This window comes from Mytilus galloprovincialis, chromosome 14 (assembly GCF_965363235.1).
Source record: "Mytilus galloprovincialis chromosome 14, xbMytGall1.hap1.1, whole genome shotgun sequence".
Classification (NCBI taxonomy): domain Eukaryota; kingdom Metazoa; phylum Mollusca; class Bivalvia; order Mytilida; family Mytilidae; genus Mytilus; species Mytilus galloprovincialis.
Window position 1 is genome coordinate 13,761,652 of NC_134851.1, and position 248,439 is coordinate 14,010,090.

A 248,439-nucleotide genomic window follows, 5' to 3' on the forward strand; every position below is an offset into this window, starting at 1 on the left:
TAATTCTTCATAGACGTGTAAACATATTTTGTCCCCTCAATAAATACCTGCAAGAAGTACACTCAAGAATGTTTGGAGATTATAATTTATTAGATATTGCGTTGTTATAATTCAAGTTGAATTCTGTGAAAATATTAATTAAAAAGCAGTATAAATGCACAAAATAAATTTCAAATAAACAAGAAATCTTTAAAACTATTTTTAAAGGAATAAACCTTTGCTATGATAATTTTGCAAATGACAAAGCATTCGAATTATTGTATGTACATGTATGTATGTAACTAAACTTTTTCAGAATTTACTGTGTAATATAGATAATGTGATGTGTACACGACATGACATTGGTTGATTGTATAATCATTATGTAGTTCCTCCAAGTTTGCAGCAAACACGCAGCAGAAAGATTAATTTGAATATAAATGTTTGCCTCAGGTCTGCAGCAAACGCGTAGCAGGTATGCTGCAAACACACAGGAGAAGGATTAATTTGCATAAAAATGTTTACAGCAGGTCTGCCGCAAACACTCATTTACATATACATTTTTGCAGCAGACCTGCAGCGTATTTGCAGCAAACATGCCGCAAATACAGACTCTGTGTTCGCTGCAAGTCTGCAGCAAGTTCGCAGCAGAACTATTTGTAGTAGGCTAATTTTTTCGGTAAGGGATCATATGTGTTCGAAACAAATACTGTTTACATTATGATTAAGTTAAGCGATCGAAATCGAAAGAAGTCAAGTCAACTCGCCTAACATAGTTCCTTTGTGGTCAACATATTCGAATAAATGGAAACGTTTACTGAGCAATATACTATTTATTTGACTTAGAACCTGGCCTCTCTCCGTTTTGAATCATGCAGTTTGTATTCCAAAATGAAATATTACTATAGAATTTTAGTAAACACATCCAATATAAGAGGAGAATAACGACACACCAGAAACACTAAAATGATACACACCGAAACGAACTATAAGATAACAATAGACATTTTTTGACTTGGTAAATGACACTTGAAGAAAAAATGTGGGTTGAACCTGGTTTTGTGGCTACTGCTAAAAGATACTGAGCTTATTATATAGTTTAGTACGAACGATTCGTTTTCATTAATTGTATCAATCACGTGTAATTATTTCGTTGTTTTGTTAACCATATACATAGCAAGTGAAATATACTTTATCGTTTGCAAGTGACAAGATATACCACTATCATGAAGTGGTGTTTCTAAATAATTCGAGTAGTGAAAATAAAAGCAAATGTACTAAGTAGACACACACAAAATAAAAAAAAAACAAACATGCAGGTCGTCGAAAACATGTTCAACTATCTCCACCAGTGAAAAACCTACAACAAAACAACTGCGATTTACAAATCACTGCACAGAACACGAACACCAAAAACACCGCGGAAACCACAAAGGCACCAGCAGATTCATTCTCTTCAACCCAATTGTGACTATTGAATGTAAAAATCGTATTATGTCATGAAAATCGAGATCTCTTTTAATATATACGATTGTACATTTTAGACACACCAGACGTGAATATTGAAAAACAAACAGATGTTGATAAAATCAAAATTTTATGCGTTGCTAGAGGCATTCCGTCCAAATATGACTATTTACCATGGCAACACTTTTCTGATACAGGACATCTAATCCGCAGGCCATTTGGACTACTAAATGGAACTTTGATTTTACTGAGTACAAATTATCAGAATAGCGGATCATACATTTGTACCGTATCAAACGGAATTTTTGGGCGGAATGGTGTAAAATATAGGAATTCATCTATAGATATAAGAATCCCAGGTATTTTTAACTAAATAAAACATAACATCCATACACTTTTTCATGGGTAATATATTGAAAGTGTCTAGACTAATACTCAAGTAGGTAATTATTGTCATTGCAGTCTTTGAGATTGTTTTATGATTTGATCTACCAATCATTAACTCCGAGTAGTGTAAGGTTTGCATCCATTGTCTCTATCTGTATTTTTATCGAGGGGTTAGTACCGATCTGATGAGGTAAACCCTTTCTACATGATTTTCCAGTTTAATTGTATACACCTGTTTCTGTTATACGTAGGAGGATAAGCGCACACAAACATGCCCATCCTCGACTTATACTTTTTGTTCTTGTTTCAAAACAGTAGACTGTTATTCAGTAGTTGTCGTTAGTTGCTTGTTGACTTGTTGTTTACCGTTGTTGTTGTAGTATAACATAATTATGCGGTTTAGTAACTATTTGATTTCTTTTTTAATTTTTGGTATTCCGTGTGTTTTGTGACTTACGATACGATTTGGAGGTTTTGCGTAGTTCAAGGCTAGGTTGAAGGCAATTCGGGAATTTTAACCTTTTATTGTTTCAATCTTTTTCCTAAGAACTTAAACATGATAAATGAAGGCCATTCATCTTTTTGTGACGGTTTGTGAATAGTATCCTGCATAACCTCATCGGTATAATGTTTAAGTCCGTCGAAAAAGTGACGTAATATTGTATCTTTAGATCCGCCCATCTGCTTCTTATTAGCTGATATATTTTCACATCTAAACAAACGATTATACGATATGGATGTCTAAAAAATGATAAACTCGTGAGAAGAAGACTAAGTTTATGATATATTCACGCATTGGTTTAAGAATAGGATAAACATTAATTTTTCACCAGTCACTCGTTTCATATTACTTTTAGTTTTTAACTCATAAGAGTTATTCAAATTTCGTTACCATCTAAAGAGAAATAAAGGTTTTAACCATCAAGTGACCGTTCGGCTTTCATACAGACATTATACAGAAGAAAATCTTTATACATATAAGTTATATTTATTTCACAAATGTATTGTTTAATTCTAATGAATCAAGTTTAACAAACACTATCAGAAGTAAACACTTTTTTGGCAGATATCCCAAGGTTTGTTGCAGGAAATCGCAGAAATCAGTACGGCATACCTGGCGAGCAAGTTAAGTTAAATGTAAAAATCCGTAGTTTTCCGAAAATATCTGATGTCAAGATTACAGCAGAAGATGGGAAGACAAAACCTGTATCAATAGAAAGTAACATACAAATTTCGGATGTTTGGCATGGTGTTAAATTGAATTTATCCGGGTTTGTAGTTTCATCTACTTTCCAGTATGTTGAGTATTCTGACTTTCAAAACTATACATTCTTAGTCACAAACGGAGAAGGTTCTAGCTATTTTAAAGTGCAGTTCCAGTCTGCAGGTATGATATTTCCTAACAACATGATTCATTTGTGTTTGTTTTTGAAAAAAAAATATCATCAACAATCCATGTGAAATAATAATGAGATGTGGAATAAGGACTTTTCATCTACTAAAGAACAAAATGTAAACAGTTAAATCTCACCATACGGCCTTAAGAAACGATCAAAACCAATAACGTATAATAGACTGTAAAAACCCAATACAAAGAGAAAACCATGCAACGGCCCGATTCTTATAAAAATACTTAGTTGCTATTTTCATAAAACACATTCTATTTTGAACAAATCCAATTAGTGTTAAACAAAACAAAATCCATTTCAGAAATATACACAGTTAAACACGCCATACAAAAAAAATATTTAGTATTGCTTAATATTCAAATGTACTCGTATACAACTGATATTGTTTAAACATGATGTACTTATTATATATTGTATTGTTTCCATATTGTACTTAAAATATTATAATTGCTGTCATCTTGCAGTAATGTAATTTTATAGAGGATTGTTTTCACTTGTTCTAACTTTTATATTCAGTTCTATTGTTTATTTAGACAATAAAATAAGTTTAAACTTAACTACAGAAATCGGAAAACAGAAATAAGGGACACACCAGACTGTAACAAACACTATGGCTTTATATGTCGAAAACTTATTTTAATCATAATAGCTCATCCTAATTTTTAAGGCCATTTAGATATAATCCGAGTAAACGATTAGATCCTTTAAATAAAATTATTCTATAAGTAATCAATTCTTATAACTGCATTTACTAATGCAGATCTTTAAACATTGTTTTATTGGTAAAACTAGTTCACAGATTGTTGTCGAATATGAAAAATTGGACGCTTGTTCGGGAAGCGGCAAAGACGATTACGTCTATGGCCTAAAATGTTTGTACACATTGTAGAAGCAACAAATTAAGACTTTTTTATTTCATGTTTTGTTTACTGATGACGTGTTCCTGAGATTTTGGTCTTTGCCGTATTTTTATGTTCAGTTGATGAGATTTCAGTGTAGGTTTCGCTTCGAGAACCAATACCCTTAAGGCAATGATATTTGGCACATAATTGAATTGGCACTAGCACAACTTTTATCCATAGAAATTATTTGGGCTAACACCCTTAGTCATGGTCTATTCAATTTAAAACGTTTGCAATAAGTTTGAGATGAAACACTAATGGTCAATAATATTTAGTTAGCATGTGTCCCTTCATTATTGATTTTTTGAAATTCAAAATTTTGAAAGTACTATATATTATGAGTTTCAATGTCCCTCTGGTATCTTTCGCCCATTTTTTAAAGTAGTACTATTTTGATTTCATCATTCGTATTATAGTTTCAAAACTGGGTTCAGGCGAGACATATATGTGAACAGTTAATTGCGAAGAAACCTCTTTCTCAGACACTAAAAGCTGGTCAAATATACATTGGGTATGGAATAATTGTGAGATATGCATTCCGTTAGATTCAATAAATCTAACATGGTTCCCCAGTCATTGTAAAGATTTTTTGACTGCTTTGTTTCTCAAGTACAATAATATCAACCCTAGTTGGCGATTTGAAGGGTTCTACAGTGTATATGTCTACTGAGGCTAATTTTTAAGGTTAATTGGTCAGCCCGATACAGTCAGTTTTACGGATACCATTGGTAGTCTGACTATAGACTTTGAGGGTATGAATATTTAAAAGTTAAACATATCCATCCTACATAGATTAATCTGACCTTAGAGGCTACGTTGAAAACAAAACCAATCAACCGTGAAATCGCAATATTTTAAACATCAACACTAATTGATCGCACAAAAAAAAAAAAACAGTATGCAGATTATTTAATACACAAATTATTACATGATCCGAATTTAAAATATGCTTTAATTTCAAAATGGCTGTTATATATTCCCAGATCGACCATCAATTCCGGAGAACATTACAATTACAGGGCTTGCAACTGGTTTTATTGCCAGTTGGACTTCTGGGTACAATGGCGGTTTTCAACAATCGTTTTTCATTCAATACAGATTGAAAAACACAAATATATGGTCCTTAATCGGACCCTTCAACGACACGATAAACAACGTATATCAAGTTGATGGTTTAGTTCCAAATTATGGTTATGAGTTTCGGATGTTTTCAAGAAATCTCTATGGATCTAGTAATGTTACAGACATTTTCGAAGTACAGACAGTTGGTAAGTTTAAGTGGATGCACATAAATATCTTATTAGAAATATATTCTTTAGTAGGATCATAATTGTTTCTGTAGGTTCCAATGCATGGATTTGAAAAAGGCAGATGAATGACACCAAAATAATAGTCAAACTCATAGTTAGACGATTACTGACAATATCATGACACAAAAACAATCGGAATACAAATAACAATCTACAAATCACTACATGGAAAATTAAATACAGAAATTGCGAACTTTATATTAAAAACGGGGCTTATCCCAGGTATTCTTGAAGGGTAGGCATATCCAATCGATTGGTTTCTTCTGTCGTGTTGCTCATGTGATTTTACATCCGATGAAGTATAATTCGGTAAGTCACATTCAAGGAAAAAGTAACTACATTGTGTTCACGACAACATATCGGTCTTCATCGGTGATAAAGATTTTCCGTAACTCTTTGGGTATGTAAAACATTCGAAAAAAATCAATACCTTCATTTTCATTCCTTTTAACTCTTGGCTTAACATCTTCCTTGTACGGCTCGATCCTTTATCAAGAAAGTTTTGATAGGAAATACACATTCTTAAATATCGTATTAACTCGGACATGCATATTCTATTTGCAAGGTCTACGTAAATGTTGCTGCGAAGGCCTAAAGTGAAACATGAGAAATATATTATTCATCAATTAAAAAAATCAGAATATTGATTGATAAACGCTTAATCATTAAACGAAGCTAAAAGGCTTAGGTGATCAATTGGTCTAAATAGCCAGGGATCTAAGTGGTTTAACTTCAGTATCACATTCATATCAACACTGAAGTTAATGGTTTTAACCTGGAGTGCGATCGAATCTTGCCTTAATAACCATGCCGATTTTCCTGCCTTTAGTCTGTGATGTTCCCCGGGCATGCATATACAAGCTGTTGTGAACGTTAAGTATCGCGGCAGTACCTTTTTGTAAACGTAACGTCGTTCCCGGCAAATTTGACAGTTGCCGATTTAACGTTACGAAATTCCGCCAACATGTGGCGTTCGAATAACATCTTTGTTTTCTAGCTTGTTATGAATCCTACATTTCTTTAGTTACTTGTATTTACATGCTTTATATTGTTGAATCGGTGTCGAGACTTATGACATCGTGCTTGCTTTCTTTATAATTCATATTTATTTACGCACTGACAGTTATTTACATGATAAACCTTGACCGGCAACGGACTATATTCTTACACGCAAGGATAATGCGTGCTAAGAACTATAAAAACCGGACTTTTCTTATAACGAAACGAATTTGAACCAAGCTTAAAAGAATCCAAGAGGTAATAACGCATACACATAAAACACATATAACGTTTTAACATATTGTATTTCATTTACCTGTATTTATTATTATTGATAATAATAATCTCTGATACTTTTAAAAGTTGTTTAGTCATTATTTAATATCCTAAACCAAAGATATTGTTTTTTAATTAAAGATTGGCAACAATCTTTACACAAGCAATGAAATATTATATTCATAAAAACGTGTCATACTAAATAGACACCTGTCCCATATAAGTCTTGATATAGTATACGTGTTTCCATTAACGTATACACACTTTATCATATTTAAATTCAAGCCATGTCCAGTTCTCTGATATTCTTTTGACCTTCTTCAAATATTGTTTGGTCCATTTCGTTGTTACAGTCTCAATGCGGTCTAATACCATACTTCTACTGTTAGATATCTATGTTTTGTCAATCAAAAAAAAATTTGTTTCGTTGCAAGGTCACGGACTGTTTTCATCGCCCATGATGGATACAGGAAATAAAATTAGACGTTAAAAATAAAAATTAAAGTTGCGAAAACCGGAGGTGAACAGTCTACAGACAAAGAGAAAAGTCTGCTATAATAACATTAACGGTACCAATTTTTCTGCACCCGATGTGCAGTTCGACAATACATGTCTCTTCAGTGTTAACCTTCGCTTATTATTGTTATTGAGCTAACGAATTGTCAAGAAATATGTTTTAGATTTGGTATTCCTTTACATGATAGGTCATCAAAAATGCATTTTAGATCAACTTTTTCAATTAAAAAAAATGTTTCTTCATTGCACAAAGAGGCAATTCATCAGCGTTATAGTATATTGTAACAGTAATTATTTTCATTCATTATGCTGAAACATCGTCACTATATATCTTTTTGATTTGTACACTATCTAAATAATCATGCTTACATTTTTACAATCATTTGCTTTATCTATATATTGTTGCATTAAACAGGTTATTCAACCAATCAGCATGGCGTATTTTTTCTTGCCTTGACTACTGGTGGAGGATTTCTTCTGATTTGCACTCTTACGGTTTTGTTTGTTCATATTTATAAGCAATGTCACAAAACACCCAACAATCAAGTAACAGATAATAATCACATGCACATTTATGATGAAATAGACGAGCTTACACTTCGTGAAGACCTAAACGTTGAACCAGGAATGTCTATGATTTCGCCGCAAGTAATTGTGAACACTGTTACCGCCTTTAATTCTGACAATGATAGCGAAACAAGTACAAAAAGTGGAGAAGTTGCTAAGAAATCTTCAATAGGGATTGCGAATACCATGAATGCTTTTGGTTCGGATTCAAACAGTGAGACAAGTAGCAAAAGTGGTCATGGTGATGTAATTGAAAAAAATATGTCACGTGATGACGAATATCTCAACCCTTACCAAACTTTGATGAAGGAATTCACTCAACAAAAACACCACGAATATGGATGTTTTGATAAAAAGTAAAAGTGAAAAAATCGAGAGAGAGAGAAACTGTTAAAATCAAGAAATATATTATATTTTACAGTATGTTGTATATGTCTTTTTGTATTTAAAGGCAACAGTAGTATATATACCGCAGTTCAAAACTCATAAATACATGGACAAAAAACAAAATCGGGGTAACAAACTAAAACTGAGGGAAACGCATTAAATATAAGATGAGAACAACGACGCAACATTAAATTGTAACACACACAGAAACGGACTAAGGATTAGACAAAATCCTATGAGAATAACAAATATGACATCAAAACCGAATACATGAATTTGGGATAGATAAGTACCGTGACACGTCTTATAGTAAACTTGGTTTTGTGGCATGCCAAACCCCCCTCTTTTATGGCCATGTGAAATATAACATTAAAATGACAACACAACATTACAGGACTACAATATAAATAAATAGGAGAACACAATTGACAAAGAAACACTCGAATAATAGCTAACAAAAGACAACAAGTTTAAAATTTTAATACGCCAGAAGTGCATTTTGTCCATACAAGACTTACTAGTGACGCCCAGATACAAAAGATTGAAAGCCGAAACAAGTACGAAGTTGCACAGCATCGAGGACCAAAAGTTCAAAAAAGTTGTGCCAAAAACGGCCTGGGTTTTCTGTTAGGTACCAGAACATCCCTATTATTTAGAATAATTTATACTTTTGCAAACTTTTGTATATATTTGTATTACCAGTATGTTAATGTTAAGTTATAAATGTCGAACAGCGGTATATGCCTTTATTTAATATCAGCTTGTGTTATCTATTCAAACTAATATTTTTTTTCATTTGATTTGATGTATTACAATCTGTATGCAACTTTTGAAACAAGTAAAACTGTGAACTTCAGCTCACTAATGTCACTGTGTCTAAACCACTTCGGCAAAAATTGTTCGGACTCAATGGTATGTAACATCAACAGACAAAAGAAAGATAGGTTTCTCCTTATTTTCTTATATTATTTATGATATCGAAGAATATATATACATATACAACTATTTTCTATTGTGAGATGCAATATGTTCTACAACCGCTCTTTATTAACGGAGAATTAAGTAAAAATGCACGTCAAAATGATAAATTGAGTGAACCTTGCCTCGAAATTGTTTAATTTCTCATTAAATTGTTTACACTTTACGGAAAGAAAGGTACGTGAAGATAGATACTGATACGGAGATGGCAGAACTAGTCATCATGCGCATCTCAATACTTGTATTTCTGTGTATTGAACGAAAGAAATTGGTCATGTCAAATTAAAATACACCGGTTTTGTCAATGTTGTTTACTACACAATCACCCGGTTTCGTCTATATACATGATATATATCACCCGTTTTTTTTTTTTTTTTTTTTTTTTTTAAACCAACAATATATGAAAAGCAACGTTAACACAGATTTGAACATTTTCTTTCGAAAGAATTTGAATATATATATATTTTTTTTTTATGGTCGGGTTGTTGTCTATTAAGTTAGATAAGTTGTTCTCAAGTTACGGTGCGACATGTTTACGCTGCATAGAAGGATAGACGGATAGATAGACGGACGGACGTACATAATGACTGATAGAAGGAGGAACGGACGGATGGAATAAAAGACAGACGAACGGACTTATGTATACAATAATACGTCCAGTCAGAATTGTGACGGGCGTGTAAAAAAGCAAAGAAATAAAAAAAAACTCTTAATTAAAGGTCGATAAGTTTTATAGGAATATCGGCCAAGTCGACTTATTTGTATATCTTGTCTTCCTATATCATTTTTGCTATATGACATTGATATGTTTGAAAATAATAGATGGAAATTGATAAAAAGAACTTCAAATTCGTCATTTTAAGGTAATGCAATAACTCCTTTAAGAAGTAATGTGAGAATTTTGAAGTAAATGGACAAATGGTAGAGCTCAACATTTTGAAGATAAATATCCTGCCCTTTCGAATTTTCTATGTCTACGGCTGTTTTTAAATAATTGACATCATGCAATTGCATGTCCCTATGTTTATTGTTAAAGCCATGACGGCCATCTTGGTTGACCAGCGGGGTCACAGTAACCTTTTTAAAACTATATAATCTAATTATAATTAAAAAGACATATGATTTAGATAAGATTTTTTAAATGCAGCCTAGTAATGTTAGATGTGAAAATTTATGTAAAAATTTTTATTGAAAGATAATGGACGACGGTCGACCGGTGGCAAGTGATGACAAAAATTACTTTTCCTGTTGGGTCAAGTGAGCTAAAAACAAACAAGAATTCCAAACAAAATTGCACCATTCTTGAATTAAAAATAATAATTGTGTAACAACTGAAAATTTCAAATTTAACGAACTAGATAACTTGATCGGACATAGCAAACAACTGTTTTTCACTGGCGGTTTTTTTTCAACAAAAATAAATAAGACATATTATTTATAATTAAGTGTACGCACTGTCACAAATGTACAAATGCTTAAATGATCGCATTTCAATTTATTTTGAAGGTCTGTAAGATAAAAAAAATGGTCACGTAAACTTAAACCGATTGTTTATTGAACCATATAAGTCGAGGTCTAATGAATCCTGCCAGACGGACATGCACACATTCTAATTATTCATTTATTTAAACCAAAAACACAAACCCTTAACATTTACCAATTAATCAAGTAATAAAGTTCACGGTCACATAAATCGTCATGTGGCCAAAGGAAAAATAATATAAAAATGTGGTCAATGTCAAGGGCAATGGACATATGGTTTATAGAAAAAATCGTTAGATCTGTGTTCCATACTTGTATATGTTGCAGTCAACCTTCTAACTTTTGACATATGGAGCTTTATACAAATAGTTCAAAACGCTATGATATCGAATCACTTGGTCTCGCTTGTTTAAAAAAATCAATGAGAATGTTTATAATAAACATGATCACACTCACATAATCCTATTTCTTACAATATTTTAATTAGGTATACACTTTATAAGATAAGTGGCGAATCTAGAAGACGTGTAGGTTGCACGCCCCCCGACCCCACCTTTAATTGCCAAAACTATATTGATTCATGTATTTAACGATTTTGTAAAGCAAAAAATGGCGAAAATATTGTTCGACTCGCTATGCTCGGCGGTATTTAAAAGCTGTTCGAATTACTTCCACTTTGAAATCCGTCTGTCCGTATATAGTGTCAAAATATATTGACCAACGTCAGTGTACGATCATCATATTACAATGGCGACAGTACAGGCCCGGTTTTCTTTTATATAGTAAGGTTAATATTACTTCCATGGGTTAACAAAATAATTACTACTGAATTTTGTCATTGACCTGAGACTATTATACTAATGTATACATAATAGTATAGTTACAATTAGTGATAAATAAATTTTATCTTTAATGCATGGTAGTTGTAATCCTTTTCTTCCTATAAACATTCATGTTCTATGTCGATTATGCATGCATATACATTTGTCTTATTATCAACGTTAATCCTTAAGAAGATTTATTTTAACGATCATAAAAAAGATAACATACATAGAATGATTAGATTGCTTATTATTAGAAAATCACATATCAATTGTGTGTTTCGATTTTTAAGACCGTGAACTCTAATTTCAAGTTTAAACATATTTTTAATAATTCATATAGGAAACGCATATTTGAGAGTTTTAACCTCAATTTGCGCTATAACCTTCATATCTATCTATTCTGCTGTTAACAAATTTTGAATGCAAAGTTAAATTAAAATTATTTGTGTTCTATAAGAGTAGGAATTCAAGTGTTTGCTTATTATTTATTTGAATCTGAGACTGATCATATAAATAATAAGCCGTTGTCCTGTGACAGAACTTGTTTTCCAACGACCCACAAAACGCTGAAATTAAATTATCAATTATATTGTTATGCGATTATGATTTATTTTGTTGTTGACCAAACCTGGCTATGCATTGTGAAATTTATGACAAAACCGAGTGGACAACACTGACAAAACCGGCCAGTTCCATTTTGACATGACTCATTTCTTTCGTTCCATACTCAGATATACAAGTATTGAGATGTTCATAATGACAAGTTTTGCAATCTCCGTCTCAGTATCTATCTGCCCGTACCTTTCTTTCCGTATAATGTGAACAATTTAACGAGAAATTAAACAATTTCATGTTAAGGTTCACTCAATTCGTCATTTTGAAGTGCATTTTTACTTATTTCTCCGTAAATATAAAACGGTTGTAGAAAATATTGCATCTCACAATAGAAATAGTTGTGTATGTATATATATTCTTCAATATCATAAATAAAATAAGAAAATAAGGAGAAACCTATTTTTCTTCTGTCTATTGATGTTCCGTCTTTGTGCCGGATGTTAGATACCATCGAGTCCGAACAATTTTTGCCGGTGTGGTTTAGACACAGTGAATGTTACCCCTATTTAAAATTCGGTAAAAAGGAAGTTGATGAACCATAAATCTGGGAACGCCTGACACAGTTAAACATGGTAAGGTGAAACCAGATAGCAACTTTCAGAAAGCTATGATTTGTAATTTACTAGAAACATGTTACGAAAATTTCAATTAATGACCATTAGTATTAGATCGTATCTTGGTGAGTTGATAAGAAATCCATCTGAAAACGCATCACACTGAATAAAAAAATGCAACGAGTCTCATATATGGCCATAACATATGTGATCGAGGATCAATATAATTGAAATCGTATCACACAGTAACTGAATATTTACTTGAAGTCTGATACCTATTTCAGGAGGCTCTGATTTATAAAGCATGTTGTAGTTCCTGAGAAAATTTAGACGGAATTTCCTAGAACAAACAGACGGACATGCATACAGACCGACAGAGATGAATCAGAATACCGTCCTCATTTGGAGCGGAGTTTAAAAACGTACATTCAGCAAAATCTTTAAATGCCTTCAAAGAATTATTGTTCGGTTGCAGCGCGCGGTTCCTGTCAATAGGCCAAGCAGTTGCCCAATAACGCTGACTGATTCCAGATAAAACTTCAAACTCACCGGTAACACTTTAAAGTTTGAACATGTTGAACCGGATGCACTTTAAATTTAAAAGATTTAAATGAGAAAACGAATTTCTAATAGTAAACGTAGACTTTGTTCCACCGTCCCTTTTCAAGTACATATTCATTAAATATTGTAATGCCTCAAACATGATAAGATATAAGCAACTTTGTTTTAACTGATTTGCCTGCAGTATAGACTGTAATCGTCTGTAGTCCTTTTTTGGGACATAAAACTACAAAAAAATCTCTGATTCATTCATTCCTTGCTTTCAAATATTTGGGTTTTAGCGTTCCTAATGAGGTTAACTTAGAGGCATTCAAAATGAATTCAACCACGACCATAAAATCTTGTAAGACAGTTCAGTTGTGGTCCTTGGCTTGAAAACGCATTTAAGGTAAATAAGTTGAAAATCTGTTTTTCATGTTTCTACTGTATTGCGTTAGAAGCAATAAATAGAATAAAAAAAAATACCGAACTCCGAGAAGCACACATAGACAAGTCAAACTACAACCGTGCAATCACGAAGAAGCAGATACGAGAGTTATGATTCTTGTTGTAAATGCATTCAGGGGTGGTTTTAAAAAGATCAGCATAAAAAACTATTGATACAGACGTTATTGTGATAGCTATATCTGTGTTTAAGGACACAGATGCTAATGAGATATGGATAGCATCTGCAACCTGGAAACATTACCATTACATTCCTATTCATGATATTGCACAATATGTGCGTCCTTTTAAATCTAGGATTTAACCAATATTCCACGCCTTTACAGAAATCAAGGAAAACATCATGGGATTTGGAACGCTTTCTCCGAGGTATCAGCTGCTTTTAGACAGATGACAGACCAACCAAGTACAATATGCCGTGATTTAATTCTAGAACTTCTGGACCGATATGTTGTTGTTTTGTACAATCAGACAAGTGAACCCAACAGTGTAAATGTGGCTAGAAAAGTACTCTTTGCACATAAAGGTAGATCAATCCAGTCTGTACTACCAACACGAGAGGCACTTTACCAACATGCCAACATTATGTGTACCAAGCTGGATACATTTGGAAATAGTGTTTAATTTTACAGCCTATTCTTCAATCTCCAGACTTGTATAGTTGGAAGAAGCAAGACAACGGCATGTGTACCGTTCTGGACAATATTGGCAGAGGCAGCCTCTTCAGTACAGGAGCTTGTTCACTGTGGATGCAAGAAAGGTTGTCGAGAACAGTGCAAAGGGTTTCAAATCCGACCTTCCGTGTACAGCTTTAAGCAAGTGTGGTGGAGATTGTGTCTGATGGACTGCAGATAATAGGGTTTACCGACATAAACAGGATGAATGAATGTCGTATTGCACATTACAGCTACTGTATATATATATATAACTTTCAATTCTACTCATCTGATTTTTTTTTGTAAATATTGCAACGTCCAATTGACTTGTTTTCTCATTTTTATTAATTCGGCCGCCATCTTGAAAACAAACAGAAGTTGGTTTCGTATTTCTATTTGTTTAGAAGAGATAATATACAAAGTTTCATTGTTTAACCACATAATGTACGGTTTCTTTGATATTTAGTTAAGAAGTCTTTCAATTTTGTCCGCCATCTTGGACAAGATCGGAAGTTGATTTTTGTTTTTCAGGTTGGCTCTATATCTTATTTTGCTTATAATGGTGTTAGGAACTGATATACCAAGTTTGATGCTTATCTCACATTTTGCAGAATTCTGATGATCCGAAAAATTGGACTTAGCTGCTTGACAATTAGTACAAACGTTTGCTAGTGCTTTATGAAAGTTTAAATTCCAATTTGTATCAACGACCTCACAGCCTTAATCCATTCGGAAAGAGTATCTACGTATTATTTATCGCGTTAAGCTGCCTATACAAAGTCAAGAATATTCGTTTGATGTGTTTGATACTTTTCAGATGATTGATATAGTTCGTTCTTATGTTGTACTGTTACACAACTTTGTCAGGTTTTGGGAAGGGTTGTTGCCCTCTGACATATTAAACCTCGCCATGTTCTGTATATGCCTATCCAAAGTCAGGAGCCTTAAATGCAGTTTTTGTCGTTTGTTGCTGTGTAACATAGAGTAGAAGTGACTGGAAACTTGTATATATCAACAATAAAAAGACATAAGGTACAGATCTGAGAGTTAAGCCAATAACAACTAATTTTAAAAAATCATGCAACTAAGACTAACATAGCTTGTTTTAAATATATTATATAATATATTGAGTGTTTGTTTCAATCTTTTTTTATTAGCTGTATTTCCACTTAGTAAATACAGATCTGTCATCTGAAACAACAATAAACACAGATAACATGAAATACAAATAAGTTTGGATTGAAAAATAAAATACTGCTTGAAATGTGAAAGCTGCATGTTTTACCCAAAGTATTACATGTATTTTTTTGAAATATCTTATGCCTGATGCTGAAAAAGAGGGTGTCTGTTTATAAGGGTAAACCAGGGGACAAGATAAAATGTACCTTTTGACTATGATTATAAATCATGTAAATGGAGAGACATTTCCCCAGCTGAACATAAAAAAAAAACAAATATCCTAAATTTACAGGTTTTATATATTTTTTTTTTACTTTCACACTTCTAGCTCAAACTCTTGCTTACTCATGAGTAAACATAACAGATGATTCAAGATAACTTATTAATTTATTCATGAAAATAAAGCCGCCTAAAGACGTTTTATTTTCATACACTTAAGTATCCGTATCATGGGGAAAAAAATATTTATACAAATTATATCTGTGATTGGATTGGTACGTCATTATATTTCCCCTCAGTTTAAAAACCGACTTACCATGTGCTGATACCTTTTATGAAGTTCATGTTAATCATATGTTGACTGTGATCTTGCAATACGTTCATAGAGTTTTAAAAAATTGATAACTAAAAGAAAAATGCGATGAATAACAATCTGGATAAGACCTTGGGACAACCTATAAAATTTAATTACAAAATAAATGTTCGTGAATGAGTTTAAGAATATTGCAAATACTGCTATTGAAATTGATGTCGTTGTTTTATAAAATATGAGTCAAATCAAATGAAGCTCGACAATCGATGACTTATAAAAGCAAAATTCCTTTGTTTCATATAGTTTTGCCGCAGCTGGTTTTTTTTTCATTGCTTTACGAATAATACAAAGTTGACCCCCTCCCTTTCCGATCTTGTGGTAAGGTTAGTGTATATGTGTTAGAATCGAAAATTTTTAGTTGTTAAATATAGTTATCAAAGGTACCAGGATTATAATTTATCTATGATAGCATTTTGTATTGACATGATATTTCACATTCACTCAATTTTCGTTCACTTATGACATTTAGATAAATGATCACTTAATTGTCGAAAAGAAAAATACTTGACATGAAAAATTTTAAAAGTAAAGAAAAATAATTTAGAACTATAATAGAACTTAATGTGTCCGCTTTCCATGCTTCCAAATCTGAAATCAAAGCATCAACTTTATTCTAAAATTATGAATAAGATTAAAATTAAAAAACATAAATGCATTTAAAATAGATATCTTAAGAAACTCAATATATGATGTATGAATATAACTCTATCACAATCATCAACCGTGATGTTAAACTAACAATCTTGAATATTACAATAATTTGATAGAAAATTTGGGGAAGTAAAACTTCCAATTGATTTCACTGAAACGTCCAACACATGTTTCTGGAAAGTTGATAATGTAGATGTAACATAGTAATTGCGACCATTTAAAAAAATGTCAATCAAAACAAATGTAATCTAAAATCAAAACACTAAAATTGCACTTTTATGTATTCTAGAGAAAAAACAAACGGGAAACATATATTCGGAGTTTTACTTAAAACTGTCTTTTTAGTACTTTTAAAATACGATTCACGAATAAAAAAAAAAAAAAAAAAAAACGAAATTTTACTATGATCGTAATTATTTGCTATATGTTACGACAAGATGCCACATCAGTCATGTTAACTATTTTCGTCACCATATAATATTTATTCGTGTTATATTATTAAGATTTGCAATATTTAAACATTAAAAAAACGGTTATCTGATGGAAACTGTAAACGAATATAAATTTTTGTTTACACATTTTATTCATCTTCATAAAAAATTAAGAATTTTCAATACATCGTTTTTTTTTAACCAAGAAAATGCTCCAAATAGTTATTAAAGGTACCGAATTATAAATTAATACGCCAGACGCGCAGTTCGTCTACATACGACTCATCAGTGACGCTCATATAAAAAAAAAGTTATAAAACTTAACAAGTACAAAGTTGAAAAGCATTGAGGACCCAACTTTTATTTTATAAAACGATCAAAGGTAAGATGTGTTACTTTTAGAATTAATATATATTTGTGTTGGAGGGTTATCATGTTTTAATTAATTAAGATCTTACAAGAACAGGGTTTACAACATGTATCATTTCCGAAAAATACTCTAGCTATACCAATATAGCCGGTCTGCATTACACGAGTCTTTACAAGTTAAGCAGCATACTTTATAAGGAAAATAGTCAAAATTTAACAATAAGGCAAACAAACCTGTCTAACACTTATTCAAAAGAGGAAAAGCATACTATTTATAAAAATAATAATAGGGAATAAAAGAGGGGCGAAAGATACCAAAGGGACAGTCAAACTCATTAATCGAAAATAAACACCAAATTTTATCCTTACATAAGAACATGACAACATTTATATCAAACAATCAAAGGTAAGATGTGTTACTTTTAGAATTAATATATATTTGTGTTGGGGGGTTATAATGTTATAATTAATAAAGATCTTACCAGAACAGGGTTTACAACATGTATTATTTCCGAAAAATACAGTTATACCAATATAACCCGTCTGCATTACACGAGTCTTTACAAGTCAAGCATCATACTTTATAAAAAGAAAATGCACAAGTATTACAATAAGGCAAACAATTCTGTCATACACTTATAAAAAGGGTAAACACAAACATTTTATAAAAAATAGGAAATAATATACTTGGGAAAATAATGCTACAAAAAATGGTAATATTTGAAAAGTTTAGGACAGTTAAAGGGCTTTCCACCTTCAAATCAAAATGTTTAGTGTGTTAAAATGACTATTTATTGATAATACGTGTTTGAATGCCTTTTATTCAAGATATACAGAAAAAGATATCAAAAAACAAATAAGTTGCATTTGAATTTGTTTGATTTAAATAAGTTACTCATATGGTAACTTCCGCTGTCACTAAATAACTGGCTTTAGACTGATTTAAAAAAATAGTTTGTGGCATTTGATTTTGAAAAAAAGAAATGATTTATGAATTCAAGTTATGAGAAACTATTATGAAGATTATTTTGATAATTTTTCAACTGACACGATCTAACATGGTCATCGCATGAACAAAATATGACAACGTTAAACTACATTTTATAGTCTACGTGTATATCAAATTTTATTACATGCTATCTTTTTCATATCCGTTGTTTCTCCTGCATTTTCCTTTCCTTCATACTTTGGATTCTTATTACTTAATTTTTCTTTTCTTTCATTCGTTCTGTAATTATCTACTTTAAATCTTCTTCCTGGGTTCGCGGGTCTAAAAACAACTTTTTTTTTAACTATAGGATTTCGCTATGTTTTTCTATAAATAAACTTTATTCTATGCTAAATGGAAAAATAATAAATAAAAATATTGGGTCACCGTTCATTTAAGCTTACAATGTGCCTTAAAAAGAAACCCGATTTTTTTAAGGTACTTTTTTTCTGTTGAACTAATAGGAGAAAAAAATGGTAAAATCGAAATAAAAAAAACCTAAATTACAGAAATCGCTTAAATTTTACAATAGTCTAGTTTATGTGCAGTTCATTTGAAAATAATAATACAAAATATAGGACAACGATGAGTTAAAAAAAAAAGGTTATTTAGATTTTTATGCATAAAATGGCATTTTTGCCACCAAAGGGAGATAGCTTGGAGCTTTTTGAATGATATAAACATCCCAAAAGTCAACTGGGGCGAAAACGAATTGATTTTTGTGGTTGATTTTTGTACATTATCATAAGGTAACAACTAATAGTATAATAAATAAAATTTGTAATGAAAAAACAAATGTTTCTTTTTTTTGTGATTTATGTTGTAACCTCAAATCTTCTTAATTGGTATAAAATAATTCTAGATGTATTGATATAACTATAAGTAGATAGATAAATTATTTAATCCGAAGAATTAACTGATTGATTTTAGCAAGTATAAATATATTATCAATGAAAATTATTAGAAATATAGCTGTTTGGTATTTTTTTTCACTGTTTTGCATAATAACAATGTTTGATATATTTATAATGATCTACTATGCCAATGAGGTTAACAGTATATACAGTGTACTCAATGAAATGGTATTATAGATATAGCAATATGATCGCGCTTAATTCCAAGAAAAAAATGGAATATGATATACCGATTTTGAAATGAATATAAATTTTGTTAAAAAGAAAGATATTAATTGAATAGATAACGACACTAAAAAAACTAGCCGTGCTTGAAATATCCTTGTACATGTGAGTTATATATCACAAGGATTCTATAAAAGGTTTTTCAACTATGTGTTATAAAACAGGGAAATAAACAATAGGGGGTTAGATGACATATTTTGATGGTACTTCAGAGATAAAATCAGGGGATGACGAATATCAGTTTAAAGTCTGTTAATACAAATAAGGTAATAGAAATGAAATAAAGTAAAGAATATAGATGTCTTACCTTCTTCCTGATGAATCATTTCTACAGCTGCACAACGATGAAAAATATATCTACATCATCATAGCATAACTTCATTTGTTATTTGTTTATGGTAAGTGTTGTATTAAAAACCAAATATACATTTTCGGTTGCACGCTTGTCATATATCAAATGTAGTATCATCCACGTACACAATAACGTAGTATGCTATTTTAAGATTCAATATGCTGAATATCGCAAAAACATGTTCCAAATATGAACTTCAAACACAATCTAATGTTGTTTTTTCTTTCGTTTATGTGAATAACAAGTTATTTGTCTGTTTTTTAGGACTACATACATGGCATCATATTGCTTGACATTTTTATGTACATATCATCACTGTATTAGTAAAATAATGCAAAAATCATATTTAAAGATACTATTTACTAATAAATTATGAATAAAGTGTTCTTGGATAATAGAAAAATGCACAGAAAATAACGAAAAAAACATCACTTAATTATAAAATACGTTCACTAAGAATTGGACGTAAAAAAACAAATTAAGAAAATTTAATTTGTTTATAGAACAAGTGTGGACACATATCCGCGTAGACAGTATGTTTGATTTGTGACAAAAAAATTGTCTTTTTGGTTATCGCCATAGAGTTCAATATCAAATTGTGTCCCACCAAACACTAAAATTATGTAGTGGCGGTTATTCGATATTTGGTTTTTATGTTCAAGATTATCATGGAGGGAACACTTTTTTTACATGCTACATAGATTCCCAAGTAGTTCTGTTACAATATTTGTCACTATATTGCTTTTGTTACAATTATTAAATGAACATTACATTGCTGCATTAGATGGGATTTGAATAACACATCAGCTGCATTTCTGCCTTATATGTAATTTAAATATGCAAGGTTGTTTATTAGAACCTGTGTGTATGTCAAAAGTGAAATAAAAAAATACTGAACTCCTAGGAAAGTCCCTAATCAAATGGCAAAACCAAAGGATAAAACACATTAAATGAATGGAAAACAACTGTCATATATCTGACTTGGTACAGGCATTTTCAAATGTAGAAAATGGTGGATTGAACCTGGTTTTATAGCACGAAACCTCTCACTTTTATGGCAGTCGCTTCAAATCCCGTTAACAGATATGCTACATGGATTCCTTGTAAACTTATCGCTCCTTTAAATAAACTTATTTTAAAAGGTTACCAATTCAACACTGTTATAAGATCATTGAATTTTGTTTTTATTGGTATAAATATTGATTTTGTTATCAGTAAATTAAAAGCAAACTAAATGTTACTAGTATGTTATATACATATACACACTCATGTTATCTACAATCTGTCAACACCTGTAACTGACATTGCACAAGGTCATGTTTTTCTCTGACTGTTTATGACGTCTTTACACTAAATCCGTTGGATGTTGGCTGTGTACGGATTAATAGTTGAGTCTTAGATGCATGATTTTTTTATTAGTTGTTAGTGGCTTTGAACTAGCTGTCAGATAACTGCGAGTACTCTCAGATCTGTTCCTAGTGTCTATTTGTTGTCGGGATGTACAAGTACCCGGCCACGTCTACTTGTATTTTTGTTCATCTGATGAGTTAAGCCTTTTTCAACTGGTTTTTATAGTTCGTTCTTATATTGTACTGTTTTACCACTGTCCTAAGTTAGGGGAGGGTTGGGATCCCGCTAACATGTTTAACCCAGCCACATTATGTATGTATGTGCCTGTCCCAAATCAGGAGCCTGCTATTCTGTGGTTGTCGTTTGTTTTTGTGTTTCATATTTGTTTTTCGTTCATCTTTTTATTTAAATAAGGCCGTTTGTTTTCTCGTTTGAATTGTTTTGCATGGCCATATCGGGGCCTTTAATAACTGACTATGCGGTATGGGCTTTGCTCATTGATTAAGGCCATACGGTGACCTATAGTTGTTAATGTCTGTGTCATTTTTGTTCTCTTGTGGACAGTTGTCTCATTGGCAATCATACCACATCTTCTTTTTTTATATATAATCGGTAAAATAGTCAAAATGTGGTTACAGCAGTCATCACTGTGAAACAATCTCAAGATAAACAAATATATACAAAAAACACAAAAAGCATATATCAAATAAAAAAAACACATTCCTATGGTTCATATTAGGTCTTTAGTGTGGGTATTTCATATATGCAACACAATAGTAAAGAATCATCTAAGTATCATTAGGGAAAACTTTACATGTTCGAAATTGTTTCTTAGAAGATGTCCATCTTCCTATACCTATGTCAATCAGTCAGTGAAAAACTGGTAATCGGCGTGATATATTGACTGCCCAAAGGACAGTGGTATTGACTTAGACAGCGTTAATAACTGAGCCGTAGTAGAATTCAAATTGTTCAAAATAAACTCGAGTTATTGTACGTTTTCTATAGGAAAGAGTGAACAAATGTTAAAGTGATGCCTATAAGTCACTTCCACTCTTAAAATTTTATAAAACGACACCAATATTAAAACAAGGAAACATTAAATATAATTATCTTTAAATATTATTGTAACAGTTTTCAGTATGATTATCCTTCATCAGTATGATTTTAATCTTGCATATATTATACTTGAATATATAAAAATCTATTTTTAATTTGCAGCAAACAATAGAAGTTTTCTGTTTTGTTTTTTCTGTTAAATATTTATTTTCACTTTAGTATAGCACAACACATATCATATGATGAAACGTAAACTATTTGATATAAATACTATACAGCCGTTTTAAAATGAACGAAATGACATGGTGTTTTTTGTTTTTTTTATAAAAGACCATATGTTGCTTTTAGAAGAAAATATTTTATTATTTTATCGTAAACATTTTTTTTTAGAAAATGTAGCTGTACAAATTTATTTCTCACAAACAAGTAAAAAGAAAATATATGTCACTTTTTGTTGGTGCATAAAGAAAAGCAAGTTCATGACGTGTCGTACGTCCTTTTCCATTGGGTTGTCAATGGCGTTTAACACGTCCTTCATCATCATGTCATTCCCTCGTTGATAACGTATGAACCAATCAAAAACCTGTACAAACAAAAAACCCATACGTCAACATTAGTTCTAAAGTGGTACATTGACCCGACTTTTTTTTATAAGAAACTATATGTTGCTTTTAGAAAAGTATTTTTATCATCGTAAACATATTTTTTAAGGAAATGTTGCCATTTAAAATCATTTCTCACTAGGAAGTGAAGATAATTTATATGTCACTTTTTGTGGGTGCATAAAGAATCAACACGTACGTCATTTTCATTGCATGTCAACGACGATTAAAACGTTCGTCGTCATCATGCCATTCCATCGTTCATAGCGCATGAACCAATCAAAAACCTTAAACAATAAAACTCCCATAAGGCAACAGCACTTCCAAAGTGGTATATCTACCGGACTCATTTAGATATTGACGCAATAACCTTTGTCGTTCAAGCATTCTCTGAACTATCTTTCAGATAGCTAACATGGGAAAAACTCTTTTGCTCGTTTTGGTTGTTGCAATAACCATGTTGAAAATTTGTAAAGGTAAGTGTTTATTTCTAGTGACTTTTTGATAACGATAAAATAATTTACAAACGCTTTTGTAAATCAACATCTTCAAATATACGTTAAGTGATTCTGTGGATTGTTTTTTGTTCCTTCTGGACATTGCCTGTACCTTCTAGTGAATACAGTGATCCATTTATTAATGCCTCGATGGTCTTTTGCCTGTGTGTTCGCCTATAGTGAAGAAGATTGTGATTTCTCATCCCAGCTAGGTCAAAATAAAGACTAAGAAATTGGTATTTACTTCTTTTCCGTTAAACACGCGTTATTAAGGAGAAAAAGCAAAGACTGCTAGGCTTGTAGTCAGCATTGTGTGTCCGGGAAAGATTGCATGTCTTCCTCTGGAATGTCACCTTGTGAACTAGCACGTTAAACAATCTGGCTCAGCATGTCGGTCTAGTACAAATAACGCTAAATATTCATTTTACATTTACATGTTCTCGTACTAAATATGCATATTCAGGTGCCGCTGGGCGTTAAGCAGCCATCAATATTCATCAACTTTTAACAAAAATATGATAAGTTATATTTACTTTTAGTTCCAGGATTTGAAGTATTATTTTCTAAGTCAAGTTTTAATTCATCTTTAAAATTATATGTTATGAAATTGCAGGCAAACCGAACTATGCGTGTACCAAACGAGGTGGGTATTGTTCAGAGTCGGATACATGTACGTCATTAGGGGGGATGTGGAAAAAATGACCGTAAGATGCAAGAACGGAAAACCCTGTTGTAAATGTACTGGTAAGTAACAAATTTACTTCAGTAATAATCACAAATTTAAGAGTTGGGTGAAGTCTCTAAAACTGACAACAACAAACACTCGACTATATTAATCAACGGAACGACAGTATTATTATTAACTGTTATTGGAATTAAGGCATTTTCAAACGAAAATGAAATTATTATTCTATTATTTTGATAAAAGTATTATAACAAGAAACGTTAACAAAACTCTTAATATTCCTCGAGTGTAATACGACAATAACAATCAAAACCAAGGAGTAAACAAAGACTCGTAAAACCAAAAGACATGTACATCAACAGTTATAAATAAGAAATAAGAAATAACACAAACTCCACTAAAAACCAGGAGTGAAATCATGTGCTCCGGAAGAGTAAGCATTTCCTACACCGTATACGGCACCCGTCGTAATAAGTGTTTTGGGAGCTGATTACGCGTCTGACCAATTAGGACCGTCTCAGTTCAGGATATTTTCAATCTCTTTTTTCTCGAAGAAACATAAGAGGACTAATATAAAAAAGAAATTATGGTATGATTGCCAATGAGACAACTATCCACAAAACACCAAAATGACACAAACATTAACACCTATAGGTCACGGTACGGCCTTCAACAATGAGCAAAGCCCATACCACATAGACAGCTATAAAAGGCCCCGATAAGACAATGTAAAACAATTTAAACGAGAAAGCTAATGGCCTTATTTATGTTAAAAAAAATGAACGAAAAACAAATATGTAACACATAAACAAACGACAACCACTGAATTACAGGCTCCTGACTTGGGACAGGCACATACATAAATAATGTGGCGGGTTAAACATGTTGTTTGTTTTTTACTTTTTTGGCATCTTTGTCTATTCAAAATGGGTTATTTGAATTAAGACTTAGTATTTTTTTTTTTTAAATTCATCACAAAACTGTCTCTGGTGCGATAAATCTGTTAAAAGCTCATCCTCTTATTGCTAGACACATATCCTGAGGGTTCTACATGTATGAGTGAAGGTGACACTTGTGAAGGAACAAAAGATACAAGCGGATGTTGCATCACCAGATTTGTTGTACACCTCCACCGCCAACAACACCAGCACCATGTGAGTAATATACACGTAGCCATCACGGATGATCACAAAATGTGATAAAGCAGCATGTATAAATAAGTACATTTGATTTGAAAAGGATCAAATATTATCAAATTTAAAACAGAAGTGACTTGATCAACAACGTGAATGAAAAATATTACAGAATCAATGTTGAAAAAATGTTGGGTTGAAAAATAGTAAAAAAAAATGATATTGGTAAAAAATATCAAATAACTTCAAATGATACGCATACTTTACCAAACAGACATTATTGGTAGAAACTTGAATATGGTGCAGTAAAAGCTTGTATCTTTATATTACTATATTGACTTGATATCGCTAAGTGCCTGACGTCAAATACAAATAGATTCATAGAAAACAAACTCCAGTGAACATGACTTTTGTTAAAAATTTAAATGACTATTGTATGTACTCTTCAGCTAATAATTGTAATATAAACCCATTGAATAAATCTATAGGTGTGGACAAATGTCGTGAACAATGTATGATTGGTTGTTCTGGTCTCTTTGTTCCAATTGAAAGAGACTGTTGCGGGAATACAGTATGCTGTCAGTAAGTTGAACATCTTAAAATTGATCAAGAAATAGTGTGATTATCGTAAACAACATATTTTACTCGATTCAAGTTCATAGTTTATCAATATTGTTAAAATAATTCAGAATTTAGCTCAAAATGAGCAATCACACGATTGAATATGAGTTGAACACACCAAATATAAGAGGAGAACTACGACACAACAGAAACACAGCATTAAAATGTAACGAATACAGAAACAAACTATAATATAACCATAAACTAGAGGCTCTCAAGAGCCTGTGTCGCTCACCTGTTACTGTGTTTACTGATGTCGGCCATCTTGGTTGGTGGAAGGGGTAATTAGACACTTTTTTTTAAAATAGATACCCTAGTAATGATTTTGGCCAAGTTTGTATAAATTTGGCCCATAGTTTTAGAAAAGAAGATTTTTGTACAAGTTACAAAAATGACAAAAAGTTGTTCAATATTGACTATAAAGGGCAATAACTCCTTTAGGGGTCCTGCAAATTTTGGTCATGTTGACTTATTTGTAGATCTTACTTTGCTGAACATTATTGCTGTTTACAGTTTATCTCTATCTATAATAGGATTCAAGATAATAACCAAAAACTGCAAAATTTCCTTAAAATTACCAATTTTAGGGTAGCAACCCAACAACAGGTTGTCGGATTCATCTGAAAATTTGTGAGGGATAGATCTTATTCTGATGAACATTTTAATCTTGAAAGAATTGCCCTAAATGTCTTAGTTTCAAAGATATAAAGCAAAAACTACATTTTACCACTATGTTCTAATTTTAGCCATGTCTGCCATGTTGTTTGGTAGGCGGGGTCATCAGACACATTTTTTCAAACAAGATACCACAATGATGATTGTTGCCAAGTTTGGTTAAATTTGGTCCAGTAGTTTCAGAGAAGAAGATTTTAATACAAGTTACAAAAAATGACGGAAAGTTGTTAAAAAATAACTATAAAGGGCAATAACTCCTTAAGGGGTTGATTGACAATTTTGGTCATGTTGGTTATTTTAGGTCTTACTTTGCTGAACATTATTGCTGTTTACAGTTTATCTCTATCTTTAATAGTATTCAAGATCATAACCAAAAACTGCAAAATTTCCTTAAAATTACCAATTTTAGGGAAACAACTCAACAACAGGTTGTCGGATTCATATGATCTGCAAATTTGTGAGGGGATAGATCTTATTCTGATGAACATTTAAATCTTGAAGGATTTGCCCTAAATGTCTTAGTTTCAAAGATATAAAGCAAAAACTACATTTTACCACTATGTTCTAATTTTAGCCATGTCGGCCATTTTGTTTGGTAGGCAGGGTCATCGGACACATTTTTTAAACTAAAAACCACAATGATGATTGTTGCCAAGTTTGGTTAAATTTGGCCCAGTAATTTCAGAGAAGAAGATTTTAATACAAGTTACAAAAAATGACGAAAAGTTGTTAAAAATGGACTATAAAGGGCAATAACTCCTTAAGGGGTTGACTGACAATTTTGGTCATGTTGACTTATTTGTAGGTCTTACTTTGCTGAACATTATTGTTGATTACAGTTTATCTCTATCTATAATTGTATTCAAGATAATAACCAAAAACTGCAAAATGTTCTTAAAATTACCAATTCAAGGGCAGCAACCCAACAACAGGTTCTCCGATTCGTCTGAAAATTGTAGGGCAGATAGATCTTGACCTGATCAACAATTTTACCCTTGTCAGATTTGCTCTAAATGCTTTGGTTTCTAAGATATAAGCCAAAATATACATTTTACCCCTGTGTTCCATTTTTAGCCATGGCGGCCATCTTGGTTGGATGGCCAGGTCATCGGACACATTTTTAAAACTAGATACCCCAAGGATGAATGTGGCCAAGTTTGGTTAAATTTGGCCCAGTAGTTTCAGAGGAGAAGATTTTTTTAAAGTTTACGGACGACAGACGACGGACGCAGGACGCCGGACGACGGACGCCAAGTGATGAGAAAAGCTCACTTGACCTTTCAGGTCAGGTGAGCTAAAAAGAAGATGTGGTATGATTGCCAATGAGACAACTGTTTTAGAACTTTAAAATTGGTTCAAAACGTTTTTCGGTCAAAATATCGTATTCATTCTGAAATTGAATTGCCATAATTGAAATGACATTGACAAATTTTAAATGTAATCAGTTTAGTTATACACAATTCATATTTGATGAATAATACGTACATTGTATTTTAACTGTTGACGGTTTTTTGTTCAATATTAAGTAAATTTAACCATATTTCTTATTTGATATGAAACTTGTTAACCAAACTACATTTATATAAATATCCATTTCGTAAATAAAGGCAACAGTAGTATACCGATGTTCAAAACTCATAAATCGATAGAAAAAACGAGTCCGGGTCACAAACCAAAACCGAGGGAAACGCATTAAATATAAGAGGAGAAAGACGACACAACATTAAAATGTAACAAACACAGAAACGAACTAAATATTATACAAAATCCGAAAGAACAACAAATATAACATCAAAACTAAATACATGAATTTGGAAAAGAAAAGTCTTATAATAATGTGAATTCACACTCAAATATAAAAGGAAACAAACGTTACAAAAGAAACACAACGTTAAAGCGTAAACGATTCGATGATATGACTTTTACCTATAGTTTGTGCAAAGAGAAAATGAATTAAGGGCTAACTATATGTATGCCTGATAAACTGCAAATGAATTCAAGTTTACAAAAATGCCTGATTTTCTGTTTTTGTTTTACAATGGTTATCAAGGGTACCAGGATCATAATTTAATACACCAGACGCGCTTTCGTCTTCATAAGACTCATCAGTGACGCTCATATCTAAATAGTTATCTAGCCAAACAAGAACAAAGTTGAAGAGCATTTAGGACCCAAAATTCTTACAAGTTGTGCCAAATACGGCCAAGGTAATCTATTCCTGGCATAAGAAAATCCTTAGTTTTACAAAAAACAAAGTTTTGTCCGAAAACTTATACTTAACAGTGTGTAATGTTATATTTTATATTCATGAAAATTTCTATACATTTTTGCCTTTTGAGATTCGAATGTTAGCCTTAACATTTTGTACCATGAATGTTATCATAGATTTTTACGAATGATATCTTATCATTTCAGAGAGACCTGAATCGTGAAGCCGTTAGCAGAATGGTCTTTGAGAAAATATCTACAGTAATTAGCTTAATAAAAATTGTATGATATTTTTTATTGTGCGTATGCCACATGATTTCTCAACTTACGTTCGACACTAAAACGTCAAAAAGCACATGCATTGGATAGTTTGAACCCCAAACCTACATATATTTTCGTAATTGTCGTAAATGACATTAATTGTTTCTGTATTGCTACGCCTCTCTTTGAATTTGTCAGTTTTCAAATTGTCATACTTTATTTCTTATCTAGTAGTCGCTGAGTGCTACTAATTCGGCTACAACAATCACTAGCCTGTCAACAATGAGGGTGCAAGTTTGAATGCCAAACATTGGAAGGATCGTGTAACTCCCTCCAACCTCAATTTATAAGAATTGCCATCTTTCCTGCATAAAAATATTGGTTATCATCAGGCACTTCCTCGCCAATAAAATTTGACTGTCATGATAAAGCTGATATGGTGTATAGTTAAAATCATCATATTTACCAGGATTAAATTGTGAATTTACGCCAGACGCGCGTTTCGTCTACAAAAACTCATCAGTGACGCTTGAATCCAAAATAGTTAAAAAGGCCAAATAGAGTACGAAGTTGAAGAGCATTGAGAACCAAAAACTCCTACTAAACTTTTTGCAAAATACAGCTAAGGTAATATATTCCTGAGGTAGAAAAGCCTTAGTATTGTATGATAGATATTGCTGTATTAACACAACATAAGATAAGTATCATGGTACAGAATATTTAAGGTGGTACCTAACACTACAGGGAGGTAACTCTGTAAAATCAGCTAAACGTTTTAATTACGTTTTGTTGTTTAGGGAATATAAAGCTTCTCAATGATCAAAATTAGTGTTTGTCAAATTGCTATATAACCAGTGTAATTTTTCTGATAAAACGGTTGGTTCAAAATTTTTATAATTTTTATATTTTTGTCAAGGGGTCAAAGTAAATACTTTGTCAAAATTTTAAGAAAATTAAACGAGCCAAATCAATTTTAGTTAAAGTGTTGGGTACCACCTTAAACAAAACGAGTGTTAAAGTCATGAATGGTTTGCATAGAAATAACTGGGCTAAAACGTTAAACTTTACATCGTTTTCGGGTGACTTAAAATGATCTATTCAATTTAAGCATTGTACAATATATTGACTCAGAGTCATGTACTGTTTGCAGGATTATATTTATGAAGTTGATTGATTGTTGTGTACTTTACGTCCTCTGGCAAATATTCATGCGTCTTCATGAAAATATGCATTATAAATCCAATTGGTAGGCGCATCAATAGCTGCAATAGGAGGTCGACTCTTAGGTTAGGCATAATGTTAGCATTCCAACAGCTGGCCGACCGACAAACAGACTCCCGAAATAGTTGTTGCCATTAATCTTAATGCATGTTCAGAGAAATTTGATGTATTTAATCTACTCTCACGTCGGCCATCGATATTTGGGTTAACTTTTCAATGACATCAAACGGTTGGATCGATATCCTTTTAAATGGCTTTAGAAATAACGAGAACTCTATGAAATTGAAGTTTTGAATGCACTTGAGCATTTGGAATGTGTTTCGTATGTCCTAACTACAATTCCCTTCTCTTTTCACGAATGAGACTTACCTCAGTAGACTATATATATATATCGGATTTGTAATGACATGAGCAAAATGAACGGGTGCCACATGTGAAACAGGATCTGCGTATCCTTCACGGGCACCTGATATCACCACCAGTTTTTGGTGGGGTTCGTGTTGCTTAGTCTCTAGTTTTCTATGTTGTGTCTTGTGTACTTTTGTTTGTCTGGTTTTTCTTTTTTTTTTATTTTGCCATTGCGTTGTCAGTTTAATTTCAATCTATGAGTTATATTGTTCTTCTGGTATCTTTCGCTCCTCTTTCGTTTGATATGTTATTCCTCAGATTGACTTGGTGAACGATTGTATTGTTTTGCCTGTAGTGCGGTCATGAGTTTGATTCCCGACCGGGACAAACCACAAAGTTTACGAAGCATTTTTACTGTATATCCGGTAAGCAAGAGGCATTGAGGAGTAAAATCAAAGACTGGTAGGCTAAGAGTCAGGATAATGTGTCTACGTAGAGCGACATGTCTTATTACGGACTGTTATCGTGTGAACGGTGACGTTTAAAATACGTCTCTGCATTTTGGTCTAGAATTCAGGGTATATATCAAGTCTTTTCACCTCCTTGTGGAAAGATCTTTTGATTTTGTTGTGATTATTAGGTGTTTCCACTTTTAAGATGACAGACCTTTTAATTTTGTTCTCATAAGCTCTTACCACTTTTATATGGAAAGTCCCTCTGAATTATTGGGTCTTTGCACTTTTCTGCGGCAAACTTTTGATTTTTTATAATTATTATTTTTTCGCTGAAACCTTTTCTTACAGTATTAAATGGTTTCGCAAGTTGTCGCTTAGATATTTTGGTACGATATCGAACAGTTATTGGTCTTTTCAATGGCTATAAACCATTTATTTTCAGATACGTTTACCGATCGTTTGAGACCATATGGGGCATTCAATAAATCGGAAGTATCTTATTATCTCCTTTATTTAGGAAAATGAATATGGAACCATAAATTTTTTTAAATATGCCCAAACATGACAAATGTAAGACAATTTGAACGTGTAATACAAACGGATTGATTCCAATTAAGCAATAAAAGAACCAACATATGATAGACTCCGACAGCCAACAACAACATTATGACAAACTTCTAAATTTTGGAACGAAGACCAAAGAATATTAGCCTCCTGGAATGTAACAAGCACATACAGAGTTTATGTTGTTTATTCCAGATTGCCAGTTTTCAGTCATCTCCATCACCGTCGTAACAGCACAACAATTAAACGATATAATCATATCAGGCGTGTCTAAAAAATAAACTGAAAATAACACGTTTAATAATTTTATGCGTCAGAAGCGCTTTTCTGGATTTACCTTCATCAGGAACGCTCAAAGCCAAATGTTTGAAATCCGAGGATGTATAAGTACCGACACCGTTGAAGAGCTATATGACAAAAATACCTAAAATTGATGGCCTAATTCATCTAAAGATGTGTTTCAGTTTCATTTCCTATTGAATTGAATCTCACAGATGAAAATTACGAATAATGTGTTTCAATAAACCCGTTGTCAAATCCTATTCCAGCACCCCAGCTCCATAGATCACAATGTGTTTCATACATCTGTTTACACTATCTAGGATAAAGTAATTGACCATGACCATGTCCATCGCCAGGAGCCTAAATCTTTTCATGGTAACACGTATTTTAAAAAGACTTATTTTTATAAAGGGCGCAAATATTTCTATAAATCGTTGTCAAATCAAATTTACCATAGGCATGCACATGTCCATTGTCAGGAGCTGAGGCCATTGTATGGTCAAATATATGAAATAAAATACTGTTGTTAAAAATACTTGATGGTCTGATTTTCTTTGAAAAATTTAACAAAACAATTTGACTCTTTTAATAGTACATCATCAATACGAACACATTCTCACTGCTATATAAACCCCCTAATGATCAACGGAAGTAGCAAGAATAGTCAAAATGTCACAACCAGAAATAGGAAACAATCGGTAAAATTACATTTTAGGAGACTATCTTGATATCTTTTAAGGTCTAAGACTACACACATAACTCTAGTGAGTTGAAATATGAAAAGTTGTTAAGAAAGTCAAACAATTTGTGTTGGTGACCTAATCGAAGGTACCAGGCTTATAATCTGATACGCCAGACTCGCGTTTCGTCTACATAAGACTCATCAGTGATGCTCATATCAAAATAGTTAGAGAGCCAAACAATTATAAAGTTGAAGAGCATTGAGGGCCACATATTACAAAACAAAAAGATGTGTCTAATACGGCTAAGGTTATCTATGCTTTCGATAAGAAAATCCTTAGTATTTCGAACAATTCATAATTTTGCAAATAGTAAATTTATAAAAATGGCCATATCATGGATATTCATGTCCACATCAAAGTTCTGACTACTGGGCTGATGATACCCTAGTACCATAAAACGTATGTAGTGTAGATTTTTGTCTTTCGACTTTATACCTGTTGGATCAGTTTTTACAGAAGGGGGCGCAACACTTCAAATTGCAGAGGCGGATTTAGGGGGGGCAGGGGGCCCGGGCCCCTCCTTTTTGGGAAAAAATTGGTTGCTTATATAGGGAATCACTGAAGCGTGACTGGAGCGGGCCCCCTCTTAGGTCAGTCAGTGGGCCCCCACTTATGAAAATTTCTGGATCCGCCACTGAATTGAGTCGGTATAATGAAAACATGTTCAAACATAAAGTATTCACTGAGATACAAAAAGCCATGTGACGAGTCAGATGGTATGTTACTGCTAAGAAATGTTAAATTGACTATTGGGAATCTGAAATCTTCACGCTTGTCGTAGTTTTGTCCTTTACAGACAGAATGACTGATAGATAAAAAATATAAATAACCAAAAATATCAAATGTGTCATATAACTGAAACTGTCTTCAATGATGAGTTCTATTGGCTCCTTGCTTTGCGTCAGAAGCGATTGGATGTGTTTGTTTAACATTGAACCAATTGTATGCATAATTGTTAGTTGAGTGATACAGGATATACCAACACCTGCTTCTTCTATTAAGGTAGATCATTAGTATATATTTTTTGAGACCGTAATTTTCTTATAATTTGCCAAAATGAAGATTTTACTATGCTTTTTTCAAAAACATAATAAAAAAGTATGGGTCACCGTGCTATTTCTCAAGCTTTGAGTCGTTGAAAATTGCCTGAATTTGGTTAGATTGTTCAAGAAAAAACACTATTTGTGTGCAGAACAAAAATTCTATGAAATAAAATTTTGAAATAAATTGTGAGAAGATATTTTTTATTATATGTTTGAAGAAAATAAAAGGAAAAAATAGTGTCACCGAACTTGTTTTCTTGCTACAAGTAAACATTAAAAAAAATTCCCCATTAGTCTAGTATATTTTTTTTACTAAAAGAGTTATCTCCCCTTAAATGGCTCATTTAAAGAAAAAAAAAATGATTCTTAAAGCAAAAAAAAAAAATTTGTTTACATGTTTTGAAATATACAATAAATTACCAAGTTTTCTTTACATAAAAAAACAGTCTACCCATAAAATTGAAAATCTTCTTCCAAATTTGCAGATGTGGGCAAACAACTAGACCGATTTTGTACTGCGATTTTACAATCCAAGAAGGCGGTATACCATGATTCTACCTTTAAACCGTTCTTTTTCATCCGGAACTATGGGTTAGTTTCCCCCTGTATTTCGATTGGGCTGTGGTACGTTGTTAAACAGTTATGGTAAGATAAGTATTGTTTTTGTATTTTTCAAAGTCTTCGATATCCGACGACGACAGTATTGGATTATAATTAACTCTTCCAATATCTGGGAATAGTATAGCCGGGTAAGTTGGCGTTCTGGCTACATGTAAATCAAGAAGGAATATTTCGCTCCTTAAACTTTTACTTCAGCAGTTCAGTAATACCGAACAACAAACTCCAAACTAAAAGTAATGTAACATACACACAACTACTATAACAATATATATATATGCACAAGCAATTAAGGATTAAGAAGTTTAATAGATGCCAAATTAGAAATAACAGAAAATTGAAAGAGTAGTAAGTGTCCGACACGTTTTTCTAAAATAATAGTCCAAACTGTCACAGAGAATGGCTAATTAAATAAATAGAGTAAATGCATTTAAGACCTTTGTCAAAGATTATGACACATAATCCGTGTAAAACACTTATGCCTAAATTTACGACAAAGTCTAGAATAATAAGTGCAAAACCTAAATATACATTAAAACAACTGAATTACTAAAATATTGTTTAAAAACTAATTTCATTGCGCAGTCTAAATAGTCTGGTCATAATAGGATGATGAATAAAGTAATGACAGAATTTGGGTGTTTCCAAGGCTTAGTATGAACATTCCTTGGAATTTGATGAGACTGTCGTACAAGTGAGAAGTTTAGCGCTATAAAACCAGGTTCAATCTACAAATTTCTACATAAGAAAATGCCTGTACAAAGTTAGGAATATGACAGTAGTTATCAATTCGTTTGGTGTGTTTGAGCTTAAACTATTTCGTTTTATAAATTTTGACTAAACTATTATATTGTGATTTTGAATTTAGACTAAACAAGAAGTATATTATGTTTTAGTTTAAGGCTAAACTATACATTGTGCTTTTAAATTTTGACTGAAATGTATGTTTTTTTTTAATTTAGACTAAACTATATCGTATTTTTAAACCTATACCAAACTATATCGTGTTTTCTTTTACACTTAACACTGAAAATTAAGGTCAAACGAGATTTTTTATTTCAACATTATTATATAATATTGATGGTTTTAAAAATCTCAATTTAAAAGCATTGATACAAAGACTGAATCTTACATGGATACCCTCTGGGAAGAAACGTAACTATCAACATCTATCTCATTACTTTATCAGATTGCAAAGTACAAGAAATTTCTTCGAATCAGTGAAGATTGAAATACTCGTTTCTTTGCATAACAACCAAACAAGACCTTGTATGGCAAATCCCTACGATAGAGGGGAATTTATTTGGGTGTGGATGTAAAAATTCTCATTGTCTCTTAATAGGTACCCTAAGTATACTGTCCTATGTTCGTCAATTGCAACACTCTCTGTTCTGCAGGTGGAGTTTTCTGTCCCTATCCAAAATAACTTCATTTATATTGCAAGTAGTAGTCGAAATTCCTATCTTTTATCCAATGTAATCCACTGCAGAAATAACCCTAATGGATTATAACCAAATTGTTAACGTCTTAAAAATGTATGACATATTTGCGACTGTAAGCAAACAAACAGCAATCAGATCTTTTTCTTAGAAATAGCGTCATATATAATTATGTTTCACTCCACTGTGAGAAGATAGGTTTTATTTTATTTACATTGTGAGTTTGATGGAGAGCTGTCTCCTTGTTTATGTTTTAAATTTGTAATATAATACTTTGAAAGAAGTCTATGATGTTGGTTTTTTTTTGTTCTTCAAATATGGTCCACTGTCAACGTATATTTGTTCCACCTAACAGAAGTTCCAATGGAAACTTTGCTATAAACAGTGTCATAATAAAATTGAGAATGGAAATGGGGAATGTGGCAAAGAGACAACAACCCGACCATAGAGAAGATCGGAACAGATATTCTATACCATTTATTCCGTTAGGAACATTTACTGTAATATTTATTCCAGTGGAAATAATATTCCAGAATATTGTTTCCATTTGAAACTTATATATGTTATGAAGGAACTTTTATTCATGACACCACCAGAGGCGGATTTAGGTGGGGGCAGGTGGCCCGCCCCCCCCCCCCCCCCCTTTTTCAGAAAAAAATTGGTTGGTTATAGGGAACCACTGAAGCGTGACGGAATCGGGCCCCCCTTAGGCAGTCAGTGGGCCCCCTCTTATGAAAATTTCTAGATCCGCCACTGACCACAACCCTACGTGTCATACAAAGCGCAATAAATCAAGTTTGATAAATTTTTAACTGACAAATAAATCTAGTTTGTATATTGAATATTAGACATTTATAGTCTCTGGTAGCAATGCTATCAACGCCTTGATATGATCCAGTGAACAGGTAAAGTACGAAATCAAAAAACACACACAGACGATACAAGTTATAGAGGCATTTTAAGACTACATACCAATAGCAAGTTCTTTCAAATAGAACTTACTCACTTGAAGAGAACATTCTAACGGAATTGAACAAGAAAGACGCCATTTATCCAACGAATCATTTCCCGAATTAGGTCAGTCAATTCGAAGATTGTACAGCCTGGCATACCCTACTGCCCTGTTGGACGTACGCAAAATTTTTGGGAAAGAGCAGTTGTACATATTTTATAATTTTAGTTCATTGATGCCACCCTATAAATGAACTTTACTGATTGTGTTTTTTTTTTGTAAATGACAAATTTTGAATCCAGTCTCAAACTGGTAACGAATCTATACTGATTAAATAAAATAGACACACTTATATACCCAGTGTACACGTTTAGGCCGGTTATTATTTTATTTTTTTTCTAAATTATCTCAAAATCACGTTTTTTTTTTTAAACATGTAAATAGTTATCAAAGTTATCAGGATTATAGTAACTTACATGTAGTCTACGAAATGACGAAATGGTATATGTAATGGACCCATAGCGAACAAATAATTTTGATTGGTACGAAATGGTAGAGGTACGAAATGACATTAAACCCGGAAATCTATCCATACCGTCAGTTATTTGTAAAACGTTTATTATAATTTAGTCAAGACTATTAAAGTGTTTTATAATGCGATAAAAGATTAAGCAAAAGAAGACTCTTACAGATAAACAGATTCCTGATTTACCCGCAATAATTAAAAAAATGAAAAATAATCATTTTACGAAGCGAATATGAAACTAGGCATTTTACAGACTGTTTGAGTTTGTTGAAAATGGCAGACAACATCACAGATGATGATTACGAAAGTCTTCAATATCAGCAGGTAATTATGAATTTAACCAACGAAGTTTTTCCGAATATATATGGCTAAGTATTCAGTAAAGTGCTGTTTCAATGGGTGTCCCAGAAAAATGCATTTTTTTCATATTTTAAATTATTTTGAGTTTTAATGCAGGTAGCTAATCAATTCACTGCATGATGAAGAGATAATATAAACAGTCTCATATGAAAAGTTTATTGTTGAATAAAGTATTTTATAAATGAAGTGTTGAATTCCCTATTTTTTGCATGCTTATTTTGTGACATGGTCGAATGACCCAAAATCAAAATTGTTTTATTAACCTTTTTGTATGAATGGCAACTAGGTAAAAAGGATTTTCAGGTAAAACAATAGGGTTGGCAAGGTTAAGGACACTAAAACATGAAAAATCATCGAAAAATAAGGATTAAAAACAATTTTAAATGGTCATGTTGTTGGACTAACATTTTCTGTCTTCTTCCTATGTGAAAATGAAATATAAGTTATGTAACAATAGAGGGCAATTAAATGCACAAAATATCTTGAGGCTTGAGCTTATTAACTAAAATGTGATAATTCATCATGAAGTTACAGCAGAAAGTTTTATTTTTTTCAGGAATTGTCATTAAAGTTTACTCTTGAAAAATCTGTGCAACCGTTACGGGCGAACATTTCAATTTTCATTTGCAAGTTGCCAACTCAGTTTAAGTTTTTTTTAATGTTTATGACAACAAATTTTACTACAATCGCGATGTGCATACGGTATTGCTGTCAACTGTTCCTTTTTACTTGAGGTCAACGACATTGAAGGGGTGAACACTCTTTCTGTCCAACCAAGAGATGGAAGTTACATCCAACATTTGTCCAAAAAAATGTTACGTCCAACATCCAAGATATTCTCTAAAATGGCAACCACAAGTCACAGAATCAATTTCGCTTCTACTTTGACAATTACTTAACCTTAACTACTACCATATAAATGAAAAATAAAGAGGTTTTAAACTGTTGACAGTCTAAATTTGACATAATTTTGAAAATTAGGACGTAACAAGAGTCCATTAATTTTCTGTTGGACGAACTGTAGGACAAAATCTTCTAATGTCGGACGTAACAGCTTTTTAAAAGTAAAAAGAACCTTGTTAACAACTAACAAGTCCACATAAACTAAAAAATAGTTCTCAGACCCTTTCTAGTCTCTTCTTAAGAGGTGCCCATTTTTAAATTCCCATTAGGATCAGTAAATTAATGAATTCTGTCCTATGTTTGTCCGACAGGGAATATAATCTGTCCTATGTTTGTCCTACAGTTTTTTATGGTTTTGTTTTATCCATTTATTTAATAATGAACCATTTTACCTCTTGCTGAGGAACATCAGCTGTAGATATTAGTATAAACAGCATAGTTTTGATTTTGTTTTTGACTTTCAATGATGCAAATGGAACAAATTCTCATCCAAAAATGTCCCCGTTTGTCCGACATATTTTAAGATTTTTCCAACTTATAAGTTAGTTTTTGAAAAATTTAACAAAATGATATACTTTAATTGAAGATCTTATGAACTGTCAGAGAAAAATTGATATATTTATTAACTAGGCCTTCATATAAAAGGAAAATATTCAATTTTTCAATGTCCTGTTACGTCCAACATAACCTCTGTCCAACATGCTATTTAGGTCTAATTTTATGTTTTCTGACTAAATAACTATCTTTTTACATGTAAAACCCTAAACTAGAATCATTCTCCTTTCAGAAAATCATGTTATTAAGATTGAAACAGCTACTTTTAAAATCATACATGTTGTCACACACTAACAACACTATACTGAATACTTAGCCATATATATAAACTTTAAAATTTGGAAAACTTCGATGATTGATTCATCATATTTATCAATAGTATCATTTTTGTGGCTGTGTTTTTACCTCAAATGTTTATTGAGTGGCGACGCATGCACAATAAACAGATAAACCTCTGCATCCTGCCACTCAACGGTATCAGGATCGTTCACCCTGGTTACATGTTCGCCCTAGGTTCGTTCGCACTGAGTTTGTTCGCCCTGATAGTCCGTTCTCCCTGGGTTCGTTCGCCCTATATTCATTTATGATATGTATATGTTACATTAATGAACGAAATATATATATATATATATATATATATTGAAATTTATGTATATACAACTCGTCTAAATATTGAAATTTATGTATATCTATTAAAGGCTAAATATCGAATATTTGCCAAATTTATATCAATTAAATAAAATTCTTGGCTGCATTGTTACACTTTATTTCATAATTACTTTTAATTACTGTTGATTTAAATTTGAAATCTTTGATATCACTGATTGTTATATGAATTGTCTTTGATGGATTAATAATAAAAATAAAATTTTTCTCAAATAAATAGTCAGCTTGGATGGGTAAAAACACTGATGACAAGTAATCAATGTACAGCAGTGTGACTGTGTTTTTGGTATTTGTTTCACTAATAGTAATTCAAATTAGTGCTTTTAAATATTCCTTTAGGAAATAAATGTGTGCGAAGTGCAGTTCGGAATTGAACTTGTTATAACTGTTACTGAATATTTTTGAATTGTTAAAATGTATCAATAAACATGATAAAGTTAAATATAGACTTAGTCTTTAGTTGTTTTATGTCAAATACTTTGTAGTCTTTGAATTCACAGAAACTTATCCTCGTAGCAGCAAGACAACAACTTAGTCTTCAGTTGTTTTACATTCAAAAATACAATGTAGTGCTGAAATTCCGAGAAACTTATTTCCTAATAGCAGTACCATAGAATATACATCATGAATAAATATTCGGTGAATGTAAACTTCAACATATTCAATTACATACAAATATTTTAGTCTTCCGTCGTTTTACATTTAAAATATAGAATGTAGTGCTGAAATTCACAGAAACTTAAATTTCCTAGTAACGTACAATGTAATAACACACAGATACAAACTTAGTCCTCAAGGCAATACCTTGAAGTCACAATATCTTGTAGTCCTGAAATGTACAGAAACTTATAACCTAGTCCTAGTAGCAGCTAGCTATAATCAACATGATACATCGTAAATATTCGGCCAAATTGTAGACTGACTTCAACACATTCAATTATATACACCGAGATATACACACAACGCAACACTATACTAAAAAATAAAATCAGGGTGAACGGACTCGGGGCGAACAGGTATTAGAGCGAACAGAAACTAGGGCGAACCAGAATCAGGGCGGACGGACCCGGATTCCCACTCAACCCTCTACCAAACTATGTGGGTTTGTGGCCTAGTTTAAGACTGATGGCTACAGTGCTGAAGGTCCCAGGTTCGATCCTGGCTCGGGGCGATGGAGTTTCAATACTATTAGTAGGGTGATTTTCACCCTCCCACACACATCTCTGGTACCTAGACCAGAGAATAAACTAGAATGTGTACTTTGGGGGCCTCTGTAGGTCAAAGTGTTCCCCGACTTTGACCTGGAGATCAATCTATAGTTACCTCTTCGATTTGTCTGTTCCCGCCTAGATGCCTGGTGGTTTTCTCCGAGTTTTTTGGCTTCCTCCACCATAATAACAGACTTCCCTGTGTCTCCTAACACTCCCTCTGTGTTGGGTTGAGGATTGTCCTGGTGATGGGTTGTATATAAAATGTAAGTAAGTGACACATCTCCATTAATCCTGATAGGGAGTGTACACGGATTCCACTGTACCCTTGCAGCAATCGAGGGGTGCTCCGTTCACGGAGGGATCTTCGTACATACATACATACTGCCATTATCGGGTCCTTGACACCTTGTCCAAATGGCAAATAATTATGACTATGATGACATCCTGAAAGGCTTTTTTTTATTTCTGTGACGCGGTAAGGAGCCTCATAGAACAAAATAATGAAATAGCATTTCAAGATGTCATAATTAATTGGACATGATCTCAATCATAACTGTTAACACATTCGCCCCTGCCAGGTTCATTCAAGCCATATATTTTTCAAATACCAAATACAGGTTATATTTTTATTAGATGCAATTACATTTGTAGAGTATCTTGAATTGCCTCAACAATCAGGGTTTGGTAACATTATACAGGGCTTTAGTCAGTTATTAGAAAGTTTAGCTAGATTTCAGAAATATTTTGTTCCCTTCATGTCGTATGTGAGCCCACATGGATATGGTAAGTGACCTCACTGGGAAATTTAATGGGATATCATGGGATGGACTCATTACTTTTTAAAATAATGAGTCCTGGCTTGTTCTGCTGAGTTAATAGAACTAGTCGGAAGTCCTCATATACATATATACATTGTAGTTCTGATATAATTCCACTTTTTTGTTCGGGAAGCCTTTTCAATTCTAATGGGGTCTTTGATTATCTGATTACTTTGCCGTTTATTATACTGATTATTTGATAACCAGACCAGATATTTCCTGATCATTTACAATCAGAAAATACTTTTTGTTGCAGAAAGCTCGACATAGGGATAGTGATCCGAGGGAGGCGGCAGCGGCGTTAGCTTACTTCTAAAAAAGCTTTATATTTTAGGTGGAAGACCTGGATGCTTCATACTTTGTATATACATGTAGATGCCTCATGTTATGAAGTTTCCATCAATCACATGTCCAATGTCCTTGACCTCGTTTTCATAGTTCAGTGACTATTTGAAAAAAAGTTAAGATTTTTTGTAATGTTAAATTCTCTCTTATTATATCATAAGTAATATAAGACAGTTTTCACTTGACCTCAACCTCATTTCATGGATCAGTGTACAAGGTTAAGTTTTGGTGGTCAAGTCCATATCTCAGACACTATAAGCAATAGGTCTATTATATTCGGTGTATGGAAGGACTGTAAGGTGTACATGTCGAACTGGCAGGTGTCATCTGACCTTGACATCATTTTCATGGTTCAGTGGTTATAGTTTTAATTTTTTGTGTTTTGGTCTGTTTTTCTTATACTACATGCAATAGGTCTACTATATTTGGTGTATGGAAGGACTGTAAGATGTTTATGTCTAGCTGGCAGGTGTCATCTGACCTTGACCTCGTTTTCATGGTTCAGTGGTCAAAGTCAAGTTTTTGAGTTTTGGTATTTTTTTCTAATACTATATATGCAATAGGCCAACTATATTTGGTGTGGACATATTTTATGATCTGTATATTAGTAGCACAGGTTTTATTTGCCTTGAACTAATTTTCAGGGTTCATTGCTCAGTGTTAACATCAAATGAACATGGTTAAGTTTTATTGCTTTGGTCTTTTTTTCTTAAACTTATGATATGCAATAGGTCAACTGAACTATATTTGTTGTATCATGTGTATGGAAGAATTGTTAACTGTACATGTCTTCCTGTCATGGTTCATCTGACCTTGACCTCAATTTCATGGTTATTTGGTCAATGTTTACAAAAAATGTAGGTTTTTTTGGTTAATGTTAAGTTTATGTGACAGTTGTAATAGAGCTTTAAATTAAGGACTATCAACATAATATCAATGATTAGTAAAGAAGGCGAGACATTTCAGCATGTGCACTCTTGTTTTATAATCTAGGATGGTATATTTTTGTTTTATTATCTTGTTCAAATAAATAGTTAATTATATATAATGAATATATATATATATGTGATTACATTGATATACATGATATACATGTATTGGCAAAAAAATGTGATTATCCAATTACTTTGACACTTCTATATGGAGCCTTATTTGGCTACAAAATGTAATTACGCTTCCCTAAGTAGAATAATGGAATATATCAATGACGGTATTATTATGACCCCCATTTTTTTGAAATCACCAAGAACAATGATGGATTATTCATGTTAATAGTACATACATGTAGTTAGAACATGTAGAAAAAAGAAAGAAACACAAATGTTTTAATTAAATCCTTATCTTAAATATGATGCATGGGGTTTTCTCATTATTCAAGGTTACATTTACATATTTAGGTTTTCTGTATACATGGTATATCAATTGTCTCATTGGAAATCATATCACATCCTAATATATCATTTACATAGTTTGATATTAAAATCTTAGAACAGTAACTTAAAAAATATCATCTCAAAATAATTTACCTCTTATTTTTAGAGATTAAAAGCAGCACTCCATTATACTACAATGAAGATATGCCAACAGCAGTCCTCAGAGTTAGATGTCGTATGCACAAAACAGCTGGTAGCCTCAATATCAGAAACAGCATGGAGACAATGTCAAAAGTTTGCAGAAGATATGGAAATGTTTGCAAAGTATGTTTCATTGTTTGTTGCTTTGATAGAAATTAGATAGATTTGTATTAATAGAGGTAACCATATTAGGTCATTTTACAATACATTTGCATGTAGTGAGGTCAAATATAAAAAAAACAGAAACGTTAATTGTGATGTGATGATTTAGAATTGCTCTCAAAGAAAGAGATCATTTTAGTTAAAAAAGATTTGCAAGTACTTATAAAAAAAGAAGATGTGGAATGATTACCAATGAGAAAACTTTTCTCAAGAGACCAAATAACATTGAAATTAACAACTACTGGTCACCGTACTGCCTTCAACAATGAGCAAAGCCCATACTGCATAGTCAGCTACATGTATAAAAGGCCCCAAAATGACAAATGTAAAAAAGATCAAACTAGTTTGAGTTCAAATGCTCCAGAATTGCAAAAAAAGCAGAACATGCCAAAGGGACAACACAACTTTAGTCCAATAGAACATTTAGAATCCAATATTAAAATGGAAAAAAAATATGGAAAAGACAAACTACAATAAGTTTTTAAAACACTACAGGAACATTAAAAACAACACATTCATGACATTTAGCCACACAAACCCAATCAATGAAATGACTGATCTAAGATCAATGAAGATACACTGAAATGGTACAATGTAGGTATACTGCTCTACATGTGACACCTGTCGTGTTGCTAATGTTACTACAAACCAGGTAAGTAAAAATTGGGTGATAGACAGAGGCCCCTTTTTTGTGGAAAAATTATAGGGAATCACTGAAGCGTGACTGGAGCGGGCCCCCTCTTAGGTCAGTCAGTGGGCCCCCACTTATGAAAATATCTGGATCCGCAACTGATAGATAAATCAAATTCATGAAATTTTGTAAAGAGGACAATATTATAAAATTGAAAAAGGAAATGGGGAAGATGTCAAAGATACAACAACCCTACCAAAGAAAAAACAACAGCTGAATGCCACCAAGGGGTCTTCAATGCAGTGAGAAATTCCTGCATCCGGTGGCTTGCTTCAGCTGACCCCTAAACAAAAATGTATACTACTAAGTTCAGTGATAACGGACATCATACTAAACTCCGAAAATATACACAAGAAACTAAAATTAAAAATCATACAAGACCCAACAAAGCCCAGTGGCCAAATGGTGGCTCCTGACTTGGGACAGATGCAAAAATGTGACAGGGTTAAACATGTTTTTGAGATCTCAACCCTCCCCCTAGCCATTCTAGCCAATGTACATGATGTAGAAAAAACAAACACACAACAATACACACAGTAAATAAACTTGTCATATATATATAGATACAAGTAACCAGGATTTAAATTGTATATTTACACCAGACGCACATTTCTTCTACAAAAGACTCATCAGTCATGTCAGTGACGCTCGAATCAAAAAACGTTAAAAAGGCTAAATAAGTTACAAAGTCGAAGAGCATTGTGGACCAAAAATTCCTAAAAGTGTTGCTAAATACAGCTAAGATCATGAAGATAATCTATTCCTGTCAGAGGTAGAAAAGCCTTAGTATTTAAAAAATTTGAAGTTTATTAACTTTATTTAACAGTTAATTTCTAATCATGAACATATCAATGATAACTCGAGTCAACACGGAAGTGCTGACTACTGGGCTAAAAGTCAGTTTAAATGAAGTTTGAGTCCGATGTCAGAATAGGTAACAAAAGAAACTAAACAAAATGACAATGATACATAAATTAACAATATGAACAAAGGACAACTAGCAGTTACTGACATGCCACATCCAGACCTCAAATAAACTGATTGAAAAATTATGTCTTCATCATATGAATATCAAGTACAATCCCTCCCGTTTAATAGGGGTTTAGTATTATACTGTTATAATATATATATGAGAAGAACATAATCAATATCATGCAAACAACTGTTTTAGAATAAATGTGTTTATTTCTGATGCAAAGTGAATCAATATTAAAGCCACAATAGGCAATCTTTAATGACCTGACAACAGTATCATAACTATATCCCTTCTTAATAAGTCTGTTTACCACATATATGCCATACTAGGACAACTGCTAGAATTGCTTCATGCCTTTTGTCTAACCCAAAGGCATTTCTCATTTAAAAATCACTATTTTTTGGGCCCTATTTATGGGCATTATGTTTCTGGTCTGTGCATCCGTCTGTTCGTCCATCTGTCCCGCATCAGGTTAAAGTTTTTGGTCGAGATAGTTTTTTGGTGATGTTGAAGTCCAATTAACTTGAAAACTTAGCAAACATGTTCCCTATGATATGATCTTTCTAACTCTAATGCCAATTTAGAGATTTTATCCCATTTTCACTGTCCACTGAACATAGAAAATGATAGTGCATGTAGTGTGGATGGGGCATCTGTGAACTTGGGACACATTCTTGCTTTACACATAAGTTCAATATCTTTTTAACACAACTAAGTACTTGCACTTTTATTATTAATATTTGTAATCTTTTTCCTTTTCTTTCAGGCATGCCAAAAGGACAACAGTGAATGCAGACGACATCAAAATGCTAACAAGAAGGTCTGGGTCTTTGGTATGTTTTATAAAAACAAGATAAATATTATGTTGGAGAAGATATTTAGGGATATATATATATATAACTAAGTAGTGCTGTACATGATCAATTAATTAGTGAATTTCAAAGTGTATTAATTTATTTTTTGTTATAAAAATACTTGAGATAGTTCATAAAAAGATAAATTAAAAGCATAGGAAAATATTTCAACAAGATATAAACATGTGATTTACAAAAGTAAAAACAAGTACTGGTAATGTAGGGAAAATTGACATTGAAATTAAACATATATTAGGTCAGAATACACAGTTATTGTCTTTTTATTTTCGTTTTCCACGAATATAGTCCTTACTGTGGATAGTATGTTACTTGCCAATTTTTTTATATCCCTTCCAAATTTATTTGTCCATATTTTTTGCCTCAAATACATGTAGCGAGTAGGGGGTGAAATGACAATGTTAAACATGAATTTTAAAGTAAAGTAGTGATTTGGTCCAGCTGAAAAAGGTTTAAAATTAGCATTTTAGAAGCTGTCAAAAGGTTTCAAGTCCACCTTAACATAAAATTGTCCATATTTTGAGTTAGAGTCGATGAAGTTTTCTATAATTTTGATATAATTTGTCTCAAAGTAGTACAGAAACACTGTAAAAAATTTATAGAGAAAGCACAGGTGGGATTTTTTTAATTTTCATTTATTGTCTAAAGAAATGCACTACGAAATAACTGTGTACTCGGACCATATATAAATCCATTTCTGTTGTCATATCAATTTTGAACACATTTATCAATTCTAAAATTAAGTAATTAATTGACAGCAAACTGGTTAAATGACATTTATGTTAATTGAATAAGTTTACAACTATGTTATGTCTTGCATGTCCAGAGTGACCAAAATATTAACAAAGAGCTGATGAATACAACTTTCACTAGATCTTCATTAGTAGTTTGATTTAATTTTGGAGTTATTTCCCTTTCATCACATTCTGTTTATTAAATGTACAAGCATGTATATTAATATCTTCAAAATATGGTGACATGACCAGATCATAACCATCATAAAGTGGTTTACTAAAACTGCATGTATGATAATAAATACATGTACATTTAAAAGAGGGATGAAAGATACTAGAGGGACAGTCAAACTCATAGAATGAAAATAAACTGACAATGCCATGGCTAAAAATAAAAAGACAAACAGACACATAATAGTACAGAAGACACAACATAGAAAACTAAAGACTAAGCAACGAGAACCCCACCGAAAACTGGGGTGATGTCAGATGCTCTAGAAGGGTAAGCAGATCCTGCTCCACATGTTGCACCAGTCGTGCTGCTAATGTTATTACAAATCCAGTAAATATACTAATTCGGTAGGTCACATTCGTGAAAAGGGAAGAGATTTGTATCAACGACATAAACTGTATGAATTTGTACTGATGACTGAAGTACACAATAACATCATAAGGAAACAAGATACTGTGTTACTGTAATGTATTCTGTGTGTGATTTCTAACAAAAACAGCTCTAATTTTTTGGAAAATAATCATGATAATAATGAAAATAATTATACATTGCAGCATAAATATGTAAGTGGAGTCCATGAGAAATTAAATGAAAATAAACAAGATGGTAAGAAACAGAAAAAGAGTAAAAAGAAAGCTGGAACATCAACAACTGTTACCATGGAGACTGATGAAGAGTCAAACATGTGATAGGGCCAAAGATATTAACTATTGGACTTTGGACTCAAATGCATAGACATCATTTAACAAACATGACTAAGGATGAGATGCATAGACATCATTTAAACTAACATGACTAAGGACAAAGAACTGGTGTGACTGAACTGTGTATTACATGTATGGAATAACTGTTCAATATGTTAGTTTCATAAGTACTGCATATTTGATTTAATGTAGGAACATAAATTTTCGTGGTGTTAAGTTTTTTTGTTTTTGTCTCTATATAACTCATGTTGATTTAATTTTGTGGTTTCCAGAAAATGGAAGTGATATTAGATGTAGGTTAAATTTTCGTGGTTTATTTTATTTCCTTAATACATGCATATTCTTTCCACGAATTAAACAAAATTAACTGTGATCGGTGATTAAATTTACATGTTTGGAACAACTGTTATATATGATTAATATGTTAGTTTCATAAGTACTGCATATATATTTGATTTATACATGTACTGTTTTTTTAGCTCACCTGGCCTAAAAGGCCAAGTGAGCTTTTCTCATCACTTGGTGTCAGTCGTCTGTCATCGTCAACGAATCAGACAACCGGTTGTTGGGTCGCTGCTCCGGCCGATCCTGAATTGGCAATTTTAAGGAAATTTTGCTGTTTTTTGTTATTATCTTGAATATTATTATAGATAGAGATAAACTGTAATCAGCAATAATGTTCAGCAAAGTAAGATCTACAAATAAGTCAACATGACCAAAATGGTCAGTTGACCGACCCCTTAAGGAGTTATTGCCCTTTATAGTCAATTTTTACCAATTTTTTGTAAAGTTTTGAAATCTTTTACAAAAATCTTCTCCTCTGAAACTACTGGGCCAAATTTAACCATACTTGGCCACTATCATCATTGAGGTATCTAGTTGAAAAATTTGTGCGGTGACCCGGCCAACCAACCAAGATGGCCGCCATGGCTAAAAATAGAACATAGGGGTGGAATGTAGATTTTGGCTTTTAACTCTGAAACCAAAGCATTTAGAGCAAATCTGACATGGGGGTTAATTTGTTGATCAGACCAATTTCTATCCCCCCGAAAATTTTCAGAAGAATCGGACAACTGGTTGTTGGGTGGCTCCCCTGAAATGGTAATTTTTAAGGAAATATTGCAGTTTTTGGTTATTATCTTGAATATTATTATAGATAGAGATAAACTGTAAACAGCAATAATGTTTAGCAAAATAAGATCTACAAATAAGTTAGCATGACCAAAATGGTCAGTTGACCCCTTAAGGAGTAATTGCCCTTTACAGTCAATTTTTTACAATTTTCATAAATTTTGTAAATTTTTGCAAAATATTTTCCTCTGTAACTAATGGGCCAAGTTCACTATAGATAGAGATAATTGAAGTAGCAAGAATGTTCAGTAAAGTAAGATCTACAAACACATCATCATCACCAAAACACAATTTTGTCATTAATCCGTCTGTGTCTTTTGTTTAATATGCACATAGACCAAGGTGAGTGACACAGGCTCTTAAGAGCCTCTAGTTTATTAATATACTAGTTTCTGGAAATCAAGTATTGCATTTTTGATTTATATAAAGAAATTTAAAGACACATCATAAAATCTTGTACCGGCCGCTCTCATTCTTAATAGGTTACTGACCTAAAGGATTTCACTTTGTCAAAATTTGGCTTGAAAACTAAGTTTGCAAAAAGAAATTTTGAATACTATTTAGACAACTTTCACTGGTTGGTAATTTTTTTTGGAAGATTTAAACATCCTTGATTAAAATTTGAAGTAGAAAAGATACACACTGTATATCAGGAGATATTATTATTATATGCATTTCTAACAAGGATGTCTTTACATTTCTTCTTCTCAAATATTCATGGTATAGTACAAATGAGAAGAAATCAATAAGAAACATTTTTGTTGCATGAGACTTGTTTCTAATTTCTATTTTATGAATGAGCTCTCCTCCTTTACCTGGGTGAAAATTTGTCATGATATTTTTTGAATATTCCTTACTTCTCTTTAACTGATATTTTTGATTGATGTATTATGAAGGGAGATTTCCTTTGTAAATTTTATGTGTTAGTTTTTAATTATTTTAAGTTATAACATATAGTAAACTTGAAATACACTATAAATTTTAGTAACAACAAAAAGTGCACTCACAATAAATTGTCTTATTAAAATCAACTCCATTACATTTATAGCTTATAATGGCTAATTTGTCAACATGAAATCTAAATTAAAAAAATATGACACATTTCCCATGCTTAAATAATTATTTAAATTTTATACAGATCTGTACTTTATTGGTTGATTTCATTTACACTTGATTATGTTATATTGTGTTTGTTTTAAATGTTAGTGATTCAGGTTTATTCTGGGTAACAACTGTATTTATAATTGCTGTTTCTATTTCAGCAGATAGGCTAGTGTGAGCTATTGTAACATTATCTTCTAAGCAAATTTCAAGAAAATATTTAAAACATGTATTATTTTTTGTATTGTTGGGTTTTCATTGAAACTGGGCCTATTATACTAACAGTCCCAGATTGAAATACAGTTTTCTGTAGAATTCCTTTTTTCAGCAGATCTGGTTCAAGAGGCCAAAGTGAGCTGTTTTCACCGATGTATTATTCTTTTGTTGTTGGTTACTTCCCTTCAGACAAAGGATTGGACTGGGAATGGGGAACTTTTGACTAGACATTTTGACATGTGATCTTGCTACCTATGGGGCTTTAAGGATTGCAAACAGCAGTTTTAATTGTGTATAACATAAGCGTCACTTCTCAGCTTTTTTGTAGATTTATATGACTTACACAGAACAGCAAGTTATAAAGTGCCCCAAAAATGACTAGTGAACATGTAAACCCATTTTAACATCATTTAAGACTTGAATTGTTGTATTCACTACTTGTCCATACTAGTTTTATAGTTAATCATCAACTTCACAGTGATGAGTTGTATTGTTTTAGCATTCTTTATATTTTTTGACACCTTTTTTCTGCATGCAAATATTTTTTCAATATGTTAAATGAAGTTTATTTTTTTCTTCAAGAACTGTTATACTGTGTGAACAGAATGACTTTATATCTTGTCTGGTGACACAGTTATTGTCCTTTGATTTATGTTGTCTAGAAATACAGTCCCAAGTATTGACTGTTATTTTTATTTCATACCCCTTCCAAATTTATTTCTTCTTATTTTATGCATAAAATAGTAAGTAGGGGAATAAAGTAAATATGTCAAGATTTTGGGTTTGAATTTTGTGGCAAAGTAGTGATTTGGTACCGTTTGAAAAGGTAAACGATTAGTATGTCTGAAGCTGTCAAACTGAATCAAATACTCCCTGACCATAAATTTGTCCCTATTTTAAGTTAGAGTTGATAGACTTTTCTATAATTTTGATACAACTTGTCCCAGAAGTAGAACGCTAAACTGAAAAAATCTTTTTTGAATAGAGCAGGTGTGATTTTTTTAATTTGCATTTTTTGTCTGAAAGAAATGCAGTACGAAATAACTGGCCATCTAGCCATCATCTTATAATTGAATTTTAACCGGTTGTGATTTTCTGGATTTGTAGACACCTACATCTTGTCATTGGATACTCTGAATATCACAAGAATATGTGCATTATTGTTGATATTTATGTTATGAAATATATGAATCTGTGATTCAACAAAGTTTCTTTGTGTAAATACTTGCCAGTACACATGTTACAGATCCACAACCTGCAATCTTGATCTTCATACATCAATTCATAAAAAAAAAAAACCAACTAGATGTGTTAAATGAAGGTTCGTGTAAAAATCTGGCTGATGTTGTCAATATTCAGTAACAAATATTATATTGTAATATCAAAATGAGGATAGTTTACTATTAGTTACATAGTGTGCTAGTGACCTAATACGGTATATATGGGGTCAGTAAATTCCATATGGGGTGAGAGCGAAGCTCCAATCCCCATATGGAATTTACTGACCCCATATATACCGTATTAGGTCACTAGCATACTATGTAACGAATTTATCTTACCGACTATCTTAACGTGTGAAATTTAGACCTATCAAAATGAGCAAGTCCTCAATATTGTTAGCATTAAGAAACTACTTCCATTGATCCTACAAAAACAGATACCAACAATAACATTTTGAGAGGTTTAAATGTGTTATATGAATTTATTTCAATCTTAATCATCAATTTCTTCGTCTGTTGAAACCTTTACGATTTTTTTCTCAGTACCGTTTTGTTTTTATAAAGGGACGTAACACCACTACTAACTGTGTATGAAATAAGCCCCGCCTCCCTACTACCTAATATGGAATATAAAGGGACGTAACTCCACTACTAACCGTGTATGAGATAAGCCCCGCCTCCCTACTAATCTAATATCAAATATACACGGTCTTCACGAGGGCGCTTTTAACCAATCACATTCCTAGAAATGTATAGGAGGTAAGATAAAATTATGTTCAACACTAGGAATGGATGTAATGTTTTTAAGATTAATTAGGCCGCAAATCAAACTGAAAACTATACTTGACTAACACAGCACATATCTACTAGAGCAAGCTCAGAAAGCAGAAATAATATCATAAAAAATATTATCCATGTACACATAGAAACACTAAAATGAACTAAATCATTGTAGACCATTAAAGCAAGCCATTGTTTCTGCTCATGAACGATGCTATATACATATGAACTAAATGATGGGGGGAAATGGGAGAAATTTAATGAGACAGCAACCAAGAAATAAATATATTTGGTTGATATATAAACAAGAAGATGTGGTGTAATTGCATATGAGACACATCAGAGACCAAATGACATAGAGTTTAACAACTATAGGTAACAATGTGGTCTTCAGCAATGAACAAAACTGATACTGCATAGTCGGCTACAAAAGGGCCCGAATTGACAAATGTAAAACAATTCTAACAAGAAAACTAACGGCCTAATTTATGTACAAAATACTGTTATGTCCAAGCTTACAATCATTTGAATTGGGACAGTCTCATACAGATTGTGGTGGAGTTAAGCTAGTTCGTGGTCTAAAACCCTACCTCTAATCTGGGACAGTGGTTTTGCAGTACTACATAAGAGTTGATATTTATGTTCTTAGAACTCTCCGTCTAACTGCGTTTTATTATAGCACTTTTTTGCTTTTAACAAATATAATAGAATGATGAGTGGGGATTAAAAATATTGTCACCATTAGTCTTCCTACTACCGGCATATAGACGTCCTTTTGGCTTTGTCACTGGGATGTACAAGTTCGCAGCCACGTTCGGTCAAAATTGGGAGGGTAAATCCGATGCCTCGTGTTAAGAAAGTGCCTTCCTCTCTTAACGTGAACCCTTTCAACAATATTTTTATCCCTATCAAATATACTTTCCTTTTCCCATTGTTGTCCAAATTTCTTCGACCTTCATCCCGGAGGTCTTTATTACAGGAACTTCCTATTGAATTTATTAAAATGTTGATTTGTTCTCGTCCTGAACATGCATGTCATATTTGCCATTGGAGGTAAAGCAACCAACAATCAATCAATCATAGAATTATTGTATGAAATATTTTCCACTGGACGTTATACAACCAACAATCAATTAATCAATTTATCATTGAATTTAAAAGTTTGATATAGCAGTAACGTTTGTGAACAGTCCCTTTTCAACTTCGATTTAAAAAAGTAAATTGTTCATCATGATATTTTTTATGAAGATATTAAATTTCAGTTTGATAATTTAGAACAGGCGAAAGATTGTAGATAAAAATCATTTATCATCCAATTTTACTTGGTTTCACGATGGTAAATTCCATGTTCACAGGTAAAGAACGGCAATAAACGCTTTTTGCACCAAATATCATTTTCAATCTATACCACTCTTGGCTATGGAGGCCGGTTAAGGGCATTTCGCGTTTTCGCCCTTCATACTCTAAAAGGCAGAAATGAAAATCGCGAAATATATTTTTATGTTTAAATGGGGTTTTAAGACGGTCAACAGTCTTCGGAGGTCATATCAAATGGTAAGTAGATGGCGTCTAGACAAATATACACACGAAATGTTGATATACATTGTCAAGTCTTTGCATTGTTAATTGCTAATTTTAGACTTTTTGAAATTTTGATATACGTTTTAGTATGTTATAAATCAAATATGAAATTTTAGTCAAATCGGTAAACTTGAATTTGACAGCTCATGTCTCTTTAATTTTTGGGACCAATTTGAAGTTGAATAATCTTAGTTTAAGCACTTTATTTTCATGCCCCACCTAGTAGAGGGGCATTATGTTTTCTGGTCTGTGCGTCCTTCCGTCCGTGCGTCCTTCCGTCTGTCCGTCCGTCTGTTCGTCCATCCGTCTGTTCGTCCGTCCGTCCCATTTCAGGTTAAAGTTTTTGGTCAAGGTAGTTTTTGAAGAAGCTAAAGTCCAATCAACTTGAAACTTAGTACACATGTTCCTTATGATATGATCTTTCTTATTTTAAAACAAAATTAATCTTTTGACCCCATTTTCATCGTCCACTGAACATAGAAATTAAAAGTGTGAGTTTCAGGTTAAAGTTTTTGGTCAAGGTAGTTTTCAAGGAAGTTGAAGTCCAATCAACTTGAAACTTAGTACACATGTTCCCTTTTGGTTGATCAATTTACTTTTAAGGCCAAATTAGATTTTTTACCCAATTTCAGGGTCCATTGAACATGGAAAATGAAAATGGGAGTGGGGCATCCGTGTACTTTGGACACATTCTTGTTTACTTTAATGTATGCAATTCCTCATATAGTGCTACATAAAAGGTAATGTTTAACTGTGGATTAAGGTAGATCATAAGTATATACTTTTTGAGACAGAATTTTCTTATAATTTGCCAAAATGAAGATTTTACTATGCTTTTTTCAAAAATGTAATAAAAAGTATGGGTCACCGTGCTATTTTTCAAGCTATGAGACGTTGAAAATTGCCTAAATTTGGTTAGATTGTTCATTAAAAAACACATATAATATGTGCAATAAAAAAAATCTATGAGACAGAATTTTGAAATAAATTGTGAGAAGATAGGCTTTATTACATGTTTTAAGAAAATAAAAAGAAAAAAAGGGGTCACCGAACTTGTTTTCTTGGTACAAGTAAATATAAAAAAAAATTCTATTAGTCCAATATAATTTTTTTACAAAAGAGTTATCTCCCCTTAAATGGCTCATTTGAAAAAAATGATTCTAAATATAAAAGAAAATGATATTTGTTTTAATATTTTGAATAATACAATAAGTCACCAAGTTTTCCTTATATAAATAAACAGTCTAACCATTACTCTGCAAATCTGTCTCAAAATTTGCAGATTTGGGCAAATAACTAGACCGATTTTGTACTGTGATTGTTCAATCCAAGATGGCGGTATACCATGTATCTACCTTAATTTCAAGATTACTGGGATGACAAAATACAAAATCAAAAAAATTATCAAACTACTACATGCAGAAGGGATGAAGTGGTGCGTAATTTGTGTTCCTGGGTATATTAATTTCAAAGTCCCGTAGTATTACCCTATTTGCGTATATTTTGTAACTTACACTAGGTAAACAGAAATGTACTAGGTAACTTCGTCTAAGAAATTACTTCTCGGACTGCACCTTTACAATTCTTCTTACTTCCAAGAACATGATTCTGTAACTAAATTTCGTTGGAAACCAGAAATGCTGTAAATAGCTGAGACTGCACCTTTATAATTCCTCTTGCTTCCAAGAACATCATTCTATAACTAAATTTCGTAGGAAACCAGAAATGCTGTAAATAGCATGAGACAGGCGAACGTAATATATCACTCGTATTACAAACGAGTAAATAACTTGTGTAAATTGTTTAATCTTATTTATTACATGTCACGGTATTTTATTCTATTTCCAAAAGTAGTCCAGACATTTCTCCCACGCTCCTATCATCGTAATTAACAACAACATAGATTTCAAGGGACTGAGACTAACAAAAGCAGAGACGTAAAGTACTCGCACTATACATGAACGTTTGATAAAATGATTAATTCGTTTCTGTTATTTGTATGCATTACATTTGTTCTAAGTAAGTTTTGTTTTAATTTTGCATCAATAGTACTTTTCATAAGGGACTTCCAGGGGTTCCTTCATTTCTGTTTTCTTTTAATTTCATGTCGTTTTTCTCAATTCTTTATGATCACCTTGTTGTTCTATATTCTTTATATATTAGCACCCCGCTATTCTGTATTCTTTTGTCATTTTTAAAAATATTTTTCGTTCATTATTCTCTTTTCTGTTAACCCTATCCAGACTCTGTTTCATGCAACTGATCGTCATCGTCAGATACTTAGAACTTTGATCAAGCCCGCCTTTAACAAATGTATTTTTTTATACGAAAAAATCAAGTGTAATTAGATATATAGCAATGTAAATGATCTTGAGTAATGGCAAGTCATTGCTATCATTGAAAAGCTATAATCAAAATGACATTAATTCGATTTTATTTTTTCTACGATTTGTATTTACAATCTGAAAGTCTTTGTTTACTTAGCAGGTTGTCACGTGTTACAATACAATACACTACAAACTCCTCAGAGTCTGAATTGACCAGTTTTTGTGCTCGACCAGTAAAATCGAGCACACATTTTACTCGACTAGTCTTGACATTGTCTCGACTGTACTTAACTGTACTTAAGTGTACTCGACTAGGTCTCGACTTTACTTAATTAGTCTGATTCAGTACTTGATGATCTTTGTGTAGTCTGAAATGGTCTTGACCAAGGCTCGACCTGTCTCGACCTGTCTTGACTAGTCTCGACCTGTCTCGACTAGTCTCAACTCAGTCTCAACCAGTCTCGACCTGTCTCGACTAGTCTTGACCTTCAAATTTAGTTTTGACTGGTGTAAATCAGCCCATCTAACTAAATTAAATATTGATCTTACAAAATTCAAGCTTATTAGGTAGTTTGATTTATTGCTGTGAAATGAAAGAATTTAATTTTACAATATGTAAAAAAAAAATTATTATATAAAAATTCAGATAGGCATCTTTAATTTTTTTTATAACTTTTTCAAATCAACTTGGATTTTCATCAAACTATGCAGCTATCTTACATATATATCAAGCTTACTGAATCCCATTTCATTTAGTTTTTTGTTGTATTGCTGTAAAATTTAAGAATTATAGTAATCTAGGTATAAAAAGCTAGGATTTGCAATTCGGACAAAATAGAGATAGTACACTTTAATTTTTTTAATAACTTTTTCAAATCAACTTGGATTTTCATCAAACTATGCAGCTATCTTACATATATATCAAGCTTACTTAATCCCATTTCATTTAGTTTTTTGTTGTATTGCTGTAAAATTTAAGAATTAAAGTAATCTTGGTATAAAAAGCTAGGATTTGCAATTTGGACAAAATAGAGATAGTACACTTTAATTTTTTTAATAACTTTTTCAAATCAACTTGGATTTGCATCAAACTATGCAGCTATCTTACATATATATCAAGCTTACTGAATCCCATTTCATTTAGTTTTTTGTTGTATTGCTGTAAAATTTAAGAATTATAGTAATCTAGGTATAAAAAGCTAGGATTTGCAATTCGGACAAAATAGAGATAGTACACTTTAATTTTTTTAATAACTTTTTCAAATCAACTTGGATTTTCATCAAACTATGCAGCTATCTTACATATATATCAAGCTTACTTAATCCCATTTCATTTAGTTTTTTGTTGTATTGCTGTAAAATTTAAGAATTAAAGTAATCTTGGTATAAAAAGCTAGGATTTGCAATTTGGACAAAATAGAGATAGTACACTTTAATTTTTTTAATAACTTTTTCAAATCAACTTGGATTTGCATCAAACTATGCAGCTATCTTACATATATATCAAGCTTACTGAATCCCATTTCATTTAGTTTTTTGTTGTATTGCTGTAAAATTTAAGAATTAAAGTAATCTTGGTATAAAAAGCTAGGATTTGCAATTTGGACAAAATAGAGATAGTACACATTAATTTTTTTAATAACTTTTTCAAATCAACTTGGATTTGCATCAAACTATGCAGCTATCTTACATATATATCAAGCTTACTGAATCCCATTTCATTTAGTTTTTTGTTGTATTGCTGTAAAATTTAAGAATTATAGTAATCTTGGTATAAAAAGCTAGGATTTGCAATTCGGACAAAATAGAGATAGTACACTTTAATTTTTGCAATAACTTTTTCAAATCAACTTGGATTTTCATCAAACTATGCATCTATCTTAGATATATATTAAGCTTACTGAATCCCAGGTTATTTTGTTTTTTGTTGTATTGCTGTCAAATTTAAGAATTAAATTAATCTAGGTCAAAAAAGCTAGAATTTGCAGTTCGAACAAAATAGAGATAGTACACTTTAAGCTTTTTAATAATTTTTTCAAATCAACTTGGATTTTATTAAAACTTTATAGCTACCTTGGTGATCTTACTAAATCCCAGGTTATTATGAAGTTTTAAAATATTTTTTTGTAAAATTTAATGACATGACACTATACATGATTTAATTACATCAGTACACCTGAGTTTTACAGGTAAAAAGAAAGCCCTACTTTTCTTAAACTCGTGTATTACTTATCTAGTGAATTAAAAGCCCTGAGATTTAGATTTAACAGGATGTTGCAACTTTGAATAAATGTTATTTAGAATTTAAAACTCTCTGGTAGATGTGATCTTTTTAATAAGTTTGCCCCAAGCAGAAGGTATTGCTTTATAAATCACCCCAAATCAGAAGAACTATTTTAATAATTTCTAATGTTTCATCCCTTTTTGATATATTTATATAGTGTATATCAAAAGGAATAAAACATTAAAGGAATTATATTAATATTTTATATATACTTTTTCCCAAATTATGAGAAAAGATATATTTCTAATATCGTAGCTTTTTGACCTAGGTTAATTAAATTCTTAAATTTGACAGAAATACACCAAACAAAATAACAACCTATGATTCAGTAAGATCTATATATTGCAAAGATATTTGTAGAGTTTCATGAAAATCTAAGTTGATTTGAAAAAGTTATGAACAAGCAATACAACAAAAAACTAAATGAAATGGGATTCAGTAAGCTTGATATATATGTAAGATAGCTGCATAGTTTGATGCAAATCCAAGTTGATTTGAAAAAGTTATTAAAAAAATTAAAGTGTACTATCTCTATTTTGTCCGAATAGCAAATCCTAGCTTTTTATACCAAGATTACTTTAATTCTTAAATTTTACAGCAATACAACAAAAAACTAAATGAAATGGGATTCAGTAAGCTTGATATATATCTAAGATATCTGCATAGTTTGATGAAAATCCAAGTGGATTTGAAAAAGTTATAAAAAAAATTAAAGATGCTTATCTGAATTTTTATATAATAATTTTTTTTTACATATTGTAAAATTAAATTCTTTCATTTCACAGCAATAAATTAAACTACCTAATAAGCTTGAATTTTGTAAGATCAATATTTAATTTAGTTAGATGGGCTGATTTACACCAGTCAAAACTAAATTTGAAGGTCAAGACTAGTCGAGACAGGTCGAGACTGGTTGAGACTGAGTCGAGACTAGTCGAGACAGGTCGAGACTAGTCAAGACAGGTCGAGACAGGTCGAGCCTTGGTCAAGACCATTTCAGACTACACAAAGATCATCAAGTACTGAATCAGACTAATTAAGTAAAGTCGAGACTTAGTCGAGTACACTTAAGTACAGTTAAGTACAGTCGAGACAATGTCGAGACTAGTCGAGTAAAATGTGTGCTTGATTTTACTGGTCGAGCACAAAAACTGGTCAATTCAGACTCTGAGGAGTTTGTAGTGATAAATAATAGGGCTCTTCACGGTTAATTCAGCCATATTGGATAGGGGGCAGATTTTCATAATGGAGGTAAAAATGGTGTGAAAAATACGGGAACACATCATTAAAACAGAGCAGTTGCTTAGACACATGCATAGGATTTCCCACACTTTCATACTATTTCCACCTCTTTCAAAAAAATCTGCCCCATATACCAATATGGCCGAACTAACCGTGAAGAGCCCTATTGAACAAACAAGTAAACAGTAAACACAAACACATTTATCAGTCTTCTGTAATTTCAATGTTTTCGCAATTTGCCGTACAGATAAATGCATCAAGTTTCATTCATTATATTTGATCATTCAAAAGTATAATCGCTATTTTGGCCAATGAATTAGAAGGATTTGATTTGCCGCTTTTCTCTACAAAATATTATGACAATACTTCGTGTGATTCCTTTTAGATAGGTTACCGAATTTAAGTAATTCTGAATACAAAATATTGAAATTATACACACTGACATACACTTATAATTGTAAATAAACTCAGACCCTCATTGCTGTTTGTTACAGCTTAGTCGATTTAAAGTTTTATTTTTTTTTAGGAAAATTACAACCAGGGACTAGTGCGATAATACAAAACTTATTCCCCCCTCCAATAAACAAATACATAATGAATACCGGTTTCCAAGCATCTAGCCACATTAAAAAATTAAAAATTAAAAATTTTACAATAACATAAAACAATGTAAGACAGGAACGTTGTCCGTCATTTTTTTTCTAGACCAATCTGTCATCAATACCTGAATTTCGTATACTACTTTTTATGGTTTCTGTTATTCATACATCTTCAATTTTGTTTAAAGCATCATCTTACGGTCTTTCATTTAGGTACTTAGTAAATTAATGGTAAGTAACTACGAAAGCTGAACTTTCTTATTCATAATAGAAGTATTTCTAAGCATACGTTTTTACAGATGTAACGTGGCAACATTTATCAAATAGATAATGACTCGTCTAAAATATCCCCTCACTCAAATTACTGTAATGCAGTATTTTTACAAAAAAGTTTTGTAACAAGAATGCGACTGAATAAGGCAAATTGAATGCCATATTGTCTCTTTTTATGTAAGAGGAAATTCTATGATGACTGATGTACCCATATTTTGACTATTTTATTTATTGTGTCTGTTTATTTGACGCATCAATGTAAATTTAACGGAATTTAATGAGATTGTCATTAAAGTGAGAGGGTTAGCGCTATAGAACCAGGTTTAATCCACCATTTTCTACATTTGTACCAAGTCAGGAATATGACAGTTCTTGTCCATTCGTTTTTGATAAGTTTTGTTATTTGATTTTGCCATGTGATTAGGGACTCTCCGAATTGATTTTCCTCTAAGTTCAGTATTTTTGTGATTTTACTTTTTTCTAATATTAAGAATGCTTGATTGTTTTGTTCTGTATCAATCTTTTGGTCGAGTATTCTGAAATAAAAATATGTGCTACAAATGTGTTCCCATGTCATGAATTCACAGTTTCCGAATCTAAATCTAACGCCAAAACGTTGTTATTTATTAAAAATTGTAAACTTGTCATAGTTTACATGTTTTGCAGTGTATCAAGAAACAAGAATGTCCCCACTCGCACTATCATTTGCTATGCCCAGTAGACCGTGACATTGGTGTCAAAACTCTTATTTGGCATTTAAATTAGTAATACCAAAGCAAATGGAACATGTATATAAAGTCAGTTCATGTTGATTGGACTTCAACTTCACCAAAATAACCGTAACAAAAAAACTATTATCCGAAGCGAGACAGACGAACGGTCGAACGAACAAACGAATAGATAAACGACCGAACGAACACACAGACCGAAAAACATAATGCCCAAGTGAGTTAGGTATAGAAAACATCATTGGGAACTGTTACATAACATGAAAAAGTAGTTTGACAAGATTTCATGAAATTCTCAGCATAAACCGCGTACAACGTAATATGTTTTTTTTAAAAACATAGTGGTCAAAGGGTAGATTATGTTATTATATTGGCCTGAGGGGAAACACCTTAATATAACGTAAAAGGCATTCGTTTGTTTCTCTAATCGTTTAGTTCAAGCTAAGAATAAGTTACCATATCTTTTCTATCAGGGTTTCAACCAGGTTACACTGAATTAAAATGCAATTAAGCAGAATAAATGAGGTTTTTGATTGGTTAATTACACGCGACATAATGATAACATTTAACTCTTTAGAGTCTACGAAATAAATCATTAAAATTCTGCAAAGAACAGTGTCAAGGCAACGGATATATCTTGATAATATGATAATAGTTTGGGAAAAACAAAACAATTAAGATGAAAATCGTGTACTAAAAGCATATTTTTAACAAGGAAATTTAGTGCCATTTAAGTGCAAGAACAGTGTTTTATACAGGTGACTTTTTTAACAAACAATCGATCGACCTGAATATTGATTTGTTTTACAGTTGCAAAGAGAGCGGCATGACTTCTGTTTTTGCGATTTTGCCGTTTATTTTCAATCTCTAATTAACGATTTATTTTAGTTTTTACCAGTCTGAGTCTATTAGAAGATTATGCACGTTTCGACAAAATGTTATTACCTGTAATTTTAAACACATCTCATGGAAGAAGGACTTAAACCTGAAATTTTATATAAAGTTAATGGTCCCGACTAGATACCATCCTTTAGACTTACAACATCAGAAGAACAACTGGCTCCTACACTCACAGACTCATACCCAGCATCATTAAACACTAGCGAAGTCCCTCAAGATTGGAGAAAAGCACTTATCCTCTAATAACAGACCACATCACATGTGAGGTCCTAGAACATATTGTACATCATCCTGCTAGACTTAACAAAAGCATTTGACAAAGTACCACATCACCGCCTGCTACACACGCTGGAATACGTTAACTCCAAGACCAACACATGGATTCGATCCTTCCTACAGAACAGAATGCGTAATACTAACGGGAGCTGTCTCCACGCAAGTACCAGAACTCTCTGATGTACACAAAGACACATTACTGGTCTACATTTACGACAGCATCAGAGACCGAATTATTCGCGGATGACAGCCAACTCTTTCGTACCATCATCAACCAATCAGACAGTGGACTTCTCGAGAAAGGCTTATCATTATTGGAAGACTTGCAAAAAAAATGGCAGACTAGGTTCAAGCCAAAAAAAAAAGCTTTGTCATTAGAATATCACCAAAAAATTAACTAGTGATACCAACATCATACAAACTACACGGTCACAATCTAAACAGAGTCGAAGCTAGCAAATACCTTAGAATTACCATCAGAACCTAACCGTGGATAAACACATAGACAATACAGTAGGCAAAGGTAATAGATCTCTAGGATTTATATTTAGAAATTTCTCAAAGGCTGTACAAAATCTATAAAGGCATATGTATCCATGGTAAAACCCGCAGTAAAATATACATGCACAGTATGGGACCAACAACCAAAATAAAATCAAGGCAATTGAATAGGTACAGAAAAGAGCAACACGATTTATGAATAAAAACTACATAGTCCGAAAACCTGACTGTGTCATGAATAGTAAAAGCCCCGAAGAACGGAGGAAAACAAACAGACTATGCATGCCGTTCAAGATACAGCATGATCTAATAGACAAATACTATCATCAATATTTAACCCCAAAAATGATAACCGGACCCGATATATAGTTATCAAAGGTACCAGGATTATAAAACAATACACCAGACGTGCGTTTCGTCTACATAAGACTCACCAGTGACGCTCAGATCAAAATAAGTGTATATCCAAACAAGTACAAAGTTGAAGAGCATTGAGGAGCCAAAATTCCAAAACCTTGTGCCAAATACGGATAAGGTATTCTATTCCTGGGATAAGAAAATCCTTAGTTTGTCGAAATATTCAAGGTTTTTTAACAGGAAATTTATAAAAATGACCAAATAATTGATATTCATGTCAACACCGAAGTGCTGACTACTGGTCTGGTGATACCCTCGGAGATGAAAGGTCCACCAGCATTGGCATGGACCCAGTGGTGTAAATAGTTATCAAAGGTACCAGGATTATAATTTAATACGCCAGACGCGCGTTTCGTCTACAAACTACTCATCAGTGACGCTCGGATCAAAATAGTTATAAACCCAAACAAGTACAAAGTTGAAGAGCATTGAGGCCTAAAATTTAAAGAAAAGTTGTGCCAAATATGGCTTAGGTAATCTATTTCTGGGTTAAGAAATCCTTAGTTTTTTTCGAAATATTCAGTTTTGTAACAAGAAATTTATAAATGTGACCAAAAAAATGATGTTCATGTCAACACCGAAGTGCTGACTACTGGTCTTGTTTTACCGTCGGGGACGAAACGTCCACCAGCAGTGGCATCGATCCAGTGGTGTATATAGTTAGCAAATCGACCAGGATTATAATTTAGAACGCTAGACGCGCATTTCGTCTACATAAGACTCATCAGTGACGCTCAAATCATAATAGTTATCAAGCCAAATAAGTACAAAGTTGAAGAGCATTGAGGATAGTAAATTCCAACAAGTTGTGCCAAATACGGCTAAGGTAATATAGTCCTAGGATAAGAAAATAATAATGATACGTCTCATCAGTGACGCTCAGATCAGTTTTAAAAACCGCTTCTAACAAGAGAAAACAAGTGCAGATGCCTACGAATAATCTTTCTTCCCGATGACCATCAGGGGTTGGAACAACTTACCAACATCAGATTCATCAGCCAACACAGTTAAGGGATTTAGAGCTGTCCTATATCATGATCTGAAAGGAAGTAGGCAACACCAGTTGTAAATAATTCTAATTGTATTATATTGCGAACGTTTTAATTGTAAATAGCCAAGAGAGAACTGTGTTGCCTAAACAATCTAGTGAACATAGAATGAAGTGACAACAATGAGCCTAGTTTAAATAGTCTAGTGAAGATATTAATCTCTCATGCTAAGCATATATTAAAGTAACAATAGGAGCCTCGTTTTAATAGTCTTGCGATAATATTCAGCTCACATACTCAACATAGAATTAAATGACAACAGCGACCTAGTTTAAACCAGTATATTGAAGATATTAATTTCACATACCCAACATAGAGTAATGAGAAAACAGTGGCATTGTTTAAATAGTATATTGAAGATATTAATCTCACATGCTCAACATAGAATAAAATGACAATAGTGACCTAGTTCAAATTGTTTAATGAAGATACTAATTTCACATGCTCAACATAGAATATAGTGTCAACAGTGTGCTTGTTATTATAGTCTAGTGAAGTAAGAATTCTCATATGCTCAACATTAAATAAAATGACAACAGGGACCTAGTTTAAATAGTCTAGTCAAGATATTAATCTTATATGCTCAACATAGCACACAATGATAACAGTGACACAGTTTAAATACTCTAGTGAATATATTAATCTCACATGCTCGACATAAACAAAAAGTGACAACAGTGGCCTAGTTTAAATAGCCTAGTGAAGATTCTAATCTCACATGCTCAAAAGAATAAAGTGACAACAGTGACCTAGTTTACATAGTCTAGTGAAGATATTATTCGCACATGCATAGCATAATATAAAGTGACAACAGTGGCCAGGTTTTCATAGGCTAGTGACTCACATGCTCAACACAGAATAAAGAGACAACAGTGGCCTAGTTTAAATAGTCTAGTGAAGATATTGATCTAACATGCGCAACATAGAATAAAGTGACAACAATGGGGCTAGTTTAAATAATCTAATGAAGACATAAAACTAACATGCTCAACATAGAATAAAGTGGCATTAGCAGCCCAGTGTCAATAGTCTAGTGAAGATGTTAATCTCACATGCCCAAAATATAGAATAAAGTGATAATAGTAATCTAATTTGAATAGTCTAATGAAGATATTAACATCACATTCCCAACATAGAATAAAGTGAGAACAGGTATCTAATTTGAATAGTCTAATGAATATATTAACATCACATTCCCAACATAGAATAAAGTGGTAATAGTAATCTAAATTGAATAGTCTAATGAAGATATTAACATCACATTCCCAACATAGAATAAATGGGTATTAGTAATCTAATTTGAATATTCTAATGAAGATATTAACATCACATTCCCAACATAGAATAAAGTGATAATAGTAATCTAATTTGAATAGTCTAATGAAGATATTAACATCACATTCCCACCATAGAATAAAGTGGTAATAGTAATCTAATTTGAATAGTCTAATGAAGAAATTAACATCACATTCCCAACATAAAATAAACTGATAACAGTAATCTAATTTGAATAGTCTAATGAAGATATTAATATCACATTCCCAACATAAAATAAAGTGATAATAGTAATCTAATTTGAATAGTCTAATGAAGATATTAACATCACATTCCCAACATAGAATAAAGTGATAACAGTAATCTAATTTGAATAGTCTAATGAAGATATTAATCCCACATTTCCAACATAGAATAAATTGATAACAGTAATCTAATTTGAATAGTCTAATGAATATATTAATATCACATTCCCATCATAGAATAAAGTGATAATAGTAATCTAATTTGAATAGTCTAATGAAGATATTAACATCACATTCCCAACATAGAATAAAGTGGTAATAGTAATCTAATTTGAATAGTCTAATGAAGAAATTAACATCACATTCCCAACATAGAATAAACTGATGACAGTAATCTAATTTGAATAGTCTAATGAAGAAATTAACATCACATTCCCAACATAAAATAAAGTGATAATAGTAATCTAATTTGAATAGTCTAATGAAGATATTAACATCACATTCCCAACATAGAATAAAGTGATAATAGTAATCTAAAGTGAAAGTCTAATGAAGAAATTAACATCACATTCCCAACATAGAATAAAGTGTTAATAGTAATCTAATTTGAATAGTCTAATGAAGATATTAACATCACATTCCCAACATAGAATAAAGAGGTAATAGTAATCTAATTTGAATAGTCTTATGAAGAAATTAACATCACATTCCCAACATAGAATAAAGTGATAATAGTAATCTAATTTGAATAGTCTAATGAAGATATTAACATCACATTCCCAACATAGAATAAAGTGATAATAGTAATCTAATTTGAATAGTCTAATGAAGATATTAACATCACATTCCCAACATAGAATAAAGTGATAACAGTAATCTAATTTGAATAGTCTAATGAAGATATTAACATCACATTCCCAACATAGAATAAAGTGGTAATAGTAATCTAATTTGAATAGTCTAATGAAGATATTAACATCACATTCCCAACATAGAATAAAGTGATAATAGTAATCTAAATTGAATAGTCTAATGAAGAAATTAACATCACATTCCCAACATAGAATAAATGGGTATTAGTAATCTAATTTGAATAGTCTAATGAAGATATTAACATCACATTCCCAACATAGAATAAAGTGGTAATAGTAATCTAATTTGAATAGTCTAATGAAGAAATTAACATCACATTCCCAACATAGAATAAACTGATAACAGTAATCTAAATTGAATAGTCTAATGAAGATATTAACATCATATACCCAACATAGAATAAACTGATAACAGTAATCTAAATTGAATAGTCTAATGAAGATATTAACATCACATTCCCAACATAGAATAAAGTGATAATAGTAATCTAAATTGAATAGTCTAATGAAGATATTAACATCACATTCCCAACATAGAATAAAGTGATAATAGCAATCTAAATTGAATAGCCTAATGAAGATATTAATATCACATTCCCTACATAGAATAAAGTGATAATAGTAATTTAATTTGAATAGTCTAATGAAGATATTAACATCACATTCCCAACATAGAATAAAGTGATAATAGTAATTTAATTTGAATAGTCTAATGAAGATATTAACATCACATTCCCAACATAGAATAAAGTGATAATAGTAATCTAATTTGAATAGTCTAATGAAGATATTAACATCACATTCCCAACATAGAATAAAGTGATAATAGTAATCTAATTTGAATAGTCTAATGAAGATATTAACATCACATTCCCAACATAGAATAAAGTGATAACAGTAATCTAATTTGAATAGTCTAATGAAGATATTAACATCACATTCCCAACATAGAATAAAGTGATAATAGTAATCTAATTTGAATAGTCTAATGAAGATATTAACATCACATTCCCAACATAGAATAAAGTGATAACAGTAATCTAATTTGAATAGTCTAATGAAGATATTATGATCACATTCCCAACATAGAATAAAGTGATAATAGTAATCTAATTTGAATAGTCTAATGAAGATATTAACATCACATTCCCAACATAGAATAAAGTGATAATAGTAATCTAATTTGAATAGTCTAATGAAGATATTAATCCCACATTTCCAACATAGAATAAAGTGACAACAGTGACCTAGTTTGAATAGTCTAGTGTAAATATCGATCTCACATTTCCAATATAGAATAAAGTGACAACAGTGACCTAATTTGAACATGCTCAACATAGAATAAAGTGATAACAGTAGCCTAGTTAAATAAAGACAACAGTAGTATATCGCTGTTCGAAATTCATGAATCGTTAAGATAAAATTGAGAATGGAAATCGGGAATGTGTCAAAGAGACAACAACCCGACCATAGAAAAAACAACAGCAGAAGGTCACCAACAGGTCTTCAATGTAGCGAGATATTCCCGCACCGGAGGAGTCCTTCAGCTGGTCCCTAACCAAATATATACTAGTTCAGTGATAATGAACGCTAAACTAATTTCCAACTTATACAAAAGAACCGGAAATTAAAATAATGCAAGACTAACAAAGGCCAGAAGCTTCTGACTTGGGACAGGCGCAAAAATGCGGCAGGGTTAAACATGTTTATGAGATCTCAACTCTCCCGCTATACCTCTAGCAAATGTAGAAAAGTAAACGCATAACAATACAAAGATAGTCTATTAAAAATAGTAATCATAGAATAAATGTCAACAGTAAACTAGTTTAAATAATGTATAGTGAAGATGTTAATATTAAGCTTCTAGTAGTGATGATTGTACTACCCTGGTATCTAATTATTTAATCATTGGTGTTATATAAAAAAAAAAACCTAAGTTAACAATCAGTATATGGAGTACAATCTATAAAAAGTTTGAAAATTAAAGAGATTGGAACGTCTTTAAATCATTTTAAAAAAGGAATCCAAAGAAAAATGTAATTGCTTTATTTAGGTCGTTTCACGCTGTGTTTGACATAGTCCTTTGTTGTTATCATAGGACACTTGATTAGTAAATATACCAGAAGATCAAAAACAACTTTTTAATCGAAGCAATATTTGAGGGTCCGGTTGGGGTTTGTAGACTAGAGAATAATGTGTAAATAGTCTTTAAAAAATAAACAAAAATTAACAAAACTATTTAAAGATTAGAAAAAGTACACAAAAAATACGACAAAATGAGAATAAGTGGTGTCTACAAATAAAAAAAGAGAATAATAGACAGTATTTTGTTAAGAACGAATGAAACCATGACATACATAATTAAAGAATACAAAATCTAGACCCTTACCAAGACCATCATATTTTATCGAAATAATATGTCGATGTATAACCAAGAAAGTCAGTTTCTGAATCAGATAGTCTTTAGAGTGGCAAAGTTAAAATTATATATAAAACGCATTTGATCGCATGAGAATAAATCAAACAGACTATTATTGTTTTTTTCGTCTTTGATATGTCTGTTTTTAGAGTAGCTACTACACAAAGGAGGGTCTAGTGGGGGTTTTAAGAACAGCATTTCAATGGACCAAAACTACATAATATTTGGCCAGAAACAAAGAGAAGAAATTAAATAGGGGAAACATAATGGTGTACTGAAATATAAAGATTAGAGATTAATAGACAAACAATACAAACAATAGCCTGGGAATTAAATCCAAACATAAGTTAAAGTAAAGAATAGAGATAAATGACAACTCAAATTAAAGAATACAGAATGAAGGACCACTACCCCAATCCAGAGCCTAAAATATCTGTCCAATAGTGATTAGATACAACTAATGAGCAAATATAACAAGATACTAGCTTACTTTGTTATCTTTATAACTTAATGTTGTAACCACAGTAGCAATCAATTAAATTTTGATAGATAATTATAATAGGAAATGCGATCCAATTTTAGTGTACCTAGGTTATATTACCCTATAAAGCTGATTTTACGCTATTAACCATTATACATAATCTGATAGCCGAAACTTGATATATTCAAAATGAAATCAGGGAGTTCTATGTGGTCTCTGCTTTCAAATTCACTTTTCTGGAAAATGGTAAAGTTTAATAATGATGTAAACGGAGGTGTGTTCGACCATTATGCATTATGATAAAAGTATATTAAAAAGAGTAAATTAAAGTTAAATCCTCCCGGGATTAAAACATACAAATAAATATGGTTATATCACATAGAAAACAAGAAAACATGAGGTATTGACAGAATTATACAGACAACCATCCACTAAATATCACATAGAAAACCAGAAATAAAAAATATTCAGGGGCAGCAAAACTCATACGTGAAAGCCCGGACAGATAATACAACGGTCAACTAAACACATGACAAAACATAAAGGGAAAAATTTTAATCTCTCCAATAACAAATAAACAATCTGATCAATAAATCAAATAACAAATAAAAGAATGATTTCAAGCCCTCCAAGAATCTTTTCTATAAATCAAATGAAAAGAAAATGGAGAGAAAGATTTCTAGCCCTCCAAGAATCTGATATAGAAATCAGAAGACAAACACTAGAGGGAATTATTTCGAGCTTTCCATGAGTCTGATCGACAAATCACATGACAAATAATAGAGGGAATGATTTCGAGCTTTCCATGAATCTGATCGACAAATCACATGACAAATAATGGAGAGAATGATTTCAAGCTCCCCAAGAATCTGATCGAAAATCACATGACAAATAATGAAGGGAATTATGTCAAGCTCTCCAAAAATCTGATCGACAAATCACATTACAAATAATGGAGGGAAAAGTAAAAACACAAAAATACTGAACTCCAAGGAAAATCAAAAAGGAAAGTCCCAAATCAAATGGCAAAATCAAAAGTTCAAACATGATTTCGAGCTCTCCAAGAATTTGATCGACAAATAACATGACAAATAATGAAGGGAATGATTTTAAGCTCTCCAAGAATCTGATCGAGAAATCAAATGACAAGAAAATGGAGCGAATAACTTCAAGCTCTCCAAGAATCTGATATAGAAATTACATGACAAATAATGGAGGAAATGATTTCAAACCTCCCAAAAGTCAAATGACAAATCAAATAATGGAGGGAAAGATTGCAAGATAATAAAGTATGTGATCGACAGTTCACATGATATATAATGAAGGGGACTATTTTAATCCCTACAGGTATCTGATCGGCAAACCACATGACAAATAATTGACAAATTTTATATCTGGAAAAAAGTAAAATAAAAAAAATACTGAACTCAGAGGTAAATTTAATCGGAAAGTCCATAATCACATGGCAAAATTAAATGACAAAACACATCAAAAACGAATAGACAACAACTGTCATATTCCTGACTTGGTAAATAAAGGCAACAGTAGTATACCCTGTTAAAAAATCGTAAATATATGGACAAATAACAAAATCGGGGAAACAAACTAAAACTGAGGGAAACGCATTAAATATAAGAGGAGAACAACGACACAACATTCAAATGTAACACACATAGCAACGGACTAAGCATTAGACTAAATCCGATGAGATAAACTAAAATAACATCAAAACCAAATACATGAATTTGGGATAGACAAGTACCGTGACACGTCTTATAGTAATGTGAATTCACACTCAAATATAGGAGAAAACAAACGACACAACGGAAACACAACGTAAAAATGTTACACACACAGAAACGAACTATGATATAACAATGGCCATTTTCCTGACTTGGTACAGGACATTTTTAATGAAAAAAATGGTGGGTTGAACCTGGTTTTGTGGCATGCCAAACCTCGCACTTTAATGGCATTGTTAAATATAACATTAAAATGACAATATAATAATACAGGACTTCAATACAAATAAATAGGAGAACGTATTAGGCAAAGAAAAACATGAATAACAGCTAATAGGCATCAGGTTTAAAATTCAATACGCCAAAACCGCGCCTCGTCCACACAAGACTTACCAGTGACGCCCAGATATAAAAGTTCGAAAGTCAAAAAAAGGTTACAAAGTTGTACGGCTAGGGTTTTCTGCTTGTGATAATAACATCCTTATTATTTAGAACAATTTATGCTATTGCAAACAGTGAATTTTATCAAATGAATATAAAAGATTTACATGATAAAACTAATTACAGAAAACAAAACCCGAATACATAATACATTGAAGACCAACACAGAAAATAGACACACCCGACTTGGTGCAGGCCTCAACGCAAAAAGTCATAAAATGACGTCACATACGAAGTAGTAACAAGGCACAAACATTACGTCACGAAGACATTTGAATTTCTGAAACATCACGAAAATGACGTCACATTTGAAAAACTATATCTCAAAAATAAGATAGAAATAGGATTGATTTAAGATTATAATAGAACTAAATACTGATATCACATTTAAACACAATGCACATTGCAATACTAATTAATAGCAATTAACTATATTATATATATGTCCGGTTTGTTTTGAATCTAACTTCAATCATAAAATATCGTACAGATTACGTTGAACAAAATCAAAACTAATAAATGAAGATGGTGATTAATTTTCTTTACCATAACACATGCATATAATAGAAAAGACGTCAACCAATTTGACAAACTCCGATGAAAATTACAAATATAACAAATATAACATCAAGCCTAATACATGAATTAGGGATAGATAAGTACCGTAACACGTCTTATAGTAATGCGAATGCACACTCAGCAAAACAGTCAAAATCGGGAATAAGTCACGTTCGGTAATTAAAAGATTAGACGACGTAATGACAAACCACATTATACCATGTGGTAAAAATGTCCTTAGCTAGTTTGGTCAAAGACACATCGTATGGATCAACTAATTCGTGATGGTGTCCATAAAATTTATGGAGTGTCAATTTTAATCTGTCCTCCTCATAACTTTGTTGAAGCAGTTTATGTGTAAGGAGCACACTTCTGTATATGAAGTCCGTATAGTGTGAACATGCACGAGAATAACGTATCAATTGTGATATGTAAACACCATACATTGTGATATGTAAAGACATTTTCAAATTTTCAAATGTAGAAAATGGTGGATTGAACCTTGTTTCATAGCGCTAAACCTCTCACTTGTACGACAGTTGAACTGGAACTATCCACGTGGTCCATAGAGGAACATAAAAAAACAAAACAAATACGGTCTGAAATGTTAGGAAACATAGGAAGAGGCATTAATAACGAACAAAATAGTTTTATAAGTAAAGACAAAAGCATATTAGTTTCTTGGATTCTCTGGAGTTTATGTTCTCTACTATACTTACATAAGGGAAAACAATTAATGTCACATAAATAGCTTAGCCAGGATGATATTGTCATCACGAAAGAAGTTTTACGAATAGTCAAATGACGACTTGTTTATCTTTTTTTTTTTGTTATTTGACTTTTAGAGCACCTTTTGTTAGTCGCTTTTAATTGGAGTTATCACAGTTTCCTATCTTTCCCTAGCTTCTTTCTGTATTCGCTATTCATGTTCGTCTGTGTACCTGCCTCGTTGCCTTTTTTACATATAGTTTGATATCCATATATCATTTTTTATTTTGACATACAATAAAAGAGGGGCGAGAGATACAAGAAGAACAGTACATAATGTGTTCGGCTAGACTCGTTGGCACATTTGAATTGGTCTTGCAAACTTGTCACTCTGTGAGCTCAAAATAAGTTTAGCATTATTATTTATAATAATAAAGGTTTTTGAAATAACTCCCTGAATAATAAAAGTTCTAAAAAGATGACTTGACTCAATACGAATATCACATGTATCACACGAATGTACGTTCTTTTTTATAATTGGAATACAATGGGATCACATATATAGACGTATTACAGTAAATGTATATTTATCCTCCTATATGTTGATTAGCAAATACTTTTAAACCCTCCATGCAACACGACACATTAACCATAGAATACTGTAAAATTATCCTTTCGTGTTTTAATGTCTCGTAATTTATCGTTAGAACTAACCAGTCACGTCCATGGCATGAGATGCTCTGTCTCATTGACAAGTGCTTATTAAATATATCTACAAACCTTTCAATCAACTCTGAATTGTCACGAACATTTCTATTGCTTCGTGATTTTTAAAGTTGATTTTATCTACAAAAACATAAATATAATATTACAATTGTTAGTAAGTGCAGTAGAAGGTTCTCGGTTTCCTTTCAGGTATAGCAGTACGAATAGTTATGATATCGGTTTGTTACACCAAAGACTTGTTTACATGTTGAACAGGGCAGGCTATCTGATTCCATGTTGTTTATTCTTGTGAGGTATCTATGATTGATATTTTCGTTGAAGGATCCGTTGTTTTTAAAAACAAATTGTTGTAATAACGGCTTACAGACTGAGAAACGGCTATCTAATAATTGATTGACCGACAGTGGTAGATGTTTGCAAATCCTTCTTTGTTAAAAATCACTCTGATTAAAAAAGAAATTTATGAAACAGACAGTATCATGATGCTTGATTTTTTGATTGACAACATATTTGTCACGTTTGAGGACGCTTTTCATCAAACTATCGGCATTCCAATGGGAACCAACTGTTCCCCACTTCTGACTTTATGAGCTGACTCCATAGAGATCTTGTTAAGAAGAAAGAAAAATATTAGTAGTATCCTTTAACTCTACTCTCCGATATATGGATACTGTTCTCTCACTAAATAATTCAAAATTTTGGGGACTAGGTAAAACACATTCCATCAAACTAGAAACAACGGATATAACAGATACAGCTAATTCTTCCTTATATCTTGACTTAATTCCAGAAATTGACAATGAGGGGCGGGAGAAACACAATTTTTCGCAAAAATACATGATTTGATCTTCCCAATTGTGAACTGTCCATTTCTATGTAGCAACATTCAAGCAGGGCCGGCATATGGGGTATTAATCTCCAAAATAATACGATATTCTAGGACTTGTATTGTCTATCATAATTTCATTAAAAAAGGGTTTCTGTTCACAAGGAAGCAATTAAAGCAAGAGTTCCAGATGGTGAATATGAAATTATCTCTTCGTTAATTTTACGGACGCCATCACGATCTGGTTGACCGTTATGGAATAATCATTTCAGGAATGATAGCGGATATGTTCCTTATGCAGTTACTATAATCTCGTTCCCTTTTTAACAAATGTGACCAACCGAATTATATTTATTGCCGCGTTTGTACTAACATGAGAAACATCATGGGTGGCACATATGGAGCAGGATCTGCTTACCATTCCCGAGCACCTGAGGTCACCCCAGTTTTTCGTCGAGCTCGGGTTGCTTAGTATTTTTTTTTCTATGTTGTGTTTTGTGTACTATTGTTTGTCTGTGTGTCTTCCTTTTTTAGCCATGTTGTTGTCAGTTTATTTTTGATTTATGAATTTGAATATCTCTCTGGTATCTTTCGGACCACTTTTTTCGAATAATAATCTTTTTGAGAATAAGCAAATGTGATACTTTTCTTCAGACATCGTTGTCAATATAAATAAATGTTATGCCATACAAGTGATAGGTCTATCTAGCAATAAAACCAGGTTAAATCCATCATTTTGTACATAAAAAGTGCCTGTTCGAAATCAGGATTATGATAGTTGTTATCAATTCGTTGTTGACTCGGAGTTCGGTATCTTTGTGATTTTACTTATTTTGTATTGGAATCGATGGAATGTTAAATAAGTTTTACAATGAAGGATACGAATTTAGAAAAAAAAAAAAACTAAATTCTTCCTGAGAATGATTAAAGCAATTGATGCTATTTACAAACAAAAACTCGGTAGATATATTTCTTGTGGACTATTTACATGTTGTTGTTAATTTGCTGAAGATTTAAAATCAGTTAGGTTTGAAAACTGAGGTTATTTATTAAATGTGATAAACTGTTACATTTGATTACGTTAAAGGTGTCATCAGTGGTTGACAGTTACCTGGAGAAAAACATTAAGAATTATAATTTCGTATAAGCAAATAAAAGAAAATCAAGGGACATGGGATATCCATCCAAGCCCAAAAATCGGTTCATTCACAGCAGAAAATCACTGAAAGTATAAATTCTTTGATTCTGTAGAATTTTTGTTTTTGTTTGTAATTTTCATATTGTTCCTCAACTGTTTCGATTGCTATACATTTTTGGCTTTTAAATAATAGACTTGGTACAGGTTAATAACAATAGTGATTCAAACCTTGGAACAGGTTAATAACAATAGTGATTCAAACGCTTTATAAAGTGTTGTTTTGTATGTTGGGTGTTACAGAACTCAAATGTTGTAGTTACTGAAAGCAATCTCAAAGTAATTTACATAATGATATAATCCATGCCTTTAACATGGTCAAATGAGAGTCTTTTTTTTAGATATTTCATCAGTACACGTGTTGTTGTTGTTTGTTTTTTGTTTGTTTGTATCAAAATTTTCAATACAGTAGATGTTTTAATTCCCGCAAGTGCTGATTTTTAATTGGCTGAACGACAAGTCATATGATTCCGCCATATGTTTTAATCGTATACGAAAACAATCAATGCTGTATGAAAGCAACTTAATATTTATAAATTATAAGCTCCGTTAACCCACAAGTAATTAATCAACACTTTTTTCGAATTGTTCGTGTACTTCGTGAAAACGATATGCTTTAAAAATTAATAATTGATATAGATACATGAATACAATATCAGCGACTGTGATATATATGTATAATGATTAAAGAAATTTTATAAATATTTCGCCAGCTAACTACATGACGCATTATAATTAATTTCGCATGAAATGATACTGCTTACATCTCACTGGATAATTCTGCCAACGTTTTGGTTTTTTATTTAACTTTTTACACTCAAATTCAAAATGTTTATTACAATTTTTTTTTAATAAAATTGAAATTGTAAATATATTTGAAGAATTGTATGCAAATTAAAAGTATATTTCACGAAATATATTTTGAGCGACTTGACTTGTACACACTGAGTTCTACTAGCTGACAAGGAACTGCTTACCGTTCAGGGACAACTGGTTTTATCCCGACATGGGTTATTGTTGCTCAATCTGATTTTTCTATCTCCTTTTCATATTTTTAGTCATTATGATGACTGTGTCTCGATTTTTACACGATGAGTTCTACAGTCGAACAAATAATTGCGTACCTTCCAGTAGCGGCTTAGCTCACCTGGATTTAAGCTGTGCATGTTCGTATTGCCCAATCTGATATTTTCAAACTGTGTTTATCTATTCCTTACATTTCAATTAGTCATTGTGACTTTGTGTCGATTCTTACACGAAGAGTTCTTCAAGCTGATAATGAACTGTTTACCTTCCCGCACAAGTTCATCTTGGATTGTTGTTGTGCCTATGTTGCTCAATGTGGTGTTTTTAGAACGTGTTTGTCTATTCCCAGTTCGTCTGGCAATTGCACACTATGTTTGTCTATTCCCGTTTCGTCTGGCATTTGCACACTGTGTTTGTCTATTCCCGGTTCGTCTAACATTTGCACACTGTGTTTGTCTATTCCCGGTTCGTCTGACATTTGCACACTGTGTTTGTCTATTCCCGGTTCATCTGGCATTTGCACACTGTGTTTGTCTATTCCCAATTCGTCTGGCATTTGCACACTGTGTTTGTCTATTCCCAGTTCGTCTGGCATTTGCACACTGTGTCTGTCTATTCCCGGTTCGTTTGGCGTTTGCACACTGTGTTTTTCTATTCCCGGTTCTTCTGGTATTTGCACACTGTGTTTGTCTATTCCCAGTTCGTCTGGCATTTGCACACTGTGTCTGTCTATTCCCGGTTCGTCTGGCATTTGCACACTGTGTTTTTCTATTTCCGGTTCTTCTGGTATTTGCACACTGTGTTTTTCTATTCCCGGTTCGTCTGGCATTTGAACACTGTGTCTGTCTATTCCCGGTTCGTCTGGCATTTGCACACTGTGTCTGTCTATTCCCGGTTCGTCTGACGTTTGCACACTGTGTTTTTCTATTCCCGGTTCTTCTGGTATTTGCACACTGTGTTTGTCTATTCCCGGTTCGTCTGGCATTTGAACACTGTGTCTGTCTATTCCCGGTTCGTCTAGCATTTGCACACTGTGTTTGTCTATTCCCGGTTCGTCTGGCATTTGAACACTGTGTTTGTCTATTCCCGGTTCGTCTGGCATTTGCACACTGTGTTTTCTATTCCCGGTTCGTCTGGTATTTGAACACTGTGTTTGTGTATTCCCGGTTCGTCTAGCATTTGCACACTGTGTTTTTCTACTCCCGGTTCGTCTGGCATTTGAACACTGTGTTTGTCTATTCCCGGTTCGTCTGGCATTTGCACACTGTGTTTTCTATTCCCGATTCGTCTGGCATTTGCACACTGTGTTTATCTGTTCCCGGTTCGTCTAGCATTTGCACACTGTGTTTGTCTATTCCCGGTTCGTCTGGTATTTGCACACTGTGTTTGTCTATTCCCAGTTCGTCTGGTATTAACACACTGTGTTTGTCTATTCCCGGTTCGTCTGGTATTAACACACGGTGTTTGTCTATTCCCGGTTCGTCTGGTATTTGCACACTGTGTTTGTCTATTCCCGGTTCGTCTGGCATTTGCACACTATGTTTGTCTATTCCCGGTTCGTCTAGCATTTGCACACTGCGTCTGTCTCTTCCCGGTTCGTCTAGCATTTGCACACTGTGTTTGTCTATTCCCGGTTTGTCTGGCATTAACACACTGTGTTTGTCTATTCGATGATGTTTTTGTCTTAGTCATTGTGTTGACCGTGTCTCCATTTTTACATGATGAGTTCTAGAAGTGAAGAATGAATTTACTAATCTTCCAAATCGCACATATCCTGGTTTTGTGTTTTGTTTGTGCAACTAATCTTGTGTTTGAAGACCTTTTTTATTCGCTGTTCTTCTTTCATTCATTTTTTCTACGACTTGCGGTCTATTTATAACTCCTTCGGTGTCTATATCATCTTTAATTTGTTTTAGTGGTTCCCAAACGGATATTTTACAAATTTTAGAAAAAAACCTGTTAAAATTGGAAAAAAAAACGTTTGAAACATTATCTGTCTGAACAGTTGTCTTGATTAAAATATCCTCTCTCTCTCTCTCTCTCTCTCTCTCTCTCTCTCTCTCTCTCTCTCTTTGCAACACCAGTATATAACACAATTATATGATTTGTAATAATAATGTATATACCAAAGCTCTGGTTAATTTGAGGAATGTTACTTGAGGCTAATAAATGATAATATTAAAAAATGTTAGAAGTAACACGAATAATTATTTTATTTCAGAGTATAAGACATTTTATGAAAAAAATCATTAAAATTTGTTTTTGTAATCACTTTGAATATAAACTATACATTTTTTTTATAATAAACATATTGCATAGAGTTAGCATCCAATAATATGTCGGTTTCTTCCAAAAAAATTAATTTACTAATATGTATATGACGGAAGTCTTTATGCAATTATGCGAAAAAGCTTTCCTCTAACCCGGATGTGCATTAGACCAATCTTCCAAAATGACACAGCTTCAACATACTAAATCCACGTCGTCTGCTTCTAATTACAAGACAATAGTAAAATATTACATAAAAGATCATCGCTTAATAGTAAGAAAACATATCCTTGTTGTGCAAAGTACACCTGAGCAAAGGGAAATATTCCTTTGGCAATGCGTAAATCTATATTATTTGTAGAAATTATATATGTTGCACTAATAGAACAAGATGGTTTTAGTTCAACTTACGAATCAATTGTTTTCCTTGATGTTGCTTTGCAAGCATTACATAATATCAAACCGTGTCATTTGTTACGGGGTATATGTGGGTCTAGAGGGGCACTTTTCATTTTTGTTATCCTTTATTTTTATGTTATTTCCAATTCTTCTTTTTTTTTTTTTGCTCCTTAATATCTGTACTTTATATTAGAGCAGTCAGTTATTCTCATTTTGTAAATAGTCTCATTTTACCTATTTATTTTTTTAATTTTTGTCCAATATATTCAGCTCTGTGATTTTTACCCTTTTTCTTGCGTTTTGAACGTCTGTTATCTTGGATCTACAGTTGACATTTCATTTATAAGCGTAGTTTTCATTTTACAGCACCGGGTCGATACTGCTGCTGGTGGACCATCAATCCATGTGGGCATCATCAGCTCTCAGTACTTTTGTACAGACATGCTACATATTTATTACATTAGAATTGAGAATGGAAATGGCAAATGTGTCACAGAGACAACAACCCGACTAAAGAGCGGAAAACAGGTTTCACTGTTTATGAATTAAGAAAATTACAAAGAAACTTAGATTTCAAGTCCTTAAGGCAAAATTGACCTTATATGGGTTCGTTTTTTTTACTAAGGTCTTTTTTGTTCATTTAGTTCTTCAACTCTGTCTGTTTGTATAATATTTGACTTTCAAATATTCGACTTGAGCAGTTAAATAAAAATACAAAAGTGCTTCAGACGCTTGAAATTTATAAAGTGTTCTTTTCATTTTTTGCTTCTTATATATACTAGAATTTAAATAGGCAGACATATATACTGGCTTAACAATGCATGTTCAGTATGCAAATACTCATAAAGACAACAAATGTAACTTTAGTCTGAACAAATATGATTGAAGTATCTTATTAGTATTGAAATTAACGAAGTAGAAATATTTGAAATTTAAGAATCTTGTGATGTAAAGGGAAAAAAGAGATGGGCGTTTTGTGTAGGTCAATAAGACATTCAGTTCAATGCCTTACCTTTAACAATTGACACGCGTCAAATCAATATGCCAATATTACAATCGATATGAATCTAAACAAAAAATGGAAAAGAAATCCATGATTTGGTCTTAATAACTTTTTTTTCGAGCGTCACTGATGTGTCTTTTGAAAACAAATTGCGCGTCTGGCGTACACAGTTTTGATCCTGGTATCGATAATGAGTTTAATTGTACTAAAGTACAAATCGAAAGCCTTAGTTAAAGGAAAGCGCTTGCACACAACATTGTATTCATAGTACTACACAAACGACTAAGTACTGAATAACACACAACACAATATAAAACGTTTTTAGTTACTTTGGAAAGTTTTTCAGCACCGCTAGTGATAACTATACAATTCAAAGAAACGACAAAAAGTATATGACATCCATAAAAGAAAGGAAAAAGATACTACAGGGACATTCATCTTATAGGTCGAAAAACAAACTGTCAACTTCATGGCAAAACACGAAAAAAAGCAAAATACAAATAAATGTACATTTTTCTTGTGTACAATTTGGAGTTTAGTATGGTGTTCATTATCACTGAACCAGTATATATTTGTTTAGGGGCCAGCTGAAGAACGCCTCCGGGTGCGAGAATTTCTCGTTGCATTGAAGACCTGTTGGTGACCTTCTGCTGTTGTCTGCTTTATGGTCGGGTTGTTGTCTCTTTGGCACATTCCCCATTTCCATTCTCAATTTTACAGAAAACACAACATAGAAGACTAGAAATTCCTAACTTCCTTACTAGTCCAAGGGTATAGGTTCCTTTCTAGACAGGTTGGTAATCCAAAATGAAATGCTAACTAGATATTAGAAGATGTGACATTCGTGCTAATTAGACAACTCTCCAACCAAGTCACAATTTATAAAAGTAAACCATTATAGGTCAAAATAAAATTGAGAATGGAAATGGGGAATGTGTCAAAGAGACAACAACCCGACCATAGTGAAGACAACAGCAGAAGGTCACCAACAGGTCTTCAATGCAACGAGAAATTTTCGCACCCAGAGATTGAATTCGCACTATTTTGCTGTTTTCGATTTGTTTCCTCACTCTGATATAGTAGATTGTTTGATTTTGTCAGTTTATATGTACTTTCATTTTGAATTTACGTTCGATTTCGGTACAAAAAAGAATAAATATACCATAATGGTTTGGTGGCTGTTTAGAATATACCCGAGTCTTTAGATTTCCATGTAGTGTTTGTAGATTTTTTGTCTTTTTGTTGTTTTTCGTATCGCCACGGCTTTGATTGTATATCTGCGTGTTTTAATGTCAATGTGAAGACAATAATGTGTAGGCAACAATCACAGCTGTAACTTTCACGACATTACTTAATCAGGTATAAGACTGTACTTTGACCTATAATGATTAAGCTTTATAAATTGTGACTTGGATGGAGAGTTGTCTCATTGGAACTCATACCACATCTTCTTATATCTATATTTGATTTATTTGCTGTTTTCGATTTGTTTTCTCGGCTGATAAAGTACAGTGTTTGATTTTGTCAGGTTGTATTGACTTCCAGTTTGGATTTACGTTGAAGTTCGGTATTAATAAATATAGGCAAACCAAAAGGACTTGGTCACTTTATAGAATAGAATTTGAATGTAGCCAAGTCTTTAGATTACTATGTAGTGTTAAGTAGACTGTTTGTCTCTTTGTTGTTTTGGGGTATCATTTGCCATGGCGTTTCAGTTTGCCTTCGACTTTTGAGTGTAAAACCCTTTTCGTATCTTCCGCTTCTTCAACATAGATACATCAAGATTTTCCTTATTTACTTATGATTTTATATCGGATGTCTTCATTTCAGCTCTTTTTTTTATTTGGGCAAGTTGTTGGCATGACACGGGTTATGTTCTTCTCATATATGTTATGATGGTATGATACTAAAACCCTAACGGGAAGGATTGTGCCTGATGTTCATATGATGAAATCATAATCTTTCAGTCAGTTTAATTGAAGTCTGTCAGTTAACTGATAGTAGTCTGTTGTTATTTATGTATTATTGTCATTTTGTTTATTTTCTTTGGTTACATCTTCTGACATCAGACTCGGACATCTCTTGGACTGAATTTTAATGTGCGTATTGTTATGCGTTTACTTTTCTACATTGGCTAGAGTTATAGGGGAGAGTTGAGATCTCACAAACATGTTTAACCCCGCCGCATTTTTGCGTCTGTCCCAAGTCAGGAGCCTCTGGCCTTTGTTAGTCTTGTATTATTTTAATTTTAGTTTCTTGTGTACAATTTGGAAATTAGTATGGCGTTCATTATCACTGAACTGGTATATATTTGTTTAGGGGCCAGCTGAAGGACGCCTCCGGGTGCGGGAATTTCTCGCTACATTGAAGACCTGTTGGTGACCTTCTGCTGTTGTTTTTTTCTATGGTCGGGTTGTTGTCTCTTTGGCACATTCCCCATTTCCATTCTCAATTTAAATACATGAAGTTCAATTCATTGACTTCAATGAATTTCTGCCTTGTATTTAATCCAATTAGGCTTCCACTTTGTTTCGTACTCTCGGCGATACATTTAGTCTATTTCATTTAGGTTCCAACTGATATATCTGGAGAGTAAGCTGACAAATGATTTTTTTCCTGTGAATTCAAATGAAATATCAGCTGCGTCCGATAGATATATAATTTACGCTAATAAATATCCATACATCTTTTAACATGCAGTTGTAATTAAAATTTGTTCTTTTGAATATCATATTATACACAGTTAAGATCTTCCTCGTTCATAATTTTGATTCTTTTGATTAAGTTTTTTTTATCACCTCTACATGTACTAGGTTTTGGATTTTTACAAAGACATTGTTTGTCCAAATGCTGCAGACAAACTGGTTCTGTTTACGTTCTTGCAAAGGTGTAATCGCTATCCATCTCGTGGTTTTGTGTTTGTCAGTACTCCTTTGTGTTATGAGTGTTTTTATTTTAACTAAAAGAGTTCTCCGGCAATCCGATGTCCTTTCCTTAGCAGAATTTTAAAGTTATCTCATTATACTATTTGATTCATTTTAGTTGATTCGAAAAAAAGTGAGCCTTGATTAAGTATTAAGTAACAATTAGTTTATTGTGTATATGAATTGTAATTTAACTATTTGTAAACTTGCAAGAATAATGATTTGAAAAAATCTGCTTCCCTCTTTTTGATTTTCGAGTTCATATGTTTGAACCAATACTATAGCATATACAAAGTTTACAAAACAATTATTGTTCAAAATAGTTAGGATTTCTGAAACCAGGAATCGATAGCCTCAGTTGTATTTGGCAAAAGTTTTAGAATTGTTGGATCATCAATAATCTTCAACTTCTGACCTTTTACATGTTTTGATTCTAGACCACCAATGAGTGTTTTGAGACTAAACATGCGTCTGACGTGTCTGCCTGGTATCTGATTTGTTTTTCGAATTGTTAGATCTAAGCTGTGACTAGAAACAACTGTTTAAAAGTACTGCAGTTTCCTCATTACGCGAATGTGTATCATTCAATAATGATTGTAAGTACTTAATTGATGACTGAACATTATTTCCTTCTTGTGTCTGTGTTGGAATTGAGAGGCGAAAATTACAAGAGGGACATCTAAATTCATAAGTCGAAAATAAACTGACAACGTCATGGCTAAAAAGTTCAACATTCACACAATAGTACACGAAACAAACATTGAAGACTAAAAACTAAGCAACATGAACCCCACCAAAACATGGGGGTTGTCTGGTGACTCAGAAGGATAAGCTTGCTCCACATGTGGCACCCGTCGTGTTGCTCATTGAACAGTTTTTAAGAAGACGATTTGACCATGTAGCATCGAGGTAAAAACAGAATGGTCAAAGAACATGCATAATAAATTATACAGAAAAGTACGAATTTAACAACAAGAACCTCATTAAAGTCAGATAATAAATTCGAGTACATCCTTCCCCATTACTAACTAACGTCGGTCTATTCATGTTAAATATCGATGATAAGTGGATTAGAAATAATAAAACAAGTTGTATGTGCATAGTTTAATCAACAAAGTTTACTCAATTACAATGCTACAGGTTATGAAAATTATGAAAATTTACTTTTTATATTTTGTGAAAAAGCTGAAAATTATCCACTAAACATAATAAAGACATTATATACATATCAAATACAAGTAGTCAGTTTAAACCAATTAATACTTAAGTCTTTTGGTTTTGAGGGACAGGTGGGTTGGTCATAAGAATATTGATATTAACACAAATCATATTTTCCCATTAAAGTAGTATCCAAATCTTTCTTAGAAAAGAAAAGTAAATATCTGGTATCTTTTATAGTCATTTAAATTGTCAAATGAAATTCCCTTAAACATAATTTGAAATGTTCAATTTTGTCACAATGCTTTTGATATATTATATACACTTATTTCCATTACACGAATTTCCCCATATCCCCAAAATTTCATACAGGTAATTATAACAAAGCCAGATAGGGAAGAAGCGTGATGATAAAACAGTAATGCTATCACAGTTTGACAATGTCATATGAACACAAATAAAAAATGTCAGCCTTAATTTTTGGAATGTCTGTACATTAATGGGACTTAAATGTGATATGGAATGCATTTATAAAGGGAATAACCCTTGAAATTACAATACAATCAATGCTTAATGTAAGAATTAAACTCATCATAGATACCAGGACAAAACTTTATATATACGCCATCAATGACAATTCATGTCAGCACAATAAGTGCTGACTACTGGGCTTGTGATATCCTCGTGGAAATAAATCTCCACCAGCAGTGGCATCGACCCAGTGGTTGTAAATAAACTCATCATAGATACCACGACTAAATTTAATATATAACATATCTCTTAAGCTAAAGAGATTTTCAAAACAAGATTTTATATTATCCTGTTGTACGAGTATTATATAAAGAAAACATGTCATCTCTTCGCTATTTAAACCATGTATAGGAAATTAAGATTTTGTAGCTTGATTGGTAAGACAAAGGTAGTAAATATATATTAATAAACTGAAGCCATCTAACAACATGCTACAAATGTGCTGACCCTCTCTACTTAAACATACCCTCTTTGACTTATATTGATAACGGATCGGATCGGTTAGCAAATGATGTTCGCTTAATTCAAAAGTAATAAGTAAATCTCAAAATAAATGCTTTAAATAATAACGCTTGGATGAAGTTAATTTTAATGTGACATTTTCTAATTTTAATGTGACATTCAGAACGTATTTCTCAGAATTATATTAGAAACTATATTAAAATTCATACTTCTAAATAGATACGTTGACCTGATTGTGATTTTGTCTCTGGATGATTTGTTATTATAAAGATAATAGCTAATAAGAAAAGACATATTTATTATCTTAAATGCAAAAACTAATTTGTAATAATACGAAAAGCTGCAGACAAGCAATGAGTAAGTTGTAGTACTAAAAAGGTTATGAAAGTGAAATGGTTAATAAAAAATCTATAGGACAAAAGAAGTATGAATGACATCTTCGAACTCCCCCAAAGGAAAGATGGAAAAAATACAAAATGGAAATATTTATAGAGAGCATACCCAAACTATAAAAGTTATTTTTGACAATTTACACGAATTTGTGTACTGAAATGTACAATATCTCCATATCAGACATTTTTCGCAATTTGTTCTCACCCCATACAATAATAATGATTAGTTCTGATAATTATTTTAGCATTAATGTAAGTTTATGAATCATGGTTTAAATCTGTATTTTTCATTTAAAGATTTCCTTTTTGTTATGTGATTAAACAAAATAAAATCATGAACTAGATATTCTTTTAACACTTTAGTCATAATGTCTTAAATCTTATGTCATTAACAAACATAACAATGAGGGTTTTGATTTAACATGTTTAAGTCAAAATTATTTCACATTTTAAATAGATTCATGTTGAAGGAGATAATTAAATTAAAAGCATACATGTTACAATGATAACTTGATTTGATCCATTACGTTTGTTTTTGATGATTTGAGAGCAATAATTTTTGAATAATTTAATGGCGTAAAACTTTAAATGTAATTTAAATACAATGCAATGGCTTTGTATTATATCACGGTTGTGCAAGAATCTCGTTATAAATACGGAAAATGAAATCGTGTTAGTGACGATATCTTAATTTTTGAATCCCATGCAGCTAATGAAAATGTAAATCACGACGAGCTTTTTGGATTTTGTCAGTATTAAAGTGGTGATGTTTTGGCTTGCATGCTAAATCTTTAAATCCAATTAATAGAGGGACGTATACGTATTCACATCAAACGATTTTCAACATGTAAATACAACCTATAAGAAGCAAATTGGTATCTTGCATGCCGAGGCCGTAAGTTGAGGGTCAATTAACGATCAAAGATTTTTCACATTCTGGTCCTTTCAGATATCACGTGGTCCGCTATTGTATGGTTTCTTCAAAACATTATGTCATAGTCAGTAGATCAATATTTATAATAAAATGTCCATTTGCTATCTACTGTGGTTTTATTATCATTAATTGGATACCAATTTTCGTAGGTTTCGTGTGTGAATTTAAATGTTCAACGAATTATAAAATTTCTCTAGGTTTTGTATGCAAAGATTTGAAAAACAACGAAATCAAGTATCCACGAAAATCAAGTTTTCCTCAATCCACGAAAATTGGTACACACGAAAAAAACGAGAGATGAATGTAAGATTAATGTTAATGCTAATAGAAAAAGTTTTAATCAAACTAAAACATTTGCATAATACATAAATAAGTAATAAATACACTGTTTTTACTGGTTTTATACTATGACCTGGTGATAACCAATAAAGAACAAAAAACGGAATGATCACAGTTTAGTGCTTACTACAATGAGATATCTGATTTGTATAAAAATCATGATTTGTACAATATTTACATAACATTAATGCTAAATACAAATTTTAAATATATTCACAAGTATAGACTAGACATACATCCTATGGTAAGATTGAAAACAGTATGTTATGTTTAAAAGCAATTCATTGTTTAACACATTTCAGATACTTTTTAATTCCTATGTAAATGTTAGTACCCATAAATAAATAACAACAATCCATCATGGTATTTTTTTAATCCCAATTGATAAAGGCGATCTTAATCAATTACTACGTTGAATAACGTGTTTAATAATATTACCCAGAATGCATCAGATTCTGAAATTGAAAATACTTGTCGCTAGATCGTTTTCAGAGAACACCATTAATGTCATGCTTAACAATGGCAAATACTATTGCGAAGTTAGTAAACTAAGCTATGTCTCAATAGAAAGACACACACTAATTTAATTAAAAAATATAAATTTGAAGGAAAAAAACCCGGCTTTGTTATTTTCATTTTTTTTCCAAAACCATACCTTTGCCCCAAATTAAAAGATAATTAATCTTTATTAGAAATATGAAGCGTCCTGGAATTCATTTTTATTTTGAATAATAAAAAACTGGTCTAAACCTCCAAACACTTTTGCTCTTTTTTGAAATCATAGTACTCTATTAGACATTTTTTTCATATCATCAATTTGGATCAAAGAAATACAATTTTGCTTTTTTTAACATTTTTATTTGCAATTGGAAGGTCGGAAATAATGTAGTTAATTAAGGAATGACTCTAATATTTTTTCTGTCTATGAAGAAATAGCATAAAAAATTTGGTGCACACTGAATAACGCGCGTAGCGGGTTATTTAACAGGTGCACCATTTTTTTTAATGTTATTTCGAATAGACAGAAAAAATATGACAGTCATTTCTTATAATTTAATTCTAAATTCCATATGAAACTGTAGAAACTATGAAAAAACGTTGATGACGTCACGGTCACATGACTAAATTATGTCTATGGGCTGATAACAAAATAACGTCAGCCAATCAGAAGACGCGTTACATTCAAAATTAAATTATTTGAAAATATCAATGAATGAATATATAGGCTACAGTAGTATACCGTTGTTCAATAGTCATAATTAGATTACATATTATTTTACACAGGTCATCTGCAATTTAAAGGATTGAATTTTGTAAAAGATGCGTAAAGGTATATATTTTTATGTTATTTAGTGTATACCGATTCCTTTAAAATAAAAATGGTTTGATGGATATTTACAAATATGACTCAATGCTATAGTATGCCGTATCGTGGCGTTTGCCGCATGATGAATTGTGCTTTATTGTGGCGACTGGTGATAATTAATTTGACAATCATAACATTATTTGGCAAACATATTACGTTTTTGGCAGATTATTAGAAATTCCAAATTTAAATATAATGAGTTATGAAAGTTATCTTTTCAATTTGAACAAGAAAGATTCATTATGAGTTTTACAAGATGAAATAACTGTTTGCTGCAATATGTCGTTATTTTAAAAAAAATCATAAACTTAATCAATGCAAAAGTAAAAGAGTACTAGTTCTTAAGCTTTAATCGCAGTTGGGAAAATGAATACATGTATATACTACTGTGTATATGTGTTGGAAAAAAAATGTAAATTGATTTTAAGGTGGTACCCAACACTGTCACTAAAATTAATTTTGCTCGTTTAATTATCATAAAGTTTTGACAAAGTATTTACTTTGACCCTTTTACAAAAATATAAAAAATTAAAGTAATTTGAACCAAGCGTTTTATTAGAAAAATTACACAGGTTATATAGCAATTTGTCAAACACTAATTTTGATCATTGAAAAGCTTTATACTGCCTTCACAACGCAACGTAATTAAAACGTTTAGCTGATTGATCTTACAGAGTTATCTCCCTGTAGTGTTAGGTACCACCTTAATTTCGAATATTTTGAGGTTATAAAAAAAGTTAATCTTTCTGGTTTTATACTACAACATTCTATGTTAAAAAGCGTCATAATGATGCTCATGATTTTAAAGGTTAGAACAAATACAATATTTGCTATTCCTGCCCATCATGTTCACAAATGAATGATAAAAAGATGAGTATAAATTGAATTTGAAGAAAATATCGTAGTCATAAATGGTATATCTTAAGACTGTATATGTACTTTGTTAAATTGTGTCATCTACAAATAGGTACTTATTCAGAAGAAATTATAAAATGCTATTTTGCATTGAATATAATGCCAAAAAAACCTACATTCTTTAATCTAGTTTTGTTCGAAGCACATTGTAAAGTTAAGATGTGATTTTTTTTATGTTTGGGTTTTGATTTGAAGATTATGTTTTTGTGATGACTATGTCAAAATAACATGAGTTATATAAAAACACATAATTGCATTGCATTTGAGGTGGTAGACCTTGATTCAGGGAGATTACCCTTTAAATCAGTTATGTGTTTGTAAAAGTAAAGTTTCATCAACGTATTTTAAGCATTTACCTGAAACAGATTAAAAATAATCTATGTAACCTAGAAGCTTAGAATATATTTATGAAAATGGTTGACACAAACATACTAATGATTTAAAGAGTTATTTCCCTTAACCTAGGTCTACCTTCTTAATAACGAACATTCCCCTTTTTGGTTATGTTTCAGGCACATGATAAAAGTTTACATGCCTAATTTATGTGTTGGTTTTGCATTTTGAAATGCATTTTATTGTGACGAGGATTTTATGATTTTGAATTTATCATATGAATTGCTCCATTGCAATAATCATTGTTTCATACATTAATGTACAATTTCTCACAAAATTTATTTGCTACATAGTTGTCAGAAAACAAGGCACATTGAATGGAAAAAATACAATGATATGCCATATCTGGTTATGAGGTTTACATACACATATCGTTTACATTTTTTAAGCGTTCGTTAAAGAGTTCCTTTTATGTATAAATGATTGAATTATTAGTTAGACACATAGTTTCTCACAGTAGAAACATATTCTCTTGTTCGTAACTGTTTTATCAACCTTTTGTTTTGTTTCCCTTATTATAAAGCAACGCTTCTAAGTAAATTGTGTTTTTACATTATCCATTTAGTGCTCAAAATGATAATAAATTGGAATTTTTGAGGTGGTGTTTTTTTTTAATTTACGTTTGTTAGAGAAAATATAAAAAATGTAGTTTCAACGGTACAAATTTAACCACAATCTTTCATTCCATCCAATTTTATATTCTTCACATACATAATACAAACATATATATTTCTAAAAACTACCAATAATCTATCCGATGGTTACTATTTACATTTTACAATTGTAATATACATTTACTTAACATAATAAAATATGAAAACACAACTGCAAAATAAGTACTTGCATAATATGCAATATCCATCATCAATTCCATAATTATCTAACAACAAACAGCTGTCACGTGACTTGTCTCTTGAAATACAGTAGCACCGTAGATTGGAAATAACTAAACAATTTCCAGAAATGTGTATACATCACCTTCCACATTCTTTGAGGATCTGGATGGAAGGGGTGGAGGCTCTTTATTTATCTATTCTTTAATTTTTATGCAAATATTTTATTTGCTTGATCAATTTTGTTTCAATTCCTTTAGTTCTTATATTTAAGTATTTTATAATTCTGTATTTTCTTATCTCCCTTCCAGACCCTCTGATATTACTGTCATTCTTCGCTAAATTGGACGGTGATTCTTATTAATATGAAACATGCATTTTTGGTAATGAATTAGAGAAATGCAATGTTAAAACACTGTTCTTCAGAGACTTTGAGTCTGCGTCTGCGCTAATTGTTTAAACCTCGGTTTCGAAAGATGATTGGCTGATATCACCATTCGGAAGGTTGAGATCATCTGATAGTAAAATATCAGAAACTCTCTGACCTTGTGTACCTTCTCCATCATCAAATGCATAATACTGGATTTTAACAAGTTTCAGTAGTTTTTGTGCGGTTAGTCAGACATTACTATTGTCATCGCTGACCTGATTAGCATGTTTAAATAATGGTTTGTTTCTATAATGGTTCCATAGTTGTAAAACTATTTCTGACACTAATACATCATTAGCGTTTTTACCTACAAGTCTCAAAACAAAAATACCATCTTGTCGCAAATACTGCTCAGCGAATTTGACGGCCATTTTCTTGTCTAATTCTGATTTGTAACATTCATTAATCCTGAGAAATTTTTTCAAATAACGAATTCGGTGTTGTCTAAATATCATAGTATAACACCATACTAAGAAATTCGCCGAACTTAAAACAGACACAAATACAAGCCAGAACCAGATAAATATGAAAATCTTCTCATTAAAAAGATTTATTGGTAGTACACATTGTACTGTGTACTGTTGGAGTGTAGCGAGTTTACGAATTTTAAAATCACATAGTGTCACCCTTGGGAACCTTGCTGATTCGTCCCATTCTTCACCACTGGCCAGATGGCTTAATACTTCAAGTCCATATGCGTTGTAATTTGTCCCTAGAAATTCATTCAAAATGAATAACTGTCCAATAGCATTCGACATGTATAGTAATTTAATAAACATATATATGGTGACAAGATAATTCCCATATCGTTTCCCACATACTATACAACAATATTTTGAAATAGTTTGACGCAAGCGTATAAAACATCCCGATCTATATTCACGTGCATTTTCCAACCATCTGTCCATATAACGTACTATGTGTTTTATAGTTCGCTCCCTGTCATCCGGAGAAATGTACTGTGTTTCCGCTGCAAGTGTGACTATTTTATCCAAATTGACACCAGCTGACGCTGTTAAAATTCTCCACATAATACAAGGGACCTTAAACAACAAGGCTTGAAACAACAAGATCATCGGAACCCACTGGTAATATGTAATCTCGCTTTCATATCTCGCGTGATTGTACTTCGGAATATCTTTGTCAATATGGACGTAGTATGTATTGGATATCCAACATACATTGTTAGTGTAGTCAACCATAGACTCCTTGAATTCAGCCGGACACCAGCAGTGGATTGGCTCGCCCACATACTGCTTCGTACTAACAACAATTGTGAAAATGATGAAAATTATAGTCGTGTATAAATGATTTAACCTATCGATCCAGTCGTCATCGTAACGACCTTTTAACCTTGCATATGTGGCGAAGCTCCCGAGGACACTGTCAAGCCTGCGAAGATAAAAGAAAATGAAAATTAATAAAACAGACTCACATTTCCTGATATAGTTTAATAGACATACTAAAATCGAGAAAGAAAGTCAGTTTGAGTAGGTTGGAAATGCATATCCGTTACTGAAACAGCTGTCTTACAGATGGACATGTTTTTTGTGTTTTGTGTGTGTGTGTGGGGGGGGGGGGGGAGTGGGGCATTTAACACACAGCCTCTAAGTATGTGCGCATCCATACGTGAAGTTTCATATTATATAATACAAGACATGTATAACCTTCGTGTAAAGTTCAAAGATAATGTTGTGCAAACAACAAAACACAACGAATATGTGTAGAAAAAAACATGCCTATTTTATTATGAAACTACTCCTAAACCTTTTATATATGTCGATATATTACAAGTTTTGGATGGAAGACATAATACTCAGAGCTTACACAATCCAATCGCTTTGTACATATTTACGCATTCGATCTCAAACTACCAGTCGTGTTCATGAAGATTTCAGAAGAAAATTTATATTATTGTACAGAATGTAAATCTTCAGCTCCTACTTTATTTGGCTTTTTAAAAGTTTTTAATTCGTGCGTAACTGATGAGTCGTTCAAAGACGAAACACGCGTCTGGCGTACAGCATTTAACCATGGTGTATAGGATGATTGTATCTACTCATACCAGAACCATGAAACAAAGAGATTATAAATCATTAAACAATCAACAAAAATGGTTGATACACAATTTGAATGCTCAGAACCACAACTTTTAGTGCTTGTTTTTATTGCCGGTAGACAAGTAATAGTGTTATTACATTTCAATGCTAATGAACAAAAAAGTACAGAATATGAAACGAGATCAATTTCCGTGCACTGAAACAACATCCTCTGTAAATGTCATGCGCAGCAATGGACATGCAAATTTAGTTAAATGAAAGACATCAGGTAATGAACCAGAGGAAGCATTATTCTTGTTGATGAAAATTTAATATGGCGTTAACATGCATCGCATGTCCAGGGTGATTAAAATGTTTAATACTGCTATATTATAAGACATATCAATAAACACTTCCATGATCTAGACCAGTTATGATGGCGGGATACAGTTGCGTCATCTAAAGTTGATGTTTAGGTAACTGTAAAACATGTTAATTAATTAATTATTTATTGTTGAACAACTAATGAACTTTTAATACAATGAGACTTTTTTTTAAATCTCTGGTTAACCAGTATGGAGTGTGCAAACTAGTTATGTCGGTGTTTGAGGCACACAGCAGGAGATCATATACAAAATATCAGTTTTGCATGATAGAAATCAATTTTCTATCGACAATTAATGTTATCATATTTTGACAGGTAAAAGTTATTGTATGATTAAATAACATGGTATGACTAACCTACTGAGTCGGGAAAAAAATCATTATTTATCGGTTATTCAAAGTTGGATATCAAATAGGGTTTCTGGCAATGTTACAGGTACCCCCAATATTTTGTGATAACTATGGTAAATCGATAATTTGGTTTGAAATATACCATAAAAAATCAAAACTGTGTCTTGATCGTAGAGTATTAACTGTGTTCATTCAATAGCCAGTAAATTCTGTATAGCATTTATAGTATGCATAACAAGTATAAATTCTATATATAAATATTGATATCTTTGTCATGAATTAAAACCTTAATTTGGAATAATTAAATATTAAAATTGAAGATTTAGTATTTACATTTACTGTATAAGGAATGTTTATGGAAGTGCTTTTCTTTTTCTTTGCATGTTACTAAATATATCAAATCATATATATAATATTAGTAAGGTCGTCATTTAATTGGTTAAATGAAACTGTTACCCTTTTTGTATCCAAAGCCTCTATTCTCCTAATTGAGCCCCATTTTATATAAAACACGTTTGAATAGCAATTTTTGCCACAATGAAAAGAAATCCATTGAGATCAATAAAAGAGAATATTAGATAAAGAGTTTGCAAACATTATTGTCAATTTCTATTATTAATACCTAAATTCCAAATACTTTATTTGTGTTTGCTAAATAAAGGTCTATTATTTTGACGAGTGATGTATTTCTAGTTGTATACTATAGATACACAATCTAAATTTCTATAGTAAAAATACTCCATGAATGTCAAAATTCAAATTTGCAATAAGAATGTTTTGATTTGATACGGGGATCTTCAATTACAATGGTAATAATGACTTCGGTAAACATCGTCAAGAATCGCTAAACATCGAAAAACAATACTTGTACAAATTCTATTATAGTTTTTTTCAGCTTCAATTATTTTTGTAATTTCTAAAGTTTTGCAAACTCATGATTTTTGTAACTTGCAATTAACCCAAATGTTTTTATTTATTCAAGTTATCTAATGTAATTTAGAAATCGTCAATCATAGCAGCTGCAGATTCAACAAAGATATCAGATATTGAACTGAAAAAAGTTAATAGAAAATAGTGTTAGATTATTTTTATTATTTATTGGCATGAATGTTTCATGATGTTTATATTTTTTTTCTTTTCTCTATTTAATACTGTTGTTTAAATATGTTAGTTAAATATGTTTTTATCAAATGTATGTAAACATTTATTCTAATGAAAACGGTATTATGAAAAACAAATTTGTATTTGGCATCTTTCAGAATACGCTACTTAAAGGTGATTTTGTTGTAAATTATATCATTATTTTACATTTAGTTAATCAATACACGTGAATTGCATTCAAATTATATCTGATGTAACGAAACATCAATTCATCAAAGACGCTAGGTCAATGGTGTATACAACTGCAGGTCACTGTACGGCCTTCAACCATTGTGAAATCTTTATCCAAATAATAAGGTATATAAAATAAAATGCTTCTTAATAGATGGTTTCGATAAGCACTCCAAAGAATCTTCTTTAACATGTGTAAGTAGCAGAAGTATGAACATTTAAAAGAAAGATAACTTTTCACAGTTAACATTTGGTTATGGGGATATAAGTCAACAATGAGGCAGCAAACCGAAGACAAACACAAGAATTATATCAAGAGCAGACATGCGTATACATAATCATATGTAAATATATAAACCAAATGAATAAAATAAAATGTATTAAAGATAGAATATTACATATCTACCATCAACACTTCTGAAAATACTATTAAAAAGTATCCAAAAACCAAACCATTGACGAAGATTTCTTCAAACATAAATTGAAAACATTATGGCTTCAAAAGAAGACCAAAAAGACACAACATAGAAAACTAAAGACAGAGCAAAACGAACCACATCTAAACAAGAGGAGCTATCAGTTGTTCAGAAAGGACATGCAGATCTTGCCACCCGTCGTATTACTAATGAAGGCATATATAAAGGCAACAGGCATTTCTAACATATTTTTAAAAAACTCTTTCTCAGTAGAATACTTCATCATAAGCAGAATATTGTACATGTCAGAACAAATATTTTCATTTGTTCGGCTGATGTTTAAAAGATCAGAAGGCATTCAGACAAAATTGAACCAATGACTCAGTGAAGATTGCATAATATCCATAAATATCAGGGAACATCTTTGTGTTTAAAAAGTAAAATAACAAAATTATCGAACTCCATCGAAAATTTAAAACTGAAAGTCCGTAATCAAAAGGCAAAATAAAAAGCCAAAACACATAAAAAATGGATAACAGCTGTCATAATCCTGACTTGGTGATGACATTTTCTTATGTAGAAAATGGTGTCTTAACCTGGTTTTAAAGATTTATACTAATCTTCTGTTCCAATTTATGGACTAATGCTTACAGGAAAGCACAATGTCCTTACTCTGACCTCTCTTGAGACTCTAGACAAGACACATCCGTGATAATAATTTACACCCTGTCTCCTCCGTTTGTTTAAAAGCATATAAAGCTGTCAATTAGCTTTCTTCACATCTTTACATTCCTGTGTCTGTAACAAATTGTTTCCGTCACAAAAACTTGGTTCATTAAACAAATGAGGGGGACTTTTTTCTTGTCTGTCCTCATGTTTATTTTATTGTCTTCGAACAATGATACTAGCTAATAGATAATTTAATAAAAGTGACCGATCGAATCAATGACCCGAATGCAATGGCAAATATCTGTAAATCCGAAAGATCTCAACACCTAACAGCAAATAACGTATTCATGTTCATTTTATGACAAGGTTCAGAAATTGAAATAAAACATCATTTTTTTCTGTCTAATGAATAGAGATCTGGACATTGTCCAAAGTTGAGAATCAGTAAAAGCATAGACTTAGACATGTTAAAACAGACACAACTTGAGTCGGGAAACATTAGAGGCAACAGTAGTTTACCGAAGTTCAAATTTCATTCATCCATTAACACGTGGGAACAGGAGCACCCGAGACTACCCATTAGATCGTATTCGTGTTGCTCAGTCTTTAGTTTCTAATTGTTGTGTTTTTACTATTATTTGTCTTTTTGTCCTGTTTCGTTATTTTCCCCGTCATTGTCAGTTTGTTTTTGACTGATGAGTTCAAAAATCCCGTTATAATCTTCTGACAATAACATAATGATATGAATAAAAGAGGAAATCGCATGAATTCTGACGATTCGAAACAACTGAGTTTAAAACTTATTTGACCTTTTTTATTTTTTGGGATTCGAGCGTCACTGATGAGTCTTTTAAAGACGAAACACGAGTCTTTTGTAAATACGAAATTTAAAGATGAGTTAATTTAAACATGTTAACTGAATAATTTTCAGCTTGTAACGTTTCATTTTTCACGATATAAAAATAGAATTTAAAAATGTAATCGGTTATCAACCTTTTACAAATACTTCTTTTTTATCATCAAATACATATTTGTAGTACTTAATACATTTTGAAACAATACTTTTCACTTTTGACATTAATTTTGAATAAGAGAAAACAGTTTTTAACTCCATTTACAGACATACATTTTTTTTTTTATTAAAAACAAAACAAAAAGAAACACGAAACAATAAATGCTTCGAATCACACAGATTAATATTTTTGAGTCAATTGTAACAAAAACAACAACCATGTTAAAAATTCAATCCTGGAAATAAGGAAATTACTTGAAAACAAGCTTCTTAATAACAAAATAAGTTAGGCCCATCCTCCAGAATTTTTCATTAGCCATTTGTAGAATTATCTATCAACTATGTTTTGAAATCCTATTATTCAGAAATTATTTTGATAGCACATCTACATTAAAAATAGTGTACCTTATAAATTCTTAATTCACATAATTTTATTTCTATATATTTTAAAAGGATATAAAAATCAATTCAACGATCTTTGTTCATCGCATGAAAGATATACTTTCAACATGTAAATTCAACTGATGATCAGAATTACCCTTCATCAATATTTAATTAAAAATGGGATGGTTAATGATGCAAGTTTTAAATGCATATGCACTTTACTCGCAAAAGTACTAAAAACGAGTTTTTTGTTTCAGTTTTTTATTTTAAAGGTCAGTATTATTTTTTTGAGAAATTAGAATTTTTTAATAAATTGGAAGATAATGTTATAAAAACGCAGCACCATTAGGAGACATATGACCGAAAAAGATCAAGCTAGAAAAATATGTAAGACAAAACTAATTATTATTTTTTTAAAAACGACCGTAATAATTATATGTTTACTAACAAAGGCAACCTTTATTGATTAAATGAGACATATGACCAATTTCTCTTAAGACGTTGAGAAAATCAAGCCATAGTATGAAGTCTATTGTCTTAATTGTCAGTGTCGTACCACTTGAAGTAAGAATGCAATACCTTTGAGTTATTTACATACATTTGTTGCGTCATTGTTATTGATTCCAGATGAAGTTATCGATAAATCTATCGATATCAGTCATACTGTCTCTGTATTTTATATAATTATTTTATTTTCTTTTAATTCCAAGGCTTAAAGGCCACAAAAATAATTTCAGTTTCTTCTATGATTTTTCAGAACAATTAAACTCGCACTTTTCGAAAAATAAATCGTCAACGTTTTATACTTGATTGATAGTTTGATATTGAGGAGTTGCCAATGTTTAATGTTCGACTGTATTTAAAGATAACTTAATAAAGCACACTTGTTTCTTTACATTTTACCGCCATTTTGTGCACTAATATTGCACTCATAATAAAATGGTGTTTGACTCTTAGTCGAACACGTGTTGTAATCATTTTTAATTTAATTCTTGTCCATTCGATTTTAAATACTTTAGAATATTACATATATGCGATAGTTTAACTAAAGAACCATTAAAAATTGGCTTATCAATTTAGTGCAAATATTACGAGTCATAGCAAGTCAACCTTTCCCGTTTGAACCTACAGATTAAAGCGGTAATTCAACTCTTGAATTTACATTATGAGGAAATAAACTCATCATAGATACCAGGACTAAATTTTGTATATACGCCAGACGCGTGTTTCATATACAAAAGACTCATCAGTGACGCTCGACTCAAAATAGTCAAAAAAGCCAAATAAAGTACGAAGTTGAAGAGCATTGAGGACCAAAATTCCGAAAAGTTTTGCCAAATACAGCTAAGGTAATCCATGCCTGAGGTAGAAAATGCCTTAGTATTTCAAAAAAATCAAAATTTTAATTTTTATTGAAACATCATTATAATGACGGCAGTTTCGAATGATAAATAAAGTTTTAATCAAAAAATGTGATTGATCACAAATTAAATATCACCTTATCAAAAGTTTTACAAGCCGTATCATGTTCCTACATAAGATTTGCAAAACAAAAATGTTACCATTGTATTATATTTTAAAACAAAATAAAGGTTGTCATTGGATTTCTCATTGTTCGAAAAACAGGCAGGTAAGAATCAAAGTTCCATCAAAATTTACGTATTTATTTGTTATGGCCTTTTAATTGAATTTCAGATCTATAATTGAAATATGAAAAAGACAATCAAAATAATTAGATTCTTGAGAATGATCATGTGTTTTGATAGAAAGCGTGTCATGTTACGTTTGAATTGATTTGTATGAAAATTTCAGTTTTTATAATGAAATTAACAAGAGTCTGTTGAAAGGAAATTGATTTGATTGCGTTTTTTTTTAAATAAAAAAGACGCCAAGAACACGCATAGGGAATAAAGCAATATTGTAAAATTATGAAAATCTATATTGCTAAAACTAACATGTTTTTTCTTTCAAACTTTGAAAAACTTTCTACTTGGGTAAAAAAAAAGTAAACAAAACTTTATCAATTGCATGCGTTTTGAGGCTTTCTATATTCATCAGGAATGCTCAAATCTTAACAGTTAAAGCAAAAGATGTATAAAAATCAAAGGAGTTGAAGAGTTCTTATGACTAAAAAGGACTTAAAAAGGATATGACCAAAAACGATGTAACTACAACTTTTCCTTAGTTGAAATCTTAGTTTGTTTTTGGTAATTTGTAAAGGGACAATATGCTTGTTATAATTCATGTCAATGAAGCTTTCCTAAAAAAATTAGAAATGTTCCAGTAAGGAAACAAAACAAAACACTAAATACGTTATAAGAAAGGTTAACCATCTGAGAAAAATACTTGTTACCGCGCTCCATGTGTTACGGAAATACTTTGATTCTTTGCGACTTAATACTAAACTTGATGACGAAATTTCAAGAAGAAATTTAGAGGACAAGAAAATGTAAAACCAAAACAGATTAAGCAGTCATTAAGTACTGGTATAAAAAATACTCTAGTTTTTCTCAATCGACAATCGTTTGTAGAAATAAACCAACAACAGAATAAGCGATTCATTTGAAAGATTATTATTACCAGTTAAATCTTTTAAATGTTGACTCATGACCATTTACCCTATCATCTCTGTTCCGGATTAATAACGACCTCACATTAAAACCAGCCACAGGCAGTGATAATAGCAAAAACTGAATTTAAAAATCAATGAAATATCTATAGTAAGTAACTGGCAGATAGATGTAGGCCCAGATAAAATTGCTATTTTTGTATGCACATACAAAGGTATTTTACTACTTTCTAATATTTATTTGTCCAATGGGAATAAAACAATGATGTTTATAAATGGCGAAAGTGATATATAACTTTTGTAGTAATTAGTTAAATGAGTCCCTGAAGTACAGGTCGCTCTACCATTCTTTCTAGATGAATAATTTAGAAGGTTTTCTTAATGGATGAGTACTATCGTAATAATATATCCAGATACCGTTTATGTAGTGAAATCAATACCATGAATGAACACGGTCTTATATCTATATATATGCGGTAGAATTAAATCTCCCGTAAGTGGTCAAGCTTACTTTGTTTGGATTAGTATTTTCTGGACAAATGCAAATGTTTATAAATACTAAGCGAGATCAAACAATAGTGTATCTAAAACAAAAACAGGTAATAAACACCAAAATGTAAGATTATATGTGGTAGTGTCTCAATTTTAAACATTGCCTTTAATTTATAAATGTAAAATTAAATTACAAAAATATCGAACTCCGAGGAAAATTACAGACGGAAAGTTCCTAAGCAAACTGCAAAATTAAAAGCTTAAATATATCAAACAAATGAATAACAACCGTCATATTCCTGACTTTGTACAAGATTTGTCTGATGCAGAAAATGGTTGATTAAATCTGGTTTAATAGCTAGCTAAACCTCGCTCTGTCATGTCGTTTTAGTCTTGATTGCAAACAATGGATACATTCTTTCGTTGTATTTAACCAATGACTGTTTGCATCGTTGTAAATAACGGAATTTATAGAGACTGTCGTAAAAGTGAGAGGTTTAGCGCTATAAAACCAGATTCAATCCACCATTTTCAAAATATGAAAATGCATGTACAAAGTCAGGAATATGACAGTTGTTGTCCATTCGTTTACTGTGTTTTGTCATTTGATTTTGCCATGTGATTATGGACTTTCCGATTGAATTTTCCTCGGATTTCAGTAATTTTGTGATGTTACTTTTTATGTATTTTGGATGCCGAATTAGCTTATATCCATTTGGTAATGATCTGATTTCTTAAATTCAAGGTTTTCTTATACTTGCTATCCTATTCTTATTCTTTCTCTCGTGTGAATGTTTAAAGCGTTAGAAATCAAGCCTCGTTCGGATCGGAGGATGCATTTTTTCACTTCCTTTCAATTAAGGGTTTTATAATCATCAATTTCCATTAAAACAGTTATGCAATCGTAAAAAAAAAACATAATCAATATGTCAGAAATTGTTTTCCATCTTTCCAGGATACATCTCAGCATGCAAAGGTGAACTTTTATTACATGCGCAAATCTGTTTTCCTTTTAAGATTCTTATTTTATATTTTTATATACTAACTTTAGATAGCTTACAAGCAAAACGAAGTATTAGAAAAAGTGTTATATTTTAGCAGGATTGAAAAGGGCTTTGCACCAACTTTCCAGAATTATTTTCTTTAACAGGATAAAAAGTCAAAAAGTTATGACGCTTCGTTTAATTTGAATTTATCAAAAGTTAAGACATTTGAAAATAAAATTATACATATCACCTTAATATCAAAATACAACTAAGCGTTGTACATTTTAAATGAACGAAATTTGTACCTACATAACCTTTACGACATTTGCGAATTCGTTGAGCGGTATGATGTACATTATACAATCACCAAAGATTAAACAAGAAGCTATGACAGTGTCATAGTAATATACATTCATAGATTTTTTTAAAATGTGCCCAGTGAAATTGAATTGAAAAAACAAAATTCAAAATCGCCTTTCACTATTTTAGAAATGAATTCGTTTGAAATGAAAATAACAAAATAACAAAATCATGAGTCATACGACATCAAAAAAAAAAGGCCATCAGGTTAAAACTATCAATAACGAGGCAAAGTTTGCATTGTTTAATCTCCTAGTGTAAAACAACGTCTGTGTTAGCAGTTCGAAGTCATTAAAATAATAATTAAAATTATTGAAGCAGTAACAACATAAATATTTATGCCATCAATATATTACATAAGAGATTGTTCAGATCATTTTTTAGATAAGAACAATGCTGTACATTACAACTGTGAAATGTCAAATTCATCAAATAAAGAACGTAAAATATAAGATATGATGCAACGACACACGTCCTATCAAAAACATGTATTCGATTACACAAGGCTTATTCTTAGGGGAACGACGGCATTTTTAATTAAAGGACATTCAACCCTCGATAAAAATAGACCCAAAGTCAGAACGTGCATGTTTATCTTGAGTCCTTTGTGCAATATGCAATTGTTCATGTCTCCTATTTAAGGGAAAGTCAGCATTTGTAAGCTAGGTACCTCAAACCCTCAAAAAGTGCAAAAAGGTCAAATCTTGGAATGGTAAGATTAAGATTTGAAAGGGAGTAAAAACGAAAGAAATAAAAAAAAAATACATTATTCAAGATTCTGCTATTAAGGAAATAAAGGCAACAGTAGTATACCGCTGTTCAAAACTCATAAATCCATGGACAAAAAACAAAATCGGGGTAACAAACTAAAACCGAGGGAAACGCATTAAATATAAGAGGAGAACAACGACACAACACCGAAACGCAACACACACAGAAACGGACCAAGCAACAGACAAAACACCACGAGAATAACAAATATAACATCAAAACCAAATACATGAATTTGGGATAGACAAGTACCGTGCCACGTCTTATCTCAAAAATAAGAGAAAACACAAACGACTCAACGTTAAAATGCAACACACACAGAAACGAACAATATTATAACAATGGCCATCTTCCTGACTTGGTACAGGACACTTTTAAAGGGGAATAAAAGTGGTGGGTTGAACCTGGTTTTATGGCATGCCAAACCTCGCACTTTAATGGCAAAGTTAAATATAACATTGAAATGACAACATAATATTACAGGACTACAATACAAATAAAAAGGAGACCATATTAGACAAAGAAAAGCATGATTTATAGATAACAAAAAGCATCAGGTTTAAAATTCAATACGCCAAAAACGCGTCTTGTCCACACAAGACTCACTAGTGACGCCCAGATATAAAAGATCGAAAGTGAAAAAAGTACAAAGTTGTACAGCACTGAAGATCAAAAGTTGAAAAGGTTTTGCCAAATACGGCATTGTTTGTATGCCCGGGATAAGAACATTCTTATTATATAGAACAATTCATGCTATTGCAAACAGTAAATTTTAACAAATGAATATGAAAGAGATATACATAATGAAACTGAAGTATTAACTAATTACAGAAAACTAAACCCGAATACATAACGCCCAGATATAAAAGATCGAAAGTGAAAAAAGTACAAAGTTGTACAGCACTGAAGATCAAAATATTAGGAGACACAATAAATAACCATAAAGGTCAGAACGGTCATGTTGCTGACTTTGTACCGTACCATAAAAAGAGAAAAAAGAATCAAACATATAAGATAGTCAGTAATCGAGTCTAGTCAAGACCCAAATATGAGTTTGATTAAGGTGCAAGTAGTCAAGGTGTAAATATGAGGAGTTTAGTCGAAGTGCAAATATGAAGAGTCTAGTCAAATATCAGCAGGCAAACATTAGGAATATGGAAACCGTCGCAGTAATATTGGTCTATTACATACGAATGTAGAAGTCATTATATGAATAGCATGAGACGCACACCCTGTTGAAGCACGTGGTCGCGATTTTTTTTTAAAAGTTTATGCGATACTTCAGTTTGTGTTTGATACCTTGATTTTTCTATTGCCAATCGATTTACGAGGTATAAACGCCGTTACACTACTGTGCATCTTAAATTATACCATAGATTGGTTTTTGCCAAAATGTAAGATCACAAAATTACTGAACTGTAATGAATGAGAAAAATTCAAAACAGAAAGTCCGTAGTCAAATGGCACAAATCAAAAGCTCAAATACATCAAACGAATGGATAACAACTGTTATAATCCTGACTTGGTACAGGCATTTTTCTTAGTCAAACATGGTAGATTTAACATGGTTTTATAGCTTGCTTGGTTGGCATATCCTCCAAATGCGTTTTTAAAAGGTTAAAACATTGGTAAACTATTGTTGCCAACTTTTGTTTTGAACAAATTTAAAAATATATATATTCAATGTAGCTGTCATTTACCAACAAGCAGTTGTAAATTTTAATTGATTTTCGATTTTGAAACAACCCTTAAACAGCAAGACATGCTGGAATAAAACTAATTAAAAAGTTAAGCGATGCGTGGATATTCATTACACATTCGCCTGTTTAAAACCAAATCTGAAGAGATGAAATGATTCTTTTCTAAAGCAATTTCTGATTAATCAAACTTTTAATTCGTCAACTAAATAAAATGGAATAAACAAGTTCTTTTCATAATTAGTAACATAGATATCTAGTGAAGTAGAATCCAAGGTTAAATATGTTCTAGTTTTATATTTGCTTGTTCATTATGTGTTGTAAAAATTATTAAATAGATATTATAAAACTTACAAAAGAAAATGCACTATTTGACAGTTATGGTATAATTCACTTATTACAATACACGTACGAGAAAAGTTCAGATGCTGTAAATAGCTCCTCAATCAAAGTGCTCACTACATGTTTCAAGAAATATATAATCGCATCAAGTGCATATATATCAAATAATTGCCTTACTTTTCAAGCTATAAAATAATCCTTTACGTGGAATATCAAATTGACAACATATTCAAAATAAAAGAGGGACGAAAGATACCAAAGGGACAGTTAAACTCATAAATCTAAAACAAACTGAAAACGCCATGGCTAAAAATGAAAAAGACAAACAAACAACAGCACACACGACACAACATAGAAAACTAAAGAATAAACAACACGAACCCCACCAAAAAAACTAGGGTTGATCTCAGGTGCTCCGGAAGGGTAATCAGATCCTGCTCTCCATGCGGCACCCGTCGTATTGCTTATGTGATAACAAATCCGGTAAATAGTCTAATTCGGTAGGTCACATTCACGAAAGGGAAGGGGATTGTAGTTTCGACGTAAGGAACATATCCGATATCATTTGTGAAACGGTTATTCCATAACGGTCAACCAACTCGTGATGGCGTCCGTAAAATTTACGAAGGGATGACTTCAACTTCAGCATTTGGAACTCTTGGTTCAATAGCTTCCTTGTGAGAAGATGCTTCAATGACCGATAATGCAAAATCTAGCTTTTGTTGTTGTTGCTTTTATTTCAAGTGTTTCTTGTGTGTGTTATATTGTATAGTGAGTGTGCTTTATATGATAGCTAAAAGATCCACTTAGTTGACTGTTGACTAATACAGTGCATTTTGGCATTTTTCTGTATACTGTCCCTATACTGTAGAGGGGGGGGGGGGGGTCCTAATTTTGTACTATTAATTCATTGGACCCAAAAACAAAACAAAATTGATACGTATCATGTGATTAGTTGTCGGAGTCTTTAAAAGACTTAGAACTAAATGTTCAATATTTCATTAATGTTTATTTGAAATCTACACGAAATAATTTGTGGTGTAATACAATTTTAACACGCTCCTAACATTGAGTTGGAAACTAAGTCACATTAGATCTGAGACTAATCAAACCAAGAAGATCTAGTCAACCTAATATTATGTCACATGGTCTGTTGAATATATTTAGAACATAAAGAGCAGGTTTGATTTGTCACGAACTGTATATCAGAAGTAACTGTACTTTTGATAACTATTTACTGTACAATGATGTATGATAAACATTAGACTTAATATATAGTGATTAAGATTATAAAACAACGATTAATGAAGATGTACCTCTTTTCTTACATTTTTACCTTTAACATCTTTGTGTTTCGGACACACATCGTTGTCAATTTAAGTTAAATTTAGTCATTGTCATACAAATGAAAGGTTTAGCTAGCTATAAAACTAGGTTTAATATACCATTTTCTACATAAGAAATGCCTGTACTAAGTCAGGAATATGACAGTTGTTATCTATACATTGGGTGTGTTTAAGTTTTTTTCTATACTGATAAATAAGAGGCAATGTGTGATTAGTTTATTGATGTTTTTTCTATACTGATAAATAAGAGGCAATGTGTGATTAGTTTATTGATGTTCAAATCTCAGAGATCTTTTACGAAGATTCAAATCAAGGTAAGGGAGCTACCATTTGATTTTTATGGGGGGGCTAGGATGAAAAATTTTGTCCTGCATTTTTTTTTAGCTGTAATCTCTGTCCTGCCTTTTTATTTTTCACTCTATTCGGTCCTGCCTTTTTTTTTTATTAGTTTATCCTGACTTTTTTTACCTTAATTGTCATCCTGCCTTTTTTTTTTTCGCAAAGTGTCTCATCCTGCCTTTTTTTTTTACTCAAAACTCCTGTCCTGCCTATTTTTTTCAAATTTCATCCTAGCCCCCCCATAAAAATCAAATGGTAGCTCCCTAATACACAAAATCTGGGGGGAATCAAATTTAATCCTAAAGGAGCGATACTTGATGCATGGACATGGTAAGCTTCTATCAGCAATGCAAATACGCAATCAAAACGGTTCTAAATTAACAATGCAGGATGGTTATTAAAGAAATAAAATCACAAAAAAACTGAATCCCGAGGAAAATTAAAAACGGAAAGACCCTAATCAAATGGCAAAATCAAAAGCTCAAAATAACAAACAAATGGATAACAACTGTCATACTGATGACTTGTTACAGGCATTTTTCTATGTGGAAAATGGTGGAGAAAACATGGTTGTATGGCTAGCTAAACCAAGGCACATGGACACATAATATAGGACAAGAACATCACAAAGTTATTATATATTTCTGTTTCAGAAAAAAGAGTATCCCTATTTAGAAATGTGTTCAGAATACAGGATATATTCCATTTCATTAGATGTACTTTGATTTCCTAACCATTTGACAAATGCTTCCAATCGTTTAATATACTTTGCTTCCTTAACTTTTGGCTTCGACTTTACTTCATAGAGACATTAAAGAAACACGTTCCCTTTGTGTTCATCTGTAACACATGTTTATTTCTATCATCCAAGATGCATACGATACAATGTCTTCAGTTCTGAAACTATTTAATAAAGTAAAACTAAAACTCCTTCTAGCTAGTATGGCAATATACTGCTTTGACTTTTATTTATAGCTATTTTGTTTCGATCCACACTCTAATTTAATGCCTTTGGGTTAACAAACTGATCCTGTGTATTTTATTTCGGAAATTGCACCATGTGCAGTGTTATACAAGGAACTGTCGAATGACAACTCAAAGTGATGTAAATGAACAGAGATAACCAACAAATTTCTTAAATAAAACATAACACTTTGACAAATATAGTATCAATACAACCTGATATGTATCTGAAGTTATGTTTAGGAATTCGCAACCAACTATGAGATGTAACAACAGGAACGTTAACGTTAATTTATTTAGATCCCCTAACCCCCAGGAAATGCACTAGTATAGCAAACATAAACATTTAACAAATTGTACAGCTGTAGTTTTGGTTTGAAATTTTTCAATAGACCGTGATAGTTGTTCTCACTTAGTCTATTGATCCAACAATTATTCACTTTTAGATACGAGAAAGTCGTTTTTAAAGAAACCTTATAATGATGGCAATACCTTTGGACTAGTCAGACATGCGTTTGCTACCGCTGGACCTTAACGATGTATTCATATCAGGTTTAGGATTTTGTGTTATTTTTTTGGGGTCCTTGACTTTTCCCCTGCAATACAGGGTAAAATATTCTGCCCCTTTATCACGCACTTTTCTTTTCATAGAAAACTTTTATAGCTCATAAAAAGCTCATTACTTTTCTTTCGATTTGAGACCCAAATAATGCCAATGCCAAATATAAGATATAAGTTATAAGCCCGAGTCAGCAATTTCCTACCATTTTTTTAAAAGTCAAATATCTCCAAACGGAGGTCCATAACCTATCATTTTTTAGCTTATCTAGTTCATTTACCAATTTAAATTCTAGGTTTTTTTTTAAACTTCACCTGACTCCATCCATAAATATCAGAAAAAAGATAGTAACGATATCAGAATTGTAATGCAATGTCACGTTATCTACAAATTCATCATTAGAATAATATTGTAATAAGACGTAATTACCCGTGAAATACATGTTTCTAAGATCAAAAATGTTAATTTTAATATTTATTGCTTATTTCATACAGATACTTGAAGATTTGTTTTGGATGACTATACATGTTGGCTGCATATTATCGGTTTCCAATGAAAATATTTTTGATAGAAAATTGTTTTATTGTTTCACTTGACAGAACGGTTTATTTGAGGTAAAGAAAAAAGATATAAAAATTATCAATATTTATTTCGAATGGGACCAAAGAACAGAAACTAATCAAATAAATTTTCTGTCATCCTTAATAGATTTCATTGATTTTCCCAGAAAAACAAAGTCTATTTGCACACCGACAGATTGATTAATTAGACATTAGTGGCAGCCATCTTCTTTACACATGTTTTGTGATGACATCATTGCTTGTACTACTATGAACCTCTGACTCAACTGACTGAATGATGTCATTCATATCATGCGTCATGTCGATCATTCTGTCATCTGACATCTTCACAAAATTCAAAAGTATTGACAATTTGAAATAATTAAAAGTAAATGACTAGCGACAGTCCATCCACCATTTTCTACATTTGAAAATACCTATTCCAAGTCAGGAATACGTCCGTTTTGAATTTTCCTTGGAGTTCAGTATTTTTGTGATTTTGCTTTTTGTATCCATTAGTTTGATGTGTTGAGCTTTTGATTTTGCCATTTGACTACAGACTTTCCGCTTTGAATGTTCCTCGAACTTTGGTATTTCTGTTATTTAACTTTTTACATATAAAAGGAACAAATATATGCCATACTTGATGTAAAAATAATTAAGATGTGGTATAAAAAATATGAAATATAGTTAATCCTTAATATCAGGCAAGGGCTAATCAAAATCTATAATTTCTTATATTTTCATAATTCTTGATGCATTGCCATAACAACGAATTATTCTATAAATGAACATTCCTATTTTTGCAATTATTGTAGCTGATTTACGTAAAAAGGAGTAAATAAATATATTCAACATGAAAAATGATACATATGTTCAGCCCAACCCAATAAACATATTATGATATGAGTTTATTTGACGTAATGCCAACACGATAAGGGATATTGTAATTTGAATTTCATTAAAAATGCACAAATTAAATGCAATATTAACTACAAATGAAATACGCGTTAATACATAGGGAATGTGATATTTCATTAGAAAATAAATTACTAATTCATTACGTCACTGAACAGAACAGACATCAAGTATGAAATTAACACATAAAAAGTTCAGGAAGTAACAATTTCAGAGGTCAATTCTGATGTCACAGTCACTTTCAACATGAACTGATTGTACAAATGAATAAAACGTATAATAAATAAAAAAAGGGGAGGGGAAGAGGTGCAAGCAAAAACAATAACTCTATGAAAAACAGACAAAATCAGTGGCGAATCCAGATATTTTCATAAGTGGGGTCTACTGACTACCTAAGAGGAGGCCCGCTACAGTCATTCTCCAGTGATTCCTTATATTATGAACCAAATTTGTACGGCAAAAGGGGGGGGGGGCCCGAAAAAACCCTCTAAATCTGCCTCTGAAGATAATAACCAATAGAATAAACATCAGCCAATGAAACATTACAGAATCCAAACCCCTCCCATCATCCCAGGATAACCACAGGTGCTGAATGAGAGGGATTCAACACCTTCACACGTTATTGATGTACTGCTGACAGCAATGAAGTCCCAATTTTAAAATTTCACGTTTTTAGTTATTTGCATGTAATATTCTACTTTGATACCTTTCGGATCTACTTCTTCGTATTTTCCTTTTGCTTGTAATATTTGTTTTCTATGTAATATATTATACATTTTCCTTTAATGAGCAATTCAATTGTGATGGAACCAAGACCTTGACAATTTATCTGAACTTTTTTGTTCTATTCAGTTATTTGGCATCACAGACAAGTGGGATCCTCTCCTATTTTCAAATACAGTTCCCCTTAACACGAACATTTGTCATTTCCTTTGTTTCATGCATTTCTAAGTTTTATATAAGGGACATACGTACGAAGAGAAGAGATTTGAAATAGATTTTTATCTTTTATACTTTAGTTGTATTGTTCGAAAATTAAAGTTTCCAGGGCAGCAGGAGGGTATTATTGATATTCATGTGATATTTAATGACATATACTTACAAGTAGAGATTTTACTGGCTTGAATATTGAACTATCTCTGTGGTATTTTCTAGATTTTGGATATGTTTTATGACTTTTACTATACTTTACACTCAAAAGATTTGTAGAAAACACCGGTGTGGTTTTATAACGTGACAAAACAACATAAAGAACATACAGGGATACTAATTGTGGTTTCTAGACATCAAATGATCACATTACTTTTCTGGGAATTCTAATTTTGATATTAACACCATCATTCCGGAAATAAGTTATAGGAAAAAGCATATTAAATGTCTACCTAAAAAAAAAGCGACGCTACCAAGGGGACAATCAAAATTCATAAGTCGAAGCATCACTGATAGGGGATAACTAAGCATCTTTTTTTAATGATGAAACCTATTTTATTCAATAGCTTTAATTTATTTTTGGCTTTGCCCTAATTTCTTTATCGAATAAAAGACGTTTGCTCATTTTAATTCAGATATTATAAAAGATCTATTCCTTTGGAAAATTTTATACGAACAATTCTTCACATTTAATGCTCATACACGTTTTGAAATCAATTTATAATCAATTTTGGTTGCCATGCAAGTTTAATGTATAGAAATATTTTCCTGGAAATTGTTATGGAAATATCTATAGATTTTTTGCAGTTACTTAGGCGAATTAAAAATTCCATTCACGTAGGGCGATGTAAAACAATAGATATAAGTCTTATAGACATTCGGAAATATGTTATTTGTATACATAGTAGAATATTTTAAACCCCATAACTGCTTAATTTTTAAATTCTTATCTTTCAACATAAAATAAGAATTTGAGCAGAATAAAAACGATTTGATTGTTCATAGTCGGCGAAAACTGCTACCTAGTGGTTATATTTAACATGGTGTTTATATTTGCCCTGTTAGTCAGGGATCCATTCTACTCTCGTCTAGACGAGACGTGGGCACACATTTTATTTAAAATCATTAAATTACCAAATAAAAAACTTTAAAATTGTTAGATTCAGCACCTTTTTTTTGTATTGTGTTCTCTTGCTTCACTAGTCAAAACCTACGACTATTCCTATTATGACTTAGTATCATTGTTTAAAGTCAGATAAAGATTATTTATTCATCAGTTCGCAACCTAGCAGACAAATAAAATATATTTTGTATAGTATGAGGACTGTAAGGAGTTATAGAATAATGAATTATGGGTCCAGCCTACATGAAAATGAAAACAAAGAGAGTAAAATAAGCCCAAAAAAGACTAGAAAATAATGGGGTGCTATATTTAAAATATATACAAAAAAGAGGAAATAATAGACAAATTTCATATAGAACAGTAAAAATAGATTAAAAAGAAAACAGAATTGCATGACCCCTATCAAAGACCCTCTGTGATCAACGTTATTCCATTATTGTTTTAATAGTACTGGCTATGTTTAGTTATGTTCAAAGACAGAAAGACTTTGTTTTGAAATAAACACTTTTAAAACACATACAGAACCAATTCGACTGTGTACAGTACAAGGTAGCACAAACAAAAACAAAAGTTATGAAATAAACACTTTCGAAATATAAAGAACCAAAAATGACTGCATTCAAGCTAACAAGAAACAAGAACAAAAATGTGTATAAACAAATAAACAATAAATATGATCGAAACATTAAACCTTGCAAGTTATAAACGCATGTCCATTAGGAAAAATATAGCGTAAACGCCATGGTCATTCGACGTTTTTATTTATTACTACTTGTATTTAATCATGATGGATCGCCATCGAATGCAACCACCATCACGGAGACAAATCATTTTATCGATTAACACTTGCTTTGGAGTGTTTTGGATAAGTAGCCATATTTGTGCTAATTGTTTGTTATTAGAACCGTGTCGTATATCATTGTTTTAGGAAAACGAGCGGAATGTTTTGAAGAAACATGTGATAGGTCGAATGATTTAAATGAAACATTAAATCAAGCAGATAATTATCAAGAGGCATATATGTTTTAATGAGGCTCTTCATGTCGAAGTTCTTTATTCATATTTCATGTTACTCTATTCCTTATATTCTTCATGTTAACCAATATTCTCTATTCTTTTCGATGTTTTTCTATACTTTAACCCCCCCCCCTTACCCTAACAAAAAACAAACAAAAAAACATCACCACCCTTACCCACCCCTTATTCTTTGAATCCCTATCCAAACCTTCTGTAATCGGTGTGTAATCTATTGCACTCTCTTTCTCTCAAAAATACGCGATTTAAAGCATAAAAAGACATTCATTTGATAATTGCAATTGCAAAAAATAGAAACCATACAAACCATACAAACATATATAAATAAAAGACATCAAGTTCAACATTATAAGGTCTTCAACAATGAGACAAATGTATATAAAAAGTTAATCACCCCGAGTGTCGAACAATTGTGAATAAATTGAACAGATACTAGTACTATGGAATATTTGTAAGCACTACGAATCCCCCTTGTGACAAACATTCAGACTTAATAAAAGCACTAACACAGTTTGTGATTTGGGACAGACAAATGAATATGTGGTTGGGATGGATTAGTTGATATGATCTTTCTAACTCAATTTATCTTGATACTATATTTTCTTCCACTAGAAACATTAAAACAAGGAAAATATATAGTCAATTGATGTTTTTTAAAGGTTTATTGAAATTTAAAAAAATATTTCAGCCAGAAATTATCTTATTCAGATGCACAACTGCATTTTTATTACATGTATTATAGTTCACTCTCAAACAATCGAGTCATATGTAAAAAGTATGAAATTATATTTTTAAATAATGAATTTAAATAATAATGAATAATGCAACTTGAGTCTCGTCTTTAAACCTAGTGGAGTACCAAAAGGAAAATGCAATGAGACAACTCCAAACATGTCAAGGTAGAATATGAAAAACATGTCACAGTTATTAATATAATTGAGAATGGAAATGGGGAATCGTGTCAAAGAGACAACAACCTGACCATAGGGCAGACAACAGCCGAAGACCACCAATGGGTCTTCAGCGCAGAAGGAAAAAATCCCGCACCAGGAGGAGTACTTTAGCTGGCCCTAAACAAATATATATACTAGTATGTTAAGTATATTGTTGAATGCCAAGGGTATGTGGCCAGGTAAGCAGTATATAGTTGAATGACAAGGGTATGTGGCCAGGTAAGCAGTATATAGTTGAATGACAAGGGTATGTGGCCAGATAAGCAGTATATTGTTGAATGACAAGGGTATGTGGCCAGGTAAGCAGTATATTGTTGAATGACAAGGGTGTGTGATCAGGTAAGCAGTATATTGTTGAATGACAAGGGTATGTGGCCAGGTAAGCAGTATATTGTTGAATGACAAGGGTATGTGATCAGGTAAGCAGTATATTGTTGGATGACAAGGGTATGTGGCCAGGTAAGCAGTATATTGTTGAATGACAAGGGTATGTGGCCAGGTAAGCAGTATATTGTTGAATGACAAGGGTATGTGATCAGGTAAGCAGTATATTGTTGAATGACAAGGGTATGTGGCTAGGTAAGCAGTATATTTGTATTACAGAGGGAAAGTAAAAAATAGTTGTTCGTTGAGACCCACAATGACAAGAGATTTAATAAACAGCTTATTACCATTATGTAAACATACAGAACAGGATGAGACAACTAAGGAGATGACCTTTGTTGAACTCAGCATAAAATTAATGTTTTTTTCTAGTACTTTTGTTGATAAACATGGAACAAAAATATAGACATTGACTGATTAATACCTTAACCTATATAAACAGCAAAAACAGTACTGAATTTACAAATCAGAGCGAAAACAAGTCAGAAACTGGTTAAGTATACTAAATATTGGTACCGAAACATATATAGTAATTGTTTTAAAAGTTTGACCTACACCCATATGTAGATAAAGGGGTACCAAAAGTAGTAGTCTAAGAAATAGATGTTCAAAATAAAAACTTTAATATTGTAAAAACAAAATGCTCATATTTAACAACAAATGATTTGTAAATCCTCAAAAATAAAACGATTTTAATTGTCATGATTTTCTGCAGTTGGTACAAAGTACATTTCAGGTGGTAAAAAGACTATAAATTTTTTAAAGTCTTTCGAAACCTAAGTCATTGTATATTATTTTTAAAAAAAATACCGTTACTGTTTCATTCCTATTTAATGGTATGGTAAAAAAAGTTAAGTCAAATACTATTGAAAAAAAGCAAGGTCGGAAAAATGTGTTTTGCAAATTTACACTCGTTTTATGTATTAACAAATTATGACAACATAAACACTTTTAAAAGACACGTCTTTGTTTTATGCAATTTCAATTTTAACATCGACATTGAAGTTAAATGATTATTTGTTTAAATCAAGTACAATTTAAGTAGCCAAATTGTGTTTTCTTCGGTTGTTTAAGTCCCTTAATAGACTATGGGGTTTATGTCACAAGTCAATTTCAAAGTGGGTTATTGAATATAAATATAACCATTTTAAAATCAAGTTCTGTAGTTCAACCACTCATTACAATAACAACGTTTCAAAAATAATTATAGAATAATTATATATAAATATATATCTCAACTGCACTCGTTTATTAAAAACTAATTGCAATATGAATGCGTGAAATAGCAAACATGTTATTTTAATATTTTAATAATACTGTGTTTTAAATATCGCTAGATGTTAATTGCAATGAAAAACGTTATAACAATAACTCGCGGATGATTTTAGTCAAAATATAATATCTATAAATATTTACAGTAGAAAAATAATAAATTGAGAAAGACAAAATATATTTTCAGGATCAAATACAAATTATCTGTGATTCTTTATAATGAATTATTGGCTGTTATTTGTGATACATGTTAATCGATGTAAACGTTGAATAAAGCTGCTATGCTACAGAATCAACGATAGATAATCAATGACAATTTCATATAGCGTCCATATTAGAAAAACCAGGGAAGAAAAATCATAAGTAAAAAAATATTATAACAAAACTTACATCATTTCGTCTTTAGGAATAGGTTTATACGCAAATTTCTTTCGAAAAAGAAAACATATCATTTCTAATTCAAATCCCTAGATGCAAATAAATCTCCACCGCTAATATCCTGCAACTCATTCTTAACTTCTATAATTATTCCTATAACAATCCTGCTGCCTTTACTGAACAAAATCTGCCATACTTTATTCCGAAGGTATGTTCTTCCGAAGGTATGTTCCGAAGGTAGCAATCGATGCTTCTACCTTGTTCACCTATCATAAACTGGAATATATTTACATTCACCGGTTCCATTGCTATCGTTGGACATCAATAATTTAAACAGAGGATCGGAGAACGTGTAAGTAAATAGTAAAGGGTTATTATTGTATGCAGACCTGATGAATAGCGTTAGACCTGATAAATAATCAAAATCAATTATTCAGCAATAGTTTCGAATTTTTAATGGCGGGAAAGCGTATTATGATCTCGTTGAATCATAATGATTTAGAAAGAGATGTTGCGTCATTTTACTAGATTGTATGGCAATAGTGCATTAGACAAAACAACCACGTGGGTTAATGTAAGAAATGTATAAGGAATGGTTTAATCATACTATGAGACTGACTCCTAATTCAAAGTAAATGCTAATTAATACGTGAAGAAAAAATAATTTGTGAAAATGTAGTAAACATTTCATTAAAGGTCAACGAATTCTGTAGTATTGAGATTTATTCCTTGTCATTTAAATCTTGTTTCCAATGTTACAAGATTCCTGAGGCAAGGTTGAGCTTTATGATTTTTTGTTGATCTTTTGAGGTTTATAAATATTTATTGTGATGCTCTTAAATGTTTTATGCGATTGGCTTTCAAAACGTTAAGACTTGCGCTTTCTTGACGTAGGTTATTATAAATGTACATGTTTATATATAATGAAGTTTTTATAATGCTGACAGTTTGGTCATTTTTATCCTATAGTACATGTGTATTACCAAATATTAGTAAGTCTTTTTTTATTTTTCAGTTCACTGATTTGGCAGATACTAAGAAGATAAGACGAACTTTTAATCTGGTGTATACATGTATCTTATTGCAGTTATTTTAAATGCATGCGTGTGTGTTACAATCATTATCACTGTTTTATATTGTACATCTATTTTAGTCAATTTTATTTGATTATATTATCAAGAGCAACTTAGTGAGTTAGTTTTGTTTTTCCAGTCCACAAGATACTTTACACATATATAATGTCAGATGCAACAAGAGAAAATATTAGTTTCATCTTGTCAAAACTGCAGTCTAAGGTAAAATAATATCCGTGTGAACCATCAGAACCCTTAAGTGGGGAGATATATACTTTTAATTATTTTTATTTTATTTTAAATGGGTCTGAAAAGAAAGGTCTGCAATTCTGTGTATTTAAATTGTTGATGTATTTTTCCTTTGGTCTTGTTTTGGTCCCTAAATCACTAGTTTTAGCACATTATTCTTTATTCTGCAAAATCCTCATACAGGCCCTCATTTTTATACCAATTACATGTAAGTGATATATTTCACTATTTTAATCATAACATTGCAATTGTGAAAAAAATGATAGATATGGAAATATGATTTATAGTGTTCAATATATCCTTATAACAACAGTTTTCAAGTGGACCAGATCTATTTAATAATAATTCCTTTCTGTCTCGTCAATAAAAATTCAAACAAAGTCTAAGGTGCTTTATAAATACATACATGTAATATTGACAGGTTTTATTGAGAAAATTTAATGATTATTCCTCACTGGGGTACATTTGAAGCTTTTATGGAACATCAAAACATAGCAGTGAGAAAAATCTTTAGAGCATTTATCATCGTAGCTACTGAAACTTTTCTTGGCAGATTAATGTCAATTTAGGTGGGACAAATATATCTTAATGGATTCAAGAGAAAACATAAACAAGTCGATAGCTTACATGTATAGCTTGGTATCCAAATTGTTCATCCAGTTTCCAGATGAAACAAAAATATAATCATATTTAACTTATTTGCGCAAATCTAACCAGAAAGATTCAAAAAGCAGAAAAAACGCACACATGTTTGATATAACACGCCTTACAGTTTGACTTGATCTTCTCAGTCTCGGCGAAATATTTCAAACGATGTTTTACTTTGCTAACATTGTTCTGTTAACCTCGTGTCACATTCCGTTTCGCCATCTAACGAAGACTGAGAGTAGCGGATTTTCCCGAGAATTGTCGATCGTGTAATTAGGTGCTCCGGAAATGTAATGTTCAAGTCATATTTTGCACGTCCTATTGATTCATATAAAAGTTCTAGTATTTCACATATAAGCTTGCAAAATTATCATGTACCTTCAGCATGATATACTAGTTGCTAGGCACTTTTTCGTGTAATTTCAAAATGACAGGCCATTTAAATATGTCACTTAAAGCTTTGAAATTTTTAAATATTTCATCAAGTGGCGACGAAGTACTGAAAATATTTTAAAAAAATTAAATATTCTTTTTATCATTAATATTTAAAATTCTATTAATTTTCGTTTGAAGTAAATAAAATGATTATAATTTCAGAAAATTTTATTAATAACCACACATGGACATATTTCAAAGAATATTTGAAGTTTTCATGTTTGGTTTTAAACATATGTTGCTTCTATTTAAGGCCCTTCGTGTGAGATAAACCTTCATGATGGAAAAGATAATAGAAATAGCTGGAAGACTTAAAACTTTATCATTATACTCAGTACTTAAATATAAGGCAATCAATATACAAGGAAGGAGATGTAAAAATAACATTACGAGAACAAAATATTGTCTTCCACAATATAACCGGTGTCTTCTAAAACAAATAAGCGAGTCTATAAAATCTGTGAATAATCAAACAGTTGATCATGTTGATACCAAACCTCAACAGGTAACAAAACTTCTTCAAAAAGCAAAAACATTTAGAAAGTCACAAAATAACCACTAACGGGATTCTAAACATCAACAAGATTTTTATCTTTTACGAAATTGTTTTTACTTTACAGCAATCAATAGGAGTACTTGCCGCACTCATAAAGATTGTCATGCATTTCAAACAGTTACGTCATTTCCGCTGTTCTGAATATCAAATTTACAATTGTTTCATTTCTCTTTAATCATTATAAAATACTTTGATATTTTACCTCAGTATACAATATGTTAAAATAAAGAACGGACTTTAATCTGTGGTTTCAAATTTTTTACAATGTTTGCTTAGAATCTTTTTGTAAAAGTTCTGAAATAGCAAAGCGAAGAAATGAAACGAGACACGGTTTGTGATATTCTATAGGAAGCAGCGTACTTCAGAAATCTACTTTAAATTTCAAATGCAACATTCAGATATATAAAGTTGATATGCAATTCTTGTATTTCAATTTTAACAGCGATATCGGATTTCAAAATTTGAAATTGTATTATAATGACGCAAATATATGATTTAAACGTTTATGTCGTGCCTTTTGAATTACCAAATCAATTATTTCATATTTAGAAATAAGGAGATATGGTATGAGTGCCAATGAGACAAATCTCCATCCCAGTCACAATGCATAAAAGTTAACATTTTTTTATAGGTCAACGTACGATCTCTAACACGGAAACTTGGCTCACACCGAACAGCAAGCTCTAAAGGGCCCAAACAAAACTAGTTTTACAAAAAATCAAACAGGAAAGATCAACGGTCTAATCTATTATATAATCAAAATCGAGAAACACTTATGAACCAAATCAACAATTGACAACTACTTAGGAACAGGCTCCTGACTAGAACAGGTGCAAACAAATGGAGCGGGTTTAAACATTCTAACGGGTGCCAACCTTCAACCTAATCTGAAACAATAAGGTAACATAGAAAGACACATTAAAATGGCTTTTAAATAGTACAAAATCACGTTTAAAAGGGAAATGTATATAGACAAGCAAGAAAAGATATATACTTATTTTAAACTGTAAGTTAAAGTCGATATTTGATTTATCTATTTGTGTCGATGTGTTGCTGTCTAATTGACTTATGCTGACCTTTTGCTTTGTTTTTCATATTAAGACATGAGAAGTAACCTCTCGAAACTGGAATTGGCTTCAGGTACTTTAAAAGAGGATAAGCAGATAAGGCTTTGCATTCCAAATCAAGACAATATTAAAAATTAAAAGAAATAAAAAATGTGTATCACTGTGCAAGAATATAAAAACAGAAGATGTGGTATGATTGTCAATGAGACATCTCTCCAAAAAAGACCAAAATTACACAGAAATTAACAATTATAACGCGACTTTATTAAAAAAAAAAAAACAATTGCATTTTTATCTCCCCATGGTAAAAATCTCAACAAAATTAGTTCATTTTGTTCTATATTTGTTTATTTTGACAGTGTCAACTAATGTAATATCGACCGACACAGAACTCGATAATATTTTGTTTTTGCTTGACACCACCAGAAACAAAAGTGATACAAGACGGGTTTGAGTTATTAAACTATTAGTAAAGTGTACCTTTTCAAGTATCTCAGACATTTTGACAAGGGTAATCATATTTTGCAAAATTGCCAAGTGAACATCAATTTGACGTCACAATTACAGTTATCTTGGAGACATAATTGAGCACCTCATAAGCTTCCTTGTGTTATAATTGCCATTACAAGAATCGGTCTGGTTCAAACATTAAAAAATGAATTGGCTTTAACGAAAGAAAATTATAAGAGACTTTCCGTTTTTAATTTTTCTCGCAGTTCAGTATTTGTATGATTTTACTTTTTATACAGGTTGCACTGACCTCTTTTTAAAAATCTAAAATGTAGCCTTTTTATTTCATAATTTGGCCTTCTATGTACGTGTCAAAATACGAGCTAGAATATCCTACCAAACATCTGAAACATTTTATACGTGCAATCTACTAAGAATTGTTTTCCCATATATATTTTACTAACATATTCATTTTTCTGTTGGTAATTATTTACTATTCATTTTTGGTGTGATCCCAACAGACCTTTCATGTAAATGAAGTGTAAAACTTGACAGCCATCTTTAGTCATGCGTGAACAAAAATAGAATCTTCATGTACAATTATGGATACGTTGTCATTGATTAGTAAGAGTGGATTCTATTTCAATTAACCATATTAACTCCTGTCCTAAACGTGTAAACAAATCGATGACGAGTTTAATTATTTATGCAATTGTCCTTTTGGTAGTCAATGCAAGGACAGCTTAAGCTTCAGAATAACATAGATTACACAACTTGGTCATCGAAAAGTTTTATAATGGTTATGATAGCACCGACCATTTGGTGTAGTAAATGCAAGGACAATTTAAGCTTCAGAATAACATTGATAACACAACTTCGTCATTGAATTGTTTCATTACGGTTATGATAGCACCGACCATTTGTAGTAACTGCAAGGACAACGTAAGCTTCAGAATAACATTGATTACACAACTTGGTCATTGAAAAGCTTTATAATGGTTGTGATAGCACCGACCATTTGTAGTAAATTAAATGCAAGGACAACTTCAGTTTCAAAATAACATTGATTACACAACTTGGTCACTGAATTGTTTCATTACGGTTATGATACATGTAGCACCGACCATTTGTAGTAAATGCAAGGACAACGTAAGCTTCAGAATAACATTAATTACACAACTTCGTCATTGAAAAGATTTATAATGGTTATGATACATGTAGCACCGACCATTTGTAGTAAATTAAATACAATGACAACTTAAGCTTCAAAATAACACTGATTACACAACTTGGTCATTGAATTGTTTCATTACGGTTATGATACATGTAACATCGACCATTTGTAGTAAATGCAAGGACAACGTAAGCTTCAGAATAACATTGATTACACAACTTGGTCATTGAAAAGTTTTATAATGGTTATGATAGCACCGACCATTTGTAGTAAATGCAAGGACAACTTAAGCTTCAGAATAACATTGATTACACAACTTGGTCATTGAAATGCTTTATTATGGTTATGATAGCAGCCGACCAATGGTCGATAAAACAAACATCTTCCGACGCAGAACTATAAAGCGTTCCGTTTATTGTAAACGTCTGTTTACATTTTTTAATATCAATTTTTAAGGATGCCTTGTAGACATATAAATCAATTAATATAATTTCTCTTTTGATAAGAGTTGTAAACATGAAAATTCAATATACAGACCTTCGACGTCATTTTTTGTTGTTTTTCAATTTCATTTAACGTATCGTTTACATTAGTGATAAAAAGGAATACCGAGGGAAATAATTTGATAATTAAGTAAACGAAAGTTCAAATACAGTAGCATCAAAAACAAGATAGACTTTATTTAGTACAAAAAATTTAAGCGTCAAGATACAGAGTTTTAACATGTTTATTCTCATTGGCATAAAAAATAAATATTTCATGCAAAGAAAGCTTTCAAACTAAACACTGATTAAATAACAAAAGCCTGATCTATATTGAACTTTTAATTCTTCATTTTCAAATATTTTTTGAAAACGCTTTATTTTGATATATGTTTTGATCTAGTCCTAAGAATTCAGTCACTCCTGATCGACTCTCTTACTCACAACGTATACAATATAATCATTGTAGAGGGCAGCGTAATCTAACGACTGCATTATTAACCTAAAGGTATATTTTGTCATGATCTCAAACCACTGAAAACATACCCGCAAACAGTCGCAGAACAAAAAAACACAAGTTTGGATGAATCTTCATTGCAACAATAATTTCGATATTCTCGGGACGGATTAATAGAATTAAGCAGCAATTAACATGACCTAAATCCAATCTTTTATGACGATTGCAACAATAATAAATTCCTTAGGACAGAAAAAAAGAAATTGTTCAGCGGATAAGACCAATAAAATCGACAATGTGTTAATTACTGTAAAGTACATCATTTTGTCTGGGACGAGATCGTTACTTCTTATAAATACAGTATTCGAGAGAAAAAAATAAAATAACACAAATATTATACTCCGAGGAAAATTAAAAACAGAAAGTCCATAACCAAATGGCAAAATCAAAAGCTCAAACACATCAAACGAATGGATAACAACTGTCAAGAGAGAGTTTGAAAGATATCACCTTTTCTATTATCCTACTTTTTGTTTGTAATATCATGAACAATAATCAACAAGTGTAACAGGAATTCTACGATCAAGTATTGTTACTCTCAGATTGAAACCAAATTTCTAAAACAACATATTGTTATACTATCAAACAATCAAATTTGGACATTTTCTAATGTAAGAACTCATGGGAGATTTTAACGATATTGACTGGCTTTACAGCCCTCATACGGTTAACTGTGAAACGTTCATCATGTTTGGCCGTTTTTATTGGTCCAAAGCATCAATTACAAGGCATAATCATATATGGGAACACTGTCTTTTTTGATTCGTTTTAAATGTCCCAAATCAGTATTTGTAAAGCATTAATGGAACGACGCTCATTTTGGCAGAAATGATAATTCGAAACATCATTTCAATAACTCAATGCTATACAATATACCTTTTGCGCCGACGCAAACATCAATCAACCATTTGCAATAACGCTAGGTCGAAATTACGCTTATTATGGGGACGACGGTTTTGAACTGGTCAGTTCCTCAATTTGTTGCCAATGAATATATTTTGTAAAAATAGTTCTAAAGCGGTGACGTAAAGTTTGAGGACGGAATTTTTTGGACTGGTCAGTTCTTCAAATAGTCGCCAAACACATGTTGTGTCGTTAGATCTATAGCGGTGATGTATGTAAATTAACCAGTAAGAAAAGAGTGACAACGACAGATGTTTTAGGTTCAGTTTAAATGGCACGTTGGCTGATAATTACGTTAATTAAAAGACATTCTAACAGAAATCAATGAGCAATGGCCAATAAATTGATGCCTCTGTTGATAATAAAAGGCTAGCTTCAAAATAAAAAATCTATTAACATTGTTACTTCAAAAGACAGAACAAAGGGTTTTTATTAAATCGGATAAAATTTCATTGGTTAATTAAAAAACACATCAAATGGTTATTATATTGTTACAAGAAGTTATGGTCAATATTCGTTTTATGACATATATTAGTTACTTTTGAATCTATGATTAAAATATGTGAAGAAAAAAATTGTTCATAGTCAAATACTAAAAATTGATGCACTCCAATCTAATATAGACACACTAATTGTATCTAAATTCTAATGCATTTGAAACGGAATTAGGGCATATCTGACAATTATCTAAACTACAATATACACGTTTGCTTGCAATGTTTCAGGCGATCAATCGTCGGATTGATGTCATGAAATTTGTGACCTTATCCAATGAAAATTCACAGTAAAAAGCAGAAAGTTTGAAAAAATAGGTTTCCGAAATTTAAAATCCCACGAAAATCATTAAAAAATATTTAACCACAAAGATTACTTTATTTTGTTTATTCTATTTCAATTTTTATCTTTTTTATCTCCCAAATGAATTCATTGAATCAAAAATCTGTTATTTCATTTTTGTTCTTCTATTAAAATTTCAAAGAAAAATATATAATATGCTAAATAAAATATATTTTTCCACCGATTCTCCGTGAATATCTTATAGGAAGAAAAGGAAATTGGGTATACGTCAGTGAGACAGCAACTGAACGACAAAAACAACTTTATTTATCAGATATCGACTCTTACCCGTCCGGTAAAAAGTAATCCATTAAAGGGGCTTGCAAATCGCCCATTGGTATTTCATGACCGGAAGGGTGGGAAGGATCGGATCCGCCACCACCTCCCGCTCCCTCCTGGTGGCGACGCTCGTTGTGACGGTGGTGGTGGTGGTGTCGACCCCCACCCCCTCCGCCTCCTTTTTTTCCAGGCATCACTATTTAGTATTAATCCAACTTCTAGACTTACATTTGTTATGGAGATTTCAGAATTTGTAGATCTTGGAAGTAATCCTAAATGCAAACATCCGATTCTCTAGAACTAAAAACCAGACTGTTGTCCCTGAATTTATTTTACGTTTTCATAATACAGATCTTAATCCTCTCTAAATGTAAATTGTTACATTTACACTTTGAAATATAACTGTAAAATCTTTGGTAAGAAAATAATTCCAGTAAATGTGTGTAAAAACATTCATGTCTTGGCTTCGTTGAATGTTTGCCCATACAGATCAAAATGGGAGAGTGTCTTTATCTAGTAAAACACTTTCCAGACGCCGTTCCTATTTCTCTTACAAAACTGGGTTACACTGTTTTCGTAATTAGATATGCCCAAGTTAATAGTTAAAAACAGATCCAGTACAAACAGTTACTCTCAGAAAGACGTTCGGGTGAGGACATGTGCAAGACCTCAAGAAGAAGATCTTATATGGACGTCAAAAATGCATAAATAATTGATACATTTATCATCACCCAAGGGAGCGCTCATTTTATTCAATTATTTGTAACCCCTTGGTACATTTTATTAAAGAATATCTCCCCACTATGTATAAGAGATCAATTGGCGATGATAAACAAAGAGTTATGAATTATATAATGAATAAGCAATAATTATTGTGCATATTAGGTGGAAATTTTCTTTATATTGTTTAAGAAAACGCCGCCATCCCCGCGCGTATTCTTAAATGAGCACCTATAGAACCATCCTACTCTCTTAGGCAACTTATAAATTAATAACTGCTTAATTGTCGTTAATGATAATTATTTGTTTGTTTGATAAAAATGCAGATGTCCTCAAAGGGACAACGGCAGTGAAATTAGCCCAAATTTGCACATTCGGGAATTCTCTAGGGTTATTACCTTTACGAATGTCGCGTTAATTCGTGAATACATTCTCGTCATCAAATTACATGTACAAATCTAATGCACGGATATTTCGTCCTATGAAAACTGATAGTCACCACTAGGCCTCATCTTAAATCTGAAGCGGTAAGTGAATAGTAATTTTGATTTAATAATTTTAACGTTAATGAGTTAAAAACATATCTATAAAATTGAAAGCCAAAAATAAATCACACTGAAACAGATATACGTATACAATTTTACATAAAATGGCTGTATCGTAAAACTATTTTTATAGACACAATGTAACAATTGTTGTTTTTCAATGCATTTTTTTTACTGTTTACAATCGTATTAAACCAATAAGAAAAACACATTGTTTACTTCAGTTAACGTTTAACATTAATTTAGACATAACAAAAAATATGGCAGAAAAAAACTCATCTACACAAAGAAAATGAATGTTTTCAAAAGTAATCATGGCAACAAACTCTTGTATTTTTAATTAGACAAAAGTTTTTTTTTTTTTCTTTGTCTAAATATCCTTTCATGGTTGTATGGTGTCTATATTGAAAACGTATTGTAAAACATAAATTCTATCAATCAAATTAGCATTCTCTGAATTATCAATTTAGCATTCTCTGAATTATCAATTTAGCATTACTCTAATTATAATAAGCAAACCATATGTTACTATTAAAGGGATCTAGGTATCCGTATATACGCATCAATTCAACTTAAAACTTCAATCCTTACAGTCATGAAAATAAAAAAATTAACAGAAATAAAACGCTAACCATTGCATTGGTTTAAAATAAAATCTTATGTTGTTCTTTTTTCGAAATAAAAACATTTGGTGAGACGCTATTTGTTTTCAGACACCAGACTATAGATATATTTTCTTTATAGGAATATTTTTCATCAAAACCCATGAGAACACAATGTAGAGTAAATGCACATTAAGCGATAATCTAAAATAAGAAACTAATTCGGTTTAGCCTTCCGATAGTTAATGCTTTGATCAATGGCTGACAAATACATGAGTAAAGAGAAAACTAATCACATCACACGTTCTTTGTAGCCTCATAATCGATAATCTCCGAGGGGGTACGAATGGAAAACAAACAGTCTGATAATCAAGTTATATTAAATACTTATGTTTTAGACTAATAAAAATTACACTTCAAAAACATTTTATGGGAGAAATAATTGGTACTGGTGGGACAAACTTTTTTGTTGTTATAATAACTACAAATAATCAAAACCTGTACTCATACCGGAAGTGAGCTAAGAGATTACTGATGGCAGCCGATCGATATACAATTACTGTAGCAGTTTATGAATAAATTGTAGATTGCATATTGCTTCAAAAGAATTAAAACGGTCTTATATGTGTGATTAACGATTCATTCCAATTCATAATGTTCCAAGTGATTTGAATCAACGCGATAATAACATCAGAAATGTTCCGAGTGATTTCATTTAGCGCAATAATAACATCAAATGGACAATAGACACATCTTATATGTTGAGAGAAAATCCATTTATGTAGGTTGAATTAGGGAAATTTGATACAATCCTTTGAATTTCCCACATTCAAATGAACATAACTAGTGGAAGAGAGCTTCAAGTCATAAAACGTAAAGAAGAAGGTGTAGTTCGATGGAGAAAGAACTGGTTTGAAATGTAGTCAATATGTTATAGTCATATCAACGGAGATATATTTTTTAATCTCACATATCTGATATTAAAGAGAACAAGGAAAAGAAAAAAAAATAATGACTCTTTTTACATGTTTATAGATATAAGAAGATGAAGTATGAGTGCCACTGAAACAAGTTATTCATTCAAGTCACAATTTAAGAGTAAACCATTATAGATCAAAGTAAGGTCTTCAACACGGAGACGTGGCTTACACCGAACCGCGACCTATAAAGGTCCCCCAAAATGACTAGGGTAAAGTCAGTCAAACGGGAAACCCAACTTAGTCTACCTTCATTAAGGATGTACTTAGGTGAGGTTAGATAAAAATTAAGAAATTAAGAAAATTAAATAGAATCTTTAAGCTGGTAGAGTATCAATTAAGGATAAAGATAAGCTAAAAATATTGATAGGTCATGGACCTCCTTTTCCAGATATTTGAGATTTAAAATATGGTGGGAAAAGGCTGACTCGGACTTTTACCTTATATTTGGATAGGTATTATTTGGGTCTCAAAATAAAAGAAAGAAAGTCAAGAATCTTTTAAAATTTTGGTAAACGACCTTTAATTCTTATATGAAAAAATAAATCGGTGTTATGGGGCAAAATATTTTACATTGTATTGTATGGAAAAACACCAAGGAGTCCGAACATTTAACACAAATTCCAAAACCTCACCTAAGTACATCCTTAAGAAACAACAGCACAATAAAAACAATGATTATGCTATCCATACTGATAATAACGATCGTATGATATTTTTACCTTGAACATTAGTGTCTCCATTTATTTTTTGTTCTCATATACATTTAGTCTGTATATGTAATTGATCTACTTACAATTTGGGTAGAAATTACAAAAACCGTAGGGAGATTTGGAATCATTGCCAATCAGAAAACTAGTAAAAACTCTCATAATGACGAGATATAAGCAACTACATGTATATGTTATCGTACGATCTTTAACAATGAGCAATACGAATACCGTTTATTCAGCTTTAAAAAGGTTGGTATTGTACTGTGTGAACAAAGAAAGGATAAACAGATACAAAACATAATACCAAATCATAAGTCGACGTTGGACAACAAAATGCATTAATGTTATCTCAAGACTCTTTGTATAACTACCATTCAAAAAGAGTATTGATATCCCAGTTAGAGCCTTCTATTTTTTTTTTTATTATGTGATTTCTTTGCCGTAGTTCTAGAGTTCAAATGTCAAAGCTCAAGGCAATTATTACAATTATAGGTCCCCATCAGGCCTTCAACAATGAGAAAAGCCCATACCGAATTGGCCTTTTCATAATCTAAAGGACTATGGGTAGTCTCATTGTTCGTACACCAAAATGAAAATAACGTCAGATTATTGGTTGAATTTCCATTATTTTAGAACGTTTTAAATCAATAACAACGCTTTGGTGTACACTTTTGAAAATATTACCCAGAATGCATTAGATTCTAAAACGGCGAAATTCAATAAAATGTCACCATCATACTTGTTTGTTTATTTTGATGAGGTCGATAATTATTGTCGACATGAAAGTGAAAACCTTCACAAAGTAATAATAAACTGTTACACAACTACATGTATCGGTTTCATTTTCATATATAAATATGAAAATAGAACAGTGGTGTATACATACATGTAGATAGCTACAAAAAAAGGGAGGGTACAGAAAGACAATTCGCAGTCATCATAGTAATATCACGATTTTTTGGATAATCTATTTGTGGTACATTTAGCTTTTTCCTTTATCCTTATTTGGCGATTTGCGTTGCCTTTCTCTTATTTTTCGATATTCTGACGTCACGTGAAGGTATCTACTGTAAATCGTGTAAAATTATATTCTTTACTCTAGAATAATATAAAAGTGTTACAGTTACCAAATTGTAAATTATATATCTGTCTAAAAGAGATTACTACCGTATTTCACACGATGAATTGAAAGCATCTGTATATATCTTTACTATAGGGATAATATAAATACACGATCTTCAATTACTCTCCAATGAAGATAAAAAAAACATAGCTCTTCATTGCGAAGGTTAAAAATTCTTACCTGCCAAGCGATGAATGCATTATTTCATTTGCCTAAACTAATAGCCATTACAGGTCGAAAACCTGAATCGTTGGGGAATTGCATAAAACCAGTTGGAATATTTAAAGAACGACACATTTAAAAGGAAATCAATTCTTATAACAATGACATTTTAGTATCATTTAAACACCATTGATTGTTTCCAATTTAAATAACGATGATGAAAGAATTCACTTTTTTTTAGTATATTAATCAAACAATTGGCACTTAAGCAACAATTGAACAAGGTTATATGAATTAAATATAGAATAGGGATACATTTTTAAATTATGGTTTAAAATGTGTTGGGCACATCTGTATCTTATCCCACAATGCAATATAAATAGAGTCTCCATCCGTTCATCTTTTATGATCGTTCACAGACATTTTTGCCAGATTGCACAACAATTTTTCGGCAATGCATTGGCTATGAAAAAGTCTGAGAAGTATCAAAATATGCTTTACACACCCAATTATTGGTCACATATTTGGAAAGTACAATTATTCACGTATACCTTATCTATTGTTGTTAAATCTATATTTAGAGCTGGATGGAAAATTATATAAGTTTTATGTTTTTAATTCCCAGGGATTGCCAAATGCTCAACTAAGTCCTTCAAGAACTCCTACTTGCATCAGGATACACCAAATCCGTGTAATTGGCAATAAACATTTAAATCTTCATAAAATTTATTCATTAGGAGGAAATATTGAATAACTTTTATTTTAACGGTAAGATTTATCAAACCAAATTTTTAATGGAACTGTATAATTTCCGGAACCAAGTCTCAATAGAACCGTAAGATTTCCGTAACTCAGTCTCAATGGGGAATATTTAGATTAATAGAGATAAAATATAATAACACAGAATCAATCAAGTGATTAATAAAAAGTAGATTTGTAAATACAGGTGTACAAACTTCAATCAAGTCTTTATTCCGATGTCATGGTAACCTAGGTTGCTTTCAGCATGCGACAGTTTCCCAATAATAATGTGTTATCCATAAGAACAATACAAGCATGGTATTCAAAACGTAGAAATCTTTATCTTGTACTTTTATAGATTTATGAGTTGAATTATAATAATAGATATAATAGGGGAAATGAACTACACTTGAGAATAAAAAAAATATATATCTAAAATGAAAAAAGACGGAATGCGTCGTGAAAAAAAAAGAGAAAACTGATTTTACCTACTGTAGATTTCAGATGGTCCCTAACACTACAGGGAGATAACTCTGTAAAATCAGCTAAACGTTTTAATTACGTTGTGTTGTTAAGGGAATATTAAGCTTCTCAATGATCAAAATAAGTGTTTGTCAAACCATATTACCAGTGTAATTTTTCTGATAAAACGGTTGGTTCAAATTTTTTGAAATTTTTATATTTTTGTAAAAGGGTCAAAGTAAATAACTTGTCAAAGTTTTATGAAAATTAAACGAGCCAAATTTATTTTGGTGAAAGTGTTGGGTACCACCTTAAGATGCAGTAATAACTGTTGTGAAGTTTAAACTATCACCTCAATATCGAAAAAAAAAAAAAAAACCAAAAGAAATTAAAATGCATGTAAGTGAATTATACATAATACACTTCTGCTGTTGGATTCTTAGCTGCTTCGGTTATTCTTTGTGTTTTCGAAATCCTGGTTGAAATTTAAGCATTTCTCGTGAATTATTGTGTGTTTCAATTTCATGCATTCCAAAAAGTGAAGCAATGTATGTGCTAAATAGCTTGAACAAATGTGTGTTAAGGGTATGAGGTTCAAGATTACATGCATCAGATTTGAGCACAATTTTGTTTGTATACTAGTAAGTAAAAAAAGCATACATAAAAACTTCCTTTTCTCAGAAAATACATTAAAATTCTGTAACAATAACATAGTGCTCGATCCTATATAATATATTGTGTGGGTGAAAACCAAATGATTCATGTTGAAATGTATGTTTCAGTTACTTGTCTGTAATTCTTTTGACTTAATATAAGGATATATTTGTACATTAAATTATTATTTGTCGCCGAAAACTAATTTACGGAGAACAAAACGTCACTATTGATAAAATGTAATTAAATCGTTATGTTGTCATCTATCAAGTAGCCCGCCATTATCGCGGACGCGAACGATGATCTATATCATTCCCGCGTTTATATTAAGCAACATAACAGTTGTCTGTCAATAGATTGGACCGTCTGATAAAGGACGATTTAATTTCTGATACAAAATTGGACATGGATTGATTATTCCGGTCTAGCTGATTAATCTGACCTCTAGAATCAGTTGTTACACTCACAGATGACGTAAGAATACAATGTTGGGGAAGCATTGTAAAAATGGCGTTTTTAAAGTACAAAGAAAGAGAGAAATTTAAATATGTTAATTGACAGAATACATTTTAAACGGCCTGAGTTTTTTTTAAATTAAAATTGAACTAATAGTCGGGTATCCTTCAGAATGTTCATTTCCTGTGATAAATGGACATGGCTGTTTGATTCACAACGCTCTACAGTGAAACCTGTATAAACGTTAGAACCTCTTCTAGACTTCAGATTTGGATTTCAGTTTTTCGGTTAAATCATGTTCACAACAGTTACGTATAACGTTTGATACGACACAACTTTAGAACATGTTTGGTTAAGAAAGGATATCGATTTATGCAAGATTCGGTTTAGACAGTTTTCACTGTATGTGTGTGCTTAATGTAAGTGTACTTTCTGACCATTGAAAAAAATAAAATTTACAGAATAAGATTGAACTTCATTTTCTACATTTACAGGATAATGGAACTGTCTGCATCAATAGATCACTTTGGGGTTCATCCGTCACCTGAACAAACTCGTCAATTAGGCGCGCCTTTGTGACGTCATTTACCAGATAGAGGGGTCACCTGTATCCCTGCACTATTAACGTTCATCAAGCGTCTTAGTGATCGTCATTGTACAGGATAAACTAGAAATAATTTTTGTTTTGTAAGTACTTAATCACAATTCCCTAATGATAGCAGTGCTGATTGTCAATTTTGAGAATTTAGTTTGCCAAATAAATCGTGCAATATAGTATTATAATTTTCCAACCACTCGCTCAACATTTGAACGAAAGTGATGATGCACCTAAACGCACGAATGATGTTCACTAAAACTAGAGTTTTGACGGAAATGCATCAAACTCGAAAGTTGTCTATTCGCCGTTTCAGAATCTAATGATCTCTAATGCATCCTGGGTAATATTTTCAAAAGTGTACACCAAAACGTCCTGATTGGTTGAAAATGTAACAAACAATGGAAATTTAACCAATAACGTGACGTTATTTTCATTTTGGGATACGAACAATGAAAGTACCCGTGTTTCTTGAGATTCTGAAACGGCCAATTAAACTTCTACATTTTTAACACAATTAAAGAGAACAATGCCTTTAAACCTCTCACGTAACCGATGAAATGATATCGACCATAAAATCGACTTCATTAAAGTAAATAAAACTTCAGTGTTTTTTAAATGTATGTTCTTATAATGACGTCTAAACTTCGATTTCCGATTCTTCTTTTGGCATAAGTGGTTTAGTTTCTTCGACCTGTTTCTTAAAATTATTTATACCGGAAGAGAGAAACTATCGTGTATATTGTTAAGTTATAGGGAAGTCGTATTCTTGGACCAAATTTTCCTTTATCACTCATTTACAATTTTATACATATCAGACTTGATCCTTGGTATTTTCTTACATAATGTTCCAGACAAAGTAAAAAGAGGCGAAACCAGGGGCGGATCCAGCCATTTTCAAAAGGGGGGTTCCAACTATATGTCCCCACTCAAATGCATTGAGCTGCCAAAAAGGGGGGTTCAAACCCCCGGAACCCCCCCCCCCCCCTTCCCCCCTTTGGATCCGCCAATGCGATACTATGGCAAAAAACTAAAACGACGAAACGATTAACAATATCAACAAAGAAAACTAAAGACTGAACACCAGGAACCCCATAAAAACCGGTTAAGACTCAGGTGTTTAGTTATTTCAGTGCAACTGCACTATTTCAGCGTAGGTTCTTTTTTATAAGATCACCTTTATCAAACTACATCTGTCCTCTAACATGGAATTTTGATTATTGTTTATATTTTACAAGTGTTAAGAGCCGGAGAGGGCAATTTGTTTAAATTATGAAATAAATATATAAAAGAAAACATGTAATTTTTGCCATTGCAGATGGCTAAATATTATAAACATTTTATACAATTATAAAGCTATCCTCGTTAGCATGTTTAAAATACTGTTATCAAAGAAATAAACAATTTGATTGACTGAGAAATATTATAGGGTTTTTATCCAAAATTTAGAACAGCAGATTATTTTCATAGAAATTATTGTAATTTAACGTGATTACAAAATATAACAGAAGTTACTTGGACACGAAATGATTTGGTTTAATGGAATACAAAGCTAATCCGATGTATTTTAATTAGTTTTTAGATTGTCAAGGCTAAACTCATGATTGAACGTTATGACAATGGTATTTAGGCCTTAGTTTCTTTTCTATACTTTCTACTTCATATTACTTCTTAAGAGATATTTGAATTCGTCTCTTTAGAATCTAAAGGGCTATGGGTAATCTAATTGTTCATACACCAAAATAAAAATAACGTTACATCTTTGGTTAAATTCCAATTGTTAAGTTCATATTACATCAATCACAATATTTTAGATTATTACCCAGAATTTGTTTGTTTCTAAAACAGCGAATAGGATCGCACGATCCTCCAAAAGGAGCGTCCCCTTAAGTCTCCTACTAGACATGTATATTCTTGTGTAAAAGCATAAAATTCCTATCTGATTTATATTACATCAAAAAGTGTTCATATTTTGAATATTATTTGCCTCGAATGACGGCACTAAAAACGTCGAAAGAGCCTATATAATGACGATCACTTTCCCGCCCTTATACCTTTAGAACTCCTCGGTCAAGTACTCAGTTTTATCAATGTATTCGCCATTCAAGGTTATATTCAATCAATCGATTGACTAATTTAGTGTTAAATCAAGATCTTCCAGTTCATATTTTAAAACCATCGAAAGCACGCTGGTTTTCATTATAAAAATGAAACATAACCATGATAATATATGTATATGGTTAATCTTTCTGAAGGTTTCCTGCTTTAAATCAAGACATTACATTTCGTCTCAGCAGAAGTTAAACCATTAATGGTGAACTAATTCACATTCGAAGACCATTAAAATGTTAATTATAAATCTATCAATTTCCCCGGAAACTTGTAAATGAAGTTCTATAGTGAATTAAAGCTAGAATTGATTTCTCGATAAGAATTTTGTGTTCTATAAGTACCATTTGAAAATGCCCTATAACGACCATTCGGAAATGCTTCATTCAGAAATAACTGTAACATAAATAGACAATTGTTTTGAAATTGTGTCTTGCATTGCGTCATCCCAAGGGACCTTTATGTACTATTTTATACTGCTTTTAAATAGCCAACACTGAATATGCAGGAACAAATTATCACTGGACGTTATTCAAACAAAATTCAAATACCAAGCATATTCGCCATTAGGTAAAATGGGAAAGAAATTGTTTTATTTTTTTATTTTTCTGTAGTTATACCATATTTTATAATTAGTTTATCTAACGTTGGACCAACTATCGAAAGCAGATCACACAAATTCAATTTGTTAAGACAATTATTTTTTATTTATTTTTTATTCTACCTTTATTATAATTCTTCGGTAAACAAAAATCATTATGCTATTTGTTTTGTGTGGTCTTACAACAACTTGATGGATACTTTTTAACGTATTTGCATGTGGTTTTAACAAACATCAGAAGATAACCATTAAAACGCATTAGTCCAAGAAAGTCAAAGTACAATCCTGCCAGAACCGATTTTCAGAACCGGAAAACACAAATCTAGAAAGCACTACATAAAATTCAAAAACACTGAGCAACACAAACCCGATAAAAAGTTAGGATGATCTTCGGTGATCCAGGAGGGAAAGTAGATCGTGCTTAAATATTTCAATCATTGATACCGTTTTAATTTGAAACAAACTTAAGAAAAAAGATTCCATAGGTCAATATACGCAGCTGTCTAGATTTAACGCTGACGCAAGATTCTAAAATTTGCTTCTAATTTGAAAGTTATCCGCCTTCAATATAGTTCACAAATTGTAAAGGTATTACCTATGAGATACGTTTTATGTACCATAGTGTTTCATTAATACGTTCATTTATCACTTCGCTGTCATTTGGTAGACCGGGACTATATTGGCGGAATACACTAGAGTATAGCTGTCCGCGATATGATTAATTAAGTTAACTTAATAAGACGAATGCAGCTTGGTGTATTGTTCTTTTGTATGGAATGCAGAAAGTTACTTATTATCTGAAACTTTTTTTTTGTTTCTGCTATTTCTGCAAGAAAATTATATGCAATCTTTTTAAATTACATATGCGATTGTATTCTATAATATATTTAGCAAACCACTGATTCCAAAAATATCCAATTACTTTTGACAAGACCGAGTCTTTGAGCAAAATGTTGAGTATCCTTTATACCTGTTGCTTGAAAGTTTCATATTGGTATTTTTATTATCTATCTTTAAAATGCTTATATGACCGGAACGGTGAAAGATAGTACTTGAAAGGAAAATGATACCAGCGCATTTTTTGTATCCCCTTTGTGCATATATGGTTAGAGCTCCATAGGTATTTTAATACTTGTATACACTTTGCCTAAAAATTAGTTGAAAATTCTGAAATTGATCAACAACTTTTGGCTCAAAGACAATAATGAATGTCAAAAGACCAGTCTATTTTGAACTGCTATATCGAATTTTAACTCTCGTGTATATACAGACAATGATATCACTTAACCTAATTAAACACACTATATGCTATTGGAAATGAATTAATTATCTGTAGACAAACACAATTTTCAATGAGTTCAAAGCTTTTAAAAGTCCAGTGACTGCTCTGGCTGATTATTGACATACAAGAAAGCTATATTTGAATACGATTATATGTAACAGAGATGCGAAAGATACCAAAGGTACATTCAAACTCATTTCATTTTACTTTTTGTAATATTTTTTCCAAGAAAGCAGTCGATAATTTTGATCATGGATAAAACACCAAAACCTTATATGGTATACAATTTATGTTTTACATGTACCTGGTGACTGTTACCTGTTTTGATTTTAAATATGGATTCTCGTTTGTCAGTTAAAATCTTGATCTTAATCAGTAGTTTTTGTTGTACTAATATTTATAAAGTTATCATAGTGCACTGTAAATTATTTGATTAATTATTAAGTCTGGAGCAAGTGATAATTTTCTTATAACCTTCCGAGTCAAATACGTTTTGTACGGAGTAAATATTCACTTTACAATCATGCTTTACACGATTTAGTAGAAGGTATCGATTTGTTATCCAAAAAAAAGAACATTGTAAACAAAATAAGGCGAAGAATTATTGCACTTTGTCTGAAATAAACGTTTCACTGAAGGATTTAGATGTAGTTTTATACTGCAATGACATAAGCGGCTATAATAGCACAATTATTAAACGATTTTACCAATTTAGTCTGACGTAGGTGATTTATTTCAATTGAGAGACGTTGCTTTTAGTTTATTTCTTCAATGGCAAACAAATCTAAAGGGTTATATATTGTCTTTATCTTTACCATTTTTGAGGAAACCGGAAGTTTGGGACGCCCGCAATGGCAATTATTTAGTACCACGTGACCTATCGAATTCGCACGACCTACTGTAGCATTTAGTATGTCGCAATTTATATTTACTGAAAAAGTCATGTTAAATCATCACGTACGTACTTCTGTCGATATCGCGTGTTTCATTGGTTTGTAATTCAAAAACAAAATGGAAATGTTTCTATTTTAGAATTCTATGTTGGAAAAAGTTAGATATAATGAGAGTATGATGACTCCCGACAAACAACGGTGATTTTGAGTTTACTCAAATTTGACAAAAAAAAAATAGATCACAGTGTTTCCGAGCCGGTTATCGTCCCTTTGTACAAATTAATCACAGTATTCTTTCATTTGTATGATAGTTTACTTCAGAATTAATGCAATCATTGTCATTTATGCAAGTTTTTCACATCTTTTGTCCTCTACATTTTTGTAGATTGACAAAATATTACCCTTCAACTTTAGAAATTCGGTTTCATGAAAACAATTAAACTGACAAGAATAAACAACTTTGCTTCTAGTCAAAGTATACATGTACTACAAATTCCGGACAGGGCTATAGCAAATATCCTTTAAAAAGTTCTTGATTCTATAATGACCGTTTAACTGATTAATACTAATACATATGCTCCAAACCATTCTTCATTGCTGACATACATTGCTTCGAAAGTAATGACTAACAAAAGACTGTCTCATTCATTTTTAATCAAGGTCTTAAACTTAATAGCGATGTTCCATTTCCCTGAACTAATTGTTTCCATTTAGTAATATAAAGCAATTAACAGATGAAATTCAATGTTCAAAGTGCCATCGACATAGATATATATTAAGACGTGACCTAATAATTCTTCCCGCCAAGAAGTAGCTCTAAGCACAGCCCATTCTGCTTGAGGTTTCTGAGAAATTGCAACATATTATTGTTTCCGAAGTAATAGAATATGACAGATCGTGTCTTTATACAGGGAAATGACCAACCATGTCCATAGCTTTACAATAGATTTCCAATAATACCAAGTCTTAATTCCGACAAAATAACATTAGTGGTTATATATCCAGTTTCCTAACGATTTGATTTACTATTGTATAAACAAGTATTTGAGAAAGTGGAAATAATGGATCCTATATAATTCTATAAGCCGAAGGCTGGATAAAGGCATTATCAATTGAATCAAGGCATGGTTGTTTCCAACATTGCCACAAAGGGAGCATTGCTAATGTGTCAAGACATTCATCTTTATAGACTTATATAGTTTACAGTATTAATGGTGTAAACTTCCCACGTATAGCATACAACATAACACTACGCACTACACACTACACACCATGCATCATGTATCATTCACTATTACAATACAACGGGTGCCACATGTGAAGCAAAAGGGTCTGCTTACTCTTCCAAAACATCTGATATCATCTCAAGTTTTAGTAGGGTTCATCTTGCTCAGGCTTTGATGTCATGTGTTGTGTATTGTGTTTTGTTGTTTGTCGGTTTACACAATGCAATTTCTGTACTACTAATGTTTTTGGATAAGATAGGTTTTTAGACGTCCAAATGCCTTCTTGACAAAATGTATTATTTTGTAATTAACATGTATTTAAGACCCTTTAAGATAATTACTTCAAATATGTATTTCTCTTTATCCACCATTCTCTATGTAAGAAAATGCCTGTTCCAAGTCAGGAATATGACAGCTGTTGTCCATTCGTTTGATATGGCTTTTGGTTTTGCCATTTGATTAGTTTTGAATTTTCCGCGGATTTGAATATTCTTTTGTGTTTTTACTTTTTGATAATAAAAGAAAACAAAAGAAACCCAACAAAATGAAGATGACACCACAATGCTTGAACAACTAACTATTTCTCCTGAATATGCAAAATTGTGTATGTATTTACAGTTTGTATGTAATGGGAGTCAATGGGAAAAGCAGTCGAAAAATTCTGAATCTGTACCTGTAACGGAAACACACGGTATTACGTAGCTGGGAAAAGAAGAAAAAAACAACTTATTTATGGTACAGGAGCTGTAAACTGCGTAAGAAAACAATAAGTCATAACGAAAACATCTACCCAATCAGAAAAGTTTCACTGTATTAAATTAATTATAAAATTTACATTAAGAAAACAGAACGAAAACAGATATCACATTAAAAAAACGAGCTGCCAAACACGACATGAGATTGAACTGTAGAAAATCAATTAGCTGGTATTGAGTAGAATAAACAGCAACCTGATCTAGAATAACGTTCATTCCGTTCTATGTTTTTTTTATAATTTATGTTTTTTGTTCTAACGACATCTAATATTTTTATTCATTATGTTGTTCTACAAACATTTGTTGATCCAGATATTTTCATAAATTAAGGAGGGGACACCGACTACAAAAGAAGGGATCACCTCAAGTCATGTTTCAGTGATTCCCTAAATAATCAACTATTTAGTTACCTCAAAACCCGCCTCTTACAAAATTGTATATGACTTTTTCTGCTCAACATTCACTTATACGGATGTTTATTTCCATTTGAAAAAAGGAGAAGGGTTACAGTAAATATGATTGATAGTTTGTTGGTTTTTAAAGCCACTTTTTGTACACTCGTCTTTATCCTGGTGGCCACATATAAATAACCGAGGACCTCTGAATACCGAAGAGAACAACCAACAGCCAGCAAGAAAACTGACAGAAAAAAAGGAAAATAATATATACTATATGCAAATTATTTGTACAAATTTCTGAAGCAGACATTAATCGCCATTGTCAAAATTAAAAACTACGAAATTTTAAAACAAGTTAAAAAAATCCACATAACACTTCAAACTAAAGTATTAACCATATTGTTATTGCAGTAGATTTAGTTTTTTTATTGGTGACTCTGTTAAATGTCCAGTGGCAAATATAACATATATATTCAAGATGATAAACTGCATATGGCAAACGTAAGACTGAAAACTACGAAACAATATGGGTTTTGTAGTAAGATTATTAGCTGACGGCGTAACGTCCAGTGGCAAATATTTCATATATATATATAAACAGAACAAACACTACGACATAACTTTATCTATAATGGCTTAAACAATTCTTCAGTAACGTCAAAGAATAATTACCTTGTTCTCCTTAAAACTGTCAATAAGAAAGTTAAAGATAATAACTTTCGGTAAAATATCTACAAGCAAGTGCTAGTTCAATTTACTCAAAGAAAAAAAAATTAAAAGTGACTCGGCTGTGCCTCTTCATGTTAAGTTAATTAACACGACAATGTGTCTTTACAAGTCGCTTATTAAATGTGTTTTGTTCAGCCTAATCAATAACTCATTCCAGCAGACAGGAAGTTTGCAAAATTATATTTCAATCTAATGTTAACCTTTATTAGATTTGTTTCTGGTTTCTAATGGTAACGGCAACATTGATTATTGATTGTTTTTTTCTGATAAAGAAATATTTTTTTATTGGCGAGATAATTTGCACGTGTTCAGTGTTCTGGGTCGATTGGCATGCTTCACCAGCGAGACTAGAGATTAGCAGACGACAGACATTTAAATGTTACGCGCCATTTGTGTATGAACTATGTTATGACCTTTCTAGCTTCTAAAATAGTTTATAAATTGAAAAGGTGTTTGAGAATATGGATTTTAAAAAATCGATATTTTATTATTATTATTATAAATTATTATTATGATTATGATTATGATTATTTTATTATTATAAATTATTATTATGATTATGATTATCATTATCATTATTATTATTATTATTATTTAAAGGATTAAAATTTGTGGTTCTTTCGATGGATTATATTCTTTTTTTCTCATTTAAAGTAAATCAAAACATATTGTGCCCAATTAATTATTTTGAAATCAAGTTGCTAAATCATTCAATCTTGTGGAATATATCTATTACCTATTTTATTCTGCAACATCATTAACAAAAGACAATATGTGAAATGTCAAGGTGCACTCGATCGTTTGTAGTGATGATAAAGGGTTTATTAATTACTATGTCAGTTCATCCAAATTTCCTGACCAAATAATAAAATTGGCAATGGAAATGGGGAATATGTCAAAGAGACAACAACTCGAACAAAGAGCAGATAATAGCCGAAGGCCACCAATGAGTCTTCAATGAAGCAAGACAATCCCGCACCCAGAGGTGGTCCTCATCTGGCTTACTGTAACATTTCAACCTAGCACTGATGAGAATTCCATATGATCTCTTCCCTCATGCAACGGACGTGAAAGTAAGCGTGAATTTGGGTAAATGAAACTACACGTACATGTATATCAATGCACATGTGAAAACCATTGGTCTGGTTTGTAGCAAGAAAAAAATGAAAAACAAAAACGACAGACATCCAACAACGACAACCCATGGAAGACATGTACAGAACTCTGATTTGGATTTGGCTCATACGGTTGGGTTGATCACGTTTGCGAGGGCTCGGCCCGCACACAACATGGAGACTGGCGTAAAGACACACCAAAGAGATTTCTGAAACATGATTTTTTTCAACATAAACAGTAATTTTCAATACAACACTAGTCCACATACCTCACAAAATAACAAAAAAAAAAAAAAACAAAAAAAAAACAGTGCTTTTTTCACCACAGGGATGCAAAGTTCAAATGTAAATATATTCATATATAAAGCGTTTCAAATCCTTTTATTTTCGCACTTATCATTCTGTAAATGGTTTTATGAATTTCATTTCATACGGGAATCATAAAGGCTATCAGTTTAATGATCGTTTTACTTTTATCTATCATGTATATTTGATATATCTATAAATAATAAACAGTATAAAGTTCAGGATTATAATGTGAACAATACAAACGACATATTTTTGATAGTCTCGTCATGTTTCCGCCCTTTGGTTATTTTATATACCGATGTCATTAGCGACAAAATTACGGCTCCCTTGGGTGTCATTAATCGTTATAGCTATTTATTAGCCCGGAACTGACCAAGAAAAGTGAACAAGTAAAGTTCTTCGACTTTCATTAATCAACTTCGAGTTGCTGAGGACGATACTATTGTTATATCTTTAAGGTTATTCTTGTATTCACATGTTTTTTTAACATCCTCACGTGACTTCCTGAGTACTATACTTATCTCCGGGAAGACAGCGAGCACTGATATGGGCATTGCAGACAAAGTGCACTTATGCAGAAAACATGGTTTAATAAGAAGATTAATACAAGTAAAGGTTTTTCAAACATGAGGAAAAAATGAGGCTATTAAATATTTAAACGAATACATTGTACTTTTAACTCAAAGAACGGTGGAAAATTTGTAACGAAATCGACTTGACTAAAACCATAATTTTGAAAGAACATATGAGTCTTTGCAATGTCTGGAAATAGATTATGTCTGTGTTATCTTTAGTATAATATTGCTTTTTTCAATTTAGAAATATGTTAATCCCATCAGATTATTAGTCGAAAAATATCACTCTCAGTTTTTTTAAAGCATATGCACTGGTAAAGCAACGCTTTTTTAAAAATGTTTCAGAAATAAACAAACATATTCAATAAACAGATATCATGTAGCATCTATTTTTCCACATTCAAACTGAACGAAATTTTCTGCAATTTTCATATACATAAGAATGTCGCTTCCATTTTAACCAATGCACAACTCTGATTCTGGATTGCGTTTTGAAAACATTGTATTGAATTTATAAAATTGTACCTGGATTTTTCTAACTTAACTATCATGTCATCTATTTCAACTACAGTGAAACCTGGCTAAACCGAATCCTGCATAAAACGAAAGCCTGTATAAACCAAATATGTTCATAAGAACCGTCATATTAATTGTATGCGTTGTGAACATGATAAAACCAAACATCGGCCAAAACCGAACAAAATCTTATGTCCCGAAGAGGTTCGGTTTATACAGGTTTCACTGTATCGTGACTTTTTATACATGCATATATTTCCATATCTGCAGTAATTTTAAAGGCTTAGCCAACAAAGCTCAATGACGATTTAACATGCTTATCCTTTGAAGTTGTAATAGCTTTGTTGGTATTCTTTAACATGAAAGAAGGATAAAGTAGAATTCTCCATGATCAAAGAACGAGAGAATATGGAATCGCAGATTTGAATACATTTACTTTACCATTATTGGATTGTTGATTTAATATATATAGAATCAAAGTCATTCAAAAACCCAATGCACATTATTACGTTATAATTATAAACAATTGTCACATGTCGTTCATAAAGATCGATAATTTCAATTCGCTGTTTCCGCATCTAAAGAATTGTGGTGTACGTAAATTCGTTAAACGTACACCAACATCCTAACAATTGCTCATCTTCACTTCATTTGAACTCTGCTTGATACATGTAGTTTTATCATTGAAAATCATATTGCATCTTAGTATTTTTATTTCAAACCATTCTTTAAATTCTTGATGTTGTTGACGATTTCAACCAACAAGGGTTTTGAAAATAATCTCCAAAATGAATTGTATCCTGAAAAGATCCAAACCGATTGTATTCTGCTTTTTTAGCTCAAGAACTTGCATGCAAGACAAGATGTTGAACATCGCTATATACACAATCATACATGTGCGTACACACGGGTTTTTTTTTCTCCCTCTCTATGTTGAAGACACAAATGTGGCCTTCAGTGATTATTTGCTCTTAGGTCGGGTTGATCTCTCTTTGACTCTTTGACATATTCCCCATTCCCATTCTCAAGTTTACATACAATGATGTTTCTGTTGTTTATTTATTTATTTCACATTCCAGATATGAACATCGATAAAATGAAATACAAGAACAACAAATCAGATACAATTGAATGGTCTGGTAAATTAGGAAATTAGTTTGACCCATGTATATGATTAGACTTATCAATCAATAATGTGTAATGCCAATTTATTTATTTATCTAAAACAGGAACTTCAAGATAAGCTGACACTTATGGAAACGATAGCCTGCAATGGTTTCAGCTGCTCATGCAAACAGCTCCTCTAATACCAACTCTACAAACATTGAATGTAAGCTAATCACGTCCCATATATATTTGAAATGAAACAGAACGAATCTGTACTAACGTTGAAGTGGGTATATACATAGTTACAGCAATTAAGATTATATCATAATGTTGATTGCTGTACCCCCGTTTTCTGACATTTTTACCGATTACGTTTTTCTTTCACAAATTGTTGTGAATATAATGGAATTTTATGCAATTGTCATCCTAATAAGAGAGATCGAGGTTTCGCTAGCTATAAATCCAGGTCGAAGCCACCATTGTCTACATAAAGAAATCCCTGTGCCAAATCAGGAAAATGACAGTAGTTTTTCAGTAGTTTGATGTGTTGGAACTTTTGATATTGCCATTTGTTACTTTTCGTTTGAACTTTTCTTAGAGTTCGGTATGTTTGTTATTTTTCTTTTTTCTAACTAATCCCTTACTTTTTTCCAACTCGATCATTTTTCAAACGCTTGAAAAATTTATCACTTTGTCAGATGATCTATCTCTCTTTACATCGTTTAGTGCTGGTAATATAAATTCAAATAAAGTGATAGATTTGAAAATGAATCGATTTGTTAAAACACCGGAAGAGACTGATGTTGGTTTTAGGATGTCTAAAAGGGTTTCCTACAACTCTATTTTAAAATCATTTGATTGATGGGCCAATCAAAAACCTCTTCATCAATTTGTGCGGGACTTGTCTATGTTAAGGTTAGTCTTTCAAATGTCAGCCATCTTGATAATTGATGTCGACAAATAGCACGAAGTTTTTTTATTTGATTTAATTGAAACGAAAGAGTATAATAAATGTGGTCGTAAAAAATTTGTCATTTTCAATGACATGTAAATATAGGAAAAGAGCTCTCCAAATAAAACGCCTTTTGTGAACTGCAGACAAATACATAATGAACTGCACTACGCTGAATCTATCATTTAAACCCTTTTCCTTAAATGAGGACCCATTGGTTGCCTTCGGCTGTTGTTTGCTCTATGGTCGGGTGGTTGTCGCTTTGACATATTCACCATTTCCTTTCTCAATTTTATCTCTATGACAAGAGTGTACACAGCAATCACACATTAATTGTACTATATTGATCAGCTAAAAATGTCCAATATAAACTATAATAAACAAAAAAAACCTAAAAAAAAAAAACCAATTAAACAAATAACTTGTGGTTCATTTATATTGGTTATAATGAGCGTATGCTTTAAGCTAATTAGTTTGGGAACGACTTTTCAACTTTAAAAAGGGTGGGAATATGTTTTTTTTCCTATAAAAATATTCTGATCCCGAATTTATTGAATACAAATATTGTGGTCAAGCAAATGACAAATCTGGACCTTGTGTAAAATTTTGAAAAATAAAACAATTCGTCGAAACAACAAGAAATAAATGTGTTCCCGTAAATAACATGTTATCTATTGTCTGATGTCCTTATGAAATTATTCTTGTGAATAAAATTAATAATCAAATCGGATTTCGTTTTTACAAATAACGTAATAAATTAATACAATCAAATATAAATTACTCAGGTCTCCTCATCGCAGACGAACTGGAAATAAAAATCGTAGACAAGTATTTAATATTTAAACATAGTAACACTATGCTTTATCAATGAACATAATTGAGACAAATACACTTCACTAACTATATAAACATCTATCAAAATGACGCCCTTTGAATAAAAACGGGGACAGATCAATAGTCATAGTGAAACAGATACTCACTAAAGTGTTAATTTCAATATACTCGCTAAAGTGTTGATTTCAATCTGAACAACACTCTTCCCTGTGGACTATTTTATTTGATGGTGACAAGTGGAGGAATCCCAATTGTAAATATATAAATAAACTACGATAATTGGTTTCCCTAAAAGAAAGAGACAAAGAAGATATCCCGGATTTATAAAGACGCTTATGTCATTGATAAATTTGAGATATTAGCTTTCTCGTCAGTTGTTTCATTCATGTCGAATATAATAAAAAAAATCGTAATCGTGGGGGAAATTACCCAAACAGGAAGTGAAGAGAGAAATAAACACAAGAATCTGACTAAGGATTTTCATGAATGAATTGGGGAAAAGGTTCAAGTAGGTTTTTCTTAACTCATTTTGGGAAATCCATCAGCAAGAGAATTGTTTTAGTAAGATATATCTCAATGTTTTCCCCGATAGTTATACAATTTATAACGTTTGTCAGTGTCAGAAAATTTATAACTTTTGTGCAAAAAATCGTCCAAAATCTATTTGTATATAATTAATAGTTTCATAAAAATAAATCCCTTTTTTTCAAAAATACAGATCAGCCACTGCTTTAAGGGATCAAAATCTTGCCTGCTGCAAAATCTATTAACTCTATCGAACATGTCCCTTTTCTAGTGACCCCACCCCCTCCAAGCCAGTAACATATTGTACAGAACCCACAAATCGGATTTATGGCCAACTTGTTCTTATCCTGAATAAGCATCAGACAATTGTCGCTGGACTTTTAGGAAAAACAAATGAATCAATTACCCCGCATATACTTTTCAATTGCGAAAAATTAACCAATTACCTAAAACCGACTTTGATTTCACTTTTTTTTCTCTGATTTACGTCATCTATAATTCATACACTATTGTTTAAGAAAACTATTCAGTTGAGACATTAGAAAATCTACAATAATTCAAGTACTAGTAATAACAATCGGCTTAATGATGGATTTATATGTCTCGAATGCATAATATGTAAACATGTCTGTTGCAAATTCACATAAGGATAGAACAAATTAAAGGACATGTTTTAAATACGTGCTTCAGCAAAAGGAGTGATTTCTTTTTCCATGTTGTCTAGTCGTGACATATATATAAAGTGTCTTTTATCTAGTTAATTTGTGACTACATTGTATGTTTCTAAATCATCACCTCCATTTTTAAAAAAAAAAATTTCACTTGGAATTGAACTAAATATGAGACACTTTATAGATGTAATTTTTATATTTGAACTGAATTTTGATATTAAAATTTTGAACCCAAATCGAACAACTCCTTTAAAAACAAGATCATTCTCTGCATATATTTGTAGTTCGATTTTTGTTTAAATCTGAGAAGGTATCAGTACCCAGATCACAAGCTCATTGGTAGTGGTATCTATTCTAAACGCGTGAAATAATTTCGGGTTTTCATTATTTCCGCGATTTCAATGTATACACTTTTTTTAGCAGGAGGTCAATCGGGGCATCAAAAGTAAAGATACAAAAATGTATCTCTTCCTTTTGTCCTCCGCGGAGTATCTGCTCAAGGTATGCTTTTCGAAAATAGATATTAGGAAAACAAAGGATATATGGTATCTATCCACGACACATCATTTATTAGTACATGCACTGAAAAAGATACTTGATCGAAGAAAAGATTGGGGTGTACACTCTTCGGCGCTTTTCGACACTCTACTCTTTACAAAAATATGGTCACGGGACAAATTTCAAATCAGCAGCCGCGAAATGGTCTTATAGCCTTAACAATATACATTTACTTAATTTGAAGCATCTGGTGTAAAACCAACTTCTGCAAGGCTTAATCTTCGCATAGGAATCTCAAAGTCCAAAAGATTGGATAAAAGAAAGATTTGCAATAATTACTGAAGCGAATAATAAAAAAAACTTAATATAACAGACACATCTGTCTATGAGGGAGTTGTGAACACAATGAATGTGTCGCATATTTCGAGTTTGCCAGGGTATCCTTTGATAGCTTTATTTTAAAAGTGACCTTTTCTTTTTTTTTTTTTTTTTATTATGAAAAAGAAAATTTCTAACGATAAATGCATGTAAATATTGTTAATTATAGATTGATTGATTCAATGTCGTTTGATTACGTCCAGTGGCAAATAGTTCATGCATTTATGAACAAAATTATCAAAGATAAAAATCAAAGCGCTGTAAGCGCTGAAGGCAGTTAACCAAAAACTAAGGCAAACGTAATTATAAAAACTGTGGCAATGTTGCTTCAACATTAAACATTCATATATTGTACATTTATGTGAATTAATTATTAAGGCAAATAATTTATATGTTATCAAGGTTACAAAAGCAATGCATATATCAATGTATATTTTTTATGGTGAGTCTTCAGTGGTACAAGTTCGCAATGATTGCAGTTGTTCTAGTTGGTAGTTAACGTTGGTTTTAGTTGACTGTTAGTAGTACGTGTTGACTTAGTACGAACATGAACTAGTATGAATGGACTGGTTTCCCTGGAAAGAAAACTGAGTTTGTGTTCTATAGTACAAAAGTTATGAGATACAAATCAGACAAATGTTCACTACTACAAGAATCAAAGGTGAGGTCTGACTGACCTGCCCATAGTAAATGTAAATGATTTGTTATATTGTCCCATACATGAATATATATGGTTTATGGGTGGGGATCTCGAGGTTTTTCAAGTTCTAAAACAGGAAGGGATAGGGTGACCCCAGGGACTTCCCCTATATTTCATTTTGATTTGTTATATTGTCCCATACATGGATACATATGGTTTAGGGGTGGGGATCTCATCGGTTTCCAAGTTCTCAAACAGGAGGGGGTAGAGTGACCCCAGGGACTCCCCCTATATTTCATTTAATTAGTTATATTGACCCATACATGAATATATATTGTTTAGGGGTGGGGATCTCGACCATTTCCAAGTTCTCAAACAGGAGGGTGTACAGTGACCCAAGGGACTCCCCCTATATTTCATTTGAATTCTTATATTGTCCCATACATGAATATATATATTGTTAAGGGGTGGTGATCTCAACGGTTTTCAAATTCTCAAACAGGAGGGGTGGGGTAACACAAGGGACACACCCTATATGTTATCTGATTTGTTATATTGTCCCATACATGATATGAATATAAATGGTTTAGGGGTGGTGATCTCAACCGTTTTCAAATTTTAAAACAGGAGGGATGGGGTGACCCCCAGCAACTCCCCTATATTTCATTTTATCTTTTATATTGTCACAAACATGAATATATGGTTATGGGGAGGGGGTCTCTACAGTTTCCAAGTTCTCAAACAGGAGGGTGTACAGTGACCACAGCCGGGACTCCCCCTATATTTTATTTGATTTATTATATTGTCCCATACTTGAATATATCTGGTTTAGGAGTTGGGATCTCGACCGTTTCCAAGTTCTCAAACAGGGTGTGGGGTGACTCCAGGAACTCCCACTATATTTCATTTTATTTATTATATTGTCCCATACTTGAATATATATTGTGTTTAGGGGTGGCCGGATCTCGACCATTTCGTAAGTTCCCAAACAGGAGGGGGTGGGTGACCCGACCCCATGGACTCCCCCTATATTTCATTTGATTAGTTATATTGTCCCATACATGAGTATGTATGGTTTTGGGGGCGGGGAACTCGACCATTTCCAAGTTCTCAAACGGGAGGGGATGGGGCAACTCCAGGGACTCCCCCTATATTTCTGATATAACTCACTGACCCTTCAAAATTGAGAAAAAATACCCCTTCAAAATTGCAGTAATATGTTTACACTTTAAAAGCATCTTACATGCATTATCAACATTTATCACTGATAAAGAAAATTTATACTGTGACCAGGAACATATATATTGTTAAATATACTGTTCCCAGCTGTCAAATTGTATAGGATTTTGACATTAAAATTTGTCAAAAAGTAATTTTGAGTTTCTGTATAAAATATTTTCTGCTTTTTCTTTCTTTAACATATATCTTTTGGTTTTCAATTCTAGTGTTTATATTAATTTACCATGCATAGATGTATTTTGTCACCTGCATGGATTTTTTTTTTGTAGTTAAAACCCGGAATTACCCTTATCCGCTGCCGGAATCGGATCCGATATTGTAATTGTCTTCTTCACGGCAGCCATTGTCATTGTGTTTACAATGTTGTTTTTGTCAGTCAGTTACGATTTTACTCGAATTAACAGATTTTTTGTCGGCGATTTTCTGAATTTAGCTAGTGGTTGAACAAAATGGACATCGCTGTCATGAATAATAATGATTAAAATAAGTTTTGAGATCGTTTATTTGGAGACTTTGGCGAAAAGGTTTGCAAAGTTATTTTTTATTTTCTTTCAAGTGGAACTGAGACTACTATAACTGTGTTATAGTTGTCTCAGAGTGGAAGGACCGTCGGGCGTGGCTTGTTACCAAATCGAAAGTGGAAGGTCGCGGAAATCGGACCACCGCTAATTTGAACCCCTGCCTCCAAATTGAAAGATACGAAAATTTCGTCTTCTAATTTGAAATTGCCGCCAACAGCATGAACAGTTGAACTTATTATATAATAGACTACTGACGTAGTACTACGTATTGCCGACAAACAATATTCCTACGACTTTTGCCATTTAGGAAATCTAAACTACTTGTCTTTAAAGATTTTCGGCGATTAAATATTTCATACAATTGTTCTTTGACATCTTAGCCAAAAGCATAGGCGATAATAAACTACATAAGGATTCCTAATGAGCACTACTTCCTATGTGCAACTTCAAAACTTTTGGGTGATTCGACGATCATTTAAGGTTTTTCTGTTCATATTTTTTGTAATCCAAAATTAAAAATATTAAAAAAGTGTTTAATTAGTTACATATAACATAGTAGCCAGCTAGATAATAACAATGGCAAGTATTTCAGCATTTATTGGGTAGACCATAAATCTAGGGTGCTCGCATAATGCAGCTTAACTGCATAAAAAACCACGAAAAGCTATTCTCTTTAATTTAACAGGATGAACTTATTCTCAAAGGAAAATTACCATTTCACCCTTTCTTCAACACTCCCCAATTAAAACATCTTGCAGCATTTTACGCTCCTTTATCAAATCAAGGATCACATTAAATTTGATCAACGATACAATCAGTTTTGAATACAAATCTATAAGGACTCACGAAAGTTTATTAATTACTAAACGTTCGTATTGATTAATTGTGCATTCTATTTTTAACACTTATTCCGCGTCATTGAAAATAAACTGTATTAACTTGAAAAGAAAATAAACTCTATTAACTCGGGAAGAAAATAAAGTGTACTAACTCGGAAAAAAAAAATAAACTGCATCAACTTGGAAAGAAAATAAACTGTTAAAATTAACTTTTGTGTCTTTGTCTCATATTGTGAGAGGATTCTTTAAGCCGTGCGAAAATTTACTTTTTTTTACAATTTTGTACAGACTTTGGCAAAAAAAAAAAAATCACATTTCAGTTGTTACCAGAACAGACAATCCCTTCCTTAGCTCCACTTTCTACCCCCCACTCCCCCCCCCCCCCCCCCCCAGAATATCAAATGGTAGTCAATGTCCCTTAATTTTAAGAGCCCTCACTCATTTGTCTATATGACACTAACTTAATCTCCGTATTAAGGTGAAATTTTATTTTCCTATCTAAATGTTATATCCTGTCAAAAAATGGCACACATATGATAACAAGATGACGAGTTCCTTGATTTAACACTCTTCTTTTCAAACAACTTTGACTCAAGCACCGATGCCATCAGTACTACATGTGTAGGTCCAACAAGTAAGATACATGTACCAGATAGAAGATATGCCAAATCAAAACACCTAAACAAATGTCATCAATCGAAATCAAGATTACGATAGTAAAAAGTCATGAGAACGGACAGACAAATGAAGATACAATCACTGAAGTAAATCTGAAGTAAAAAGTCATGAGAACGGACAGACAAATGAAGATACAATCACTGAAGTAAATCTGAAGTAAAAAGGTATGAGAACAGACAGACAAATGAAGATACAATCACTGAAGTAAATCTGAAGTAAAAAGTCATGAGAACGGACAGACAAATGAAGATACAATCACTGAAGTAAATCTGAAGTAAAAAGTCATGAGAACGGACAGACAAATGAAGATACAATCACTGAAGTAAATCTGAAGTAAAAAGTCATGAGAACAGACAGACAAATAAAGATACAATCACTGAAGTAAATGTGAAGTAAAAAGTCACGAGAACGGACAGACAAATGAAGATACAATCACTGAAGTAAATCTGAAGTAAAAAGTCATGAGAACAGACAGACAAATAAAGATACAATCACTGAAGTAAATGTGAAGTAAAAAGTCACGAGAACGGACAGACAAATGAAGATACAATCACTGAAGTAAATCTGAAGTAAAAAGTCATGAGAACTGACAGACAAATGAAGATACAATCACTTTACACTTAAAAACTTGAAAAAAAAAACTAATATTATCAATATTTTCAAATAAAAAATAGAAGATAAAACATTTACATTTAGTCAAACCATAATGTTCATAACTATAAAGCTGATTGCAGACGTCTCATCCTTTTTTTATTTAAATAAGTAAAACCTATTTTGCTGTTGGACGTTTTTTCAATATTTGCCAATTTGACGTAGATATTTCGGACATCGATGGTTATCGTTTTACATTGCAAAATTTTAACTAACAACGGATACTATTTCCATATAATTTTGTTCATAACATCAATTTTCCATTATTTTTCTTAAATCACTATTTATCTTCTACAAGAAACAATGTCACAAACCCCATAACAATTTAGCTTTCTGCCAATCTATTTTTGATAGACGTGTAATTTAATATAGTTCAATTTTGTGGTCTGACTTTCAAGCATCTTTGTCACAACAGCGATTTTATTTGTACACTTAGTATAAAGATGCCATTAAAAGTATAAAGCATCTTTGTCAGTACAACGATTGTATGTGTACACATAGTATAAAGATACCATTAAAACTTAAGTATCTTTGTCAGTACAGCGAATTTGTTTACACACATAGTACAAAGATCCCATTAAAACTAAAGCATCTTTTTCAGATCGGCGATTTTATATATACACATAGTACAAAGATCCCATTTAAACCAAGGCATAATAGTTATCAGTACAGGAAGTTTATGTATACATATAGTGCTAATGTGCTAATAAAGTTTGCCTAAAAGAAAGAGACAAAAAAAGGTCTCCGAGATTTACAAAGACGCTTAGGCCATTGATGAACTTGAGATTTTTGCCTTCTCATTTGTTACATTCATGTCGGAGATAAATCGCAATCGTGGGAAACAGAACCAAACATGAAAATCAACATAGAAATCAACTCAAAGGACTGGGGAATTATACTAAAACTTAAGAAAATTAAAATTGAGAATGGAAATGGAAATAGAAAATAACATCATGACTGTTCTTATCTTCTGTGGTTTTTTATGGAATTTTACACGAAAGCCTTATCATTGCAAATGATATTTTTAATAGCATATATAGCAAATGGCATTGACCTGCAATGAATAACAGGAATATGTACATATTGGTATAAATCATGTTTCATATCTTATATAAAAAAAAAGAAGATGTGGTATGATTGCAATGAGACAACTCTTCACAAGGGACCAAATGAAACAGAAATTAACAACTTTAGGTCACCGAACGATTTTCAACAATCATCAAAGCCCATACCATATTTGGAAAATTGATTTGATATAATTCAGTACTATAGATAAGATCATTACCGTTGCGATGATAAATTTTTACCAAAGAAAATAATTTTATGATTCTTACTGAACAGAGATTAGATGTAAATAAGTATAAATTATGTTTACATATGTAAATTAAATTTCTAAACACGGTGTAATGCAGAAAAAGCATTATCGCAGATCTGACTAAACGGAAGGTAAATGTAAAAATCCATACGTATTTACCTTTGTTTTTCACATTTATAATTCATCAGTACTGTTTTTTTTTTATTAATTTCACGGTATTTTTATACACAGTGTAATGCAGAAAAAAGCAATATGGTTTCATGTCGTTGCATCGCTGTGAATCATTTCAATTATACGGGATTCCCATTACGCAATAGAGAGAAAAAAAGGAAAACCCAATTAGATTACTCCAATGCAATGCTTAATTTAGAAAATTTAGAAAACATTTTGCAACATAATGACGGAAATCTAAAAAAGGAAACTTATATAACATCACAGAGATTTAAAGGAACAGCATGGTTAAGTCTGCTTCGATATATCAATAGTTAATAGTCAATCTTAATGTTACGCCTTCTTTGAGTTATAAATAGATAATGTTCGACTTGTGAGTTTTGATTCAACATTTTGTGTTTTCTGCCTCAATTTTGTTAGCAAAATATTAAAAAGTTTAACATTTTTATTAACTGTAAACATGTGTTTTTAGTTGTTTTTGATTACCGTCAAAAGTCAGAAGCCTCAATGCAGTTTAGTGGTTGTCGTTGGTTCATGTCTGTTACATTTATTTTTCGTAAATTATTTTTTATAGACTAGACCGTTAATTTCATGTTGGGATCGACTATACGGTATGGGTTTTTCGCATTGTTGAAGGTTGAAGGTCGTTCGGTAACGGGTTGCCTATAATTGCTTTCATCCACCGTATTTGAATATTTGTGGATAATGAGAAACCACAAATCCACAAAAGTTCAAATAAGGTTTATTTTTGTAAAGAAGTGGGAGGTGTCATCGTTCGATGAAAAAGATGGCGTAAAAAGGACAAATGTACAGTATGCAGTTCGATGGTAGTCGTTTGTTCCTGTATATCATACATTTTTCGTTTATTGTTTTGTACGTTTATACATAAATCTGGCTGCTAGTTTCCTCCTTTGAAGTGTTTTAAATTAGTCATGCAGATTACAGGCTTTGGCTCATTGTTGAAGTTCATTGGTCGTTATGTTAAACTCTGATGGAAAGTTGTCTCATTGACAATCATACCATATTCCTCTTATTTTTATATTGATTTTTTTAATGAAATTCCTTTAAATTATGTATTATACCTGTTATTTCATTTTGTGTTTCTAATTTATCTTTTTGCACATATTATTTTCGTCGAACGTTTTAACTCCGGAATAAGTCATTATATTTAAGAAAATGACGCATCCATCTTATTCTAAAGATCGTTTAGTTATATGTTGATGCAACAAATACGCTGTCACTTTAATTTTAAAAACAAAGAGTATCTAGCTTTAAAAAGAAGGAAAACACAGGCGTGCTTCAGCTGGCCCCTAAACAGAAATATGTACTAGTTCAGTGTTAACGGACGTCATACTAAACTCCAAAATATATAAATAAACTAAAATTAAAAATCATTGAAGACTAGCAAAGGCCAGCTCCTGACTTGGGACAGGTGCAAAAATGTGGCGGGTTAAACATGTTTTGGAGACTGATTTGTCTATAAATTCGTAGTCTATTTATGTGTTTCCCTTCTTGTTCATTATTACCAATTTTGAAATCTCCTTAGAGTTCTTTTTAAAATTATAACCATGAAATATCATATATTCTTTAATCCGACACCATCTTTTCAAATATAACACAATAAAAACCTATATCACGAAAACTTTTGACAAATTTATTGATTGCAATTTTTTTAAGTATAAGAAGAAAAAAAATCGTTAAGTAATACTTACTTAAAAACCCGTTACTAAGCAACTGTCAACAAATTATCTTAGTTCTAAACATTGTCTTTTATATTATAAGTAGCTTAAGGAAGGAAGTATTCCGGAGAGAATACAATAAGTTTCCGGAAATATCAACTTGCCATGAAGTAGGTTCTGTTTTTATAATGTGAAGATTATTTTTTTCCGAAATATTAGAATAGACAAGAAAAAATAACCACTTAACGGTATCATGAAAAAAAAAACAATTGCACCCCTGTCATCCCTCCCTACACCCATCACCCCCATTTTTTTTACAAAACATAAAATAAAAAAAATAAAAAAACAATAACTAAAGTAGACGAAAGGTTACCTCCCTTGGTTTTACATGCAGGGTGAGCCATGGAGGGTTTATTTCTACCATTTGTTATTCCCATACAATGCTAAACAGTAATTTTGCGACAATATAAGTTCTGATGTAAACCGAGTAATCTGCATTTCCACACAATGGGTGTGTTACATAAATAAAATATAAAAGTTCAAAGTGTAAGTTAACATGATTGGTTATCAGCACGTTAATTACCTTGACCTTGTTTTCAGTAACTGCATGCAGACGCTCCCAAACGGTATTACTATTTATTGTTTTTGCGGACATCCTCATACGGTTACATTTCTGTTTTGAACTGTAACTGCGGACATACTCATACGATATTTCGTTTTATTCTATTCAGTAGCTGTGGACACCCCCTAACGACAGAACTTCTTATTGTATTCAGTAACTGTGTACATACTCATACGGTATCCCGATTATTTACATTTATGTTCAGTAACTGCAATCACCCCATACGGTATTACTTCTAATTGTGTTCAGTTACTGTGGAGTTCCTGATAAGGTATGTTTTATTTTGTTCAGTAACTGCGGACACCTCCATGTGGTATTACTTTTTGTTGTGTTCAGTAACGGCGGAACCCTCATTCAACATTATGATGGTGCTCAGAAACTGCGGAATACATACGTTATGTCTTTATTGTGTGTAATAACTGCGGATATCTTCATATGGTATATAAAAAGTTTTATTGTGTTCAGTTATTGCAAACTTACCCACACCGTTATACATTTTATCGCGTTCAGTATCTGCGGACAATGGCCACCCTTTTACGGTATTACTTTCTATTGTGTTCAGTAAGCGTGAATGCCCCCTTACCATATTACTTTAAATTGTTTAACACCTATCTGTATTTTCTTTATCTTTTTTATGGCATCATACAGAAAAGTGTTGTCTCGTTGGATTTTGTTATTTTTTTCTGAAATTTCACATTATCTTTTAGGGGCCAGCTGAAGCAAGCCTCCTAGTGCGGGATTTTCTCCCTGTATAGAAGTTTTATGCTCTTTAGTCGTTTTTTTGTCGCTTTGACACATTCTCCATTTCTATTCTCAACGTTATCCCTCTATCTTATAATAAAGGGAAAGGTGACTATGCCGGATGGAAAGCCTTTTTTACTTATTGTTCAGTAAAAAAATATACATTTAAAGTCAACAGTGAGTTTTACTTTTTCCCATGGTCATTTCTGATATAAATTATATCGAATGCACTATGAAAATACCTTTTCACCAAGTATGTACATGAAATTATATTTCAATGTTTGGCTATTTTCCTCTTGGAATAAACCCTAATATATATTTAAGGAATGACTGTAATAATTTTTTTGTCTATGAAGAAATAACATAAAACATTTGGTGCACACTGAATAACGCACGTAGCGGGTTATTTAACAGTGTCAACCACATTTTTTATGTTATTTCGAATAGATAGAAAAAATATTACAGTCATTTCTTATAATTTAATTCTAAATTCCATTTTAAACAGTAGAAAACCTTGAAAAAACGTTGATGACGTCACGGTCACATGACTAAATTATGTCTATGGTCTGATAACAAAATAACGTCAGCCAATCAGAAGACGCGTTACATCCAAAATTAAATTATTATATATGAACTGTTAAAATAAAGTTGATGTTAATGTATTGATATCTCATCATTTTTTATATTTGTATCTCCAAAATGTTTCTTTTCATTTCTCCTAATTTAGCCGTTTCAGAATCTAAAGAATCATGGGTAATTCATTGTTCGTACCCCAAAATGAAAATAACGCCACGTCATTGGTTAAATTTCCATTGTTTATGACATTTTTAACCAATCAGGACGTTGTGGTGTACACTTTTGAAAATATTACCCAGGATGCATTAGATTCTGAAACGGCGAATTGTTTATCCCATTTTTAGAAAAAGAATTAAGATTGCAAGGAGATAGGTTTCCTCTTAGATTAAAGACGTGACTCTGTGGAACTTCGCATGAAAACCTAAGATGTTCATTCGATACATTTGATTTGGTTTTCTTCTAAAATATAAAAATACAGTTGTAATGAAAACAAAATATTTGTTTAATTTCTGCTAAATGTTTGTTCTCTTTTTGGAGAGAGACAAACGATAAAATTCCTTTTAGATCAAAGATGTGACTCTTGTGGAATTTATAAAACAGTTCCTTCACATAATAACCAGATATATGTTCATTCGAGACATATCTTACAATATTTAAAAAATATATAAATATACAATTGTAAGGAACATCGATCACTTTGCAAATTATTTAAATAATTGTTATGATTTTTGACATTTTGTTTATATTATTGTCTTGCTAAGCATCTTCGTTTGTTTGTCTGACGTCCATTAATCATGTGAGAAATGAATGATATATAACACGGAAGGTAGCCATCATTTAAATGACTTTGCTGCCATACTATTAATAAAATCTTGAATATTGTAAAAGAGAGGCGAAAGATATCAAAAGGGACATTTGAACTCATAAATCGAAAATAAACTGACAACATCATGGCGAAAAAGACCAACAATTATACACAAACACAACATAGAACACTAAAGACTGAACAACACGAACCCCACTAAAAACTTTGGGTGATCTAATGTGCTCAGGAAGGTTAAGCCGACTTGTAACGTTGTAACTATTTAAGAAAAGTAGCGATTATTTAAACGACTTTGCTATCTAAGGTGCTCCTGGACTACTTATCTATTTTTAATTTGTTCTCGTCCCGATACATGCATGTAATATTTTACACTGGACGTTTAGCAAACAACAACCAACCAATCAATCTTGTACATATAAATAAAAGATGTTTGGTAAAATATCAGTGGTATAAATGACGATAATGCAATGGTTCTGCTTATATTTTAATAAATTAAATATTTAAGAAATATTAATTCTGCTGATGTCAGTACTTTGAAATAACTATACACCGGATGTGGGCGTAACCTTTAGTGAAGCAGCAGACACAGAAGAACTATAATTTCCAATGATTACACAGAAGAACTATTATTCCAAAAATGATTACATTGTGTAGACTTCACAGAGATTGATCAGGCGCAGATCCTTCCGCTTTTGAAGGGAGTTCCAACCCCCGGAAAAACACTGTATCTGCCTATGTCTGATTCGTTTAAATAAGATCGAAAGTTGTGTAGGATGTACGTCTTTTGAAACAGCAACCTAACAACATTACAAACGTCTATTTGTCTTTTTAAAGGCATATTTGAAACATATTTAATGTAAAATAAATCAACGACTGCGGCCTTATATGTACCAGTATTTGAGATTTCATAGTTGAAGATTTTGTCAATGGTATCACTATTCCATGGGTGTTGTGATATTACTCGTTACATACGTTTATATGATAAGAAAGCAATCTCGGACAATTTTTTTCTTTTATCGATTCAAACATAATTTTTTTATTTGTAAATACATTAACATCGAAACTTAAGTTTGTTTCAATTCTTTTTGTTTCTCGAAGACTACGTAAATGAATTAGAATTTCTTTGATGTTTACATTGGTGGCCTACAGCTATTTACAAGACGTATACGTGTAAACAACTTGTTGAACTAGATTTTCTGTCTAATCAGTTTACTCCAGCCATGGACAATTCGCCCACATAACAACATATGAAGAAGTTCTTGAAACGGACTGATGAATATTGAGTACAAACGTAGTTGCTTTCTCTTTAATTACATGTTCTTTTATAGCTTGATTTAAAATTTAGAAAATAATATATGAAAAGATTACACAAGACAACATCCTACAATATGCAGACGTAAAGCGTACAACAAGAAAACATGATTCAAATATTGTTTTTCTCTTTCAAGGTGTAACACATCTATAGTCTAATATGAATGCAAATATTCCGACTTGAAGCATTTAAAAGGTTCACAAAATACCTCTCTGTTCTTTTTCTTTTTCCCAAATTACAATGTTAACTAGAATGGCAACATTATAAAGGTCGATTGAAGATTTGTGTTAACGTCCAGTTACAAATATTACATGCATATCACGAATAAAACATGCTAATGTAATATGCATATTAACACTGTACTTGACAGACAGCTGAGCTGGATTTTTCACGAATTAGTTTACAAAACAGTAGTCCCCAGGAAGATACATGTATGTTACCCTTTCCTCACACATTAATCTGAATCTGAGCCAAACAGTATTTGCTTTAACTCCTAAATGCCATGTGCTTACATGGAAATCAATTAAATTCATTTTCAAGTCTTTAATTTAAACCAATGGGGGGTCAAATCCACAACTACCCAAACTATGATAAAGGCAAAGTAGTACAATCATCAATTAGAAATCTACAATATAGAAGAACAACAAATTAACAAACACGATCTCTAGATCTCATGATCAGAATACAGTCGGTAACAGCTATGTGTTTTATCATATACCGAGCCGTCAATTAACCTTCAAGTTGATTCAGACAATTTGTGAAACATTAAAAAGGCACACTGATATCTTCCTTTTAGGGTCAAAAAGTAATATAAAAAAACAGGAAAAACAAGACACTAAGTAATGTAAGTACATGTATGACTGTTAAGAAATGTCAAGTATGACTGTTAAGGCAATGTAAGTACGACTGTTAAAGCAATGTAAGTATGACTGTTAAAGCAATGTCCAGTATGACTGTTTCTTATTGGAATGTACTAGTTTTGACCATTCGCCTTTTCTTAATCTGAAGAACAGCGTGTCCTTTAGTTTTTGAAATGGCGAATAGGTAGCCAATCAACATGCCAATGTAACATATAGTCATTCCATATTTGCAATTGCCCGGAAATCTAGCGACAAATACAACGCGTTTGTGCAGTAGCCAATATATCATATTAGAGAACAATAAACAAATGTAATAACAGATTTTAATATTAAAAATATAATTCATACTGTGTGCTTTCCATGTTTTAAAAGCGATTCAAACGCACAAAATTCATTGAGTTTTTTTTTAGTTTCTAGCACTGCTGGTGGACTTCTAGTTTCTGATTGTATCATGAGCTCATGCAGTCGTTAGTGCTTTGGTAATGAAATGATTTATAACATACTTGTACAAATTTGACCTTCAAATGTACTTTTGTAGTTCTTAAAGTTCTTTTTGCTCATAGATAGCTGCCCAAGAATTGAAGTATTCATACATCTTTGGGTTTCAGATTTTTGTGTTTTAGCATTCGTAATGAATATATGGACACACAAAATATATCAATGAGTTTTCCATATTGTACCGATTCATGATAAATGAACAGAAATGTAAAAATCAGGCGAAAGATACCAGAGGGACATTTAAACTCAAAAGTAGGGAAAAAAGCCTGACAACGCCATGACTAACAAAGAAAAAAGACAAACAGACAAACAATAGTATACAAAATACAACATAGCAAACTAAAGAATGAGCAACACGAACTCCACTAAAAACTAGGGGTGATCTCAAGTGGTCCGGAAGGGTAAGCAAATAAAAGTTGTAAGGTCAACGCTATAAGGGTTAAAGGTCAAAGGAGATAAATAGATTATATACAGGCGAGCCAATTTCTTACATGTTCCTGATTTGGTTGCGTTGAAATCATTACAACCTTCAAAGTTATTTCCTGTTTTTACTTGTGCTCTGTGATAGATAGTTGTAATCGTGGCCTAGGGTAACAATATGTATAAATATAGCAGTAAACTTATTTGTATATGTAGACTTTGTGGAGGCATAGGACAACCGTATGTATAGATACAGTAATAAACTTGTATGTATACTCTAAGGTGGCCTAGAATAACAATATGCATAGATACAGCAATACACGTGTTTGTACATGTAGACTTTATGGAGGCCTAGGACATCAATATGCATAAATAAAGCAAGAAACTGGTTTGTATATGTAGACTGTATGATGGCCTAGGACAACAATATGCATAGATAAAGCAAGAAACTTGTTTGTATATGTAGACTGTATGATGGCCTAGGACAACAATATGCATAGATAAAGCAAGAAACTGGTTTGTATATGTAGACTGTATGATGGCCTAGGACAACAATATGCATAGATAAAGCAAGAAACTTGTTTATATATGTAGACCGTATCAGTGGCGGATCCAGAAATTTTCATAAGTGGGGCCCACTGACTGACTTAAGAGGGGGCCCGCTCCAGTCACGCTTCAGTGATTCCCTATATAAGCAACCAATTTTTTTCCCAAAAAGGGGGGGGGGCGGGCCCCCTGCCCCCCCCCCCCCCTAAATCCGCCTCTGCGTATGATGGCCTCAGACAACAATATGTATATAGTAAAATAATAATCTTGTTTGTATATGAATACTTCATGGTGGCCTTGGACAACAATATCTACAGATACAGAAATAAACGTGTGGGCATAAGGCAACACTATGTTATAGCAATCACTTTAATTGAATGTGTTAACTTTGTTGAGGTCAAGAACATCGATGCAACAAACGTGTTGGAATATGTAGACGTTATGGCTACTTAGGCATAATATGTTAATATACAGAAGTAAACTTAAATTTATATGACTGATACTTGCTGGTCAGGTGGTTAAGGAGAACAATATGTTCTATACTATAAATGTTGATTGTATATGACTGATACTTGCTGGTCAGGTGGTTAAGGAGAACAATATGTTCTATACTATAAATGTTGATTGTATATGACTGTATTCTTTATGATTGTCTATGAAGAGAAAGGGTTAAGTTTTTGTCACTTTAGTCTCTATTAGTAGCCTTTTGACCTTAGAATACATGTGTAAAGTTTAGATTTCCTAAAATCATATCAATATAAAACTAAGTCAAAAGTTGTTATGTATTGTGTATGCGATAGTCTGCTACCTATTTTTTTGAAGGTCAAGGTAAGAATGTAATAACTTTTCAAGGTCAGGATAAGAAAGAAACACGGACAGGATGAAAAAACGAATAAACACAAAATAAAGCAGCAGAAGATATTATGACCATATTATAATTAAATGTAGACATTTGAATCAGTTATTTGTATCAAGGTCTTAGGGGATGCGGTCAACATATATGTATTGTTTATCATTTGGTCCATTGTTCTCTATCTTTTCCACTCCATCCAACCCCTCGTGTGTGTTCTAAATCATTTGTGAATAAGTATAAAAGAAAAGAATGTGCTTTGCTTTTGGTACATACCACTGTAATAAACACCAATTGCAATGTCTTAAAATGGCGTCAAAATTTAATGAATGTCTTGTTTAAGTTTACATATTTGTTTTGTTTGTTTGTGTGTTTGTGTTGTAAACTATTTGTGTTACTTGATTCAAAAGTATCTGCCAACAAACGTGTCCTAACGTTGTCAAACGTAGATCTGAAATGTCTGTACATATACATATGATTCTAAAATACATTACCCTAGCTATTTATAATAAAGAACTAGGGACATAACCCCTTCCCCCTTTTTATTGATACGGGAATGTCATATTAAAAAATAATTCAAAAATGATATTTTTTAATCAATTAAACCATGTATATACTGTATGGTATATAGATTTCTTCTCCAATAAAATCAGAAAGGGAAAATTTACACTATTATCTCTATATATATGCTTTTGAAAATTCCAATTTATTTAACTTAGAATATTTTCAATTATTTATGACAATTATATTCCATTGATTTGTGTTTTTAATTACATTGATTGTATTAATACCGTTAGACGTTAAAAACAAATATGGAAGAAAAAACACGTGTGGTACACAATATTGAATAACAATTATCGTTCTACTGCACACAACAAATTAATCAGAACAAAACACAAACACGATAAAGGGAGTACCTTAATCCCCGCCCTTTAATTGTTAAATTTTGTACTTACAACCCGTGGTGATGGTGAAAACTGTGAACCATTTTTTATGCTGATCCTTGCAACAGTATGTCTACCATGTTAAATATAGTGCCGTGGTGTTGTCGCAATTCTCCGAGGAAAATCAATAAGAACAGGTAGCTTGAGCCTCCATTAAGAACCACAATATGTGATTTTACTACTATAATGAGAGACTCGATAAAGTTAAAACGTTAAGATGATTTCTTAAAATCAAATTTTAAAATCCATCTGAAGCTTGACTTTTGATGGTGGCGGCAGTCGGAACACATTGTTTTGACGATAGGTTCAAAATAACAATTATCTCCGCTTGTGGTCGAACTGTGATGTTGTGGGTGGCTGATTATACGAAGCAATTGTTCCAAAACAATGAACAAATTGAAAAATTAATTATCCTTCTCAGCTATATCAAAAAGTGCATGAAATGGCGATTGACAAAGTTATTTATATAATGCATTTTTGTAGAAGACTGTCTATTCCATGCAATTATCAATTACAAATGATTTTATATCAATTCAGAAATACGATGTGTTTATGCTATTACATTCTAAACAAAAATCGTACAGAATATTTTCCGTGTGTAAAATTGGTCATATCTTTGTGTATATTTGTACACAATAGACGAAGATTTTGTGGAATTTTCCCGTCTTTCATATCCATCAAAAGTAATGGATTAATTAATTTGGCTTGTCGATTTTATCGGTTTTTGAGATTGAAAGTTCTATGTCGGAACAGGAGAACAGTACAAATGATTCGTGGTCAAGTAAAACAGATTTATTATTTACACTAATTTAATAGGATTTTCTTGTTAATGATTCTTAAAGATTCTACACAATCTTGGCCAGATTGTCAATGTTGTCAGCAGCTCGTCGACAAAACAGCAAAAAGAACTCTTCTGTATTGAGGTAATATGTTTCGTCAAATTAGAAGCCATTTTAATTTCCTGGCGTTGAAATGGAACATTGTTTGTCGGTGAAAGATACAGCTTCAGAAATATTAAATTGTCAGTCAAATATAATTAAAGCAAAGAGAAAACGTCTAATATTCTGTTACAGGTCAAATAATGACAGAATATTTGAATAATTACTCCGAAAATGCGACAGCACCCATGTTCATTGGGAGATATCATCTAATTATATTTTTTTTCTTTAAGAAAGTAACAGATTTTTGTCTAAGGACATTTTTTTTATACGACAAAGCATTGGCGTTAGTTGACGCCAGTATAGAAGTAAACAACACAAAACTTTTTTGACATCTGGAACGTCCTGCAATTTAAAAAACAACACATAAGGTCAAATTAGGGTCATATGATTTGAGGTTCATATTTTGTAAATATTTTGTTAAAATAATTTGACAGATTTGTCAAAGTGCGGAGAGTCGATTCTTGAGGTCATTTGTCCAAAAAAAGAATAAAAAATATCAAAAATATAGTAAAAAAGACAAGGTGATAGTCTGCGTGCCCAGGTTTAACCCACAGAACCCCATTTTAAGTTTCTGAATTAGCCCTTAGATTGATATAAATAGATTAACCGATATAACATTGAAATGTCTTAACTTCATAATAAAAAAAATAATAATTTCAGTCATTAAAGTTTTCATGATTTATCTGATTGTTTTTGATAAATTCTTTAAGGTGGTACCTAACACTACAGGGAGATAACTCTGTAAAGTCAGCGAAACGTTTTAATGAAGTTGTCAAACTACTATATAACCAGTTTAATTTTTCTGACAAAACGGTTGGTTCAAAATTTTTGATTTCTTTATATTTCTGTAAAAGGGTCAAAGTAAATACTTTGACAAAATTTTATGAAAATTAAACGAGAAAAAATAATTTTAGTGAAAGTGTTGGGTACCACCTTAATACAGATTTGGTTATCTTTTTAATAAAAAGTCACTGGTTTAAACTTTCTCAAGTAATTGAAAATAATGTTTTCAATATCCAGTATATTTAGATGTCCCTATACTATAATTCATATACTTTTTTACATTTGGAACTATGTTTTCAATGAAAATTAATTCAACTATCGCTTGGAACGTTATACGTTTTATTCTTATTGTATAATAGTATATTTATATTTTTTTTACTAATGTTTTTTCTTCAGGTTACTGAAATACATGTATCAATCACATGGTTGTTTTTGTCCATCTGAATCAATGTATTCGATCTGTTACAATGAATGTCATGTTCAGTATCCATAAATGATATACAAATATGTTGTATGAAGATCAAGATTGTAGATGTACACGGTTCAAGATTAAGATAACGCGTATACATTTGTACATGGTATAAGATTAAGAAACACATGTATCAATGAGAAAGATAACAGAACAAACATAACAAGAGTATGCATTTATCTTTTATGTGCATGCACTATCAATAGAATACAGGTTGATTGTTGGTTGCACTACGTCTAGTGGCAAATATTTTATGAATATTTAGGACGATAAAAAAAGTAACAATAAGTACAATAGGTAGGTTCTTTAATAGAGGCTGTCGGGAAAATTTGGACTAAATTGTAAATGAGGGTACATTGAATTGAAAAAGGAAAGTAATTTAGCCTTGTTACAGGTCACATATGAACCCCTCAATGTGTTTTTGCAAGGGTTCTTACAGTGCAAAAAGCGTATCACTCTCTTTGCACGAGGCATCTGATTTAATGCTCCAATTCTGACTGAACGTGAGAATTAAGAAGCTTACAGACAATACATTTATAGAAATGGGACAAATCACACAAAAAAGTATGTATACGTAGTGTATGGAAAACACACCAAATTTATAATGAAGGGTGATGATCGATCACACAACACCCATCACAAATTAGTCGCATTAAAATCAGAACACGATGAGGATGATGATTGATCTTTAAGGTATTTTGCTACAGATTTACCGTATATTGAATTTAATTATTGTATAAAAAAATTTTTGATAATTATGGATGATGTATTTTCAACTGAACGTTTACAGCCAAACATTAAATATAGCTAATATACTCTCTAACAACTGAGTTACATACACGACCAACAAGCTGTAATCTAAATGTATTTTATATTGCAGGTGTTTATCAGAGATCCAGCTTCGACCTTTTATGGACATGTTTTTATAAAAAAAAAATCCAGTTAAATATAACAAAACGAAATTCTTGAAAGTTAGTATTGAAGCTAATAATCAGTCTTGTTACTCATTTGCTTTTGTGTATGTTATTTTTATTATAGGCTCAACAGATGTTTTAGGGATATAAATGTTTATCGTCATTTCGCTTGCTCTGGAATTTCGTAATAAAAAAACAGCAATTTTGTAGATGAAATTTTACAATTCTACAAAAAATACCAACAATTTTAAATGAGTCTCAGGTTGACACATTTCAACATTAAAATTCTATTAAATAAATCAACAAAGACATCAACTCGTCGGAATATTTTGTGCACTACTTTATGGTAGCATGGTCAATCAAATCAAACAAATGTAAGTAGTTAAATGGTCCGCATATTGATGACTTTGTACAGTATTACAATTTATTTTTTTATTTTATTCAGAAAATAAAATTCAATTGATAAAATATTTAAAGAGTAATCGCCAACAATAAAGAACTGCAGACATGTGCACAGCATTTGATATATCGAAAAGGATGAAACCTTGAAACATAACATATAACTTAGCGAGCAACGGAAATTTGTTTTTCTTTATTTTCCCTAGAAAAACAAACGGACAACATTGAGTTAAAATTGTGTTTGTTATTGAACTATTGTTTTTAGATATTAAGGTGAAAGTAAACTATTCAAGAAATGTAAAAAAAAATAAAAAAAAAAAAAAAAAAAAATAGGGGAAAGTCGTGGTTTTAAATCCTTTTCATTTTTTCACAATTATTTCTTTCTATCCCTGTTTTTGAGTGTTTGAGTTTTCTCTTTCTATTTTTAATATTATCAGTGTTCTTTCACTATCTATTGATGTTTCCAATCAAGTCCTCAAAAAGTTATTTTAGTCTATTTCCCGCCATTAACACGACTTAAAATATTGTGTGATTTCCATGTATAGGATTAATAATCTCTTTATAGAAACTGATATGTTTAGATAAACATCTTCAGAATTGCTGAGAATATCTAATATTTCCTATCATGCAATGTTCTCGTATATTAATGACGTAATTATTATGTTTGACGTTTTCTGTTTTAAGTCCGGGCGATATGATTGAATACAAATGCTACCAAAAGGTGTCAAAACTATTATTAAATATTGACTTTCTAGCTTGTAGACGACAATTCGAGTCTCTTATTTCTATTTAGATAACTCTTTTTTACATGTCGGCTGCGATTTTCCTTTCAAAATTAATTCTTTCTTACGCCTAATGCTAAAAGGCTGACAAGGAGTAAAATTAAAATGGTAGAAACGGTTTGCAGTAAGCGTGGTTATTGATGTATGCGAAATGATACAATATAAATGCATCATTCTTTTCTTACAAATGAAACTATTAGTTGGGATGCTTAAAAAGTATAAAAGCATGAATCTGTTAATCAATCTTATATTAAAAAAGTATTTATAAAAATCAAAGGTGGTTTTAAATGTCGTCTAGAACTGCTGAACAAAAATTATGTCGCTTACAATACAAATAAAAACATGTCGCTTACAACACGGAACAAAAGCACAAAAATCATAAATCTGTTAATTACTCTTATACTAAAAATTTATTCTTAAAAATCATTGCTGCATTTTCATGTCGTCTAGATCTGCTGAAGAAAAAATATGTCGCTTACAATACTCATAAAAACATGTCGCTTACAACATGAAACAAAAGTATAGGTTAAATTTCTAGTTTATTGTTGTTTTAGAGTTAGTATTATATTATTATGACAAAAGAACGAAAAGCAATAAAAATCATGCAATTCAGCGAAATGAATGTCGACATACGCCCTCAGAAAGCAAGATATTCCCTGCTAATGATGATTGTATTATATCTGGAGCACTTTTAATAAATTTTTCCTGCAAGAAAATAACCAAAGTTCTGTAGATTAAAAATCATTTTAAACAGTTTACCATTCATTAAATGTTGAGATTACTAAAGTTCAAGTTTAAAAAGCATTCTTCAATAATTAAATCATTTTAGAAAATTAAATTTGTATAAAATTATAAAACAAAAAAATATTAAACACGTGAACTCATTTTTAAGTGAGCATATTCAAATTTTCCCGATTTAATTGAACCTGATTTTTTACATTAAAGCTATAACCATAAGTAAGGCAAGAGATTTGAAAAAAAAATCAAAATATTGGAGTAGCCAGCCCGAGTCAGGCCAGAGTATTAAAAACAAATCAAAATATTGGAGTAGCCAGCCAGAGTCAGGCCAGAGTATTGAAAAAAATCAAAATATTGGAGTAGCCAGCCAGAGTCAGGCCAGAGTATTGAAAAAAAGCAAAATATTGGAGTAGCCAGCCAGAGTCAGGCCAGAGTATTGAAAAAAATCAAAATATTGGAGTAGCCAGCCCGAGTCAGGCCAGAGTATTGAAAACAAATCAAAGTATTGGTGTAGTCTGATACATAATCTATAATTCTTGGCATTGTTAAAAGTTTAAAAGAAGGTGTATTGATTGACATGTTTCTATTTAAATATTTACGTTGGCGTGGTATTATGTTTATCTGTCAAACTTGAATTGCATTGATTTTGGTATTTTCAAATATTATCCTGGGTGCGTTTTAATTGGTGAAAATCCCCAGTTTTTAAGTCGTTGCACGAGACTTTTGCAAGATTGTTACTCATTACGGTATTATTACGATATCTAGGCTGTTAAATAGGATCAACAGAATTATCTAAATATGACACACTTGCAACTGAGAAGTTAAAGACATTTGTATTGTAAAATGTACATCAACTTTCATGCAATTATATAAAAATTAAAACAATTTTAGCACCAATTAACCGCTTGAACTTAGGCTATTTATTATCTTTGTTCACAAAAAAGTAAAATAACAAACAAACAAAAATGCCTGTGAAGGATGTTCAAAACGGAAAGTCTTTTTTCAAAATGCAAAATCAAAACCTTAGACACATCAAACGATTGGATAACAACTGCCAAAGTGCTAACTTGGTACAGACATTTCCGTATTTTATAAATAATGGATACAATCTGGTTTTATAGTTAACAAAACCTCTCGCTTGGATGACAGTCACATAGAATTCTATTATATTGACAACAATATTGAGCAAAACAAACAAACATAGCCGTCACATTGCAAACATGTCAAATTCACAACTTTTTTTTGTAAAACGCATATGCGCTAATAAAATAAGTATATTTTCTAATCGCCAGGTAATTTTGTATACTTTATCGAAAGAGACAGTAGATATTTTAACAGTTTTTCCAAGAAAATCATACCTGAAAGTACTATTATAACATGATTTGAGTAGTCGTTACATCCTATTTTAAGAAGCGATATTGATTAAGTTAAATGGAACAATGATGAGCCAATTGTTAATTTTCTTTTCTTTTTAATGATGCCTGCTGGTTCGTATTTCTTATGTAATTCATTATGAAGCAAACGAATTTTGATATTGTCGAATTTACCCGAGGCACCAAACGATGCCATATAGACTTTCAGTTATGTAAAATTGAGAATGGAAATGGGGAATGTGTCAAAGAGACAACAACCCGACCATAGAGCAGACAACAGCAGATGTGTCCGAATATGACAGGAACGGGGTCATAATTATTTCACCCATTTATACTTCAATGCCATTTTTTTCATAATTGCAGGGCAGATGTTTTATCCCGTACACATGTATACATGACTAATAAATTTGAATTACTTGTTAATACTAGTAGCCCGCTTCATCATGTCTTTGAAGGGCAATGCCCGGCATTTAAGAGAGCAATACTGGTTTGAGTATTAAGGATGTTCGCTTCACTTATTTTTTTTTTTAAATTCAGTCAGCTAGCCAGAATCCTTTGGTTTTAGACATGTTGTTTTTGTGGAATAAAAGGGTCATTTTATTCACTTCCTGATAGTAATGAAAATTACCCCATATAAACGATTGTATATTTTTAATATTCCCGATAATCGTGCTCGAAATAAGAACAACATTACGATTAGAAGACTTTCAATATGACGTCATATGAAAATTATATCTCCATATTCAAACAAACAAACATTCTAGCAGTCGAAATCGCTTTTCAAAGTTGACAGAGCCACAACCTTATGTGAAACACAAATAAGAACTTCAAGATACGAAGAAAAGAAGTCAATCAAGGAGGGTAGAAAGAAAAGATGAAAAAGCAAAGAACTGTTATCTAAAAATGGACTGATAAGTAAAGATGAAGCAACATGAACTTTAACAAATGATTCATGCATAGTTGCAGTTTCTGTTTCTAAGCTAATGCTTTTAAAATATATGTTAAGCTCTATAGATTACCTTTACAGTTAGATATGCCCTTTACGTAGATTTCTTTTTTATCGGCTTATTTCTCAATCAAACAATCGCTAGAATCCATTCTTTTTATAACTTGAAATTCATCAATATGAAAATAAGATATAAAACTTCGTTTAAATTGACAAATTACATTATACAGTGATGAAATAGACCGCTACAAAACAGAATGATGATTTGATTCTTTTATCAAAAAGATCAAGAAATTCTCTAGACATTTAAGGAAACTAGACATAATTGTTCATCGGAAATGATTTACCCATAGACACAAACCGACAGAATAGAGAATGATACAAACAGTAAAATGGCAACTATTTCATTCCTTAGGGAGGTAATTTCCAATATCTAAATCTCAGGGGAGGTAATTTTCTAATATTCTCTAACCCAAAAGATAATACCACAAATCAGTGTAAACCAAATTTTATCACTATTAATCTTAATTCAAAATACATTATGTTATAATTCTTCGTTTTTGTTACTCTCCAGTGTATATATGTCTATACTTATATGCATAATGAAGATTTCACCTTTTTCTTTGTAGAATCTAAGAAGATCAAATCTGTCATCACGGAGGATTCATTTATTAACAATTTCAATATGAAAAAAATATTTATAATTTGACTTTATTACGCCTGCATGTTTACCGAAATACACACCAGTGTGACTCCGAATGGCTCTATTGCACTTAACAATAGTTATAATACGTGAAAAAAGGTCACTAGTCATGCTAGTAGGGACAAGATATGATTATATATGCTTCAACAGACTACATGTAATCCAAATTCAGAAAAAAAATTCAGTAACAACTATTGTACATGTAGGTACGCAAAAAAAGAATACTTTTTTTCTACTATAAATACAAACCATCTCACAAAAAGATCTAAAGAACAGTATAAAAAAATCGAACTCCAAAACAAAGTCAAAAAGTAGAAATCCATAAAAACTAGCCAAAATTAAACGCTATCAATTGACGGAACAAATTAAAACCAACTGCCTAGTCCTGACAGGGTACAGGCATTTCCCGGAGAAAATGGTGGGTGAAACTAGATTTTGTTCTTAGTAGTTTTCTTTTAAGCGGTTAAAATGTTTAGTTAATTAAGATCTTTTACATCAAAAGTAAGTGCACATATGTCAGTGTAATGTAAGCGGCAACAATTACATATTTTACGAACATGGTTGACTACCTGTAAGAAGTGTGGGAATTATACTTTTTATATGCCTATTGAAGAACCATGTAAAATGTGATTCGTGGGCTGACAGTTTTAATATCTTTTAGGGTGCATATGTATGCTGAAAGTGATGTAGATTTTTCATATGGACCTTTACCAAATGAGATGAAAATTCCATAGAAGGCATTATCAAACTCATGTATAAGGAGATTACTTCCGTCGATAATATCCTATAGGATCTATTTAAGGAATGACTGTAATATTTTTTCTGTCAATGAAGAAATATCATAAAAAAATTAACAACTGAATAACGAGCGTAGCGGGTTATTTAACAGTGTGCACCACATTTTTTATGTTAATTCGAATAGACAGAAAAAATATTACAGTCATTTCTTATAATTTAATTCTAAATTACATTTTAAACCGTAGAAAACCATGAAAAAACGTTGATGACGTCACGGTCACATGACTAAACTATGTCTATGGGCTGATTACAAAATAACGTCATCCAATCAGAAGACGCGTTACATCCAAAATTAAATTATTGTAAAATACATGCCAATCTATCTGTCCTGGTAAGGCTGTAAATAAGGATTATTATTCCTTTCATCATATATTTACCCATATTGCAATTTATTGACAAGTATAAAAATAAGGAGATGCGATAGGATTGCCAAGGAGACAATTGTCTACCAACGTTCGGCATTTAACAATGAGAAAAGTTGTCTACAGGTGTTCATTAGAGCTCTCAATCGCTACAAAACAAAATACAGTGCTATGACTGGGGAAAGGGAAGTAAATCGAAATCATTCTGTTCGTCATAAAATATGGTGGGTTATAGAAAGCCAATAAATCGATCTATATAATAGGTTAATAACATAAAAACTGGTGATAAATATCAAAACAGGCCAAGTTAAGCAATATTGGAAAGGTTGTTTAAGAATATAATCGGGGTAATATTAGATAGTTGTCATTTTGTATTAGCCGTAAATGAAAACAGCAGTCAATTGGAAGGGGAAAAACACCAGTGTTTGATTGATTAGTTTTTCTCCATTACTGTCAGGTGTAAATGGTCGATTCGACTCCTTTTTGCCATTGAAATAGTGGACGGGGAATCGATTATTCAAACAGCTAATAAATTATACATTTAAGAATCCCAATAATTATTGCTGCGATTTTCATTGTTCTTGAAAGTTTCGCCAGAGTCGTTCCCCTTTGAAAGTTTCTTTTTTTTTAAGGTAAACTTGTTTTCTTTCACTGTAGTTTTGCACTTGGTATATATAAAATCCAATATGGCCTTTTCCTTTAAAAAAAAATCTGAATCCTTGTTTACCCCATACCTTATAGTGTAAATTTTGAACAAAATAATTTGATTGATAGCATTGAAAACCTAAATAAAATAGTTCGTCCTTTGCACAAAAAAAAAAAAAAAAAAAAAATTCTGACTCAGACAAAAACAAAATAACTCCTCTAGAAGTTAAATGGCTTCCATTACGTATTGTCTTTTTTTAAAACTTTTAAATCTTTCAATTTATTTTTCCCCTTCATTTTTTCGATACAAGTAATTAATTGGTATACCAGATAATACCCGTTGTGCACAAGAAAATCATAACAAAGTCCGTTTACAACTTATACCAATCTGCTTTCACATAAATAAAAAAACAAAACATTACACAAAAGGTAATGATTTTATTGAACTCGAATCACGCGAGAAAAGAGATAATAGACGAGAATTGACGAGAAGAGAGACAATCGATTGATATAAATAAGATGGAACTGAACACTCAATTGAAACTGAATTTAATAAGACGTTAACAGTATTATCAAATTAAGACGAGCCAAACCAAGTTGTAAGAGAGTTACGATAGACATGTTGACAGCCCTTAAATAGATTTATTATTGTTTTATTTAGAAAAAATAGTTGATGTTTTATTATATCGCTAATTTGAAAGTATATTCGTATTCAGAAAGGTTAGAAAAATGAAAAGAAAGATGAGATTATCTAAACTTATTATTTTTGTTTTAAGTGAGGGATTAAACTTTACAATCTATATTTCAGTGTTTTTTTTTTACCTTAACAATTATAATAGATGTTTCATTGGCAAAACTTCGGACACTTTTAACCATAATGATACCCTTTTCAATATGAATTGACCATTAACCTTTTACCATTATCATACCTATTTCTAGTATTTCTGAATCGAACATACTTATTGTTCATGCAAGTACACCTGGAGTGTTTTTCTGTTGTAAATAGTTATCAAAGGTACCAGGATTATTATTAAGTACGCCAGACGCGCGTTTCGTCTACATAAGACTCATCAGTGACGCTCATATCAAAGTTTTTATAAAGCCAAACAAGTACAAAGTTGAAGAGCATTGAGGATCCAAAATTCCAAAAAGTTGTGCCAAACATGGCTAAGGTAATCTATGCCTGGGATAAGAAAATCCTTAGTTTTTCGAAAAATTAAAAAGTTTCGTAAACAGGAAATTTATAAACATGACCAGATTATTGATATTCATGTCAACACCAAAGTGTTGACTACTAGGCTGGTGATATTCTCGGGGACGAAACGTCCACCAGCAGTGGCATCGACCTAGTGGTGTAAATAGTTATCAAAGGTACCAGGATTATAATTTAGTACGCCAGACGCGCGTTTCGTCTACATAAGACTCATCAGTAACGCTCATATCAAAATATTTATAAAGCCAAACAAGTACAAAGTTGAAGAGCATTGAGGATCCAAAATTCCAAAAAGTTGTGCCAAACATGGCTAAAGTAATCTATGCCTTGGATAAGAAAATCCTTAGTTTTTCGAAATATTAAAAAGTTTCGTAAACAGGAAATTTATAAACATGACCAGATTATTGATATTCATGTCAACACCGAAGTGTTGACTACTGGGTTGGTGATACCCTCGGGGACGAAACGTCCACCAGCAGTGTCATCGACCTAGTGGTGTAAATAGTTATCAAAGTTACCAGGATTATAATTTAGTACGCCATACGCGCGTTTCGTCTTCATAAGACTCATCAGTAACGCTCATATCAAAATATTTATAAAGCCAAACAAGTACAAAGTTGAAGAGCATTGAGGATCCAAAATTCCAAAATGTTGTGCCAAACATGGCTAAGGTAATCTATGCCTGGGATAAGAAAATCCTTAGTTTTTCGAAAAATTAAAAAGTTTTGTAAACAGGAAATTTATAAAAATGACCAGATTATTGGTAGTCATGTCAACACCGAAGTGTTGACTACTGGGCTGGTGACACCCTCGGGGACGAAACGTCCACCAGCAGTGGCATCGACCTAGTGGTGTAAATAGTTATCAAAGATACCAGGATTATAATTTTGTACGCCAGACGCGCGTTTCATCTACATAAGACCCATCAGTGACGCTCATATCAAAATATGTATAAAGCCAAACAATTCAAAAGTGAAGTGCATTGAGGATCCAAAATTCCAAACAGTTACGCCAAATATGGCTAAGGTTATATATGCCTGGGATAATCTGTATTCTTTTAATTTGTACATATTATTTTGAAAGCCAAGTAACTGTTTATCGGATCTAGATCTTTATTGTGTTCCTATCGAGCAGTCTTTATCGTTGGCAATTACAGTTTTCGAAATGATAGAAACATCGCATAACATATTCGGATTCGCACAGAACCTTATAAGAGAGCAACCATTTAACATCAAAGAGGGGAGTTTATTGGTTTTTTTGTCAGAATTTAATTTTTGCGTAAAGTGCAAACGTTTTTTTTTTAATTTACGACGCTATCTATCGTTTTTACACAATTTAAGGTATGGGGAAAATCTGGATTTAGAATATCTACTTGATTACAATATTTTTACCACTTTAATTGAGAAAAAAACATTAATATGTATTTCGTTATCAGTGCGCCGGCTAGTATTGTAGTCGAATCCGAAGTGCCCGAGAAAAAAATCGACATTCGGCAGGAAAACTGGCCATCCTAATCAATTAAAATTGGAGTCGAATGACATGGTTCGAGCTCACATACAGGGGCTAGTGATACCACAGTTAAAGTACTCATACCACTTTGCTCCTAACATCATTGATGATTAAGATTAGAATTCAAGATCAAAAATATATTTGTATTCACATATTTTTTAAAGGTAATTGTTCTATTTACAAATCACATTGTTGGGTTTCCAAGGAAAGACATCAATTATGACGCCACACTGACAGGTTCATTTCAATGTCACGTGAAAAATCATTGGTAATCAAATCATCACGTGGTTTATCCGTTCAACTGAAGTCATGTATCACAACACTTTATTATCGATATGGGAAAATGAACAATTTCTAGTATTGTTTAATCTGGAATTGAATTGGATATCAGTATGGATCAAATACATATTTTATGATTTTATAACATAAGTTTGACAATTATAGGGGCACTTTACAACAGTAGGTTTGTATGTAGAGGAGAATGAATTTGTTATAGTTTATCGATAATGACATAGTTTTATGATTTGTTATAAAGATTGTTTTGACGGAGTTCCTTGGTGTGTGAACTTTGCCGACTCAATCATAAATTCGATGTAGTTCATAGTCATAAAGACTGCAAACCATCCTCTGCATGAAAAAGCTATATACCTCTTTCAAAATCTACCTATTGTATTCACTGTTAATTATTCGGAACATGTATGACTTATATGCGATAGGACAAAAACAAGTGTAATGTTTATTCTGAATCGGTATTATTTGTTTATAATTTTTTGAATCATTAATTATATGTATAATCAAATCTTAGTTTGCCAAATAAAGACGAAGAACAGCGATACACGCACTGTCCTTTCTTGTTTTTTTATTTTTATTTTTTTTTGCTATGCTCATGCTGATTGCGTGGAATGAATATACAAAGATTTTTCTATTATAACACAGAATATCGCAAATAATGGATACATTTGTTTATGAGAATTTTACAATGTAATCAACTATTTCAAAGCCTATCTTATTTAATGTTTCGCAAATGCTTAAAATTTTTTCAAAACATGTGAGTCTATAAAGTTAAAGGAGATACATGTAGGCTGTTAAAAATAGTTAATACTATTTAAATATTTTATGATACTTTTGCATACATCTATTTACGATTAGTAAAAAAAAAAAATACGCCTTTTTTGTTTTGTAGATTAATTAAAGTTGCATGACTGATGTCCGTTCATTAACCAACCAAAAAATCTTTTCTTTGGAAGCCTTTAAGACAGCAATCTGATGAGAGTAAATTTACCACAAATCAGTACAACTCGTCTTCTAATTCCTACTTTCTATTTGGTGGTGAAATTTGACACCTTAAGTGCATTTAGTTTAGATAGAATATATGTATTCAATAATTTATACCTTATATATTGCCCTATAGAGGATTGGTGATTCGATTTGTATTTTGTTCTGTTGCTTTTACAGAAAACAATAAATGAAAAGTTTATTTCGCTTTTAATTTTTTTTACCTAATTCCATGGTATGTACTATGCTTATTAAAAAGTAAGAAGATGTGTTGTGATGGCCAATGAGTCAACTCTCTACCATACACCAAATGATGTAGACATTAAGAACTACGGGTCACCGAACGATATACAAAAAATGGACAAATCCCTGCGAAATGAAAAATGTAGATCAATTCATCCATTGTATAAATATATAAAACATATTCTGTGATTGATGTTAATCAACTAAAAACCAGTTTTATTTACAAAATAATAATCGACAAAGAAATAATATGAAATACAGCAACAATCTACAACCACTTGATTAGATGCTCTCGACTTAGGACAGGGACATACAGACTGGCGGGGTTAAATATAAGCCGTTCTCATGGACAGGGACATACAGACTGGCGGGGTTAAATATAAGCCGTTCTCATGGCTGCTGGCTTAAAAGTAAGATTTCATCTAAATTTAATTTCTACTTTGTTCACTGGTGTCAACCCGGTAAAAAATTACCTAATAATGGAAAGAGATAAATCATTAACATAATTTTTTAACGAAATTTTACTTTTACATCGATGTTAGTTTGAAAAAAATGTACACTGCTATGGAAATATATATCTAGATGAGTAAAATCGAACACACCGAATGCCCGCGCTCAAGCTTCATCAGATTTTTTTTGCCAAACATCTAATTAACAGATTAAAGTCATACATTAAGGACCCTTTTATGTTGGTTTTTTTTTAAAAAACATTTATTAATTTGAAATCTTTTATTTACATCACTCAACACAAAAAAAAACAAAAACAAAAGTCAAACAGAATATGGAAAAAAAAACTTACTTCCAGGTAGTTATAAGAGTATGTGTCTGTTGTCGGGGAAAATTAAAATTGTAAAGATTTAATTTTTTCGTTTTGTCAGTTAGTTGTCATAACGAATTTGATTTTATACAAAATCTTATGTTTTTCTATTTACAGACATGTACTTATATTTTGACGGAACAAAACACTGTAAAACGGGCTATCATACATGATTTTTTTGTAACCATCGCACATAAAAACGAAAAATAACTTCATGTACCATAGTAACATTAAGTAAGAGCAAAAAGAAATGATTTACCTGTGGATTTTTTTCATATCCTTTTTCATAGAATTCATGAATGCTGGTTCCTTCTAAAGAATAAATCAGTTTAAAACTATATGTACGCTTTCCATGTTCGTTGGTTTTATTCTGTTTAGAGACTATATATACAAATGTCATGAATTCACCAACCCCGTTTCCGGTTCTATATTTGAGAAGTCGTAAATGGGTATTGTCGTCAAATATAGCTTAAATCAATTACAATTTTCTCTCTTGATGTCTTCATTAATTTCACAAAGATCCTTACACAAACCTTAAAATCTTATCACTAGACAAGTACAATTAAGATCTTACAGGATTCAAGCTTTCCAAACTGAGTGACAATCATGTAATTGATGTCGAAACCTTTTTCTGATTTATATAAATCGTCAACAGCTAATGACTTAAAAATGGCGCGAAGTTTTCTTGATTGGATTTATTGTGGTTTTGGAATTATACAATGTACAATTGAAGACATGACAATAAAACATCAAACTAATGATATAAAATGTACGTTCTTGGTCAAACAAAACTGTTAATTTTATGTTACTTTATGTTTAAACTTTCATTCAAATCTCCGATGGTATATCAGATATAAATGTATTGAGGTCTGAATAGTAGAACGAACAAAGGGTGGCACTGGATGTCTGATTAATATATAAACCATTTTTCTGTATTCTTTCTTTTGTTTTGTCCATTATCATTTATTTTTTATATATTTGCAACTCCTTAATTTGATTTCTTTACAATTATGTTCTTTAATTATTTTCTGTTAACCACATCCAGCAGCTCGTTTATGTTTGATTTAAGTAAACATTTTTTTGTATAATTAATTTACAGTTGTTTGCTTAAAGTTCAGTAACAAATAGTTGATGCCAATTCAAAACGATGTGAGTGAAGGAAAATACACTTGAAATATCATTGTTAATTTTATTTAAAAAAAATACTGGCTGTTTTTACACAAAAATAAATCAAAATACGGCGTTTCATATTATAATTTCTCATTTTGTAAAAGAAATGATTGATTAATAATATAAGAGAGAACATTCAAACACACTTTAAATAAACCGCTTTGCCTCAAAACTAGATTATGACACTTGATACGATAAAATGTGCATTTCGTTAAATCTTGAACTGCATACATATTAGTCTGATCACTTTTATTCGTAACAGTAAATCACTTCTGTTTTTTTCTGCACGATTCTAAATGGATCTGACATATAAAAATAACACAAGATATAATATTAAAGTCATTTGAGACTATTTTTCAATTAGCATGATATTTTCTTTCAACTTAGAATAATTTCCCTTGTGGTATTAAAGCCTTGTAGAAAGACTGCCACTCTATTTAAAAAAATTAACTGCTAATACTGAGTATACTAATATAGTTAAGAGAGCAATACTAGACCATTACAAATATAACATAAATGTCTGTCAGATAAAGAAAAATCTATTTTTATTTTATGATGTCAATCAATAGCGCATTTTTTCTCTTAATAGTGGGCGCATATACTCAACGCTTCACAATGGTTTCAACCATTAACATCACTCACAAAAATACTAAACTCCTTGGAAAATTTAAAACGAAAAGTCTCTAATCAAATGGCAAAATTAAAAGCTCAAACACATCAAACGAACGGACAACAACTGTCATATAGGGGTACAGCAGTCAACATTGTGTTATAATCTTAATCACTATAAAAGCAAATATTTGTAGCATAATGTCATTCTAAAGGTGAAGAAGCAGTCCACAAAGCACTATATGAAAAACAAAAGTTTGAGATGCCAAATTTACCACAAACCGAACTTAACTCATTTTGTTTTTTAAAAACTGATTAGCTTAATAAACAAAAACGGCCAGAGCCAGAAAAGGGAGCAAAAGAATCCAGAGGGACAGTCAAACTCATTTATTGAAAACTAACTGACAACCATGGCTCACTAAGAAAACGACAAATAGTAGCACAGAAGTCAGCATAGGCGGATCCAGGGGGCTAAGGTCGCGCCCCCTCCTTATGAAAACTTCTAGATCCGCCAACATAGGATTATGTAACAGCATCAAGAGTGTAAACAAACATGTGAGTTTGACTGTCCCTTTAGTATAATCCACCTCTCTTTTAATAGAACATCATTAGTTTGAGTAAACATATATGCATGTGTCGTAATACAATACTAATGTTGCACGAGGAACACAGACCATGGTTTAACACAAAGATGTATACATATAGTATAATTCAATGAAGTGTTTATTATGTTTTAATTGTGCATCAATTATTAATGTTTTACACATCTTGCCAAACGTTAATCCACGAGGAAAACACTCATTGTATTATCATGTTAAATAACATTTTGTTAAAATGGTTTTACCAGTTAATCCTATTTTCAGGGGAATCATATCTTTTACAAACAGTTACATGATTAAAACTCGTGAATAAGCAGAAACGCATTTTCTCCATAACATTCCATCGTTTATGTGTTTCCTTTAGTGTTGTTTCTATCAGTTTTATTTTGTAACCCGGATTTGTTTTCTCTCAAATGATTTATTACTTTTGAACAACGGTATACTACTGTTTTATATAAGTGGACAACAATTTGTTAACTGTTATGATTTGGTTATATTGAATATTGGTTTCTGATAGATAATTTTAGACAGGTTGAATCATTGAATAACTAACTAACCGAATGTAGTGAAACACTTACATGAATGTAGACATATTTCGCACATTTAAACACGCGTCTGGCGTAAATACAAAATTTAATCCTGGTATCTATGATGAGTTTGTTTACAACCACTGAGTCGATGCAAATGCTGGTGGAGTTTTAATTCCCCGAGGGTATCACCAGCCAAGTAGTCAGCACTTCTGTGCCGACATGAATTATCATTGATATGTTCATATTTTCAAATTAACTGTTTTCACAACTTTTGAATTTTGAAATACTAAGGCTTTTCTACCTCAGGAATAGATTACCTTAGCTGTATTTGGCAAAACTTTTAGGAATTTTGGTCGTCAATGCTCTTCAACTTCGTACTTTATTTGGCCTTTTTAACTTTTTTGGATTCGAGCGTCACTGATGAGTCTTTTGTAGACGAAAAGCGCGTCTGGCGTAAATACAAAATTTAATCCTGGTATCTATAATGAGTTTATTTACTTGCCTGCGTCTGAACTAGTATTTAAAAGCCCTGAAAATTTTATTTCAATTTTCTTGTCCTATCAGTAAAAATACATGGGTTAAATCTTTACGTTAAAACATAATCAAAATACTACCATATAAATCTCTACATCATATAAAATCAAACACAATCGAAACACTGCTATATATGTGAGAAAATAACCAGAAATGGAGCGCCATCTATAATCATTATCACAGGAAGCGATGAGGTAATGCGCACTTTGTGGTTTTTATCGTTTCCTTATCAAACATGCAGATCTATAATAATGGCTTCAGATTTACATTTATTCTTTATTACTCTGTAAAGAAATGCATTAAGCTGAGATATATCCATCCCTGTAGGCCATATGGTTTCATTTCATAGATTATCATTCCCAACAACGCTGCATTTGTTCTCTATTCAGAACAAGGTAGATTAAGTCAGGCAGGCAAGATATATAAATTCTTATATTTAGCATGTGAATCGCCTTTTCATTTATGCTACACACTTTGAAAATTTGAAAAAATAAATGAACTTGTGCTTGACTTTTGAAATGTTATATTTTAACTTTGGATCACATTATTTTGCTATACATTAAACATAATAACAGGACACCATTTTTTGCTACGAATCAAACAATACAATAGGACGTCAAAACTAATAAAGAAACACAACTTATATTTTACAGGAATACCAAAATATGTTCAACTGTTTAATTCGCACAGTTTTGTTACTTTCCCCATCACTCCCCAAAATACTGTTTAAATATTAATTTACATACTCAATTACATCAAGCAAATGAACAGAAATGTCATTACAGAAACAGAATGAGAATATGTTTAAAATTGTAGCCGATCAATCGGTGAAAAACTAATATAGTACGCACGTCCAGCTAACAAAATTGTAAGTCAGGTATCTATGATGAATTTATACATTGTATAAATATTAACGAAAAAAAGTAGTAGAACTCAAATACTGAACTCTGGGGAAAATTCAAAACGTAAAGTCCTTACTCAAATGGCAAAATCAAAATCCCAAACACACCAAACGAATAGACAATAACTATCATATTCCTTACTTGGTACAGGCATTTTCTTATTCAGAAAAGGGCGAATGAAACCTTGTTTTATAGCTAGATAAACCTCTTACTTGTATAAGAAGAGGGACAAAAGATACCAAAAGGACATTCATTCAAACTCGAAGATTATTGTCGCATAAAATTCCATTATATTGACAACAATTGTGTAAGGCCGTATACATCGTGTACTTCATAGATTATCCTCTTGTTATCTATCGTGTAAAACCATTGATGACGTAGTTGCACACTTTATGAATCATAACTACTTTCATGAAAAATCGAATTTCGTTCTATCAGTACTGCAATAAAAATCTCCTGTAATAGACAATGTTTATTGTAGCTTATACAATCTGACTAGTCAATGAGGCTCCATCGGTATCAATCCGGTTATGAGGGTTATAATGGAATGTAAGGAACTGAGAATTATGATCTTGAAAAATGATATATGAGTTTCAGAATATCAAAGTAAAATAAACCCATTATAGTTTAATTATTGTTTAATTTGATGATAAAACAAACACCCAAAAACATGTCATTTACATTTCCATTTATATATCGTTTATCGTAACTTCTAGAAAAATTAAAATAAGCCATATTTTGTTCAAAAGGATACACAAAATTTAATCTTGTTATCTATGATGAGTTTATTTAAAGGTTAAAAATTCAACATATAATAAAGTTGCAAAGAAAGACCTCCCCACTAGCTATGATGACGTATACATATTAATCCACTGAAAAGAAAGAAAGTCAACTTCGGAACAATCACCATTCTCATCCCCTGCACTACAACTCTTCCTGGAAAGATTATACGTTTCTTTAAATATATCTAATCCATTTGGTACAAAACCCATTAATTTAACAATCACAAGATATATATTTTAAACAATTGCACGCAACACACTCAACCAGAGCCTCACTTGTATGATAGCTTCAATCTATTGTCAGTTATGGAATCTGGCATATCTAAAATTGTTTTATGGAGGTCAGTGTTTTATTATGAGTTTCTACATCCCATTACAAGACCACTTACATTAAATGTATTTGTACAAAATAAGAGGTTCAAACCTTAGCTAAACTCGAATGCCATGCTCATATAGAACTATACTCAGCAGCTGCATATTGCATGTTTTTACATCCCATTACAAAAGACCACTTACATTAAATGTATTTGCTCACAATAAGAGACTCAAACTTTACCTACACTTAAATAGTCGGCTCTTATAGAAGTATACTCAGCAACTGCATAAAAACATGTACAATAAAATAAAATAGCGAAATGGAACACCAAGAAAAAATAACAATAATTATTAAGCAATAAAAATCTAAAAACTCCATCGCAAAACTTTTAAACGACGAAAAGCAGAAATAATTAAAAACAAACCTGATAACTAATGAGTGAGCAACGTGAACCCCATGGAAACCCAGAGGTAAACTTAGATAAGATATACTAGTATCAAGTACAAATAAATGCATTACCAAAACTAATTTTATATGATACTAGAACACACCCGTATATCGCGGGTCCGTGACTGAATTAAAGTATATAACTATGCGCAAGCCTTATTTAGTATTAGTATTGTCATCTGATAAAGTCATGCTGATTATAAGATACACAGTTTTCTCTGCTTTCAAATCTTTCTGTTTGAACCCGTCGAACTGGAACTTATCAATTATTGATAATATTAATTACTTGGAAAACAAAAGGTCCTGGAATGGAGTATTTTTAATCAACAGCATTGTCCTATATTAGTTATAAATATTGAATTCTTTGATTCGCTGTTTTACGTCATGCCCGCTAACAAATTGAAAACTGTACCTTTAGTCCAGATTTTTAGTATTCGTATTGTTATCTTAGAAAGTCTAACTGATTAAAATACTACAATAGGTAACAATTTGACAATTAAGTAGTGTCAACCCTGTGATTATGACCCGTGTAATACTATATAGCATATTAATCCTGAATACACCGTTTGGTGGTGCGCCTGTCAGATGCGGAACGTACATATAAGGTAATCGGTAACAGGTGAATATACTATTGGTATCGGTATCGGACTCGACCCGGAACTTCTTAATTATTGGCAATATTAATTACGTGGAAAACAAAAGGACCTGGAGTGGTGTAATTTTTAATCTACACCTTTGTACTATATTAGTTATATATAAAGTTGAATTCTTTGATTCGTCGTTTTTACGTGATGACGGCTGACAAATTGGACCTCGTAATTTTAGTATTATAGATAAATAAGCATAAAAAAGAGATAACAAAAATATCGGTCACCAAGGCAAATTTAAACAGGGAAAGTCTATAAAAATTGACAAAAATCAAATCCTATCAATGAACGGAACGAAAGTGTAAAGTAACTGCCGTATGCCTTACTTTGAACACAAATTTTTAGAAGCAAATGGTGGACTGAACCTGGTGTTATAGAAGTCTAGACCTCCCACTTGTTTGACAGTTGTCTATCGTTTTCTTTATTAGCAAAATTGGATAAGCAGCCCAAACAGGACTAATATGTTAATGCGATTTTAATTAGGATCCATAAGTCAAAACTGTGTAAACATATATTACAGATATACATCACAATTGATTTCAAAATATTTTTGATTTGAAAAGATGACAAAGCAATCCAACGACAGACAATGACCCGAGGAATAGTACATATTTTATTTTTCATTTTTTATTGTTTCTACATTTAAGTCATTCAGTATATATGCATTAAGCAATCGATGGGTCTAATATCCGTAATCTAATGTTAAGACATTGATTACTAACTTTATCATTATAATTCATATAATATCTACAATTATACAATTATTTATTGTCTTTCTTTTTTTTAAGATGTCTCATTTATTTTCATTTAAAGTATTTCACTTTAATGTTTATTTTAGGTTATAAAAGTTCCGGTTATTGCTCATGTACATATGATTTTGTTACACTGGAAGCCTAAATCTTCTGTATTTGAAGAATCAGTTTGATTTTTTTATTAGTTTACGTACGGATTCAACTTAGATAAACGATAAAAATAATGGAATTTTTTGTATTAACGTTAGCGCGGTTTGTTAATATACCCGAAATATAGAAAAAATGATACTCTTATAGTGATATATTTACTATTCGTAGTATTAGTATTAAAGTTATTTTAATTTTGAGAGTATTTTTTAAGTATAAACGCTTATAAATTGTAAAGCCATCTATATCTAGGGGCATATCACCTCAGTGTTTTGAATTATTAAACATTCTGTGAACGGAAAATATAATTATATCACAATGAAGTAGATTCCTGAATAAATTTTGAAATGCAGAATTGATATACATGCTTAATGCACTCTAATTGCTTATTAGAAAAAAAGTTTTAAAAAATGAAAACGTGTTAAATCAGGTATATAAAAAAAGTAAAGCAACGAAAAAAAAGGAAATTGAGTTTTACAAATTGGATATATACACCGAATGTCTAAATAATACTGAACCTAGCAAATGAAATAAAAGAAAAAGAAATAAAATCCTTCCAAGAACTTGAAGGTGTTCCCAACCATGTCCGTTAGTCTCTCGTGCATAATTGTCTCATTGGCAATCAGACCACACTTCCTCATTTTTTTGATACTATAATCAGTTGTTGTTTTGTGTAATATAATAATTCAACTTCACATTAAACTAACTCTTATGTCACTTTGACCATAATTGTTTAGCGATTGTTGACGTAATGCCTGTATACGTATTGTTCAATGTTACAAGGATACACTTTTCTTGTGTCTAGCCAAGGAGTTGAATCGGACTCTGACATTTGTAAATCCTAATATGTCTTTTTTAAAATATTTCTTGCATCTTATATTTGGGAATAATACTGCTATATTATCCAAAAAAAAAACTATTGAATTAATCATTTAACTCTTTCATGTTGAAAGACGAATATGTAAATTTGGTGTCTAATAAAAGAGGGACGAAAGATACCAAAGGGACAGTCAAACTCATAAATCTAAAACAAACTGACAACGCCATGGCTAAAAATGAAAAAGACAAACAAACAACAGCACACATGACACAACATAGAAAACTAAAGAATAAACAACACGAACCCCACCAAAAAACTAGGGGTGATCACAGGTGCTACGGAAGGGTAAGGTGATCCTGCTCCACATGTGGCAACCGTCATGTTGCTTTAATAAACTTTCATACATCATGTAATAGCTATTCCGATTTTTGTTGCAGAAATGAGTTTATTTTATGTACTTTATTTACAATGAAGCTGTAGTCTATATTAGATGTTCTATATCAATGATTGTAGTTAAAACGGGATATGAAAGAGTTTGAACCCTTTTGAAAAATATAAGTGGAATAAGTTGAGAGGAAACTGGATACTTTTTTCACCCTTGTTTACTCATAATTTCATTTGTATCTTTCAAAATGTTAAGTTTCTTTGATTATGTTATTTTTGAGCATGTTGTAAAAGGAAAATGACAAGTGTATTTGCTTTATTATGCATATATATGTTTCATACCAATGCAACTATTATGATAAAAAGCAATGTTAATTTGAATCGTTTAAGAATTGTTACATAAGTGTTTGCATCTCACATATCTCCTCTAAAACGAGTCGCATAAATCAAATGTTCACCACGGAATGAAACGTTAATTTAGTTCCAACTAAAAACCTATCTATAGATGTATAACACTTAAGAAAGGTACTTCACTAGGTCGGTCAATGCCAAACTAATAGATGTACAAAGTTGATAAGACACATTGACGTGAATGGCAGTCGTTAGACAAACCAATTTCCGACCTATTATGTCACAATTGCAACTTGTTGGTCTAACATTACAAACAGTCTTTTTATATCCATTTTATATGACATATTTTGATAAATTAATGGAATTGTATTTCACAAAACATATTAATTATATTCATACACTGATCTGAAGCGGAGATATTGTCCATTTTAAATGAGATGCCTTGATTATAAAAACCGTAATTAAATTTCCCGCGGGAAATTAAGGCGGGAAAAATCGTTTCATGATACAAAATTATTATTTCATGAGATTTAAATGAGACGTTTCTTATGAAATAACATACAAAAGCAAATCATCTGCTAATTATACTTGATGACTGCGGGAACAGAGAACTTGTTAATTTTATTCCCATGATAAACATAACGATACATTTCACAATGCTTGATAATTAGCATTGGTGATTTCACGTTGGTAAATGGACAACTTCAAAAACCATCATTTGGAAGTTTGGAATTGTTCTGCGGAGAACTAAAATACCATGGATGTTTAAATCCCTCAGGATAACACTGTATTTTGGATTTCGCTAGTTTATGAAAATGGCACTCTTAAAATAAAAAAAAAATAAATATTGATTGAATTATTTTCCCCATATATAATGAAAAGCATTGTCTCAATACAAAAGAAATATATTTAATCCAAAAACGTGTGTTGCTCGATTTCCCGCGCTACAATTATTTCACAAACACGGTCGAAATAAAATAGAGAATTATTTACCACGCAATTGAGTTTGAATATGTACCTTTGTACTATAACTTCATAATACTGACAATGCACCGAAATAATATCGCTCTGTTTAAATATTGCCAGACTATTGTGTTGTTGAAGTAGCTTAACATTGCAGTACCGAATTTGTATTACTTACATGAAATACCAGTTTGGACTTCTATCTAGAAGCATTTAATAGGTATATATATATTTTATTCTAGCTTTCATTTTTTTAGGGAAATTCGGATTATTTTGGTTATAGCCTTATCGTTTAGGATAACTAGAATCAATATAAATGGATAGAAGATATCGAAAATCAGAATACAAAATCTTATACCCTCATAAGCATGTTTAAAAGAAAACTAAAAGAAAATAAAAAAATAAAGGGTACAAAGAACTTAGGAAAAAACTAGCAAACACCGTGAAACTAAGATGATCCTGAATATTAAGCTATTTTCATTTCACTGGTATAGGGTTAGGGTTAGTAACTGTTGTGTTGATTATAACAAGAGTGCACACGCTGAAATTTCTCGCCTTCTATACTAATCATTGATATTATGTTGATAGTCCTAAGTATAAAGCTTTATTACAACTGTCACATAAACTTAACATTAACCAAGACCAATGAACCTTGAAAATGAGGTCAAGGTCAGGTGACCATGCCAGGCAGACATGAACAGTTAACAATGCTTCTATACAACATATATAGTTGACCTATTACTTATAGTTTAAGAAAATGTCGTCAAGTCACCAAAGATGCTCTTTCCTCGTTTTGTAAAAAATGGTGTAAACGGGAAAAATCTGATAAAAAATCCCTTGATTCTTATTTGAATAAATGTATGAATGTGGTAGATAAGAGAATATCACATTTTGAAAATAATTTAGAAGTAAATAATAGAGTACATAATACACCTATTTCCAGAATAAGAAATAAACTTCAAATACTTTCAAATCGGTTTGTGTTTGTACCAACCGACAAAGCAGCCAACAATGTGGTGGTGGTATGCCGTAAATACTACACGGACGTTCTGAAGAATGAAATTTTAAATTCATCTACATTCAAGTCCATCCGCTTCACAGAGAGTCATATAGTAAACAAGCATATCACAACCACATCAAAGCTTAAGGCTTCTTCTGAACATTTGAAGGTCCCTACTATGTATTGGCTACCTAAACTACACAAAAAACCATTTAAATATCGTTTCATTTCGGCCTCTAGTAAGTGTTCTACAACTAATCTGTCAGTGCTCTTAACTAGTTCATTAACTACTATTAAAGAGCTTATCATAAACTATTGTAATAAAATATATGAACATAGTGGTATAAACCATTTTTGGAGTGTAAAAAATTCTTTGGATGTTTTAGATAAATTACGGGCTTTTGATGGTCCTTTTGATTCTGTTAATAGTTTTGATTTTTCTACTCTTTATACTACACTTCCACACTATCTTATTAAACAAAAGTTTTCCTATTTAATTAAATGGTCGTTTGGTAAAGCTGAATGTAGATATATTTGCTGCAACTCATTAAAGCCTTCTTCTCTAATGAGAAAGATAAATATGCTAGATATACTTACTGGAGGTGTGATGAGATGATTGAAGCTGTTAATTTTCTCCTTGATAATATTTATGTACGTTTCGGCAACAAAGTTTATCGATAGGTTGTAGGTATCCCCATGGGCACTAATTGTGCCCCTTTAATAGCAGACTTGTTTTTGTACTGTTACAAATCACAGTTTATGTCTAAACTCAGTAAAGACCCGTCGAAATTGCATTTAATTGATAAATTCAACAACACTTACCGTTATCTTGATGATATTTTTTCGTTAAATAATCAAGAATTTTCTCAATATACTGCTGAAATTTACCCCAAGGAACTTACTTTAAATAAATCAAATTTATTCGGTAATAACTGTCCTTTCCTGGATTTAGATATTTCGGTTTTAAATGGGAAACTCCACACTAAAATTTACGACAAAAGAGACGATTTTTCGTTCCCTATTGTTAATTTTCCATTTTTAGATGGTGATGTTCCTTTGGCACCATCTTACGGTGTTTATATTTCACAACTTGTTCGCTATGTCCGTGTCTGTTGTGACGTTTTTGACTTTAACGAACGCAACCTATGTATTACTGGTAAATTATTAAACCAGGGATATCGTTACCATAAATTACTGAAAACCTTTACTAAATTTTTCCATAGATATAAAGATTTGGTTTTGAAGTTTGGATGTACCTGTAGAAAACTTATTTCAAACGGGATAGTACATCCTCATTTTTACGGAAATGTTGTTAACCGTGCCCGGAAATTTTTTGAAATGATCCATGTAAACTTGTCCTCCTTTAAAAAACTTATTCTAAAAGGTTACCTATTCAACACCGTAATAAGATCATTGAATATTGTTTTTATTGGAATAAATATTGATTTTGTTATCAGTAGATTAAAAGCTAACTAAATTTTACTAGTATGTTATATATATGCATATTCATGGATCTACAATCTGTCGATACCTGTAACTTGGCATTGCACAAGGTCATGTTTTTCTCTGGCTGTTTATGATGTCTTTACACTAAATCCATTGGATGTTGGATGTGTACGGATTGATAGTTTAGTCTTAGATGCATGATTTTTTTATTAGTTGTTAGTGGCTTTGAACTAGCTGTCAGATAACTGCGAGTACTCTCAGATCTGTTCATTGTGTCTTGTTGTGTCGGGATGTATAAGTACCCGGCCACGTCCACTTATATTTTTGTCCATCTGATGAGTTAAGCCTTTTTCAACTGATTTTTATAGTTCGTTCTTAAGTTGTACTGTTATACCACTGTCCCAGGTTAGGGGGAGGGTTGGGATCCCGCTAACATGTTTAACCCCGCCACATTATTTATGTATGTGCCTGTCCCAAGTCAGGAGCCTGTATATTCAGTGGTTGTCGTTTGTTTATGTGTTACATATTTGTTTTTCGTTCATTTTTTTCCATAAATAAGGCCGTTAGTTTTCTCGTTTGAATTGTTTTACATTGTCTTATCGGGGCCTTTTATAGCTGACTATGCGGTATGGGCTTTGCTCATTGTTGAAGGCCGTACGGTGACCTATAGTTGTTAATGTCTGTGTCATTTTGGTCTTTTGTGGATAGTTGTCTCATTGGCAATCATACCACATCTTTTTTTTTATATAAAGTTAAGATCAACACTACTATTGCGCATGCTCAATTAAAAGATGAACAACATCGTTTTTCAAAAAAATGGTCATTAAAAGACACAAATTTCAAGTCATGGATGGTGCTACTTTTCTAATAATCACACTGCATCCATCGACTACAAAGACGGTATCATAAAAATGACTATTTGTTCAGCAACATATTTGGTGAGTTTGATGGATTTGTATTTGAACAGACCGGAAGCAAAACAATAGAATTTTTCTGTTCATCGCACCTGACGACTTGTTTTTGTACTCATATGAAGTAGACCCAATACAAAATATTCTGAAGGACAGAACGAATAATTCTTTATTCCCGTTCTATAAATTCCATTTAAGATATATTGATGATGACTCGTCTAGATAAACATCATCATAGTGGAAATAGATGATGATATCTTAAAGAACAATGCTCCTTCATATGCAGATCATTTTCAATGTACTATATTTACACAATTGGAAATATAATTCCGCTTTCCCATTGTCAGCTTCACATTTCTCAACAATAATGTAACGTCTTCTTGTTTTTATATGTATTTATATTTATATGTTGCTCAAGTGAAAGCTTTCAAAGTAAGTACGTCATTAACATGATATATTCCTTACACGAAATGGCTCGATAACATGATATATAAAAAAAAGAAGATGTGGTATGATTGCCAATGAGACAACTGTCCACAAGAGACCAAAATGACACAGAAATTAACAACTTGAGGTCACCGTACGGCCTTCAACAATGAGCAAAGCCCTTACCGCATAGTCAGCTATAAAAGGCCCCGATATGACAATGTAAAACAATTTACATTATATGTTCCTTGCACAAAATGGTTCGAGCAGGATATTACACATAACATTAAGTTACGTTTTGATTGAATGGCACGCAATGTTCTCAATTCACAAGCGACATATTTTGGTCATTGTAGATCATTAGAAGAATAATCATTTCATCTACAGATTTTATAGAATTCCAATAGTGCACTATAGAAATGCGTTCGGATTCGAATGACGGATAGTGGACTATAGAACTGCGTTCGCATTCGCATGAAGGATAGCCCATGCATAAAAGGAGGTACTCTGTCCATGCACCTGGTCTCGCACTGTTTTAAATTCATACAATTCGCCGTTTTAAAATCTAATGCATACTGAGTAATATTTTCAAAAGGGTACACCAAAACGTCTTGATTGGTTAAAAATGTCATAAACAATGGAAATTTAACCAATGACGTGACGTTATTTTCATTTGTGGGTACGAACAATGAAGTTACCCATTATGCTTTAGATTCTAAAACGGCTAATTCTCTAAGATTCCTTTTTTTAGCTTGACTTTTGTTTTTAAATGACTGACGAGATCAAACCATCGGTTAATCGCATCTGTCGTACCAAATCATCAACCTAGTATCATTTTATTCGGTTTATTTTAAGTTATGTTGCCTTTAATTTCTAGATTTGAGAAATGTTCCACATTCATTAGAATTTATGTCCAAGAAATGTTAATACATATCGATATCAAACAAAGGTGGTAAAAAAACTGTCAGGAATAAGAAACGACCGTCAACTACTGGTAGTTAGTTCATGGCCAATTCAAATGACTGGTAATTAATCTGATTGAAAAAAGCCCTTGATCATATAGTTTGGTTCAGTTTCAATTGTTCTAGACAACTTTTTATTCTAAGCTATACACTTCTAGCTGTAATACCATGTTTAAACCTACCATAAAGTGATGCAGTTGTTAATCACTCGTTCCATGGGTTTATAACGTTTATTTGTTTTTAGTTTTTGACGGACTTCATCTTTTTGAATTTACTTAAGAGCTCGCTAGTTTTGTTGTATTTTTTCAAAATTAAGCCAAGAAAAACTAAGTCCATTTCAGGTATCTATTATTTAAAAGGGGATTTATAAATGATGAAGACAGAAAAACAGCAAACATCACAAAGCTTGATACACAAAAACAATATGACATTATTATAAGATAATAGTGAACGCAGTTTTCTTTGATATCGTCATAATGAAAATCATGTTTCAACATGAAACCTAGCATTCATATTAGAGGGGCAATTGGATGACGAACCGTGCTTAGCATAGACACGGTCTGCATATAAACTTGCATATACTGTATTTACTACATAAAACTAACTAAAAGTCTATTACAAATACTACTACCACTATTTATTTTACTCGTTGCATTATCGTTATTATTCAAGCAAAGCCAGCAAGATTTTGAAGTTGAGTAATACAAAAATTGATACTAATGAATTACAAATAAAACAGTTATAATAATAATAATTGAAATATCTCTGTTTTGCAAGACCAGTATAATAGTTTTATACCTTTTTTAATTCACTGCGCATTCCAAAAGACATCACACATTCAGGGGTCATTTTAAATGTGGTTACAAATCAATAAGACTTACTTTGTGTAATCGTGCATAGCTACTCGTACCCGATCGTTCACTAATCCAGAAAACTTCCTTCTGATAACAATTTTCATTCAAATCCAATTGCACAGAAAATCCAGTAAAATTCCACACATCTAAACTATGTAAATAATTTTGTGAAAAGGAAAAAAAGTTCAGTTTATCAAAAAAATCAAAGAATAACAGAAGAATCGATGGTTTCGTATCCTCGTGTTGGACTATAATTAAAATAACATTTATTGGAAAAGACTACAGTGCAATAAATTCTCAATTAATGCTATCGACAACTTCTTTTGTTCACTGAAAAAATACAGTGCGCTTATTTGACTCAGATTTATCCTTATGCAATCAATGGCATATAAATCGCGATAAAAATAAACGTTTTAATGACAAACTAAGTTCAATCATCTGCACATGCATAAATTCTCAAACATTATATCGACCGTATACTTCTCGATGTACAAAACTAGGAAAAAAGTCTTTTGTTCCCAGATATCTTTTCCATTATTAAACTACCATTAAAACGTATTCAATATATTTTTTAGAATGTCATTATTCAAGATCAAACTAAGTTTAAAAGCAATGTTAATGAAGTTTCTTCATTTAAAGTTTTCGGATTGTACTGAAATATCCAATGAAATAAAGATAAGGTTACGAACGCAATAAAAGGGATGAAATGAAATACAATTGGGAAAGGTAAAATAAGGCGTTCATAAACCTTAAATCTACGTAAAAACGATGAAGAAAAAAAAAAAAACACACAAAACAACCACTGTTTATAAATTGCATGTGTCTGAAAAGTGTTTTTTCTGAATTTACCTCTACATGGAACACTCATAGCGGAATATCTGAGATTCAAGGATCCAAAGAACCAAATGAATGGAAGAGATGTATGACCGAAAAAGACATTAAACAAATAGCCGAACTCATTTGAGGGCAACTTTGTCTCAGGGAATTGAAACCTCAGTTTGAAATTTATAAACGGACAGTTTGAGAAAAGTTTGTTATATACATTGAAATTCTGATTACTGAGGTGATGAAATATTCCTTTATTTTCCATTGTTTTTCTACATCTAGTATGCTTTGAATTCATGGATCACTTTATTGGGAAGTAACTTCAAATTACACTGTTGTTTAATGAAGCTGTAGCTTGAATTCCCTGGATATCAAGTTTACAGAAGAAACATTTGAAGGAGTCAGAACGTTTAATTGATATAAGTTTTGCGTTTATCGTAAATCCGGAATTGACTCTATAATTACACCAATCAAGCTAAGATTAATGGTGGTCTTGGTTATAATAGTGTCAGAAGTAAATTTACATTTTATGCAGTTTTTCTCGTCTTGGGATTTTTTTCTTCTAAATACAACCATTTATTAGAACAGTTCAGATGAAATTGATAAAAACCGTATGATAATGCAGATCATACGTATTTTCTAAATGTGTAGACCCTCAAATAGGAATTTTACAAAATCCTTTTAATCAATGACATTCTATTACTTTTTACTAATATTGCTTTGAAATATTTTGAATAATTTGAGAATGTTTCCATGGGACACAGGTAATTGCATATAACGTTATCAACGGACATAACATGAGAACGCAAAATTTATGTAGAGGTTATGTTAAAACAATGCTATTCAATGAAACGTTTTGAACCTGAAAATAAAATATTTCAACAGTCCTTTGTATTATGAGATTTTATATCTGAATCGAATATTGCTATGTAAATATCTTTAAAAAAAGTTAATTTAGCAAATCTTGAATTCTATACATATGTAAACTGAATCAGATATGTTTGTTAAATGTAATTAGAACGGACAAATACGCATTGATATATTTTAAAAGTCTTCTACTATTGATCAGTATTATATATTCCATTGAATCGTGGCATATTTATGCAACATAATATATAACCTCTTCGTACTGTTAAAATTTAAAGTGATATTTAAAGTGACACAGATATGTTTCAATTGTTCGTCAAGTTATTTATATCAACGTATAACAAAACAGTTTATCATTTTATATATTTGATTTCGTGTTACCTAATCCGATACGTTTGATTGGTTAATAAGAAATCTTGAAATCATAAACAAATACTACATTCATGCAATTTTAATCTCTGTTATAAATACTAAAATCGCATGGAACATAGTCATGTTTTTTTCTCCTCATAAGCTGTGACCTGATATAAAATTAGTTAATTACTATAGTAATATACGATTTTGATTTTCAGTCTTTTTGGAATATTTTATAAGAAACCAAATCATATATGAAAAATTATGAAATAAAATTAAACGCTTATCTTAAAAAAAAGATTTATATGCATTACGTTATTACACGACGGGTTCTACATTTGAAGCAATATCAGCTTCCCATTCTAGAGCATCTTGGCTCTATTTCGGTCTGCGATGGGTTTCTTTCTTAAGATTTCTATGTTTTGTTTTGCATCTTTTGGATCTCTCTTATAAATTAAATTGGCAAATCAATTGCATTTCACATGGAAACTTTCCTCCAATTAGATTTTCTCTTTTTCTTATATTTGTTGATGATGAATTAGAGAAAGGTCAATCGATCAAAAACTAACCTAAATGTAAAATGGGTAAAGTTGTTACTTTCTGTGTCATTTGGGTCTTTTGTGGAGAGTTGTCTCATTGGAATGCATACCGCATTTTTTTTTTATAAAACCTGTCATTTAAAAACAATAACTTCTTTTATGAGTCAATTCATCAAAATCATTTGTAATCTCAGGTGCTCCGGAAGGTTAAGCAGATCCCGTGTCATATACGACTCATGTAAGTACAAAAAGTCTAACAAAAAGACCCAAGGGCAATTCAAAAAGTGTTTGAATCGTTTTTTTTCTGGATTTACTTTTATCAGGGACGCTAAAATTCGACTACTTAAAAGTGTTAGAAGAAAAAGAACCACAACAATTAAAGGACTATATCAACAAAAGGGCCATAAAAATAATATCCAAATTCATGCAGATCTATTTTGCCTGAGGAAGTTCAAACATTTGTTTCTAAAACAATGCATAAATTCATAACTAGACATTATTCAAAACTAGTCGATCATAGATAAGTATAGTGCATTACGTTGTATCGTGTTACATTTATGCAAATATACTAGATAACGTTTCTTGTAATGTTGATATTTAATAGCGCTATCTAAAGTGACTTGCATATTTTCAGTTGGTTTTTAGGAAATACATGTATATAGTTGCATATGTTTGACCTCAAGTGACATAGTTCAATATGTTGACGTGTTTACTATTTAATTGTAAAATCATATACATGATATACATGATATATAAATACTTTTTTTTATTAAGCATTGTAAAAACAGCGATTCATGAAAATCGCATTGAATTTTGTCATATTTTTTTCTTCTTTTTTTTAAGACTGTTTTTTTTTAAGACTGTTTTTATTACATTCACATTTTTTTCTGTAGTCATGACCTGTTTGTGGTTATATTTTGGATATTTTGTATTTTAAATTAAAAAAAAAAAAAAAAAACACGCCATTTTTCAATAAATGGTTCAATAAAAAACTTGAATCGACTACGTTTGAAATGAATACTTTCTTCCATTTAGATAATTCCTTTTTCGTATTTGAAATGTTGATGCTAAAAATGACAGAGGTCCATCCATCAAAATTGTGATTTGTTGATTCATTTTCATTAGACGATGAATTAACAAGAATGTATCCATAGTACACGGATGCCCAACTCGCACTATCATTTTCTATGTTCAATGGACCGTAAAATCGGGTTCAAAATTCTAATTTGGCATTACAATCAGAAAGATCATATCATATGGAACATATGTACTTAGTTTTGATTTGATTGAACTTTAACTTCATAAAAAACTAACTTGACCAAAACCTTTAACCTGAATTGGGACGAACGGACGCACAAACCAGAAAAAAAGAATGCCTATAAATGGGACATAAAGACAAAATAGAATATATCAAAGCGGTAAATATACATCGTAAATAAATAAAGACAAATAGATAAACAATTAAACCTAAAATAATGGTAACTCGTCATATGTGTTTTGTCTTGTATACTATTATTTGTCTGTTTATCTTTTTTTTTCTTTTTTAGACATGGCATTGTCAGATTATTTTAGATCTATGAGTTTGCTCTGGGACAGTCAGCTACTAAACACTAACAGAGAGGCAAAATATGCTTAAGGGTTGCCAAAAACTATCAGTCGAAAACGATATTGTGAAAAAAAGAAGAAAACAAAACCGACCGAACATAACAGTATAACCAACACAATATATACACGAACCCTAACCAAATCTGTGGCATGTGTTTAGGTACTCAGTAAGGGAATTACTTTGGGCTTATCGTGTGGCAACTGTAAGTGCAAATCCTTTGATGAATCTAATTCGGTGGCGTACATATCAAGGATAAAGGATCGGGATTGTAATCATGACAATCAAAACATATATAGCATTATCTGTGAATATTTTATTCCAAAATGGTCAACCTAATCGTGTTGACGGATGTTAAATATTCGAGAGAATGTTTCAACTTCACCACTGGAACGTTTCATATAACATTCTACGAAGACAAACATGACAGACACAATAAAAATTCCGTGTTTGAAATATATTACTAACATGGAGATGCATACCACATATGGAGACGCTGCTGGAATGTTGCTATAAAGTTATGAACAGTTATAAGATAAAAGTCAAAATAATAGGTAGACATAACTGTAATTGGTGTATTCTGTATTGCAAGATCTATGGTATAGATTTATTCAACATAGTCACCAAACTTTAAATTATTCAATAATATGACAGCAACCATGTGATTTCCACGATACAAAAATACGAGTTATTTACATTTCACGTTAGTGTACACATTTTTAAAGATGTCGCTTAAAAAGCGATGCCAACTGACTTATGGGAAGAAAAGCATTTAGTGCCTGAAATGTCATTCACTCGGTTCGAATATTCCAGTGAACTATATAAGTATTGCATGTGTATTATTTTAAATAAAAGTCTATAAATAACACAACTTAATTAAGTAATTAAGACGGTTTTTTAAAAAGGTATTTCAATTTAACAAAGTCAGTTTAAATATTTTATTGTTAGATCAGAAGTAGAACCGGTAAACACATCTACTCAGATTTCCAATATACACTTGAAATAGTCGTCCTACTTTGAGAAGTTACTATCTATATTTAGATATGTCAATTTTCGGGAAATATGCTCGTCATAACATTTTAAAACCAATGATGTTCTTACAAAAACAAATGATAAAGTGGAGACAAATATAGTAGGCATCTCATTTTGACTTCTACTGTGGAGAAAGAAAACCAAATGCTGGGAAATTGAAGTAAACAACATTCAGTTAATATAAAAGAGTAATAAAAGAACATTCAAAAACAGATTACATAAAAAATATGACATAGAATTCAACAGAGCGATTGTTAAAAAAGAACACTTAAAGATTATTCAACATGTCAGGTGTGCGGTTTGTCTATATGAGACTTTGATGCGCTGATATCAAAACAGTAGACTGGTATAATAAAGTCGGGAATTGAATTCCAAAATGTCAAAACAACATGCCAAAAATGTTTGACAATCTACCTCTAAAATATATAAGTGTTTCAAACTATTGGTGCATTTCATTAATAGTAAACTCAGAGACAATGAGTGCATCAATTATAGTTCATGTCAGGAGAGTTGACCTCTCGGTTGATAATAATATTGTTGACGCTACGTCAACCTGCAGAGATTTCAACCGAGTGATTTTATAGCGAATAGAAAAAAAAAATAAATCATCTACAATTCGAAGTCCTATGAAAAAATTGCAAACATATATCAATTGTATATCATTTCTGGATATGAACAATGCAATTACACATTTGTCCTTTCTGATTTTTTTTTTAATTCTGAAACTGCTAATTGAATTCATTACGACAACGTTAAAATATTTGAATAGGTCTCATTAAGTTTGAAAATATTAAAACAAGCACATATATACATTTTACAGCAGACTCGTTCAAAGATGTCTGTACAGGGGAAAACAATAAGTAAATGTGCTAGTGTTGGATATTTACATATCAGTAGTTAGAAACTAGTCAAAAATTTATTAAACTTATAAATGGGATTACTTAATATTGGTTTTCTGAAAAACAACAGACGAACGGACACGGTTCTTGAGTAACGTAGGATTAATCATCGGATATATAAAGGCATATATAACCGTTAATGAGTATCTAATTAGTCAATACTTATATGGATTTATGTTATTTGAACATCAGTAAACTACTATTGCCCCCTTTTTTTACACAAGTAATGATTTTGCTTACATATAGAAAAAAATAATTCACACACAACTAATAAAAGCAGTTTAATTTGAAAATTTTCATTTTATTTATAGCTAAGAAATCCCAATTGTTTTATATTTTTTAAAAAAATATTCAGGAAGTCAGGAACTTTTCAAATATCGACCAGTAGTTATTTATTTTTATTTCTACTTTTACTTTCGATATCCTGTAACTTCTAAAAAAAAATAACTAGCATAGTATAAAATACAACACTGTTACGTAATAGACCGCATAAGTTTGGTATACTTTAAGTTACTTATACTTGGAGGAATTTATTTTCTAATATGTACTTGGAAAAACTAGAATCTGTCAAATGTAAGTGGTCTTATGATTCAGCTGATTTTTTAACAGTACACTGAAAAATATAATTCTGAGAAATTTAACATTTAAACAATAGCTGCCTTATGTTGATGCAGGTTTTGCAATCCGCATATCTTGCCGCTGGTGCCACCGTATTTTACAGAAAATCATTCCAGCTAAAATGGACGTGGACGATTCTCGGTTTTGTAATTGCAGGATACTCCGCTAGTTTATCACACCCTCTAAATGTGTTGTCTTTAGCCGTCGCAACAACTATAAGTTATCATAGTTGGACAATTTTACAAGGATGTGATAAATGGACGTTTCTCGTGTTCCTTGTTGCAATTATGGATCCATCTACATGTACAGTATGTCCTGTTTACAGATCGATTTTAATGTTTGCCACAGCAACTATTGCTGCTGTTCCGCAGTTCATCCGATGTCAACCGTTCAGGAGTAGGTTTAGAGAATTACGCGCCAAACTGGGACCAGTTTATATACTGTATGTTCTAAGAACTGCCTTACTGATCTACAATGATGATAAAACAGGTGGACAGATGCTTTTTATCTCATTTGGAGCTGCCATTTTAGCGGGTATTTTGTTTAGACCAGACAATAGTGTGTTACTGTCGCTGTTGATTGTCGGGATACGATCAGATAAACGTAAACTTTGCCATAAAAATCTTATGATATCTTCATTTGTATGGTTTTTAACTGTTGAATTTTTTTTTTATTGTGGATAGATTTTTCATAACCGGATTGCAACGTGGAAAGTTTGTTCACGGTTCAAGAAATGCTCATTTCTGAACAAATTTTCAAGATCTGCCATGATATAACTTACATGTACCTTCAAACCGTTCATGCTACACATTTCATTGTTAAACACAATGATTATCAAAAGGAAAGTAGAACCTTACATTGTCATATCTTGGTGAGCAGAAATCTCATCACGAACACATGATCTTTTTAAATTAGATTGTATTGATTAAATGGAATCTTCCGTCCATACTGTTTATAATAGTTTTTTGAAAATCGAAATTCTTATAATGCAGTGTAGTATTCTGTTTGTGTGTTGCTATTATGTGTTACAGTCTTCTTTTTACTATGAACAGCGGAATACTATTGTGGCCTATATTTATCATTCCTTCGAAATCCTATGTTGATTAAAAAACTAAATGTAAGCATGTTATTTTAAATTGTCCTTCATCTAGTCAACTTTTCATAAATGTTTTTGATTTGAGAACAATGATTAAATCAACGTAATCATAATTAGTATATCAATAAAGTGTGAACTGTTTGTGTGATGCTATGTCTGTCGCCGATCAAGTGTCAATTGATGGGGAGTGATATGTCCGATCAAGTGTCAATTGATGGGGAGTGATATGTATTTACAATTTAAATCATTAACATTTTTTTAAATAGCAGGAAGATATCGCAATATAATTTCCTGTGTTACTTGTTACGTGTGCTCAATATTATTATATTTTTACATAACAGTTTCAATTTTAGATGTCTAACCAACCCTGCGTTAAACTATCGGCGCTCGAGGACTAATTTCTATCAGTGCCTATGCTTTGATTTGAAAATAGGTGTTGTATACAAATGTTTAACTTTGAACGTATCAATCCTGAGGTTGCTCAGAGCAAATTTATAATTTAAGTCAAAAACCTCAATTTATTTTTATTTGTCATTTTTTAGACAATTCCCACTGATGTTTTTGTAGTGACAAAAATGTATTTAAGTCATTTATGACGAGTTTCTTGAAATAATAATGATAAGGAAATTATTGAACTGATGCATGTTATACTAAACTAAGACCTCTACGCACAAATACATATCGTATCGTCGACGGGAAACTTTATTAACGTTCGGATATATTGTAGAAGATAACTGATCGTGATTTTGATAAACAATTAACACCTTATCACGGAGCACGTGAAAAGGTAGTGAGATGATAGATCAATGTTTAGTTTTATATAATTTATATTTCTTACGTTTCTATTTGTTTCTCCAACTTTGTCATTACAGTTGTTGAATGATTTAGTGTATATTTTTTCAGAATCAATTAATTAAATCTTACTTCTACATGTGTTTAACTTTTCTTTTGTGATAGTGCTTTGAGCAGTTTTATGAAACTTTTGTGACATTGAAATAATCTCCCTTTCTTTTCAAATAAATTTCTGATATTTTATTCTTTGAAAAGGCGACAGACGTATCATGCGTTTATGGCACAGCTCTTTATTCATAGCACATTTATTTTCTGTTTATAAAAGCATTTAATTTTCGTTGTCAGCTGACTACTAATATAGAATAATGAGGTACGGTATGATTGCAATGAGAAGACCCAAAAGACATTGTTATAAGCAAAACATGCGTCTTCATACGGCCTTCAACAAAAACAAAACACAGACCGTATAGTAACTATAAATAGCCCGGGTATGAAAAAGATGAAACAGTAAATACAGAGAAAATAACGACCAAATTAATGAAATAAAACAATATAGTATGACAAAATCTGTTGGTTTGATACTTTTGCTCAAGAAAACAAAGATATCATAAACATGGCACGGTTCATGAACTATCATAAATTCAAATGGCAGTGTTTGGGAGATGCACAAGTCAGATTAACGGAAGAGAGAACAATACGCCGTTTCGGGATTTGATATATAAATTATTCATATTTTAAAGTTTTAGTTGTATTTATGACCTTCCATAGATACAAAATGAAATTGGGCGAGAAATACTGTTTGATTTTTAACACGTTATGAAATAAACACTCACACAGACGTGGAAAGAGGAATATCGTCGTCTATAAAAGGAAAGTTTGTGATTGTGTATAAGAGACGTGAAAGATACTAGAGGGACATTCAAACATAAAAAGATAATAAACTGACAACGTCATGGTAAAAAAAAAAAAAAACACCATAAAAATAGTAGATCACAAAACACAATATAGAAAAATAGACTGAGTAGCACGAACCCCATCAAAAACGGGGGTGGGCTCCTGAACTTTACATGTGGAGCAGATCCTGCTCCACATGTAAAGTTGGAATCGTTTTTCTCTTAAGTCATACGCTTTAGTTTTATTTTCCATCACTGTTATTGTTAGCTTTCATTGAGATCACAGCAACTGTATTATTTATGATTCCACAAAAATACAAGTTGTTTACGCTTTTCTTTAGTGTACAAATCTAAGTTGTTGCTCTTGACAGCAATGTCAACTTACTTATGTGAAGAAAAAACATTGGTGTCTTAAATTTGATTTATTTTGTTCAAATGTTCCACTGAACTAAATCAAACACTGCATGCGTATTATTTGATATGCAAGTCTATAAATAAAACAATTTACAGAAATTAATAGACGATTTTTTCAAAAAGGTATAACAATTTAACCAGGTCAATTTAAATATTTAATTGTGAGATCAGTAAAATCAACTACTCAGATTCCGAAATATACTGGAAATAGTTGTCCTATTTTTAAAGTATCTATATGTCAATTTTCGGGAATTAGCTTGTCAGTACAATGTACTTCTTTAAAAATCGATTACATTCGATGTATGTTCTTATAAAAACATTACACAAAGTAGAGACAAATATAGTAGGCATCTCATTTTGCCTTCTACAGAGAGAAAGAAAACTGGGATGATCGCACTGCTTCGGAAACTAAGGGTAAGCAGATCCTGCTCCACATGTAAATCTGGAATCATCTTCTCTTAAGTCATACATTTTAGTTATATGTTCCTCTTTGTATACCAACAAGGCTTAGTCTAAAAATTGACAATATATTAAATATAAAGGTTAGTTTTCGTACAACTCTGAAGATCTGTTGGCTTAAACCATTGGAGAGCACAAACGCACATAGTGCTTTAAACAACAGGCAGAACAAGTTTGCAGTATGGATGGCTACTATTTATTTTTAATTTACACCATTGCAGCAAGGTTTTGTATAGTAAGACTCATCCTTGGTTGTAGTTTTGATTATACGAAATAAAATTGAGAATGGAAATAGGGAATGAGTCAAAAAGACAACAATCCGATCATGGAACAGGCAATTCGTGGTTCACTTGTTTAATAATCAACCACTACTTTGTGTCCTATAAAATGAGTTGCACTGATACATTTAAGTAGTTGTCAGTATCAGCACTGTCACATGTAGGTAAGAGTTAAGCGGTAAATTTAGAAAGACTGGTTATTGGGCAAACGGTATCCTCTGGGATATCCAATAGTAAACCAGCAACTGTTCAGATCCAGGGTCAGTAGAAAAAAACATTATTCTATTAGCAAAACATATGTTTTTGTACGGAAACTCTTGGCTAATATGATATGAAATTTAAAATAAAACTACGCATGATTTTCCCTTTTTCAATAAGGTAATACACATTTAATTTACCAAATAGTGTTTGTACCGTCATCAATATTTTTACTTAGCATGTAATTGACGGACTCGAGAAATCTATTGCATTAATGGAATATATATTAAAAAAAATATATAATTGCGCACTAAAATATGCCAGCACAAATTAATAATTGAATCCGGATGCATAAAGCTACTTAAATTAAGATGTGTTCCGAACTGTGTACTGTGTACCGTGTTTTTATTTATTTTAATTGGTACTTATTTAAGTGGATTGAAGAACACTTCTTATTTTCGGGGATATTTGATTTCGTGGTTGATAAAGTCTACTGATAATTTGTTTTTCGTTGAACATCTAAATTCGTGTTTCACTTGTACCCATGAAATCGACGAAAATTAGAATCACTACTGTGTGTACAATAAAATGAGGTGCACTGAAACATTTAAGTATCATCACTGTCACATTTATAGGTCCAGCGGGAAATTTATAAAAAAAAATGTTATAAATCACGTCAGTACTAAAGCACTGACTATACTGAGCGAATGATCAATTTAAAACATACATCTCTTTATATCAGTTATTGTTCTATAATTCAATTCAATTCAATATTTTCTGACTTTTTTCTTTTCTTTCAATTCCATCTTTATCCAACCCTTTAAAAGATCTTGGTATCTCTTTTAGAAATTTGAAAAAATCAAAGACAGATAAAACACCTACGCGAAGAAAAAAAGATTTAACAAAAATCGTTATATAAACACTAGTCTTTATTGGTTTAATGGAACCGATAAACCATCTGCTTAAGGAACGATTTTCTTCATGGTCTTAGAGCAAAAACCATCGACCAATTACCGCTTGTACGCATAGTGTTTTAATCAAGAAAATTTTACATAAAGATTAAGATGAGCGAAGGAAAAAAAAATGTAATAACTAAAAACGCACCACGTGCTATGTGTTAAGAGTTTTGTGAGTTATTAGTCTAGCTATGGTTGTATTCAATATGTTATTCGACTTGAAAGCAGACCGCATTGCCCTAGTCGTTCATCTGTCATATGAATTTGGCCGTGCATAAGCTATTTGAAATGACTTTAAAATGGCAGACTTTATAATTTATTTTTTTCTCTCAATGTTGAAGTCCCTACGATGGCATATAATTGCTTACTACATGCATCTCTTCATGTTAACTCTGGTAAATAGTTGTCTCATTGGAAATCATATCACATCTCCCTATTTTTTATATTCTTATCACATATTCCTAAGCGATATCCAAACTATAACCCAGGTATATGTAGGTATTTTATTAAGTTTAACCAACAAAACTTACACTGTCGGTATTGAAAGTGTGTATTGGTATTCAATAATGTATGGATAGTAATATACAAAGTTATTTGAATATTTTAAGTTTCAACATCAAATTTATAATAATCGTTGATTCCTTTTGTTTTAAATCTCAATGTTGACGGAGTGTATTGGTATTCAAAAAAGAGTAATGTATGGTTAGGTATATACAAACCGCATTGTAAGCCTTATTATAATGTGTATTTGAATATTTTTAATTTTAACATCGAACTTACAATAATCGTTGATTCCTTTTGTTTTAAATCTCAATGTTGACGGAGTGTATTGGTATTCAGAAAAGAGTAATGTATGATTAGTAATATACAAACCGCAGTGTAAGCCTTATCATAATGTGTATTTGAATATTTTTATTTTAACATCGAACTTACAATAATCGTTCATTCCTTTTGTTTTTCGTTTCAATGTTGACGGAGTGTATTGGTATTCAATAAAGATTAATGTATGTTTGCAATTTACAAATCTCATTGTAAGACAATAATAGTACACATGCATTGTTTAAGCTGATTATGTCATACTAGATTTCTTGTGCTGATTAAATAAACATCAAGTTTACTCAATTGAATCAATTCAACTGGGAGTCTGGCTACTGTAGTCTGTTAACAGCTACTAATTCCAAACGTTTATACCATTATCCGGTTAAAATGGAGAATACAAACATCTCCTGCACCGTGATTATTTAAAAGAATAACACGAATTACCAAAAAGATTGCTCAATACGAAAGCACACAAACCGCTAATCTTAAATCCTGAGAAATCATAGACTAATAGTTATAAAAGGTACCAGGATTATAATTTAGTACGCCAGACGCGCGTTTCGTCTACAAAAGACTCATCAGTGACGCTCAAATCAAAATATTTATAAAGCCAAATAAGTACCAAGTTGAAGAGCATTCATAAACAAATACCAACGAACAACTAATGGTCGAGAAAGCATGAGTTGGTGCAGATACAGATACAACACATAGTGGGTAGTCAGTGTGACGACTTTTTCCATTAAAACAAGTTATTTATGAAACATTTGCCCCTGGACGTGAAGTTCCCAAGATCCAACCAATCATTCTTTACTAGAAGTAACATACGTTTTAAAGGATTAAATAACTTAAAATAATATGTTGCCAATTCGAAAGCCAATTATTGGCGTTTACAAAACTTGCCTCTTTATTTTCATGTAAATTCGAGAGAGTGAGAAAAAATAACAACAACAGAAACTCGTGTAAACTCGCTTTGTAATGTATATTAAAAAGATACTGGTATTTTAGAAGCGTTTTACTCATGTTTTTCTTGCAATGGTCAGTTTTGAAGGGTACCATTACATTGTTTAACGACCCGCTGAGTTTTCCAAACATTAGTAAATCTATTGAATTCCTGAATCTACAAAAACAAGCTCGTTTATTGAAAATCTGAATATTTTTATTTTTCATCGGGGAGTTATATATTTGAACTCATAAATTTTCCAAAGAACTTAAACTTCATTCTGATAGTATAGGATATTTCAACGTCTACAGTTTTGTTTACACGATCTTTTAAAGTCCCATTGAGAAATGTATCCTGCATTAGTACAGTTTTGTTTACACAATCTTTTAAAGTCCCATTGAGAAATGTATCCTGCATTAGTACAGTTTTGTTTACACAATCTTTTAAAGTCCTATTGCGAAATGTATCCTGCATTAGTACAGTTTTGTTTACACAATCTTTTAAAGTCCCATTGAGAAATGTATCCTGCATTAGTACAGTTTTGTTTACACAATTTTTTAAAGTCCCATTGAGAAATGTATCCTGCATTAGTACAGTTTTGTTTACACAATCTTTTAAAGTCCCATTGAGAAATGTATCCTGCATTAGTACAGTTTTGTTTACACAATCTTTTAAAGTCCTATTGCGAAATGTATCCTGCATTAGTACATCTATCGAGATGTATCCTGCATTAGTACATCTATCGAAATGTATCCTGCATTAGTACATCTATCGAGATGTATCCTGCATTAGTACATCTATCGAGATGTATCCTGCATTAGTACATCTATCGAAATGTATCCTGCATTAGTGCATAGATCTATCGAGACATCGATTCTACAAATATGAGATTCTTAAAAGAATATTTCAAATATTTTTTTTTTTTTTTGTTATTGTATTTTTTTTTAATCTAAAATCAAATCTGATCGAAGAGTGTATTTTAATTTTGTCATTAGTTTTGTTTACAAAATTATAGATAGAATTTAAATGTATGGGTCGGAAGCAAAGATATCGTGTTGCTGTTTTGTGTTTTGTGTTGTTTGTTTTTTACTCTTGGTAAAAGGTCTGGTTGGGGATTCTTTCATTTTTGTATTCTTTAAAATTCAGGCCATTTTAATTTTCTTCATATTTTAGAACCTCAGTACTCTCTATTCTTTATTTTTTGTGTAATTTTTTCTGTAAACTACCATCTACAACCTCGTACATGCCTATTCACCTCCTTCTCTTTTGGTATAGAATGTGTTAAATTTCGTTGCATTGAAACTTATTGAGAAACTAAGGTTCCAAATCGCCCAGTCAAAACTGAGGTTATTTCCATGTGGCTTCTCTTTGTAATCTCTATTTGTAATTTCTTTTGGTCAGGTTACTCAAATAACTATTCAAGTATTTAACATATTTTTTTTGGTTTGAACGTTCCTGATTTAGATAAATCCAGAAAAGCGCTTCATACGTGTACAATCTATGAAATCTTCTGTACATTTTATTGAATGCAATTTCTTCCTTCTAATTATAATATTCTATATAATTATCCTTTACTGAACCCCTGTTAAAGCTAATAAAAATTAAATACCCCAAACCATGCCCAATGGTCAAATACAAGGTAATTATTATGGATAAACTGATACATTTACATTTTATTGGAATTAACTTAAATAAATTGCAACGTACAACTGCTCATTTGCATATCATTTGTATATCAGAACAACAGAGAGACTGCTTAATTACTGATTATTGATTTTTAATTGCTGTAATTGTATAATGAAGACAGATAATAGAAATAATTAGGCGGTTGAGCGAAGACGTGGTACCATGTCTCCAGGGACATGATAACTTAATGTATTTAACATGTGTTCCGGCTCATAGTTCCATTTACGGGAGACTGTATTATAAATACAACGTATTAAGAGCAAATAAGCTGGAAAGAGGAAAGGAGACATTTATTAATCCTTGTTCCATAAGATTAAGATGGTTATATTGAAGACCTATTGGTTGCCTTAAGCTGTTGTCTGCTCTTTGGTTGGGCTGTTGTCTCTTTGACACATTCCCCATTTCCATTCTCAATTTTATATATAAAAATTTAAGTAACCCTTGATGTATAGCTATTACTATTCAATTTCATATGGTTTCAATGCGCATTTATTGCGGTTTACAATTCCATAAAATAACTATCTGTGCCTTTTGTGTCTGTATACCAATGTTTAATGTAGTAACCATCTCATTCCCAGTGGCGGATTAAGAACCTTTTTATAAGGGGTAAAGGAGGCGCTGACTGACCTAAGGGATGGGCGCTCCAGTGATGCGTTAATGATTCCCTTTATAATCAACCAATTTTGTACCACAAAAAGGTGGAGGGTCCCCCCTCCCCGACCCCCTGGATCCACCTATGATTCCCAAAAGTGATAGCGTAGTTTTGCTGATTCTTGTATAGCTTTGCTATTGCAGATTTGCTTTAGTGTTGTCTTTCATATAAATAAAGACCTTGTAGTGAAAACAGGTGAGATAAAGGAAGTTTATGTAATGCTCTGTTTAATTCTTTAGCAATTTTTTTTCATTTAAACTGTCAAGAGTTCATAATCCTGTTAGTTCTATCATCCTTTCTGCACTATAAAAGTGTAGAAATAGCAAAAATGGGTTTCTTTAAGTTACGACCAGACCAGGCAACGAACTAGATTAGTCCGGATTTTGGTGTGCACTAGATTTGTTCGAAATTTTTGTGCTATATTTTTGTAAAATACCACAGTCAGAAAATTACAAGTGGTATATCAGTAAATATGTTATAAAGCAGAGATATTCATAGTAAATAGTTGTCTTGGTTGTTCAAGTTGTTAAACAAAAAGTTTCATTCAAAATATATATAATTAAATGAAGAAGGAGAGAGAGATGGGGACATACGGAGAGACAGAGCGCGAGAGGGAGAGAGAGAGTTTGAACTTTTTGACCAGCCTTGATAAATGGTAATATGTAAATCAAAAAACTGTTTATTCTTTTAGTACAGTGTTGACAAAACACACAAGTCTTTAAATTAGCATACAAACTTAGCTATAATCCCTTAGAGTACAGACATCAACAAAATCCGTGGCCAGAGAATAAACAGATATTCCATGTATTTCATGGTAAAAGAAATCTTATAGGAGCGTTGATAGAAGATTAAAATCCACTAAATATCTCATAGTATAATTAATAGATTCATACTGTCAGGTGTCAATCTAGTTCAAGATTTCTGACAACTTATGAAATAAACAACACTTAAACAAAAAACAATCGGACGAGATAACATAGCACAACGGTTAGAACTGAGTAATTTTGTCCCTGAAAGTAAAGATTTTTGTTTTATTGTCAAAGAGTTTCAATAAACAAACACATAAAAATGGCTGCCGTGTATTTCTACAAAAAAAAAAAGAAAATCAAATTGTTGAGTCAATGAACATAGATGAAAACCTTGCACTTTAGATTTATTTCAATGAGTCATGCATGTACAAATGTACATGTACCCAACGTATTCATTTTTATTGGGTTCCTAAAGATGTGCGTTTATGAATTCAGCAGAAGTCTGCAGAGGAAAATAAATTATTGCAGTGAACACGTTTGAGATTTGATTAAGGCAACTTTTTCAGCATTATTAGTTGTTTCGTTACGGCCATATCTTACTTGTGGAGGAAACCGGAGTACTTGATGGGAACAACTGACCTTTGATTTATTCTAATAAATTTGGGGTCCAATGTGATTTTCAGGGGCTCGAACTTTCAACCTCAGTATTGATAGAATTTGTATACCACTGTGCAACCGAGTCCCCGTCAAGCATAGAAGTTTAATATTGAACATTATAAAAATATAATATACTTCCATGATTCAAATCTGATAAAGAACTATGTATTTACAGTTTATCGCCCTGCATATGTATGTTATATTTGCCACTGAACATCAAACAATTTTTAATTTTTAGATCCATTCTTTTAATAAATGAATCATTGTATTGACCTCTACTTCGATTTTTATACGAAACAATGGTGTTTAGCCAAATGATGACTCGGATGAGTTATGATCTTTTCTCTAGCGTTTCCTTCGGATTAATTATTTAAAGACAATTCTTCCGTAAGGCGCCATATAATTACTGCTTGATCGGTAACAAAAGATTGGTCGTTAATTAATTATTAAATAATGAGGCTGTATACGGATGAACAAATCAATTAAACATATTTTGTCGTTGGAAATTCTTTTAATATTGACATTTGTTCGAATAACATGCAATGATATACCGATATATCAATTTGTCATAGTTGTTTATCAATTAAAAGCATGTGCAGATTTCATTCTTTAAATGACAAGGTTTTCTTAATGCCACATATAATCAAGTTTCTCTAATTCTAATTCCATTTATGTTTTTCCATACCGATCAAACATCTATTGTTCCATTATGACGACATATTTTTTTGTCTTTATTTTGAAGTTTGTTTTTATTTTATAATTGTGACTGCCAGAAATACCAAATGCACAATTAGCTTCGATACAATTTTTCTTCACTACGGCGAGTCTGACGTTTAAAAATGGTAGGGCCAATTTTCCACATGCTTATTTCACACGAACGATAAATTGCAGAATTTTTTTTTACCCACTGCATATTGATAGGTATAGTTTGGTGTGACATTGGTTAAGGATCTCGGTGTATTTTTCATAAAACAAGAGACCTACTTGGTGTAATTGGAGGCCTTATTAAACCAAGTGCCAGCTTAAAATGAAAATATATCCATCCTACATGTACCACCAATCACTAGTCTCAGAAAAAGATATATAACATATACCTTAATGTGTCATGTTTAAGGTATATTAAATACTTTTGTTTTAGAGACATGTGCCTGTGGTCCTACCCTCAAATTAAATGGTGTCTCCTTTTCTTGCTAATTTTGAATACCACCAACGATTATAAATATCAGGGTACAAACAAGACTTTTTAAAGTCAATAAGGTTAGTTAGACAATAGATACTACTGAAATACAGTTTTACTATAGTAGTAGACTATTCCGTATTTGGCATTACTGTTTTTCTCCTTGATAATTTTATTTGAACGGAGAACCCATACATTGAATTTAACAATTTTATGTTACATTGCCTTGTTAAGATATTCTATTAGGTTGTTTATTACAGACTTTGCAGGTGTACATAAATCTTTCAAACTTTTCTACGATACCTCCCGAGGATTGTGTCAAGGCTAATCGGCGACTTCATCAATATTTCAAGCCTAATTATTTTACGTCTTTGCTTGTTACATTTTCCTGTAAGGTTTGAAGGCATTCTGTCAACAAGAAGTAACATTATGTGACGTTACGACTAGCACACCCACTCACCTCTTTGTCCGGAATCATTACTAAGTTCATACGATATAGATTTTTATTTATGTTTGCAATGTTTCAAGAAAGATAGATGCATGCTATCTTCTCCATGAATTTTATTGTCATTTCCTTATTGAATAAATGAAGAAATGTGCAAACGAGACAACTATCCACCAATGACCAAAATGACGGGAATATAAAACAAAACTAATATATATGTAGGATACCGTGTGGTGCTTAATCTTTACTAAATTCTAGACCGGGTAATAAGCTTTAAAACAAGGCTCAAGATTACTAAATATGAAAATTTTAAAACAGACAACAAATGACGGATTGGTACCGTAACAATAAACTGTATATGTAATTTACTGTACAGTATATATTCTCACTCGAACTTGTTTATATTTTATAGAACCGAATGTGTGTTTCTGTAGACGGATAGGTGCCAGAAGTTCGTGAAAGCCCTAATTAAACATTCTAAATATCAATTATACAACGGATAATCCAAAGTATTGCAAAAAATATAAATTATACTCAATATTTCGATAGTCGCAACAATTTCCTGGCCTGAATAAAACTATTTTTATTCACGACAATTTAAAGGTGGAGATTGCTTCTCTATAGGTTTGGATAAAAATGTACAGACATATTAAAATGTTTGCCTCTCAATGTCGGCTCGAACAAAAACGTAACATAGAAATAAGCAATATCAACTTAAAACCTGACTTTCTCAATCTGTAATTTATTCGCAGCCAGTCAAAATTTATAGATTATTATAAGTACCAAATTAGTTGTGTATGTTCTAAATCAAGGAAATATTGGTTCTTTTAATACATTTCAACTTTTAGTGAACTTCAGAAGAAAATTGATTAAGCGTATGCTGTATAACCATTCAACGTACTTTCTATAAAAAAAAAAATCGCATGTAATTCTTTCAAAATTCATTCCTTTATAATTTGATTAAATGAACTAGATGTGACTAATTGTCCTTATCAGTATTTAGATAAATTCAATGACGAAAATCATTAATAAAAAAACACTCTTGTATTCTAAATGAACAAACTGTATTCTAAATGAACAAACTGCTCTGCAGTACGAGTCCGCATTGTACCGCTATTTTACTAAACATTTATTGCAGTATAGACGATGTTTTGGCAGACACTAAAACTATTTCGTTTGGAAAGTGATAATAAAATTAAAATATTAAAACGTCTTATTTGCCTTGTCAGTTATATGCATGTACATGTACAATTAAAAATATCAAGATTGTAATTTAGAAACAAAAACAGAAATACCTAGTAACTACCAGTATTGTAAAAAGACTTTTCAAAATACGTTTTTACCAGTTATATTTAGAAAGGAAATGTTGAATGCGTCATAGACAACCCGACACAGTAAAAAACATCCGAAGGCCACCAATGGGTCTTCAACACGACGTGGAGAAAATCTCGCACCCGATGGCGTGCTTCAGTTGGCCCCTAAATAAAAATTTGTACTCGTTCAACTTCAACATGAATCAAGAACTATAAAGCTCAAGTAATTCTAGATTTCAACCTCACCAATCTCATCACACTTCTTTTGACTGCAGTCTTCTAACCATATTTTTTTCTCATAAAAATAAAATCAAAAGCTTAAATGATTATTTCTATATACTAAAGGCAAGGATAGAACTCACTAGACGTTTTACCCTCTATAAGACAAAATCCACAATATGCAATGGCAAATTACGCATTATTCGATGACAATTTCCACAATATTCAATGACAATTCCGCAATATTCAATAACAAATTTTACAATGAATATATACAACATTATTCTGTTGTAGCGTTAGTCACTATGAACTTTGACAGACGATAACAGAGAACAATGCCTTTATCATCAGACAAAACACTATATATCAATATGTATAATAAATCAATATATAAAACATAAAATGCAGAATCTACTTACATTCTGTCAGAAGTATCCAAAGAATTCATTCATTAAACAAGAAAACATGATCCAGATATTAAATCCCCCAAAATATAGAAATTATACTAATTCTACCACCACTTGATATCATTTTGTTATCATATATGGAACTACACTAATCTTAAGGTAGAGGATTTCGATCTTCCAAAACAAAGCATTATCAGGGGGGTTATAAATGATCGGCATATTGTTACTTACTACAATAAAACAATTACAATACCAGATGAAGAATTCATGACCATTTATATCCGGTTAATTTAATTACGTTTATCGGGGTCCGGTCTATGTTTACATCTTGTTAAACAATTAAAGGTTTCTGAAAGTGTGTGAGTAACCAGGATTGACCAAAGGAAACAAACGAATTAGGTCACGCTTCTGAATTTTTAATATCTTTTCTTACTTTGTACTTAAATGGCGTTGATGAATGTATCACTGTTCCCATTCAACCTTTGGTTCGGTGTAAAAAAATTTCAATCCACAATATGTCTGGATATTTAATAGCTGCTAGTTTCAAGTTAATTACCTATTAGGTAAGCGACTGAAGTTTTCTCAGAATATATCAAATAATTTTAAAATACTTGTGATTTAATAAAGAAGCTCATTTTTAACTTCTGTTTACACTTTTTTATATTTATTTCTGACATGTCTGAGTTGTAATTTTGTTAACATATAGTCAAGATATAAAGTAGTGTAAATGTTCCGGATCGTATTTGGGCCATTCGCGTATGGTCATGACCATATGCATATACTCATATGTTTAACCATACGCGTATAGTCGAACCATATGAGTATTAATTAACACTCGTTGGATTATTAACAGGCCCGCGACCACATGAGTATTTTGATCATATAGGTATTTTTCGAATAACATTTTACAGGAACTCATTATCAGAACAAAAACAGCAAAAATTGCTATCTGAATTCTTTTATCTTTTACATGATGTCTGAATATTGGTGTAGATATTACCTTTCATTCGCTGAGAAGTCCATTTAGAATAACCTTTATACTGCCGATATTTATGAAACCCTATGTGCTAGGGGAATGGTTCTTTTCCTGTCTTCTTAAGTTTTGAATTATCATCTAAAACACAATTTCCTTATATTTTTATTAAATTGCTGTTTTCTATGTCCTATTCCTTCTGTCTTACTGTTATTGCACGATCGTATGAATAGATACATGATAATACACATGAAAATACTAAAAACTATAAGAAATATTTAAGGAATTATAGTATTATAAAAACAAATTAAAACACCAAAAGAAATTTTAGAAAAAGAAAAGAAAGAGGGTATAATTTACCAAAATGTCTGGGGGTTCAGCGATTTACATATTGTTTAACAGTTCATTTAGATATTTCTTGAGGTCATTTTTTAAAGTCAATAGATAGCTTTACGTAAGGATAAATCGATAATCCTAAATGACCATGTAAAAAAAAAAAGAAATTAATATTTACAATTATTTAATTTTCACTTTACTGAATTATTGATGTAACAATGGCTACAATGTGATTAAATAAATCAAGATTTAGTTTTTTGTCACTCTATATTTATGTAACACCTTTTTAAGGGCATACGATACAGTTTTGATCCCGTATTTACAGTTTGATGAAAATTTCCATATAGGCTATTTTTTGCCCGATTAAATCAAATATGTAATAAAAATTATACCTTCATGTGCTACTTTTTGAGTTAAATGAGGTCGAAATTTTGTGTATTTGCTCAAAATTCGGATTTGTGGCCGTATTTTCTCTTTCAAAAAAAAAGCCAATTAAGTTTTTGTTTTAAAAGATAAACACAAATTATTTTCTGTTATATAATTTGTAATTTCTGTATTTTACAAGTACCCTTAAAATTTATGCAAATAACTCATATTTATCAAATGGTCATGAATTGAGAAAAAAAACGTAATTTTTTGCTGTATATTTATCAAAATTTAAAACATTGCACTATTTGAAGTTTTATAAAATTTGGTCCACATAATCTCCCTACAAAATGAAACAAAATGTCGTTTTAAAAAATAGGAGTCCATGCACTCGTTTTCAAATTAAATCAGTTTGAATGATAAAAATCAGTCGAAAAATGCATCTTTTTCCGATTTGTCGTAGTTTGACGTCGCGAAAATAACATTTTACGTTAGCAACGTCATAACCTCCACTGTAACTGTATCGTATGCCCTTAAGATGACCCGGACTAACGGGTATGGTCTGACAATACGTCGAGTATATACGCAGATGGTGTCGTGGGCCTTTGTTGTCTGGGGGACTAAAAGATTGAAGTCACGCTCTTACTAATTTCACTTTTATTTTACTGTCATCAAACAACCACATGTATATAAGACAGACGAAACTAACTGTTCGCCGCCGACAGCATAAGGTAAGTATACACAGTTGGAAAGCAAGTCCTTGGAAACGTCCGTTGTCGTCAAGCTTTATCAGCAACAATAGCAGGGGGAATTAATTAGGTGGCGCTACAGTCGTCCGTAACGTCAAAAAGTCCGCCAAATCAATCGGCTAAAAGATTGACGTTTAAAGTATTTTTTGCAACTTGTCATGCTTTTATTACAATTAAATTTTAAAATTTGTAGGTTTTGTAACCAATATAATTTCTTTACGACATACAAACATTACAAAAAATAGCTTGTTATTGCTATTCCTTTATCCTGTCAGTTCTAAAAAAAAATAGCCATCTTTTTTGTTCGCCAAAAAAATCGATTTTTCCTAATTTGACGTTTGCGTATCCAAATACAGAAAAGAACGGTTATAATCATAAATGAAACCGGGAAACCTATTTCATATTTATACACTGTTTTGAAGCCATCATTTTTTACTTTTATACATCAATTTTAGTGACCACCAGCCATGTCAATTTTTATCTGGTTTTAGCTACGTTTCTACTTCAAAACAGTGAAGTTTTGCTTCTTTTCATTGAACTTGTTTCAAAGTGCTCTAAAATACTGATTTTATTAAAGACATGAATGAAATTTTGATTAAAAGTTGTGGATATTCACAATTTCATACGATACTTGTATTTTAAAGTAACTAAAACCCCTTTTGATCCCCTACACAAATTGACGGTGACATTGTTTTCTTTTTTCAACATACGTCATGTAACGTTTATAACAAAATATGTGTCAGGGTCATGTGCATAGTAAAAATTTACACATTGGAAAAGTGAAACAACACATTGGAAAAGTAAAACAACAAACAAAGATCTTCTTTATTGCGTTTAAAGCTAAACGTCTTGGAAAATTCTGACAGATCTGACAAACTATTGATAGCCTACTGTATGGATGGACAAAAGCACAAAAATAGCAATAGAAAATGCATTACAAAATAAATTCTGTAGGAAAAAAACATGAAAAAAGAAAATGAAGGTCAGTTAATAAAATCTTGCTTATATTATTATCTCTTTACTTAGTAAGCTATATTTCCATTCTCAATTTTATAGTAATAAGAGCAAAAACCATTTTATCAAGCCAAGTCAGCCAAACAAGAAGTTTATTCATAGAGATGTGTTCTTACAAAATTGAATTTATTCAAATGGCAAATTCTTGTCAAATTTAAGCATCTTTGATCATTATTGAAGTAAAATGCACAAAATTTGTCCCACCAGTTTCATTTCATTTCCTATTACTAGTATTCAGGTAAAGTACTTTGTTTATAAATATGTAATTATTTAAAGAAGCTGATACAGCAACCTGTTCAAGAGAAGAAGCCCCATTTTTTCCAAAAAGTTTACTTTCATAATCTATAAAATACCCTGAGAAATAAGACAAAGGGCTACTGTGCAAGCTAATCTAATAGTTTAAGTTTTCAATAATAATGATTCTGAAATTCAAAATTGTGTCACTTTCACTTATAATTTAAAGCATATATTTTTTTTACAGAATTTCTGTCAATATTTTTGGTATAAAACTTATAATCCCTTTTTTGTATGTTACTGTTCAACTAAGAAACATAGGCTTGAGTTTAAAGGCTCTCTTAATTTGAATAAATTTGTTGAGACTTTTGGTCACACTTTATATGATCAGTACTATTTATTTAATAATTATATCAATTTTCAGAAAGATTATTGAAATTGTATAAACTATGTTTTATTGCATTAAATATAATCAGAAGTGTTTAAAAAAATTCTGCATGTAGTATATTTCATCCGCCAGATCTAATTTCTTTCAATATAGCTAGGTTTTTAATTTTACATGAAGGTGTCGTTATCCACATTTCTGAATTACTTTTTTTTTACTGCAGTAATATTTTGTCTTTTAATCTACATTTAATTAGTCCTTCTCTGAAAAATAGGGGGAATTATCTCTTCTTTATATTATCATAACATAGTTATAAATCGAGTTTCGTTTATTTTCTTTCTAATTTTTGTAAAGTGAACTCCTTTTTTAATTTTTATGCATTTTTCTGGGTTTTTATTTTTGACTGGTGATATTAAGGGGAGATAACCACTTGCACAAATCGGCATAAAAACCACCGCTTCGGTTTGAAATCAATTTGACGTTTACGTATCCAACATTCTATTGCCGAGATATTCATATCGAGTGTTTGTCTTAATGAGATGCTTTATTAAATTTAAATTCAGCCCATCATTTTTAGTTTCCTCGTAAATATTTAGATTTTTCGTTCAGGAGACTTGACAACTTCCACCCAAACTCCAAGTTTGCAGATAAAATAAAGAATAAAGGACTTTGATTTGATGTGTGAGCTTTGACGAGAATAAACTATGAATACTCAAGATTAGTTAGGTCAATAAGTTTTTATTACGACAATAGTATTCAGTGAGTTAAAATGAGGTTTGTCTCATCCGTTTTTTTACTGAATTTTCACGGTCACGTGACTCTATTGTTGCTGATAAACTTGGGGTCAAACCGTGACCTGCTTTCCAACTGTACAGTCCCGGTAAATAACGTAAACACGTTACAGGTTAATTTCCAGTAACCAGAAATACCAAAAAGAGGTATGTATATTAATGGTCATGACAATACGCGAATGGTCCAAATACCTTCATAGTCCAGAACACAAACATAATTATTCATGACAACAATAGGACGAAACTCAAATTATATATTCTTGTTAAATTTAAAGGAAAACCTGATTATTACGGCTCAAATGTGTAGAAAACTGATTCCCGACCACAATTTTAAGAGCTTTTAAGCCGATAAAAATAGAAAAAGAAGCATGAAAACTTTTTATTTTACTTTGTCTAAGGCATTCATCTGTTTCATACGTCATAAACGTAAGAATTCATAGATGTCATTTGAAAGAAACAAATACACTGAATAAAAAATTTCAAGACATTTGACTTCCTTCAAACAATGCAAACAATCCCACAAAATTAGGTCTGAACATAACTGAAACAATTCGAAGCTACCGACAATCGTAAAATACTGGAAAATGCAAAAGACATTGTTCTTAGAAAATAGACCAAGTGTCTCTTAAGATTTATTGTCTCTATTAGCATCCTTATCTTTTTTCCATCATCATGTCATATACTAAAAAATATATAGAATCAGTTTAATTGCAGACCATAAAGACACAAGAAAGGCTTATTCTTACATAATGTATGGAAATGGAAAATGAAAGCTATATTGCATACTCAAGATATTGCATTGGTTTTGGAATTATATTATACTTAATGTATGACGTACAAACGTATTAACTTGGTCGTTATATAGTGAAATATATAAATATATATCATAAAAAAAATTCTGAGACATAGTATCAAATTGTATCTAAGTTTTTTTTTGTAATAGAAACTCAACAACGTTTATATTTGTAACGATTTCATCTTTGTTCATGTATCTTGAATGATTTGAAAATAATGCAAAGTCTAGTTTATACTATTAATTTACTATTAATTTACTTTTCATCTTACAAATCTAAAGAGCCTTAACGCAACATAAATTTTAAAGAGCGCGGCGACGACGACATCTTATCTTTCCATATTAATACTAAACTGTTTGCTTGCTTTTTATCTGTTTTGTTTAAATAGTTTTCCTTTCCTGATGTCAGCTCTTAAATATATCTTTTTCTTCTTCAAATAAAGTCGAGATTTTAGTCAAAACTAGCAGAATGATATTTAAAAACAGTTTCGTATTTTTATACATCTTCAACGTGTGTGTTTGTTAAAAAGATAAATAAGTGAACGAATGAAAAACACACAGATCCAATAAAACAACGTATACAGCAGTACTCGATACCAAAATGATATGAATATTTTCATACAATGGTAGTTTACCAATGTTCATTTTTAAACAATATATTTAGGAAATACAATTTAAGGTTACATGCAAGCTTAAGGGAATCGCATAAACTCAAAAAAGAGCGAAAATACGCGAGTCAACAGTTTAAGCGTCTCCTGCTATGCATTCATGCATCACCAGCCATGCGAATACACATTCGGTCATAATGTCACGTTTCGGAATAGGACATGTTCGGTTTAATTACGTACCAGTCGAATATTCTAGTTAACATAATCAAAGACTGCGCTAAACATATATATGTATAAATGGAATTAGAGATAACAGCGGTTTTTTCATTGTTGTTTAAAATGGACTTACCACAAACTGTGCATGTGTCCCGAATTGTGTCCCTGGATACCGTGACCGGAAGTGTGCCCAGATGATGCATGATGGCGTTGACGGCTTAGCTCTTTCATTTTTGAAAAAAATTACACGGACAAAACACTAACAAAACAACTACATGAAGATAATCTTTTCAATTTTAATCCTTTATTCAAAAGTTTTTAAACAGTCTCAGCATTTTACAATGAAAGTCCCGTTACATTATTAGAACATCCTGTCTGTACATTGCAAAGTCATGGTTAATTAACAAAGACAAACTTCTGGTCATTAGACTTCATCAAAAACTGTCAAATGAACATAACTTTATAAGAGAAATCTCGTTCCACTTTATCGTCTTAGTAAGAAAAATGGCAAATTTATTAAGAAGAAAATCATAAAATTGGAATGAAATCTTGTTACTTGATTGAAGGACAGACGTTGACATGGTTGGGTAAGTTATAACTTATCAGAAACCAACAAACCCATATAATCACCTTTCAAAGACAGATGAAACAATCTAAGCATTTAATTGTATGTAGCACCTAGACTAATAATGAAATATATCCTGAATTGTATGTCGGGACAGAGCACGAGTCATGTATATCCTGAACTGCCGACTGAAGAAAAAAAGAATTAAACAAACAACCGACGTATAATATTATTTTCTGGTGTTTGTAGTTGTAACTATGTAATTGAGTTCTTAATGCACCAAGTTTGAACAAAAATAACAAGGGAAATTTACCCTTCAGCGCCTCTTTGTGCTTAAAGATTAGAAAATTGCTTCTGGTTAATTATTGATGTGAGAACTATATTTCATCGGACTGATAAGACCCAATTACATACAGATTAAATATCAATACACTATTTTCCAGTCTTATCTGTTGCGGTAAAATAATTATACGGACATTTAATGATTTTTGATGAACAGAATTTATTATTTATACAAAAGATAACTCTTTTGCTCCATTACACTGTCGTCTGTTTGTCGAGAAAGAGCACGAGTCATAAACCGAAATGTTCCGAATAGTAAACACAAAGTTTCAAGAATGTTATATACATATGTTTACTAATTTCATAAAAGAGTTCTTGCAGTCTATATTCAAATCTTTAATATACATAGTACTGAAAGTTAAAAGATTCAGGAACGCAATTAAATTCCTCATTAAAGCCTTAGGTGTATTTTTGAAACACAATGTTTCAAGAATAGTTTATATAATAGGTATACTCAATAAAGGGTATAGTTCTTGTAGTCTACCTTTGAATCTTTGATATACGTGGTACTGAAAGTTCAAAGATTGAGGAACACGAATTGCACATAAAAACCCATGGTTTATTAGCGACACTTACTGTCAAGTTGCTCATTACTACTAAAAATGCAGTAACATCTCGCATTTTGAGAATACAAAAAAACTGGCAGAAAAAACGTACAAACAATAAAATTCTATAGGAAGAATAAGAAAGCCCCCTACACAAAATGTGTACAAAGTCAGTGAAAATGGACGTCACACTAAACTCCAAACCATATAGCTGTATTAAAATTAATAAACACACAAGACTAAAGAAGGCCAAAGGCTCTGAACATGGACAGGCGCAAACATTCGACGGAGTAAAATCATGTTTCATGAGACCTCAACCCTCCCAAATACCTCTCATCAATGCAAAATAAATTAACTTACAGGAATACACACAGTAAATAAATATTTACTCTATGTAATATCAAACTCTAAGTGGTCCCGAGTCTAAAGCTGTAATACTTAAAAACTGAAAATATAAAAGACCTCACGGTCATCACATGACTACCAAATTCTTCTTTCTGGAAACAGTTGAGATATCATATTGATGAATTTTGGGGCCTTTTTTAGCTGACTATGCGGTATGGGCTTTGCTCATTGTTAAGGCCAGTACGAAGACATATAGTTGTTAATTTCTGTGTCATTTTGGTCTCTTGTGGAGAGTTGTCACAATGGCAATCATACCACATCTTCTTTTATATATACAATGTAACGGATGTTTAAAATTGCATGTTTGTTTGAAATATATTTCGATTAAATGCCATAGATATGAATTTTTAAACGTACCAGGTGCGAATGTTCTGCTTCACCACTAATAATTGCACGAGGGAGTTATCAACAGCATGTACAATTGTCAATCAAGTAATAGTAATTGGCAAATCAGTCACAATGAGAACACAACTGTATTTTTATTATATATATATATATAAAAAAAAGATGTGATATGATCAGCAATGAGACAAGTTTTTACGGGACATATAAATTAACAAATATTGGTCACCGTTCGGCCTTTAACAATTAGCAGAGCTCATATCGCATAGTCTATTAAAAAAAAACTGCCTCGAAAAAAAAATAAAATCACAAAAATACTGAACTCCGAGGAAAATTCAAAACGGAAAGTCCCTATTCAAATGGCAAAATCAAATGATAAAACACATCAAACGAATGGACAACAAATGGAAACGACTAATGTAAAACTATTCAAAAGTGAAAACTAGCGGCCTTATTTATGTACTAAACACAATACGTAACACAAAAACAAACAACAACCCCTGAATTATAGGCTCCTGACTTGGGACATACACATACATAATATATATGTATTTGTACCTTATTTTATCATGTTTTAGATGTATTTTTTTCAGTTCTTCAAGGGAAACACTATCAACTCCTTATTTCTGACACTTAATTTTTTAAGATTTCTGTTTTGTTGGTTTTTTTCAGAAGAGGGAGGGGATCCTTTTAACATGTAAACTGGTCTACAAGAAGTTTTCAATACAGGAACCCGACCTTAGCTAGTAGATGTTTCCAATCAAATGCCGACTGTAGTTTTTGGCTTCTTTTTGTACATATAATGATAAATAGGATAATCTCTTTATATATGTTCACAAAATGATATAGGTATTCTAAATAAAATGTCACATTTTCTTGAGATAAAGTGAATATGATAACTGCTCTGTTTAAGGCTTCCTTGTTATATATTTTAACCTACAAAATCGAGTACCTCTTCATCATACTTAGAGATACTTTTTTCTATCAGATGTGAATATTGTGAATAAAAGGCAGAATTCGAGTAAACATAATATTAACAGACACAATACAATACCATTTATTTTTTTATAGTTTGTATAAATGGCATGCACTGCCAATAAACATCATAAACATTTATAGAACTATTTCGGCTGTGTAGGAATTGATACTCAGTGAAGGCGTGCAACGGATTGATAAATGTGTGGACTTTTTTGGTTGTTATGACGAGCACTAACAATATAAGGTTTAGCATAAGACAATGCAATTATTAAAATTTTGGTTAACAGAAAAAGTATCTTTTGCATCTATTTCGGTTTAATTTTAGATATTGGGATTTCGGATGAATATTGTACCAGAAGAAAGTCTAGACTGAAATCGTCGATGAATGAAATACACTTTTGTTACCATCTTTTGTTACTTTCACTTGTTTGCATCCTTTCCCGCCATTTATCAGTGTTATACTTGACACAAAAACACATACCCAGCATCTTTAACCTTGATAAACTACTATAAAAACAAGTTATATGCCATGACAGTGTGTGAAACCCATGAGCTGTGAAATTTACAGACTGAGCTAAAAACAATTATGGCTAGGAGATAAAACGGTTAATTTTCGCAATTTTATCACTGTTTAATAATTCATGCGAAGAAATACAAATTAGAAAACAATTGAATTTTCACGTCTATTCCCGCCTGGCGTGTCATTATTTATAGTGATTAGATGGTCTCCCCTTGTTTCATGTTCCGGTAATCAGAATTTATGACAATAATAAAAACAAAAATCACCACAAAAAGTATGTCTTGATTGTTGGTCTAGGTTCAAACAATAAAATGCATATAAGAATTCAACACTTACATACCATTTTCTTAAATAATTTATTTACTTAATTGTATGTTTTCAAGAAAAAAGTTAATCTCATTAATTAAGTTCTAATGTTTAGCTTTTTTATTGTAAGTTTATAGACCAATCACGTCATTTATAATAAAACTGATCATTTTTGTAATTCAGCAAACCTGAAGGTGTCGTTAACGAAGTAGCTAACCAGAGTCCAATGATGAATTAGTGTTTTGTAGGACTGTTGTACTGACTTAAATTAATGTTTTAATTTTGGTGTATTAACGCCACATTTAAGCAACACGTTTGGGCTATTTAGTGGCGGTTATTTTTTCTATATTGATAGAGGAAGCAGGGTGTGCCCGGGGAAAATCACCAACCTTCGAATTGAAACTGAAAATCCTAGTCATTTAAGATTATAATCGAGTGCACCGACACGAGCAGAGTTCGAACTCATAACATCAGTGTTGACTGGCGAGTGATTACAGTAGTTACTCCTTAGACCACTCGGTCACCGATGCCCCTTGCTAACTTAGAAGAATAGTCCGAGGTGTTATACATACAAGGTATTGTATCTTATAAATATTCATACAATTGTCAAAAATATATAACGTAGTCATACACAGTAAGCTTCATGTCACATGTCTAACCGAAAGACTATATAACAATAAATACTGTATACAGAAAACTAGCAATGAATTTCATGTATTCTTGTGTTGGGTTGATGCTACCGGTTTAGTCATTAGATGGGTTTTTAATTTTTCGTTATGGTTACTTTCACGTTTCCCCTTTTTACTGTATTTTTGCCTCATTGAGAAATATACCCCTCTTTCCATTTTTTTTGAAAATTTGAAAAATTTGGATATCATTTGCACATATATGAATTAACAATGCAGTTACAAAAGTAGAGTGAATAATTTCATTGCTTGTTTACCAAAACAAAAATCCACAAGTATTGTTTCGTATGGTATTACCCAATCAGAACGTTTTGGTGTACATTTTTTTAAATATCGTTGTGATTGCATCAGATTCTAAATAGTATCGAGATGGTTAATAATACTTTTTTTATTTTTGTAATACTCAAAGTATTCTATTTACATGATTTAGGTGCAGATATAATTAGTTATCATTTGAAAGATAATCACTATCGATAAAATTTTAACACCCAATAATCTTGTGTAATATTCTATAAATAGCTTTACCCAGACGTTTCAACTTTTAACAAACGTAATAGGGTTTCATTTGATTGACACGCTATTACGAGCCCAGATGTTGTAGTGCTTTCCAATATTTACAGATGGCGCTGTTCATAAGTCATCAAACGCCTTTCATATCCTGATCAAGTGTTTTTCTGACGCTGACAAGTTTATTTGTTGTCATGGAAAGTATTAGATTGCATCGTGTGCATTTTGAAAATAATCACTTCGAAAACCACTTTCTAAGAAGTAGAATTAAATAATTGATGTGACATATGTACACCGTTTTCATTCTATAGTGAAATAACTATTGACAAAGTTAGCATCATAATTATAGTTTAAGAGTTTACAATTTGACCTTACACGATTTTTTTCAAGCAATGTTTTTTTAATGAAAAGAATGTCTTTTTGATTTTTTTGTTTATTTGTTGGTTTGAAATTGATTAATCTGCCCATTTTTGTTGTAATATAATTGCTTATTATAATACTATCAGTACCGTTGTATACTGCTTTATAGTTTTAAAATACTAACTTGCATTAACAGTGTTTTTGTTTGTAGCCCGGAAAAAGTGTGTAATCCAGATTTGGTTTTTGCTCATTCGATTTATGAATTTTGAACAGCGGTATACTACTGTTGTATTTATTTTTCTCTCAATCGATTAATGACTTTTGTGTTTCGGTATACTACTACTACTGCCTTTATTATGCTGTATCTTCTACTGTCAAATTATCAAAAAAACTTGTTGTATATTTTAAGAGTACATCAAGATATACATTCGTTCCCAACCTTCTTGCAAAACGTGTTTACATAATTATATGATAACTTGATATAGTAAAATGACCTTTGGTGTAATTCGTGGTTACCATATCACAAAGTACATTTGTCAAAATAATTGCAACATCAACCTCAAAACTGATATGTTTTACGTAAGCACAGACACAAATAATTGATGTTTATGCAAATAAAGCATATTTGTATGTGGGGTATCAGTTTTTATGGATATCGAATTCACGCCAAATACATGATTTATACATCACCATGTAACGTGATCCAGACACACTAAACTAGCTCTGCAGACAAGAGTCATTTTTAGTTGCCACCTTTCGTTGTTACCATGAATAGTACAAGCATATGTCAACCATCTAAAGATTGGTTTAAGCAAAATATAGTACGCTTTATATGGTACATTTGTTGGCTATTTTTCATATTTTGTCTCATTTATTTGTATTGTAGTCCTGTCATGTAAGATTGTCATTGTAATGTTATTATTAACATTGCCATGAAAGCGGGAGGTTTGACATGCCACAAAACCAGGTTCAACCCACCATTTTTATCTTAAAATGCCCTGTACCAATCAGGGAAATGGCCATTGTTATATAATAGTTCGTTTCTGTGTGTGTTGCATTTAGATGTTGTGTTTCTGTTTTGACGTAGTTCTCTTATATTTGATACGTTTCCCTGTTTTAGTTTGTAACCCGGATTTGTTTTTTCTCTATCGATTTATGAATTTCGAACAGCTGTATAATTCTTTTGCCTTTAGTTACACTTATCAACGTTTCTAAGTGAACAAATAATATTCAGCGTCAAACAGTTGTGTCAAATGTAATTGTTTGATGTGTTTGAGCGTCTGATTTTGCCATTTGATAAAAGACTTTCCGTTTTGAATTTTCCTTATAGCGCGGTATGTTTTCCTATTTTATTTTTTTTTTATAGATAACATTAGATTAATATGGTTTCTCGAAATTTTTTGTTTAGATGTAAAGTCGATAGATAATTTGTCAGGAAAAAAATTTCAGGATATCTTGTTTTACGACCATTGTGAATTCTTTTATATAATTTCGTTATTTTTTTGTTGTTAATCGATGGCCGACAGATAATGTTGGACAACAGGAATCAATCTTGATTTGAAAACTTTACTTTTATATAAATGTTTCATTGTAATCCTAGCACAAAACTATACTCTTCAAATCTGCCATTTTTAAACAAAATGTTTACGGCAATTGATGTTAGTTTTTTTCACCAAAAAAAGATTGGTATATCTGAATCGTACGGATAGGAAATAGGGAGATATGGTATGGCAGCAAGTAGTACAACAACTCAACCAAGTCAATATGAAGCAGATTAAGGCAACTATAGGTTACCGTATGGCCTTCATAAAATTTCTAATCCAATACCGAATAGTCAGCCATGAAAGGAACTGACATGAAAAAAAGTGAAAGAGTGTAAACAAAAAACTCAACGCCCCACGAACATATATTGCTTTATCTGCCTAAGGATCAATTGTTTATCAAAACATAAAACGGAAGACAAAGACAGCGACAACTACTGAACTATAGTATCTTGATTTAGGATCGATACAAATAAAATGTGACGGGATTAAATATGTTTTAGGCGCACTGAACCCTCTCCTTAATCTGAGAGAGTTGCGTACTCATGTTTTTTTTTCATTCACCAACGGTCTACTCAAAATGTGTAATATCTTTTTAACAAAAACTTGAACAAGAGTTAAGATAACATAACTATTTTGTTTTATCGGTGTTTTCGTGGATATTTGGTTATATCAGTATCAGTTACTCTTTAAAATTGTGGTATTCTCTTTGGGGTTTCATTTCCACTTCAATCCTTATCTACTCACGCCAGTACAATTCTATTAATTGTACGTGTGAATGTATAAATGTAGCTTTTAATATCAATCACAAAGGAATTACATCCCAAACGGATGTTGTAAATATGGAGTTGTTACTTATGTAATTAAGGAATTTTCTTTCTGTATGCCGCTTATGTAATTAACGATTTTTGTTTCTATTTTTTCGGATTTTGGATAATAAATTCTGACATATCCATTAAGAGCAGATAAAATCCATTGGGTCCATTTGCTTTATGCAAGTTAACCAAACAATGTAAGACAGAAATATAAAATAAGGTTTGTAAAAGCATCAGGAATTAATTTACCAAGGAAAATAACAGTTTTACTACGGAATATTTTATGGTGGTTTATACTTAACATCAGAGAATACAAAAAAGAATAAAACGTTATCCAAGGTGAAACTGCTTAAATCATGTAAAATTAAAGGCTTTCATCAATATAAGGTCGTTTGCATAGTAATAAATCAAATGAGTAATAAGTAGTTCATGTTGTATTAATGCAGGCTTTGGATGGGGGTTAATCATTTCCGTATTTTTTTCTTATTTTACAGCAATCTTTTCTTTACTCTTTGACCAATTTTATTCTCTTTTTTAATGGAAGAAGCTCAGCATTATCTATTACTAATTTATTTGGCACTTTTTTCTCTTTTCATTACTTATGTTAGTTTAATTTTTCTATATTCTTTTTTTCCTAATTGTTTGTATGATTTCATTTAATGGGATCGTTTTCTCCATTCTAAAGAAAAAAAATCTTATCTTACTTAATAGGTGCTTATAGTTAAATTGTGTCTTGACTAATAATGTGCTTATTGCCATGATATTCAAAACGTAAGACATATATGTGCACATAACATACAGTGAAGCAGCCAAAGGTACAACAGTAAGTTATGCCAGAAGATAATTTACAATCCACGTTAAAACTAACTAGATAAAACTCCTGTCAACAACTTGATTCAATAGAAACACAGACAAACCAACAGTTGGAAAATTTCCTGATACAACTCAATCAAAATTTCCCAATACGGATACAACCGAAAAAAGATTAAATCTAAGACCAGGTAAAATATGTCAAAAGTAGGCTCAGACACAGAAGAATCGTATCGGTTAACCAATTCATTATGGTGACCGTTGTACAATTAGTAAAAAATAAAGTCTTTTTACCTCATAACCCTGTCAGATACGTTGGGGTCAAGAGTACACATGAGAAAGAAGTCTGTATAAAATGAACATTCACGAGCGTGGGGAATCAATTCAAACATGCACATATCGGATGACAGGTATAGGGTAAAACACAGCTCAATTGTGTTTCATATAAAACACAGTAAGCAGGAATCTTCTCACATAAATGATTTGGTTGAACATATCTGTATATAGCTAGCTGCATCAAATACATCTATATACCTAATTGAGTTTTAATATGGTATTGCATTGGGCTGGATGTATTTTCTTTCCAAATAGTACACTACAAAAAATTCAAACTTAATTTTTGTCTCTCAAATTTCCTTATCCTGGGTAGCTCTTTAGTCATTATTCAAATTTTAAAAGTCGACAAAGTACGAAATGTTAACTCATAAACACCAATGAGCTACTGAACACCACACCAAATACTAATATTATAAGTAAAAGAAATAAAATTTGTGATTGATAAAAGGATAATCATAAATGACATGTGAAATAACTCTCCAAAAAATCCGTTAAGAAACGCGGGAAAAATTAACAAATCTGAACCGGAAATAACGTAAGTGTCAACAGCCCTGTATCATAAAATATATTCATATAATGATGTTGTTATCTTCCAAGATTAAGATTAATAATTCAAGCAATGGGCTATAACCGTGTATTTACACGGAAGGCAACACAGTGTTGATGAATTATGACACAAACTTTCTGCCTACTAATATATACATGCATAAACATTCAAAAGAGAATCTGAGTACATTGAGAATTGTTCTGGAATATTTACATACTGCTTTGTATAACACACAGGTCAATGCTTTAAAATCAAAACTAGTGCATATAGGACATACGCATTATACATTCCCCACATATTTACAACATCTTTTGTTTCGACATTTCTTTCTATCGATTTAAAGCTGTGATGGCTAAGGACGATCCGGTGTTAAAAACATATAATTCAAACTTTAGTAAATGCTAGAATTTTGATGTAGATTAGTAAGCCTTTACGAGACATGTCAAAATATGATAACTTTTACACTCAAAGTTTACATACTAATAATCTGAAAATTCTTTAAACATAATAAGTGTCTCCAAAATGTGTTGTTACCCTTCTTTTTAAAGGCAGCAGTCCTTTTGCGCCAATTACTGTTTTTCAGGGGTATCATTTGCGCCAAATTTTATTTTCAAAATGTTACAATTTGAAGTCATTTTTCTTATAATTGGCGCAATCGTATGTTTTATTTTTGGCGCAAATGATACCATGTAATTTTAAAACAGGTGGCGCAAACGTAGCATTAAGAAAAAAGTTGTGGCGCAAAAGGACACATTTTTGGCGCAAACGGATCTCTCCCTTTTTAAAAACATCTTCAATCAAATAAATAGAAGATAATGTTAAACAGTTTGGTGACGCAATGTCTAACTTGATGTTTCCCAATTAACCTTAAACGTTTGTTTGTTTTTTTAAGATATAAAAACTATTGTCAAAAACATTTTCCTGTACATTATATATAGAAAACGAAAGTCCCTTGATACGTAGTTTGTATACGTCTTTATGTTTCTGTTACTTGTAAAGCCTATTTTGATATTTAAAATATAAAAACAAAAAATAATCAAATATCTTAAGACTACACGTGATATTCTACAGCAGCCAATACAATTACTTCAAATTGAAATTTGAATTTTGAAGGTTTGGAAGAGTTACACTTATGAAAAATTACTATAAATCTAGCTTTTACTAAAGTTTGTACTAAAATTAATCCTACCTACATCCCTGCCAGTTGACTCCGTCCGTAGCGTCCTCTTTTGGCTGCTTTTGATTTTTAAAAACTACATCAACAGTAGGCGAATGTGGTCTTTTTTTATCCGTCACCGGAACAAAAAGTTTAGGAGTTTCTACCAACTCTATAATATCCTGATCGCCTGGATTCTTTGAATATGAAATACAATTTCTATTGTCACGTCTATTCATCTGACATTTTAAAGTCATTTGTGCTCTTGAAATGTTGTTAATTAATTCCCAATTCAATACCCCTTGTATTAAAAGTATGCATCAAAAAGACACAGATCGAATTTTATGAATCACGTGTAAGTCTCAAGCGGTCTACCCAGGCACTTCCATATTGAACACGTGGTTTTCTTTTATAGTTAATTGAAATTAATTAATAACTAGTAAGGCAATTCAATCGTTTATGAATGAATAGCATTAGAAGTTTATATTCAATAAATTCTTTAGTATCACCTTTTATCAAATGCAATATTTACAACATAGGAAATTCATAGTAAGCGTATTGACTATCGAAAACGTTGTTTTAGAAAATAGCTATCAATGGCATTCGGTCAATAATCATCTGAGACATAAGACCGAGTTACTCGTAGTCAGATAACACCCAAAACAATTATTAATTCAATGTTCTAGGGTGAATATTGGGGGATAATAAGATTACTTGAGATCACTTTACAAGAATATCAAATTTTTACCAGAACTGAATAACGTAGCTGTTTTTAAGTAGGTCTGGTTAATTCTCGTAAACATTTGACCCTAGAGGAAAAAGTATAATCAAGTATTGCAATCTTAAAGCATGTTAAGACTGAAAACTAATTTTAGCACTGACAGAGTAATGCTTATGTTGTCCAATCATATGTACATTTTCAACCGAAACATGCAAGTCCGTCTCCGTCTTTTTAAATATATTTTGGAAGTAATAGTTTTGGGTTCTGATTGTATTAGCCTCATGATGATTAGGATCAATGAACTATGCAAATGAATGCACTATTATAACCATTCATTGATATGCATGTTATCGTATAATGACCCATGCCTGTTTGTGGGTTTTTTTATAGATTGCAGATTATCATTGAATAGGTTAAAATATCCGTTTAAAAATTAAAAAAAAATAACAATAGCTCTAGATTCAGCAAGACAGGGTAGTGATATTTTGCTATGTATAAAAATTAATATAATACATACTGTAACTCGATAAAAAATATGTTTCATTTTTCTCAATGGATTACCGAGATTTTGTCTAATGCAGCAGCTTCTTATTAGGCATATGTTATGAGATTGACATACAAGTAGGAGGTTTTGCTGGTCTTAAAACCAGGTTTAATCCACCATTTTCTAGATAAGAAAATCCCTATACCAAGTCAGGAATATGACAGTTGTTATCCATTCGTTTGATGTGTTTGAGCTTTGATACAAGCTTTTGATTTAAAAAATTTCTCGGAGTAAGATATTTTTTTGTTATTTTACTTTTTTATTATTTTATGATACCTTGTATTACATTTATTATTCTTATTTCATCCTACATCTTTTTGGCACCATAGCTACAACTATGTGAGTTACCCCTTTCTGGTACCGAGGTGTCATTTATTGATAATAAATTGAGGACCAGACACCACTATGTAGACTGCACCCAAAATGGTCTTCACAATTAACATAGGACATTAAACATTAAACGACCCGAACTGTTCTACTAATAGGAAGATAACTAAGGTTTGTGAACGATGTAGCATTTTCGTTACCAATAGCACATTCGTGGCACTGAAACTAAACTTCACTGATCTATCGATGTCATTGGCAGAACATGGACAAAAAGACCCCTTTTCAACGTTCGTAAAATTATATAGTGGTCAACTCTCGAGATGATAACTTGACCAACATAATTATAAGTTTCAATATGTTCTGTGTAGCGTCTGGCGTACTATATTATAATCCTTGTACGTGTGATAATTATTTACACCACTGGGTCGATGCCACTGCTGGTGGACGTTTCCCTGTTTACAAAATTAAGTTTGAATTTTTCGAAAAACTAAGGATTTTCTTATCCTTGGCATAGATTACCTAAGCCGTATTTGGCACAACTTTTCGTCATTTTGGATCCTCAATGCTCCTCAACTTCGTACTTGTTTGGCTTTATAAATACTTGCGTCACTGATGAGCCTTATGTAGACGAAACGCGGGTCTGGCGTACTTAATTATAATCATCATACCTTTGATAACTAATTATACAAAATATATCAATGAAATCATAACAGGAAAAACTGTATCAACAGTAAATCCAGAATTTGTTGCGTGCATTTGATATTTCTTTCGTGAAACATTGAACAAAAACCCGAGTTTAGTTATACCGATACCAGGAAATGCAGCACACAGTAGTAGTATCAATATTTAGAATACGAGTTTTTAATTTTGACAAACCTGTTTCCGTTACCGTTATCGCGATAATAAAAACATCGGAAACATTTTAAAATTTACATTTTTCAGATAATTGATATATGGTTGTTATGTTAATGTTGAAACATATCAAGACAAATTTTGCTAATGGAAATCGATATATTCTTTATGTGACGTTTTATCACACCTAACTATAAATGCACTGAATTGGATCAAAATATGCAGCGCCGTGAATAATTGTGCAATATAATGTGATTTCGATTATATTTTCCACAACAAAAACAAATAAAACAACGCTACAAAAAGCAAAACCAAAAACAAACACCTTTTAAAAAAAAGTTCAAAAAGTAAAAATAAAATGACCGAACTCCAAGGAAAGTTTAAAACCGAACGTCCTTTATAAAATAGAAAAATCAGAAGCTCAAACACATCAAACGAATGGTAACCAACTGTCATATATCTGAAATGGTACAGGCATTTTCGTTTGTAGAAAATGGAGTATTAAACCTTGTTTTATAGAAGAGGGACGAAAGATACCAAAGGGACAGTCAAACTCATAAATCTAAAACAAACTGACAACGCCATGGCTAAAAATAAAAAAGACAAACAGAAAAACAATAGTACACATGACACAACATAGAAAACTAAAGAATAAACATCTATCGAAATCTCTTTCTAGTATGACAGTTGCATAAAAGTCCATTATATTGGAAACGGAGTAAACTACTTAAAAACATCAAAGCTATCGTATTATATTTCTAAGAAATTAGTTATCTACTGAAGACAGATAACTCGATAGGTATACCACATTCACATTTTTGCAGATAAAAACTGACAAAACTTTATTTTATGAAAGGTGTACAGTTGTGTATTTATGAATTAAAATAATCACTATAAAGTTTTGATCTTACTATGTAGAATATGATACATGTATTTCCCTTGAAGGGAGATATATACAGATGTGTTCACAATTGAAAAGAAGTTTCGCGACTAAAGGCAAGTTAATGAATATATCATTTTCAATAGTTGTCTTTCCATTGACCTCCGGAAAACTGAATATTCCCATTCAAATAATTTGGCATAGTCATTATATTTTATAATCACATAGCGTATACAGAAGATCACTTATTTAGAATTTAGAAAGAAGATGTACTTGTATTTTTAATCTTTTAGATTGAAATAAAAATGAAAACGAAAAGTATAACTTGTTTGCGTCCGAAGCACGGTTCTTGATTAACCCTCATTATAAACGCTCACAGCCGGATATCAGGAAGCCAAGGATGTATACGAAACAAAATAGTTAAAAAGCTATATGATCGAAAATTACCAATCAAAGGTCAGGTTCAAAGGCAACACACGGCATTGTGATGATTCAATCTTCTAGGTTAAGAAATATGACGAGTTGAAGTGTTATTTGGTATGACATACTCTGAATTCAGTTTAATATGTCCACATTATATGCATGATATGAATTTATGGAAATAAAGTATAACAGATTACTGTAAATAAAGTATAACAGATTACTGTAAATAAACTCATCATAGATTCCTATAAACAACATAATACATATTTGAATGGTGTCTAGTCTAAAGTACGCAAGAAATGCTAATAATATGAACAATTCTATCTTAAGTAATTGTTTCTCTTGGACGTTATCTGGATTTACGTTTGAATTGAAATTAAAAAAAAAAATAAAAACGAAAAATTCGAGATACGGACATCTATGGAGAGTTGTCTCATTGGCACTCACACCACATCTTCCTATATCTATAGACTTTATGTCCACTTAATTTGACAATTGTTTTCTTTATTTTGTGTTGTAAAATTTTCATTTTCATTTTCATTTTCAAAATCTGCCTGCCACACTAAAATAAACCAAATGGTCGTCCCCTACATCGCCATTAATCCATCATTTGTGTTGTGTCCATACAAGTTTATTATACTTTATAACAAGGTATCATAGATCTGCAATCAACACCATATTCTAAAAACGTCGAAAGGGCGTACAATTGAAAACAATGTACTGAACTTTTTATCATAATGCACTTAATCAATGAATTGTAAATCTAAGATAGTTGACATTTGTTCTTTGCAAACATGACTTCATTTGTAAATCTGCAAGTCTTTGCGTACATTGAATCATTTCAGTCAAAGTAAATATAAAAATGGGCGTATTCAATAAGCATGACGTCAATTTTTTATAATGAAAGTTTCTATTACATTTTGTTTACTGCAATATAGTAGATCAGGTGGTTCTTGGAAATATTTTTTACACGGTACACATGTCAACTTAATGACTTGTGGGTGTTCGTCAAAAAGATTAAACACCAACGAGATAAGTTAATTAAGTCTCATTAAAATCGGGCGACAAATTCTATAACAGGTATCTACAATCGATGAAACTAAATATAGTATCACAAATTGATTTGCCATTAGTATTCATAGTCGAAAAGTTATAACAATAAAAAATAAAGTTTTTTTTCTATTTGAAGAGTGGAGTTGATATTAAAATTCTGAATTTACTTTGAGTTAGACGGCTGATCGTTGTATTCATGTATTCAAATATTGTTTATAAACACAATGGCATTTTACAAACAATATGAATACTTAAAGTTAACTATTAATTAGGTCATAAATTAAACTGAACGTTCTTTCGATGTTAAAATTTCATACTTTTTTTATAAGAAATAAAATTGAAAAAAACTGAAAGCCTTATAATAAGATTTAGTTTGGTGAATTAATAATCTCTCTTCATTTACTTTGTAATATTGTATTATATCCCTTTCGGTATTTTCCTTTATGAAAAGATTTTTAAAAAAGTCATATATAACACAATTACAGAATAAATCACTGCAATAGTGAACTATCAATAAAGAAAATGAAGGAATTATATACCATGTACGTATATCCCATCTAAATATAGCACCGAATTCTAAAAAAATATTAAAACGTGTCTAATTATAAATCTTGCAAATAAATCAGTGCTAACTGTTGATAATAAAGAATATGACCTACCTCATTTCATTTCGATTCTTAGATTCTCTCATATGAAAGAAATAGCCTGTATGTCCATAATGTATCGACCTCGTCAGAAAAACGCGCCATTCAATCAACGTTTGACACCTCCGATTAAATTTACGCCGTGCTTTGTTCGTCCGTCTATTGTTCTCTTGCCGAATGGATGGATGCAGGAGGTGTAAATTTAATTCTAGGCTTTATGTTTACCATATAAGATAGAATAATTGCTAAGGTTTTTGTACAATAACTATAATTTATAACTTCCCATTTAATATTAGGATTTGGTTTACAAAATAAGGAAGAAAAAATAATCAAAATCTCTAGTGTCCGTTAACACCAGAGAGTATTTCCCAGTTATATAGATAATCGAGATTTAGAAGTGTGAAGCTATAGCTATCCTTTAAGGGGGATACAAATTGACTTCAATCATATAAAATACCCGGATAACGTTTCAATGACGTCACTAACCAACAGATAATTGAAAAATCCCAAGAGTTTGAAACCAATAAATTAATACAATAAGAAGTTATGAGCTTTATAAAGATTTTAAGATTTATCTATAATCAAGGAAATCAATCGTTGGTTACGTAACGAATGTCTATTTTAATAACGGTGATTAGATATATCCAATGTTAAGCTATAGGAAGTTTAGTGGTCATGTCGCTCTAATGAAGTTGATTGAAAACTGTTAAAAATAAACATTTTGAAATAATTAAGATTCGAATCATCATGCAATAAAATGTCATCGCGAAAGTGTCTGGAAGAAAAACAGTATTTCTTTCTGTGATCAAAATCACCAAACATATATTTCTTATAATTTGGTTCGCCAAAAGCGTTTTTTTTTCCTTGCATGACTCTTTAAAATAGTTAATTACAAAGTTGAAGATATACTGAATCGGATTCGTATATTCATGAGGTAGCTGCCGTCTTCCGTGGTTTATTAAATGGTAAAAGTAAATTTGTGTTATCTTATTTTTACTACATACATATTTAGTGAAAAGAAAAATTGACTTAAAACCATGATTCAGACTAGAGATAAACATTATATTTTTTTCTGTATTTAATACATGTATATACTCCTTATCTATAATTTAAAGAAACGACAAATCATGTGACAGCTTTCTCCGCCTCATATCTAGAAATGTACCTTGAATATGACAACAGTGGTCATCCCACTACCAGAATCTTTGACAGACGAGGCGATATAAATTTTGAAATCATGAATTTCCCTCATCTTGTCAGCAATATATCGACTTCATCGATTTGGAAGTTTGTACATACAGCTACTCTTTAAAAAAGACACGAAAGATACCAGACGGACAGTCAACTTCATAGATCGAAAATAAACTGACAACTCCATGGCTTAGAATAAAAAGACAAACAGCCAAATAATACACTGTATTAAGTACAATATAAAATTACAGTTTATTTAAGGAGGAATACAAATCTACTTCAATACTTATACATCTTCGGATTTCAAATGTTTGGCTTTGAGCGTTCCTGATAAAGGTAAATCCGGAAAAGCGCTTCGGACGTAATAAACTATTAAACGTGTTGTTTTCATTTTTTTTCTTCAATCATTTAAAATACCTGGATAACGTTTCAATGACGTCATTAATCAGTAGATAAGAGAAAAATCCCAAGAGTTTGATACCCATAAATTAATACAATAAGAAGTTATGAGCATTATAAAGCTTCTAAGATTTATCAGTAATCAACAATGTCAATCGTTATAGTTACGTAACTAATGTCTATTTTAATAACGGTGATTAATGTTAAGCTGTAGGAAGTTTAGTGGTCATGTTGCTGTATATGAAGTTGATCAAAAACATATTCAAATGCCAAAAAAAACATCAAATCAAATCAGAAATAATTTTGATTTGAGTCATCAATGTCATCTAGGAAATGTAAGGAAAAGAAACAGTATGTGTGTGGTTAAAACTCACCAAAACAGTTAGGCTGATAATTTGGTACGCCAAATACGGGTTTGATCCATACAAGACTCTTCGAAATAGCCAATGACGAAGTTTAAGATATACTGAATCAGATTGGTTTATTTTCAAGAAGTTAATAGCTGCCATTTTCTTACTTTATTGAATGATGACTTTTATTTTGTTTAATTTGTGTATATTTACAAGTAAAGAGGAGCATTGAGTGACTGAAGAAACTCATTTAGGATAGGGATAATTAGTGTTGACATGAATTATCAATGATATGATCATAATTATAAATCAATTGTTTACAAAACTTTTAGTAATGCTTTGTCTGCAATCCTCTTCAACATCGTACTTTATCTGGCGGTTATTACTTTTTTGATTCGAGCCTCACTGATGAGTCTTTTGTGGACAAAACACGCATCTGGTGAACTTAATGTCAATCCTGTTATCTTGGATGAGTTTTTCAAGATAGATTTATGTTATATTTATTGATATATGCTCCCTAACTACGGATTAAAGAAATTAAGATATAGCTATCTCAGTCTTATCTAAGTGTGAAATTTTCAATTCCCCCTCCCTAGTCGCATTATACTAACCTCATCCGTATATATGAGATATACATTTCCAAAGGCAATCGGTATTCAAGAGATCGCAGCTGCTACTCAGATTTTGTAAAACGTCACCAGCGTCTGAACAAATAAAGGTAATAAACCAGAGTTATGACAAAGACAATAACAATCAAAACCAAGGAGTAAACAAAAAACAAAACCACAGGACATTTACATCAACAGTTATAAATAATAAATAAGAAACAACACTAAAAACCGTGAGTGAAAACAGGTGCTCCTGAAGAGTAACCATTTCCTGCACCGTCTACGGCACTCGTCGTGTTATTTCTTAGTTCAGTTGGGTAATGATGGAAGGTTATTATGACTGAGCATCTCGTCATTTTATTAAAAAAAAATCATCGGACGATATCAAGACCTTGTTGATAAATATTCCGTGTCAGCTTTACAAATAGTACACTTTGATCTTGAAACCTTAGCAGCTATATGCCATTTTCACCCGCGTATACGCTATACAGTTCCAACTCATACAACATTTAATAACTTGCAGTTCTAAAACGTCACCAGTGTCTGAGCAAAAAAAAAAACTTTTTTGCTGATGTCACTATAAAACTTGATATCAACTGTAACTTTTTTGTTAGCGTCTTTGTTAAAGTCATTTGTATGTTTGTATTAATTTTTCAGTCAGTTGTGTTGTGCGGGTAATATCAAGTTTGCCTCGAGCAATAGTTAGTATCTCAGGGACAACAAACTTGCTATTACCCTCACACCCAGTCAATAGATGTATACTGTTTGGTGCGTTTTTGGTAATATTCCTTGGAAGTGGCTCGGTACTTTTACACCCCGCAATATGTTTTGTGCTATGGTACTTTTTTGTATTCTTGTCTTTCCTGTTTTGCTTATAGACATATTTACCTATTCTGCCTGTTTTTTTTTTGTTTACACATTGTCAATATAATGGTACTGTGGATTCATTATAATTCTTTGGATACATATTTTCGTGGGTTTCATGGGTACAAGTGAAGAACAAATTCAAATGTTCAACGAATTACAAATGTTCTATAGGCTTTTTATGCGGAGATTGGACAAACCACGCAATTAAATATCCGAAAACGCAAGTATTCTTGAAACCACAAGAATCAATGAATCCACAGTATTGAATGCGACTGTCATCTAAGTAAGAGGTGTAACAACCTATAAAACCAGATTTAATATACCATTTTTTTCATACATAAATCCTGTACCAAGTCTTGACGGTTGTATCCTTTCGCTTCATGCATTTTAAGCTTTTAGTTTTGCCATTGTATTATGTACTTTCTGTATTAAATTCTCCTCAGAGTTCTGTATTTTTGTTGTTTCGCTATTTGAACAGCGGTATACGACTGTTTATTTTTTTTATACATTTACTGACAACAGCGGTCACCTTAGTACCAGAATCTGTGACAAACGAGAAGAATTCAATTTTGAAATTATAAATTTTCTTCACCTTCGCAGCTATATGCCATCTTCACCCGCGTATACGGTATACAGTTCTCAACTCATAAGATATTAAATAGCTTGCAGTGTCTGAGCAAAAAAAAAACTTTTTTGCTGATACCACTATAAAACTTAATATTTTTGTTGGCGCCTTTGTTAAATTTATTTGTATGTTTGTTTTAACTTTTCAGTCAGTTGTGTTGCACGTCTAAGATGTTTGTTTACAGTTTTTGCTGTCCAATCATTGTCATATTAACCTATATATGTTTGGGTTGTGCACCTAATGTTATCAATATAACAGAACTATACACACTTGTCATAGGTTTAGCTAGATATAAAAACAGGTTTGACCCACCATTTTCTTTAGAAAGCGTCTGTTGATGCTGTAAAGAATATGATGTTTTCCCTTTGTTAAGTTGGTTGATAACATTTGCTTGTTAGTTTTTATAAATGTATGTTGGAGTTACCCATAATTGTTATACTTTTTGATTCTATCACTTTACCCTGTGACTATAAAATTGTACATTATTTATTAGTTGAATTTTCAAATATTAACTATCTTGAAAAAAATGAAAACAATTCTTTATAAATTTCACGATTCTGAAGCACTTTTCTGGAATTTCCTTTATAATAATGCACAAAGCTGATATCTAAATGAATAAGAGTTGAAGAGCTATCTGACCAAATAGGACCCAGAAAAATATTATTATCAACATTATATACTTAATGATAAGTAAATGGCATTGAGTAATAAACAACTAAAACAATATATGATCATTTGGTTTTTTATTAGTTAGGCCTTAAGGCCATTGTCAGTAATGCACAACTTGTTATCTACTTAAATTTTAAGCATGTCCAAGGAAGAAGAAACTACTTTCTGGAGAAAAAAACATACAGAAAAATCTACTGAAATATCAATTCCAATGACTTTCTATCAATTTAATAACTGTTATGTTAAAAGTCTGAAACTACTTAAAATTCGGAAATTATTGCATGCATTTATAATTGCAATTTGAGACTAAAATGGGATTTTAGTTTTTGCGATATTTAGAAAAATCATTCAATAATATAATTTTTTTTTCAAAATGCTAGTTTAAATTATTGCACTTATAACCCTGTGGCATTTTTTAAATAATAACAACTTTGCAATAATGTCTGAATTTGCAGTACCCATAAATACCAATTGTGATGATTATAATAAATCAGTTTAATTCAGGCTTAAGCAAATAATGAACCTGTGTCTTCCCTTTAAACCCTTTACAGAACATGTTTAATTCTTTGTCTGGAGAATCAATGTTCACTAACCTATTTTACACTGGTTTGTGAAAAGTACATGTGTAATTATTCTGAAACTGTTCAATCTTTAGTGTAATTTTAAATGGGACGAGGACAACAGTCACAAAAAGGTCACATAACTATTGTCATTTTTTTGTTTGGTTGTCCTATTGTATTGTTGTCTATACGACATTTACAACAACCAGTATTCTTATTTCATTTCTTATCAATCAAATGGTCAAAACTATCTACAGTTAAAACTGGACCAGTTCTTAGGGTTGCTATTCAATGAGAACATTAAATTTTCTCCGATCAAATATTGTATTTGTAAACTGTTTGAACAGGAATTCTGAAGGCTGTTCCAAAACAACACATTAGGGGAAGAGTGGCATTTTTTCAAAAGACTATGACTACCCATAAAATAAAAGATTTCATTCGCCTTAAGATTTTTTATGAAATTCTATGGAAAATAAAACCAATCATATTTAATGAAGATGCATGCCTGCAATCCCCCCTCTTGTTCCCAATACATTTTGGAACAGCCTTTACAAAAGCCTTATATTGCATATTTTATATATATATAAAAACATCATGGTCAGATATATTTTAAAACTTTTACTTTATGTTTCCACATTTAATTAATCTGTATTGCATGAAAATAAGTATCATAAATGTGGAAATTATTACCTTGTTTTAATTTATGCAAAAAATGTTAAGGTTAAAAAATCACAATAATAAAAAACTTTATCTCATCAGTGGTGATTTTCCTTCATAAAATGTGGGTCATAACACTACTTAGATTTATATGTTTGCCAAAGGACAAGAACTTACAAAAATAAATGCATGCATTAATTTCTTAATTTACAGCATTTGTCTGAGGATGACTAAAAGTAAATCTATACATTTATCAGCAGCATCATATTACATACTTCAGCTATAATATAAGTGCACAGCACTTCTATAAAATGTGCATTAGAAAACTTGAACCTGCTCATATGTAAAGGTTCATAAACTATGTTGGGACATCAGTCTATGTGATATGAGAAAAAAATTACAAACTGAAGTTTAGGCATACAAAAAATACAAATATAAGTTTACAAAGCCTTAATATAAACTACTAAAAATAAAAAAAAAAAAGATAAAAAGATAAAAACTTGTTTTGGATAATCCACCAGGGATAATAATTCTAATTTAAAGAACTAATCACAGATATTTCAAACATAAAAAAGTAACACGATGACAAAAATTTAGCAAATATGCAAACGCCTAAGCAATAGAACAAAAAGAAAATTATCATTCATAAGTCAATGGTATATGAAAGATTGAGCTAAATATGGTCTTTGTTTCTGAAGTGAGAAAATATCATCCATTCATTGATAATTTGTTGGAATAGTCTGATTTACAATTATTTTTCATAAATTGCCAACATTTGTTTCATTTCTTTAGTTTAAATTTGACACAATATGACAAACTCATAAAGAGGTGAATACTTTGACACAATATGACAAACTCATAAAGAGGTGAATACTTTGACACAATACGACAAACTCATAAAGAGGTGAATACTGAATTTTTCATCTGAAAAATCATAACTTACATTCATTTAAATAGCTTTTAATACCCTTTAAATTCAGTTGAAAAATTTCCAGGATTCAATGTTATATTTCCAAAAGTGAACATCAAAAAGTTGAGATTGGTAAACAATGTTCTCAGCAGTCTATAGCAAGCCAATGATTTGTATAGTAAATCCTTGAGCAAGCAAACCATAAAATGGCTGTTCAGAAAAAATCAAGGATTTGTATAGTAAGATGTTACTATACAAATACTTGAAAAAATAAAGGTGAGGGATCTCAGAAGGAAAATCAACATCTATAAAATTTAATGGATTTCCTATATTTGAACTGTATGTAAAAAATAATCACCACTCATCAAATGTTAATAGAAGTGCCCTCCAGCTAATATTTCTATGAAGACAATATAGAAGAAAACTAACCAAATCTGTATTCTACTACCTTTTGTGGATATGGGCATATTATAAGGTAATAAAGAAACCTCAACTTTGTAATAAATGTCTAATCAATTTATATGTCTAGTGTTAATGCATTTCCATATATAATGAGCAAAATAAGTAGTTCTAAATAGAATAATTTTTTGGCAAAAAATGGGTCTTTAAAATGTACATTCTATCACTAATAAGTAAAGTAAAAGTGTATATTTTTTCTTTTCCATAGATTTGAAAGATTGTGTATCCCATTGGGAGTGCTCCTAAAAGAGAACAAAATTACCTGTATCTGGACAAAAAAATTGAGAGACAGACTTAAACTTCACTGAAAACCATTTTGGAAGTGCATTTAATATAACTTATTTCTAACTTCTCTTTTAATCTCATAGTGTAAAATAAAACACGTTAAAATAATACTATTTGTATGTAAATTATAACCTTTTTTTTATAATATAGACTGCAAATTTTTTTATAGTATCATTTTTCCAGTAGTTAAACATACGTAAAAACTTTTTCATGAACTGATGACTTTCTGTTTCAAATAACTGTTAACAAAAAAAAAAAAAAAGGGATACAACAAAAGAAAGCTAAAAAATGTACTTGATCTGAGTTTTGCAGTAATAAGCATAGTGTATTAATTTCATAACATTTGACTGAGGCAAACTTAAGTAAGATAGGAAAAGAAAATTCCATTTGCAAAGGGACCAATTTGGGACATACAGACCAAAAGACAAGGGAAAAACATTATGTCTCATCTGCTATTGTAGGGGTATAAAATATTTATTTTCTAGGGCCTGAAATAATAATGTTAAATGCCCCTAGTTCTTTCTCTAAAGAGAAAAGTAAAAGTGTGTTTTCTTATTTCCCTAAGGGGCAAACCATTATAAACTAATTAAGATACAGACTTAAACTTCACTGAAATAAAGTTTGGAAGGGCTTTTAACTTAACTAATTTCCAACTTTTCTTTTAATCTCATTATGTAAAAAAATTATATTAGAAATAAATACATTAAAATAATACTATTTGTATGCAAACCTTCTTTTTTTTTAATATACTACATTTCAAATAATATATTTTTTTCTAGTACATGTAATAATACATTCAGGAAAACCTTTTTAAAATAATTGTTGTACAAAAAAAGATGATTTCAACAATTAACCCTTTCAACGCTACACAAAAAAATAGAAAAATGGCTGCTGCTGCTGCATTTTTTTTGTGTTCATTCATTAGAACAGTATATTCCTTTTCAGACTGCTGTATCTTTTTCATTATATGAGATACAGAGAAAGTTATTGCATGCAAAATGCTCAGGAGAGCATGAACTGTAATGTTAGGTAATCATTTTAGTGAAATTTTTATCAGGTTACCTGCATTTTCAGGTAATTAACAGGTAAAAGGTGTAATTTATTACATTTGTGTTGAATTTTGAATAAAAACTACATTTAGTCTTCATTTATTTTGTTGTTTTATCTGCCATATGATAAAGAAGACATCAGTTGCTCTATTCTGTAGCGTATTGCACCATACACAACGTATTATGTAATCGTGGCACAAATAAATGGCTATGTCCTAAAAAATTTAGTCAACCTCTGTTTTCCCCCCTTTTTCTACGTCTCGTAATGATAGATCACTTCATATTTCCCACACAAATTAAATGTAATAAACACATTGAGATCACAAGAAACCTTTTAAGTTATCCTCGTTGTTAGTTTCGCCATAGAAATGCTGAAATATTTCCATATTTACAGCTTTGTTTCCGATTTCGGTCATTTGCATTTATCAAAATATTTGTTTTTATTTTCCTTCTACTGCATGATTTTACTATAAAAAAAATTGCCGGGATTTCAAGCGCAAATGAGACCTTGTATATCCTCGATTCAAACGAGGAACAAGAGGCTGTCCACAACGACAGCAAACCGGATTTATTAATATTTATTTGTGTCCTGGCAATATCACAAGAACCATTACTGATGAATGGTGAAAGTGAAAATCGTCAATATCAAATTTGACCTCCATTTTGTCATCAGTATCAACATCTTAAAATTTGAAAAGCTTAGATTGAATGGTTCATGAGTAAATGCAACAACGTGAATTGAAACGCCATTTCACAATCTTTCAAGAACCATAACTCCTGAACGGTAAAAGTAAAAATCGTCATTATTGAACTTGACCTCTAATTTGCCATCAGTAACAACATATAAAAATTTCAAAAGCTTTGGTTGAATGGTTCATGAGAAAATGCACGAACACGACTGGAAACACCATTTTTCAATCTTTCAAGAACCATAACTCCTGAACGGTAAAAGTCAAAATCGTCATTATTGAACTTGACCTCTATTTTGTCATCAGTAACAACATGTTAAAATTTGGGAAGCTTTGGTAAAACAGTTCATGCATAAATGCACGGACACGACTGGAAACACCATTTTTCAATCTTTCAAGAACCATAACTCCTGAACGGTAAAAGTCAAAATCGCCATTATTGAACTTGACCTCCATTTTGTCATCAGTAACAACATATTAAAATTTCGGAAGCTTAGGTAGAACAGTTCATGCGTAAATGCACGGACACGACTGGAAACTCCATTTTTCAATCTTTCAAGAACCATAACTCCTGAACGGTAAAAGTCAAAATCGCCGTTATTGAACTTGACCTTCATTTAGTTGTCAGTAACAACATATTAAAATTTTAAAAGCTTTGGTTGAACGGTTCATGAGTTAATGCACGGACAACATTTGATGACGCCCGCCCGACCGACCGCCCGCCCGCCGTACATCCCCAAATCAATAACCGACATTTTTGTCACAAAAATCCGGTTAAAAATTAGAGAGAACCTGAATGAAAACAGAATGGTAAAAGAGTCCTGATGAAAAATCCTTTGTCATTGCTGCATATGCCATGTATAGCGTTGAAAGGGTTAATACTGCTCCGTTTACTGGATAAAATATGAAAACTTCTGTTCTTTTCTCACAATTTGGATACAATTTTAAACATGAACAAATTCTGTTTACAGGAATTTCGACAAAATATAATCAGAGTTTGAAATAATACAATGCCAGTCCAAATTTAAGAAATAATTCTTTCATGTCATACTCTATGCTTATCTTAACATGGGTAGGCATTATATTTGTCAATATCTTAATGTCAAGCCTTACTGAAGTATAAAATGAATAATAC

The 248,439-nt window shown here is 31.6% G+C and overlaps 2 protein-coding genes and 1 long non-coding RNA gene across 8 annotated transcripts; 2 read left to right on the plus strand and 1 right to left on the minus strand.

The window, feature by feature from the left end:
• The first annotated feature begins 1,549 nt into the window (after positions 1-1,549).
• Positions 1,550-8,254, plus strand: LOC143059250 (uncharacterized). Its single transcript, XR_012973451.1, has 4 exons — positions 1,550-1,805; positions 2,900-3,220; positions 5,128-5,412; positions 7,661-8,254. It is a non-coding gene; the product is annotated as an uncharacterized LOC143059250 (long non-coding RNA).
• Positions 8,255-37,449: 29,195 nt separating this feature from the next.
• LOC143059786 (centromere protein S-like) lies at positions 37,450-48,221 on the plus strand. The gene is made up of 4 exons (XM_076233351.1): positions 37,450-37,620; positions 43,694-43,851; positions 46,324-46,390; positions 47,950-48,221. The coding sequence occupies exons 1-4, from the start codon at positions 37,570-37,572 to the stop codon at positions 48,082-48,084; spliced, it is 411 nt and encodes a 136-aa protein (XP_076089466.1). The 5' UTR covers positions 37,450-37,569; the 3' UTR covers positions 48,085-48,221.
• Positions 48,222-90,582: 42,361 nt separating this feature from the next.
• On the minus strand, positions 90,583-215,459 carry LOC143059638 (innexin unc-9-like). 6 transcript variants are annotated; one of them, XM_076233156.1, is made up of 2 exons: positions 215,329-215,459; positions 90,583-92,977 (listed from the first exon to the last, which is right to left on the minus strand). In XM_076233156.1, exons 1-2 carry the CDS (start codon positions 215,355-215,357, stop codon positions 91,774-91,776), a joined length of 1,233 nt encoding a protein of 410 aa, XP_076089271.1. In that variant the 5' UTR covers positions 215,358-215,459; the 3' UTR covers positions 90,583-91,773. The 6 variants fall into 6 exon arrangements, with proteins under 6 accessions (XP_076089271.1, XP_076089270.1, XP_076089272.1 ...); XM_076233155.1 differs by lacking the exon at positions 215,329-215,459 and adding an exon at positions 163,980-164,458; XM_076233157.1 differs by lacking the exon at positions 215,329-215,459 and adding an exon at positions 129,680-129,762.
• Between the last annotated feature and the right edge of the window lie 32,980 nt (positions 215,460-248,439).

Excerpts from the sequence above, each read along its gene's own strand:
- LOC143059638 (XM_076233152.1), bottom strand. The coding sequence starts at position 125,013 with ATGCCTGGAAAAAAAGGAGGCGGAGGGGGTGGGGGTCGACACCACCAC. Across the intron at positions 92,978-124,828 it reads GATTACTTTTTACCGGACGG|GCTTGACAGTGTCCTCGGGA; the intron begins GTAAGAGTCGAT and ends TTATCTTCGCAG.
- LOC143059786 (XM_076233351.1), top strand. The coding sequence starts at position 37,570 with ATGGCAGACAACATCACAGATGATGATTACGAAAGTCTTCAATATCAG. Across the intron at positions 37,621-43,693 it reads AAAGTCTTCAATATCAGCAG|AGATTAAAAGCAGCACTCCA; the intron begins GTAATTATGAAT and ends TCTTATTTTTAG. Across the intron at positions 43,852-46,323 it reads GATATGGAAATGTTTGCAAA|GCATGCCAAAAGGACAACAG; the intron begins GTATGTTTCATT and ends CTTTTCTTTCAG.